General features: G+C 40.5%; 3 protein-coding genes across 9 annotated transcripts; 2 read left to right on the plus strand and 1 right to left on the minus strand.

The window, feature by feature from the left end:
- The first annotated feature begins 10,402 nt into the window (after positions 1–10,402).
- Positions 10,403–58,729, plus strand: GUCY2C (guanylate cyclase 2C). Its single transcript, XM_050903784.1, has 27 exons — positions 10,403–10,613; positions 11,540–11,652; positions 12,959–13,026; positions 16,176–16,391; positions 19,384–19,505; positions 20,373–20,469; positions 23,179–23,293; positions 24,490–24,625; positions 27,179–27,264; positions 27,696–27,807; positions 31,319–31,400; positions 34,325–34,430; positions 34,976–35,038; positions 35,636–35,707; positions 36,639–36,743; positions 38,594–38,680; positions 42,837–42,969; positions 44,796–44,933; positions 48,628–48,716; positions 49,448–49,539; positions 51,157–51,315; positions 52,902–53,094; positions 53,486–53,660; positions 54,609–54,707; positions 55,468–55,562; positions 56,209–56,285; positions 58,145–58,729. The coding sequence occupies exons 1-27, from the start codon at positions 10,403–10,405 to the stop codon at positions 58,317–58,319; spliced, it is 3,216 nt and encodes a 1,071-aa protein (XP_050759741.1). The 3' UTR covers positions 58,320–58,729.
- Positions 58,730–62,235: 3,506 nt separating this feature from the next.
- PLBD1 (phospholipase B domain containing 1) lies at positions 62,236–102,537 on the plus strand. The gene is made up of 11 exons (XM_050901565.1): positions 62,236–62,311; positions 70,988–71,207; positions 77,245–77,328; positions 79,239–79,377; positions 86,102–86,266; positions 87,426–87,570; positions 94,880–95,080; positions 95,195–95,335; positions 99,451–99,636; positions 100,768–100,874; positions 102,287–102,537. Exons 1-11 carry the CDS (start codon positions 62,236–62,238, stop codon positions 102,452–102,454), a joined length of 1,632 nt encoding a protein of 543 aa, XP_050757522.1. The 3' UTR covers positions 102,455–102,537.
- An 8,932-nt stretch (positions 102,538–111,469) lies between these two features.
- ATF7IP (activating transcription factor 7 interacting protein) lies at positions 111,470–226,180 on the minus strand. Of its 7 annotated transcripts, none has more exons than XR_007768209.1 (16): positions 175,664–175,767; positions 169,044–170,104; positions 157,176–157,262; positions 153,699–153,844; positions 152,373–152,510; positions 150,422–150,487; positions 149,633–149,706; positions 149,034–149,122; positions 147,054–147,692; positions 145,365–145,432; positions 128,727–128,805; positions 121,528–121,686; positions 120,403–120,588; positions 113,742–114,030; positions 113,431–113,652; positions 112,413–112,476 (listed from the first exon to the last, which is right to left on the minus strand). XR_007768209.1 is itself a non-coding variant. In XM_050915236.1 (15 exons), the coding sequence occupies exons 2-15, from the start codon at positions 170,095–170,097 to the stop codon at positions 112,060–112,062; spliced, it is 3,315 nt and encodes a 1,104-aa protein (XP_050771193.1). In that variant the 5' UTR covers positions 170,098–170,104; positions 226,127–226,180; the 3' UTR covers positions 111,470–112,059. The 7 variants fall into 7 exon arrangements, 5 of the variants coding, with proteins under 5 accessions (XP_050771193.1, XP_050771195.1, XP_050771196.1 ...); XR_007768210.1 differs by having other exon boundaries at positions 112,414–112,476; positions 113,544–113,652; XM_050915236.1 differs by lacking the exons at positions 113,431–113,652; positions 175,664–175,767 and adding an exon at positions 226,127–226,180 and having other exon boundaries at positions 111,470–112,476; positions 113,918–114,030.
- Positions 226,181–288,358: the final 62,178 nt, after the last annotated feature.

The following is a 288,358-nucleotide window of genomic DNA, read 5'->3' on the forward strand; positions in this document are numbered from 1 at the left end:
ACATAGCCACTCCATCTGTATTTCTATAATTAAAGATGGAGAGCATAATATAAAATGTTAGGTGTGTGGGTTGTGTACATTTTAACTGCATACAGTATCTGATCTCTCTGGCAAACTCTGGATAATTTTCAAGCACAGCTTGTTTCCTGTAGCATCTCTGACATTGCAGTTTGCTGTGAGTAAAACAGATCTCTCCTAGTTACAGAAGAACACCATGTGGTGGAATTCCCCAGACTTTCATTTTTGTATTGCCTGAATTGCACCGTTAGAAATTCCAGTGCAGAGGACCAATACATTACACTACTTATGACAACTCAACTAGCTAAAATATACATGTCCATGGACAGGACTAATGACATATCTGTATCTCTACCATTTTTCCTTCCTTGAGAATAAACATTTTTTGCACTCTATCAGAAAAAAAAGAGGCTTTTTTTGATATGAATAAATATATCCTGTCACACTGCAATAATCTGTAACATAGTCCAGCAGTAAAGAACTTCGTGCTGCTTCTTCAGAGCATGGGTTCCATGTTCACCTTCTCCCGATCACTTCAAGATGGCTTGGCCCAGGAACGATACACCCAGCTTGCAACAGTCCCCGACAGGTTAATCTGCAACCAGGAACCACAGGAGCACAACAGCACCATGACGGTGTCCCTTGCTTATGAATGTGCTTTCATACCACAGGCCATAAAGAAGGAAGGCAAATAATCCACTCTCCCACAGAGGATTTCTCTGCAAGAAATTAATTTTGAGTTAGTCGGTCAAAGTGATAAAGAATGTGTGCCAGTGATTTGGTCTCCTTTTATAGCTCTTCTCTATTAAGTAAGGTATTATATCTGTCAGGAGGAAATTAATTTTCCATAAATAATTCTGAAATTATTTGCCTTTTCAGATATTTGATTTTAAGTGTTTTTTTATGCTGTCAAGATTGTATATATAGACTAATTCATATAATACAGATATCTGTCCTCTTATCAGTTGTCTAGGATTTTCTATTATCTAACAGAAAAAAAATTTCAGCAGGCTAGAAGGCTTAAGAGTCTCCTCTATCATAACCCTGTGAAATCAAGAAAAACATCTAGATTGACAGGGATATTGTAAGATGCCTTTTTCCTTTCAGATCTTAAATAATGCCTCAGAAGTACTTCATTTCAAACTGAAAGAAAATAATAATTGTTGTAAATACCTCGCAGTAATTTTCAATACTGCCATAGGATATTCTGGCTCTGTACAGTAAGCTAGGAAAACTGAAGATTTTGGTTTGAGGTTTTTTTACTATACAAATGCCAAAGTAAATTGGGTAAAGGAGAAGAAACGGAGCAGAAGGTATCACTGATGAAGGTGTTATATTTTTGACTGAAATACAAGCAAGCAGACAGTACAATTAGGCAAGATTCCTATTTTTTAAGAAATGTAACTGAAAATATAATTTTACTACATTGCTTTCTTTCATTTTTTATATAGATTCTTTCACAAGATCCTGCTGTTCTAAGAATTAACATACTAAATACAGCTAAAATATTGACTCAAGTGGAAGAAAGCTCTCAGCTGCTCTACTGGTTTCTCCCATTTCCCAGTGGCTTCCTGAATTCTTACATGGTGGGACCAAAGCTGGGGAATGTGTGAGAGCTAACAGAAGTGCAGTGCCAGTGGGTTAGCTGTGGGCACAAGAAGGACAGTGTCAACTGAGATAAAAAGTAATAGCAGCCAAACCAGTTCCTTTTTATTGGCAGACAGTGTTTTGCATGGCACCAGTGGGATTCTAGCATCTATCTGCGTTGTGGGAGGGATTTTCTTGACCAAAAGTTTTGTGATCATGCGGAGTGGGGAGTGCTCAGAAGCATGACATGTTTCTCTGCTGCCAGCTCTCTGCCTGTCAGGGGGAACTCAGATGGGAGACAACTTCTAACCTTAACTACGCTTTGGAGACAAGTCTCCTAAGCACTGCCTGTACACACACACACCTCTTTATGTGTAATTTTGTTGCCTCCAAAAAGGTTAGCTTCAACTGAGCTTCAACTCACCTGCAAGATGAGGAAGTAAAAAATTATTCTAATCGGACATAAGGGTCTGGCTTCCAGTTACAAAACTGGAGACACGTTATACGTAAAGCAGAACTGTAGATTACATTTAATAGCAAGGATCCTTCTTAGCTGCTTCAGCATAAATCAAATGGAGTTCTTCTGGCACGTTCTCAGCAGGCAAAGCTGTGACTCTGCCTGTCAGATCATCCCTTTATAGGTGAGGTCTACAGCAGTATTAAAGGACAAGGTGGTGAGTTTGGTTGTGATTGTAATCAATCAAAACCATAGACTTTGCCATCAGAAGGGCTGCTAATTATAAATTGCACGACTCAACAGGTGGGCCATGGATTGAACACAGCGTAAAAATTAAGTTATCTCCTTACTTGTAGAGGTGCTACCTGTACATAGTGTGTGAGCAATATAAGTAGGGGGCAAAATGCTAAAATTTGGCATTATGGCAATTGGTGTGGACTCTGGAGTTGTCCAAAACCCATTCAGAGCAGTAGGAGTCTCCATTCATATCTAATGTTCACTGAAGTCAATTGTGTCAGAGGACACGTAATTTAATCCTGTATTCTCACCAGCATCAAATTGACCAAAATATTTTTAGCATGTCTGATGTAGAAATTATTATTAAGATGCAGACCAAAGTAGGTAGAGATGTTACAATCTTTTCCTCATATGAAATGCCAAGATGACAACAAGTCAAGAAGTTCAGCTACTCTATTAATAATGCTGGAAAACTGCTGCAGTTCTTACCATCACCATCCTATTAGCCAGTGGCATTATCTTGGAGTCTGTGAGCTGTAAAATGATTAATGATCATGTTTATTCCCACACAGAGCTGCTGGGAGAGAGGGAATTGATTTACACTGATAGCAGCAAAAGGGAAGTCATGCACCTGTGACTAAACACCAAGATAAGCACCAGAGAGTGTAATGGGTGTTTAAATAAAAAATCAGAGAGTGGAAAGTGAGGTCTTAGAAAAGGAGAGGAAGGAGAGGAAGGAAAGAAAAAAGGGAGAGAAAGGAAAAGCAAGAAGTGGGGAAAAAAATCATCATATAACCAAAGCGAGAGGTTAGGAAGTGACCTTTGCATCAGAAACAATCACATGCTTCAATTTCTGTAACGTCTGGGTAAGATCATGTTTTTTCAGTAATTATGCTTCACCATGTTCTGCCTCTTGTATCTTTGAAAATGCATCTGACAACATCTCAAGATAAATGATATGTAAAAGTGAGAGCAATTAAATGCTCCCCTGCTAAAGCTACAAAGGCAATCCCCTGAGATGAGTCAATGGGAAATGATTCCTTTAAAAGCAAGGAACTTGAAGAATACTTGCTGCTTTTTTATGCAGTCAGCAACATCTGAGCCTTAATCTGCCCTGGATAGACCACCCATGATGAGAGAAGGTGAAATATGTAAATTGACAAAAAAGACCAGCCTGCAGAGGTGACAGATCATGTGCGTGTTTAATGCTATTGTCAGGTCTCTATTGCCCTGCTAAAGAAAGCAGACAGCACTCATGTCAATTAAAGACCTCCAAATGGTGAAACAAAAATTCATAATTTTTTTCTTTATTTTGGTAGGGGAACCTCTTTCTCTAGTTTCCACTGGTGTTTATGTCTGTGATTGTATGGGTTTGTGGGAACTGCACCTTCAGAATTTTCCTGATACTTCCAGCACCCAACCTATCATCAAGATTCAGTCAAGTTAATAAAAGTAACTTAAAAGCTGTCCTTGTATTGGACTTCAGCATCACATTTAGGTAAATTTTTGGAAGTTTATGTGTACAGAACCAAGGGAGGGGAGGCGAGACAATCCACTGATCCAGCACAAGTCAGTGTGAGAACTGAAAATGCAATGCATGATTAGCTGGATCCACACAAACTTACCCAAGCCAGAAAGCCACACCATTGCAAGGGCTACGTCCCAGCGAATGCAGTTGTACTGGTCCAGGACGTGTGCTGATGTATCTGCACAGTATTCAACTGCCATATGGATTTACAGGATCAAGTGTGCACTAGATTGAAGATCTTATAACTCCATCCCATCACATAGTATAGACATATATAATGTTTAATAAAAAGAGTTTAAGGAAACTGAGGTATGTGTCCAAGACACAAACTATTACACACTTGAGCCATTTACCTTCGTAAGGAAAAACAGAACAGATGTTTGCACATTACAGATAGATAGCTTACATTCGTCACTTGATAGAGCTGTATCCTACTGAGTCTAGAACAGAGGCTAACTCTCACGCTGAAAAGAAAAATATGTCCTGTCACTCTGGAAACAAAGTCCTTTAGAGAAAGAGTACAAAATCAGCAGTTAAGAGGAAAGACTTCTCACTATTTATTTTGGTAGTATACAAGCTAGATGGATGAATAATATTCACTTCAAATGGTGTATGTGTTGGGAAAGGGTTAAAAGGAAGAAGACTTTCTTAATTGCACTAGATATTTATGATAGATCACATATTTAGCTTCATCTTCTGGTATGTGGCAACATAGATCAATGGGAAGAGGGGGCCACCACCCAAGCTGCTGGTAGCATGATGCAATTCCAATTACAACTTTTCTTATCCTTGTCTATAGATTTCCTCTTACTAGATTGGTAACTTCTGATGAGAACAGCCAGTGCTTTGCAGTGTAATTCCACTCTAACCTGTGGCAGCAACTATGAACTCCAAGAACATATCTAAACTCTCGATAACCCATGGGAATAGCAATATAATGAGGACGTCTACTTTATTACGATCTGTACTGGATCTGGATCATGCTGTACTGTCAGGATCATGCAACACATGACCCACATATTTGCATGCTGTTTTACAGGCTTGTTGTTTATCAGTAGATAGTTTCAGTCCCAAGGAATAATGTTTGTAAAGTCTTTCTTTATGTTCCTGTGTAGTAAATGAGAAAAAAAGCATTGGTTCTGAAAAGTCAGCATAGCTACTATGCAGCTGCTATACATGTATACTATATACATGTATACAGCTGCTATGCATGTATACTATACAGCTACGTTTGTCAATCATTACTGTTTTCTAAATCTGGGTAGCAGAAATATTGTAAAAATCATTTAAAAGACAGAAAAAAATGATTTCATGTCCTTGGTCTCTGTAATATTGAAAGTTGAAGAAGACATCTTTGTACTACACAGTCTAGACCTGTAAGTTACTGACATCATTGAATAAACACAGACATTACAGTACTGTAAAGTTTTCTTTTCTGTCTGTAATCACATTTATGATTCCAACCTCTAACAAAACTGGAAAAAAAGGAAACTGAAACATTTCTATTTTATTTTTCTTCAATGTGATTTTCTAAATCTTTTTAAAGACAAGGTAAAAGCTGTTAAAGCTCCAGACAATCAAAATAATTTGGAATCAGGCTTAGTAATAGTGGGTAGAACTTGAAAATAACATTGTTCACAGTTTTTCTACATTTATCCTGTTGGCTAAATATGATCAACTACCACAACATATGATGTGTCATGCAAAATTCATATTAAAAATTCTGTATTTTAGGGAAACAATATTGGCAACCTCATTTATTCAAAAACATAGGCATGGCCACTGAAACCAAGGAAATTTGTTTTTTAAGTAAGTGAGAATTAAATACATAAATGCATCTGCTGTTCTTTTTATTTACATATCTTTACAGATTTTTTTTAATGTCCTTTCTTCACATTTCCCAATTCTGCGATGCTGGAGACCTGCAGCATCTATTTTATTTTAATGGAACTTCAGATTCTTGTGTACGATCAAAGTTCCCAGCTCTGCAGAAAATATAAAACAATGTACAATTGTGAAACTCAAAAGTTGATCATAACATTCATAATTAAATGACACTGAGAAAATAAATAATTGTAGCAAATATGTAGAAAAAATTTCCATTTTAAAGGACACTGTCAAAATATTTTATTCTGCAAAATAAGACAATTGTATCACAATGCATGTTTCTTTACAAAACAGTTGCTTGAAAAATGCTACGTTGGTTGTCTTTGGTACCAAAGAAATTGAAGATGAGCTGACAATATGTCTCCATTGTCTTCAGACTTACTAGGAGTATTGGTGCCAACTTCCACAGTAGTAGTTTGACTGACTGGGGGCAGCTGATACTTTCACATAACTCTTTGGCTTTTCTGAGCTTTCTGAAATTTTCATTCCATATCTTCTCTCTATTTTTTCCTCTCTGAGTGGTCAAGTGGAAATAATGATTTGTAATTAAGCAAGAAAGAAAGTAGGCTACATGCCAGTGAAAAGATCCTAAAAATGACTGTGGTAAAGGTATTGGAGATACACAGTGCCTCATTCTGAATACGGTTGCACTTTTACAATATGAGCTGAATAGGCAAAGGGACTCTGTGATGCCCAGGCTGGCCTTTCGTTCCCTTTTTTCAGGACTCTCAAACTGTGTACAAAAAAGAAGCCATTGAAATGAGGAAGGCCCTGTCACATGGACCATTAAAAAAGGACTGGAAAATGTTCTGTAGAGCATAAACTTACATAGGCAGAGAGAGTTAGAGGAACAACTCCTTGGGTTTTTTTGCTCTTCTGGTTTCTTTTTCTCTGTCTGAGTGTCTTTGAATATTCCAGAAGACTGAGAGAACCTCTCAGAGTAGTTTTAGGTCAGGAAGTCAGTGCTGATTATCTGTTTCAGATATACCCTATAATATCTGGTTGTTTATTATCCAATAAAATAGAGGGCAGAACAAACAAATAGTGCTGTAGAATCAAGCACTAAAAATCACTTTTCACTAAAACCAATGGTACAGTTCTCTGGTAAATTAATTTGAGTTGGTATTTCTAATCTAACACAGATTATAAGAACACCCACAGAGACCTATTACGGTGTTTTGTAGCTATGCAACATATGCACAGGTATTTTTGTTGTTGTCGAGGGACTAAATTTTGTCTTCAGACAAATAAATACAGGGCCTGCCTATCTGAATCGTAATTGTCCCTGTGCTTCTGAAGGCAGAATAAGTGATAAACTACAGGATTTGTGTTCAATGATTCAAGGGGAGACCTCTATCAGCTGTTAATAATGCTAGGATTACAAAGATGAGGTACCCCTAAGAACTGACTTTTTGGATAGACACTTGCACATAGTGAAGATACTTAATGCTGGGATCATCTTTACCTTTCTAACAAGATGATAACAGTAGCTGATGCCTAGAATCCACAGCTAGAAAAAAGGTACCGGGGACTTCAGATGCAGTTTCTTAGCACCTTATTCCTTAGAAGGTGATTAAACCTCGACTCTTTTAAGAAAGAATAAGTAGTTCTAGAAGATGTACTTTAAAGATGTTTTTGGGATAAATTTTGTGGCTTATCCTGGGGCTGTCAGGAGAGGTTACCCTAGGCAGGATATTTGTGATGTTTGAGTCTCTTGCTCTGCTTCTCAATGTCATCACATGCTTTCAGGGAAAGGCAGAGTCTTTTGCGTTGCCTTCAGGATGCTCCCATTACTTGCGGTTCTGTTGTAAGACAGGATTTCTAATTAAAGCTGCAGTCATCTGTAGGAGTCAAAAAGCTTTTTTTTTTTCTTTCCTCTGATACATAATTTGACTTCTAGGTTTCTGAACTGTATTCCTCCCTGACTAATCTTTGAAGTGTGAGAGCTGACTCACGGTTGGAGAAAAGTTACTGAGATAGGGGGGGCAGTGCCCTGAAGACATATGAAAGATTTTTTTGGGTATCATCTGGCTGGTTTGTGTCACTGGTAACCTTTTCGTTTTATAGACTGCTAGATTGGACATTACGAAAGAGTTAGATGAAGTTGGCTGGGATCCTTGGGAGCTTAGCTTCATTCTGCAGCCAGGGCACTATGAATGGACTGGCATTGGTGTCTCACCTCTTCTATTCCCCAGCGACTAAAGATCCCTCTGCCACAGGCAGCAATAAACACAAATATACAGAAGTTTTTGCTTTTGCTTGTGGCAGGCCCATCAAATTTTGTGCTTTACACATATGACTCGTTTACTTTTTCTTCTCTCCACCCTCATGATCATCTATAGTATCAGTAACTCTCATGTTTACAGCATGATGCCAGTTTTTCTTTGTCTCTCTTACGCCATGAAGCAGATGTTACTGATCAGTCTGCCAGGCAACTGTGTCTGATGTGCAAAGCCCTGAAGTACAAGGGAAAGTGTGGTGTTCAGCCGGTTCCAGGGAGCGCTTGCTTCACTCCAGCTGCAGCCTCCTGCCACACTCCCTCCTGCTCCACATCACCCGATGGTCAAGGTGTGCTCCCATCATGGGACTTGACACTGAAAGACTACACACACTGGGCAATTAAAAAGTTGCGAAGTCAACAACTCATTTATAACATGTTCTGGCTGGGGACTCCATGTGGCACCGTGAAGGCAGGGGGCAAGGGAGACAGCAAAAAGAAATGCTGTGCTAAGATTATAGTTGATTTTACCTTTTGTTTTTAAAGGACGTTTTTAAGCTGCTATGAAAACCAAATAAATACATGAATAGATACAAAACCAGGCAGACCTCAGTGTCATTACATACTCCCTGTGTGACCAGCAACGTAAAATACTCAGTTCTACTTGCATTATCCATGCTGGCTAACTGTTTCTCTCAGATAGTCTAAGAAGAGTATAAAAATGCAAATCTTGCTCTGCTGAAGTTAATGACAAATCTCTTATTGACTTGTATGGGAAAAGTTTCAAGGAATTTGTAAATACCTATAAAACGGGGCAGTGATGAGCAGATGATCTTAGCATGAAAAGCTGTATTCCATTCTCAGTCTGTGGCTCTAGCCAGCCATACTAGTCCAGATGTTTACATGACAGACTACTAATTTAGAATTACTGTATTACTAATTACAAATGCTAGATTAGATATGCTGGGGTGTTCAAGGTCTGCTCTTAAATGCTGGCTCATGGTCTCCTCTGTTGTTGGGTATAAGAAAGATTCAAGCAATAATCATTTGGTATTAAAATAGGATCATGTAAAAAGTCTGTGCAAATATATTTGAAGTGTATTCAACACCTTTTAAATACAGGCTTTGAAAGAAACCATGGAATTGCAGTTCTGTTTTATACCAAAAGCACTGTTACTTACACTGTTGCTGATTATTTTCCTTGTTTGTCTCAAAATTATTTCAGGAAGGTAATAAAAGTAAATGGATTTATTATCTGACATCCTCAGTCTACATTTCAGTGGAAAAACAGAAGCTGCTGTAGGTATGCAGAAACACCCCAAATTCAGACCAATCACAGTACTTTATTTGAATTTGCCTGTTGATTCCTTTTATCTTGCAGATCTTCTTTGTGCCCAGTCTTATCCATAAGGCTTGTGGGTTTTTTGTCTTCCCTTCATTCTACCTACCTTCCCTGAGACCGATCTCAAGGAAAATACTCAGGAAAGCCCAAGAGCCCTACCTGGGAACAATACCGCGATGTCCTTTAGTGTGTGCCTTTTAGCGACGATATTTATAATTTAGCTTTGATCCCACAGGTCTGAGATGTGGCCATCACCTTTGCTAATCCTTACCTGATGCAAGAGGTTGAATATGTTGGGCACCCATTTGAGGAGCCATCTGACAAGGTGGGAATGGGCAATGAGACCTATGCTGCCTGAGAGCAATGTGTCTGGGGCAGACCTGAGGTGCTTTGGTGCCCAATGCTGGGTAAGTACCAGCAGACAAGCTTTGTGCTGAGTCTACTCTGTAAGTAGCAATGAAGGCTTTGGTCTGGAAGACTGCAAGTCAAACATTCTTGCCAACACAAAAAGTGCTTCGATGGTAAAAGCTAAAGGAATGAAATTGGTAACTTATCACAGAAGAAAGTATACCCTTGATTTATGAGCTCAGCCAGCAGAGATGGTGTGGCAACATAAGCAGAGATGTAGGGCAGTGCAAACGTGAAGTAACCATCTGTTTTCGTCTAGGCTTTAACGGACCTTGTATTTAATTTCCATTTTAAAGAGTCGTCTTTACAGTCCATTTGTCCCCTCCCCTTCCTTCTCTCAGCTCATCCCTGTGATGAAGAGTTAGTGGCCTTATCAGACAAGGTTTCGGGTAATGCTTCAGTTTTATAGCTTCAGCCTTTCCATGAGCAAACATTCACAGCAACCTTTAACCTCTCTCCTTTCCTGAGTTTTGCTGTTGCTAGTTTTTCACAAACAGAAGTGCTACCTAGCACACTGGAAGGGCGGGCAGAGGTGAAGGCAGGGAGTGGGATAGGGAAGTGCCTGAGAGAAGGATCGTACAGCCTGTCTTTGAACCTACGGCGTGGAGATTTCTTTCGTCCTATCCAGGAACAAAACCAATGTAGAGTATTGGAAAGAAAGAGGGTTGGAAGAGAAAAAGAAAAGAGAGAGCACACGCAATGGGTCTAAACTGAGCAATAATGAAGCAACGGATGTTGGGTCTGGCCCTTTGGCCTTTGTTTTTCTCGCTCCAGCTGCTGCAGCAAGTTTGTTCAAATGCGTGTGGCAACAACAGTTATGTGATCAATGTGATGCTCATGAATTGCTCGGACTTCCCATCAAGTACTGATAATTTAAAATCAGCCGTGAAGCAAGCCTTGAAAAGGGTACAAAATGAATTCCCGATGACAGGTAAGGCAACGGGTGTTGGTTATCCCTCTCCTGCTGTGGTTTCTTGTCAGACTTTGTGCCACAGCTTTCTACTCATCTGACCTTCAGCAAACTGCTCCTCAGGCTCCTTGCCTGTCCGTTCACCTTATGTAGATCTTACAGAAATAATTACCTCCCTCTATAAAAACAGAAGTGCTCTACAGATGGGCAGAACCATATTTGCTTTCATGGTGTTTGGGCAGACTCTTCCTGCATGGAGATGTTCACTTGGGGTTGGGAACATGGGAATTGCTGAACTGGATCAGACAAGACCAGTGATCCATCTAGTGCAGTAACTGGGATGCCCTTGCTTCCTCTCCTGGCTGGATTAGCCTCTACTTCTGAAAATAATTTTCCTCTTGACCCCATCTGTTGATCACATTATGACTTGAAGTGTGAAGAATCTGCAGTCCGTATGTTTTTCCCTCATTTAGAGTCACTGCAGATGATGCTTTTATTTATTTTGATATCTTTACTCTCCTTTCAATATCACCAATCTACTGTCACTCTCTAGAATATCATGGGAAAAAGAGGTTCCAAAGAAATGATACCTATTCCCTTTCTGCCCTCCAGTTGAAGAGATTTTGTCCAATTTTATTGGAAAGTGGTCTCTCAGTTACTTCCTACAGAGCCTTAAAAAATGTCTCTAATAATGTCCACCACTAAAAGTACTTTGTACTGAAAGTACTAACACTCAGCAGAAGAAGTCAGCAGTCCACACTGGAGAAAATTTTACAGTCTCATCCTAAGTAGTGGGGGTTAGGTCGTAGGTGGACTTTCTAGCAGCTTTTTGGTCGGAGACATCCTAGCATAAGACTGCTCAGACCTGCGTCAGAAGAAGAGGGATACAGTGTATTAGTGGTTGTCTGCAACTCATGATGCTGTTTACTTTTACGTTTGTGTTACAGGGGAAAATATTACAGTCAATGCCACCTTCCACAGCTTTACCTCGTCACTCTATGTCTCACAAGGGTGTCGTACCAGCACCTGTGAAGGTGTGGAGCTCATCAAGGAAATTTATGTGAGTAGCAGGCATCTTTAAGTTGATTTCCTAAGAAGACAAGAATTTTTTTCTTTCTGCATGTGTGCACATGTCTCTGTCTTTCCTTATTAACTTTTGATCCTGTTGTTCAGTTCCAAACAAATTTGACAGGGAAGTGAAGTTTTCTAAGAGAAGATGTTCCTGTAGGTTTTGTGAAGACAAGCAGGCAAATACTGGAGCGAGATTCTATGAATGCTTCCTGGAGGCTGTCATTAGATATTTGGTGGCACTGCTGGCTAAAGCAGCCTTCTGCTGCAGGCTCCTTTTCCTATGCTTAAGTTGTCATCTTTTTTATACCTGCACAGCTCTTTGTGTGGCCACATAGCCAAAGCAATCCATTAAAAAAACACCGAGCAACCAACCAAAAAAAAAACCCCAAACCCAAACACTCAAACAGCCCAAGCAGAGCAAAAAAGGTCCATTTCCAACTGGGTCAGACTCTGATCTGGTTCACCATCAGTTTACACAAATACAAAAAGGAGAGAGCTGTGCGAGGATGGCAACATGTGGGCAGAGAGATTATTAGGCTGGCACTGATACCAAAGAAACGCGTATGGAACTATGCCCAGAGGGCAAAGATGAAGTGCTCACTTCTCACTAGAAATCACAGAAGTCACGTGGCAGAAACTATGTGAATACCATAATATGGGGAAAAGCTTCAGTTAGAATTGGTGCCTTACAAGAAGCCATGTTTCGGTGGATTTTCTCATGTCTAATAACTGTCACCTCTGAGTGAAGCTTTGTCAATCCAATGTGAATTCTCAAATCTACCAATGTATGAGCACATGTTATAGTCTTTGTTAAGAAGTCCCTCATGACACACAAAGCCACTAGTCAGGCCTCATTTGGTGGTCATGGAAGGATTTTTTTTCATACAAGCTTCATATGCACATAACTAATCATTTTTCTGATACACAGTATCTTGTAAATCCAACCTCTGTCTTCTGCAAATGCAAGCACTGCTGGGGTGTGTGATTTCATACGTGCAGTTGTAACAATTGCAACATTTTAATCCTAACTTGCTGTTTGTCTCTTAACGAAGGTCATACTCACAGGCGCTATTCTGTCCTCTGCCTTTTCTTAGCTTTCTGAGAGTCCTCCCTCCTTCACTCTAGGTTTGTTCTTTTAACCTTTCTGTAGCTCCTTTGCTACTCTGTTCTTGCTTTTGCTGGCTAAATTCTGTGACTCCTTGTCAAATCCCAAAGTTTTCTTCATTCTTCCCTTCCCTTCTCTCTGCCAGTCCTCTGCACTGTTCCCACTACTGACGCTTTCTGATCCCTTGCAGGATGGTGGCACACTTGGCTGTGTCGTCATAGGACCTGCTTGCACTTATGCCACCTACCAAATGGTCTCGTAAGTACCCTACTCTTCTCCCTAATATTGTGATGTTAAAGGTATCAACTGCTGAACAAAGTTGTTTTGTGTACAACAAGCCAGCAAAGACATTGGGGTTTAGGATACATCAGACACCTCGAGGTCTACAGTCAAGGCAGTAAGACTCTTATGCGTAGTCACTATGTTTGGTAGGGAGAAGAAAATCCCCTTCCAAAGCCCATTGATGAAATCCCATTGCTTTTCTTGCTAAGCTAATCCCAAAGCTTAGAAACTTTTCTAATTGCTGACAGTAAGTTGATTGATTGATTAAGGGCTCAAAACGCTTAACTCTTCAGCAACTGCAGCAGGAAAGAGATGTTAGCTTGAGGCACGGAGACATCGCAGTACGGCAGCAACAGGGGTCCTTCTGGCTGGGTGTTCAGTCATTGAGAGCAGCCTGAGTTACATGTGTCAAGAGAAGATCCAAAAACCCCAACCACCTTCAGCAAAGAGTGTTTACATAGGGAGCAGCCAGTTTCATCCTAACTCTTCTGCCTGAGGAAGCATTCATCTCCCTACTATTGTATGATACATGAACCTCTATAATTCTGTTCTATATTCTATTATACATTAATATGTTCATTCTCAGATATTAGGAAAAGTGTAAGCTGAATCTACAGACTTCTAGCATAAATCAGTTAACCCCCCCCCATCAGTCATGATGTACAAATCCATATTTTTACCCATGTGAATCACTTCCCTTTTTAAACTTTGGTAGCCTTTTGGTGTCACTGAGAGATACTGGGAAGATTTGAAACACTTTTACCTTAAGCTTTATCTGCTTTCAGCTCTATACTTTTCTTTGAGTGGCATGACCAGAAGTGAATACAATGTTACTGGTGAACACATGTGATGATTGATTTATAGAAGAATCAAAAGAGTAAGTCTTATATATGTATAGGACCATGGTAAAATATTATGCAATATACCCCATTTTATTAATTGGTCCTCCTAACTTTGTTTGCTTTTCTATCTGCTGGATATGGAGCTGCCCAGAATGATGCCAAAGTCTTTTCCTCGGACTCTGACACAGTTAAACCAGTAAAAATTATGAATAGTGGAACTTTATGCAAAGCAATGAAGAACACTAACAAACAGGCAGCTGGCTTTTGCCCATGGTGCAATCGCTTTGCAATTCAGAACAAATGCCTTACTTCACAGCGCTTTAAGTGTGGGGAGGGTGCTGTGGGGAGGCCGCTCCATGGGCAGCGGGGCAGGAGTGCGCAAGGCCTGCGACGGCCCGGCTGCTGCCTGCGCTCGGCCGCCGCTCTCCGGGTTTCATCTTTGGCTTGTCAAATGGACATTAAGTGACGCTGAGTGTTAACTGCAAGAGCTCTATAAGCACAACGGCTGCTGGGATGTTGCGACAGAACAGTGGAAGTAACAAGAGTGGTTCGGGATTAGCCCAACTGTCTACCTCCAACTTCTTGACCATCTCTAATTCAGGAAATCATTGGGCAATGATTAATGGGATGAAATTTAACAAGTCCAAATGCGGGATTCTGCACCTAGGACAGAGTAACACCAGGCACAAGTATAAATTGGGAGAGGAGTGGCTGGAGAGCAGCCCTGCAGAAAGGGATCTGGGGGTGCTGGTTGACAGCAGGCTCAATAGGAGTCAGCAGCGTGCCCTGGCAGCCCAGAGGGCAAACCGTGTCCTGGGGTGCATCAAACACAGTATAACCAGCTGGTCAAAAGAGGTGATTATCCTGCTGTATTCAGCATTGGTGCAGCCTCACCTTGAGTACTGTGTGCAGTTCTAGGCCCCACAATTTCAGAAGGATATTAAGGTCCTTGAATGTGTCCAGAGGAGGGCAACAAAGCTGGTGACACAGCTGGAAGGAATGTCCTATAAGGAGTGGCTAAGGACTTTGGGCTTGTCTAGTTTGGAGAAAAGGAGGCTGAGGGGTGACCTCATTGCTCTCTACAGCTTCCTGAGGAGGGGAAGTGGAGAGGGAGGTGCTGATCTCTTCTCCCTGGTATCCAGTGATAGGACGCATTGGAATGGTTCAAAGCTGTGCTGGGGGAGGTTTAGACTTGACATTAGGAAGCATTTCTTTACTGAGAGGGCGGTCAAACACTGGAACAGGCTTCCTAGAGAGGTATTCAATTCCCCAAGCCTGTCAGTGTTTAAGAGGCATTTGGACAATGCCCTTATAACATGCTTTAGCTTTTGGTCAGCCCTGAATTGGTCAGGCAGTTGGACTAGATGATCATTGTAGGTCCCTTCCGACTGAAATAGCCTAGTCCTATTCTATTCCATTCTATTCTATTCTATTCTAAGTCAGTCAGAAAAATGTCCGTTTCATTAGTGAAATACTCTCCCTGGCATTACTTATTACATCATCTGTGACTGTTTCTGTTGCAACAAGTATAAACCCTGTGATTTGGTAAGTGGGCTTTACCTGGAAAATAAAGTTTTGTCACAATAATGCTAACAACTCTAATGGCCATGTTTTTTGCGGGCAAAATTCCCTGTCATAAAAAAGCACTTACTGTACAAGACCTAAATATTTTGAGTCTAGTCTGATAAGATTGCAGCATCTAGGAAAATACTTTTATCCTTAAAAACTTATTGTCTCTGTGGATAAAAAATATCTTTGTTTTACAAATTCCCTGCCAGCAGAGGGTTGCCTTAGTTTTTCTCCCTGACTGCTGCTGTTGTACAGTTCCTAAAATATGCCATAGTGAAACTAAAAGACTTTTCGTTTGAGCTGTAGGAGTAAAGCTTTTTTGATGGCAAAAAGCTGTCACCTTCCAGCACTGCCCCAATAAAGAGATCAAATCCATCCCATGTTAATGGCAGCTGGAGAGCCGAATCAGATGCGTCCTTGAGCCTGTGACTCCTGTCACAGCCCTTGGGCTGAAATGGTGCATGGTATTCAAAAAGGCATGGGGAATTGGGGGCAGTGAGAGAAGCTGCCTGGACCAGTTCAACAGGGCTTTTCAGTGCCAATACTGACTTGAAATCTGCTTGTGTTCTTGAGGAGCCTTCTGTTTCAGGTTCAAATTGCTGTTAAACTAATGCAGGGCACAAGACAAGAGGGAGCTGAGGATGGAAATCATGTGGTAGCTGCCTTGGTGCGACAGCAATCCATTCAGACTTGTCCTCTTGTCTCTCCCTTCAGACTTGAAACAATACTGAGCCTGCCTCTGATCTCTGTAGGGAGTTTTGGACTGTCCTGTGACTACAAAGTAAACCTAACCCGCCTTCTGACCCCAGCCAGGAAAGTGAATGAATTCTTCTATTATTTTTGGAAAGAATCTCGGCTGCCATTCAAAACAACAAGCTGGGAATCTGCCTACATTTACAAGAGGAACGAAAACTCGGAGGCATGCCTCTGGTAAGATCCCGATTCACTTCTGACCCGGCTGTTGATAAACTCCGTCTCCATCCTCAGACATGGTTCTTACAAGCTGTCCTTCAAGTCCTACATTTTGGGAGATACCTTATGGCTACCAAGGAATGAGAGAAGGAAAAAATGAATTATACCCTTTAGCTGTACTGCATATCTGAATGTTTCACTCAGTCTACTTTTAAGTATTCTCAAGCCTTGGCTTTTCCTGTGGACAGCATGGCCCACATCTTGTCCCTGCTGGAAATACCTGTTTACTGCATCCTTGATGTAAATAGTGTGACATGAGAGGCTCCTCCATTGGGCTCTCCATAGATGCCTTTTTAGGTCAGGGGTCTTATCAAGCTCTTGTAATGTTTCTCCACATTAATGGCTTTGATCTGTGGGCACTACTGTTACTCCAAAACATTTCCAAAGTTCAAACTATATCTTTCTGGGAACAAAATGACCCCCAATGATTGCAGAGTTTAAGCTATGCTCTCACCAGTTTGGAGGAAAGGAGACAGTTTTCACTTTGTGACCTGAAACATCAGCCTGAGCTTGATTCTCAAGAACGCTGGGTTTTCCTCTTGCCTAAAACCAAAGACTGTTTTTAGATAGACAGACTCTTTAATATACTGATATTTATCATTACTCTTCTATTATTGACTCTTATTTAATTTGCAACTCATGTGAGTGTTTCTATGCTCCTTTGAATTTTTTTTCCAATTTTGGGACTGTCCTGATTTCAGCTGGGATAGAGTTAATTTTCCTCCTAGTAGCTGCTATAGTGTAGCGTTTTGGATTTAGAAGGAAAATAATGTTGATAACACACTGATGTTTTTAGTTGTTGCTAAGCAGTGCTTATCTGAAGTCAAGGACTTTTCAGTTTCCCATGCTCTGCCAGCAAGCAGATGTGCAAGAAGCTGGGAGGGAGTATGGCCAGGACAGCTGACGTGAACTAGCCAAAGGGATATTCCATACCATAGAACGTCATGCCCAGTATCTAAACTGGGGGGAGTTGGCTGGGAGGGGCAGATCGCTGCTCAGGAACTAACTGGGCATCGGTCAGCAGGTGGTGAGCAATTGCATTGTGCATCACTTGTTTTGCTTATTCTATTTCTTTTAGTATTATTATTGTCATATTATTATTATTATTATCATTATTTTTCCTTCCTTTTTGTCCTATTAAACTGTCTTTATCTCAACCCACGAGGTTTCTTTTTTTCGATTCTCTCCCCCATCCTACTGGGTGGGGGGAGTGAGCGAGCGACTGCGTGGTGCTTAGTTGCCGGCTGGGGTTAAACCATGACAGGGATATAAAATGCTGATTAATTTAAAAAAAAAAAATCTCTTTTCTCCTACTAATTTTAGAAATGTAGCTCAAATGCAGCCAAGAGTTCATGGAAGTAACTATTATTTATCTTTTCAATTCATAACCTGAGGAACTTGCAGAATTTTAAGCAAAATTTATGACTGTATTGGCTTCAGAGTGATATAAGCATGTACTTACAGAATATTTTGTATACAGAATTTTTTTTTTTTCTGAATTAAGGGGCCTAAAAACTGATCTCCAGTTCACTGTTTTGTAGATATTTAGGGACTTTTATTGTTTCCTCCTTCTTTTTTAGTATAGATAGCAACTTGATCACACAATATAATTGTTATGATTACCTCTCTTTGATGCTTTGAAACATCAGTGCACTTTGCTTATCTCTTACTACAACCCCTATTTCTCCATGTTTGCAGCTATAATTGCCAATGCACTACACACACTTTAGCTAAATCCCTTTAATCCTGCAGGTTTCATACCTTTCAGGGAAGTCAATGCATGTAAGTTATTTCCCAAGTGTTTCTTACCTTGTCTTTATTAATACTTCTGTTCAGGACCTTCTTTATGACTTCAAAATTGTTTGAGCTCCTTTTCTTTATTGTTGAATTAACAAAAAATTTAAAATTAATTTTGTATCTCTGCCCATTTTTCATGCTAATATAGTTGTAAAAATGCATCTCATTCTGCTTTAATAGAAACTGTCAGCTTGAAGGTTATTGAACTGTCTAATTTAAAAATCCATTTTTGCTAAAGTACAAGTTATAATGCATGGGCTAATTGTTTTCCCCATATATGTATAAAAATAAGTGAATACCCACAGTGACAGCAAAATCAGGTTATGTCTCACCTATGCATATGTTCCTGTAAATTAATGGTTAATGATTCTGTTCCTGAAAAAAAATGGGAAGCAAAAGATACTTAGTACCTTATCGGACTGCGATCTCTGTCGCTAGATCAAAAGTTAAGCAGTTTGAAAACAAAGAGATTTCTTTTGGTTTTCCCTCTGCATTAACTTTATTTCAGACAGAATGTCTCTTCTCAGACACAACATGTTGAGGCAAGAATAGTATTTAGGAGTTGGCTGTTTTTGCTTAATCTTTTGGCTAGCTTTTACTCACTTGGTTGTTTTTTTTGCTGTCCTCATTTTTCCTCTTCAAGTTTTAACTGACTCCATACAGGGGATTTTGTTGCTACTTCCCTTCCTTCACTTCTCTCACAGTCAGGGTACATGTGTGGTTTTTGTCTCAGTTCTTTCTGCAGGTCCCATTTACTCCTTTGAACCTTCACATGTGTCTTCTAAGATTACCACTGACATCTTAAAACAGCAGAGCTTCCAGGCTCTGCCTCCCAGTTAGTCTCACTTACTGTAATTTCCCCATATCCCTGATTTCTTTTCTTAATTGTTAATGTCTTTTTACATCATTGTATTCTCCAAACCCATCCTTTGTACAACCAGGCTCAAATACCTCTGGGTGACTTTCCAAACACTTCTAAGTCTTTCATGCCCTGTATTGATTTTCTCTCTTCTATTGCTGCAGAAAAAAATGTTCCATACCGCCTTACAAACACTCTTGTGTGCTGTAAATAGCCTATCTCGCATTTTGGCTTATTTAGGAGAATGTGAGGAGTTAGCAATTTTCTGACAATATCTGTGCTCCCTTGTGTCAGGTACATGAATGCGCTAGAGGCTGGAATCACACACTTCTCTGAAAAACTGAAGTTCAAGGAGATTTTAAGGACTCCGGAGCAGCTTAAAGAAACTGTGAAAGATTCAAACCGGAAAAGCAATGGTAAGGGAGGGCTGAGGGTGCACTCTCCCCTGCAGGTAAGTTGCTTTTCCCAGGAAATCAGACCTACCCCTTAGTTATATTTTAGGGATAGTCTTTCCACAGAAATGGTGGAGAAATGCAGATATTCCAATTCACATGGATGCAAACATAAAATGGCACGAAGTTCCTAGATTCCTCTCTCCATCCCCATAAAATATGGGGGAACATCCTGGTTCCAGAGAGATTTTTTAGTGAATTATCCCATCTAGGCACAAGCTCCATTTTGTGAAAGATTCAGAAATCCAGGAATCACAACTCCTAAGAAGGGCCTTAGATACTACAAGAATGCTTAGCTCTCTACCATTCCTGTGTTTGCAGCCCTGGTACATATATGGGCATCATTTGTGCCATCAAGGGGCAATTCTTCTGGAATTGATCCATCTAAACCAGAAAAATGGATGAGTAAATACCTCATCTTCTCCTAAAACTAAGCACCTGGCATCAGCAGGCCAAGTGAATGCGAGAGCAATAAGCAAGCCAATGAAAGTATTACTTGAATGCCATTTAACTTGGAAATGTTCATATTCAGTGGCCTGTATTGCATCAGAACTGCTAACGCTGATTTGAGTGAGATAATGGTAGTTCTCTGGTGCAATCAGACAGAAAATGGTGCAGGCGTTGAGGCACCTTTTACCACTTTCCCTCAAATATCCCGGTCTTGCTGCAGAGAGGCTGTGGCTCTGTGCCTGGGTCCCAGCGCAGCGCAGGTAACGTGCCTTAGCCCAGCATTGCTCTACTGCCTGCTACCTAAGCGCAGGGGAGCCGGCAAATGTCCTCTTCTTGTCTGTACCTTTCACCAATCTGTCTCCATTTTTGCCCAATCTGTAGTGATCATCATGTGTGGCTCTCCAGCTGACGTCAGCACAGACCTAGGGACGGGGGAAGTGGATAAGGACATTGTTATCATCCTGATAGATCTCTTCAAGTAAAGTATCACCTTTGCTTTTCCTTTTTTCTCTGCAGTTTGCTGAAGGATAGAGATAATGGAAATAGTCTGAGTGGAACTGTTTTGTTGAAGAAATGCTCTCACAAAATGTTTTCCATTGCCATCTTTCCTCATGTCTTGCCATTTATCTAAGCTGCTTAGTGTTTAATTTGTGGCACATCCTCTACAACATTCCTTTTAGTTCACATAATATTTTTCTAAAAGGCAGTGACAGAGCAGGTAGGGTTAACACCATCCTGTGGACTCCTCACTGCAGGAAGCCATGAGAGAACCACAGAGTCCAAAGTCAGAATGGTCATGAGTTGCTCATATGATATATTGTACATTTTTCATACACTCTGCCCAATCAGACAATTATGTAAATGTGGCTTACAGTATTTTTTCCTAGGCTCCGTTTATTCCATTTTTAAATGATTTAAGAGTGGTACAACTGTCTCTTCCACTTTATAACTCTTCCATTTTATAACCGTCTCTTCAACATCTTTATAACTACGTAAATCTAACTTTTCAGAGACGTTTCTTAGTAGACAACCTAAGTTTTCTGTTGTTCAATTTCATCTTTATATTACTAATTACAAAATCTTTATAGATGAGGACTGATATAAACTGGCCTTATCAATGGTAGCCTCAAAAGCTTTGTCTGTATATGAGGACCGAGAGCTGACCTCTGGCCCTAAGCCTAAGTGACACAGCACAGCTCACATCCATGTGGATAAGTGTAGAAGCCCAAACTGCTTTTTGGGTATGGCTCCGGTCACCATAGCAAGTCACCGTCTGGGAGAAAGCTAGTTGACCTAGACCAAAACCATGCCCAGGACTGTGCGGGCAGCTTAATCCTATGGATGATCACAAGGCAAATGTATATGCCCATGTCTCGATCTTACTTATTTCACTGTTGATGTAGCAAAAGAATCCATGAACTTCCAGGGCCTGTGGGACTTTCCAGCCCTCACGTCTAAAGCTGACGTTGACAGGGCAGGCCTGAGGCACTTCGGATTAATGACTTCAGTCATTTAACCTTTGGGTCTAAACTGGAGCCTATGGTTCAAGTTCTAACAGGATCTTCTCTGTCCCGTACACTTTCAAGTTCACCATATATATTTTTCAGAAGTGCTTCTAAGAGCTTTAGACTTTCCACCACTTTATCCAGGCGCTAGGAACCCCCAGTTGCTTTTCCTGAGGCAACTGGCCACAATTCCTATCTCTTTGCAAATGTACAATGGGAACTACATACGTGAGTGCTTTTACTTACTGGTGTTGCATCTATAATTGTTGCCTTATAATAGGTGAGGGTGATTAGGGTCTTCTCTGCTGTGATATGCATCCTTCTGATATACCCAGCTGCCTCAGCCCATTTTATATGCTGCCCTCCTTAAATTTGCTACATACCCCTGATTTTGCTGAATATCTCAAATCATGTTCTTCTTCTTAAAACAGAAACAAAACACAGACACATGTGTTAGATCCAAACTCAAGCTGTAGGAGAAGACAGTAGGCAAGGTCCCATGCTTCTCCAGGAGTCAAGTCCCTCAGACAAAGTGATGGATTTAAATTTTCTTCAGCTCTGAGCCCTCTGGCAGCCAGGACACAAACACAGTGTTAAAGCCTACCTCAGGGGAGGTGGGATGCTGTAGGATTATCCAGTCTGGTGGAGTCTAATGAAGTTTCCTTTTCACCTGGCTAGTTCAGTCTGAGCCTGAATGAAAAGCACTTTGAAATTCTTCAGGGTGAAAAGTACAATGTATAAGTCGGAAGGTTCAGGGAAAGGCAGGGACAGGGCTCTGGTGTCAGGATCCCATCTGATGGCTATGGAGTGGAGCCTGTGGTCTCCAAAAAATTCTTAATACAGTACTGACTGAAAAAATAAAAGGATGATCAAACATGAATAATGAGATGAAGGCTCATACAATTATTTTTTTAATCAGTCCAGCTATAGCAATGACAGATGCTGCCACTTGACACTAATATCTATTGCTAAATTCCTCTGTAACATGTGAATCCCGTGGTTGCCAGTCTGCAAAGCACTTCCAGATGGCCTGTCAGGGTGATGAAACCAAAGATACCTGAAAGCTACAACCTTTTCTGCTTGTTTTAGCATAGTTTTCAAGTTCACATAGTTTCCTCTGATTTTCCTAGCTCACTGAATTAAGTAAATCAATAAGCTGCTCTCTGCACCTCTCTGATTGTTTCATGCCCTCCTGTTAAATGCTTTTAGTGCAAATCCTGCTCTGATCAATTCTAGCAGGAAATACCAAAATTAGAGGAACATGCAAAAGAGTGCAGAAGAGGTCAGAAACATGCACAATAACATGAAGAAACTACAGATTGCAGTACTGTGGATTCCAAGAAGAGACTCAGTTTTAATAAATATAAGAGTCTGCTTGAAAGAAGAGGAAATAAGCAGGACAGAAACCAAACAGTTACAATAATAACAGTAATTCACTGCAACCTTTGAGTTTCAGATTGCCAGATCTCTTTGATACTACCTTTTAATGTAGTTAAGCACAGAAGCTGGCATCAGGGAATGAACAACACAAAGAGTTTTGTCCATGATGAAATTTCATTTTTAGAACTACTGTTTTAACCTGTTAAATAACAGTGCCACTTGGGAGAGGACAGTGATTCTGTCATGGTTACCACTGCCCCTGTTGCTGATTGTTCGTGGGGTTCTTGTGCTTTGCTTTGCAGTAACACGTACTTCAGAAACAACAACTCAGCCCGTTACATGCAGAATGTACTTGTCCTGACTCTGCCACCAGCCAATTACAGTTTGAATACCATAAAGACTGAGGATGCCGTCCTGGTAATCACACTATTTTATATCTGATTATTGCATTCAGTTCATTCATGTTTGTGCACTAGGAAACGAAAACAAAAGATGCAGCTGTAATCATCCCCCATCATGCTTCTATGTTGATATTTTCTTACATTATTGCAGGATGACATTTTGTCCTGCTGTAATGACGTAAAAATATAGTATCATAAGCCAAACATGCAGGGTCTCGTATTCCTGCTTTGTGAAGTTCAACTCAAGCTTTTAATTTGGTCTGCAAGTGTCATGTTCACGGGGCATGAGGGAGACTTATAGGTACATGGCCTTTTGACTCCACTTCTGAGTGACTGACAATCTTATATGTAGCTGCAAGGCATCACTGAAGGAAGATCTATAGGTGTAATCCAGATGTGAGCATGGTAAGTTCAGAACTAATAATTGACTGATTTTTGTGTGCAGATAAGTATAAGTGGTGGCAACCATCGCTGTTTCTGTCCAGGGGCTTTCCAGTTAAACAGGAACTTTTTTTTCTGTAGGAAATATATATTTTTTTTAATTTCCTGAAAAGCAGAAACTATGCAAACCCTGTATCTGCTTAGTGAAACTGATACTCCTGCTGTCTGCCCAGGAAGAAGACTAAACCTGTGGAGTTCCTCCCAGGATTTGTGGCTTTGAGCTCCAGCTCTCCAGCAGGCAGCCTGAAGCTTCTGGCTGGATTTACAGGGCTTCCTGATCCCCCAGCCTGGGCCTAAGCTGGCTTTTTGGGTGCCAGCTCTATGGCAGCCTACTGGAAATTCTGGCACAGCTCCTTGCCCCTGAGCTGTGGCCATCTGGAAGCTCAGACTTGCTGGCACCACACCAGATTATCTACACAGAAAGTCTAATCCAAAGCCAGGGGCTTTGGGTCCCACTGAGCAGACCTGCCCAGAACCTACAACGTAGGATTTCTTGAATCCTTTGCGCCAGGATCAGCATACCAGAGCTTTACATTGGCCTCTTACAAGTTTTCACCACTTCCTTGTCGTCATACACCAAAAATATATTTTGTTTACCTTTATTTTTCCAAGCAAGAATGCTGATGTAGCATTGCCCATCTACTCAGTGTTCAGCAGATTCTGGTCTTCCATGCTGGCGTTTTTGCCAAATGGAGACCACCAAAGATATTGTAGCTTTAAGGCAGAAACATGAACTCTCAAATTGCCGTTTTTCTTTTTCTCCTCTTCTAGATGGAAGATGACTTTGTCATTGGCTATTTTAATGCAGTCTTGCTGTTTGGACATATTCTGAAGAAATTTATCCTCTCCCAGAGCCCAGTGTCACCTCTCAGTTTCATCAACGAATTCCGAAATACCACTTTTGAAGGTAAAAAAAGTACAGTCCTGTGCAGGGTTCACTAAATTGATGAGGGGATATAAATTTGGTTTTAAGCACTCTTAGGATAAGTCACTTCTACACTAAACAAGTCCAAGCCCTTCAATGAGTTTTATGTCCACTCTTTTTTCTTTTCCTATCATTTTTTCCAAGGATGTTATCTTCAGTATTAGCAGAAGCACTACATAGCAGTCATGCAGAATCACCTCAGTGCATGCAACACAGAAAAGTAGAAAGTCAAAATGACGATCATTTGGAACATTGCAATTAGCAACAGACTGTTTGAGGACCAGACTCCTTTCTGGGCTGTTGCATCTTTCCTGCCGCTTTGAAATACAAAGCACATTTAAAGAACATTGCTCTCTAAGGAGGGGTGGGGGAAGAAGGAGAGACAGAGCTTCCCAGCCAGCAGAGATGGAGGACAGGGACAAGGACCTGAAGGTGGTGTCATTCTTTTGACAAAGAGCTGAACTCTTTATAGGGAGACTTTGGAAAATGAGAAAGGAGCTGGAAGAGTGAAGCATATGGGTGGGTTTCAGAGTCCATGCTTCCTCCAGAGACGACCTGGCATTCAGGTTGTTAATTCGTGACAGTGGCATTTCTACGCTTTTCCCCAAAGGTCTAGTCTTGACTTGAGACCAGTACGTATGAAATATGATTGATGTTCAAAATGACTCGGAAGTCCACTTAGCTAAGCTTTAATGAAGTAGTTTCAACCTTTTTCCAGTTTACAAAGCCATCGTAGGCCTGGGTGCCTGCAGTGTGAGTGTAAGCCAGCTGGCAATGGGTTGGCTCTTCTTAGTCAACTTTCTTGTTCCTCTCACAGGTTGTCTAGCACCAGTAAGCTTTTGTAGGCCACAAGCTTAAAATCACAGAATTCGATCATTAGGAAAAGACAGAGGCAAGACTTACACAAAGAAGTGACAACATTACCCCTCTGGGAGCAAAGTCCCAGCGTCGCTTCACATCAGAGATCTGTACCAAAATGACAACTCAAAGCTTTGTGTTTATGTCCGACGACTCAAAGCTTTGTGTTTATGTCCCACCTGCTTTCAGCAAACATGTGTAGAAGTTTCCCAGATTTTGCTAATATGGCCTAACAGGTTTTGGGCTTATCTTTGCTTTAACCATGGTATCCTAAACCTAGCAAAATATAGTTTACTAATTCCTCCTGGAGATAGCATCCTTTTTTGAATATCAGTAAACTCATCTCTTCAGTTTCATTCTAAATTTGAAAGGTAAGTTGCACAAGCTTTTTTACTTATCCAAAATAAATCATGCACTGTAATGCTCCACATTAGTTATAGGTTTAGTTTTAAAAAAAAAATCCTAAAAGTGAAAGGTGTTGAACCACTTTTATTCTTTCTTGTGCTGGAGGCTGGTAGAGTAGGGAGTTCATACAATAATTATTTTGATATTAAGAAGGTGGACCATGAAAAACTTAGCATCAGTTTTTGAGGTGAAAAGGGAGAAGGTTAATTCCTGAACTAAAATAATGATGATGATGAACTTCAGGACAAATAAAATAAGTCATCAGCAACAGCAGCAAAAGAGCAATCTGAAGCTGATCAAAAAGACTCTCCTGAAAAAAGAAGGGAAAAAATGAAGGTGAGACTTTCAGGATTGGTGGGCATTGGCTAAGCTTGTGCTCTTGTTGAAATGACTGACTTCATGAGACCAAAGTCAAGCCACGCTGAGGGACTTAGGAAGTTCCACCTTAAAATCCTTGGAATGTGCTACATAGGCAATTTCTCAATCTGCACATTTGCTGACATACAGAGGCAGGAGGTTAAAGGGAGAAAGAACCTGGTTAAAATAATATTATTAGAGCCAAGCAGGTAGCTCTCAAAAGAGTAAGGGGAATGAAAGTATCCCTATATTTCCTTTCTTGCTGATAGATTCAAACTGCAGGTGGAAACAGGCAATGATAGGACAAGGGGTAATGGCTTTAAACTGAAAGAGGGTAGATTTAGATTAGATACAAGGAAGAAGTTCTTCACTGTGAGGGTGGTGAGCCACTGGAACAGGTTTCCCAGAGAGGTTGTGGATGCCCCATCCCTGGAAGTGTTCAAGGCCAGGTTGGATGGGGCTTTGAGCAACCTGGTCTAGTGGAAGGTGTCCCTGCCCATGGCAGTGGGGTTGGAACTAGATAATCTTTAAGGGCCCTTCCAACCCAAACCATTCTATGATTCTGTGATTCTATGAATTTCCCTTCTCAATTCTAAAATGGTACCTTCAAGGGAGGTTACTCCGACATTCTTGGTATGTTGAAGTAAACCTGACAAATACATTTTTCTATAGCTTCAGGGAGGCTTTCCTTTTCAGTGCAGTCAGTTCAACACCTTTTATTGGATTTTGTAGAGAAAATGTAGCATGCTATTAAGAGAGAAGTAGCGCCACACTAAGCTGATATGTATTCTAGCATGTACATGAAGAAGAAAAATATCCCGAGCATCAGAAATCCTTTTATTTATCCCATCCTTCCTGCCACATATTTGTGTTTCTGAGAATGCAAGCCCTCTGACTAATTCCTTGTGTCCACAGGTGTACTGGGTCCTGTGGCTCTAGATGAATTTGGAGACATTGATACTAATTTGACCCTGCTGTACACGTCAGAGACTTCAAATCATGTACGTATGTCCAGGGAGCAACTGTTCGACCTTTTATATGAAAGGAGGAACAAAACACCCTGTACTATTGCATAAGAATGATGACAATAACTACAGCAGAAGTGGTGGTGTGCAGGCATGCTGTGCATGCCAGGAGGGGGACATGAGAGGTGTGCTGGAGACTGACAGGATTGATGTCATCTAGTGATTCAGTAAGTGAAGTGCAGCTGGTATTTTGTGGGACTGATACATTTCTTTTCAGAGAGAGGGGAGGAATGAGGAAGAATATGGCAGCCAAACATATGGCTATGCTGAGGTATGCACCACTGTAGCAGAAAGAGCAAGAATTACTTCAAGTTTGGGCAATATATTTATTAAGGGTAGTTTGAAGCAAGGGACAAAAGAGGGAGAGCACAGCTACTGACTGCATTTCTTCCCTCCTACACCCATAGTTCAGAACACTTCTGTATTTCAACACTCAAAAGAATGAGACTCACATGACGACTACCAGTCCGGATTTTGTCTGGAAGAACCACAAGCTGCCCAGTGATACTCCAGGCACTGGTGAGACACCCATTAAACCTACCTCTTCTTTGAAGACAAGTCACACAGTCCTAACATCCACCTGCTGTGCAATCCAGCACCCTTCACACTGCCCACAGCCAGTGATGCCAGGAGCTGGGGGCAGAACAGCATCTTTCCTTTCCCTGCCCCAGCCCCCCATGTTCTCTGCATCCAGCCCAATTCTAAACCTGCATTTCTGTTCAGGCGCTACTAAGTCTTCCATAGACTCCATACTGTACTAGTGATTGTGGGGAATACCATGGTGTGTTTTGGAAGAGGTCACCCCTGAATATAAAACCTTCACTAGAAGATGGTGGTGGTGTGAATTATTGTTTGAAAGACTGTTCAGGAAAGGCAGCAGAGTTCAGGTGATGATGAGTTATCTGACTCTGCATTTCTGTGTCACTGATGCAGCATGGTGGCTTCTGCTTGCCCCTTTATCCTTGTTGTAGGATAGGGAGCTGGGGAGAGGACACAGCACTGTGCAGATTCAAGGTGCTTCTCTGGAGGGGTCTCTTAGATGAGCTGGCTCCTTGCAGAAAGGCAATGGGAAACTCGGTTATTGCTCTATCTCCACTCAAACTTTAAATCTGAAATCCCAGAAATCACCACCTCCTCTTCTTTTGAGTTTTTGGTGACTCCTGGATAGAACAGTTGAACCCCCTTGTAATTCAGCATAGCAGAGTACAGCCTTGTCAGTCTGAGCAGATCGGGATTGTGTCCCCATGTAGACTGCTGCCACATGGTGACTGGCAATGGAAAGGTATTTTCTTCAGGGTATGATATGCAGGATAAAAATTATTGCAGTGGTGGTGGTTGCAAGGGTTAGTGCACATTGGGTTAGTTTTCACCTGAGTTATTCCCATCAGTGAATGTCCAAAGGTGCCACTGTTAAATGTCTCTGCTAAAGGCCTCCATTAGTTTACTGTACTGCTTACCTCCACTAGGGAATATTACAATGCAAACCAATAACTGGAGGAACAAAGACCTTCTGATAACTAGAAGTCCATTGACAGTAAGGTGGTACATGGATTCAAACACTTTTATTCCTCAGTAAAGTAAATCAGATGGCTTCAAATTAGGGCTTGCTGCTTGGCCCCAGCCTTCTCAGTGTTGCTCCAGTCCCATTCTCATTCATCCCGTGGTCCCCACAACATGCTGTGTTGTCAGAGGATCTCTGTGTCTTTAAAACATTCCCCTGAGTACATCTTTGTTTGAAGCTGCTGAACAAGGGCAAAAGAAAAATGTTTGGGAATTACAGAAAGCCAGTGTCTACAAACTAGTAGCTTAACATTCAGTGCTTAATGAAGGCCTGAATTTGTGGCCAAGCTACACTAAATCAAAGTAAAACCACCTCCCACAGGCACTTGATTATTTTGTTTTCACATTTTTAAAAAATAAACCTTCCTTCAGTGTGATTCTAAACGTATACATTCCCCCAAAGGGCAACTTTTTACGGCCAAAGTTTAAGTAAGTTTAAGTATGGCCAAAGCCAGTCAAAACTTTTCAACCAGAAATATGTTTTTTCCTCAAGTGAGGTGAACAAACACAGCAACCAGAGCCCTGCTCCTTCCTAAGCTGTAATTGAGAACAGCTGACCCAGTTCTGCTACCCTCCTTCCTCCTGGCATCCCTTAAAAAAAGGAGCTTCATTCACATTTTGCCATTATTCAGAAAGTTTGAACCCTCACTCTAAACATGGATAAGGTCAGCCTTCAATACACAAACGTTTCTGGTTCCAGAGGACCTGAAAACTTGTGATGCACTCTCTCTTTGTGTGTTGTAATACTAAGAGCCAGGAGGTGGTAGCAGAGCCTCAGGAACGGGAAATTGCGGTCCCACAGCGCTTCCATGGGCAACTTCAGCCTGCTGATTGTTAAGTTGCAAGCCACCATTCACAAAGCTTAAGTTTTAGAGAATTCGTAGGAAATGGCTTTGCACATTCTCATGTGTATGTCGTTTTATAGTGGTAACTTAATGTCCTTCCTTGGTGGAGGGAAACGGTAGTACTGACAGTTTTCAGTGGAGAGCATCAGACTAATACTAAGTTACTAGGAGGCCTTGAGACTGATGCTGGGATGAACACACAGAAAGAAGGTGGGGAGACGTGATACACAGAACAAAAAATCAAAACCAGAAAGCTGGATCCAAAATCCAGAGTTCCTAAACTGAATTCTGTGTCAGATGCAGACACTTACATTGATATGTTCAAAATCCCTGCCAAGCTGGTGTTTGATTCTGGAGGCAGCTAGTGTGTGTCTTGTTGCTTTTTATTTATTTATTAAATTTTACCCTTTATCGTTTTCCTGTGTGCCTTTATTTCTGTTTCTGGGCACATGCAGAAGTGCATTAGCCTCAGTAAGGCTAAGTAGCTCAGCTCTTTTACTGTCCATAACCAACATGGCAATCTGCAAAACTAGGTTCTCCTCTGCCTTCTTTGCCTGAGAGACTTGCTCAGTAGAGTAGATACACTCTAGATATGTGGCCACCAGACGAAGCTCTGCACTAAAGTTTGTGTATGTTAAAAGCTGTACCATGATTTTCATCTTGACCTCTTCTTGGATAACAAGTTCTCACGAGAAATGCTTTTCAAATCCACAAGTGGCTGTACTGTGTATCAGCTGAAATTCTGGGTGGAAGCTGTGTCTTCAGGTGTATCCCACCCTGAAGCAAATTATATCAGTAAAGACTCTGAGTGACAAAGGTATGGGTAGTGGTGGAAAATTCACTGTCAAAGAGGCATGTCTTTCTCACTGGGTGGGTACCCAGCAGGACTGGAAAGGAAAAGACATATGTTATAAAGTCTGAATCAGAAAGTCATCATTGAGTATTGTATTTAATGATAAAAACCATAGGGACCAAACATTTGTTCCCCAGTTCAGAGAAAGCCTTACCCAAAGAAGTCAGTGAAGAGCCCATTTTGCATTACGCCCTGGGTATGCTGGGGGAAAACAATGTTATTGGCCTGCCAATGACTCTGATTTCAAATGGTCAACTGCTTACCCCATCTACATCCCTATCCCACAGAGAGTTGTACCCAAGGTTTGCCTCCACCACCCACTCTTAAGAAGTTATTGAAAGGAGAAATCTGGCTGCTTAATTTTTTAAAATGTGGTTACTAAGAAAAGTCAGCTTTATTCCCGGACTACCCTAGTTTGTTTTTAAAGAGGAGAACACCTGGAAACTCTGCTGCTGAGCTGATGTGAGATTTAGTGCTGTTAAATCCACGTCCCACCTGAGTGTCCCTACAGAGTGCCCATGCCTCAGGTGGGGATGTAAGACTGCACTGCTCTGGGTCATGCTTCATCCCACAGTGAAAAGAGGCAGGCACGTGTCATCTCTAGGCAGTGCTGGACTTTACCAAAGCCTCTCAATTTGGATGTGACCAAAGAATATCCCTGCTCAGCTACTGTGACTTGCACATGTGTGGGTAAGGGTAATTTCTTAAATGTAATAATGTTTTTCAGTGTCTTTTGTCAAGTTGTTTATTTTTCAGTTTTTCTTTTCTGCAGGCCCACACATCTTGACCGTTGCTGTCTTTACACTCACGGGAATTGTGATTCTGGTTCTGATCATCTCTTTGCTGATTCTAAGGTACCAACCCCTTTGGCCCTCTGTTTGTCCTTGAACAGTTTTCCTGCCTTTGAACTCTCCTTGAAGAGCCATTAATTAGCTTACTTTGCATACCTGGGTGGTTGCCCTCAGTGTGAACTCTTTAGTATATGCCAAGTAGTGTTTGCATCCATAGCGTTGTTATGTCAGGTTAATAATCAAGGGAGAAGATGCAGCAAGGCTCAGAGTTTTTTCATCTGCTAAAAAGCTCTGAATCCTATACATACACGGAAACATGTATCTCAGACCAGTCTTCAGACTTTTTCCACTTACTGCCCATCTTCAGCTTACTTGGGGTTCACTTATGTTTCTTTAACCTATTGGTGACATAAAAGTTCAATCTAGAAGGAGGTATTTGTCTTGAGTCACTGTAGGAATCAAAACACCATAAGGTTTGGGTGCTTTCATTGCATGGATCCACCCTGTCTTTCAGTTTCCTCCGACTCAGTCCAACTCCTCGCATACCGACTTTTCTAACAGTTAGAATTTCCTAAGTATAACACAGTTCAACTTTATCATGATGGAAAAAGGAGAAATAGAAATCAATGATGTCTCCTTTTGCCACCCCATTTCCAAAGTATATGGTTTTCTTTCATATTTAAAAAAATTGTCTTACCTGTGCATCTGTTTTCAGTAGCTCAGCATCCCTCTTTGCTATATATTAGAGAACTTCAGAAAAAGTGAGAAAATCAGGTCTTAAGAAAACTTGTTTAGAAACAGATCCTACCCAGGCTCTCTTATTTTGAGTGGACCAATCTGCCTTGCTAACTAAAGCTTTTCACAAGGGAAGAATCAAAGATGAAGGTATACAACTCTTACACATCCAGTTTTACTCAAGAAATGGAAGAGCTAATCATTGCCACACCTAAGCACTAACATATAAACAGACAGGTTGTCCTGGTTTCAGGTGGGATAGAGTTAATTTTTGTCTTAGTAGCTGGTACAGTGCTGTGTTTTGGATTTAGTGTGAGGATACTGTTGATAACACACTGATGTTTCAGTTGTTGCTAAGCAGCGCTTATCTTAAGTCAAGGATTTTTCAGTTTCCCATGCTCTGCCAGCAAGCAGGTGTAGAAGAAGCTGGGAGGGAGCATAGCCAGGACAGCTGACCCAAACTAGCCAAAGGGATATTCCATACCATAGAACATCATGCCCAGTATATAAACTGGGGGGAGTTGGCCAGGAGGGGTGGATCGCTGCTTGGGCATCGGTCAGCAGGTGGTGAGCAATGGCATTATGCATCACTTGTCTTTTCTTGGGTGTTATTTCTTTTTTTTCATTATATTCCTTTTCATTACAATTATTATTATGATATTATTATTATTCTTAGTAGTGTATTTTATTTTACTTTAGTTATTAAACTGTTCTTATCTCAATCCATGAGTTTTACTTCTTTTTTCCGATCCTCCTCCCCATCCCACTGGGAGTGGGGAGGGAGGAGCAGCTACATCATGCTTAGTTGATGGCTGGGGTTAAACCATGACACAGGTAAAGTTTGTAATGGCTATGAAAATTGATAAAAATTTGTCTGGAGACAGTTTGGATTTGTTTTAAAAGGTTCTGTACTCTTCCATATTTGCAGATGCATAAAATCTAAAGATTCTGTTTAGATTATTAGATTATTATTGTATACATATCACTGTAATATTCCCAAGCATCAAATATAGAAGAGATTCCTGAGGATTTTTTAGAATAAAGCTTGCCCTTTTAGTGTTGAAATAATAGCAAATTTCTCAACTATAATTGCTACCAAAGATTGTCCCCTAACAAGCAAAGGAGAAGAGAGGCTCAGCTATGAAAATGAACAAAATGCCTCATTATTCCTTCTTTATCTCCCAAGTTTCTAGGATGCTTGAACTATCCCACACCTCCCTGTGTAGTTCTGACTGCTAAGTAAAAAGGCAAAGTCCTGAAAAACACATAACTAAATATTAGACCTAGTAGATTTTCATTCAGTTTGATATGTACTGAAACACCAGCTGACACCAGTTTGAATTGCAGTGCATCCTGGTGATACAACACAGCTTATGAGATTGAACTGAGAAAAACAGTTCTTACCACAACTATTGGTCTCCCTTTTCTTATACATGTGTGAGTTAAAATGTGTTGGAAAAGGGCATATTTGTGTTATTAGTCAATACCATGGGTTCTCCCATTTGAAGCATTTGCCAGCAGTCATCAGGGTCTCGGGATTCCCCTGCAGTCTCTCCAGTCAGTCCTGTGTTTTTTTTAATAGAGGAAGGACTTGCATGGGTAAGTGGGCAGTCTGATGAGTGCTAGTCTTCCTGCAGCTTTTCTCTAAGAGAAGACAGTGTCTGCTCTGAAGTTCTGCAAGGGAGACAGCAGTTTCCTTCTCCTTGTTCCGAGGGCTCTTCCCTCATTTTTACAAAATGTTCAGAATACAAGGGACACGCACAAAAAGGCATTTCATCTCAACACTGTTGTTACCTCCTCTCCTGGCATTGTATTCACACCAGTTCTTACCATCCAGCATTGATGCCAGGACTTCCTTTGGCTTGCATTTGTTTGTGGGACCTCCCTTCAGAGTACATTCAATAACACAGAGCAGAAGACTATAAAATCCAGACGGCCCTTTGTGCTTTAAATTGTTCTGACCTCCTTTGAGACTCTGGCAATTGCCTAGCAGTTGTTCTGCAAAATCTGTTCTGTTCTTCTGCTACATCTATGGAATTGAATGAGCATTTAGGCTTTCCCAAAGCTAAAGGAATTAGAGCAGCCTCAAACTGGAAAACTGTACGAGAGCCACAGGGCTTGTGCTCAAGCCTTGCCCACCTGACACTCCATCTTTGTGTCATCCTGACACTGGAAGCTTCCCTGTCCTAATCTCCTGTTGCGGGTTTTGGTTCACTGGGAGGATATTCTGAATGAGTTGGCTCGTTTTGCAGGAAGTACAGGAGAGATAATGAGCGTCGGTGGAAGAAATGGTCCCATATACCACCTGAGGAAATCTTGCCTCTGGAGACCAGTGAGACAAGTCATGTTAGTTTGAAGGTAAGAGAAGCATGATGCCTGAAGCTGGGTGTTGGATTCTGTCTTCTAAAGACCATCGATGCTGGCATGTTGGCATGCTCTGACTACAATGCAGGCTATGGCTCTGGTAGAACTAGGTTCTGTTAAAATTATTTCTTTTTAAATTTTTTTAACCCTTACTTGCTGTATTGAAGAAAAAAGAGATTATGCCCCATCTGTCGCTCCCTAATAGAATATATCTGTTTCCCAACAGTAAAGCTCATTTTGTGGTGGGGGAACGGGCTGGATATTGATTTCCAGTCTCTTCCACACCACCACTGTTACAAATTATTTCCCTGTGCTTTGTTATGCTTCTGTAACGCCCAAGAGCATGAAAGCAGCAGGCGGAGGCCCCAGCAGCCGTGGGAGTGGCATGGATGTCCCACACTTTGTGGCATGTAGTGGCACTCCCTAGAGAGAGGCTTGTGCTTCTCTGTGTGGCACACACTGACATTACTTATCTCTCTGGACCTGGCAAGTGGGGAGTAGGTGATAATTGCAAGTTAATTATTCTTCTTTGTTCTCAGATAGATGAAGATAAGAGAGGTGATACCATCCAGAGACTGCGCCAAGGCAAATATGACAAGAAGGTAACCTGACTGCAGTGTCCATGCTCCCTTCCTCGGCTTAGGAGGGCTCTTTCTGGGAGGAGGTCTTTCCTCTCCAGAGATAATTCCACCTCTCCCGACCCTGCAAAATGGCTTGATCTTATGGAAGGAATAAGCCATTTATTCCCTATCAGGTGCTTTGCATTTTGCTTACTGACAGGAGGCAAAATATTAGACTCCATGAACCCCTAGCCTAGTCCAGAAGCACAGAAGCAGAAACAGAGGGACCAGAAATTTGATACATTTTGATACCAAGGAGATTAACGGATTAATGGAGAACAGGCCATTTACAGGGCCATTCTTGAACATTCAGTAGAGCTATCTGCCTGACTGAGATATATTCATATTGAGTTAAAATTTGCATCATTGACAGTTCTAAATAGTTCCTATCTACCTGGTAAATCTTTTGAAGGAAATATAACTCCGTTACTTATTAGCTGATTAACTGAAACTCCAACAGCGAAGCAGCAGGCAGGTGTTTCTGAAGTATCTCTTCGTATGGACATTTCTTGGAAAAGAAGGATGAATTGCTGTTGCACTAAACCTATGATTTTTCCCCCACTGTTATTTTTTCTTCAGGTGGTGATCCTAAAAGATCTCAAAAACAACGATGGTAATCTCTCAGAGAAGCAAAAAATAGAACTGAACAAGGTAACTGTTGCACGTAGCAACTGGACACTGCAGGGTGGGATGGAGCCTATGAGTGAAGTCATTGCTTTCCGCTGTCAACTCCAACAGGCATATGCTTGTGCATGTTTGTGAGGTGGACGGGTAATGAGTTCCTCAAAGGATATTGCTTGATGACCTTTCTCTTTGTGTGTGTGACCTCATCACCAGTTCAGAGTCTGAATTGTATGCCAGTGAAGCTGAGGATGAATGAAGTAATTCATGCTCTGTCATATGGCCTTGCTAAATACATTTTTATAGCTGATGCTAAAAGGCAATGCACTCTTTTTGCTCATATCGTGCTAATTCATCAGTAGCGGAATGTTGTAGTTAAATCTTATTATTGAATGCCAAGTGCAGCTCTTTAAATATAAGTAACTCTCTGCTGACTTGTGCATACAGACTTTTCCAACATGAGAGATGAATTTGGCTGCAGTACTGCATCTTTTTTGAATGAATAGTTCTCCTTTTTACACAACACAGCTATACTGTGAATTCAATAAGCTCTAAAAATACCTCAAAAAGTAAACTACAGTTGTCTATATAAATGGACAAAGTCCATAATATCATGCAGCATAATTAAAAGTTTATTACTTGCTCATTTACTGTCTGATTCACAACATTCTGTCACTCATAATGGCTATTCTGGTCAACTGGGAGGTTTGGGTAGAGAGGCAATAATGGAGACTACAGCGGGCTCTGGAATTAACTTGCAGTGTCCAACAGCAGCTACTCTTATCTCCCTAATCCAGAGGGCTCTGGAATGACAAATGTCTTCAAGTACACACTGGTTTAAAAGAAACTCATACATCTTATCAGGGCCTGAGATAAAAAACCACGTGTCACAAGTATCCTTGACCTGTGTTTCAACTAACAATGATTGCTTTTAAAAATAGATGCAATGTTTCTGCTCTAGCTCCTACAGATTGATTATTACAACCTGACCAAGTTCTATGGCACTGTGAAGATAGACACCATGATCTTTGGGGTGACTGAGTACTGCGAAAGAGGTTCTCTGCGGGTAAAGAATTTTGCAGGTCTCCTTCCACATCCAAATTATCAAATTTCAAAGTAAGAAAAAAAATCCCCATCTCTATGTCTCTGGCCCTCATGCAGCAGCCATGGACTGAGCAAGTGGTGGCAGGTTTCTGACTCTGAGTCCCCTCTCCCTTGCTCGGTTCTCTCCAGCCTTCCCTAGGTGCTGCTGCGGCTGCCATCAGTTTGATGGTTCTCAGCAGCCAGAAGATAAGATGAGGTGCAAGCAAGGAAAAGTACAGGCAGAGCTCTGCCCAGGCAACACCAACAGCCAGTATTTGTATTATGTCCCCTATTGGAAGCATATAGGATATAACTTTTTATTTTCCAGGCTGTAGCTGTTGTCTCTGCTGATGCCTTTGTGGACCCCACAGTGCCCCCAGAGTGTGAAAGGATAGAGAAAAGAATATATTCCGTATTGTCCTGGTTTCAGCTGGGATAGAGTTAATTTTCTTCCTAGTAGTTGGTACAGTGCTGTGTTTTGGATTTAGTGTGAGAATAATATTGATAACACGCTGATGTTTTAGTTGTTGCTAAGCAGCGCTTATCTTAAGTCAAGGATTTTTCAGTTTCCCATGCTCTGCCAGCAAGCAGGTGTGCCAGAAGCTGGGAGGGAGCATAGCCAGCCATAGCCTAGAACTAGGCAAAGGGATATTCCATACCATAGAACGTCATGCCCAGTATATAAACCGGGGGGGAGTTGGCTGGGAGGGGCGGATCGCTGCTCGGGCACCCGTCAGCGGGTGGTGAGCAATGGCATTGTGCATCACTTGTCTTTTCTTGGGTTTTTTTTTTTTGTTATATTCCTTTTCATTACTATTATTATTATTATTATTATAATTATATTTTTATTATTATTAGTTAGTATTATATTTTATTTTACTTATTAAACTGTTCTTATCTCAACCCATGAGTTTTACCTTTTTTGCCGATCCTCCTCCCCATCCCACTGGGAGGGGGAAGAGGTGAGCGGCTACGTGGTGCTTAGTTGCTGGCTGGGGTCAAACCATGACACATATTGTCCATAAAGGACAAACTGTTTGAGGCTGGAATATGGCAAATCCTGTGCTGTAGGGGACAACAGCCCTTCATTTTTGTTTATAAAAAGAAATGGTAAATTGATGCCTGGCAAGAGCTATGGAAAGACTTATGGTTTATTACTACCAATACTATTTCAGTGCTAACCATGAAGTAATGATGGCATCAGCTCTTCTGCAGGCACACATGGTCTCTGCTTCTGAGTTCATACAAAGACTCTCATCAGTAGCAGTGGTCTCTGGAACAAACTCACAGCAAGGCAGCAAAAAACAGCTCTATCTCTAGGTCTTTTCTTGTAAACTGGCATACTCATGGAAGTTTACTTTTAGCAATGGAAATCATAGTGGCTGGAAGAACTGTAAATGACTGGCACTTTAAGATAATGGAACAGTCTACTTTGAACTTATAAGGCCATGAGTAAATTGGTAGGAAATGGACTGTGAGCACAAACCACAGAAATTCCTTTCCCTTCCTTTTGCACACCTTGCCCATTTCTGTCTCAGCTATTTTGCTTTATTAAAGACTGAGCTTTAAAAGCAATTTCACTGTTTACCTTTATTTACACAAAAACCTCTTTTCTGGAGTCCTGAATTTTCTAGCTCTGTGTAAACCTAAAATATATTTCATATTCCCTATTTTCTGAGTCAACTCCTGCTCTAGTGCACGTACTCCCTATAAAAAATGAAGGGCTACCTCTTTCAGTCGCTGGTTGAAAGGCTGTGCTATTTAGATACTCATATCTCATCTTCTCCTTTTTCCCTGATGCAGTTGAGAACTACTCTTTTCTTCTCTTCACAGGATGTTTTAAATGATAAAATCTCCTACCCTGACGGCACATTCATGGACTGGGAATTTAAAATCTCCGTCATGTACGATATTGCCAAGGTAAGCGGGCTGCTGACAGTGCAATGTTAATCAACCTGTCCTGTCTTGCAAAACGGATCCTCTGGAGAAGGGCAGCTCTCAGGGTCTTCTCCTTTTCTTGCTAGAGGATGTATGCCTTTCCACTCTTTCCTCCTCTGGGGATAGGTGTATGAGGCAGGAGGAGCCAGTGGCTCTCAAACTGAAGGGGGAAATGGGAGCCAGAGCTGGCTTTGGGCTATTTATAAATAAACAAAGTATGCCCCAAAGAAATGTGACCCAAAGATCAGAAGGTTACAATCTGTTGACCAGTGGCACTGATTACTAGGGCCTGTGCAGTCACAAGACCTGCAAAATACACTGCTCTCTGGCCTCAGGTAAGGCATAGAAAGGAAGACTGTGTCTTTTTAAATGATGGAATTATTCCAATTTGTATCCAGAGACAGGATAAACTTTTTCTAAATAAACGGTTTATTTTGCATCCTGATTTTCTCACTCACTAGAGTGAGCAACTAGAAACTAGAGCTATCCATTGCAGGCAGTTCGAGAGAGAAGAAATTCATCCTGTACAGAAACCAAGACTGGTTTTCAGTAGCTTTCAACAGATCTTTACATTTTAGGTCATTGTGGTAGGAAGACTCAATATGAATGGTAAAGGAAATTCTATTCTACATTAGAGACTTGTATCTGTTTAGCTGGTAGTTAAGGAAACTTTATAATTCACAGGCATAATAATTCATTATACCTCTGCAGGTAATGTAGAGAATTACCTTTGCCTTTTTGCTAGTGCTCAACTGCTCTCCTCTTCCTATTGCTGGTTTGCAGTTGGACAGTCCTCCCATTTCCCTACGTGCATCAGTTCAGATTTGGTCTCCACGATGAATGATTCCACTGTGTCTGTTCTAAAGAGATATCGAAAATCTTGCTCTTTGTTAAAGCTCCCTTAATCCAAATTGTCACAGTTTGTTGGCCTTGTTAATGACTTTCAAGTTCAGTTAATGTTCAGCATTAAGTTTCGTTTTAAATACCAGCAAGTGGAGTTTCCCTTCCTCCTTATAGTATATCAAAAAACATGGTATTTCTTAACCCTTTGCAGTTCACCTTCATATGTCTCCTAAGAAAATAGGGATTAGTACTGGCTCTGTTTACAAGAAGGAGAGAGAAATCCCAGTCCCTCTGAAAGGAGTGACCAAATGCCTGGTGACTGCACTGGGACTGGGACTTCACAACCAGTCATTCACTGCACCATTGGTAATGGGGATGGGACATGGAGTCTGAGGATGGTTGGCGCACCGCATCTGTTCTGTGGAATGACTCCTGAGAATTATTAGCCATGTTAGTAGAGATGGTTCACAAAATCTTCCTGAAAACTTGTATGTACCTAGGAATATGAGAAAACTTACTGTCATTTGGATGATCTGCCAGCCTCTCCTATTCCTTGACCTGATGCTGTGGTGGAGCCTCTGGGACCTAGACATTTCCATGAACTTCTTGTATTGCTTTTCCCAAACCACAGCTTCCCAACCTCCAGGCATCCTGTCTTATTTTTACCTGAGGCTTCTTGCTTTACATAAGTCACTTTGTAGCCCTTCAGCTCCAGTTCCTCTCATCCCAGCATCTGCCCTTTTCAAGCCCAGCCCCGGCTCTCCAGGCTGTTAAAATCCCTATGACCAGCTCCTGCAGTTCCTTTGCCTTCGTTTTGACATGCTTCTCCTTCTCCACACCACCACTTTCCTACACTCTGCTTTTACCATTGCCCAAACAGTCCTTGTACTTCGCCTGCTCTTCATCTGGCACAGAAGCTGCTGCATTAGTGTTTCTGAACAGAGGTTGGATCATTTCTATTCCCTGGTACAGCTAGCCAAGTAGTGACTATTCCTAGAGCAGCCCCCAGTCCACTAGAGGAGGTGGGGCAGGCAAAGGGGAAGCCCTAAAACTGCTCCATTTACCTTTTTTTCCTTTCTTTTTGCTGTCTTTGCTGTCTCTAGCTCTGATGGCACTACCTGTAGCTACATGGATTTGGCTACATGTGACCAAAAAGCTCTGATGAAAGGTCTGCTATGAAGGAATTGCAGTAATCCAGCCTTGCAGTTATTAGTGCATACACTGTCGTTGCAACACTATTTCTTAAATAAGGCGCTGCTGCAGGATATTGTGCAAGGGATTGTAATATTCTTGCATTGTGTCAGGAAAAGGGTTCTCAGTCAGAACTAAAGCTTCAGAGCTTCAGAGCAGAGGTTACAAGAATGCCTCAAGGATTTAGGAGTACTGCACTGAAAGTCATTATAAATTTTGAAAATCACATCGTGGGTTCTTAGTAAGTTCTGTGTTTTCAGGTAGGTGCATAGGATAGTTGGAAGGAAAGAGGAAAATTTTATCAGGCACGTCTGTAAGACTTCTGCCTCCAGAAATTGTTAACAAGAAAGCCCTGCTATAAAGAAATCAAAATTACCTTTGCCTGCCATTTGATGCCAAAACTGATTGGGAATTCTGCTGTAGTAATGAGTATATTTCCTGGCTGATGAAAGCAGGAGCTGGAAGAAGGCACAGCTGGAGGAAATAGGACTTAAGCAGGCAAAACATCCTGGATAGTGTCATCAGGGCTGCACGATAAAAGCTGCTTAATCAAGAAATGTGTTCCTTGGATATAGCATGCACACAGTCTCTGTAAATTTTGGCATGGTCTAGATAGGTCCAGGATAACCAGTCCAACAACATTCTCCAGGGATTGCATCTCTTGCAGGCTGCTTGTGTCTCAGACATACATCTACTGTGCCCAAAACTCAGCTCATGTCTCAGTGATCTCTTGTAGCATTTGCTGATCCGTTCCCAATTAAGGGTAGCCAGTATTTGGAGAGAAAACCCAGCATGTCATACAGTGTATTCATGACCACATGAGCTATGTAACCCTGATTAAAGTCTATCTACCAGTTATCATACAAAAGGATGAGCTATACATGTAGGAGTCTAAGTAGAAGACCATTCAGAGAAGAAACTAATCAGATATGACGTACCTGTTCTGGCTTCCACAGAATATAGATTGTGCTTCATATACTGAGCTACAGGAAAGAAGACTATAGGAAGAAAAACAACCAGCAGTAGGCTATAAGCAGTTGTGAGCTTAAGTAGTTCAGAAGAGAGAGATGAAACAGAATAAATAATAGCAAGAGGGTGCAAATTAGCATACCTACTCCCTTCTTCAGTTTACGCCCACTTACTAATGTTCTTTTCCTGCTATGCCTCAGTGCTGGCCCCTTCTCATGTATTGCACCGTATTCGAGTGTCTTAGACTGAATGAGATAAATTCAGAGGTGATGAGTAAAAAGGGGCAAACTACACACCTTTGTATGCCTGTGTGTGTTGTGAGTCAAGAGTCTGAATCTCAGGAAATACAGCTGAAACTGCATTGGCCAGTCCTCATGGTGCTCACTTCCGAGTTTAGCTCATGGATAGCTGATACGTATTTACTAAAACAGAGAAAATCATAATCAGTCAGGTCAGAAGAGACCTTTATGATTGTCTAATCTGATCCCCTGCCTTATATAAGCCTTAGTGGATCATCTAACACTCTCTGCATTGACCCCTCTTTAGCCCTCTGCTTTGCAGAAGAGGATCTGCTGCAATGTTTCTGAATGAAGTCTCTGGTGTATGGTAAACTTCAAAGATGATACAGATATAAAGAGCAATTCCTCTCACACCTATGGTGTCCATTAGATGAACATATAGTTGGAAGCACTTTTTTTGTGTGACATTGCAACAAATCTGTACTAAATTTAGCAAAAAAGCATTTATTGCAAGTGAAATCAAAACTTCCAGGGGAGGAAATAAATTTTCCTAATTGCTTAATTGTGTTCTAATTTTATCAAAACCCAAGATGCTATGTCAGACTTCTGTTAACTAAGAGGAAGGATGGTCTTCCATGACATGATCCTTTCAATGATCCATATCCTAATTTCTTAACATTGACTGCTCCTGTCATCTTAGAAAGTCTCCTCTGTAAAATAATATTTGTTTCCCTTCATAACAGGGAATTATGATTTATGCATATCCATTGCTGATGAAGGCCATTTCATTACTTGGACAGATATTACACTAATACTTCACATTCTTGTTGAGTCTGGTAACAGCTGAGGGTCTCACACATAGTCTTGCTTTCTTCCTCTTTTATTATCAACCACAGGGGATGTCTTACCTGCACTCAAGCAAAACTGAAGTCCACGGTCGACTCAAATCCACAAACTGTGTAGTAGACAATCGCATGGTAGTGAAGATCACTGATTTTGGCTGTAATTCAATTCTGCCTCCAAGGAAAGGTAAAAACAGTACCCAATTGGACTCTCCTTCATAGTTTCCAACCTAATGGAATTTTCTTGTATTCATAGTCCAGTAGGGTCTAATTACACCTTGCACACAGTACAAAACACACAATATGATTTTGTTTCATGTAGCAGCCATCACGGAAATGATATCTGAAAACACTGTCTTAAATAACACAATGAAAGAGAATTATTAGCAGGTAGAGAAAGAAATTAGGCAGTGTAGGTGAGAAGGAAAGGAAAGATGAATTTTCAACTTATAGTTTAGAAAACAGAGGTTTCACATGTGGCTGAGATGCAAGAAACATTTTCAGCATCCAAGGCCTTCACGCAAACAGCTCTTTTCAGCAGTAATGCTGAACTTGTGTGAAGAAAAAAAGGAGTTAAGTACCACATGATCTTGTCATTGATGAGATGCATGTGTTACCACAGTGCTCTGTGATTTAATTTTAACATTAACACTTGTGACTCTGATCATCCTTAAAAAAATCTGTAATGATATGCAGTGATAACCTTAATGTTTTTCATTCCTTAGGTAGGAATCTAGCAATATGTCTTCAATCAGATTGGAATAACTTTAACAGCTTTTCTTTACATTTTCTATTCATCTCATATTCATAGGACATTTCTGTAAAATTGAGCACTCCTTTCTACTCATCTTTTCCTTCTTACTTGATCTTGAGTGAAAAGATGAGCCCATCTGAAATTATGTCATCTGAATCTGTATAGTAGAGCTTGGGGTATAGTAAGCACAGCGCTGTGCCATAACTGCAGTATATTATCTGAGAAGAAACTGTGGTTGCAACTGGGTTGAGAGAAAATTTTTACATTCAGACACAAACATGCTCAAGAGTAGTAATGAGGACGTAAAAAAGAGTAAGAAAAGTGCACTGAATGTAAATGCTCTATTCATTCTTCATTTTACAAATTTCATATTTAAATTTATATTATGATTACATTGTAATGTGTTTCTCTTCTTTCATTGCTCATAAGCAGCCTCAAAATTTCTGGTTACTAGATTTCTTTCCTTGAAGAAAACTTACTGTTTCACAACAGTAAGATCAACAGAGATCTACAGATTCATTGTGGCTGGATGTTGCAGCCTGATATCATAACACTGTCTTCAGGGTCACTGTGTTCAGGTCACTGTTATGATACATCACCAGCATGTCGTAACAAACTGTCATACCAAGGCAGCATTCTGGTTTTGAGGTACAATGGTGCTTGTTGCACTAGAAATACAGATTAATAATTTCTGTAGAAAGAAAGTGGTTATGAGCAAGTAATATGTCAGGCGCAAAAGCACTTGAGAATTATTTCAATAGATTCATGATATCAAGGCCCCTGGGAAATATTACAGTCTTCTCATCTGACACCTTGTATAACAAGCTCCATGCATCTAGCTCAATAATTTATGGCTCAGCTTTTTTTTTATAGCACTGGCATTCCTTGGTCTTATACAGATGCATAGGCTATTTCTAAGAAGCCCATGAAAGGTAGCTAAGAAAAGCAAGTTAATTGCCAATAACCATAACTTTTCTGGAGGTGTGAGGGTCTGCATCTACAGTTGAAAATAGTAGGGTCAGCAAATCCCAGACAACTGAAAACTATCAAAGGTTTATCTAACCTGTATTGATGTCAGCTTCTCAAGAAAAATGCTGAAGTAGGAAATAAACAGTACCTGTGGGCTCTGGGTTTGATATGGAAAGAGTAAAAGGAAATATCACTATAGTCAATGGATGCTCTGAGAAGGATCACCCTTTTTCAATTACTTCTCTCCCTTCCCCCTTTACCTCGTCCCCTGTTGTCATCTGGATCTTCAGATCTGTGGACAGCTCCTGAGCATCTCCGTCATGCTGATGTATCTCAGAAGGGTGACGTGTACAGCTACGGGATCATTGCCCAAGAAATCATCCTACGCAGGGAAACCTTCTACACCAGTCACTGCCAGGACAACAAAGGTAAATCCACAAATTTCTCCTCCATTGCAGCCTTCTGGCCTTCCAGGATGGTGTAGCTGTAAACTGGCCCATTCTCCACATTTTGTGAAAGACACTGTCTCTGATAGCTGCTTGAACTGCTGCTTCTTTCACTGGGTGATGAATGAAGAGCCTGTTTGAAGGATCTCACTGTGGGGGCAAGTGTCTTTATTCTTTCTGTAAATAAAGTTTGCATTGAGTTTTCTTGCCCTTTCTCCTCCCTCCTCATCTTGGCCACAGCATTACAGAAGTTAACATTATACAATGATGTCCAGACTTACTGTAACATTTAAAGGCCACAAAGGTTTTTCTATTATGAGTTGTGCACAACATATAATAATTCACTCATGTTAGGAATCGTAAATCAGCAATGTCAACACAGAACAACAAAAACTCAGCAGCATGACACAAGAAGAGTTGGCATTTAAAAAATGGCAATTCAGACTTTATTCAAGCCTGTCAAAATTAACTTTAGTCATTTAACTTCTGTCAGAAAAAGCATCTCCTCCTATAGTGCATCCATTAAACCCCATTTTGTGCATTTTGTGACATTGTTTTTGAGTGGCTAACAGCCCAGTCAATCCCAGTTCCCAGAATCCAGGCATTATTATACATTAGAACTGACATAAAAGCATGTGTGGGTTTGGGATTTTCCTAGTGACAGATACCAACAACAAGTTTAGACGTTGCCTTTACCTCTGAGTCATTCTGATAGATCCGCCTCACATTTGTTAAAACATCTAGAGCAGCAGCTGGACAGCCTAATAGCTCTTTTCCTGAGTTACATTTGAGAATAACTTCTGGGGCACGTTCATCATCCTATATTATCACAAATCTATGTTCATATTTGGGGAAACACAGTATTTCACATCACCAAATCTTTAATATAAATGTAGACCTAAAAGAGATTAGAAATGCCTACTCCCCTTCAAGCAAGTTCCCCTTCAAGTCCTCTTCAGGACTCCATGCTTAAGGTAAGGTAGAGAAAATAAAAGTCTTCCTATTACTTTTTCTTGGGAAGAAGCAGGCACAATCCTCATGAATGCAAGGATTTTACAAATATCGCCAAAATAGATGGAGAAAGGAAAGAGCAATGCTCTTCCTTGCTCATTTTGACTTGCAAAGCAAATCCATAGCAAACTACATTCTTTTAACTGTTTGTTGAGCAGTTACAGTCTTTCTGTGTTATGTTAATGGTTATTAAGTTAGCCTCAGACACAGTGTTTCTGGGCTCTTCTGAGATGTGGTGGCATCCTCACTGCTCTGTGTTTGACCCTGCCTGTCATAGTCACAAGTTGGTTCCTTGTTTTAACCTTGACCTGTTTCTTAACACCGCATTTTGTCATTTTAGAAGGACTGTCCCTTTCAAATCGCATTAGGTTAATCCAGCCAACTGAAAGAATTTTTAGCACCTCTAGGTGCTGTTGCTGGAGATGGTCACACATATCAGCATGTTTAGTAAGACAGCAATAAACTTACTGGGCCTGAAGCCTGTTTGGTAAGTCTGGATTCAGCGTAACTTAAAAAAAAAAATCTGCTTTGTAAACTTCAGTTGAAATTTTAAGTTTTCCGTTCAGTGAGGAGATTGTTTTCTCCCCAAAGCTTTTTCCTTAAAAGCATTAGTAGATGTCTAAGATATATTTTGCTGATCTAATGGCTTCTGGTATTATTCTTGATTTTTGATTGTGCAATTTGAGTAAATGTGTTCAGCCTAGTTTCAGCAGTTCATCAAATTTCATGTAAACAGAAAGGAATGAGTGTTATTATATATTGCTGAAGTGGCTTCTCATTTAAATGTCTGGATTCATTCATTAGCCAAGATGAGGCAGCAAGAGGGTGGACCATACTTATTCAAACACCTTTGAATTTTGTTTGTGGCATCATCTAACTTTGGAAGAGAGTAGCTCAAACTTGGGGTGACCATTAATTTACAAATATCTAAGATAAAAAGAGGGAAAAGAATACCAAATTAGAGTCAATGGTAATGGGCAAAGAAATGTCCCTGTTGCATGTTAGATTCATTTGGTTTTTAAGTCTCCTGCAGAAAGTCTTTCAATGGCTAGGTTATCAGAAGTTAATCTCTGCAAGATAGAAGACATGATATTGATATTGCAGGACAATGGATACAACCGCTTCTCCAGGACTTCATTGGCAGCAGCAAGGACTGTGTTCAGATTTTAAAAGAGCTGTTTAAAAAACCCTGTATCTAGCCTCCATCCACAAACTTAGGAAAATTAAACTCAACTTCCAGGTACTCAGTGAGCGAATTTTCTCAACCTGCAAATATGTATCAATCAACTTAACATACAATAATATTGCTACTAATGAGAGAAAAGAAGTCCCACAAAGACGACGGGCACACAGAACTGGATTTCTAATGTATAGAAGTAACAACGAGGTCATAGTCCTCTTCACTGACTTCTCTGCATGACAGCTGTTAGGCCAGCTGGTTGCTCCACTCTTCTGCAGAAACACCTCATTCACTGCTCAAGACTGTGAAATCTTGTCACGTACCAACGCTCAATTCAAGCTGCCTCCTTGTTCCACTACTTTCTGCCACTGGCTAATTGCAGTGTTGCTAATAGTTGCTGTTACTTCCTCTCTCAGGTGTGTGTGCAGCGTGGAAATCCAACACATTCCTCTCGCATACATGAGACTTACACAGATTCTTCTGCCTCAGCCCACAGAAGACTTCTTAGCAGTCTCTCCACTCCATAGCATTTGGGAGACTCAAGTGTCCTGCTCCTTCTCTAGTCTGTAATTTCTGTACCACAAAGCTGGAAGCTACTGCATCTTTTTAGGGTGATCATGCACACTGGGCATGCTTAGGCATCCCTAGCTGCTCTAGACTTGCATATACCATCATGATTACAAACCCTTCTCATCTCATTATATGCTTCCTTCAGTAAAATTGTTTCCCAAATATAATCAGACATTATTAATAAATGTGTTTCACGCTAGTTCACAGATCCCTTTCAGTTTCTCTTTCTCTTCCCCAGAGGTAAAAAAATTGTTTCTCTTTTTTAACTCCCTTTCTCTGGAACTCTTGAGGTCTGGAGGAGAAGGACAAAGAGAGAGATTTTTGCTTTAGCTCTCACTTACTGTGCTTAAATTGAGTTGTACAAACGCAGCCTGCATTCTGATGTGTTCAGAATCCAAGTAACTTTCATAGAATGGATTTCATGAATAAGAGTACAAATGAGCTAACAAATGCAACGTTTTTAAACCATATACATTAATAGCCTAGTTTAAAGGAAGCTGAGCATCTGCAGGATGATTTGAACTGCTCTGATGAAAGTTGTATGTCTCCACACTTTTGATCAAGTCGCAATGGGCTTTTCACATTGTTTTTTACTATACTTCATGCTGAGAGGCACACTAATAATGCCTAACATTCATTTGGGAAGATGCCATAACCATGTCTACCGTGACCAATAAATACTCATGTACATTCCTATTCATTTTGCTTTCAGGGGCCTTCAAGCCAGCCTGTTTTGATCTTGTGCCATATAATTAGAAAAGCTCCAAAGTTGAAATTCACATCAAAATGAGGAAACTGTCTTCAAGGCTTCTTGAAGTTTGTTCAGTAACTTGTAACATCATAGGACACTATCTGCAACGAATGCCCTTCTTATGTTTTTTTTGTTTAAAACTTTGCATCTTTTTCCTGTGTTAGAGAAACTTTACAGAGTGGAGAGCGGCAACGGAGTGAAGCCTTTCCGACCAGACCTGTCCTTAGAAACAGTGGGAGAAAGACAGATGGAAGTAAGCTAATAATTAACTAAGCCATTTTCTGGGTGAAGGGCAGAAGTCCTGGCCAAACTAGAGCTCATGATCACGGGAGGATGAAAGCTATGCACATTTTATGCCAAATGCCCTAACCTCATGGGAAAACCCAGCATTCTACAGTTGTTACCAGTGAAATGAAATACAATTAATGAAAATTATTTCACTGGAAAGAAACGGACGTTTATACGGTGACACTCTTCTGACTTTAGATATCTTTAAGATGGGATGAATCACACCTCAAATATACCTCTCTCCGCTGATTATATAGCCCCTACAGCTTCTTGCTCAGGTGAAAATGTCTGTATTGTAGATATCCACACATTCAGCAACGAACCCCATTCTTTTTGGCTGAATCACCAGTTTCAGAAAAACCCCAAACTCAGGATATTGGAAATATAATTACCACAGCATTTACCTCCATGTCAATAACTGTATCTGGCACCAGCTGCAAGACTAGATCCATTTACTTGCCTTTCATGTATGTATTGCAAATTCAAGTTAAGATCATGCCACTAGTCATCACAGAGTTAAGTTTAAAATGCCTGCAATGAGTGTCCTAATCATAGATTCAAAACAGTTAGTCACACATTTTAATATGTTGCCCGTCAAGAGTAACCGGAAATTCCCTAATGAACTAGTGCTGTTTAGCACCATTATCTTTCTATATCCTATACTCAGGTGGACTTTCCTTAAATTTTTGTTTGAAGGTGTATACACTAGTGAAGAGCTGCTGGGAGGAAGATCCAGAGAAAAGGCCTGACTTTAAGAAAATTGAGAGTACTCTGGCTAAAATATTCAGGTGAGCAGCAGGGGCTCTGTTTTTTAAGATGCTCCAAACTCCTCCTAAGTGTTAGAAAGCTCATATTTTTAAGTGTGTAAGCTGATGTGATCATGATTCAGTCAGTGGAAAAACTGAGTGTCTTCACTTAGATCCTCTTTCATTTGTTGGCAGAAAAGTAGGCAAGCACGTGTGTATGTATACGTACATGTGTGTACATGAGCATCTATGCATGTATTAGCTGAGTGAGGGTAAGATGATCACCATACCTCAAATTGGTACATTGTGAAAGTAGCAAGCTGGATAATTAGAGATTTAAACCATTCAAGTAATTCACCCCCTGTCTCTAGTCAAGAGTTGGATAGTGACTCATGTTGTCTAAGTTTCAGGAACTGAATGCACATAAATGTTTGGAGGATGATTAGAAAGTTTGAATGAGCTGGGTTGTGCCATAAATGAGTTTGGATGGTCCCAAATTAAGCTGACTAGAAGTGTTGGGTTGTAACTCACCAGAAGTATTAATTACAGGGTTTTGTTGGTATAAAGTTGTGGGATAATAAGGGCCATAGCTGGATAAACCCTGTGGGGTTATACAGGCCTTTCACCTGGCCAATGCTGCATTGTTCCTACAGAGTTTGGTCTGAATTAATTATTTCAATGTCCAAACAGTGAGCTTTTAATCACTTCTCTTGGGAAATTGCTCCCCGGTTTTTAAAGCTCTCCTCATCAACAAACCCCAACAGTACTCGCATCATTTTACACTTTACATGGGCAGAAGGACAACTGCACTATGCATAACTGAATGTATCAATTGAATAATCTTACTGCAGCTGAAGAGAAAGACATCGTGGTTCAGCTCCTAAGCCTCCATCCTACAAAAGCAAAGAGGTTGCCTCTTGCCACATGCAACATGGTGTTCTCCTCATGGAGGGTCTAAGATGGTGCATCCCTGACATAAAGATTTGTTTAAAGTAAGAGTGGTTTTAAAGTCCAGTTGGGTACAATACTAATCTGACTCTTCCAGTCAGCCTGGTCCCATCTACTTTCAGACTGCTTTGGTGAGTGCAGGCTGCCCAGACAAACAAGCATTATGAGTGGCTCCTGTTACCATACTTTTGCTTCCAGGAGTTAGTAGGCTGGAGTCTGCAGGATCTTGTGAGCAAAACTAGCCCAGGGGCTGCTAATTGTTCCATTGAATTGTTCTGTCTTCTACACAGGCAGCCCCAAATTGTCTTAATCCTTCTGGCTGAAGTCCCCATCTAAATGTTATATGCAATTTTCTACCTACTATCTTTAGCTTCCTCTCAGGATTCGAGCTTGTCAGTTACTTTCTACAAATGAATATTCATGGATTACCCAAGTTAACCTGGAGCTGACAATATTAGCAGGGCTAGGTGATTTAAGGGTGCTTTAAGAATTACCAGCTCCAAGTGACAAGTGTGGATCTCAATTCATATACATAAGCCCTCCAAGCAAGAAAAAGAATGATGTACTTGAGGCACTTTGTATTCTAACTACATGGAAGTCAAACACTGGAAAAATTTTCCACTGCTCCTTTTTTGCCTCTCTTTGCCTCTCCCAGCAATGTGCTTCCATCAACCTTTCTTGTTGGCTCCTGTGTATTTGTGTTATCCGCAGTAACTACCATGGCCAGACCAATGAAAGCTACATGGATACCCTGATCCGGCGTCTACAGCTGTATTCCCGGAACCTGGAGCACCTGGTGGAAGAAAGGACAGAGCTATACAAAGCAGAGCGAGACAGAGCAGACAGGCTTAATTTCATGTTACTTCCAAGGTAACTGGCCAGGAGGATTTTCACTGGCATTTTATTTACATATATCACCTGATTCTTGGAGAGCGGGGGTGGGATTAATATTAATCTTCTATTTCCTTCCCCTCTAATCTGATCCTGCTGGGGAGGAAAGAAGAAGCAGCTGTGCCTGAGGTCTCCACCCTATGGTGGAATTTCATGCCAAGATGGTACTGGGACCTGTTATCTTCCTCAACCTCTCTTCATCCACAGGATCCCCCTTTCCAGCGCAAACCTCTTTTTCACTGCCTTCACTGCCACACACATCCATGTATGCCTATGGGAACACATAGATCTACAGCGATCTCACATCACAGAGCTCTGTTCTGCTCCAGCACCTTGCTAGGTAGAAGGAGTGTCTAGCTGGACAGCAGGAATGCAGTCCAACTTCAGGCTGGGGTTTAGCAATGCAACAGAGGGGCTGAGGTGGGCTGAGCCATACTGGGCCAGACTGGGCTAGATGGATGCTTCGGAGTATGGTATAGCACAAGTATTATCATTATTATAATATTGGTAATACCAGTAATTTTGGTATTGCATACATTTGGAATAGTAAAACTATCCTGGTATGTCATTACTAGTTTCAAGGGTATTGAAGTAGTCAGTCAGGGTATTGATTTTATGACTCATCTTAAAAAAAAAAAAGTGTCTGTTCAATCCAGTTTTGGGGAAAATTTGAAATGATCTGGCTGTGTAGATCGTGCGACAAGGAATCCATGTTTCCTTCCACTCTTTGTTGTTCCTACCACTCTATTATTGTCTCACTGTAGATGGAACATAGCATTGTGCAACACCTATAATTTTCTGGGTCTCTTTCAGTTATTCTCTTCTAGTATCTCCACTAGTGTCCTGGTTTTGAAGCCTTAACTTAGGATAAGCACTACTTAGCAACAACTAAAACATCAGCATGTTATCAACATTATTGTCACACTAAATCCAAAACATAGCACTGTACCAGCTACTAAGAAGAAAATTAACTCTATCCCAGCTGAAACCAGGACAACTAGGAAGAGATATTTTCCTGGATTTAGAAATGCAAGAAAATGAAGGTCCCTCTGAATAGATATTGACTGTCATGGTATTGAATTTTTGTCCCATAAAACTATCAGACTATGATATCTCATCTGAAATCAGGATGACCTGATGTAATTATCAGGATGAAATTAATTCTGTGCTGGGGAAACAGAAAAATATGTCTGTTCTTACTTATTGTGTGGGTAGAATGTAGGTCTACATGTCAGAAGTTTCAGAATTTCAGTTTTAAATTTGACTCAATATCCCTATTTCTGACCGTAGCCAAGAAGTTCAGTTGGCTGTGCCTTGGTTTCCTCATGGCTATTAACACACTTGGATTTTGTGAGGCTGTAGCGCATCAATTAACATCATTAAGTCGTTTGAGGTCCCTAGCTGAAAGGCATTATGGGCATCTAAAATGCGATTACAGTGGCAGTTTTCAGCAAACTATTTGAGGTTTCCTACACAGAAAGCAATGATGTGGTTGGGTTGCATGAAAAAATACCTTTAATATTAAACACTACTCATCTGTCTTCCTGCCTTCTCTATTTCCACAGGCCAGTAGTAAAGTCTTTGAAGGAGACTGGCCTGGTAGAGCCAGAGCTATTTGAAGAAGTCACTATCTACTTCAGTGACATTGTTGGCTTCACCACACTCTGCAAATACAGCACCCCTATGGAGGTGGTAGATATGCTGAATGATATCTACAAGAACTTTGACCACATTCTTGACCATCACGATGTTTACAAGGTGATTAGCTCTGCACTTTTGCTCAGATAACAACCAGGGGTCACACAAATCAAATCGGATGATGTGGTGGATTTGGGAATCTGCCTTCTAAGCAAAGACAAAAGAGAGAAAAACAGGTCAAGATTACCTCATTTCAATATGCTTTCAGTGTGCCTGCTTATACCAAATTTTCTATACTAGGTGGTCACAGATTCATTAACAGGAATGCTGGGGACAGTTATAAACACTCATATAACAAAAAGGTGTCAGCTACCTTAAACTAATCAATCCTGCTGCCCAGGGAGGAAACATTTAATCATGAACAAGAGGATCAGATAAAACCTTTCTGCTTTTAACTAAATATGTAATTTGCTATGTCTGCAGGTAGTGAGTTCTAATTTTGTTTCCACAGGTGGAGACCATTGGTGATGCTTACATGGTGGTGAGTGGTTTACCAAAGAGGAATGGCAACCGGCATGCAGTAGACATCTCCATGATGGCTCTGGACATCCTCAGCTTCATGGGATCTTTTGAGCTGAGACATCTGCCGGGTCTGCCTGTTTGGATTCGCATTGGAATTCACTCTGGTACACAGTAGTGCTAGATCAACAACGACAATGTTGTTGCCTTGTTTTTGAACAGAATAGACATCCATAGAAGATCTGGTAGTACATCACACGCAACTGCTCTCCTCATGAAGAATCAGGTTGAAAACAATGTACCTGGAGGAAGAGCAACAGAAGTAAATAAGCCACTGGTTTGTTCCCCCCCAGTGAAATAGCCCAAATACATTTGTTCATAGCTTAAGTCAGTAGCTAGGAAGAGTAACTGCCATTGTTCCTGCTATGATTAAGCCAGTTGTATCAAATAAGCCTTCACAGATCGCTCCTCCCTGACCAAAGTGGAGATCAGCCATGGCCAGCTATGCTTGTCTAGCCAAAAAATGCAGGTCTGTATTTTATGCTTTTGGAGGCAAAAGTTCTGTCAAGCCTATGTGGGAATGTTTTAATTTATCCATAAAAATACTTTTTATCAAAGGGGAACTGCAGATAGCTCAACAATCCCAAGTACTTTGGGAAATTTTATCTTTTTATTTCCGCTTGTTTCAACAACCACCTGAACACCAGCTGCCAGGGGAGGAACATATCAGTGAAGGTGACTGAGGCACTGGGAGACCGCTTGAGACACCACTATGCACCCCTCCATAATGAAGCTTATTCTCTTTCTCTCTTGCTTTCAAAACTGACAGTAACTGTACTTTTTTCTGCACAGAAATTGTGTTTAAATACAATTAACACTGTGCAGCTGTGTCCTTTTTAGGCTCTTATTGGATTATGCAAGACTAACAGAGCTAGGCTTGGTTTGAAGTGGAAGGGGAGACCACTAGATACTTTGGGAAGTGAGGTACAGAGTATTGCCATTGGTGAGGAACGCAGAGCTCCAGCAGGCACTGCACTGCTCTGCAACAGTGAGACACCTTCCAAACAAATAGTCTCTTGATCTACCTTTTTTCATTCTCTGCATCCCATTTCTAGGTCCATGTGCAGCTGGTGTGGTTGGAATAAAAATGCCTCGTTACTGTTTGTTTGGAGATACAGTGAACACAGCTTCGCGGATGGAATCCACAGGCTTGCGTAAGGATTTAATTTTAGCTGTCAGTGTAACAGGACCAAAGGCTATTGGTTAGTTTGTGACCGAAGCATCTGTTTTCAGCTCAGAACAATTTATTATCGGCTTGCAGAAGTTTTAAAGATGAAGAAGCCCTATTTGTTTTGATTACCAATTATTTCACTGTCCTGCTGGGCAACGAAGGATTGTTCCTTGTTCATGCTTCAGTGCTGGTAATGGGGAGTAGGTAGGCTGGATTGCTGGTTGAGTTCCTCTGGAAGATATGATAGTTATGTGTCTGGAATTTAATTTTATTCTATGAATTGTAGATTTTAGTTTGACCTAGAATTGTATTACAGCTTTGCTGTGTAAATACGTGACTGTATATTTTAAGTTGAAGCAATTATGTCTTCAACTTCACCAGCAGGGAACTGTTCCAAGAGCCAGTTTGTCTTCCTTCTGTCCAGTGTCTTCACATGACTATTCTCTATATAGGTTACTCCCAATTATTCTTTTCCCTTTTGGCATCCAAATACCACAGATACCATGGTCACCTGTATTTCAGATCAATGGCTGTACCAGCCTTTCCTCCCTAGATACAATGCTATGTAGTGGAGTCAGATTTTTCATACAGCGGTGTAATTGATTCTCATTTCATTCGACTCTCAGAATTTATGTTGATAATAATTGGAGGAGCTTCTGCTATAGCACCTGTTTTCACATATACTTAATATGATTATGTGGTACATTTCCAGGTTGAGCTTTTATTGTCTCTCTATTTTTTAGCTTTAAGGATTCATGTAAGTGGTTCCACTATTAACATCCTGAAAAGAACAGACTGCCGATTCCAGTGTGAAGTGAGAGGAGAAACGTACTTGAAGGTAACCTTTACCATGTGCATGCATGAACACAAGGAAGAGGGATAGTATAAAAGTATTATATAGCTGAGAGTACCCTGCAACTTAATTAACAGCTGAGGAACAAGGGTTACACATCAATTGGTATCACAGCCTCTAGTGGCTGAAGACACTTCTATAAAGACAATGCAGGCAATTAAGAGCTCCCTAAGTCATAAATGAAAGCAACATAAAGACGTGGAGAATAAATGAAACGTACCATTTGTAACAGAAAATTGTGGAAAGAATTAATCTGATGGAAGGGAAGGTGAATCTATTGTTAATCTGCTCATGCTCCGACAGCTGACTGTCCATCTACCAATCCATTTATTTCAGTCTATTACACTTGGCAGATATCTGTACTTGGGAGCTGATAGCAGGCAGCACAGCTCACCTCTCCCATGGCGTGTGTCAGGTCATGGAAAAAGGGGGCGGGTGTGCAACTGCATCTCCCCCATTATTCTTCTTCTCACATCTGATTTTTAATCCTTTGCTGTGAGCATCAGTTACTGAAAACAAGCAAAGGCAAACACGGCAATGTGCAACACAGTATTATTTAAGTAAATTAACTACAGGAAATTGCATTCTAATCCCGAAATTGTGCTTTCTCTTCTTTGTCATACATATTTAGGGCAGAGGAACAGAGATTACCTACTGGTTGACGGGTACTGAGGACAAGAAATACAATCTCCCAACACCTCCTTCTGTGTAAGATGGTCTTTATATGTGAAAGGGGAAGAGAAATTCCCAGTCTTTGTGCTTTAGCCTTCACTGTTCCTCCCTGGCACTTGGTGTGGTTTTTTTATACCACTCAACTTGCCTTCAGTAGTTAGAGGCTTAACAGTGTACGTGCATATAAACGTGTAAATATTCATGACATTGGACTATGCATATGCTGAAGGTTATTTGTATATATAAGCACTTAACAGGTTCATTTCCTGGGAAGGGAAATAAGACTTACAGGACAAGTTGCTGATGTGGCAAGTGCAAGAGATAGACAGAAAAATGAAAAACATTAATATTTCCAAAACTTTAGTCCTAATTGCACCTGTGTGTGACAATACAGTGAGAGGATAACTGCAACTGAATGTGCAGCTGTCTGTAATACCATGTTATGCCTGTGAGCTCTTGCGGGGGAATTTGGAAGAGGAATGAACTTGCAGGATTTCAAGCAGGATTCTGCTAGAAGAGGCAGACAAAGTTACTGTAGTATTGCACAGGCATAAAGTCTTTAAAAATTGAACAAAAGCTTACTTTCTAACACATAAGAGACACGTTATCAGAAAAAAAATATGAGGTTGATGTCCTGGAACTGAGCTATCATTTTGCATTAGTATTGAATGAAATATAGTAATAGCAGAAGTGTTGTTTTTGAGAAACTGGAAAACTGAAGTCAGGATAACTGGTTGCATTTATTTCATGTGTATTTTGCATATGAGTATTGCATTATTTCCTGCAAACTCACTGAACGTGGAAGTTCCTCACTTTCTGCTCTGAACTCCTGTGTACAGTTGCTCTTTACTAAGTGCGAATTTGCTGCCATCTGCTTTGAAATGACAGTGTTTCAGTACAACTTGAAGCAATTATACTGCAAATTGTAGTTTGCCAGATACATTGGGATCCCTTATGGTGAAAGGCATAAGTAAATATTATAGCTTACTTCTACTGCAAACGTTTTGAATCTTACACAACGTGTCCATTGCACAAATAAAATTTTCTGCCTGGTTATTCCTATCTACCTAAGAGAAAAGAGGAGGCTAAGAGAAAGATAAAGGTTTTCTCAGGACATTTGCAAAACAGAAACAATATCAAACTTTTAATCTACTACAGAATCTCATGAACTTTGAATTTTTTTAATGGAAAGTCCAAGTGTTTGTCTCTGGGCTGAGCAGGAAATACTGTCAAGCCTACTTCTATGGTACATCTCTTTTGTAAACTCAGAACTTTTTTTTAATTAATATGATCTGTTGAGACTATATCAGAATTATCAAATTGGCAATTCTTCTGGAATTCAACTGTTGAAAGTACCTCTTGAGCTGGATCACTGTGGTCAGTGATGGTTTGGTTTTCACTTCCTCATATAGACTGCGACTGATAAAATTGCCCCTTAAAATTGTCATATGTGGCGTACTCCAGCAAAAGCCAGATACACTGCAGAAATCTATGAAAAGGTGGAAACTCTGTTACTGAAGGCGCCTGAAGTTGAACAGTGGAAGTGCTGGTGCCAGTAATGGTGTTGAGAGCTAGAATCTATTTTGATTGGGAGTGAATCTAATTCATGTCTTCCTTTTCATGCAAATGATCGTGATTTTTTTTAAGGTCGATAATGACACAGCTACAGACCTCCTGTGCAGAGACACTGATCTATACTATCTGGAAAAATCACATGGAAATCCTGAATTTTATTCCCAAATCCACAACCTGAATTTGGTTCTGCCCACACTTTTTTATCAGTAGTGTGTGAATGTCATTAAGATAAACGTGGGATAGAAATGTTCAAAAAACACACTGAGGATCACTAAAAACGTGTGAATCACTGAATTTTTTTTCTGTCCTGTTGCTTTCAGGGAGAACCAGCAGCGGTTACAAGATCACTTAGCAGAGATGATAACCAATATTCTTCAGAAAAGGGAAAATGAAGGATCCAAGACACGGGAGCTTTCACGGGTAGCTAGCTACCGATCAGGTACCCTGGAATACCTGCAACTGGTCAGCACAGAGAATTCTGCCACATATCTTTAAAACTGGATGTTCAGTATGACTCAAAAAGCTGCAGCAACTCTCTGGAGCACTTCATGTGAAGGCTGGAGGCTTATACTCTCAGCTAGAGGAGAAAGAAAATACCTTTTCAAGCATCCTTTCTACCACCCGACCTGCTATCAGTAAATCAAACCTCTCTTCACTGTAATGTTGAAATTGTCAGATGACTTCAGCAGGACACATGCAGCCTGATTTGAGGTAAATGAAAATATCTGCACTTGAGTCTGGAAAATAGTTGGGGTTTTTTTTTGGTTAGTTTTTAAAATGTGATAGCCTGTTCAATAATCCACTTCTGAAAATACTCACAGCAAAGCCTTAATTTGTCATGATTTTTAAATGTTGTACTTAATTTGTAATTTTTATTTGAAGAAAGATTTGCTGTAATATATTTGAAAATAACATTAAACATATAATTTGTAAATCCTGGATATGTTGCCATTTTGCCGCTTCTGTTGTTTTCTCCTGTGTCTCACATGTTTTGTTTAATCAAGTTGACTTTGTTCAAGAGACAACACTTCTGTTATTTACCTTGGGAGATTAATCCAGAAGTTGTATGATTTCTAAAGCTTATCTGTATCTCTTGGGCCTGCAAACTGAAACTGGAAATCTTTCAAAACCAGACACTTTCATATCTTTTCTCCACTTCTGCTTCTGCCCCCAAGCCAGAAGTGGAACAGAAATGAAGGAAACAAACTTATCTGAATTTCTTAAACCTCAGAAAGTTTCAATTCAACTTTTGGATGAAGTTTCACAACCAGGCAGAACTCAGGTTTTACTCAGATGACTCGCTCATTAACTGACACCATGGCATTTATATTAATAAACAAACAGCTTTGAAAAGCAACCAAAGCACAGGGGACGCAAGTAAAAGAAAATCAGCATTCATATGAAGAAATAACAGCTAGTGAGTGAAACTTTTGCAAAGGCCTTTTGTGCATTGGTGGCTTTCAAAGCAGAGCTACTTCCTTCACCGTTGTCAAATATTGGTCAGTATTCAAACCATAAAACTTGGTGCAAGATCATTCTTTTTTGGTTTTGAACAGCATTTTTGTTCAAGTAAACAACTTAAAAATTTTAAGCAAGCCAGTTGGCTGTGTTTTTTCTTTGTCAACCTAAACTGGCTTTGTAAGAACACACACACACAAAAAGAACAACCTAGGTGTAAACAGACAGATCTGAAGTGCAAAGATTCCTGGAAAAATTAAATCAGGAGGTGCTGTAGGGTTTATACTCTTGCCTAATGAATGCAAATTCCTACACCCAGGAACACGATACAGACAGAAATAGCAGATAGCATATAACCAACAGCCACAGCTTTCAGATTGTATGTAACCTATCTTAAACTTGGACTGGCACTAATACCATACCATTACTTCTTCGGTCTGCGTCCTAATGGAAGTGTTCATTGGGATAAGGATAGAAAAAAATTTCTGGTATTCTAAAACTGGTATGTATTAAAAGGACTACCAGTACAGTAAAAAAGTATAAAGTCTGCTATTTCCTGCCCCGTGGTGCCAATCGACAAGCTTTGTCTCTATGTCTGCATTCTTGGGGGCGACTCCTGGGCTTCTGGGCATCACTGGACTATTCTGGTTGCTGTATCTGATACGCTCAGCAAGTGTAGCTGTAATGCAGTGACAAGCACGGCACTCCTCAAGCCTGAAGAAGCCCACTACTACTATCTTAGGCAGAGCTGCTCTGATCTTTGAAGTGACATAAGTCTATCTTTACAGAGGAGTTTTATGGATTCCATCCTTGACACCTCTGAGATACAAATTATTTTAGAGCAAATGTCTGCTGACACTGATTGAGACAATTAATTTAAAGTGTTTAGTTTTCAGTAGCCCTTCTCTTTCCTGCATTCTTCAGATCATAAATTTCATATAATTCTTTGAAGATAAATAGTTACCTTAGCAATGAATTGATGGACCCATCTTCTGGTAGGTTTGTTTTCTACATAGTTCTGTCTCTGCACATATCTGCCACCCATACATCACAATAAAATAAATTTTGACTACCCTTTTTAAAAATCTGCTCCTGGTTTCTGGTTTGAATCTGTCTTAGATTCAGTGTCTTACCATTGCATCTTGTTATCAAATGTTAGATCAAAGAGCCCTTGACCATTAGAAATCTGTCACTGAAGGTCCAGTAATTCACCTCTCCTGTTTTTCCTAAGCAGTGAAACGTTACATTAAAAACAAAATACAATTTTGTTCTCCAGGTGGAAAGGATTTTGGCTGCACCATCACCATTCATTTGAACTTAACTCACACCAAAAAAAATTCTGTGAATCCCTGGGCTGGGAGCATGTGGAAGTGAATCTTTCCAAATACACATCGAGAGCTTTGTAGCTTTGGTCATATTCAGACTCCCTCCTTGTCTCCATCTCATTTTTGTCATGCATCTGCACTGCCCTCCTGTTTCAGCATTGTATATTTGTGCTCTCTATCCTAGTTTGCAGGTGCCTCCAATTCCTGGCCATGCCCATCACTTGTACACAGAGAATCTTGTTTTGAATACTTTTTTTTTTCCCTGTGGTAAACCTATACAGGGAATTCTATGGAAAACATAATTTTGTATTTTACTTCACCAACACAGTCAAACTGAGAGCAGCATGTGAGACAGGTGAACTTCTCATTTGGAAAAAACCTTTGGAAAATAATCCTCCAAAGCAAACACTGCATCCATTCATGATTAGACTTTTAAGAGTAATTTTTTACTGGGGAGGCAAAAAAAAAGTAACAACAGCACTGTGTTTTATCCTTATCTCTTAGTGAAAAGTAGCCCAGAACAAAACAGCGATGGGTATGGAAGGATCCCTGCAGCTGGCAGTAGTGTTATAGTGCTCTTATACTGGACTTGAAGCCAAGTCATGCTATTTGGCCTGAACTGGTTGGCATGTGACCTCGTTGTATGAGGCGATTACAGGCACCGGTATAAAATTTGAACTATCTTAAACAATTACTGAAACACAAAGTCCTGATAATGGCTGTTTTAGGACAGCGGTAGAATATCCAGCACTGGGGGAGAAGAAAAGTCAGCATCTCAAAATGATCTGAATCACAGCAGCAGAGGAAGACCCCACGGGAAGTTGTCCCTATCTGTAAACCCCAAGAAAAGAAGCATCTCTCAGCTTTTCTGCTGGGATACGCGCCGTGGTTGTTCTTCTCAACAGGGCCAAAAGCTGCTCTTCCTCTGATGTAAAACACATAGTTTGGTAAGACACCACCTAACTCGTGTTGCTTTACGGGGGCCTTTCCTGATAAACCTTCGCCCCTTTTTGGTTAATCACCCTTGGCAAGCCCAGTGGCCCAGCAAGCACTGGCCTAGGGCTCCCTCCTCACTGCCGTCTGCCATATGAGGCCGGCCAGTGTGGTGGCGAGGCCCGACCTCAGCCTGGAGTGAACCCCACATCCCGGCCAGGCCTTGGGGGCTCCAAACAAGCGCCAGGGTCAAAAAGATGCCAGGGCCCTGGGCTTGCAGCCCAACTTGACTGAACGCCTTCCCCAGCGCCTTCCGCCATCACCGCCAGCACGACGGGCTGCGAGGCGGCTGGGCACAGAGGGCAGCGTACCGCCCGGCCGGCGGGGCAGCCGGCAGCCCCGGGCCCAATAGCCGCCTCGGGCCCTCTGCCGCGACACTTTGGGCGGGAAGCGCGGTGTGAAAAGCTGCCGCCGCTGCCGGCCTCCCCCGGGGCACATCCCGGACCCGGTGGGGAGAGGGCGGCTGGCGCGAAGGGCAGCCCTCGCCCCAGCAGGGCCACCCCCAGCACGGGGCGCCGGGGCCGGGGCGGGCGCCGAAGGAGGCGGGGGCAGCGGTGAGACCTGCCCTGAGCGAGGGAACTTCTTAAAGTCCCGCCGCCTCCCGGTGCCCAGAGGAGGCGCGGAGGAGCAGCATCATGGCCCGGCTCGGCGGCGGCGTGCGCTGCTGCTGGGGGCTCGTCCTCCTGTGGGCGGTGGCGGGGGTCCGAGCAGGTGAGGCGAGCGGGGGGGTCGGGAGGCCGGCCCTGAGGGGGCGGCAGGGGGGCCTCGCCCCGGAGCCCCCTCGCTGGGGTGGGCTGGAAAGGAGGGAGACGGAGGGGCTGCCTCCAGCCCTGGGGGTGCCAGATGATCGGGAGGGACTGTCCCGCCGGCGGAGCCCGGCCCGGGGCTCCGCCGCGGCTCCCGAGGAGGCAGCGCGGCTCACCCGGGCCCGCCCCGGGGGACTCGCCGGCCTCCGTGCCTCGTCTGGGGTAGCTGTTCCTCGCTGCGCCTCCTCCCCGGCTGGCTCCGGGGGGAGAGGCCGCCCCATACCGCCTTGGAAACGGGTGCGAGGCGGCGAGGGGCCTCGTCCCCCGGCAGTGCAGGGGCCGTCGCGGCGGTTGAGCCCGTCAACCCCCCGGAGGGACCCTGAAGGCCGGGGAGGGGCCCGGCTGCCTCATGGGCTTGCTGCGAGAGCACCTCATGGCCCGCCGGCTGGGGCAGGCTCGGCCGTGGTGCCTCGTGGGTGTTAAGTGCTGGCACTTCATTCCTGCGTACTTTCAACACATCTTTCCCGTTCCCGGAATGGGCGAGGGGAACCAAACTAAGAATTTAACAGACGGGAAGCTGCCTTGAGCGCCCAGTGGTGCTGGGTTTTGATGTAATATGCATGCATGGTAATCATTTAGGATGGACGCTTCGTTTTGGTGCTGTGGCCTACAGCATGCTGCGACTTGCATCTTTAACAGTTTTAGTGCTAGCTTGTGGGTATAGGTCATTGTCTGTGTTTCAGAATTTGTACCTATGCATGATCAGATGTTTTCTGAGTAAACTTGGGTTGCCATTAGAGTAAGTAATTTACCAATATCTGATTAACTTAAAAATTGAAGTTATTTTCTGTGGTACAAACGCTACTTCATGCTAGTTTTGTGCTCATGGTTGTTTTTCATCATATATTTGCATAATATACTTTTTCAGTCAAAGTTGTAAGGCTCCAACTAGGGTAATTCAATAACTGAAACTCTTGTAACACTTTTGATCTTCCTCTGTCGACTGCTATAGCTTTTCTGTCTCCTGATTTTAGAGCTTTATTCTTGTGGCAACTTCAAAGTCAGGTTTGGTTACAAGCAGAATTTGGCAAATGCCATAATGGCACATCTTGGTGAGAGCTTCACGGTTTTCCATAGAATCTCGGCTTCCTGCTTAAAAATTGAGTTTCTGCTCGGTATGTTTGAGAAACATTGCACCTGTGGACACACACTGTGGTAGCTAACTATGTGCTAGAAGAGGTATGCCAGTCAGGTATGAACATAGGATTATTTTCTTTTTTTTCCATGTCAAACTATGAAACAGGTTTACCAGCAAATGGAAGGATAGGGAAAGGAGTCACTAAAGGAGGGAATTTAAGAGATGCTGAGCAAGTGTGGAGTATGTGAAAGTGAAGCTGCCTCTGGAGGGTCATTAAAAGTTAGTGACAGACAGCAGCCATTTAGAGCAGAATGCCCATTAGAGAATTCTGGATACCATTTGTAGTGGTGGTAATAGTAGGGTTGTTGGGGAGCAAATCTCAGCAGGAGAATATCTCCCTCTTCTGCTGCTTTCAATGAATTCTGAAGATCTTAAGGGCTGAATTCAGTGCTTATCTTCTAGGAAATTCCTAGTTAACTTATTAATTGCCACAAAACAAGGAGAGATTAAGGTACCAGTTGTTTTGATGTCCAGAATGTTACAAGCATCTCATTTTGCTGATGGTCCTACCTCATCTTGGAGACCTATTCTTCAAACCTTACCTGAATTGGCAAAAACTTTTAGTACTATATTAGCAGGACTGAAGGAAGGGTCAACTGTGAATCATGCGGAGGGAGTGAAAGGAAGTTCAGGGTATAAAGTAGTTTCAGCTAATACCTGACTGATTCCTCACATCATAATTGAAGTACTGGCAGAAAACTACTAAGTAGCAAATAGAAACGCCTTTAGGCTATTTAATGGAGTAAACTTGGCCTTCAGCACTGTGAATTGCCTAGATTTTTTTTTTTTTAATTGGTTCATTGTTCTTTAGCATTTTGAACACCTCAAAGATTCTTCATCATACTGTTTGGAAACTGTTTCTAGAGAATTTTACTCTGGTAAAAATGACTTTAAATTTAGGGACTATGAGATTAGTGAAGCTACTTGTGAAATTACTTTTGTTTCCTGTGTGGATGAGCTATACTGGGAACTTATAAGTGTTTTGGCAAGCTTTCTGCATCAGCTAAGCTTTACTAGTAAGTATCCTTGTGAACATGAAAACCATACAAGACTCTAACTCTTAATTTATAGTTCACATTTGAATATTGCTTCTCTCTCATGTAAGCACAAATCAGGGGATTAGGCTTCAAATAATGACAGGTCTGTTAGAGGCAAATTGAAAAATTACTTAGACCTGAAATGTATGAGGAAATAGGGTGAATTAAGGCCAGTAGAATAGAAAATGCAAATAGCTTATATTCAAGCAGAACAAGAAAGCATTTACTCCTTTAAATGAAAATTACTGAGTTTTGTGTTAAGTTCTTGTGTGGTTTAAGCTAATCTCTAAAGAAGTTCTGAGGTACTTAACATTCGTTTTGTAATGGATTCCAGTCGTAACTGTGCTTTGAAATCTCAGTTGTACTTTAGAGGTATACAACCTTTTTTAAACAGTTAAAAGGATGGTTCTAAAATTTTTAATGGGAAAATAGGACATGCTCTATCAAATTACAAAATTAAACAGAAACATCAGATGTTCCTTATTATGGTTGACCTGAAATATTTAAATGCTATACCGTGCTACTATAATCTTTACTACTGAACATTAGCTGTAAGAGAGAGTATACTGAAAACAGGAGATGTGCAACTCTGTGCTAGGTTTTTTGTGTTTCTAAGTTGTGCAAAACTATTTTCAGTGAAACAGTAGAGTACTAGCTTCCTTATTTAGTGGAAAGTGTATAGGTGGAATCTATGAAGTACATCTGAACACCTCTACAAAAAAAGGCTTCACCTTTGAAAAGCCATAGGTAAAAATAAGCATGTAAAATATAGATAAAAATTAGTAGTTAAGGAAGCCAGTGGTTTTCCTATTATTAGGAGATGCTCACAGTTGTTAACTTAATTTGGCTTGTTACATGCAACCTAACCAGTACTTCATTGCTTGTGAGTTAGCTTGTTTCTCAGACTAAGGAAAAATATGAATATTAATTCTCACCCCAAACCTTGTAGCTCTTTCTAATTAGAGAAATTAACAGAACTCCTTTTTCCTTGCAGACAAAAGTCCAATAGCCTATCTAGATACATGTATGTTTTAAAAACAACTTATGGCTGGGAAAGCATAAGGAAAAGCAGCTGTTGCATATTGCCAAACAAATTTTACTGGCATTCTTAAGGCATGTCAGGTGTTATTTTTATAGGTGTAATTTATTTAATAAGTAGTAGTGGCAGTTATCAAATAGTGTGTGTGTTAGATGGTCTTGGGCCATCTTGCTGTACTGCTCTTCGTTTTTCTTCCTCATCTTCTCTGTCCATTCTGTTCTTTGATTACAAGTTACTGCCACTCTTTCATGTCCTCTTCAGCGTCTGATTTCTTCTTTTTTTCATCTTGCCTCAGTCCTCTCGCTTAGTATTTCCTTTAATTGCTTTCTCTATATTCGCACAAACATGTATGTATTTCCACTGCCACCAAATAAAAGACAAGCTCTGCTTTTAACATAACCTTGGCAATGCCTGTATTGAGCCAAAAAAGCAGAGAACAGATTTGACATTTCAGCCTGAAAACCAAGGGGACTACCACCACCTCCTAGCCACAGCTGAAATATCTTCATTTTTCCATTATTTAGGGTATAATCTTGGCAAAAAGCAGATACTTCTCACTTGTTGAAGAAATTCCAGCACTCTCCCAACTATAGTCCCTATTTCTGGATCTTTATTTGGCAGAAGCATTGATGTATCTTTAAAAACAGGCAATTTGAGGAAGGGTTCCTCCCAGTCCCTACCGACTGCAGAAAGGAGAAGGAACACTTGTTTATTTCCAGGCTTGTTTTGTCATTGCATTTCTCCACTTCTGTCTCCCACCATACAGTGCGCTGGTGGCGGTGGTGGAACTGTGCATTGCTGATGCTATGCAGTTCTCCTGGCTGGCCGGTTGCATGGAGGGGAACGGTGACTCCACTGACATACCCTATCCCCAGGGATTTTGAGTCAGTCATCGCAGTGAATAGTGTGTGCTTTGGCTTGTTATTTAGGTTATTCTAAGCAATACTGTTATGGAATAGCCACAGATTATCACAGTCTTCTGTTCTTCAGAGTCCTGAGAGCAGGCAATAGGCTGAAATACTTGTTAGCATTCTCAGCTACACACTAGGAAGTCTAACTTCGATGATGAAAGGATGATTTGTAGATTCATGGAGATGTTGCATACGATTCATGTGTAAGAAGTTACCAATACAACTGCTGGGATAAGAGATGCTACGGCCCCTGGCTCACCCTCCAAAAACAAATATAAAAATGCCAGCATTATTCAGGGGGAAGGTTCTTGTTGTTGCAGGACACATGGGATTGTTTGGAAATGCGCAGTTGCTTCTTGTGTATCTATGTATATTCCATGTTATACTTCAGTTCTGGATGGTGTTCTTGGCAAAGGTAGTGCTGCTAGTTTAGATGAATGCAGATTAAAACTGTAACAGACTGGGTGATAGCAAATGCTTTGATTACATTGTAGTGTAAGCATGTTTTAAGTGTACACAGATTTATAAGCTTGTAGTTTTAACTCTATCAGTAGCAAGATAAAGACTTATCTTCTAAATTATAACAATTACTGTATGATTATATATGTGTTCCTTGAAATAAACATAGCAATTTCATATGTAGGTATTTTGACACTTTAGACCAGGGCAATTACATTTGCAGAAACCAACATAAAAATTAATGAGGTGAAATGGGACGATGAGTGAATGAGTTGGGGGGGGCGGGGGGGGAAATCAGTAATGGAAAATGGTCTTTTCCAGCGTCATTGTTAAGCCACATCTATGACAGCTACCTTGATGCTGTTCCTCTAAAGGCCTCTCCAGGTTTGTTGCAAATTATTGTGTAATTTAATGTTTCCCCTTCTCTCCCATCCTCTTCTAGTCCTGGCTTTCTTCAGTTTAAATTTGTCTTATTGTGAAGTTGGGGCAGGGCAAACTCCAAGGGTAATTTTAAAGTTTGTTCTGACTTTTGAAAATAGCTCTGCATGCTCATGCTCTGGCAGAGCATAAAACAAAGAAACACAGCCTGCTGTGTTAGAATACCTGTGTCGGATCAGTCTGTCTGGCACCAGCATCAGCCTTCTTTTAAAAAAGAAGGCAACAGCTATTTTGCTTTAGGCAAAAGAAAGTTTCTTTGACATACCTATCTAGTCTGTGGGCACTAGTAACAATATCCAGCTGCCCTGGTTTCTCTTGACTACTTGCCACCTCTCCACAGCCTAATGAAGAGGTGGGAAGAAGATCATCTTTTCCCCTACTTTGTTCTTGCTCTTTTTACCCATTCCTCAGCTGTCTTTGTGTACTGGGGACGTGGCCTGTCTCTCCTCTGCCCCGCAGTGGGCTTCTTGGTTGGAATCAGCCTTCCCCTTTACTGCTAGACAGGTTAGTTGTGTTCTGCACTGACCCCTTGCACCACTTATTCACAGGACCTCCTTTTCCCTGACCTCTTTGCTTGTGTGAGCTTTAGCTGTGTAAGATAGCCTTTGGCTCTCTTCAGTGATGACCCTTATCAGCCTGCTCTTCTTTTTATAGATTTTCAGTCTGAGTGATTCCTATGTTTACCCTTAAGCTAAAGTAGCAATTACCCCATGTATTACTAGAAGATAGTTAAGGAGACAAGTGAAAAGTAAGATCATAGCTGCTTGAAGAGTTATCCGAAGTCTGTCATGTCTCAGTCCTTTAAATAGCCTCAGTACCTGGCAGATGAAAAACATGTTTTTAAACACTGTGTTCCAAGTCCCTGAAATGACTTCATCTCTAAATAGAGATTCATGTAAAAACTTCTATTCATAGAATGGGGGGGAAAAAACCTTAGTTCCTTCCCTGTTAAAATTCTGTTCTTGTTAATGCTTTTCCTGTTCACATGAGAAGTGTCTCTAGTACCTCATGAAGACTGACATAGTGCTTAGTGGTACAAAGTCTAGCTGGAGACCAGTAACTAGTGGTGTATGCCAGCAGTCGATACTGTTCAGCATCTTCCTTAATGGTCTGGGTGATGGGGCAGAGTGTACCCTCAGCAAGTTTGCTGATGATACAAAACTGGGAGGAGGTGGCTCATACATCAGAGGGTCATACTGCCATTCAGAGAGACCTCAACAGGCTGGAGAAATGGCCTGACGGAATGCAGTTCCTCATGCAGTTCAACAAAGGGAAATGCCAAGTCCTGCACCTGGGGAGGAATAACCCCATGTACCAACATATGCTGGGGGCTGACTGTTTCAAAAGCAGCTTTGCAGAAAAGGGCATGGGGGTCTTGGTGGATGCCAAGCTGAACATGAGCCACCAATGTGCCCTTGTGGCAAAAAAGGATAACTGTCTCCTGAGCTGCATCAGGAGGAGTGTTGCCAGCAGGTTGAGAGAGGTGATCCTTCCCCTCTGCTCAGCATTGGTAAGGATATGCCTGGAGTGCTGGGTCCAGTTCTGGGCTCCCCAGTACACGAGAGATGTGGAGCTACTGGAGACAGTGTGGCAAAGGGCTACGAAGGTGATTAAGGGACTGGAGCATCTCTCACGTGAGGAATGGCTGAGAGAGCTGGGACTGCTCAACCTGGAGAAGAGAAGGTGCAAGGGGGATCTCATCAATGTGTAAAAATACTTGAAGGGAGGGTACAAAGAAGACGAAGCCAGACTCTTCTCAGTGGTGCCCAGTGACAGGACCAGAAGCAATGGGCACAAACTGAGACACAGGAGGCTCTCTTTGAACATCAGGAGACACTTTTTTACTATGAGGATGAGCAAACACTGGTACAGGTTGCCCAGAGAGGTAAAAATCTCCATCATTGAATATACTTAAAAGCCGTTCAGATGTGATCCTGGGCAATTTGCTCTAGGTGACCCTGCTTGAGCAGGGGGGTTGGACAAAATGACCTCCAGAGGTCCCCTCCAACCTCAGCCATTCTGTGATTCTCAGTAAGAAACAGTTTTAGCTATTCTTGCTGGAACACTAGGAGAGAACCATTTTTCTGTCTGTTGAATGACACAGATTATTCAACAGTCCGGTAAAATGGATGAAAACTGGCTTAAACCAACTGAGTAACTGCTATGTCAAAAAGTGATGAGTTGGAGAAAGAGTTTGGTTCTTGGAAGATGTTTTTTGCTTTTTTTATTCAAATACATGGCTCTTCATAAAAATAGCTTCTTTATGTTATGTTTTAGAGTACTGAATAAAGTGAGTGCACTTAATTCGAAATCAAACTAGCTGCTTAATCACAAACATTTTACTTGCAGCTTTTTGAAGAGCATTAGGTATTCTGCTGGCATTATATTACTTTTTTTATAGTTCCATTATCTTAGCATGTATACTAAGTTTTTTGTGTGAGATCATCCAGAATTAGATCTAGCTCTCTATTTTGCAGGTGTTACGGGCATGATGCACAAAATGAATTGTTGTGAGGAGTAGTAACCAAACTGTAATTTCTTGCTATAAACTTGCAGGACTAGTTGCCACACACTAGAGAAGGGTCAGGGGAATAAAAACATTGCTGGTTTCTCAGTAGTTGTAAGTGTTTATGAGCTTATCCCTTAAAACTTTTCAAATAATTCTGGGAACTCTGACTCATGATTTTTGAACTCTCTTCACTTGCAATACTGTGGTAGTGATTTGATCAGTCATGAGTAGAGATCTGATGTAATCAGGTCCCATCTTAGGGAAGGTTGAATTAGAGTTGTAGGGTTTTTTTAGAAAGCAGTTTCCCTTGCTCTTTGTTCTTCAGCTCAGCAGGATTAAAACCCAACTAATGAAGAATGTTTCTTAAACAGCAGTCTAAGCAGAACTCTGAGCAGTCTAGTGCCCTTCCTTCCCATTCATTTCACACTTGGGGTCGATTCTATTCTGGCTGGGTGATAGGGATTGTGTGTCTTACAAAGGATTGCACACCTGTGGTGCTTTTGTCTTTAAGCCTGGGATCCACTGAGTTCTAGTGCTCCTGTTCAGTAATGCCACCTCCAGGATTAGTTGCCCAGAAAGGCAGTTTAGAAAACTTTTGTAGCCTTTTGAACCTTTAGGTGGAAAACCAAGTCAACAGTAATTTATAATCGTTTGCAAGTTGCTAAGGCATGGTGTCTTCTAAAGTTACTTTCAATAAGATTTGTATAGATTTTCTTCTGGGCCAGGTAAGGAAATACTTTTCTGAATTTTATGTCAAGACTCAGCTGTGTTGGAGCTCTATACTGAAAGAGTTACAGATAATTTCCAGAAGAGTAACATGAGAATATTTAGCTGTAAGCTTTTGTCTTGGTAAAACTCCAGTTAGTTCTCATGCCACTTTTCGGTATGTTAACATTAGTGTTGCTCTCCATAGTAGAACTAAACCTGATGGAAAGCTATCAAATTAACTTTTTTAAATAGCCAAAATATTGTCTTGACATTTCAGTATTAGATAGGAAATGCCTACTCATATTTTTTTGTTTCCCTTGCCCTCTTTCTTCTCCACCATAGAAATCCGCTATGCAACAGTGTACTGGAATAGAGCTGAAAAAACACTTCAGGTCAAGAATATACTGGACAGGAGAGGAGATGCCTATGGTTTCTACAACAACACTATACAGACAACAGGTTGGGGAGTTCTGGAGATCAGAGCAGGCTATGGCAGTCAGACCTTAAGCAATGAAGATATCATGTATGCAGCTGGCTTCTTGGAAGGCTATCTCACAGCTCCGTAAGTACCTCAGGAAGGAACTCAACTTATGACACTTCCAGTGGATTTCTTTATACTTGTGAGTTTTTTGTTTGTTTGTTTTTTCATTTCCCTTAATTCCCATCCATTTAAACTAACCATACATTTTGTAGTTGTGTGCTCTTCTTTTAGTTAGTAGCAGGTATGAAGTATAGCATCTTCATTATGGGATCAAGATGTGCCCTCTCCTTCTCGTCCTGCAGGCTCTCATAACACCTTGGTGAGAGAGATGAGTACTGTATCTATATTGCTGATTAAGTAATGTAATCACAGAATAGTGTATGTGTAAGGAAGTGCGTAAGCCCTATGTTGTAAATAATTACAAAAGGGGTAGCAGAAAGAATAGTTATCTCACCAGCCTATAGTTAGGTGACTGACCAACAACAGATGAGACAACTGAGAGCAGATCAGGCAGAGAGACATGTTGCTAGCAAGCGCTGCACGACTTTTTCACCAAACACTGTCAAGAAACTTCTGGGCAGCACATACTGAAACTTCACAGCATGGGGAGTTCAGTCTCTCTTGGATGAATTAAAAAAAATGCTGATATACTGATAGGCCTGAAGGCAGACTGGTGTGTGTGTGTGTAGAAGGGTCAGTGTACTCCTGAAAGCCCTTTGAAGAGAAGATGAGGGACTGAATCTCTCCCGCAATGCAGATCTGTGAAAACTGACAGAATTTTGTACTTGTTACGAATCCAGAGCAGTTTTTTTTTCTAAAAAACCCCAGCAAACCCAAAAAACTAAAAACCAAAAAAACATTAAAAAACCCCAACCAACCAAAAAAAATAACCCCAAAACCAAACCCTATTCTTTCCTTGACTAAGTTGGAAGACAGAATGGCACTATCGCATATTAACTCATAGGATATAGCTAAGAACAAGACACGTGGCTTGTTGTTGAACAAGCTCCATCTTTTCCTCTATCAACTTAGTCATAGGAAAAGAAAAATTCTCAAATTCTGATGCATGGCTGGGGAATAGTTGGGAGGTGCTTGTGATGGATGCAGTGACATGAATTTGGCTTCACCAGCTTTGCTTCCAGAACACTAAAATAAATAGCCGTAGGCTACGTTGAACAGGCCAGGAGGGGAAGGTTGTCTGTCGAACAATTGTCAGATATGGCTGCTGGACAAGATGATACTAATTTAATTAGTAAGACATTTTAAGATCAGTTAAGATTTATGGATAGTTCCCTGATCATATGATATGTTAATGTGACTCTCTTGTAGACTTTGCTGGAGAGGCAGCTAGGTCTCTGGAGAGTATAAAGGAAATTCAATAAAGTAATACTTGTTAGTAACAAAACACTTCTGAGGGAAAGAGTAAAGGAATCCTAGAGTTCTGAGTGCACAACCTGTACTCCAGGCAGGAAAGGAAATGAAGTACACGAGAGATCTGGTTGTATGTTGTTGGATTATTCAGCATGAGAGGTTACTGTTATGCACTACTCAGTTTATGTAAACTATGTATGGATCTGGGGGATGCTAGCATTACTTTTAGAATATTGTTAAAATTGGATATTGCTCAACAAATTTTTTCACTAAGGCTTTACCTAGGTGTACTCATCTCTAAGTGGTTAAGCTTAAGCTTTGTCATACAACATAGAGAGCCCAATCCATGGTAAGCTGGCATTACTTAGATGGCAAGTAATGTTCTAGTAGCAACAACCTACACCCTGTTCCCCTTCTGCCTCCACAGCAGATTTATAAGTCTTCCTGGCTGTCTTTTAAACAAACTTAAGTATATGTCCATTCCTTTAAACATGGTTTGAATGTGAAACAGTGTCTGCAGGGACTTTATCTGATGTCTTAGCCTATGCTTAGGTTTAGGGGAGGGAGTTTTTGCCCTTTGTTTTTTCCACGGGTGTTAAGTGAAGATTCACAGAAGTGAAGGTCAGGTGCTTACTGAGGCTGGTTCCTAGCCCTTGCTGCTGTTACTGTAGGGCTACCAGCTCCAGCACTGAGTGGCCCTTTATAGAGAAGTGGATATAGCAGAAATAGTAATGAACAGAGATCTTAAAGGCTGTGGAAGTGAAGTTGAGGGTTTGTATCAATGTGGAAAAGTAGGGTTTGAGACTTTGGCTTTTAAGTAAAGTGGGAAACTCAACTGTTTTAAAAGTGTTTAAGTGTGAGAGTGGATTAAGATGCAAAACCAGAAGTAGCCAAAGCCTTTCTTTTCTGAGGAAACTTTTTGAGGAGCTCCACTGAGAAATCCTCTGACGGTGCAAAACCTGAAAATGCTTACCATCGTTAAAATGACTATCAAATACTATACATACCATCTGAATTTGGGTTTTGGCTATGTCTTTGCCCCATTGTACATCTGTACCTGCAGTGGAAGCATATTTCTCACTGGGGGTTATGAATATAAGCTTTTTCTGTCAGGTCTTGTAAAGCTATTTTGGATAAAGAGGGCTTTTCTTTGAAGCCAACAATACCTATTGAAAATGCTCCAGCTAAGGAGCAGGGATGAATTAGGGATGTACTCCCCTGACCCTTGAGAAGATGGAGAACCTATTACTTCAGGTTTTAGCTGTATGACCTTGGTGGGTTTTTTATTCAGCAAACTGCAACTAATGAATCCTCTTATACAGTGTGTTTGCAATTTCCTGAACCACAGGAGTAGTGAGAACTCACTAAGTTTGCAGATGTTAAGATTGCTCTCAGAGCTCCATTTCTCCTTCTTTATCTTGCCTAGAGATTCACAGAATCCTAATTAACATGCAAGCAGATGTTCTTTCTTTGGGACAGCTACACAAGTCTTCCGAAGTAAAAACAGGAAACAGTCTTTCCCAATCTGTAACTCTGTTCCCATCAGACTGCCTGGCCCATTCAGCCTGTCTTCAGGGAAGCTCTCTAGCACCATTGTGACTTCTTTTATGAGAAGGTGTCTCTAAACACTCTCATTCTGCTTTTGCAGACATCAGTGTCCACAGTAGCTGCACACAATTAAACCTTCCTTTTTAAAAACTTGGTAACAACAAGGAAGAGTGTAACAATGTGTTTGTCTGTGGTGAAGGCTTTATTTGCATCAACAGCCACTTAGCTACCAGAGTGAAGATGCTTGCGTCACTTGCCTGTACAAGTGATAACTAAGTTAGTCAGACCCATTTACCAGTGAGGGTAGAAACACAGGCTTTTTCTAGAGCATGATTCATCTTTCTGTTGTCAGCACCTGATTCGGATAGTAGCTGTCTATTTTGAAAACCCATAGTTAGAGGTGGAATAAATCTAATTCTAGTGTCTGTAGTGTCTGGAAATCAGGCATTTGTTTTTATCACCTGTCTCTCACCTCTCTCCAGTCCTATCATCCAGCCAAAGATGTTTGCTCTGGTTTTCTTGTGTATGAGTTCTCTTCCCCCATTACAAACAGAAGTGTTAATGAGGCCTTTCTTTACTTGGGGAATGGCAGAGCACATCCAAATCTGTGATGTTAAGCACATACTTTTAATCAGTTCCAATTGGGGCATGCCAGGTGCCTAAGAGCAGTATTTAAATTTGAGGCAACATTAATTGTACTCTTTTCTGATATAACCTCAGCTGACCTGAGTCCTGTCATCTTCCTCTCTAATTTGAAGAAGCAGGGCTCTGCTTTGCTGTTTTTAGACTTTGAATTCTTGTCCCAGCTTTGTAATTGCCTTGCATTTGGCCTTAGATACAGTTGCAAAGCCTTGCCTTACTATAATGATCCAATTTACTCCAGAGGATAATACCCTTACAAAACATTCAAGCCATGCACATAGAAGCTTTGTTAAAGCTAAAAATTTAAACAGAGCAACTAGGGGGAAAATTCTCAATAACCTTGGGCATTTAAAAAAGAAAAATCAATTCCAGGAACTAACTGTCCTCTGTTAGCATATACAAGAGGGAAGGCCATTAAAGAAGCTGTTTTCAGTCCCCTGATTCTGAACTAACCCAGTCTCTACATCAGTCATCACAGCTTAAAGATACTACTAGTGTAAAATCTGCCTTGTGTTGCATAATCTTTGAGTGCAAAATGAAGAGAGTAGAGCTGATGGTTGAGCCTGGAAGCCTGATCATCTGCCCTGGCATAGACAGTGATTAGCGTAGTATCCTGGCTGTTTTTATCCTCCTCATCTGGTTCTCATCCCTAAAAGACCATCTGCCAGATGGACTGTTTTGTGCTATTTGCTCCTGTTCTCTAGTGCCATGACAGCTCTGACTTGTAGTATGGAGTGTGTTACACTATAATTTCCTAAAATTACTTGGGATTTCTTTGTGCCAAATTCTCTGACTGCAGGGGTGGAGAATATTGATCTATCTCTTCAACTTTCTTGTCCTCTTCAAGAAGTAGGTTATGATTATGGCATGTAGTCTTGTGTTACATGGGAGACAGGAAACTCTAGAACTAAAATTGATACTGTAGTGCAGTTTCATGAAAGGTGTAATGGTGCAAAGCTGCTGAATGCTCCTCTCTCTTGCCCCAGCACCTCCCTCCACAGATCTGATTCCCCCAACTTGTGTCTGCCCTGGCACTGATCAGGCCCTTTCATGCATCAGTTCATCTACTAACACGGTAGAGAGCTGCCTTCTTGCACCAGCTCTGCTGCTTATCTGTCTACATAACAACCTAATTCAAACTACAGACTGCCAGAAAAATAATTCACGTTTTTTGCTGGGTTAGTGTTTTGCCTGAATGTATGCAGACAATTAGATTTGGTAGTCAGAATGGTACCAGAGCTGAGATAAGAAGCAGCAGGGTCATGCAATCAAGTACTTAAACAGCTGGGAATGGGGTAAGGGACAGAAAGAGAGGGGAGAAGGTCAATGGGTGATTCTCTAATCATGAGCAAACCATTCAGTCATCTCTGGCTGTATTCTCTAATTATGCCCTGAGGGAAACTGGGAAGAGCTCCTGTCTGTATCCCTCCCAGAGGAAGTTGCCCTTGTGAATTTTAATACAGGGAATTCTGTCCTGCTGGCATGTGCTTTCCTTGAGGCTGGTATCTGTTTCTTAGTTCTGTTTTCTTTCTCTCAGCACTTGGTAGGAGCTAATTTTACTGATGACTGATGTAGTTCTATCAACTCCAGACCGCAGTGAAATAATTTTCTGCTGATTTCCACCTGGAACTAAATATTCCTCTCCCCTCCCCTCTTTTTTTTTTTTAAGTTTTCATTCAGTGGCTGAAAAAAATGTCAAGTTGACCCAAACTAATAAACATTCTGTTTTGGCTTGAATCAGACAATTACATTTCACCTAAAATGGAAGGGTGATTTTAACTTCTGGGCTCCTGAGCAATTTTTGGCAGTTGATTTCATCTTGAAATGTAAAGGACTTCAACAAAACAAACAAAAAGCCCCAACCAACAAAAAACCCCCTTACAACTTTTGTTCATGTTAATTAATGGGGATGAAACCGCTAACTGAATTCAACAACAAAAAAAATCACAATTATGATCTCTATAAAGCTGAATCTGTTTAGGGCTGGCATGAATGGGAGTTTCTGTGGGAACATGTAGGATCAACTTATACATACTTTCAAAGAGAGATATTTAGCTTAATCAGAAAGGAAGGAACATGGTTAATGGTAAGTAAAACCTGCTAGATATCAGGCTGAAATTACCTCTCTCAACCGAATCAGCAAATTGTATTCTCACCACCTCTGTGGTTTTTTTGGTTCTAAATAGAATAGCTCTCCAGTAAACTATTTCTGTTGTGCTTTAAATTAATGTGTTAATGCTTCCAAGATGCTTCTGGCCTACGAATATTCCCCGAATGTGCAAGTTTTGCTATGAAGTAGTTCCATCTCATTCTTGCTTGTCTTTCCATTGTACAGCAGTTTGAGCAGGTATTAGCAAGGTCGTTTATTTTAAGTTAAATTTCAACAATCCATTTGTGTTACCTTTGCTGTTTGTCGTGCACTGAAGTAATTTCTGTGATTAGGAAAAGCTTACTTTGTGGACTGTGGTGCTTGTCTATCAATGCTTGTTGATCAATGGGTTGGTAAGCAAAAGGAAGGGAAGACGCAAAAGAATAACTTCTACTCTTGTTCTTTCAGGCACATGTATGACCATGCTGCAAATATGTATCCACAGTTAATTAAGAATCCCACCGTTCGAAATGGAGTTCAGAATTTTATGGCGTATGTATTTAGTTATTAGAAAAGAAATTATTCAAGACTTGGGGTTGGAGGATGACAGAATTTTCAAGGGTTTTTTATTCTCTTCCTTATGGACTAAAGAAAGTAGATGCTTCCTTTCCCTCTGATTGAATGCCATTAGTGTGAAGAAAATTCTAAATATTCATGAAGAACGGCATATGCCCTTCCCTAATTCTGATTCTTTCAAAGAAATGTTTAAAACCATTGCTACAAAGGGGTGTGGATAATGCCAATGAATTCTGAAGGTCATTCTAATCAAAATCCTTTTCTAAAAAGCTGGTATTTTGAATGTTACACTGAACAGTGTGGTCTCCTGGCACCTTAATCTTTTTAGCATTGTGTATCCTTTCCTTCCTCTGTTAGATTAGCATTTTGTTTGTTCTACCACTGATGTAAATTCTGTTCTAATCATGAAAGTCCTGATTCCCTTTTCTCTTCAGCTGTATAAATCAAAAGTAATTCTGCTCAAATAATGCAGCTACACTGGTGGAAACTACAAGTGGGAGAAGAACCAGGCGAGGTACTGGGAAACTCAGCTGTGATTACCAATTATTTAAATCTCCTTAAACTTATGTTTTCTTCCATTACAAATACTTGTGTGAAACTTTCATCATTTCTGGGGACTATTTTTTCCATCTTTCCCTTGCCTTGTGCTTTCCACAAGGGGTTGTATATCTTGCTAATTCTGTTATTGGTGCACATATATAAAGTTGATTGGTTTTTAGCTTACACAAAAAGAAGAGGAAAAAAATCTTAGCATTGCTGTCCTCCTTGTGAGAAAAATGGGATAGCTACCACATCGATGTGTATGGGTTTTTTCCAGAATGACTCAGCATAGCAGCTGTATCCCCCAAGATGCGTTGTTGGATGGAGGGGGGCAATACTAGATGGCCTTGTTTCATTTTTCTGTTGCCTATATCCTGGACTCCTGCATTGCTGCTTTATTTTATAGCAGTTTCGCAATATGGGCTGCTGCGTTGTCCTGAAAGTCTTTAGCCCTGAATGCTCTGACCATATATCCCTGTTTCCTCTGACATACTTCTTGCATCTTCTTACTTCCAAAAAGCTAGATCTGGCTGATTTTATCACCCATACACTGCTGGAAGAGTTTGCTTTCTTGCCAGGTTCATTCTCTCTTTTTTTGCTGCTGTACTTAATGCTGGATGGATAGATAGAGGAGGATGGAAGAGGCCGGAATCTGGTCCTGACTTACTCTGCCACCTGTGGTTATTCTGTTGCCCTTTGCGCACAGCAAAGGAGGGAACTCTGGGAGATCCTTATAACATTGGCTGCTGTTGCACTAGGGTCTGTTCAGCTTGTGTTGCCTCATGCTCTAAACCTGGGTTATTTGGCTAGTAACCTCTTGATTGGATTTGGCACATGGGATGGTTGTTTTTGGCCTCCCGCCTTTTCCTCAGAGGAGCATAGCAGTGGTTCTTAGGCAGTGTTTGAGCACCACCAGCAGAAAGCCTTCATTGCACTTCTACCTAGGGGAGAGAAGTAGGCTTTTCAAAGGTCAGTCTATTTTATCCTTAAATAGGCATTTAAAAGGGAATGGTTCATCTGACCTATCAAATGCTTGTTTCCCTTTACTGACTGTAAGGGGACGATAGATCTGATGTAGAGAGTGCCCCACAGAGGTGGAGTCCAACTCTTTATTTGAAGCTAAAGTCTGGCAGAGGCACACTACTGTTGGGTATGTTGCATGGATCTGAACATTTACACCCAGAGGATATAACATTTATGTCTGCAGGATTTCGAAAGCATGATTTGCCTCAAAACACTAGGCAGGTTGGATCATCTGGGTCATAATACATTTGTCCCTTCCTTGCATTATCAGTTATACTCTAAAACAAAAACAAGAAAACCCCAACCTGTTTGTTCCTCTGCAGGAAACAAGATCAATGGACAAGACAACAAATCAGAAATAATAAGGATGACCCATTTTGGAGGCATGCTGGCTATATTATTGCACAGTTGGATGGTCTGTACATGGGAGCCCTCGAGTGGGCTAAACTACACAAACAAACAGTAAGATTACTGCATCTCTTTTTCAGTAGGTGGGGATGGGATGTCAGAGGACGAAGATGGGAGAAGGGAATCTGATTTAAAAGAAAAAAAGGGAGGATAATTAGTGGCAAGTACTCATTCTGCATGCCATTCTACAAAAACTTCAGTGGCTGTTCAATGTAGATAATGTGACTGAGCACTTTGGTCATGTCACCACAGATCCTTTGCACTGGACTTGGAACCCTGGGCGCTCATGTGCTGGTTAGATTGGGGGTGGCTTTTGTATCCACGTGTGAATGTTGGAAGGATGGACACTTCTAAAGTGCTTGCTGTCATCACTTTACAATTGTTATTGAGCAAATGACCCTCTAGGTATAAAGAGTAGCTGCAACAGCATGAATCGGCATGTAGGGAGTGTATTAAAGCTTTCATTCTTATTTCCAAGCATCAGGTTTCAAATCTTAAAAGCCTGTCTATTTTGGAGTATGTTTTACATTGCTAAACGTCTTCTTTTCTGTCTTCTAAGTCTCCCATTACAAAATATATGGTCAGTGCTGTGGCAGGCCAAATGGGGTAGGTTTTGGGATTTTTTTTGTGTGTGTTTTTCTTAATTTTTTTATTTTTTTATTTTTAAATTCAATTAGAATTGTGTTCTGGATCATCAGCTTGTGTGTAATAGCAGAGCTCCTTTAACTCCAGTAGAGCTATGGTAATTACAATGCTGTCCTCAAGTCTAATGTCTTAATAGGTTTCTCAATGTGAGAGGGAGGACTTGAGTAATTGTAGTTGACCCTTTTTGTCTTGGTTTAACCATATCAAGAATTTAGAGAAGTTGAGAGTCCTAAATTATAAACAATTGGGTTTTAGTAAAATGCACATCTTTCTTGTGTAGAACTTACTATGGGGCTTTCATGAATGGGGAACCAGCTCAAACTAAAAAAAAGCGTTCACATAATGGAAAAATCCATCCTGATGGGCCTGAGTTATAGGGAAGGTACTGAGAAACTTTGACTTTCTAGGAAAAGAACTCATTAATTCCCTTTCATGACTCCTGTATCTGAAGAGCCCTGCAAAGCTCATCAATTTTTTTGTCTGCTTCAGAATCCTTTAGATTCAGATGGGGGGAGGGGAAAGTGCTAGTTTGTGTCTGAGCTATTTCTTTGATAGGCATGTCCTACCTGCAACATATATTCCCTGATACTTATTTAACTGTGTATTTGATACTAGAAAGCACTGACCTCTGAAGTGACAGAGTCATTTTTATCCTCTTTTCAGCAAGCTCATCAGCATGCCTATATAAAAATGGTGCATTTAGTGAAAGTTCAGACATCAGGTTCAGTCTGAAATATTTATGTCCTTGAATTACATGCAGTGGATATAATTACTTCTTTTCCCAAATGTGCCTGGAGCAGTTGATGGGATTTATTTTGACTCCTTCCTAGACCATTCACAATTTTAGCTTTGGGCATTATCACCTATGTTGAGATCCATATCTTTCTATTCAAAGCAAAAATGTTCCCTGTATATGTATTTCTCACTTGAGATGGTGCTGCAGTTTCCTCTGTTTTCCAGAGCCAGTAAGTTAACATCAGTCTCTTACCTCTGAGTACAGTTTGGACAGCTGCTCTTGCACCTAGGTGTTTGGTTTTCCTTGGCATCAAAATGATACCTGACAGCTCTGCAAAAGTACAGGTAGTTCACTTTGTTGGATACCATGCTACTTTTCAAATATGTTTGGGAGATTAGGCTGCAACAGTGCTATTTGTGTGCATATTTACTGCTGTTAGGATCCCCTTCAGGAAATAAAGAGCTTGAAGATTGTTCCTCCGAGCTTACACGGACAATAAAAACAGATGCAGATGCAATGTTACTGACTGGTATTCTGGCTTTGACACATCCACTTACCTGAGAATCAACCCGGCTTCTGTAAACTGTTGGCACTTAAAAAACCAAACTAAACTAACAAACAAACCCCCGAGAAGACCAACAGCATCTTCCTTATTCCTTGTGATTAAAGAACATCTGTCCTCCAAAGAGGCTGTTTTCAACTTTGCTCTTGCAGTACATGTTATAAGAATGTTAAAAAGGTTCTTTTATTTAATCCCTTAGATTATTAGTAAGTAGACTGTTTGACAAATAAATTCACCTAACAGATGTTTGGGTTTTTTTTTCTTATTTCTAAGTTATAATTTGGTTCAATTCATCCAGTGTTGTTTTGATCTTTCCTTGGGCAACAACTGCAGTAACAAGTATTTACTATTTCCATTACTGATTTCTCACCTTAAAAAAATAATTAAAGAAACTTGTCACTGAAAGCCCCCACAACAAATTCTGCATGTTTTTAAAAGCAAATCTCATTCCTGTTGCATGTTTTCCTTAGTGCTTTGAGAGTCTCTTCTTCCTTCTTTCCTTTGGTAGATACTACTTTTTTTTTTTTTAATTAAAAAAAGAATCCTTTCTATATGTGTATTGTCTTATGATTATTATAATTGGGAACAAGTTTATCTTTTGATCTCTAGTGGTGCAGTAGTTTGGATTCATGGTGGTAATGAACATTAGAAATATTGAGAATATCTCGTGTGTGGGTTGTGGTGCTTTTATTTTCTTGTTTTAGCGCGCCCCCCCCCCCCCCCCGCCACCAAGCCAAAAACCAACATGTGGCAGGCTGTATTTTGTTGCCTGATGTTCTAACTGCTATTGGGAAAAACTATGCATACTTCTAAATTCAACTGATTACTCTGTATGTGCAGAGGGCAATTTCCCCCCACTGCCCTAAGCTTAAAAGAAGAATAAACGCTGCAGAAGAAAGGCTGGGAAGCCTTTTTCCTTAACTCCCAAAAGATCAGAGACATGAAGAGAAGGGGAGGAGGAGATGGATTTCAAAGTTCTTGCATTCCCTGCCCCCCCCCCCCCCCCCAATGAATGCTCGTACCTGGACAAAGTGCTCTCCTGAACACTGAGAAGTTGGTTGGTTGACAAGGATAGCCCAAAAGATCTAAAGGGGATGGAGAAAAGGAACTGTGTTTACAAAGTCTGTGGATTTCAACACTGAGCACTGGGCAAAGTTGAATAAAATTGCTTCCTTTTCAGGAGAATAGAAACAGGCTGTTTCAATAGCTAATCTGCTTTTAATTCTACACATTTCATGTGTCAAGGTTTCTTGTCAGCACTACACATACCTCTTCAAACTTGCAAGTAGTTGGAGTTTTACATTTGGTGGATTAGTTGATGTGCACTTATTTGAGGAAGACAAGTGAAAAGATCCAACTTTCCGTTGTCCTGTACAATGCATGGTAGTTTGAAGCTATGCCAAATCCACTTAGTGCTTAAATGAGAGGTGGATTATGTGCACACAGGTCACTCCGAAATGTTCCATTTTTCTTTTCTCCCCTAAACTTCAGGTCTACTTCACTTGAATATTGTAGAACTGTTGTGTCTGCCACAAATAACTGACCCTTACTACAGGAAGAAAATTTGGTTTGGACTCTGAACTGTTTGACATTAGTGCTAGTACATATTTTTTATTCCTGTATGTATGAGACAAATGTTTTGTAGTGTACTGTTCTAAACTTTTTTTTTTTAGTTACATGGAGTCTTGTTTCCTGCAGGACTATTTTACGTAGGTGCTTCCATTAAGACCTGCATGAAGGCAATGTATATTGTAAACTTCTGTATTTTGAATTTGATATTTACAGGTATCATTAAGAATGATGTCAAAATCTGAATACATTTTCATGTTAAAGTGTGCCATTATTCCATCTGGTTTAGCAACATTTTATATCCAGTAAACAAACCCAACCCTTTTGTCAAGACAATTTCTGAAGGAGGGGCACTCAAAGAACATTAAGCCTTTTCATCTGCCTAATGCTCAACCAACGCTGTGATTAATCTTGGGCTTGTCTACACAGGGAAATTACTCTTGAATAAGGAGGTGTCAGAGTTTTAAATACTACAATGATTCTAGGACAGCTCTCTATTTGTACTTACTTATTTTGTATTGAGCGTGCTCACGCATGGGGAAGTTACTGGAAAACAACTGTTACAGAAGAACTTGTCTATTTTAATGTCCCATGTAGACAAGCCTTTAAGGTTGGTTCTCTCCTATCTGGTACCCTTTCTAAGTTTACTTCTCCTTACAGCTAATGTAACTCAAACTCAATTTTTTTTTTTTTTTTTTTTTTGGCTATTCAGGACAGTACCTAGAAGAGCCACACATTCTAGCAAAAGGAGTTTTTCTCTTGTGGTGGCTATACCACCTCTCTGCTTGTCAATTTAGCTCATTCATTCACTCTTAGTCAGGATGTAAACCATGCATTCAAGGAGTTTTCCTGACTTTGCTGTGTGAGGTGGGAGAAGGTGATTACAAAAGATTGTAATGTGCCCTATATTATGCACTTTTTACGATGCATGCTTTTTTTGTGTAATTCTTGCTAGTGGACCCTGATTAACTCCTCATAGAGAAGACTTCTCCATATATGCTGGAAATCAGCTGTAGTTATTCCCAAACTGGGACTCTCTGCCTTGTGGCGGATGCCTCAGGCCACTCCTGAAATTCCCAGATTTGGCCTGCATTGCAGACACCAGAGTTTTGAGTTTGAATGCATTGCCTTACTGAGACTCCAGAGAAGCTCTGTGCACTGTGCTTGTGTGATGTGACTCAGCATCAGAAAATCTTAAATACAAAACCAGGTTTATCCAAGCAGAACAATGAATTCTTGGAAATAAACTGGAACAAAATTTGCTTGCCCCTCAAAAGGGGAATGAAAACAGAACCCTAGTGGGTGCTTAACAACCTAGTTCCTCTTTTACTTCTCTGATACTTTGGCTGGCTTTGGGAGCTGGCAGCCTAATCTCACCCAGTGGAGCCCTAGGAATTTACATAACCTTTGCTTCTTTGTTTGAGTGGGTCTTTCCTCCTGCTCTCTGGCCACCTTTCTGTGTGTATAGTTCTGATAGCTTCCTTGCTTGGCACCTTTGTTCTAGCTGGAATGGACTTCCTAGTAGTTACTGAATTTTTGACTTGAAATGACTATAAGATAGCACAGAAATGTGAGACTTCTTTAAAATATACAAGCACTTCCAAGTGATGCTGCAGCAGTATCGGTATAGCTACCTGTAGATGTTGCAATGAAGGCAGGTTTTGTGGAAGAGAATATGGAGTGGTAGCAAATGGATAGCAAGTACAGTTGAAATGTCTCAGGGCTGGCTAAGCATTCTCATATGCAATCCTGTTTGCTTCCGTCCTGGTGGTACTGTACGGTAATGCCTTTGTAAATCTGACATTGGAAAACAGCTTCTCCTCATTGTGTGGTGGGCTTGCAGACCTTTAAGTGCAGCTGGATGGGGAAGAATTGTGCTGAAACAGTGCTAAGTCTCTCTATATGGATTCCAGTGAGATAGCAGTTGTTGGGACTGGTTTGTAAATAATTCATACCACTGAGTTGCTTAAAACTATCCGAAGATAAATCTCTTGATGTTTACCAGTTGTGGCCTTTGCTGCTCCCGGTTTGGGTCCTTACAGCAAAAACACGATGAGCTAAAGCAATGTAACATATATGAAAGTTTGGTTTGGATTTCTTCGTCAAACTATAGCTGCTGTTAGGGCCTTCTGCAATGCATGATTTTAGGTGTGAGAATAGCTTATTTCTCTCACTTGTCTTGGTAGGCATTGTGCGAAGGTTTAATTCCTTCCCCTGGGATATATGGACTAGAGTTTACATTATTTTTGGTTTTCCTGTTGGTTATTCTCTCTGCCAGAACAGCAGATGGATAACACAGAATTCAGCCTTCTGAATAAAAAGTAAATGGATTTGGTGCAGTTTATTTTTTCCCATGTCCTTGTCTTCCCTTTATTGGGGTTTGTAGAGAGGTCAGTTATATGGTTTAGTAACAGTGATTTATATTGCAAGCAATGTGTTTCTTTGCTATATGATTATGTCCCATTCTAAAATTACTATTCATAGCCCTACAGAGAGGTGTGTTCTGACTTCTTTTCGTTAAGCCTTGCCTTAACTAAAGGCATGGTGCAAGCAAGAACAGGAAGGATTTAGAAAATGGTCTTTGAAGGTTGAGGTTAGACCACTGTTAAGCTCTTATTTTTGAAGAAGCAAATTAAGAGAAGGTTCTGAAGAGCATGTTGCACAACGAGCTGTGTGTAGTTAACCCTGGCTAGCTCCAACTGTAAGGGGTTTTTGAAAGCACATAGCAGAGTGCCTTTTGACTGACTTCCTTTCTTCAGCTAGTTTTGTACTTGGTCAGTATTGTAACATATCTTGCTTCCCTCATTTGTTTCCTCCTCCCCAGTCCTGAGGATGTCTTAAATTGCAGTCTTTATAAAAATCCAAAAACTCCCAAGTGTGTTTGTTAATGTAAGGCTTTTCAGAGGCACCTAGATAAACAAAAAAAATTAAATCTTGCTATTACCCCAGCGTAAGAGTAACAGCAGACTGACTGGTATGCTGTTTGTAAAGACACATAAAAGTTTCCTAAGTTACTGCTAGCGTCTCCTTTTTTTCCTTTGAAATGTTAGCATTGGTAATGCCACTTCAAGGGCCAGGCCCTTAAAGATATCTAGGTGCCTAATGCCACACTGAGTTTGAGCATCTGGGCCTTGCGAGCAGGTATTTCATAGACCGTGTAAGAGCTTCCTTTGAGAGCAAAAGAAAAATTCTAACAGCTGAGACTGTCTTGATGCTTCTGTGTCTGAAAGTGTTTTTTGTGGTCTTTCTTTTCTCCCTTTCCTCAGCCACTGAGCATCTTTGATGTCCAATTTCTGAATGCAGTTGGAGACCTGTTGGACCTCATTCCTGCATTATTTGAGTATTCTGCACGGAGTGGACAATGCAATGTGGAGCCAGGAAGCCATGGGAAATATCAGTGGGATATGGGTCACTGCTCTGCACTTATCAAGGTGAGCACCAAGAACTTCATCTCCAGTGACTCTGATTTGCAGTGTCATGAGCCTGCCTTTCTGGAGTCTTCGCTGTTTATGTTGCATGTGCATAAAGAGACCCCTGTCAATCAAGGTGCTTTTATGCAGTTGTCATTTGTGCCTGCATAGGATTTTGGGTCCAGTTTTGCTCACTTGGGTTCAAGGGCAGGGAAAAAACCAAACCAAAACTGCAGAGGTTGACAATGAAAAGCTACTAGAATTACTAGGGAATGGGGAACTATCATGGAGAGGAGACTGGAAGAGAGTAACTTGTTTTACCTAGCCAAGTGAAGTCTGAAAGAGGGGGTATTGTGAATGTCTACAAATACATTGGGCAAATAAGCAAGGAGGAAGGGAAGAGGATTACTTAAACTAAAGGACAGTGCTAGCACAAGAACAAATGGGTGCAAGTGGCTGATGTTTTCTAAGTGTTAACAGTGATACTCTGGAATGGGACTCATGACAGAAAAAACGCTAAGTCTCTGATACATCATGGTGGCAATTTAATTTTTCAGTTAAAATTATCACGGATCTAGTCAGCATATGGAGACTCCATGTATCCCAGAGCAACAATATTCACCTTAAACTGAGAAGCATTCATTCAAGCATTTGCCTACAGCAAGAGGTTTCTGAGCTAACAACAAATCTTAGAACCAGGGAAATACTTTGAAAAGATGTACTATCAATGTATATATATTTACCTCTTCAAATTAAATTTACTTGCATTTGTTTCCATACTTTAAAGTCACCTAGAGGCATTTTCACAGAAACGGCGTGTTCTAAGTTAATGTTGGATATGTTTGCAGAGAGCTGATCTGAATGTGTAAATACAAGTATTCAAGAGGAAACTAGGGAAACATACCATGTGACACAGGTGTCCCAAAAAACCCTAAACTGTTTCATTTTGAAAAATAACAACTAGTTATTTGAAAACAACACATGGGCAAGAATTATTTCCAGAGGTTTCAGAGATTCATTGTTAAGTACACAGTTAAAAGCACAAGAATCTGCTCCTTCTTGAACAATGCAATTAATCAAACTACTTAAAACAAGTTGTTCTCCCAGTTTCTATCAAGTACAAAACATGCAGAATATAGTAAGGTCTGAAATTACGAATCTTTCTGCTTCTGTTTTCCAGGTTTTACCTGGATATGAGAATATATATTTTGCCCATTCCAGCTGGTTTACGTATGCAGCCACACTGAGAATATATAAGCATTGGAACTTCAATATAGTTGATCCAGACACTAGCACCAGCCGTGTCTCATTCAGCAGTTACCCAGGTAAAGTCAAGAAAACCAAAACAATGTAGATATCCAAGATGGCATGGACCATCTTACTCTCTTGCAGATGTCTTGTCTATAAAAAGGGTGATACCTCAACAAGCACTGGCTTCAATCTATCTTAAAACTTTTAGCCACCAAGATGACAAATGTTGTCTTCAATTTTCTGGCTTGAACATGATATTGTTGTTGTTGTCTTTTGTTTTTGATTAATCACCTTCAGTGCTCTGAATAGTACTAGTTAAATATTCTACCTCTGGCGCAAACATACTGCTTTGAATTCTGCTCATGTAGTCTGCAGTCATCTCAACTGTTGAACTCCTCACCTTGCCTTTAGCATTCGCATGTTTGGTAATAACAATTTTGAACACTTCTGTTTACCACGATGGCATGACTCATGCTGTAATGGGATTATTAGAGAGTATCAAAAACTAGCCATCTGAAATTGTATCGACTTCTTTGGTGTTGGGTTAGCAAACTTTCAGTTGTGGGTTCCCCCTCCCCCATCTCTCTCTTCCAACTTCTCTCTAAGCTGTTGCAGAGGGGAGTATTTTTTATGCTTTATTTCATGTGTTAGTAATATAGCCAGCCAGAATATTTAAAATCTCCCTTGGGAAGATTAGGCAGCGTATAATATTCTCAAGTTTCCTGGAAGAATGTTAGAAATTGCCAGCAGTTAATGTTTCAGTGGTAAAATATGTACTCTTGCTAGAGTAGCACCAAGAAATGTGAACATGAAAAACTAAAGCAAATCTAAGACTCCAAGAGTGAGTTAGCATTGCATAAGTTTTTTTAAAGGTGGAATTTCAATCCAAAAATACCCAAACACTAAAGAATCTTCATAAGCTTTTTAAAGTGAAGTATGTGCTGTAGGAGACACTCCCATTTTAATGAAATTTTGTTGGTTGATGATTTCAAAACGTGCTTTGTTCAATTACTGTGCTTGCCTTACTACAAAGGCAAGGGTCCTTCATGGCAAGGACTCCTGAGACTGTGGCTGGGAAACTGTTTTGAAAAGCAGTTGCATTTATTTCATGTTGAAAGCAATTTTTTTTCTGTGGGGTTCTGACCCCCCCCCCCCAGTGACCCTCAGGAATGCAACATTTTCTGTTTAACTGAGATTTTTGCTTTGGGGAAGGAGTAGCAGGCATTCGTCAGAATACCTCTAAGTGTACAGCCTTGCAAGAGCTTGGGTTATCTCTGATTCCCTTGGAGGAATTTTGCTTCCTTGTTGCAAGGAATTTTGCCAAGCCTGTGTAACCTGGTGGAAAGCCAAGGTTTCTGTCTGAGCTCTGTTCATCACCTGAATGTACAGAAGGTTATTCTGGATCTCATCTCTCTCAGCAGAAATACTGTTGAGGATAGTACTATCATTCAGGAGAATGTGACTCTGTTTTGCAACTGTTGCATGCTGCATTGTGCTGCAGATTCAAAACTGGGGATCAGGATCAGCCATGCAGAGCATTTATTATTTTATTTTTAGTGGGTGTCTATGGTGATGTCTCTGAGTTGTTACTTTTGTGGATTCTTTGCATAAAGTGACATACAAGTCTTCTGTTTTTGGCGAGACTGATAAAGCATGCTGTATGAGAGGATACCTGAAAATCAGCTACTACTATGCTGAAATGGTCGGGGTCTGTTCGCTAGTGTACAAAATCCCAGTGTGGTTCTCTGAGACTGTTCAGGTCTGCAGAGATGGCTCATTTAAAAGCTTGCTTGTGCCGAGTAGACTGACACAGTGATGTGGTAAGGTGTACTTCTACCAACAAAATTGAGTTAATTTTGCAAAAAATGTCTGCAAAACATAGTTCCTATGGCTACAGTGAAGTTTGAGAGACCTGTGGTATGCAAAGTGTACTCACTGGCCGCCTAATTACAGGATACTATCACAAGCACTAGACAAGCATGATCCATTGACTACAGCAAATTGCATTAGCTGTGGGTGTAGTTCACAAACTTGCAGTTTTCCAGGGGATGAGTAAGCTCTAAAGCACTGGCCTGGTAATGATCTAGGGACATCACGCAGGAAGGAGGGAACTGCCAAATTCCTCTGCTCCATGTTGTGATGAGATGAAGCCTTATATTTTCAGGGCATCTGACCAAGGAATCTGCAGGTCCTGGCCACGGTTCAACTTGATGACTAACTTCTCCCTGCATGCAAGTTCCCACTCTTATTCTCCATCCTGATAGACACGAAGAACCAGTAGGAAAGACCAAGCTAGTAAGCTCTCCTGAATAGTAACGTGATCCTAATGTACATAGAAGTGTTGACTTTTGGAGGAAACAAAGAGCATTAAAAGACAGGTGTCCTTCCAGGCCTTCAGTAACACCTGAGTAATTAAAAGATTTCTGTCATCCAGTAGATTGGATATGAAGTAAAACTCTTCTGCTGTCCAAAAGCTGTGTCAGAAAAGCTTCAAGGAGTTGTTTGCCTTCTCAGAAGGAATGTGCCAACTCCCCAGTTTCTCCTGGGGTTACAGAGTAAAATTGTCCAGATTGTTTATTTACCGAATTTCAAAAGACAGGCTACTACACTGCAAAAATTAGTATTTTTTGTGACTCAAAGGATCCAAGACTATTCACTAACCATGATGCATGTCAGCGCATGCATTATGATACAGCTAGAGAGCCTCGCGCTTCCTTGCTTCTGCTGTGACTGAGCGGGTAGGAGGGCAGGCAGGAATTGCGGAGTCCATCCTGGCTTCCCCAGCAGTTCCCCACATTCCTGCCACCATGCTCAAATGTCCACTGTTACAGCATGTCCTCTCTTTGCTGCTTTGTCCCTTTCAGAGCAACAGTAGAGCTGCAGAGGCACAGTCAAGTGGAAATGAACAGTAGTAGTAATCTCTGCTCTTGCAGAATGATTTAGCCACTTGCTGCTCATTTCCACGCTAATCCTCATCCTCACTTGAACTCTGCTCATAGTCTTAGCTTTCTCTTCTGTTGAAGGCATCTGTGCAGAGCTGCACATAGGACACCTCTGTGAACCTCTGGAAAGGTGGAATGTCTCTGAGCTGAATACTTGGGCACCCCTGACTTCAGTGTCTTGTTCAAGCTCTGGACATAAGTACTTGATGTGGTTGGTGAATCTATGCACAGCACAGAGAACTTAAATTGTACAGACATGTTACAGTTGCTTACAAATGTTGAGTGAAGCTATGCTCATTTGGGGGGTAAGGAATGTGATGACGGAGACTAAGTAGGTGCTGTGTTTTGTGGGACATATCTAGTAAAAGATCAGAGAGAAAGCCCCCCCCACCCCCCGGCTATGCAGTCACTGTTCTACACTGCCCCATTGAGGCATTCAAAGAAATGAGCCCTTGCAGTTTTCCGGGGACAGCAGCTCCCAAGATTTCCATCCATTTGGATAGAACTCTTCTTGAACAGTTAGTTTTGAACTCCATTTAAGAAAGGGAAACTGCCATTTGGACCCAAGCACTCTGGTTTGGGTAGTGACCTACTTTCTCTGGTCTGAGCCACAGTCTTGTTAAGTATGTTACTCTGATTTTAGCTGTTTAAGCAAAACAGTTGAGAAGAGCTTTACTGCCACCTTTTGCTCCTCTGGTCTGCTGTCGGGATCTTGCTTGGTTGAGATGGTACAAGTTGTCTTGATGGATGGCTCTACATGTGCTGCTAAGGCAGGAGAGGGAAGTAACGTGTCCCTTGCTTTGAAGTAATCTGGTGTTAGTGGAGGATCAGAAAGTGCAGCGTTATCCTTCCCCACAGCCTGAGCAAGAGCTAGGAGAAACAAACATGGAAAGGACGGTAGCCCTTGTATTCAGGGGACCAGCTTGCCCATGAGGTATTGCCAAATAATTTCTTGCTTCCCTGCTCCCTCCAACATCTGTCTAAAACCTGGAGAGAAGCAGAGGAAAGTGGCTGATGCACTTTGGAGATTAGAGGCCAGAGCTATAGTGTGGGATGTGCTATTTCTTAGTGCCTAGGAGAGGTCTGCAGGTGGAAGGAAGGCAGCTGGCGGGAGTTCAGTCTTGGCATGAGAAGCAGCTGCTGATGGGATTAAGAAAGCTAATCCAGAGGAGACATCTCCTTTCTCATTGTCAAGTGTGTTTGTAGCCCAGAGCATTGAGCATCTCAGCTGGGAGCTACTCTCATCTCTGTGAGGTGATGGCTAGGCCTCATGTCTCTGAGCCTGTAATACTGACCCTTTCTGTACTTGACTGAGCACAATGACCTTTTAAAACACCAAAAAAAGCTGATGCCATCTGGTTCAGAAAGCAGCAGCCTACCTCTTTAGGAACAAGAGCTGCCAGGAACGTGTTATCGCCCCCCCAGTTGGTGTGCTGACTTTCAGGAGAATGCTGTGGCTCAGATTTCAAAAACTATTTTGCTTTGCTTGGCTGCTTAATGTTGTCATAATGAATGAAACTCCAGACTCTGGAAACTTCAGTTTTTCAGTGGTGATTGGAAACTGAATCTAAGTGGCTCAGACTCGGAAGATGAAATCAGAAGTGCTTTTGCTTGTTTCTGTGTAGGAGGAGCCAGGTCCATTGGAGGGAGTGGAAAAAAAAAAAAGAAAAAATTGCTGGAGAGTTGCTGATAAAAATGGGAGATGGGTTTACAGAAAAAATAGGTGAACCATCCAGTGAGATAACTGTTGACATAAAAGGCATTTTCAGTTACAACACATTCTCATACATACTTGAGACGAGAATGACACAAGAGGACATCAAATAACTGCTGATATCTCCAGGCTTCACCCAGGTTTTATTTTTGTGGGTGTCTTTACCCTGGGTAAACCTGTTCTGTGTGTTTTAACTTGCCTTTGTTTCAGGAGTGCCTATGCCTTAAGTGAAAATGGTATATGTTGTCTCAGAGTAATTAGGCTAGTAATGGTGTATCATGGAGGGCATACTGTATTATAAAACATTGCAGGATAAAACTTGGTAAATACTAAGGCCCAGAAGGAAATCCCCTTGTTTTCAGCTTAGCTGTGCTTTGCAATTTATTTGAATTACAGAGTTCAAACATCAGTTAATTCAGCATCATTCCTTGTGTTGATACTTGCTTTGAGTTGAGTTTTTCTGTTTTATCTCAGCTGTTGACTGAAAAAGAAGAAAAAACTATTTGGTTTATTTTGAAGTAGGGCACTTGGCATTGGCACCCACATGGGAATTGGCATTCAATTCGAATCACAACTGTTTAACAATTTCATTTCTTGTCTCTGTTTGGGCAAGCACTTGACTTGTTACACAACAGTTTATCACTGGAGTATCCCATGTCTTTGTATAAAATAGACTGGCAGAGCCAGGTTTAGAGTGTTTATCTTCTTGTCTTTACTTATTTGAGAGAGAACTCTGCTGTTGATGTACATAATTTACTGACACACTTTTTCTGTCTCCAAGAATAAAATATGAGGAACCACAAGCTGCCAGGGTGCTCTACCTGTTCTATACTGACATTTTTCGAGAACAGGTGACCACAAAGTATATTTTCCTGTGTCGTGGTTTAATCCCAGCCAGCAACTAAGCACCACACAGCTGCTCCCTCACTCCTCCCCTCTCCCAGTGGGACGAGGAGGAGAATCAGGAAAAAAGGTGAAACCCATGGGTTGAGATAAGAATGGTTTAATAACTAAAATAAAACACTAACAATAATAATAATGAAATATAATAATAATAATGGTAATGAAAAGGAATATAACAAAAGAACCCCAACCAACCAAAAAAAAACCTCAAGGGAAAAAAAAACCCCAGTGATGCACAACGCAATTGCTCACCACCTGCTGACCGATGCCTGAGCAGCGATCTGCCCCTCCCACCCAACTCCCCCCAGTTTATATAGTGGGCATGATGTTCTATGGTATGGAATATCCCTTTGGCTAGTTCAGGTCAGCTGTCCCAGCCATGCTCCCTCCCAGCTTCTTGGACACCTGCTTTCTGGCAGAGCATGGGAAACTGAAAACTCCTTGACTTGGGATAAGCACTACTTAGCAACAACTAAAACATCAGTATGTTATCAACGTTATTCTCACACTAAATCCAAAACACAGCACTGCACCAGCTACTAAGAAGAAAATTAACTCTATCCCAGCCGGAACCAGGACATCCTGAATCTGTTCTGATTTGAGAACTTGAGACTTTAAAGAAATCTTGCTGAAACGGAGCCCTTAAACATTACTTTTGCTTGAAGGAGGTCTGCCTTTTGATGGAAGCCCAGGAACAGGAGGCAGAGCTGAGTTGTCTTTCTGGCTGTCATAGGTTGCTGACCTTGGTTTGTTTGCAGAGTGTGTTAATAAACTTGCTATAGAAGATTCCATAGTGGAACTCAACTATTATGCTGTTGCACAGCATTTTAGCATTTTGTACTCTTTGAAGAGTGTTACCATTAAAAACTCATTAGCAAGAGACTGGGTTCTGGATGACTTCCCCATCAGGAGCTCAGTTAACCTTTCTTCCTCAACGTGGCAGCCCTGTATCTGCTGGGGAATCTCAAAGTCAAGTTGTTTCTGGTTTGTAAGTAGTCACTGTGCTATCCATGGCATTATAGCTGACCTTTGCAGCTCTGTATACCACCTCCTGGCATGGGATCTGCAATTGGACCTAGTACTTCTGTTTGCCTGTAACTTGAAAGGGAATCCTGCCCAGAGATCCATTGCTGTGTTGAGTTTGCAGGGCTGATAGGCATAAAAAAACCCCAATGACAACATGTCAAAGCGGAGTAGGTCAAACTTTCTCTGATATACAGGATGTGGTTTATGATTTAAGAGGTGCCCATTTCTTGGAGATGCTTTTAAGAATAGTTAAACTGGAAAAGATTAAACTAAAAGGAATATTTTTCTGCTTGGCTTGATGTAGTCCAGAAGGAATTAATTTAAAGGAATACCTGTTGTCCTTACAGAACAAAAATCTAAAACTGAAACTGGTTGATGAAAATCTATTTGTGGAGTTTGTACTTTTGTTTTGGTTTTCTTTGTTGTATTTTTTTAAAGGAATTTCTTTGTTAGAAACAAACACTCACTAGGCATTTACAGTATGTAATCTTCAGCATAAGAATAAGACACAGTTTGATATATGAAGGAGAAACTTCTAAGCTTAGGATGCAAACATGAAGCAAATGCTCTAGACAAAGAATTGGGTTGTGTGTTGAAAGCATGACGAATGGGAAACTATGCTGACAGGTGGGCTTAAAGCACTTGAAGTTGCCACCTCATCTTTAATATTTGTACAGTTTGATTTCAAACAAACACACGTTAACTCGTTCATATTCTCTTGGCTTGTCTCTCTGTTTTGTTCTATGAGTATATCAAAGGTTCACAAAGATAACAAATTTTGTGTTATTGCTGTTTAAGGCTTTTTGGTGTCCCTGGATGACTTTTACATACTAGGCAGCGGCTTGGTAATGTTGCAGACTACCAACAGTGTGTTCAACCAAACCCTCATGAAGCAAGTGGTGCCTGAATCCCTGTTAGCTTGGCAGAGAGTCCGCATTGCTAACATGATGGCAGATGGTGGCAAAACTTGGGCTGAAACATTCTCAAAGTGCAACTCTGGTAAGTACACTTTCGTATAGATCTTAGAAAAAAAAGGATGTGTTCCCTCTCCCTCTTGTACCCTTTTCCTTGCCCAGGCAGGACATGTAACTCTCTCTCTGCTCTCATACCTAGGAACCTACAACAATCAGTACATGGTGCTGGACCTGAAGAAGGTGAAGCTGCAGAAGAGCCTTGATGACGGTGCATTGTACATTGTTGAGCAGATCCCAACCCTGGTGGAGTATTCTGATCAAACAAATGTTCTCCGGAAAGGTAGTAGCTCCTATAGTAGTTACTGGCTTAGGAAAGCCGTCTCTTTGTGCCAGCTGATGGAGAATCATGCTTTGTACGTGGGAAGGGTTTATTGAATGCTAGTGCTGAGTTTCAAGTTAGAAAGCTTTGTGTGAGCATCCCTCTGTTGCCAGGTCTATAACATTGTGTTCGTTTCTCCTGTATGCTGTGGCAGAGATGTGGTGAGCATCTGTGTTTCTTAGAAGCAAGGGAGAGAAAAATAGACTTTACCTTCTTTCTTTCTTTTTCTTGCTTTTTTCCTGGTATTATTTTGCCCTGTCTTAGAGACCCATGAGGAAAAAGGTGAGGTCTGTTTGAAGCGGTACTAAATAACTGATGCTGTGGGCTACTTGAAATGTTTGGTGAGTGGGTCACCCTACAAGGAGATGAGCTTTCAAATACAAGAGAAGTTCTCTGTTAAATTCAGCTCCTGAACTTTTCTGGAGCTCTGTTATCTGATAAATATTTGCTGTTTAAAAGATTCCGTAATCCCCCAGCAAGACTAGCAACAAGTCGATGGAAAACAAGCAAACAAAAATAGAGGTAAAGCAAAACACCCACTGTCAGGTTTCGTTCACAAGTGTTCTCTAGACACTTTATGTCAGCATCCAAAAGCCTGAGGTCATTCCACAAATTTAAGTGTACGTCTGGTGCTTTGTGCTCCATCCTCCAATCACATGCTCAGGAGGTGAATCGATGAATTGCTCTTCATCATCAAAATGACTAGAAATGCATTTAGGTTAGCAGCTGGGGTTGTTTCCCTTTGGAATTTTTCCCTGTGTCTGGCTCTTTGGAAAGTTCTGGCTTATTTTAGGCATTGCCCCAATGCCAATATGGCAATGAGATGTTTCTTGTTGATAATTTGGAAAAATCCCATGTCTCTCCCTTATGCTTCTCTGGCTCCTTTATCTGTTGAAGATATGAAAGTAGGCTGTTGCACCTTATCTTCCAGTGTTTGTGTGTACTTCAGATGGTGAAATTGGAGCCTTGGGCTCCTCTGTGCTGTGTTGTGGATTGTGGCACAGGCAAAAAAGCTAATGGAGACCTCTCTAGCTCTGGCACTTGAAGGAATGCAACCACATCATGGCAATGGTGCACCTGTGCAGAGAGGCCAGGCTTAGAAGGTTCCCTGAGTTACTTTTCAGCAGTGACTTGAGAGAGCTGCTGTGTGGGTTTCCCTGTAGGACTGAGCCCAACCGCTGGGCTTGGGCACACAGTGACCACTTATTCCCTCCTAGGAGATCTTGTGGCTGCTCTGTTCTGGAAGGTGGCAGCATGTACTAGAAGTTACATATTATTTTACATTTTCCGTATGGGTTTTCCCAGGTATCAAAATGGACCTAACGTAGTAGTCAGTCTCTGGTAGCTTAAACATTAGAAGGGCAGCCCTTAGCACACAGCGTGGGCTAAGCACTGCAGGAGTGCTGCCTTAGAGACGTCAGCTGCTGTAAGTCAGCACTGCTGCTGTAGGCAGCAGATTTGGACTCCTCTATGCCATGCAGGACACCAGACAAGTCCCATCGAGGCCCCTGTCCTGTTCCCTGGTGCTTGGAGCAGCCCAGGTGAAGGAAGTTTGCCTTTCTCAAGAGCAGTGCTGGCTTAAAGTGTTTACAGAGTAGCTGACCCTGGCACGCTCCATAATTGCCTTGTAGCTGGTATCCAAAGATAATGCACTTCTAACACTCTGGCCTGGTCAGAGTGAGTTTGTACCAGCATTGGCTTTTTAAGTCTTTCAAGCATAAACCTAGAAACAACAGAGAACGATAATTGAGTTCTCAGGTGAACAAAGGCAGGCATTGCTGTAGTAAGCCCTGTATCTGAGGAAAAAGGAAGCATTTTCTTATATAGGTTTGAAAATGGAAAGATTTTTTTTTATGGCTTCTGTCAGCTTGTCTCTGAGGCCAGTACAGGTGAGTTCTAAAAACCAGGAATCTCTTATGTTGCCCTTTCCAGGCAAAGATGCCAAGGTGCTTTCTGTATGTTGACGAAGAAAACTCGGGAATCCTTTAGAGGAGGTGGGGGAGAGCAGTACTGTCTCCAGTATAGGGACAGGGCACAGGAGAGGGCTGCAGTTCACGTTTTGTGATGATGACCAAGTAGTGCATCCATTTCAGCATCAAAAGCATCACATCAGATCAGAACCTAGGATCTCAGTCTCTTCCACCATACACCTAATCTTCTTGTTGCTCTGTCTCTCGATATTGCTGAGATCTCTTGCTCTGATGGGCAGAGGAGAAAGGCATTTTGTTTCAGAGAACTTTTGCTGCCTTCATGTTGTCCTCCTCACCCCCCTTTCAACCTTACACCATCTCTGACTTGTTTTTGTCACCGTTCACTCTGCCGGGCCTAACAGGCAGGTTTCACTGGCTTATAGCAGCCCTTGGGTAAAGCCTGCCTTAGGTTGGGTGCTGCACTATCTGCATGGGCTTTGCAGTCTTCCAGAGCCTGAGACACAGAAGAACTTTCTGGAGGAGAACTTCAAATAGCTGCTTCTGTTTTAGCAATTTAAACAAAAAGTTTTTCCAGATGGGAGAAGGGAGTCATCTGTGTGCCCTGTGTTCATGTGAGACAATAGCACCTTTTGAATCACAACTCAACCCTACTGGTTTGGAAGCTGATGTATCCATATCCTCCGGCCTGCATCATTAGAGGCTGGCAAGTATGCTCATTTCTGGAGGACGCCTGTATTGCAACGCAACATGTACACAACCTGTTTCCTTCAGGTAGCCTCTACGTCGTGTAAACAAATGCCAGCAGACAGAGTATTCCAGTCTGCTGCATGCTAGGCAGGACCCAAGCTGGTAAGGCCTCCGTTTAGGCAGCGTTCCAGTGCTTATGCTGTCTGCATATCTGTCCTTCAGGAAGTTTGGTTTGTATCTGTGTGTATCACTCCCAGTGAGTCCCAGTTGATTTTCTTGAGTATCTTACAGCCAGACTCCTCATGTTGTGCTGGGCTGATGTTAACACATGGAGCGCTGCATTTACCAGTGTCTGGACAGTAAATCTCTAAGCCAAATCCTGGTGTGTGTGATTTGAGAAGCAACATTCTCCACTGACAAGAGGAATGCTAGTGCTTTGGAGAGAACCTGAAAGTGTGTGGCTCTTGGGACTAGCTCATGTTATGTACTCTCTGCCTAAACACTCCTTGGTGCCTGCCTTGCAAAAACAAAAAAATTCAAAATTAAATGTTAAGGTATAGGTATCTATTTTTATTTCTTCCAGGACTTGCTGTACCCAGATCCTGACCTGGATGGTCTCCTGGCTCTTTACAAGCTTTTCTGCTTTCTAGAGTAGTCTTGTTTCAGGCAGTTGTATGTTGCCTATGTAAAACTCTCTCTGGAGTTCTGGCTGGTAACCGTACTCTTTAGAGTTAACAAAACTGCAGGATTCACACTTGCTCTTGGAAGAGTTAGGGCAGGGCTCTACTCTGCTGATCAATCGCTGCTTAACCCTCGAAGGCAGATACTGGCAAACATGCAGCTATCCCCCATCTTTCCTTATCACTGTGTGCAACCACAGCTTTCCAGCCACCACTGCACAAAGCGTGTGTGTGTTCTTTGCTGGCCTGCCTCCTGTTCACCCCTATTAGCTCTGTGGTCCGTGTGTGTTTGTGTGTATCCGCCCGTCCCTGACATCTCAGCATGGTGTATTACTCTGCCTTGGGGAGATGGGAAGGGGGGGGAACAAAGGAAGTGACTTCAAGCCTCTTGCTGGGAAGTTTGGTGGAGGTAAATGATCTTACACTCCTCTGAGGCAGAGCAGGGAAACCTCTGCAGGAGGGCTGTGGCTGCTCTGCGTGTTCACCTTAGACTCCTGCGAGTCTGATCTCAGCTGTTTTGCAGGATGAGTCCTCAGGGTGGAAGTATGGGGGCGGGTTGCCTGGGTACAGTCTCCAGTGGTGTTATACTGGGAGTCAACCCTCGTCATGCCAGTGACTATTGCCTTATTTTCTTGTGCTCAAACCAGTTTGGTGTGTTATTCCTCGACATGCTGTTAAGGCAATGCAGCATGGAAAATGGTTTATTTCTCTTTTTTGATATAAGCAAGAGTGATCAGCTTTTTGAAGTGATTAACAGATTGGGTTTTGTCTTTGGCAGGTTACTGGCCTTCATACAATATCCCTTTCCATGAAAAGATTTACAATCTCAGTGGGTATGCAGCATATGTTGAGAAGTATGGCATGGATTTCTCTTATGAGCTTGCTCCAAGAGCAAAAATCTTCCGTCGAGACCAGGGCAAGGTGACCAACTTGGAAAGCATGAAGTACATCATGAGATACAACAGTAAGACACGTGTTTATGTACTGTGGAGCTGATATTAATAAAGCAATGTTACTTTTATTTCTTGGATTATAGTGGAAAGCTGCAGCCTCACATACGGATCAGTTATATTACTCTAGGTGCAGAGCACACACAAGCAAAAAGATAACACAAGCTTACTGTCGAGGTAGGAAACTAGGCTAAAATTATTCTAACAGAAATGAGACTCGGTTCCTTCTAGAACAAGGGCCCTTGGGCTTGCTCTTTGGCCTTTTCAGAGAGTTTCTGACACTCTGTAGACTGCTGTTACCTAATATATGTACAGTCTGTCAATCTTGAAAGCCTTAAATCCTAAGCAACAGTTAGGTCAGATCAGACCAGAGAATTTAGTGTAAAACTTCAGGTTTTTTCCCTTTTCAGGCAAATGATCTTTGGTGGGTAATGCTCTGCTCTGCTTTTCCCTGATAGGGTTCTCCTTAACTGGATTAAAACCAGTTTAATTAACTTCTGGCTAAGCCCATCTCTAAGTACAGATAGCTTTAGATGCTATATTTTCGTTCCCAATTATAGGGAGCATGCTGATTACCGGGCTTGGGGTTTGGGAGGCCTCTCCCAGGGTGGGGTATCGCTACAGTTTGGACTGAGTAGCAGCATGCTGATAGACATTGAGGCTTGTCCACCTTCCCCTCCTAGCTTGCAGCTACTACAATGGTTGTTCAAAGGCTTTGCTCCTTGCCATTTATTTTAGTCCAAAACAGTAAAACAAAGGCTCTCACTGCTGCACTTTTTCCTTCCCTTCACCCCCTTTCCTTTCTCTTCTGCTCTTCTCTCCTGACAAAGTTCCTGCAAGCTTTTGTCATGTGGATGTTTGTGCAGATGTCTGTGGTTAGAGGTTGGCAGCGGTGCCCCTGGGATGCAGAAATAGCTGTATGGACTTGGATTACGAGCTTGTCTACTTAATGTCCTGTCTCGAGCACTGACTTCTAGCTGGTACCTGGGGAAGAGCATGAGACCAATGTGATGGACCTGTGTTTCTGCCAGCACACTTACCCAGCTTTTAGTGGCTCGGGCAGTTTGCATCAGCTTTTTGTGAGGGGACTAACTTGTTTTCTTTTCTTTCTTCCTTCCTTCCCTCCCCGCCACGTTTTTGCCCAGACTACCAGCGTGATCCGTATGCCGAACGCAATCCTTGCAACACCATTTGCTGCCGGGAAGACCTGAATCCTTCTTTTCCAGTGCCTGCAGGCTGCTATGACTCCAAGGTAAATTACCTCAGTTTCAATATCTGCTGAATGTTTGCTGCAGCCTGTTTGTGCTCCTGTCAGACCTGTAGCATGTTTCCTGCACTAGGGCAGGCATGGCCAGACCTGTCTGTTTCCTCTTTTCATGTTGTCCCAGTGCTTGGGCAGATCCTGAGATAGTAATTCTGTGCAGAGTCCTATGTCCTATCCCCGACACCAGTCCTGGCACAGTGGCAAAGGGCAGAGGATACAGAGGGAGGTATGTGAAAGAGTTATGTCCATGGGAACTTGTGGTGTTTAGGGGTTAAACCCCAAAGCCTTGCAGTAGGAGGAGCCTAAGAGAAGGCTGAAATAAGTCTTCACATCATTCAGGGAAGGTGACTGTTGTACAGCCTCAGCCTCCTGTTCATGGGGACTGTGTCGGTGCTTCCCCAGAGCCCACAGGAATGTGTTTTCAGCCTCACTTTATCTTCACCTTTACAAAAGCCTGGCTCTCTAGTGAGTCACCCTGCTGCAGGGCTCCACCTCTCTGTGAAACTGCTTTGAGCAAAGTTTGGTAAAGAACACTTTGCTTTCTGGGGGGATGTGGAAAAATCCTTATACCCACTGTCCTGGAGAAAGCAGCAGTTTTTCTAGGCAGCTCGTATGGTATTTTCACTGTGAGGGGTAATACCTGAGTAAGCAGCTGTCCAGCCCTGGTGCGCTGGGAAGTCGTACAGTTTTATCCTGTGGGGTCCAGCCTGCTGCGTTTCTGAATTATGAGTTTGGTTGCTAGGCTGGGCCCTGTGGAGGCTGTTTTTGGCATTGCTAGTGCTGTGTGTCCAGTCAGCTTGCACAAGAGGGGCATTGAGAGAAATAGTCCAGAGCAGAGGCAAAACCTGGCAGTTATAAACACTAAAGGCAATTTTAGTGTGTCTGAGTGTTGGGAAGATGGAACAGGCTGGGAACCTCTTGGGAGATAATGAAGGAACCGGGCAGAGTCTGGGCAGCAATATTAACTCTGTGCTGCCTTTGTCCTTTCCTGAATTACCCTGACAGTGCCCTAGGGGACAGCCCAAGTGCTTGACACACAGCAGAGCTTAGGTCAGACCCTCTAGGCTGCCTGCTGCAGCTCCAGCTCTTTTGGAGACATGCAAACCCAGGGAGGATTGTCCTGAGGGTGTATGTGCTGCCTCTCTCACCCTGGGTAGCGCAAGGGCTTAGAGGGCAGCGTGGGTTTGTGCCTTGCTACTGCCCTTCAGCACTGGCTGTTTTGTGGCTGAAGGTGCGTCTGTGCGGGGGAGGAATGCTGCCTGATCAGCATGCATTTCCCCTTGCTCACTTTCTTTACCTTATTGTTACTAAATCTCACGGAGCTGTTCCTGCTCTGTGGGATGGGTGCGTGTCAAACACCACGCAACCTTTTTGCTCTGAACTCTGGTCCTTTATTACAGGTGTCAGATTTCCGCCTGGCTTCAGCGTTCACAGCCACTGCAATCAATGGCCCCCCAGTACAGGGTGGTCTCCCTGTCTTCACCTGGAGACGGTTTAACCACACGCGACACCAGGGCCTGCCAGAATCATACAACTTTCATTTCGTCACCATGAGGCCGATCCTGTAAAACCAGCATTATTATTCCCAAATGGAATTTTTTTTTAATGGCAGTTTTCATTCCTGTGTGTAATAAATCGACCTGGATGTCCACATCCCTGTGCCTTACCTGCATTCCCCTGTCCTGCCTGCTAGGCACTTTGTACTGACATTGGCCACCTCGGTGCAGCCCAATGCGTGTTCTGCTCTTCTGAGCTATTTGGGTGGCCCTTCCTCTGACTAGGATTGATGTGAAGCAGGCATGGCACTGCTTTCCGGTGATCTGAACCATCGTCACAGCTGTTCCCAGAGCAGGAGTGAACTGCAGTGCGATCAATGATGAGAGTGATCTATCTCTAGTAGCACCATGGGACCTGCCTCCAGGGCTGGGCCAAGCCAGGTGGCTGCTGTGGGCCATGGTGGCCTTATTTCAGAGCTGGCTTGATGTTTGCCTTTTGTCTGAGCAGTGCCTGTGAGGCGTGCTGCAAATTGCTTCTCATCCAGGAATGTCACTAGTGGGGAGAGAGTCAAGGCTGTGTTCTCCATGGCAGATCAGTGTGCCTGTTGCCTACATGGCATGGCTTTCAGTGGCGTTTGCAAGAGTTCCTTTGTCTCACCAAAGCAGCGTGCAATGGTCAGGCTGCAAAAGGTAGTGAAGGGATGTGCCTGGTGACTTCTGAAAGCAGCCTGATACTTTTGGAAACACACCCCACACGCTCCTGCCCACCCTGGGCTGCAGTGTAGCAGCAGGGAAAGCACTGTGTGTGTCTGTGCAATGGATCTCTTACTGATCGGCCCATGCAGTTGTTCAGTGACCTCTTTGCCTGCTCCCTCAGCTGTGGAAGTGGAACGTGATTGATAGTGAGATGGCCATGAGGGCCGGGGCTGTACGTATTACTCTTAGTTACCTGTGTTTACACTGAGTTGAGTCACTGGGCTGTTTTGTGCTAGATGTTATACATGTAATTAAGTAAAACAAAATAAATATCTCTTTCTTCATGGCCTTGATGGTCCAAGTTAAACAGTGCACAGCACTCCTGTATTATGAAGGTGAAGAGTGAGCAGTGTGAGGTTTTGATCAAGCCCCTGGCGTTTAGCTTGTGTGATGGGGAAGGGAGTGAGTTACTGCAGCATGGGTGAGGTTCTACCCTAAATATTTGGCTGTCACAGTAGGGCTGATTTCTGCCAAGGGAAGAGGGAGACCAAAAGTTACAGCAAAGCTTTTGCTGAGGACGAAAAATCCATGCAGGGACTGAAGTGATTTGTTTGCTGGAGCAGAAGGAGGTAAGTGCGAGAGGCTGGAGAGAGCATCTGTGCCATGTGCAGGGGCAGGAGGAGTGGGTGTGATACAGGGGCAGGAGAGCACTGTGTTAAATGACTAACTGCTGAAGTACTCACCACAGAGCTGCTTTTTGCTCTGCAGTACAGCTCTTCGTTGGGTAAAATTCACTGAGCAAAATTACTCAGCTGTGGTACCCAGACATGCACAGCCACACCGTAAGTGTATGCATCGGTGCATGTGCCAGCTGCAGCTGTGCCTGTGCTGGAGGGGGGTGAGTGTGATGTTTGCTTGGTGCCTGTTGTGAGCCAAAAGGAATGGCAGTGCTGCACAGGTGCTTTCCACCAGAGGCGGTGGGGAGGAGGCATCCTTAGTCACAGAGTTTTAAACACAGCACCCCCTCCCTTTACTCCTAGTGCTGAGGTTCTCTGTCAGTGAAGGTGTCTTGCTTGCCCACAGCTGGGACTGCAGGGACCTCAGCCCCTGTGTCAGCCCTTGCCCCTGTGTGGCTTGTCCTTGCCCCAAGCTCTGTGTGCACAGACCACCTCCATGTGATGTTTTGCAATCCCAGCCATCCCTCCCTGCCCTGTTCCAGCTGTGCTGAATGAAGGGCAGTGGGGCACTGGGACTTGTGATGTCCCCCTAAGCATAAACAGCAGAGCTCAACCAAACAGCCCTGCCTCTCTGTTGGGCCCTGGCAGCTCTAAGTGTGGGGAAGGTCTACCTGCCATGTGTCACTTACTTACCTTGTGTTGTTTGCTTGGAGCCTGTGAAGGCCTGTTGTTCCTGCTGGCCTGTCATCAAGGGTGTCTCGCCCTCTGCCTGGTTTGTCAGCTTTGTGAGCTCTCGCTGGGACACTCTGTTTGCAGCTCCAGCCTTACAGGGCAGCAATCTTGATGCTTTTTGGCTAAGCACCAAATATGAACTAAGCCCTTTTTGTATAGCCCTCAGGTGTTTGCAGCTGATCGCTGGCTGCCTTGAGAGACGTGTTATAAACTCCTGTACTGGGGACTGGCAGCTACAGAGCCACTGCCACAGATTGAATTGAATTGAACAGGCTGTAACAGGCATGAAGGAGCACGCGTAGAAGAAGGAATGGAGCTGGGTCATGAAGGGCAGTACAGGGATCTGAGGTGACAGCAAACAGAGAACCAAGAACTGGCTGCTTGTTTGAGACTGGAAGCACAGAGTGGCTGGAGGATGGCTGTTTGCTACTTTACTGTCACTCCTAGGCGACACAGCAACGTTGCAGGTTGTATTTACTTACTGCCTTTTCACCCAATCTTATAATACTAATGGAAAAGTATCGTTTAAAAGTTGGTCCCCAGGGACTAGGAAACTGCCAATTGATTACTGTGTTGGACAGTGTTCTCGATCCAGGGCACACCTGCATGCTTCCCCCTGCAGGGAGTGGAGGCATGCAGCAGATGTGACATGCCCATTTGTAAATATGCACGGAAATGGGAGAGCTGCCTTCCTCCCACCTTGAGCCTCCTACCCTGAGGCAGGAGCTGCTTTGTGCTCCAACCCAGAGTTGTGGGAAAACAGAGCTCTACTTTTAAGAGCCCTTTTCTGAGTAGATGTTTACGTGAGTGGGACCTTACGAGCCTTAGGACTCTAATCCATGTGACTGTGGCTATTTTTTTTTTTTGCCTTTGGTTGTGCTGTTAAAGGTCACTGCATTTCTCTTACTGGGCTGTCCTATGTGCTTCCTTTGTCAGCAGGCCAGACCGGGTTGATCTGCCAACCATGACCACAGCAGCTGGGTCCAGCTCCTCTCCCCAGCACAGCAACATCAGGGATGAGAGGAGAAGGCTTTGTTCGAGTAGGGCTGCATGGACCTACTGACAGCTTAATTCTCAGGTGGCTGCATAAAGTTAAAAGGTCTCTTTCAGCATTTTATTCCCCTCTGCAGATCTCAGAGGAACATGTGCTCTAAGCAGAGGATTTGTGGCAGAAGTTGCCCCCTCTTTCACACCCTGCTGCCACGTTTTTCCAAGTCCTGTGGCTTCTGCCTTTTAAACTTCTGGTTTTCAGGCTTGGCTGGAAAGGGACTTAGTTGGGGAATGGAATTGGGAGGTGGTTGTAATAAACCTCTCTTGTAATAATAAAAAGAAACCTGCTGTTCAGGCACTAGAAAATGTCTAAGAGGAAATGAATCCTCCCAGCAAGAGGCCCAGAATTACCATATCTAATGCAAGCTTTTGCTTCCTTTACCACCCCCCTTTTCTGAAATCCAGTCAGATTACTTCTTGGCCAATTCCTGTTTTTTTTTCAGTTTGTTTCCTGACATTACACAGTAGAAGCACCAGTGAGCTACAGAGGTGCGCTTTGCTGTATGTACTCTGCTCTGTGGTTGTAGCACGTCTTGTAGCACCACTGAGTGTATGGCAAAGCTGCCCTGCAGCAAAACCGAGTACTCTGGATGTTCACTTACTTCACTTTATACCAGCACAAACTGCAATTACAACAGTGCTTGAGCAGAGTGGTTACACTATATTTTGCAATAAAACTAATGGTCTAAACTATGCAGTATGTATACTCTTATTCTAAATAGGCAGTTTGAGAAACTCAGGACTTTTAAGTATGATTGTGTTCAGGCATCACTTCATGAGAGTCCATCATCTTTTGGTCAGTGATGTGAAGCAAGGAAACTAATTATTACCATCACAAATTAATGTGCTATACCTGGCTTCTACCCTTGAAAAGCAACAGGGTGGAGGGGCACAGACTTTCTTGATCCCTGCACTAAACCACCCTTCTTGTAAAATGTAATCATGTAACCCTGATTTCATTACCCTTGACTGATGCAATTAGTTCTGTGCACAACAGCTTGCCCCCTGGCTTGAGAAGCATGGCCAGTCGGGCATGCCATGACCACTGCTGCAGGCTGATGGCTCTAATGCTGAAGGGTGCTGTGAAAAACCAAAGTAATCTCCTGTACTTTGTCCAAAGCCTCTTGCTAAAAGAATGACCATTTTTTCAGAGGTCAAACCCAGCCCCTTGGAGGGAGAGGAGAGCTGCACCAGCTATTTGGTTTCCATTCCTGTCCCTGTCTGGGGCAACTTTGGGGGGTGCAAGTTAGTCCAGTCTGCCTGTCCAGGACATGCAGCCCCTCTTTGCTTTGCAGAAGTGCCTGGCAGGTGACTTTCCTGAAGTTACAGCATTGCTTTCATTTTTTGCTTCTCTGAGAAGGCTGGGAGGACAGCATCACGTAGTTGACTTCCTGGGAACAAGCTAGAGCCAAACCATTGCTGCTCAACGTTACTTGAGCGAGGTGGCAACGCTTCTGAAGAGGAAGAGCACACACTGGGCTCTTTTTGAAAGAATTGTCTCCTGAGATGTCTGGAACTAAGCACAGATGACTCGAAATGTTAAAAACCCAGTAGTTTATTTCAAAGTATAAATTTCAGGCTTGTCAGACAAAACCCCACTACAGTTAACACAGACACACACACTAATCTACAGTACATAAAAAAATGGGGAGAGCTTGCAACTGCCCAGTTTAAATTGGACATTAAATCAGTCCTACATTTTTTTTTTTTTGTATTTACAAGTCCAGCTGCAAAACAAAACAAGAAATCAGATTCTCAGTTTCCTAACAAAGGATTTTGCACGTTTGACTCCCAATAGCCAATAAATTACTAAAGCTGAACAGGACTCCCCAAACAGCTACTACCCAGTTATCTTATTTACAGCTATACCCCATTAAATTAAGACAGCACTTCAAATATATATATATGTGTGTGTGTATATATATATATGAGAAAAAAAGAATGCTCAGCCTGCATAATGACAATGAGAAATAAAGATGCATTTTAACAGGTACTTAGAAGGAATGAAAAGGAAAATTTATTCATTTGCTTTCTCCTAGCTATCCTTATTTTTTTCTTTCTCCCCTCAGAAGGTGTTTGGAAGGGAATACAGATTTTGGTGGCAGGGCTGGCTCAGTGTCATTTGAACTCCTCTCCCTCCAGTGTTTTCATACAATGCCCACCCCTACCCAAACCAACAAATTAAAAAAATACGTATTTCATATATCAAGCTTCTATTTAAAAAATCTGGATAGATATTTTTGACTAAATGAAAATACTCAAGAGTTTACAAGACAACAGAATCACAGCTTGATTTTGTACAGTGTATGCAATACTCTTAATACTGGGGAATGGCTGTTTGGGGAGCAGGAACAGATTTGACCTGTCCCTACATATAATACAGATTCTAATTTATTGGACATTTAAGACAAACAGCATAAAGGGCAGGCTGAAGTGACTATTTTTGTTACAGTACAGAATGGTGCTCAGATCCTACTATTGGGCCCAATTGTGCTCCCACTGAAGGCACGAGGGGTTTTGCCGTTGTTTTCAAAGGAAGCAGGGCAAGACCCCTTATTTTTACAGGGAAGACACCACGGGCATTTCCGGCCTTGTGCTAAAAACCTTGGGATGGGTGAGTGTCTCAGTGCTTGTGCTCAGTGATCTAACATGGCCAGCGGCAGCACAAAGAATTCGAAGGGGCAAAGTCTAAGGCCAACTGCTACTCCTAGGGAAGCTGGTCGGAGCATGGAAATAAATACAGGCTGAGGGGAACCTGCCTCTGCACCCTCATGTTTTCTGAAGCTGCCACTGCAGATGCACTACAGCTGCTATACCTACAGCCTGCCCCCTGCCTAGGGTTTAGTTATTTGAATCCAGTAAAGCTTTTTTAGACATATACTGAAATAAAGAAGGCCAGTGAAGCTGTAACTAGGACGAACGCAGTGGGAAGGAACAGCGTTTTGCCATCAGCACTCCACAGCAGGGCTCCTCTCCAACCAGAAACTGAACTAACTCAAGTTACTTTCAACCTGGACATCCAGATGCCCTTGTATCACACAGAGAAAACAAACCAAACCTAAAACAAACCAGAAAGTAAATGAGCATGGAAAACACAGCTGTCGAATCAGTGCCATATTTGCTAAAACACGGGGAACGAGATCCAAGGTGGTACTGCTGAAATGTCGTGTACCCAGTGGCAACAGCAAAACACTAAGTCAGGAACAACTTCATACCAGGCTACTGAAAATAAGATGGAAGAAGTTGCATGAAGTGCAGAGAAGAAACTAACACCAACCCTTCCACTTAAAAGCCACATAGAGATTTTTAGCATATTTAGAAGTGGATTATTGGAAGCCTCCAGCAACTAACACTTTCATGAAGAGCCCAGTCTAGAAGCACGGTGTTAACAGACTTGTACTGAATGTTCCCAGATATTTTGGTAATACTTTCAAATAAAGCCTATTAAATGAAATCAGTTATTTCTGAATGTTTGTTGCTAGCAGAAATTTAGTTTCTCAATAGTTTTATTGTTGAGGTAAAGGATAATAAAATAACCAGCCACCTCACAACCCAGCGAAAAGTGCCATGAGTCAAGGAATTAAGCAATACTCCCGTTTGTTAGCATAAGGGGTGAATACTCACTGCAGAGATCTGCTCCACCATGAAAATGATTTCACAGAAATGGCATAGTGCTCTCTTTGTGTGTCAGTGATTCAAGGACCTTGAAGGTCTCCAAACCAAACTAGGCATTTGAAAGTCAAGCCATGCTTTATCACATACTGTGCCACCACTACTTGCTTAAGATCCTGAAATCCTTAACAGCTCTGCTGGGATGAAACAAAACAGAAGTCAGCTTTCATCCCCCAGCTGCGATGGCTTCAGTCAACAAACAGTAGCTAGCTTATTTCATCTATTCACAAAAAATCAACTGCACTCTGCCATACATAGCAGAAATGGATCGATTAAGCCAGAAACCAGTTTTTATATCAGTCCAGTTGAGAACTACATCTTTCTTTAGTAAATAAAGATGAGTCTTCTTTCTCTAAAGATACAGCCCACAAAACCTCCAAACACAATACCAGACCATCCCTAATAATACCTCCATTGGAGGAAAGAAAAAAATTCTAACACAGCACTCTCACCCTCCGCCTATCCCAAGCAAGACAAAGCTAAGAACAATTGTGACCTAAACGCAAGCACAAACTATAGAAAAGCTCATACATAGTTTGGGCTGGAATCACAATTAAGTAAGTAGCGTAAGTTCTAGGTTGCATTCTAAAACTCTCGAACTATAAAACGTCATTGTACTGATATGGCCAACGGCCCTTTGGTACCACCTCAAAGACACATTAAAAAAATTGCCCAAGGACTTGACAGCCATCAACTGGAATGAACTGCTCTTAAGGACCCAACTTTCTGTAAGTAGACTAAATGCATTATTAAGTAATTTATTCTTTGAAATAGGCTGACAAAACATTAAATTAAAAATAGAAAAATTCAAGGCATTATTGATGATTGGCACCAGTAACACAGGGACAACTGTTATTCAAAGGAAAGGTTACACATTGTTCATACATGAGATTCAGTGTGAACCTTCTCTCATGATACTTGGATTCAGACAGAATTTTTGCTTGCCCAAATCAATAAAACTGCTACACTGTAAATGCAAGTTCCCATACAGAGAATATTTATTACTCACCTGACAGCAGTGACAATCCCAGCTACATGAAGGAGTGCAGCAGAATAGTATAGACAAAAGTCTACTATGCAGCTTCTTTCACTGTAAAAGTTCTCAAAGGGAACACAGCTAAAGAACCCATAATCTCATAGCGTATTTCACCAGCCATGTTTTGGGATTTAATTTTTCCTGCCCTTTTTCAACCTTGCTTTACATTTAAAAACGTTGGTTTTAAGAAAGAGAGCACTGAAATTAAAAACTTTTATCTTCTACAGCTTTGCTACATGGCGAAGTAGATTAAAAAAAAAGGACTCCCTTCTAAATCCACTGTTTGGTTCTGCTGGGCAGGAATAAGACTGAAAAGTGCCAAAATAAACACCTTACATATACTTTCTTGTCCTGGTGCATTAGATTTTGGTTCTGCAAAAATCAAGTTTAACACGTCAACAACAGTGGGGCAGATGCACCAATTTCTTTTCTCAGCCCAGAAGCATCATGAAAGCATCTATTAACATTTGCAATTGCTCACAAGTTTTAGGTCAGTGTCTAAAATAATTTCTAAACTGCTTTGGGTGCGTTAGCTTTCTGCAGAGGCAGGCAGGTGATGATAGAGAAGAGGACTGGGAAGCCAACTTCTTATCTTTTTGTACTAACTGAACATCCAAACTGAGTGCAACCAGCTAGAAGCTTTCATGGTGCCACACCACAGAGGTTTCTTCTTTGGCTGAACTGCAGCATACAGCTTTCCCAAAAGAACAGGGAAAGGCTCTGGTGGGAAATACTGTCTGTATACTCTAATATTCTTGACAGGACAAAAACAACTACTCAAGAATTACAGTGAGGAAAGGGTTGAATGATACTGCAGATAAAAATGAATTCAGGATCAGCAGATGTTACACTTCCTGGTCTTTACAGAAATAATAATTACTGCAGGCCAGGAAAATGAGAAGCAGTAATGAAAGGCTAGAAGGGTAAAGGGAAAAATAACTCCAAGCAAATAAAAGAACACCACAAGGTATCTGGCTACATTTTATTTCTGAAATTATTCTTTAAGGCACAAAATAAATCTAAAAAATAGGGCTGGATGTATGAGGGGAGGGGCAGAGAAATTATCTGAGCTAGAGAGGTGTGAATGCAGTCTCTACAATCCAGTTTCAGGTCTGACTTGGGAATACTCCCAGTGTGAGTGGGGGAGGATGGTGAAAGTAGAGGAGCATTCTTATTTAAGAGAGGTAGGAGGTAGTGGGGTGATTTTTTTTTCCCCCCCTCCCCTACCATCTCCAAATTTACACACGTATTGGTTCCCTGGCCAGACTCAAGTTCCCCTCCCTCCCCTCAGAGAGCTCGTTACAGTTTGTAAAATAAGACCAGACCACTCAATCTTCCAGTACAAAAGTGAGACCTTGAATCACCCTTCATATCACAGCCTGCTCGCAGAGCGGTGGGGGGCAAGAGGTTCTTGCCCTCATGTTAGTGCCTTGACAGATATTGCAGATGTGTATGTTTTGCTTCAGACAAACTGTAATTTGTTATTTTGTTCCCACTCTGAAGCAGAATCCCAGGCATCCAGGGTGCCCTTGGATAAAGGGTAAGTAGGTAAGGTGGAACAGCTGTCATGGAAGGGAAAATGAAATTTTCAAACAGCCCATGACTTGAGCTATCCAGAAAAAACAGGCGCTCTTGCTGCAGGTGAGACTTTATTTTTCTTTTGGTTCTGAATGCATGTAATGTATCACACAACTGTCTAAAATAATCCTGCAGAGAGTGGATTTAAAAGTGAATTTCATGCATGGGATCAACCCCCCAAAACTGGGGTAATTCTTGGTAGTAGGACAGGTTTAAAGGCTCCAAAGATCTCTAGTTTAACTGCTCTGGGAAGAGATCACATCTGTGGACTGGGGGTCACAGAAGGGTCCAAAACGTCCATAGATGTCCTTAGCCCGGACCGCAAAGTAGTATTTGCTGCCAGACACAAACTGCGTAAGAGTGCATGCCATAGGTAGCGGGAGGGCCTTCACTTCCCCGATCTTCTTCCACTGGGAGGGCATAGTGGCACTCGGGTCCTCGTGGTAGGCATAGAGATGGTAACTGTCCACAGTGGCACAGCTCCGGTCCACCTCCATGACACTCCACGACAGCACAATACCATTCTGGCTCTGTACCCGTGCCAGCTTCAGCTGTGGCTTTTGAGGCAGAGAAGTGTTGGCAGCTTCAGGGGGCAGACGTGGTGGCTGTGGTGCCTCCGGGAGTGGGGCAGGATGTACAGGGCGTGGTGGCTCCTAAGCAACGTAAGAGCAATAAGGGAAAGGTTAGAGTCTACAGCAGTGGAAGGAGGCTTTAATTCATCATTCCCCAAGCAAATGGAAGCAAATGAGCCTGCAATCACCCAACCATCACAACTCTAAGTCCTGTGTGCAGAGGCAAGAGAGCAGCAGCAAATGTTGAGAACGGGTGGGACCAAGGATGCTGTAAATTCTTACTATTCGCGTATAAATCCCTAGCTGTACATGTGATCATTGCCACAGTTATTTCCCTATATCCTCTTTGCTTCCCACCCAAGAGGTGATGGCATGAACACTGCGCCCTTTACCAAGACTGAGCAGGCAGATTCACAATGACTTTCAGCTAATCCACATTTGAGCTGCTGTTCCCACATTACCCAAAACAACCCAGGCAGTGGATTAAGCTGACAACTCATCATCTTTACAACAGGCAGGTCTTCAGTCACAAAAGGAAGAAGGGGTAATGGTGCCACATGGATTTTATCACCTTAAATTGATCACAAAAGCTCAGCCTCAGTTTCCGGAAAATTTTGAAATAAGGGCACAAATGTGGCTTTCCATTGATTTTTTTTTTAATACCACAGAAACAGTCCTAGGTCTCTCATTTATGTTAGTTAAGATGAATTTAGGAATGTGGTTACAATGAGTACGAAATTTTTTATTCTTCAAGCCAGAAGGGGCCTTTCAGGTTGGAATCTGGGGTAGTTTTTGTCATCTTAAGTGTTCTGTGCGATATTGGCTTGATTTATTATTTATCACTGGAGAATGCATTAAGTTGAATAGTGTCTAGATTGAAAGAATGGTGAGCCACCTTGTTGGTAATATATTTACCATTTCAGGACATCACAAGTGATGTGACTGCCCAACAGTGAGTATGCAGGCAATGTATTTGGTTCAGTCTCAACAACAAAACCATATGAAATGAGTCAGAGTAAATTCTCAAATACTTACAAAAAGGGGTTTGAGGTGATGCAGAAGTAATCACCCCCAACAGTGACAAAAAAGCCCTCTGAAATTTGGGAGTTGGCAACCTTGAGGATCTTGTCTGTACCTTGTTCTCCTACCTCAGTTTTGCAAAGAGCTGTACTGAGAAACTGGTGATCCAATTCGTAGCCAAACCATGACTAAACTTTTTAGTGGCAGTTCTTCTGTACCCTTGACTCCACAAGTCACCTGCAGACAAGTCATGCACCGTTTTTCAGTATGTGCTTCTGGTGATCTGGAGAACTCTGGGGTAAGCTAACAGATTGCATAGCTTTTACCATTCCTGGCAGAAGTTGCTGTAGGTGACAGGGTGGTGCTATGCACATGAACTGGCTGCAAAGTATCTACATGGCATTTCACTATCCTGCAGTTCACACTAAGAAGCAATCTGAAAGACATTAATGCAGAGACAAGCCTGTAAATTGCATGAAGTAATTTCAAAAGGACTACTCACAGCATGTACTTGTGGTGGTCGATGATGCACTGTAAGCTGAGGTGCTCCAGATCCAAGAGTTAGTCCGTTGTTCACAACAAATGCAGTTGTTTGAGGCATTCGTACTGTCAGACCTATAAGAAGCACAGTGATTATTCTGAGTATTCAATACTTAAAATCAGCTAAACAGAACGCTAGAAGACCAACTCCTTGGTTCAGTTGGATGGCACCAAATTTCAAACTGACACACTCTCCTCAAACTGCCAGCAGACTGATGAAGTCTGCCGATGAAGCACAACAACAAAACCACCTCCCATCCCCTGAAGCTGTAGAAGTGAAAGAGAGCAAGTGCTTATGTCTGCAGAGGGGACAAAATGATGTTTTAATAATTGGTACCATGAAAGAAATGGGTGGGTGTGCTGGTTTTGGCTGGGATAGAGTTAATTTTCTTCACAGTTGCTAGTATGAGTCTATGTTTTGGACTTGTGCTGGAAACAGTGTTGATAACACAGGGATGTTTTCGTTATTCCTGAGCAGTCCTTACACAGAGTCAAGGCCTTGTCTGCTTCTCACACCACCCCACCAGCGAGTAGGCTGGGGGTGCACAAAAAGCTGGGAGGAGACACAGCCGGGACAGCTGGCCCCAACCAACCAAAGGGATATTCCATACTATATGATGTCATGCTTAGCGTATAAAGCTGCGGGAAGGAGGAGGAAGGGGGGGACACGTTTGGAGCGATGGCATTTGTCTTCCCAAGTAACCGTTACGCGTGATGGAGCCCTGCTTTCCTGGAGATGGCTGAACACCTGCCTGCCAATGGGAAGTAGTGAATGAATTCCTTGTTTTGCTTTGCTTGCGTGCGTGGCTTTTGCTTTACCTATTAAACTGTCTTTATCTCAAACCATGAGTTTTTCTCACTTTTACTCTTCTGATTCTCTCCCCCATCCCACCGGGGGGCGGAGTGGGCGAGCAGCTGCGTGGTGCTTAGTTGCTGGCTGGGGTTAAACTACGACAGTCCTTTTTGGCACCCAACATGGGGCTCAAAGGTTTCGAGATACTGACAGATTTGATTGGAATGTGCTAGATCGAATTTATAGCTGTTGTTGCTGTTTAGCTATTACTTGACAGGCTCCTGTGCTTGCCATGGGGCTTGCTTGCCTCACTGTGTATTAGAGTCTAGTGCTCATTAGTGGCTGCTTTTTGCTTTCGCTGCTTGCTGTACTGCTTATCATCTCACTTTGCTGTGTCTGGGAACATTTTGATAACAGCAATGGCCATGCGCCTGGGCTGGCAGATGGCCAGGGCATCGCTGCTGTTTCTGTGCTGCTGTACTGGACAGGCTGGAACACCAGTGTGAACTCGAGTCAAAGGGACTGTGACCTGTGGATGATTCCACGTGGGAGGAGGACACCCCGAAGCATCTGTGGCCGTGGATAAGCCCATGCCAAAGCAGGTATATCTTGAAGCATCTGGGGCCATGGTTATGCCTGTGCCGCACCAGGTATACCTCTGAAGGGATTGTGGCCCAAGAATAAGTCCACGCTGGAGAAGGCACACCTCAAAGCATCTGTGGCTGTGGATAAGTCCATGCTACAGCAGGTACACCTTGAAGCATCAGTGGCTGTGCATGAGGTCATGCTGGAGCACCTCAAAGCGTGTGGCCATGGATAAGCCCAACAACAGAGCAGGTACACCCCTGGAGGGACTGCAGCCATGGGTAACGCCATGTTGGAGCAGGTTTACTTCTGAAGGGATGGTGGCTGTGGGTAAGGTGATGCTGGAGCAGGTATATCTCTGAAGGCATTGTGGGCATGGAGAAAGCCATGCTGGAACAGGTGACCCTCAAAGCAACTGTGGCTATGGATAAGTCTATGCCACAGCAGGTATACCCCTGACGAGACTGTGGCTCACAGATAAGGCACGACCTGGAGCAGGTACAACCCTAAGGGACTGCAGTCTGTGGACAAGTCCAAGCTGGAGCAGGGGCAAGGGGAGGAGTTCATTACAATGTTAAACCCTATGGTCTGGTCCAAAGGGACCAGAGGTGGAAATTGTAATGGAAATACCTTTAAATTGTTGTAACCCATGATTTGAGTTACGTGTTACAGGAATTACTATAGCAGAAACCACCTGAACCAATGGAGGACAAGCCTTACAAGAAGCAGTGCAAGTACAGCAGCAGCCTGACCTGAGTTGGCTTTGGTGCCCAGTGTCTCCATGCAACATGCCACCTCTCCTGTCCTGAGTGACCACCATAACAGACGGAGCCCAAAGTCATGGGCTAAATGAACTCAATGGACATTTTGTGGACCTTTACAGACATTTTGCAAGGGTGGTCCATAGACTAGGGGAATGATACCTGTGTATTATATCAAAGGATGGGAAGGGGGGTGGTGGGTAATGTATTGGATAGTGTGGGACCTGAGCATGATGCAAATGGTATTGAATAAGGGGTGGAGAACGTGCTGGTTTTGGCTGGCATAGAGTTAATTTTCTTCATAGTAGCTAGTATGGGGCTATGTTTTGGATTTGTGCTGAAAACAGTGTTGATAATACAGGGATGTTTTAATTATTGCTGAGCAGTGCTTACACAGAGTCAAGGCCTTTTCTGCTTCTCACACCACCCCACCAGTGAGTAGGCTGGGGGTGCACAAGAAGTTGGGAGGGGACACAGCTGCAACAGCTGACCCCAACTGACCAAAGGGATATTCCATACCATATGACATCATGCTTAGCATATAAAGCTGGGGGAAGAAGAAGGAAGGGACGGACGTTCGAAGTGATGGTGTTTGTCTTCCCAAATAACCATTACATGCGATGGAGCCCTGCTTTCCTGGAGATGGCTGAACACCTGCCTGCCAATGGGAAGTAGTGAATGAATTCCTTGTTTTGCTTTGCTTGTGTGCGTGGCTTTTGCTTTACCTATTGAAACTGTCTTTATCTCAACCCATGAGTTTTCTCACTTTTACTCTTCCAATTCTCTTCCCCATCCCACCGCGGGGGAGTGGGCGAGCAGCTGTGTGGTGCTTAGTTGCTCGTCAGGGTTAAACCATGACAGTGGGGAGGGGAAGTGTGGGAGATACAAGGAGCTTAAGTATGAAAAGAAAAATTATATCACTTTGGGATTCAGAAAGGAAAAGATAAATGCTGCTGCAGCAGAATGATATCCACTCAGTATTCAAATGCCAGAAGGCTGTGCTGTGGATGGCACCAAACCCAAAAAAGATAAGTCACTGTCCAAGAAGCTTGTCCTCCCTCACAGGATGGACACCAAAATGGATGTTACTCACAGACATTACCATTTCATTCATTCCCACAGCAAACGGACCTGACCCGCAGGAATAAACTAGGTAATTTTATAGCCTTGTAGATAGTATCGAGAACTCTTGCAAATTACCAAGTTTTCATTCATTTTATACTACATCTCATTCAAGTAACATTTTGTCCATTTACTGTTGGAACATGTATGTTCTGTGAGCTCAAAGCTTTTGCTCATTGTTATGGGTTGCTTAGGGTGTTCCTCTATTTCTGTCTAGAAAAACAAGATTTGGGGCAATCTCCACCACCCCCTAGTTCCACACTTGTATGAGATCAAAGCATTCTAATACTCCAGAAGAGAAGCTCGCAGAGTGACACGTCAGGAAACCACAGAGGCTGTATGGTAATTTCTTCTCTATATAAACAGTTCTCAAGCTATGATCATAGGTGATGAGTGGCAGAAGTCTATGTAATCTGTGACTCTGAGGCAGGGAGCTCAGAGTGCTAAATCTTAATGCTTTTGTTATAAAGTGCTAAACTCTAGGTAGCTGCTTCACATCTTTTTCCTATTGGCACATCTATCTAAGAACCTAATGAAGCTGTGCAAACTCCTGTAGGATAAACAGTCACCTGAACTGGCTACTTCTCATCTCCAAGAATCCAATCAGATACGCTGTTTTAGCATGACTGTGATTCTATCTCAGGAAATTACAATAATCTGAAGAAAGATGGACAGAAATGCCATAGTAAGGTATAAGGTACAAATTTAGCATTATTTCTAGGTAGGCATACTACTTAGTTGAGGTAGAAGTACAAAACTACAATTTGCAAAACACTTTGGATGAGTTCTCACAGTTAAACTTTCAGAGACAAAGCGCAGAGATCTTACTCCTGAAGCATCTGCTACTGACACTAAAGACTGTTTCAATAATAACATATACCAATACACATCAGTAGCAGCATTTCTGAAAGCTGTATAACAAAGACTGTGAAAAATGTAGAATGGACTAAAAGATGAAAACTCTTGACAGCTAAAAGGGATCAAGAAACATGACTGCTTTTTCGTTAACAATATGTGAAACCTCTCTACCCTGTATGCAAATATGAAGCCTTGAAATAATTTGTATTCTAACTAAACTGGTCTTTTATCTACTAAGGCTAACCATCTGGCTTCCTTTTCCTCAGGTACAGGGAATGCACAATGCTATGGCGGAACTGTCATTTTCTTACGTCTTATGTGGCTTGTCAGACAACAGTACTGTATAATACACAGACATACTTTTCAAGCCAGAGTAACAGAATGGCCTCTAACAGAATCACAGAAAAGTCCAGGTTTGAATGGACCGCTGGAGATGATCTGGCCCAACCTTCTGCTGAAAGAATGCTCTTAGATGAGGTTATTCAGGGTCTGGTCAAGCTGAATCTTAATTATTTTGGTGGAAACCTGCCTTGATTTCTGAGAATTTGTAAGCAGACAACTGAAGGATAAGGACTCATTGTATCACTGGACCATCAGGTCAGAAGCACATTACACAGAGATCTGCTGTTGGATGACCTTGCCCAAAAAACATATGAATTCCCTACCTCATTGAGTTCTCCTAGAAAAGGCCTCAAAATAGTGTATTACCTATGAGATGTTCTTCAGCAACACATTAATCATCTTGCATGTCTAACACTAAAAGGTATTCTGTAGATATTAATACTAGTGATGTGTATTTAGTCATAATAACTGCCCTAAGAAGTGGTAGGTTCTGACAAAAACATGGATTTATATTTTGGTACAAAAGAAGAAAATACTATTAAAAATAATTAACATAAATGAATGCATGGTTAAGTACTCAAAACTCCTTCCAAAACAACAGGTTAACTTGTAGCTAAGGGTAACGATGAAGAAAACTAAGCATGGGCTGAGGTTACCTTGCCTTTTACGGCCTTTTGCCAACAAGAATGCAAGGTGCAGACATGCCCCTCAAAAGATACTGCTGGTCGGAAGAACCTGAACTCAAATGCACATGGCACAAGAGTATAAGGAGTTTAAGAAATATGAACAAGTACTCGGAAAAGAACAGCAATTTCCTCACACCCTGACATTTCATAGAGTTAGCTCAAGAACTGTCTGATCAACCTCTGTTTAGCGAGCACAGCTGATTTTTCACAGCCTATGGCAATGCAGCCGAATACAGTCTTAAGAGATACTTAGAATTAAATTGCTACCAACATACATGGATATTCTCCTTTCCAAAAACTCTTGTTTCAGAACAATGAATCAATTATTTCTGCAGAAACCTACACAGGTACAGTCTTACATGGCTCAAGCACGCAGTGTTCCGAGCCTGGCTTATACAGATGGTGTCTAAAAAAATCACTACCTGGACGTCACAAAAGTAGGCTCACACTCAGTGCACTAGAACAGGGACATTTATGTTTAACATAACGGTGTTAAAATAACCATAGCGTAGAAATTGTGGGGATCTAAAAAAAGGCAGTTAAGATCCACCACTTCATAACAAAATATAAGTATCATTTAACTTTAAGATCTTTATTTTTGACATCTACTAGTCATTTCAGAAAATGAGTTTACTGCTATGGGAAGATATCAGTTACATGTTTGCAAAGTCAAGATAAACTTGTTGACATCTCTAGTCAAGGATACTTAAGCATGCATCAATTTCTGATACATTTGGTGAGAAATTTCATCTGCCCAGGCCTAGAGAAACTAAGAAAATTTGCTGGGCACAGGACATCAGAGATTGTTAAGGAATTACATTAGGATGCCTGATATAAATGTAACTTTTAGACAGGAAATTGAACATGATTTACTACCTACTTACATGTTTTAATCTTACTCCATAATAACAAAATGGTCTCTTAACTATCTTTCTACAAAACAGCGGTGCTCATCACATTACCTTCTGCTACCTTCTAAAATACTGGGCATGTCATCCAGAGATGCTTAATTGGCAGAACTAGTGCCTGAGATGACTTAAATCCAGTTTTTCTTCATTCCCATAGCTGCAGGGGGAATGACTTCTTAATAGCCTGAGATTTTCTCAAGTCTGTAAGCTGGAAAAAAACCCTAACCTCTATAATTTGGACTAGTATTGGAAAAAAAACAAAAACAAAAAAAAAACCCCACCAAAACCCCCAAATAATAAACCCAAAACAAAAAACGAAACCCCACATCCATCAGGTAGAACACATCAGGCTGTGTCATGCTAAAATGTGCATGGAAGAAAGCATCCCCTACCTCCAGTCTGCGGGTTGACTGGCCTTAAACCTGGGCTTGGCATAACAGCTCCTCTTACAGGATTCTGAGCTGGTGGTGCAGGAAGAGTAGTATAGACCACCTGATGGTTAGCAGGGGTTCTTGGTATAGGAAGTTTTGCAGCAGTTTGAGTCACTGGCCGATGAGTTACATTCACTGTTGTCGGAGCTGGAAAAAGACAGACAGACCACAACCTAGAATGGAATTCCACGACATTAAGCTGATATGCCTATTCCAGAGTAGACACCTCTCTTGGAAAACTGACTCATCTGAGCCATGCAAAATAAAAACTGTCTCTGTGAAATTCTATCTGATTTTGATAATGCAAGAAAAGAGAAAACAGCCTAAACAGTAATTTTCACCTGAAATAATAATGCCTATATACACAAATTCCAAACAGAAAAGATAAATGTAACACCCCTCCCCGCCCCCAAAAAAGAAAAAGGTCCTTAATGTAAGCACAGCTGTGGAGAATACAAAACCCACCACCAAAGAGTCTGTAGAACAAATCAGTCATAAGACAATTCCAATGCCAACTAATCTTCAACAATCATCTACAGAAGAAGAGAGTTAAATAAAGGAAAAAAAGAGGATCTATGTTTCTTTATGTTAGAAAGAAGGGCGGGGAGCGGAAATCACACTGCAGACAAAATAACATTTAACTAGGGATGGAACTTCCATGTCAGCCTTGCCATTCACTCTGCCAAAAGGATTAATTGCCAAGTGCATGTGGACAGAGCTAGGAGTGATGTTGCTAATGTTTTTTTCCCCATTACTTAAATAATGCAACTGCCACAGGTTTCTTCTCCTTCGCTTTTACAAACAACAGTATATTTAATAATTTCCATGCCCATCCTTAGCAGGATTTCTTCCTCCCCATGGAATTAATTTGATCCTGAATTCTTTCCAAACCAACAGGACTATCTTTCCCTTTCACTTCATCAATTTAAAAAGTTATGGGAAACTGACTAGAATGGAAGATTAAAAAGTGACTCAAACATTCTGAATGCTCACCTGAAAAGATTAGCACAATGTAGAACACACAGGAGTCTAGTTTAAGAAAAAAGGCAGTCACTGCATTCAAGTAATGATATAAAATGAAGTTACCTGTAGGTAATACATGTATGGTGGTCTGGGAAGGTCCACTTGTTGGCACACCTGTCTGCTGCACAGGGTTTGGCTGCAAAGGCTGCAAGGGGCGAGCCAAGGGCTGGGTGGGTATGCTCAATCCTGTAACAGGTGTCTGGTTCTGCTTCTTGCCATCTGCTTTAAAACAAAATAAAGTTATAGACAATAGCAAATAGAAATTAGAACATCACAGACTTTTAAATCTTTTTTTTCCCTGTCATTCACAAATTAGCAAAGAATATTTCCTAGCATGACACTTCTTTGATCTTTTCATTCTGCAAACAAAACTGTAGAAAATTCATTCAATTCCCCTCACTTTCATCGTCTCAATCTTTTTTCTCCCCATACTCCATAACATTTCATTCTGTCATCATGAAGTCTGCGTATTTCAGCATAATTTGGAAACCTCAATTTAATGGAACACCATGCCAAAGTCTTTAAAAGTTTCTATTAAAAAAAGAATAGCCTAAAACTGTAAAAAGGCCTAAACACTGCTGTACTCAATTTGTTTCAAAAAAGTGATAGAGCTCCCTAAATAAATCTTGTCTACCTTTGATGCTTACATCCGTTTGTTATTTGCTGACTCTTCCATTCGTTCAATCTGTTAGTCAAACCTGTTTGTTGCCGTTTTGAATTTTCATACTATTTTCTTAAAAAAGGGGAATCATTTCATTATTTATAGAAAACTTTAAAAAAAGAATGTTTTCTCACATTGACACTCTCCTCAACATGACTGACTTGTGAGAAGTGACAAATAGTGTCTGTATCTGTAGTTTACTACAGCAATATTTTTTTCTGCTTTAGTTTATTTGTGACAACATAAAATATTCATCTGAATGCAAGTCTGTATGAAATCAAGCCTGTGCACAAGTTGAATAAAGAAGAATTGAGAAGCTTTTGCCTGGATATTTCAGCTAGGTAAGAGTAGTAGTGGGCAGAGAAGGCACCACCAAAAACTAAAACACACAAGATAAAAGAGTAGGTTTTAAGGGCACTCATTCAAAAAAGATTTGCTCTAATAAAATTGTACATGCAGCAGCCACTAATTTAGTAAAAGAGCTCACAATATAAAAAATACGTTAATACCTATTTTACTCTTGAGAAAACATATCAACAATATATTGAAGAACACATTTAGAAACTATCAATTAAGTATACTAACTAAATTTCAAAGCATTGAGAACAGGGTAAATGGCAGTGTAGCTCAAAATGCTGGGGTTTTTTAGCAGTTGGAGACTATTTTGATGGTCTCACTGAGCTGTCTTTAACACCAGCTAATAGCGTGAAATAGCAGTACCCTTCAAACACTCAGTATATGATAAATTAAATACAATTCAAGACCTCAAAAATAAAATACAATATAAATTGCAGACCATATCATCTTTCTGTAGACAGAGTAGCTGAGCTACTTCACTGAAGCCACTTGATGAAAATATAATTTTCTTTTCTTTATTTTTTCAAAGTCTATAAAAGGAGCAGTAAAGGGATGCTCATTTTGAAAACAAAACGCGAGATGTTTCCTGCTCTTTCATCAACTAACAGGTCTTGTGATTAGTTCAAGCTTATTTTCCATGAGTATGAGAGATTTCCCAGTGTTCAACAAATTATCGGACTCTGAAGAGATTCCTACAGAGATGCATACACCTGTTTACTTTTAATATTTACAGACTGATGCACATTTCAACTGCCATTGGATAATTTAAGTGATGCGAGTGCATTCTTAGTCATGACCTAGAGAAGATGCGCTCATGATCCAACTAGTAAAAACCCAGACACACTACTGCTGTAAAAATGTAGTTCAAGTAAAAATGACAGTCTGGACAAATGTGAGGGCTTTTTTTGGTTTTGCTTTTGTTTTTAATCTTACACAGAAGCAAGTTCATTTGTTCCTGACAAATCAAGAGCCCCGCTGAGATTCCAGTTGCTGGAAACTAGGTCAGGACTGCACCAGCCACAGGAAATTATGAAAGATAACCAACTAGAGTTCACTAAATAAATGGAAACAAATAGCAAAGGCTAATTTAGCTATGTAAGTAAAAAATCAGCACGGAAAACAGGAAGACTGGGTGCATAGTAAGCACAGGACTAAGGTTAAAAGTAATACATGAACAGTTCCAATGCTAAACGAACACAGCATCATATTCATTAAAAATGTGGACCTGGAGGACAGAGGACAGTCTGATCTATGGAAATGAGCATAAAATGGAAATAATTACTACTGGAGGTGTAAGCAAAACTCCGAATCTAATACACAAAATGGAAAAGAAGAGGGGCTAATTTCCATGCCAGAAAATAGGCCTACAACACTGCAGTAATAGCAGGAAGGAGTTTTAATCAGCATACTAATTCAGAAGTAGTATAATGGGATTACAGAATAGCAAACATATCATACGTATGTTAAAGAATAAGACAAAAAATGATCCTAAAAACTACAGATTTGTTAATCAGATAAAACAGCTTATAAAATTAAAAATTGATACTGTATATATTTAATAATTTTTCCTACAAAAAGATAAATGCAAAAAAAAGTGGAACATGGCTGTTTTCGAGTACACTTGTGTATCTTTCTTAGATTACAAATCCACTTTGGACTAGGGATAGGTATCAGCTAAATCTATTAGATGTTTTAGTATTTTTACGAAATAATTTGATGCAGTGCGCTACACAAATATTTAATAAAAGGGACAGCAAGGGGACTGCACAAGTATTGCAAGACACCTGCAGACAGAAAAGTATCTAAATTACTCTTTGATAAAAGGATGACAACAATGGTTCTGAACAGAAATTAACAACATGGTTTCTCAAATGTTACACAACATTTTCATTAATAATTTTTGCACACATGAGAAGGTGTGCACGAAATTTAGTTGCCAGCGTACTAAACTGGAAGATGCCACCAGTATGGAGGTGGACCAAAGTATCACACAGGAACAAAGGCAAGACTTGAGAACTAGAAAAAAGATGATGATGATAGAGAGTGCAACAACAGCCATTTAGGAATTGATAAGAACTTCTACTATTAATGCGGGAAATCATGTGTGGGGCAGTGAAGATAATCAGGAAAACCTGCATATGTTGTTAATTATGGAATGTCTGTGTGGTACTTGTCTGATAAAGTAAAGAAGAGAGGAAATGCAAATCTAGGCTGTATCGGGTGAGTGTTTCCACAGTGTGATGGTAATACTGGGTTTTTTTCCCCTACGTGAAGCACTATTTGAATGCAAACTGCTGTACGTAAAAGGGGGGTTGGAAGTTAGACACACGTGTTTCTGTGCTAATAGAGTGGGGTTTCAAAATACCAAACCAACAGCTGTTGAAGGATAGCTACTCTGTTTTGTAGGAGTACTGTGTCCAAATCCAGTGGCTCAAGCGCATGATTAGAAGTCCTAGTCACTATGACACTAAACAAACAAAAAAAACGCCAAAACAAACCCATCCCAAAAAACAACCAAACAAAAATCCCCCACCCTCAAAACACGATTAGCCCTTAAAAATAATGCACAGGGTTTTGTCTGTCTACCATGACTGAAGACTGGGCTTGATGACAGTCTATACAGGGCTGCTCTTCCATGACCCAATACAGACACTCTGATTTCAGTTTAATAACCTCACAAAACAAAACACCTAAAAATTCCATAGTTCTAAACCTAAAGTTTAAGTCTAATTTACCCTATATGCATACTTTGGTATACAGTATTACAGATATTAATTATTGATGCAAATGGAAACTTCATTGGAAAAAGGAAGGGATGGAGAGCAGATTACAAGTTTAAAAATCCTCCACAATGTTAAAATTTACTCTCAACCCAAATCTTTAGTAATTTCAACCAACAAGGACACACATCGTAGTTGTATACTACCAAAATAGCGTAACTTTGTTTCCTAGTTGTACCAGGAGAGATTTAAAGGGAAGCACATAACAGACAGCTCTCTCCAGATATTAACATCTATTTAAATACCTTTTATAAGTAACAGAATTAGATTTACTTAGTATGCAGGTGACAGCGCTTTAAACAAAATAATCAGGATCCCAGTGTTCCCAAGAACACTATATAAGTGTTGCTCTTCTATTTGAATTAGTACTGAACTGATATTCCAGCATACTGCAGTAAATAATGCTGGAGGTACTTTCTATCCTAAGGTTGTGTACCACTAAATTTAGAACAAAATAAAACTTGCTCCACATTTGCTGTAAACAAAGTGCAGTGAAAAAATATTTGGCCAAAGGTATATACATGCATATGATTATGCAAAAGCTGTCAGAAGCGTACTCTTCCTCTTTTTAACCTGAATGTTATTATCAGAACATGTGAATTATTTCCCAAGAAATTTGCTCAAATCCTAGAGATGTGTTTTCACTGCATGGTCAAACTCAAGCTTTTATTAGGGTTTTAGTCCATACATTTCTACAGCTTATACCAAAAATACTGACTCCTCACACAAACTCTAAACATAAACTAATCTGCAAGGCTGCAGACTACCAGTGAGAGTCTGGCTTCTGCTTTGCAGTTGTCTTGGTTTCAGCTGGGACAGAGTTAATTTTCTACTTAGTAGCTGGTACAGTGCTGTGTTTTGGATTTAGTGTGAGAATAATGTTGATAACAGGGCTGATGTTTTAGTTGTTGCTAAGTAGTGCTTGTCTCAAGTTAAGGATTTTTTCGGTTTCCCGTGCTCTGCCAGAAAGCAGGCGTACAAGAAGCTGGGAGGGAGCATAACCAGGACAGCTGACCCAAACTAGCCAAAGGGATATTCCATACCATAGAACGTCATGCCCAGTATATAAACGGGGGAGTTGGCCAGGAGGGGCGGATCGCTGCTCGGGCATCGGTCAGCGGGTGGTGAGCAATTGCATTGTGCATCACTGGTTCCGCCCCCCCCCCCCTTTTTTTTTGTTATATTCCTTTTCATTACAACTACTATTATTATTATTATAGTTCATTATTATTATTGTTAGTATTATTTTTTTACTTTAGTTGTTAAACCATTCTTATCTCAACCCACGGGTTTTACCTTCTTTCCCCGATTCTCCTCTCCATCCCACTGGGAGGGGGGAGGAGCGAGGGAGCGGCTGCGTGGTGCTTAGCTGCTGGCTGGGGTTAAACCACAGCAACTGTAATGCAGCTATGACTCTGCTGTGGCTGCTAGAACTTCTACTTAGAGAAGCATTCTTATAGTTGCACATGCAACCATGGTGTTGATCTTTTATGGTAATTGTGAGGTGAAGACATACTTTATGCAATCAGGGAGGAAAAAACTCTCTGAAAAATGTTACTTTTGATAGAAAAAGATTAGCTGAAATACATTACAATACTGTGACATGCTACTTTAAAACACCATAAATCCATTTAGATCTGTTGGTGTCTTACAGAATAGTAAACAGGGCTGGGGAGCTTAACCTTACCTGACAGGTCTCCACAGTCCAAGTGCGACCATCTTTTTTATCTTTTTGAGAACTAACGCTTGGAAGAGATGACAGCGGTAAAAACTTGATTCCCTATGCTATTCTGACACTCAGCTAAGCGATTCACAGAATCATCAAAATCCTGGCTGGAAAGGACCTCTGGTGGCCATGTAGTCCAACCTCTTGTTGAAGCTGGACTGTCACCAATACTAATACAAATGAGTTGCGGTTTTGCCCAGCTGAATCTTGACTACATTCAAGAGTGGAGTTTCTGTGCTCCACTACCTTCCTACTGTGATTTCTTTTCCTCTCAAGCTCGACTTGAACCTCCTGAACTTGTAATTCATGGCCACTGCCCCTTGATGTATCATCTGGCACTGCTGAGAAGAGTTGTGCTCCATCATCTTTGTAACTATCCTCCAAGTAGTTGTAGGCTGCTATAACGTTGTCTTTCAGTTTGCTCTTTGCCAAACATGCCATGGTCTGTCGATCTCTTCTCACATGTCATGTACTCTGGGCCCCTGCCATCCTGACACCATCTATTGGGCCCTCTCCAGTGCTACCACAACTCTTCTGAACCCAAGCAAGGGGGAGCCAAAACTGGATGCTGTATTTCAGGTGTGGTCCCACTAGTGTCAATGTGGGGGGAATACTAACTTACATTTAAATGAGAACACACTGTTGGCTCATACTCAATTCAGTGTCCGCCATATATCCTCTACTGATAAAAGAGCCAGACTGTCAGCTATCTGAATTGCATCATGCTTCTCTAATACTTGTATACCACGTGCACTCCCCTTTTGGTGGTAACATTACACTTCTTCCTCGCTGAAATAAACGCTACCACGTGCCAATATGATTTTCTACATTTGCGTAATACAAATGCAGAGCAAGTCAAGCTATTAAGAATGTATGTGTAGAACTTGAACGCACTAGCTAGAGAGATAGCTACTGAGGTTGTCTAGAGGAATCAAACTTCTTGGTGGCTGGACTTCAGAATGCAGCACAGAGACATGCATTTAGAGACCACACAGAACTAAAATTTTATCTCTAATAGTAGAAATATCAATTTTTCAGTTAAGATGACAGCGCAATACATGGCCTTAAGTACAGACTCTTATTACTTCTCTGAAATACTATAATTCTTCGCTAATCCAATGCCAATTATAATTAGACCTTCCCACAGTTACGCAAGACTTAAAAAAAAAAAAGTATTCTTTTAAAAGATAAAGTGCATCCAAACTGCCAAAGGATATAAGAGCACAACTATAGTAAAATCTTGGCATACAGTCCCAAAGCAAAGAACAGATCTGCATTTGGTATTTAAACTCTTGCACACAAAGTTTTTTAGTTAAACAAAAGATTAGAAGCTGTAACAATCTAATGCCTGAATACCAACTCTAGAATTAAAAGGTCTTTAATTAATCAGTAAACAGAAAAATGAAATACATCTAGTATTTCCAAGAACTTTCCAAAACGTAATAAAGAATTCAAATGTCTCAAATTATTCCCCACGCCTAACAAGATTTAAGCATAGGCAGCAATTATGCTTAAATTAAGGGAAAGGTAAAAATCTTAAAGACTGTTTTATAGTAAGTAGAATTCCTTTTATTTAATGCCTATCAGAATTCTTTAACAACAGTCCTGTTTAACTGAAACACCAAGGAATAAAATACACTAAGCAGAAACAGCAGTTTATTCCTTTCTGTCATTCACAGGATGAAATAATACTTGTAGCTCAATTACCCCTGCAGCTAGCAAAATCTTTTTCACCTACCTTGAGAAGAGCCATCATCCTCTTCATCCAGTGTAAGATCAATGACACCTCCTGAATCACTTCTTGTGACCTTCCCGCTCTGAAAGACAAAACTCCTTCATTTTGCAAAAGCAAATCCAGGAAACACAGGCGGAAAAGGGCTATGAATTGAACATTCAGAAGGAGAGGTCTCAGAATTGATACACTTATTAGAAAGGAACTGATGAAATGAGCAGGAGGAGGAAATTTCAGACTAATTTCCCAGGACTTGAAAAACAGGCAATAAACAAATGACTGTATTGCGGTATCAAAGTATTTTTAGCTTTGTAAGGAGTAAAAAAACCTGATGACCAGTAGCATTTGTTATTTTACAGGTAAATAAATAACAACTTGGTGTTATAGAGTATCTTCCAAATATGACTCTCAACATTTTAATCCGGTTTTAATCTGTGCTTTCCGCTATAGTAGTATAACCTTTTGACAGAACAGTCACCAGGACAATATATTATGGTCTTGAGACAGCTCGGCCTATGTGCCTATAAAGAAATTGACTTCACAGTAAGAAAAAGGGAAAGCTACACTGCAACCTGTATGCTTCTAAGACATGTCATCAAAAGCCATCAGAAAACTTCAATTGTATCCAGCTTTTTGAAGTAATTTCATTACTGTATTTTCATCCATTATCACAAATTTTAGCATTCTATTATTCTACATATGAAGCCATTTGTAACCATCTCTTTAGAGAGGATAAAGTGATCTTTTAAGCTACTGTGAAGGCTAAATGTTATAAAAACCCCTCTAGAGGACCATCAAACAAGATTTATCTTCTGCATCGATTGCTGTCCCTCAGCTGTTCAGACGGGAGGGACCACCAACATCTTCCTTTAGGTGATGGAAAAAATATTGGGGGAGGTCCTATATACTTCCAGGTTGTAAAATATACTTTCTAGAAAAAACCTTGAATGATGTCAATTTCTAGTTCCTTAAACTTGCTGCAAAAATTAGGGTTTTTTTGCTTTTGTAGAAGAGATGATCACTTATTGTTGGACTGAACTGCTACTGATTTATGGATTAGAGTAAACCAGGTTCCTTAGGACAGACAAAGGGTTAGGAAAGCAACATAATTATAAAAATCTCTGAACAATTAACATGGAAAAAAGCGTAAGAGTTATCAGCCCCACATGGCCTGTACAAATGCCAACACAATAAAACCTAGGAAGATTAGAGATTTTTCTGTGCAGACAGATGGGGACAGATGCAAAAAGCCTAAGCATTGAGATTATCTGCTCTATGACCTTTCAGTTGGGTAAAACTAAGCCTTTAAGGACGTCCTAAAGACAATTCTCACATAGGCAAGGCTTTGAGGAGACGGAAAAGAGGTATCGTCTGATTACTAAATGCAAACAAAAGCTGTGTCCAAATTATCAGTCACTGAATTTGGAGTGCCTGACATGATTGATCTCTTCATTATGCATTATTACAACCTGATTTCTTCTTGCCTTAAGTTCTGATGCTGCCACTGATGAAATTCTACTAACCTACATGATACACAATTTGAGTACAAAATATCTAACTACGTATGTTCACAGGCAACAGAAGAGACCTCTATAGGGACTCTATCTTTGCTATACATAGAGAAACAGCTTTCAGATTTATTAACCATGGAATTCTTCTGTTGAGTGATTTCTATTTCAAAGACTTTCAAGCTTCAGTTTTCTTACTATGATGAGCTGATTTACCCACTTGAAGGTTAAGATAAAAGGCATGTTCAAATAATCAATTACTTGATTAGCATAAAATCAAGAGGAATTTCATTCCAAGTTGATATCTTCCCAGTCAATGATATGTATTTTGAACTATGGTGCTCTCTGCCAAGAGAAAGCAGATTGAAAAATGGAGGGGGAGATTTATAAGGAACTGGAGAAAGAAAAAACTAACACTAAGCTATTCATTTCTCCCCACTATAAAATACATTAGTCTGAAGTAATTTCCTTTCAATTCCTCCCCTGCAAGGAAATCAAAATCCTTAGAAAAATACTCTGTATGAGAGCTAACTGTTTTGAAGCCCTACTTAACCGTGCCAGTGGAGAAAGTTCTTTGAATTTCCAAGTGTGCAAGTGTCACTGCATGCATTTTTTATTTTGGTGTGTCTGGAAGGCCAAAAATCTTTAGTTAAACAGGCAATTATTAAATGATAAATCCAGTCAGCCGACAAGGTCTCACACATGCACTTCTCAGGAGGAAAGACCTTGTAGTTAGCCGCACTATTCAAGGTTTTCTACTAAACAACCCTGGTAGGAATCTCCTCAACAGGAACTATCCATAAGCAGTCAGGTTCCTTCCACAACCCACACTAGAAGTTGCAGATCTGCAGGGCAGCATTTTGAGTGGTTCTCTGTTGTACATCCCCCAGCCCTGGTTCCAGGGCACACACTCCAGCTACTCCAAGAAGAAGCTGTACTCCACACACAGCACACCCTGAAGTCCTGACTCTCCAGCCTCCCCAACTAGATTCCCCTAGTTCACTGACCATGCATCTCCCTTGAATGAAATTTAGGGGTACAGGAAAATTTTAAGGAAGCTTGAAACGCTGAAAATGCTGCACATTGTGTTTCCTACCTAGGGTGGATATGGTGTAGGCAGGGTATCCCCACACAGAATAGACTGCTAATTATGCTTGCCATAAAGGTCAGGATTTTGACTATTCAGAGCACCCACCTACATTCAAAAGGAGGAGGAGTATCCATTTCTATATCCTGTAGTGTTGGCACACAGTTTTCAGATACTTGTAGGTATCTCAAATCCAGGAAAGAAAAGGAGATTCAGGAAGAACTGGGAATCGGGTACTAGAAGACTGGTCCACGCTACTTTCTCACGGTGAAATTAAGCATCTCCATGATCTGAAAGAGCAGCTTTATCACCCTATCCCAGATGTTTCTGGAGTGTTGTCACTTACCACCTGAATTGTTAAGACCTACAAATGGAACCATTTGGAATCATCCCTGCCAAAAGCAAGTAATAAATGGTTCTCAGAAAGTCCTGTGTCCAACCCACCAAGAAAATAAAAACATCCCTTTTGAGTATCATGACTATTTTACTCAGAAATTCTCTCAGGGAAATTTTTGTTGCTACACGGACTCATGAAAACTCCAGTTTACAACAGAGCTACGTTTGAGGAACGGCTAGAAGAAACAACTGCTATTGCTTCTGTAAAATGAAGGGAATGGGATTCTGAGGAGGAGACTGCCATGCCACACATCAGAAGAGGAGATTCAGACATGCTGCTCTGAGCAAAATTGGAAACTAGCTTAAGAAGGCTTGCAGCCCTGATGAAGGCAAAGGGAAGCCTGACATTGTACTTTCAGTCATGTATGAACAACAATCACATTTATGTCAAAAACTGAAATAAGAGAACAAGTCTTTCAGCTCCTAATATTAGATTTCAGCAAGCATTTGGGCAGAAACTGGTAACGCAGAAAAGCAAAGTCAAGGCATTCTGGTCTGCTATCAGTTTTCAGCTTTCACCAAACACAGGAAGCCAAGAACCTGAACCTACTTCAGCTGATCTCTCCAGAAGAGCAAGATGATGCAATCATAACACTTTTTCATCAACACAGTCACACTAGTGAAATAATTAAAACCATTTAATGAGAACCCAAAATACATGCCTGGTACTTTAGTTCCCATATTGCCTAGCAAGTCTGAATAACAGAAGATTCAGTCACCTTAGAATATCAAATAAGCTGGAACAGAAACAAAATAACCGCAGCAATATAAAGTGATCTCTATCTATCTAAAAATCATAGTTAGAAAAAAACCCAAAGCAAACAAAACCACAACCCCCAAAACCACTGTTTCATTATTTGTCAGAACCAGAGCACCAAACAGAGTCCAAACAGACCAGAATTGGCACTTAAATCTGATTGTTTACAACAGCATGTGGGTAGTTTCTAGTAATCAAACAGAAAAAAGTTTACATTGAGATTTGAAAGAAATGTAAACTACCAAACTCCCTTTTCCACCCTTCTTAACAGCTCACGTATCTTAATGTATATGCCTTTAAACTCCAAGTAAGTAGGTATCCTCCAAAATATTGTCATTCGCGCTGCCGTTTTGGACCTGTTTTATCCATAGCTGATGAGGTAACTTTGTACAACCTGGAAGTAGCAACATCACAGACTGAACCATCCAGTTAACCACAACTGTATCTGAGCTGCCTTAGTTTAAATCTTTCTCTGCTTTCACATAGCAGCCAGCAGTGTAACAATCTTAACACAAACCAATGCAATGAAAAAATTAAATTAAAAATGGAATTAAAACCTAAACCTAACAAATCCTACTCTGAAATGTCACACTTGCAAAGATAAATGTGAAAAAAAATTTTAGGAAGAAAGGAAGAAAAATACAAGACTTCATCTTTTCCCGACTTCCTAATTTTAATATAGCTACATCTTTATTCTTCATCTGGTCGGTGAACTTCCATTTGCAATTAAGATGTGTTGCACAAAACCGATGTATCCTGTAACTGAACATTTCATACTGAAGTCTAATGTAGATCCAGCCCAAGAAGATGCATGCAACTTGGAGCTGAAAGGCAAAACGCTAGGTGAAGTGGGGGAAGAGGACTGCAAGGTATGATTAAGAGCAGAAACAAAGGTGAAAAAATGGAGGAGGAAAAAAGGCAGCAGGGGAAAAGAGAATTACAAGCCAAGCAGCAGCCGAGCATGCACCACCACAAATAACAGAAGGATGGTGCGATGGCGCTACTCCGCTATTCTCGTTCAGTGTTGTGGGTTTTTCCTGAAACAGCCAGCTAAGGAGAAGGCTTCACATTTACAATCTTGATCTGTTTTGAAAAGTGTGTTCTTTAAAGAAAATCTTGTCAAATTGCAGGCCCTCTGCCCCAGCTTCTTCAGTTTGCGAAGTCATGTCCGCACCTACCACATTTACTAATATATAACTATCCCTGGGCTCTGTTTGCATGCCAAATGCCCCAGGCAAGCATCTAACTTGACAAGTGTGAAGAAAAAGTATTTTAATGCCAAGCACATAACTTGTGAAAGCAGCAACTGAAAGACCCTAGAAGAGGGGCAAAACCAAGATAGTAAATCCTCATCCCTTTCAAACGTCTGAGTGAAACCCAGTAAAGCCTGAAACAGAGGCTAAGTCATAACCTCCTCTAAACACCACTTAATCAGTTAAGTGTAAACTGCTTTATAGTGCATATGGAAGATAAAATAATGAAAAGTATGTATAAAATGAATGCAACTATTCAGATTTGTGCATTTTTCTCACTTAATATTAGAAATTGGTATTTCTAAGTGTTCTACTAGCTGCAAAACTTTTGCTGAAAAGTGATCTATAGTACTGATTCTGAGTAACATTTTCAGATTTTTTTTTTTTTTTACCATGAAAACTACTAGAAACGGACTTTGTTTTAATTTCTTACATAAGATCTCTATTCATATTACAGTAATCACACTTCAATTCATGGTTTTCTACAAAGGATTGGTAAAAATGACCTATAATCAGAATTTCATGCATTTTTCACTGTGTATACTATGACAAGATAACATCTGTTTTCTTCCAATCCCAACCACTGAAGTCCTTTTAACATAAAGAAAGTACTGAGAAATAGATGTACTGACAAATAAGATACACTTGTGGGGAGAAGTGCTAGGAAATAGCAGCAGTAATAGTTTTCCATGAGGAAGAAAAGAATTATACAGTGACTTTCTAGAACCAAAGCCATATGGGTATTATAGAAATTTTAAAAAGTAGTATAATAGAAAAAGAGTTCTTAGAGGTAATAAAAATCCTGGAACTTGTTAAAAATGCATAAATACAGCGAACAGGGTCACCTGAATCTGAAGTCACAATTAAGATTTGCAATAAAACCAATGTAAATGCTTTATAAATAAGAACTTTCTTCCTTCTTTTGGAAGACTGTCATCATATCACTTATGTCACTGACTGCAATATCTAATAATTAACCTACACACTAGTCAACAGTAAATTAATAAAGGGAAATCAGAAAGGAATCAGCCTCGCAATAAAATGAAGGGCTGTCTCTGGTGTGGAAGTAATTCTGAAGCAGTTTCCTCATCTGAAAAGTAGGGACATTGAGACAGGCTACTATCTTTTTATGTTTTTCCACATGCTGAGATCATTTCACACTGTTGTAAAATACACTGTAGTGGGAGAAAGAATATCACCTTAGCTTTGCTATCCAGCAACTTTTTCAGATCAGCACTGCTGCAAATTAGGTTGATTCATCATTTGTAATTTTGAAAAGAAAGAGAAAGAAAAAAGGGGCGAGGGGGGGAGAAAAAAGCTATTCCAATTCTATGAGGAAAACAAACACAAGGAAGGAGACTGAATTTAAAGGCCAAAGCACATATGGTAGTCGTGATGTTGAGAAAAGGAGGTATCTCCCACCATAACTACAACTGTGAAATTCAACACAGAAAGAAATAGTTACAACATCACAGCATATGTCAATGGCAAACTACTGAAGAAAACTGGAAAAGAAATCTCAAACTCAAATTGAAAAGCAAATTTTACCTGTTACATCATTTTGTATAATTTGTATAACAGCACACATACACACGCCAACATGCACATGTATTGTACCACATGAAAAACCAAAAGACAAATGTTGGTATTTTGAAGAAAGTTCTGAATATGCACTTCTCTATTCACATATGATTAAAAAAGGTTTTGGTATTATATAACGCCACGGTTCAGTTCATCACATAGAGATAACAATGCTATTCATTGTAATGCCACCTGCTTTTCATAAAGGAACATTTCAGTATGTAAAAGTGAAAAACGAAGGGAAAAAAATGCAACAACAAAAAAATACAGTGCAAAATAAAAATTAATTCCAGAGTAGTAAAGATCAAAATTCTGAAGATTACGTGTGGCACACTGACACGGTGCAGACAATTTGGTTATTAACAGTTTCTACAGTAACAAAACCGAAAAAATTCTGGGGGCTGTAAAACAGACAATCCATGAAGCATCACACCACCACAATCATATACGACGCACCAAGGCGTTATATAATAGCAAAATCAATCTTAAATTATGGGGAGCGATGTTAAAAATATGTTCTGGGAACGGGGTGTGTGTGGGGAGGGTGGTGATACCGTGTTTGTATGCATAATTATAAGGCCCATATTATGTTTTTGGTCATTCATATACAAAACTACAGATTTCAAGCACAGTCTAAGCAGCTGTGGAAATTATTTTCTTAATACATTTTTGAGCATATTTCAGTCACTAACTGTTTCAATGTCAGACTTATCACTCCTTAACAGTTATTTTTTCCAATGCAGTAACTCCCACAAAATTGAAGTAATTATTCCAGCCTTGCAAAGCTGTCATGAAAATTTATTTGACCAGGTAGCAAATGTATTTGTCATCTCTTACCAAGATAAAAATGAAAATGATAGTGCAATAAAGTTAGCAGTTCACCAAAATTATAGTTTGCACAAACAAAATTTCACAGGGCTGCAATACATGTTTTGATAGAGTGTGGTTGCATACTTGTATAATACTCAAATACTATTAACAGACATTTTACGTATTGCATTTACAAGATTGCTGTGTTCCCCTTACCCTTAACTGGTACTGTGCAACACCTCCTACAGGACAAGAACAATGCAAGCATGGAAAAAATTAATAACCAGTCTTAGTAACCCCCAGGTATTATATACCCTCTCATTTCTTTGGTGCAAAGAGCAGACATTGGCTCTGCTACCCCTATTAATAAGAATCATAAATCAAGCAGGCTGAGAGATCAGCTGCCAGAAATGCTGGTTTTAGGCACTAGCAATCATAATTCCAACTAAAAGCCATAAAGGAACACTTGACACAATACTTAAAGTATTTCTCTACTGCCGTGATTTTGTTTTTCCTTAACCAAACAGTTAAGAGGGTATATAATAAACACATACATGCATGCATGCACACACACAGGTCTCTTTACTGGTTCTTACTCTTTTAAGGTGAAACATCTACCTTGTTTCCCCAAAGCCCACTGACAGTTTCCCAACAGTATTATGTGGGATGGCCATCTTGGATGATGGAAGATCATCATCTTAATCAGTGAATACATTTATAGTACTTTTCAGATTAGTTTAACGCAGCTTTTAAAAGCTATTATCCATGTCTGGTGTAATGACATCATCAGTTAGATTGTTTTAATATTCCTCTCAATTTTTTGGCCCCAAATGACAAATTGGAGCCTACAAAACACAAGTATATTTACTTACTGAAAGCTGCTCTCAGTAACTGGGGCTGGTTTAGGTAACACAGATATGGTCTCAGGGAAAGACAAGTCGCTTTAAAAGTCATACAAGAATGGATTCACTTGAATTTTGTTCCTTACAACAGCCACCTAATTCAGCTGCATGACGTCCTGTCAGGAATTTTTCAGATGATTTTTTAAATTCATTTTTTAAACTGTCCTCCTGCTAACATCTTTATAATTTAGATTTCTAATTAGTCTCAGGTAAAGGTTCCACCTCACAGATGAGAGCTAGTTGCATTTTAAACAGCACAAACATAACCCCAGGGTCAGAGACAAAAATCAAGTAGCCCATTTTACATATATAATTATGTATGTTTATTTTCAGTGACAAAACCATGAAATGCAAGGAAACATATTCATCAATAATGCTTCAACAATATAGAATTAATAGCTGCTTATAAATTGTAAGCTGACATATCCACTTTGTTCACATTGTTTCCCAACAGATATTCACAAGTTTGTTACACATTGCAAAGTAAAGGGATAGGAGTTATAAATGTACTTTATTAACATTTTACCAGATGAATTTCCAATAGTCAGCAAAATAGCTTAAACTAAACTGTAGTTCAACCAAACAAATCAAGGCATGTCAGAAACAATGGGAAATGGATAGGACACTGGTGGATTTTTAAAAAAAACTATTATTAGCTGAAAAGGTGAAAAGCACAGATGAAATTTAGACTGAAAAAAGATTTACTCCATAAGAGGATAAGGTGCACCTGAAGTGGGGAACAGGGAAGAAAAGACTATTCACCTGACCTGGTGTTTTAATAACTATAACATAATCATTCTTGAACAGATTGACTTTATGCCAGCCATTTTTAACACATCCAACCCTATTCAAATTTGTTCACTGTTATTTTATGTCACAATGTAATAAAGCTGCTTTCATAGATTCTTTCAGTATACCATAGCTATATTTATATATTATATATATATAATATATATAAATCCTGTATCTATAACTGGGATTCATAATAAAATACTTAAAAACCATTCTAAAGATTTTTTATATAATTAAAAATGCCTTTGTCTCTGTAACAATAATATTTACCCCAATACATTAAAAGTGCTTGTCATGTCTTCAGAAATGCAATTCTAGGACCTGAGGCACTGGAACGGCCATTAGTAAAATGACTGGGACTGAATAACAACCCTTCAACTTCTGTGTACACAGGAAAAAGTTGAACTTGAGACACTAACACAAATGTAGTAAGATGCCCCCCCTCCCACATCCCTGTTGCCATTCTTTTTGGAGCAAGAAGCAGAGGAAGGCTGAAAAAGGAGAAGCAGTCATACAGCAAAATCATACGTCCAAGCTGCTTACTGAAAACTTTGACTATACTAATCTTAACAGTATGCAACTATTGAGAAGCTGTATAGTTCACAATAACCAAAGAGATGTACCAGACTAAAAACACAACAAAGCCAAAACCACGTTCAATTTCAAAGCATCCTTCCAATAACTTCAGGTATTTGACATTGTGCACAATGGAGCTCTTCAGGGGGCACAGAGAAGGTGCATATAAACATTTACCTTCTAGATCTCCCACACTGTAAATCACAGTACCTTACAGTGGGGATGAATTACTTAAATAGCAATAAAAGAACAAAAAAAAATTAACATACTGCAAGATACTGTGCCAACTTCATAAAAATAAAAAGCAACCAGGGTACTCCTTGAAGTAACAGCAGAGATTTCCAAACTTATCAGGAAAAAGCACAGAAAACACAAGTTCTAGATTCACAGCACCAGTACCAAAGCTTCATTATGAAAATGAGATGCAAAACTAAATATATGGATGTATTATATAAGGTTCCAGTCATTCCCCACTGTTTTCAGAGTCATCTCCATCAAGGGAAATGGAATTTAATCAATGACATGACAGCCATTATTTAAAAAACCAGTTTAGTTGACTTAGTTAAGGCTAAGTGCTGTTTTTTTGCAACTTATTTTAGGAAAAGATCTAACTAGAAAATTCAAGAGTGATAGATGATAAATTTCTTTCAAAGTATATTCGTTATATTCAGATTTTTAAAGTGAATTTTAAATGATGATTAACAATTTTGTATTAAGTTTACAGCCAAAGCCTAAATTTAAGTTTAGACAAACAAACTGTACTTAACCTGTTGGTTCACACCAACATGCTTCACCTATAATGGAAATATAATGGTGGGCGGGGGGGGAGGGGGGGAAGAACTCAGTTATCCTGCTGTTTGAGGTTCTCTGCTGTTACTGCCACTGAGGAGTCCAATTCATGTCCATTTTGATAGAATTAATGATGTTCACACAGCATAACTTGTACTGCAATGAACAGGATTGACTTGAAATTTTATCTCACAGTTTAAAAAAAAAGGGGGGTGGGGGGGTGGGGGGAGACGCCCTGCTCCCCATGTTACTGTACACATAGCCAAACCTGACTTAACAAAAGCAGCAAAACACCCATTCTGTTTGCCTACTTCAGCTTTTCTAGAAAGGAAATACATGTAGAAAAAATTCATTTAACACTTTGGGTGGGAGGGGGCACAGGAGAAAAATTTTTCAGTTCTGGAAGGTTAGAAATATGTTCTATTAATTAGAATTAATTCAAATATTAGCAGAAAGCTTAGTGAACACCGACTCTAGCTCTTGTGAAGCAATAATACTTCCAGCCCAAACCAGGAATGCTTTTTATTTAAAAAAAAAATTTCTCCCATACAAAAATTAAAAAAAGCTAGTAATACTGCAGTCAGTAGCTTTGAAGTATCAGGTTCAAACTGAAGGTAGTAAGAGGACACTGTATAGTTGGTGTCAACAGAATGAGAATTTAACAAATGAGAAGCCAAAAATACTCAATTATGAGCCAACAGAATGGAAGTCAAGTTAGAAGCCAAATGATAATTAAAAAGAATCAGAGACAAGCCCAGATTGGCCAAAAGAGTCCCTTTTTCAATTTAAATCACCAACTAGATTTGTGTTAAGGAATGAAACAATCAGCAATATGCTGTTACAGTAAGTTACCTAGGTGCAGTTAGGACCAGAGCAGGGCATGTGGTCAGTATGACCACAGTATGCAGCAAGAGGGAACAAAAAAGAATTATCTCCTGGCAACATACTTTTCTTGTTTCTGCAGGATAAGTGTTCAATGCCAGTATGCTGGAACAAGCAACTACCTGAGACAAAGACAGGAATATTTTTTTTTTGGGAAAAATAATACATCCCCGTCTTGGTGAAATTTTAGAGTAAGTATCTTCAAACAAGAAATTAAATTTGCCAGTCTGGCTGAATTATGAATTCTATGAATCCCTAAAATTTAGAAATGTATGTTACTCTAAAATAGCCTAGAGTAAGCTACTGCACAGTTCTCCTGTATTTTGAGAACTGTTTGCCCTTCGTTCTTTCAATTTTTCTTCTTTCTAGCCATTAGGAAGGATTACTTTCTTTACCATTTCCATTTGATTTACTCTAGGCTTGACAAAATGATAATCCTGGATCCATGATGTCCTCCCTCTAGTCACTGATGTCGTAAGTTAATGCTGCAACTAAGGAAGTGTACGACTGTGCAGAAGTAATTTTTATTTTAATAATTATATCTGACCAACTAGCTCAATCATTATAACAACAGCAAATAAAAGTGACTGTAAACACAATACGTAAGATGAATATAGCACTTTCAAAACCTTTTAATCTTTAATATGATCCACCAGAAAATGGAACACTCTGTGCTGGTCTTACACTTTGGAAAATTGATGCAGTAAGAACGAATAACCTACCCAAAGCCACAAAGGTAAACAGCATCAGCCAAGATAAAAACTCCAAAGTTCAGGCATCAAGTCCTCTGTTCAGACTATAACAGTGATAAATTGCATTCAATATTTGAAAGCCTTTCCCAGCAAGGAAGTTCTCCACAGAATTAAGAGTTTATCATGGTCAATTTGTTATTTTAGCTGAGATTCTTCTCTATTTTGTCCACTGCTGAGCAACATAAACACTTCCAGTGAAGTCCTTAGTGTGATAAACTCTGTGTGTGTGGGCACCTGTGTACACACACATATGCACACGCATTTCAAAAGGACGAAGCCATTCTTATTTCATTCAGTTAATATAATGGAAAACAGTTTTAAATGCTACACTGTTTCTTCTTCCAAAGTGGACCTACCATAATTTGTGATCTGATGACCAGTTTTCCATTTTTATTTACAGGAAAATCTCTCAATTTGTCAGAATCTGACAAAAATTATGGCATAGAATAGCAGAGACAAACCATGAGTTAGATTCTTAAGTATGCTTCATTAAAAATGAACTATGACTAGCCCTCCTAATTTGTAATTTTTTTTCATTAAAGAGCCTTTTAAACTACAATTTCATTTCTCTGACAAAATTCACATCTACTATCCTGAGAATTTCTAACTAATCTCTTATGGAAAATGTAATGATAGGATCAGTTTACTATAGTGAGCTAATCTAAAGAAGTTAAAACCAAAAATAATATTTGGATAGGGTTTGGTGGGAAAGAACAGGATGTGCTTCCTGTGAATTACACTATACTGACAAAGACTATACTGACTATACTGCAAAGACAATGTGAAATGTAACAGAAAGGGTAGGTGAGAGGAAATACAAAAAAACCTCTCACAAGATAAGCACGTACAGAGACAACACTTCAACTCTAATTACTTGCCATTTAAGCAACAAACCTGTTCTCAGCTCTTTGGAGAACACTTTCCCCATTTCGTGCACAACTGAAGAGATCCCAATTTTAGTATCATTTGTATCAAATAGTGCCTTTGGAGAACAGAATGACTGAAATCTTAGCCATAAATATTAAACAGGAAAAGGAAAGACCTGAAATACAAATCTGTAGCTCACAGAGAAAATCAATTTAGAAGAATGATTTAAAAAAAAAAAAAAAAAAAAAAAAAAGGCACAATCCTCTGGTAGGTCCGATAACAAATTGAACAGAGAGGGTGACAGTGATCAAGCAATTCCAGGTGTTTTCATGCATATGTATATATCTGTAGTGTATCTGTGTCCATTTCTTTCAGCTTCTACTTTCTCCGTGCTCTTCAGTAATCAAGTATTTGATTTGTAAGATGCTACATTAGTGCCAGCAGGCACAAAATGGTATAATAAATACACTCTTCACAAAATATAGAAGTCATGCACTTAGTGAAGAAAGCATAGCTCTTCAGCTAAGTGGAAATCAATATCTCCCTTTCATGTTTTAAAAATAGCTCTGCTCAGCCACTTAAAGAGTCCCAGCTGCCACAGAAAGTCATACAAACTCCAAGCCCTGCTCTGTTTAAGTTTCTGTTCCATAGCTCACTTCAGGAGTGCGAACAGGATACTTCTTGCTGAACTAGACCATAAGAAATTTCCTTAGTAGACAAAGCGAAAAAACAAATTTGATAATTTTTCCATTTTAGCAATTCATTTAAAATCAGTTCCATCACAGAAGCATCAAGTCATTGGTTCTTGTTTTATCACACGCTTTATAAGGACAGGTTCATTACAACAGCCTTGAAGGGGACCGGCAGTTAGGTTCCCACTGGCCATGTTCTTGGGGAGAAACACCTTGGAAGAACTGTGGTTCAACAGGACAGGGCTTTTGGAATTCAGAGCTGGGTGTCCCTCAGGGACTAAAGTCGCAGAATTAGTGCCAGGTGGCACCACAGATTTCTTAGGGAATAAAATTTTGCTTTGTTCTAGAACAACATGGTTTATAGAAGAGGTGGAGGCACCAGATAGTGATTCTTTTATCACTTCATTTGGGATCTTGCTATATAGGTACTTGGGGGCGTTATTCTCCATTATATCTGACCAAGCCCTGTAGCGAACTTCCGCAGCTCCCCAGTAGTGTCTAACAGCAGACTCAGAGCGATGGCCTGTCACTGCCATTATTTCTCTAGGCCCCAGTCCTGCTTCACACAGTAGCTGGATGGTGGTAGTTCGGAGAGAATGATTGGTGTATCGTTGAGAGAGCCTGGCTGCCACACTTATCCTGGGCATCATGGTACCTAAGTAGTTCACACCCATCGGTTCTCTTTTGTACCAGACAGGCTGTTCTTGCATTTGCTCTGATGTTAGCTTTAAAGGATGCAGGTAAAAGGCAGGGGGCTCCGGAGGCAACTTAGACAAATAAAGCTCCAAGGAAAAAACAGGACAGTTTGGGTCCCCTGGCATATCATACATTTTACCCATTTTATGAGGATCTTCTCCATTTTTTCCTTTGCCAGGATACCTAAACATAGCATATCGACGCCCATTCTTGTCCTTCTCAACAACAAAAGCATCTGGAGCCAGATCTCTTAAAATTTCCCTCCCTCGTTTGGCAAAATGCAACTGCAAATCAAACCACACCTTGTTGACGAGTGCCAGTGGACTGTGCAATCCCAGCACACCAGACTGTTTAATCTTACGCAAGTCCTCAGCAGCTATAGGAGGATGGTGGTGAGTCTCATCCTTTCCCTGCATGCGCAGCATCTTCAGCACGCTCACAAATACCATGTTTGCACTAGCAAACTCTTTGTCCTTCATTAAACAAATCTGACGATTATAAGGTGGCATTTTGAGATGCCGGTTTATGCCAGCACGCATTGACTTGTAGCTTGCCACACTGTAGGTATTTCCATCGTGATTCCTTATTGTGTAATAAAACTCTCTCAAGATATCATTGAGTTCACTTACTGGGACCAATTCAAAGCTAGGATCCTTGCCATTTTTGGCCAGCCATTGTTTTAATAGGTTAGCTGCCCAGCCAGTCTGCTTGTGGGTGTTTTTGATGCTCTTAGCATCCTCTTCCTCTTCCTCCAAGCCAAAGAGGACATCCTCAGGGAAGTTAAAATTCGTCTGTGCTGCTTCTACCGCTGCTTTATTTTCTGATGAAGTCTCTTCCTGTTTCAACTGCTTTTCGAAACAATTGATCAAAGTTGTACCATCAAATATGCCACAGGTATACGGCACACAGCGAACTACTTTTTGATCTGAGAGCTGTGAAGTGCGGAGTAATACATAATATTTTGGATTTTACATAACAAAAAGCAGGTGGCATTAACTGGATTTTTCAAATGATACGGCATGTCAATTTCATACCTCACTAGCCAATTAAAATGCATCACGTCCTTCTTTATTAACCATGGCATTACACATGCTTTAACTGATTTGACTGAAAGCAAACCTAGAAACATACACTATAACAGAAGACTGAAAACCGGAAACAATCATGTGTCTCTTATTTCCCTCCTCCTTGCTCATCTTCCATTGCTAAATACCACTACCACACACAATCTGTTTTTCCAAAATCTTTTCCGGGTTTCAGGCTCTACCAAAGAAGAAAAATTCCAAAATATGCATCTTATACTGGAAATTAGATCTTAAAACCATACATCTGTCATCCATTCTGGTACTGAATTTCCTACATATCAAGTACTGATAAATGTTTTAATAGCTATAATCCACAGGTATCTTTGAAAAATGAAGTTCCAAACAACCATTCTTTATGAAATGCCTTAATAAAAAGGTAGAGTGAGGCACAGTTTATACTCTATAATACTGGTTATCTTTGCCAGGGTATTTCTGCAACAGGTGAAAAACAAAATCTTGTCCAGTATATTTTCTTCTTGCTTTGAAATACAATTCAGATTTAACTGTACCTTGAAACACTATTAAATGTGGAAATTTTGGCTAGAAGAAATTAATTTTATTCCCCTTGACAAAATGACTTCCCATTAACAGCAATGTAAGTATAAGGTGCTTTGTGAAATATCTGTACGCAGAAAGAAAATTAAGTATGAATAATTTTAAATAGCTTAATTTCAACCTTTAAATTTCAAAGCAAGTTCAACAAATTTTAGATGAGGAATCCAGAAGTACTTCTCCTTTATCATGAAGTAGTTATTCCTAAAGAAAGTTTTTTTTCCCTTTTTTTCTATGACATATGGCAATGAAATATTAGAATTCCAATTTTTATTAACTTCTGGATTAGTGTGGAAATGAGAGAGCTGCAATAATTTACAAAATATTTGTAGCTTTAAGTTCAAGCCCTTCACACAAAAACTGGGCAGGGTTTTCTTTGGTATGTTAGCTCTGTTTAATCAGACAAGTTTTTAGTATGCTCCTGAATTACTAACTCATCTACTTACAAAAACCCCATCAGAAAACTTCTGAAAAGATTATCAGAAGCTCATGCTCCAAGTAATACTCTGGATCAGAAGAAGAAGAAAAATACAAACGGACAGAAACTAGAAAGGATGGCATAAAAAAAACCCCCTAAAATTGTTTCATTATGAGCAATAAAGGTAAAGAACTTTTATCCTGTGGATTGTAACTTTAGAATTTTATATAGAAACAATCAATAACCTACCTGTGTTGTTCCCTCAGCAGTTCGCTTGTTTGCCGAAGTATCTGTTGGTGGCCTGCTTGTCTGGTTTTCTGAGGGGTCAAGAAATTGTTCATTTGCAGTATCTAATCAGTACTAACTACTGCTATCCACTATACAAATTTGGAGGCAATATTTGAAATTGTTTGACGCTAAACATTCAGTATGTGGCACATTTAACATTTTTCAGCCCTAATTTTCAATTATAAGTATTCAAGCTTGATTACTACAATTTTTCAGAGGGAACAGAAGATACAGAAAAGCAAAATGGCACTTTCCAGCCTAGAAGCAGTATATGTTCACCTCCTTGAAAGTCTGACAGTGTATTCAACATATTTTATGAACAATTCCCTTGCCTATCTGAGGACAAAGCCTAACTCCAACCTCTCCTCCCTCTGTATGTAAACTGACAAGATATTAAACTGGAAAAAAATTACAATTATTCAACTTTTTTTTTTTTAAAATTGACTGAACAATGGATGGTTAAACAGACTGCAAAATACATAACTGAGACAATTTGTGCAGGGAGACTGAGTATCTTTATTAGCTCAGCCAAACATATATCTAAACTAGCACCTTAAGCAGAAGTTGCTTGAATGTTTAACGTAAACATTTAAATCCAAATTCTCCGTTCTGATTCCTTTTCATTTTAACCAGAGCCTATCAGCAACCGTGCTGGCCGAAAGCAGTGTTTCAATTCTGGTGAGAAAACTACTAGGGTACACACTAAGGATATGTGAACTGTATAAAATGAGACACATTTTTTGGACACATAGGCCCTTCCTTTGGTCACTGTGCCTGATCTGTCATAACCCTTTTTATGTTGTATTAAATCATTATATTAGTTTTAGAGCTAAAAATCAATACAAAGCATGTAACTGTCCAACTCTATGGAAGACATATTTTAACATAGGTAACTTAGAGGTGGGAAAATGAAATAAAACTAGTTCTGATGTCAAGCTCTGCTTGAGTTCATTTTAACATTATATTGTGCCAATGAGAAACTTACTATAATTCCAGCTCACTTAGAAATCTTGAGGGCCTCTTAGAAAAAAATTTTCAAGGTATGTAAAATCAGAAGTGCAGAGAATCATCATGGCATGGCCAAAGATGGAGAGAAAGTATTTTAAAACAGTTAATCTAGATACCGTTATTTGAACATTCATTGTGTTCAGAGACTTCATTTTAAATACAATAAATGTACTTCTTTGGAACTAGGTTAGTATTCAGTTGCGTTTTTTCCCCCCATTTTGTTTACTTTCAAATGTTGTGAAAAATTAAGTTAATGATTATACTTTCCTTTCAGTATGTCTTTGCTTAGAAAGGCAGCCAGATTATTTTGAGAGGCTGTATTAAAAAAAAATACCAAGTTGTTAATGGTAGAATAGGAGTTTCTGACTTTGTGCTAGGAATGATGTAAATCAAGTTCTAAATAAAGCAAAGTTTACAGAGCCACACTGCTGACTCCTTCTAAGGAGAGATTATTTTCAACAATGGCTGAAACACATCTATGACAGAGATGGTTTTGATCCTGACAATTTCAACAGAAAGGCAACCCAGAAGAAACATCTCAGTAAAATACACTAACAAACAAATTTCCACAGGAGTGCAGTTTTGTGTTTCCCTTTGACAACTGTTTTCCTTTCCCAGTGTCAACATTCAAGCATAACTTACCAACTCTGGGCGCTGTAATGGTGGGTGGTTCAATAGGAGCTGTACTACTAAATGCAGAGAGGGGAATCTTCATCTGTAGGGGTGCTCGACTGCTGGTAGCATTATAAAGTCCTGAAGTACCCACTGTGGGCAAAGAAGTCCTTGTGGCCTGGGCAACAGGGTGTGCAGTAGAAACAGCCTGTACTGCCAAGGTTGTGCCTATTGACCCAGCACTGGCTGGAGAGTTCCTTTGAATACCAGGACTGGGCACAGATGGGCTGTTATTTGGTTTAGTTGGGTTAGTTGATGCCAAAGACACTGTAGTTTTGTTAAGGCTACCAACTGTAGGTGAGCTTTGTACGGATATAAATTCAACGTTGCCTGACTGTTGGTTAGTGACCAAAGTCCCTGTGTGGCCTTGCAGGAGCTGAGGCTGGGATGACACTGCAACAGGTACATGCAGGATTACGGGCAAAGACTGCAATGAGACAGACACTGACTGAGCGCTGCCACTGGGCACTTGGTTAGTGCCTACAACCGTAGCTGTGTTAGCTGCGGGAAGAACTGTTGTTGTCAAAGAGCTGGTGGCGGTCACTGGAGTCTGAGGCTTAGGATGTCCACTGACAACTGTCAGAGGAGCAGCAAGACTGGAAGCTGGCACTGCACCAAAAACAAAACAAAACAAAAAATTAAGTGTTTGAACCAAGTGGGAAGTTTCACTCCAACACAACAAATGGAAACGATTTATGATGAGGGTGGTGAGTCACTGGAACAGGTTGTCCGGAGAAGTTGTGAATGCCCTGTCATTGTAAGCGTTCAAAGTCAGGCTGAACAGGGCTTTAAGCAACCTGATCTAGTGAAAGATGTCCCAGCCCATGGCAGGGGGGGTGGACTAGATGATCTTTAAAGGCCCCTTCCAACCCAAACCATTCTATGATTCTATGAAAAATGTGGTATATGATTAACTTTTTTGCAAAGAAAGGCTATAGATACTCTTTTTCTGTTGGAAACTCTGATATTCAGTGGCCAGTTAAAGATACAGTCAATACTGTATTTTTGTTTGAGAAAACTATATATAAATGGCAAAAAATTAAGGTATACAAAGAACTATGACACAAACAGGCTTGAAGAAAGCTCCAAGATTTAACTGTTGAAAACACATGAAATATAGCATTTTAAACACTCATTACAGAAACGGTAGAACAACTCACCCTTCAGAAAACACAGAAAAGAAAAACTAAGTCAGTTATGACTAATTTGCTTTGTATAGGTAGGACCTTGTATGCAGAAGGTTCTACTGAAACCAAGGATTAATGCGTCAGAGAAGATACGCGCTTTTATGCAACAAAATTTCAGGATTAAATCTAAAGATCAGGAGCATAATACACTACAGAAAGCCAGTATATGACTACTATGAGATGATTCTGTGGAAAAGATTCAGCATTCAATATTAGGTAGACTATTTTTAAAACCAAGGATGGTGTGACTACAACGAATGTAATTTAATGGTAGTTTTGATTCTATATTCCCTATAAAATTCTAATCTAGAAATTGATTTTTCAACTTGATTCCCTTAAGAAATGTTGCTTATGACTTCCTTTAGTTCCCCACTCAACTTCTGTAGGCATTAGGTAGAGGGGAAGATATCAGCATCCTACTATGATCAAGTATAAAAAAAAATGGCCTGTGAGCCATGTGTTTCACTTCTCGGCAGCTCAGAGACTGCAAGTTTTGCTGCTATATCCAGCAAGCAGTCTGCTGAAGCATCTAATTACCCACATGTTCTGGCTGGCCAAATCAACACATTTTTTTCCCCTTACCTGGTAAGCACACTACACAAATATAAACTGGAAATGTGGTAGGGAGCTAAAAATAATGATTTTTTGATGCCAAAAAAAAAAAAAGTGATAAAACCCGATTTTGCTCTGTTCAGTTACTTATTTAATGGAAAGCAATAAAACTTTTAAGAAGTGTGTTTATAGTCCATAGGAAGCTTCTTACCTGCATTCACAGGGGCTTGAAAAGTTGCTGGTGTGCTCTCTCCTACATTCCTCTTTGACTCCAGCATCTGCCTCACTGTGCCAGCATTTCTATGGAACAAAGTTTCAGTTAGCCTTTCTCAATGAGCCACATCAGGTATAATTATGAACAGTACAATGATAAAAACCCCCCTTATTTTACAGGTATTCTTTTCATTGAGATTTTCTAGACTCATTTATTTTCTGTCCCCCATGCAAATTAACTTTGGATATTCCCCTACTAAAAAAAAATACAGAATTATTTGTAAATTTTCAAGTGCTTGCACCAAGTTTGCCTTTCACCATGAGAATTTTCCCTTCCGTGAAATTAAACTTCCATTTTTATCCGTTATTTTTTAACCACTGAAACAACACTCATCTCAGTTTACCTAAGAATGGATTCAATACTGTCCATTTATGACTTCTGTGAAAGAAAATCGAATTTTACAATTGAAGAGCAATGAAGGAAAAGGAAGAGCACTTTAATTAAAAAAAGAAAATACAGGGATTATCCATTACATGAGGCATCTCAAGTGTCCTATTGTAAATTTTAACATGGTCACAGTGATGTGGTTTGCTTACCGATATGTTGCATTGTTTGTGTTTGCAGTGTCACTTGCTGCTTTCCCTGGAGACAGAGGCGCATTTGGCGAAGTCTACAAAAAAAACCAAAAAACAAAACAAAACAAAAAAGAAAAAGCCGTAACAAAACAATCATAAGTCAGCTTGCAAACTTATGCTTTCACTATATGTCATATTCATTTATTTCTGTGTAAGATATACATTTTCTGGAGCCAACACTGCAGGAGAACTTGACATGTTTTACAACCCCCCCAAAACCTCCTTGGTCCTACCTGCCTCCCTCTCCTACATCGTCCCTTTTTATAAGTCTCTTGCCTTCAGGTTTTTATAGCATGAGAATAAAAATTTCTTCTTGAACATTAATGGACTTTTAGCTTCAACTTCTTCACAGTAATTAATCCAAAATATTCATTCTAGACACAGAGAAATACTATTGTTTGTATCCATTCCTCTCCTCTCCCCCCTCCACCCCCAAAATCAAGGTACTGGGATTCGCTCTTATTTACTCTGTATTCTTCATATTGAAGTAAATTAGATTTACTTACATACGGTTTAAGGTGCTTTCACACTAATAATGCCTAAAGAACCTTCTGTGCAAATCAGAATTACATAACAGATGTTAAAAGACTATTCTTTCATATCACTGTCTTTAACCAAACAAGACAAACCTACTTTGTGAACGCATTGAACAACCAGGTCACATCTTTCTGCATATAAAATATCTTTATTTTTCAACACAAGGTTTAGGCTAACTCAGAAAAAAAAAAATGTAACAAATCTAGTTCTTACTTCCTGTCTTTTCTTCAAGTCCTCCCTGGCTGCTCCAAACCGCTTTGTCAATCTAGCAATTTTAGCCTAAATGGGAAGAAGATGAAAACAAACAAACAAACAAAACCATAAATATCCTCCCCAAGAACCATCAAAGAAATTTCAGAAACTAAAGCATATATAATTAAGACATCAAGTCAAAGGCTATTTTCATATCAGGGGAAATTATTCTTCCTTGAAATACAGTACAACTATATTACTTCAGAGCACCAGAAAGACACACATGCGTATCACAATCAAGATATCTTAGAGACAACTTGAATTATTTTCCTTCCTATTCACAACTGCACAAACAGAATCCATCTTGCAGAGGTTCACACAATACTCTGCATGAATGAAAGCAACTGAAAGCATCTGACTGTTTTAATGCCTTATGTACCAACCATATTGAAAAATGCACCCCTTTTTGCCTTTCATGTTATCTACTCTTACCCCATTTATCCTCTTTCTCCCTCTCACTGATATACTACACATCACACACACACCTTACTGTCAGCTTTGTTCTACTCTATTTGATGTTCAGGTGTCAGGTTCATTACCTTCTTAAGCACCATTCTTACATCTCGTCTTTTAATTCTTGTGCTTCCCTCAATATACTATTTGGTGACCACTCCTTCTGTAATTACCTCAGCATTACAACATCCTAATTTACCCTGTCTAGGTTGCAGTTCTGATGGCTGACTTACTCTGGAGGCAGTAGCTGTGCCACTTGTTCTAAGCAGGCACCTTTTCTTCCCCCCCCCCCCCCCCGAAAGAAGAGTTAAATTCTTTTTACAAACTCCTGAAAACACTAGGTTAGCACTACAAGAATGGAAGTTTTTAAAAAATCAGCGAGTTTCATATACCATGATTTCAGAACTTCTTACCTAAAAGGAGCTGGTCCATGCAGAAACCTCACCTCTTTCACATTTTTACAAAGAAACATGACAGGCTACAATTATATTCTGCCTTTAATTACATTTATATTTCAATTTCTGTTATCTTTTACAACGTAGAGGTGTTTTGGAGCACCTTGCATAATACAACCATGTAAGCTTAGACTGCGAGTATATTAACATCAACACATTCACAGCCTTATATGATGTTATTAATTTGACACTGTATCAGTATCTTTAGCCATCAACTAAACAAGTATACTGAAGGTGACTTAGATAGCACTTAACAAAAAGTCAACATAAAATGTGTGGGGCAGCGAGGAGGAAGAGTTATGTAGTACGAAGTGGTGTGGCAAACTCCATACTTTTTTTAACGTTAAAAGTAAAATGGCCTTATTGTTTGAGTTTGTTATGACATAAGCTTTTAATTGTCTTGTCTCTTCAAAATTCTTTGGTTTTTGTGATGTTCCTCACGTCACCACTACGTACACAATTTCTATAAAGAATGCAAGAAAGCACACTGCATTCAACACTAGCTATTTGTTTCCTTGCTAGAACATCATTATTTAGTTTCTGGGGAAATAACATGGATAAGCATCATGTGATGTTTCTTTGTTTGAACATTCTACAAAGTCCAGAGCTATTGTCCTCTCCTTTCTGCACTTTTCTGTTTCTAAGCAAATTTCTGGCTTCATAGAGGCATTAGATATTTTCATACTTAACATTTATTTGAAGGATGTCTAAATGGAACAGAAGAGTGGAAAAGCAGTTCACTAACAGCTAATGAATCAGTCTGCCAGAAGGAAGATTTGCTTTGGGTTTTTTTGACGATTAATTGGTTGCTTTCTTCTTTCTCAATAGGGAAATAGATTTTTACAACTCAAAAGCAACATTAGTATTTGCTGCTTCCCCCCCCCCACACCTTGTGGAGTCAAAATGGCATCCCTACTGACAACTACAGGAGACTTACTACTAAATGTTGAGGAACTTATTTTTAAATTTGACTCTAGTATGCAGTTCAACACACCAACACTCACCTGTAGTTCAGTAAGCACAGTTTTATGCCTCTTGTTACATTCTACTTTCTCTATTCGGGTTTTCAGGTCCGCCAGAGTCTTGTCAAATACAGCACACTGTAAAGCAGTAAGTTTTTCTTCTAACAGTCTCTGGATAACCTGCAAAATTATTGTAAAAAAAAAAAAGAAAAATAACAATGCATTCCCAGAATTTGGGAGACCGTCTATAAAAATAGTCTCAACTCTTAGTAAGTATCCTGCTACGAACAGAACAATGACAATGGTTGTGCCCTGTCAATCAAATAGATCTACAGTCACCAATAAGCATGTGGTTGCACAGCTAAGAAAAGTTTCTACATCTATTTTGGCAAATACAAATGGTCCCTCTTTGCCATTAATTCAAGACATTAATTTCATTGCAGTATAAGTGTATAAAACTTTATTACATATAAAAAGAACCTTAACAGAAGATATTTTCATGAAGTGCTGTGTTTACACAAATTAATTTTTCCTCTTACTTTTCTGTTCTTGAGAGGGACACTGGCATTCAAAGAACAGAAACTAAAGACATTCAACAAAACTTTATTTCTGAGATGCATTTTCCCCTAGCAGAAATGCCCTGCGCTACTTTTCTTGCAGAAGCTAAAAATGGAAAAAGAAGAGACTGATTTCCACAAAGTTTACTTGATACACTTACTATTTAAATTTTTTCTCCCTCCTTTACCTATTGCAGTGCAAAAATTTTTCTTAGGAAACAAAAATAAACAAGCAACAAACACGGTTCAGTTTTCTGCATTCTACATTAATGAAGTTACAACATGTACTAGCTAACTAACTAATGGAAGAAGGGCACTTTTTTTTTTTTTTCTTCAAGACCATAGGTTTCTTCACATGCCAATGGTGCAATGAGGCAATTAACAGCTGTATAAAAATCTGCAAAACACTATGTCGATTGCACTCTTGTTTGGAGACAGACTTTCTTTAAAGCTAGGCACACAATAAAGTGCACCACATATAAACCTTTACCACATTGAAATACCTCCTTTACTAAGATTCTCCATCTATAGTCACGTGAGACTTAAGAGTTTAAATATTTAACACATTTCAAATGTAACTCTTGCAGTATAGTTTTCAAATGATATTTGGTCTCTTCTAAAAAGTAGGGTTATATAGGACTTTATATGAATTAAGCCACCTTTGTTATTTGAATTACATCCATTTTCAATCACAAAAAAGAGAAAGTGTTTGGGGGGGCAGGGATTGTGTGGGAAAGGATAGCTAATTCAAAGATGGTAAGACAAGTGACAGGTCTGTGTTTGCCATCTTTGCTCTGCACCTCGATTTTACCTTTTGTAATTTTTGGTCAACATCTTTTCTGGCTGTAATTTTTACTTGGAGTTCTGCTTCATAATCTTCTCCTGTGTACCGACGACGTTTAGAATGAACACTGTCCATGTCCTCAGATTTGGAACGCTTTCTCCTTGACACTTCACCTGGAACAATTAGATACAACTGCTCGTGAGGAACCTTGGAAAAAACAGGTATCTGCAGAATGCCGTGATTATTATGAAGTTTCATTTGTCCCCAGTTTAGGCTTTTTCATTCTAAACCAGGAAGAATGCCTTTGGAAAAACAAGATGTTTGATGACATCAAAGCAGAACAACAGTCCTTTTGGTCTCTGTACATTGCTGCCCTGTTAGCGAGTTCTGCTTTGTGAGTCACCAAACCACTGCCTCAAATGCAAAATGGCTATAGTACCACCATTCCCTTCTCCAGGACTTGCCTCCAGTTCTTCCTGCTCCTATCAGTACCATCCTATAATGAAACATGGCTTCTGAGAAGCAAAACAAAATCCTTTTCTGAAAAAGGAATCCTCTTCTCAGGATTCCAGGCAAATAAAACTACATCTCATTCTGCCTGTGTCAGCAATGAACTTTTTTCTACCTGCCATGAAGTTTTAAGCTGTACCTCCAATCCCTGACTGAAAAAAACATTCAAATCTTTCTCTTACTTCTTGGGTAAGAAGGAAAGTAAAAATGTAACAGAAGAACTGGCTCAAAACAGAACTATATTATAAAAGTCATTTTCATCACAGCGATAAAGCACAAAGAACCAAAAAGACCTCATTCACTGCTCCAGCTCCTGGCACTGCATCCTCTAGAGATCCACATATTAAAAAAACAAGCCTAGGTAAATTATCAGGAAGGGAAGCTACAGAGCATACTGTGGGTACCTGACCACCATCAAAACACCAAAGACCACAGCCCCCAACCCCTCCACCCCAAACCTGAGGATGATACAGAAAGACAGAATTAGTAGTACATCAATGAAGATTCACTGGAGACTGAAACAGCGTAACAAATAGTTGCTTTCCACTGCCTTTTTTTCTTTTACTTGTATTACATACACTCTGTGAGTTGTACTTCTAACTTCACAAATTTCTTATACTCTGATTTTTTGATGGTTAGATTTCTGATGGTTTCAGTCTGATCTGATTTTCTGATGGTTTCTGATTTTTGAGAGTTGCACTAAAAATGCACTAATGTACTAAAAATTATTAAAAGGTAGTATTTTAAAATCTGCATGACAACCTAGATTATTTTTAAAAGTTTGTGAAAGTGTAGATCCTCAAATTTTACTTAAGTTTTATAGGGCCACAGGGCTTTTCATACACATTTGCACAATGCTGAATATTTGCAAGCAATATAAATGTTTAAGGTACGAGTTTTTCATTTTTTTTTTTTCAGAATGACAGTAACCAGTGGAAAATGAAGGAAAAAAAAAAAGAGCTACATCTCCAGCTTTCTTCCATTCATCAGAAAAACTTGTAGAAATAAAATAAAAAAAAAAAAATCTGAATAGTTAGAACACTACTCCCAGACTAGTGAAGACAAGTTTATTAGGATCTTCCATACAACTCTTTCCTACTCCGAGTCAGTCTCTTTAGAAAAAGCCTAACCACTGAAGAGTACAACAAGTAGTTTGTAACATGCAAGAGCTACTTACATATTTAACAGAACATGTTTAATGTTCAGGTAATTTGTTCTGAAGCAGATGCTACACCTAATTTTACTGCAGTTAGATTCTCATTGAAGAGCTTCAGGGTGTTTCCTACTAGTGAAAAAGATATCTAAAGGAGGCTGTGACTTCTAGGAAACTCTAGCAGCTTCTAATGAGCTGCGTTAGGTGTTCTTCATCAAAGGGTGCTCTGTGCTTATGGTCCAGCTGATTCCTTATGGAGTCTCAAACACCCTTTCAGCAGGTACTAGGGAGAAGCCTATATTACTGCTGGGCCTAGAGTACAGATCCCAGAGAGCAGCTAACACAGGACTTTGCACAGTGGGGTGCATGGAAGGGGGATGGTCCCTGCACTCAGTAATGGTGGTGATGTGACACATGGTATGGTTTCCAGCAGCCACTGGAACAACTCTCCTGGTAATGTCAGAGCCTCCACCCAGACTGAGCTATTTTGGGGGAAGATATGGCTTTGCAAGTCTTGGGCTGCAGGGATTATCTAGGGCCTCCCATTCTGGCTGAGGCTATGGCAGAGGAAGATGACCTTCCTGGCTACAGAAGGTGCAAACTAGTGGGAGAGCTATGCTGCCAAGTTAAAGGAGCTATGGGAGGAGGTCAGGGGATGGCACAGCATCAGAATGATGAGAAACAGATTGACTGGATATACTCCAAGATCCTGCAGCCTCAAGAACTGCAACCCCCAGCTGTACCAAAGGAGGTACAGTCAGAGCCTGAGCTTATCCAGATGGGAAATGGAGACTCCCATGATGACGAAGGCTGGAAGCACCAGGACAGCAGCTCCCGCTCTGCCTGCAGATGTACAGGACAACGACAGATTTGGTTCAGTGCCCTCATAGCAGATATGGGGCTGGGAGCTGTGCCCAGTGAAATGTCTGAACTGGCTAAGCCTGAGCCATGCAGTACCACCACATATTAGTAGCAAGTGACTCCCTGCCTGCAGGGGATGGAGGCCCCCATCTGCTAGGGACAGGTGACCTAGGAGAAAGATAAAGGCTCTATGTAGGTGGGAACAGGGTCAGGAAAGCCAAAGCTCACCTTATGCTGAATCTGGTGAGGGACATGAAGGGCAACAAGAATGGCTTCTACCAGTATACCAGCAGCAAAAGGAAAACTAGGGAAAATGCGTCCCCCCCTGCTGAATGAGGCACGGGAGCAAGTGACAACATCCTTGGCTGCCTGATGAAGAGTATTGCCAGCAGGCTGAAGGAGGTAATTATTCCCCTCTAATCAGCGCTGTGAGACTGAACCTTGAGTCTTGTGTCCAGTTCTGGGCTTCTAAATACAAGACAGACATGAGCACACTGGAGAGAGTTCAGTGTAGGGCCACCAAGATGTTTTACAAACTGGAGCGTCCGTCATATGAGGAAATGACAGCTGGCATTGTTCAACTGGAGAAGGCGGTTAGGGGAGATTTTATAATGTGTGTAAATTACCTGATGGGTAGAGAGTGCAAAAAGACAGATCAAGACTCTTAGTGAGTACCAGTGAAAGGACAAGAGAAATGGATGCAAATTGATATACAGGAAATCCCATTCAAACATATCAAAACTTTTTTACCGTGAGGGTGGTCAAACACTGGAAGTGGAACACTGGAAGGTTGTGGAGTTTCCATCTGTGGAGATACTCAAAACCTGTCTGGACATGGTTCTGAGCAAACTGCTCTAGTTGACCTGGTTTTGAGCAGGGGGGCTGGACTAGATAATCTCCAAAGATCCCTTCCAACCTCGAAGATTCTGTGTTTCTAACACGTGCCACCAGTGAAGCACAATAGTTTTAACATTGCATACTTCTCTCTGTGTGTTTCTCCTCTTCTTTGTGGGCCTCTTCTCCTTCTTTATCCTTCTCACTCTCCTTTCTCTCCTCCTCCACCTCTTCTACAAACAGAAGAAAAAAACCCCACGTGTTACTTATGTTGACCTACAAAAGTCTCGTAAGAGTCCCATTTTGACTAGTGAACTTAGAATACTTACAAAAAACCATGTTGGGGAAGGCAAGAGAAGTAAGTATGACACAGAGGGAGTGCAGAGATGAAAAAAATCAGAGAATACCTTCAGAGCAAAAAGTTGAACTACCACACAACACAGTAAGATTCACTTCTGGATTTGCTTAGCTTTAAAATCAACAGAATGCCTCAAAGTTAGCTCTGAAATGAAACGATGTATTTTTAATGAAGTTCTCAATAAATTATTTTAGTTTATTTTTCACCTAGGAAAAAAGTATAAAAATCTCAGTAACAAAATACTAATATGTTTATTTATTTACAATTGGCAAATTCACCCATAATCTTTATGGTAGAAAAGGCCTAGATTCTTCTTTTCTTAACAAATACAAATTTTCATTTAAATTTTCTTCCTAATACAAACTATCACAATTTAAGACTAGTCATTTAAAACTCTACAGTTTAGGAAATTCTTAAATAAACAAAAACCTGAAATAACACCCCCAAATGCACACAGGTTAAAATGAAAAATGCTAAGACTTCCTGAAAACTTTTATTATATGTTCCATGAACTTGCATTATGTGTTTCATACAGGCTGTATTTGCCACCTCCTGTGCTTGCTAGATACAATATAAAACTATTAAGATTACATTAAAATCTATCCAGAATATAACAGAACAAGTCAGCACTGTTATGCACATCTTGATCTGTACACTTCTCCAATTTCCTATTTTCATTTTGTTATTACAGCAGAGTTTACTAGCTTTTTCAGAGAAAGTTCTGGCTGTAAAGATATGCTTGATGCTCTCTTAACACTAAATGTAACGTCTATTACGAAAAACATTTGAATAATTTTAAGTAAGTCGCCTAATAAATCAGAAAAAGGAAGGAGTCAGAAAACAAAAAAACAAAATTCTGAGATTCTTCATTTTGTTAATTTATGCAAGAAATAATATTCATACCACATAAATTCTTTAAAACCAATCTGATTTATTTTTAAGGTAATAAAGTGGCATAGTGCCTATCCCACCTGCTTTTTAAGACTTATAGATAAGCTTCATTTATTTGTTATCAATACAACAGGACTCATTTCCCTAAGAATCTAAATGAGAGCCATTAAGTTCAAGAGCACTTTTTCCACAATTTACAGATTTTAATATTCAACTGAAAGATACAAATATTCCATGGAAAGATACACATACCTAGAATGTCTTTAAAAGTATGCTACAAGTTTCAAAGCTGAAGTTTTGAGTTCTATGTAGAGAACAAAGTAATTTCAGGGACAAGGAAGTCCCTTCCTTACAAACTTCCACCACTCTGTGAACAAATTTAGCTTGTTTAATTAAAAGTGGTTTAAACACAATGCCCAGCTAAACCTCTCTAGTTAAGAAGGCTCGAACCATAATACAGAGATAATTTGGCTATCAGCTTATTTTTCACTGATAAGCTGCGATCTTGTTATCCTGATGCTAGAAAGGCAGAAGCAATGAATGCAATCCTTAAAAAAATTTGATTATATCATTAAGTTATCACTGTATTTATCACACAGTCATCTTAAGTCATGCTATTTGCTGTGAATCTGAACACAAAGGTGTTCGGGGTTTTTTTTACTGGGTGTTTGCCTGTCACTAAACAGTTGAAAATACCTTTTCATTTCTACAGCTGCAAACATTTAGATCTGCTTAGTGACTGACTGAATGCATATTTGGATGTCAGTTCTGCCAAAATATACATATAAATGGAAATAAAAATAACGACTAAGCTTAAGTGCATCTGAACAGTATTTGCAAGTGTGCTGGTTTCGGCTGGGATAGTTAATTTTCGTCTTAGTAGCTGGTACAGTGCTGTGTTTTGGATTTAGTGTAAGAATAATGTTGATAACAAAAACTAAAACATCAGTGTGTTAAGTAGCACTTATCCTAAGTTAAGGATTTTTCAGTTTCCCATGCTCTGCCAGCAAGCAGGTGTGCAAGAAGCTGGGAGGGAGCATAGCCAGGGCAGCTGACCCAAACTAGCCAAAAGGATATTCCATACCATAGAACATCACGCTCAGTATATAAACTGGGGGGAGCTGGCCAGGAGGGGCGGATCACTGCTCGGGCATCGGTCAGTGGGTGGTGAGCAATAACATTGTGCATCACTTGTCTTTTCTTGGGTGTTATTTCTCCCTCTTTTTTTTGTTACATACCTTTTCATTAATATTATATTTTTTAATTATTATTGTTGTTGTTATTATTATATTTTATTTTACTTTAGTTGTTAAACTGTTCTTATCTCAATCCATGAGGTTTACTTCTTTTTTTTGATTCTCCTCCCCATCCCACTGGGAGGGGGGAAGGAGTGAGTGAGCAGCTGCGTGGTGCTTAGTTGCTGGCTGGGGTTAAACCACGACAGCAAGTTACTCTGGACTGCACAGTCATACTCTCACTATTCCATAATCCTGTAACTGCAACATTCTCCTTATATATTGGCTGGAACTGATGTGCACAGACAGCAATCATAGAAAGGCTATGCTTTTGTACTTTCTTAAGTAGTGAATCCTTGATCAAACTCTACCCAAAAGTTATTATAAAACAGAAATACAGATTTTTTTCCCATGAAACATGACAGGATTTGACTGTTTTTGTTTAGGAAGAAATCATAGATTCATCTATTTTCAAAGGAATCATCATGATCTAGACAAGCTGGAGAAATGGGATGACAAATGCTTTATGATATTCAACAAGGACAAATACAAAAAGTTCTGCACCTGGGAAGGGAGAACCCTCGCAATGACACAGGCTAGGGCCCGCATGGCTGGGGAGCAGCTCTGCTTTGAGGACTCACATAGACAGCAAGCAAAGCATGAGCCAACAGCATGCCCTGGCAGCAAAGGAGGTCCACAGCATCCTGAACTGCATTTACAGGAACAGAGCCAGTATCATAGGAAGTGGTTATTGCCCTTTACTTGGCACTCGTCATGCCATCTCTTGGTAAGGAGCAAGAGACTGCTAAGGGGATGGGGAACATGACCTGTAGGAGAGGCTGAGGGAGCTGCACTTGTTCAGCATGGAAAAGACAAATCTTAATGAGGACTTAAAAACAGCTTTCCAATACCTGGAAGGGGGCTTTTGAGAAGATGGAGCCAGACTCACTGTAAAGGTGCATAGCAAAGGATAAGAGACAACATGTGTAAGCAGAAACAAGAGATTCCAACTGATAGAAAAACATTTCCAACATGAAGAGAGTAACTGGAACAGGTTACCCAGAGAGGTCATCCAGGCTTCATCAGTGGAAGTTTTCGAGACCTAACTGGATAAAGTTCTGAGCTACCTTGTCTAATCTCATAGCTGACCCTACTTTGAGCAGGAGATTGGACTAGAGACCTCTTGAGGTCCCTCCCAACCCGAACTACTCTATTATTTGGTCACAACTCCTCCTGCCTATCATAATATATATTTAAAAAAATAATTATCAAGTGATTCAAACCAAAGCACAATATTCTCTTCTTTAGTTATTTATTACATTTTTAGTTGAAAAAAAATCCATAAAGGACTTAAAGATTATAACTGATGAAACCAACATCCATTAATCGGTCCTCCAAAGCCTGTCAGACAGAAGTGTGCCTCATTTCTGTTTGCAAAATTCAGTGGATCAAAAATGCATCAGTTGTGTCTTTGTCTGCTACATTAAAGAAACCTCCTTCCACCATATATTCAGCTCCCATTTGCTGATATTACAGACCCCCTTAATCTTCTATTGGATGAACAAAACTTATGTTCTTTTAAGCTTTCCAGTATAAAGTTTGTTTCCCAAATGCCGAAATATTTTTTCAGCAACTCTCTGAAAGCCTTCCATTATCCCTTTTTGAAGTAAAAACCAGAAATACAAATATTATTGCAGACAAGTGGTTTCATCGGTGCACAACTTATTTTCCTGTTTGTGAATTCAAGAATTTTGACAGCTACTTCTGTCACAACACAGGAACAAAAGTTCATGTTTAGTTGTTTATCTGCCATTCACATGCTCTGAAGTTCTCTTCAAACACTACTTTCTAGAAGACAAGCTGTATTCTTTTAAATGTTAACTGCACTCTTTATTCTTAAAAGGTTGTACTTGGGTGTGCTGCTTGACTTCAGATGCCCTTAACAAAGATCAGTAACAAGTAAGTTCTCTTTCAAACTATCCCTGGAGGGCATGAAATGCCATTGCTGTAGAGAAGCCTAGAATCAAGGTGTCCAGAATGCACTCAAACTGCTAGCAATTCTGAGAAAGACAGACTTCAGATTTGCTTTGGCAGACATACTCACCTGGTCAAACTTGAGAGCATACAGATTAGGTAAGAGAAAGAACATAGCAACAGCTGCACTAGGTAAAACCAACAGTTCACCTAATCCAGGATCCTATCTCCAACACTTTCATGTCAACAGTTGATGATCAAGTAGGGAAGAATATAAGGAGGAGAAAAGAACATACACAGTCCCAGAAAACTTCCTCAGCTTTCTGAAAAATTGCTGGTGGAAGACGAACAGAGCCTTAGGGTTTCTGTGCTTGATAGCCCTCAAAAAAATTCCTCTTCCACAGAGGACGAATGTAGGTAAACTTTTAGCAGTCACAGTGTTGCTAGCAAGGAGCTCCCCGGTTCTCCACATGGAGAACCATCTCTTCTTCCACGCTTTGATCCTGCCTCTCACTTTTTTCCTTTCCTCCACTTGATACATGAGGTTCTTGTAGAGGAAAAGACAGCAAATATCCATTCTCCATACCACTTACCATTTACAGATCTTTGTCACATCTCTCCTCCATCTCTTTTTTCAGGCTGAAAGATCCTACTCTAAAACATAGTCCATCCTTGTCTAAAAGTTCTCTCTCTGATCTCAGTCAGAAAGTGAAGAAGCTGTAGGAGAAGATGAGCTGACTGTGTAGAATGGATAGAGTCTGGATAAACTACAACCCTGCACAGACAAAAACCCAAGCCCCACAGTGCAAGGAAACAGGGACAGCTAGAGGCTATACTCAAAATAGTAACAAAGAGATTTTCAAAACGGAGCAGCCTGTGACCTCCAGCAACAGAATGAAGACTCCCTCTCTACCTGCAAATCTGCAGTTACTGAACAGGTATAGCACTGATGGATCACATTAAGAGGAAAATCTTCTATTAATGGAAGCAGAGCCAGCTGAGTCTGAACCAACCACCTGCATAAAGGAGAGACTGGCGATAGACACCAGGGACTCTCTCCCACAGGAGGTACCCACCGAGCAACCTCGCCTGATGCCTCAAGACATTAGCTGCTTGGTGAGGGCCTGGATCCCCAATGTTGCAAAGAGGCTACCAAGGCTCATCTGGTCCTCAACCTATTACCTCTTACTGCTTATCCACATGGGCACCAACAATACTACCAGAAGCAATTCTAAGCATACCAAGAGTGACAATGGATCTCTGCAGAAAAGGATGAAGGGCACACAAGGGCACAAGGTGGCATTATCACCAATCCTCCCAATGAACTGGGACAAAAAAAAGCTCTAGTAAGAGTGCACGCATCCAGAAGGTCAACACCTGGCTGAATGACACCTTTCACTGTAGTAATCTCTGATGATCAAGAATTACTGAGCAGGGACTGAATCCATGTGACAAAACTTAACAAGAGTTCTGCAAGCAGGCTTGCTAACCTAATGAAGAAGACCTGAAATGAGGCATGGTAGGGAATGGTTGTCATAACCTGAAGCTGAGGTATGGGAGGCAGCAAGGAAACATTTGGGGAACAGCATGACAAGGAAGGTGCTTGCTTGTCCTTTGTGAAAGCATCGTGACTCAGGGTTCATCATCTCAAGTATCTGTAAACAAATGAACGCAGCACAAGAAACAAGAGGAATTACTAGTTCCTACACAACTGCAAAATTATGATTTGGATTAGAGAGACATAGTGGGATAGCTGATATGACTACAGCATTGCTACAGATGAACATAGTCTCTTCAGGAAAGACAGGCTGGAAAGGGTGAGGAGTGGTGGTGCTTTATGCAGAGGAGTGCCCAGACATTTGCCATAGGACAGGTGATGAGCCAGTCAAGTGCTTTTGGGCAAGGAAAAGGCGGCAAAGCAACATGGGCAATGTTGTGCCAGGCACTCACCACAGACTACTTGATCAAGGAAAGAAAGTCAATAGAGCCATCTCACACAATCGCAGGCCTCAGGACTGACTCACGGGTGTACTTTAACTGGAAAGGCTATATGATTGGGCACAATTCAAGTGGTTTCTGGAGTGTGCTGAAGACAATTTCTTGACACGGGCAATTGATGAGTGAACTAGGGGAGATGCTCTGTTGGGTTTGTTATTCACAAACAACAAAGAACTGGTCTGGGACATGAAGGTCAAGAGTAGGTTCACCTGCAGCAATCATGAGACTGTGGAATTAAAAATCCTGCAAGAAGTCAGCAGGACGAATACCATTACAGTCCTTGCCCTCAGGACAGCAGATTTCACCTTATTCAGGACCTACTTGGTAGTATCCCAAAGGGAGCTGCCCTGCAAAGCACAAGGACCCAGGAGAGCTGGTTGTTGAACTTCAAGGACAGCTTCCTTAAAGCATGAGAGGAGTTCATTTCAATGTGCAGCATGTAGAGCCAGCTAGGAAGAAAGCCAGCATGGGTGAACAGGGATCTGACAGAGCTCCAATGTAAAAAAGAATCACACAGGAGGAGGAAGTAAGAGGAATACAGGGACATTGTCCAGCTGTGCAGGAACGGAATAAGAAAAGCCAAAGCTCAACTGGAATTGAAGGCAGTGAGAGATGTGAAGGGTAAGAAGGGCTTCTGTAACTACAATGGCAGGAAAGGAAGACTAAGGAAAATTGTGGGGCCACTGCTCATTGGAGCAGGCAACCTAATGACTGAGGACATGGAAAATGCTGAGGTACTCAACTTTTCTGTCTCCATTTTTCACTGGCAAGTTTCCCTCCTAAGTTCCTGAGGGAGAGACCCTGGCAGAGTCTGCAGAAGTGAAGTGCTAGCCACAGTCAAGGAGATAGAGCTAGGGCACACTTAAGCCAGGTGGATATAGAGAAGTCCACAGGAAGAGATGAGATGTACCCAAGAGTGCTGAGGGAGGCAGGCTGCTGGCATTGTGAGGCCCCTCTCTACCATCTTCATGGCAACCAAGGGAAGCTCCTGATGACTGGAAAAAGGGAAACATCACAGTCATCTTCAAGACAGCCAAGGAGGATGATTCAGGGAAACTACAGGCTGGTTGGCCTCACTTGACATCTTGGGGAGGTTATGGAAAAAAATCCTCATAGGAAGCCATTGCCAGGCACACAAAGGAGAGGAAGGTGACTGGGAGTAGTCAGCTTGGATTTAGTACGGGCAAATCGTGCCTGACAGAGCTGGTAGCTTTTTACGATGGGCTCAAAGAACTGGCATCAGTGGTATATAGTCCAGCTGGTGGCTTAGCACTAGAGGCAATCCTCAGGGATCCATACTGGGCTGATGCAGTTTATCGTATCTACTAATGACCCAGACCTGTGGGCAGGAGATCACACTTGGCAAGTTTGCAGATACAAACTGGGGGGGAGTGGTAAATATTCTGCAGGGCATAGCTGCTATTCAGAGGCACACTGGCAGGTTGGAAAAAATGGGCTAACACAAAGTGCAGCAACTGCAAATGCAAAGTCCTGCCTCTGGGATAGAATAACCCTATGCAGTAGGACAGGCTGGAGGTTGACTGGCTAGAACGTAACTTTGTAGAACAGGGCCTTGATTCCTGGTGGAAAACAATTTGAACATTAGTCAGCAGTGTGAAAAAAGTTCAATAGCATTTCAGGCTGTATTAATAAGAAATGTGTCCAGCAGGATAAGGGAAGTGATTCTCCTTTGTTCAGCACTTGAGAAACGCCCATCTGGAGCATTACGTCCGGTTTTTGGATCCCCAGTACTAGAAAGGCACTGACAAAACCACAGCAAGTCCAGCAGATGGTCACCAGAAAGGTCAAGGGGATGAAGTACACGCTATATGACGAGCAGATGACAGAACCAGCTTTGCTCAGCCTTAACAAGTGAAGACTAATTGGAGATTGTATCGCTGCCTTCCATTACATAATGGGAGGGCAGAGAGAAGATGGAGCCACTACTCTTTTAAGGTGCACAGCAACAGGACAGGCGGCAATGGACACAAGTTGGAAAACAGAAGATTCCAACTAAGCACAAAGTTTTTCACTGTTGAGGTTGGTTAAATATTAGGCTACCCAAGAAGAAGTTGTGGTATATCCATCCTTGGAGATGCACAAAAGTAAACTACCAAGGTCGTTGAGCCATCTGATATAAACTGGACCTGCTTTGAGTAGGAGGTTGGAATAAAGACCATCAGAGGGTTGAATTAAAATTACTCTGCAATTCCATCATCTTCCCTGTTGCTCTTTCATGTACCTTTTCCAGTTCTGTGACATCTTCTTTGATATGGGGAGGCGGAAGGAAACAGAATTACACAAAACATTTAAGAGCTTGGTGTCCCACAGTGAAGTTTTCCTCAATTTCTTCATTTATTCCCAGCATTCTTTATTTGCTTTCTTCAACTGCTACTGTATCAATGTTTTCACAAAACTACCTACTATAATCCTGGAAAATCGTTCTTGAGTGGTGAGTCAGTTCTATCTTCCTATCAAGTTATGAATATTTTCATACTCATCTGTACCACTTTGTAGTTAACCACAATGAGTTTCATCTGCCATTTTTATACCCGTCATTCAGCATTGTAAGATTCTTCTACAGCTCTTCATAGTATCATCAGCAAACTGTCAACTGGCTAGGCACCCTTCATTTTAGGTAAATTATTAATTCTGTTGCACAGCACAGTCTCTGGAACAGATCACTTGTAGATTTACTTTCCACTCTTCAAATGATTATTTCCTCCATGAGGACTTTCCATCTTATCTGAAGACAGTTCAGTTTCCAAAAGTTCTTGGTAAGAAAGCATTTATGTTTGGATATCCAAAAGAATTCAAATACATCAATCAGGTCTTCCTTGTCATGTGCTTGTTTACTTACCTGAAAAGCTCCAAGGTTTTCTAATGTATGATCTTCCATTACAAAAATCTTAAGTGTCAACATAGCTATTATATTTACTAATTCTACCTGAGAAAAAGATTCTATTAATCTGCCCATTTGAAGAAAGTCTTCTAGCACCATTCTTTACATCGTTGTTTAGCCATGCTGGTTTTCATCTGGGCTTTTTGAAAACTGTACTTTTTAATTGAGCAGCTTGCACCTGTGCCTCAAATATGGCACCTTCAAATGATCTCCACGCCATCTCCACAGATTTAATTCTCACAGACTTGTTCCAAAAGTTAATCTTTATCTTTGTGTCGGGTTTGTGTGGCAGGGGTTTGTGTAGCGGGGGAGGGGCTACAGGGGTGGCTCTTGTGAGAAGCTGCTAGAAGCTTCCCTGGCTCCAAGTCAGACCTGCCACTGGCCAAGGCTGAGCCAATCAGCAACGGTGGTAGCGCCTCTGTGATAGCGTATTTAAGAAAGGGGAAAGACTGCTGAAAAGGAGAAGAGGAGCTACAGCGAGGAGAGGAGTGGGATGTGAAAGAAACAACCATGCAGACACCAAGGTCAGTGCAGAAGGAGAGGGAGGAGGTGCACCAAAGCAGAGATTCCCCTGCAGCCCATGGAGGACCCCACGCCGGAGCAGGTGGCTGGGTCCAGAGAAGGCCGTGACTCCGTGGGAAAGCCCATGCTGGAGCAGTTCGTGGAGGACTACGGCCTGTGGAAAGGACTCGCATTGGTGAAACTCGTAGGGGGCTGACCCCTGTGAGAGGGACCCCATGCTGGAGCAGAAGAAGAACGTGAGGAGTCCTCCGCCCGAGAACGAAGGAGTGGCAGAGACAATGTGTGATGAACTGACGGGTTGCCCCCATTCCCGTCCCCCTGCGCTGCTGTGGGGGGAGGAGGTAGAGGAATCGGGAGCAAAACTGAGCCTGGGAAGAAGGGAGGGGTGGGGGGAAAGGTGTGTTTTTAAGATACGGTTTACTTCTCATTATCCTACTCTGATTTGATTGGTAACAAATTAAATTGATTTCTTTTTCCCCAAGTCGAGTCTGTTTTGCCTGTGACCATAACTGGTGAGTGATCCCTCCGTGTCCTTGTCTCGACTCACGAGCCGTTTGTTGTACTAATATTGATACTAATATTAATATTTAATATTCACTTCTGTCTTTTTGTTCCAGAGCAAAATCTCCTCTGTGACCACAGTGTGTTTTCTCATTGGGTAAGATGAAAAAAGCAACCCTGATACTCTAATTTCATTCATCTCCAATGAAAGAACCCTTAAACTGCGGTAAGAACAAGGATGATCAATTTATTTGTAATGTACATCTTATAAAAGGGACTCATAACACACTACAATTTTGACACAAGTACACACAATGTTCTTTCTCCCTGCCACTCCCCACCTCCAAATAGTTTCTGGAAGACTTCAATTGCACAACAATGGTATCACTTTTGCAATCTCAGTGCAATACCTAACACCTAAATAAGATCCTTAGAAGAAACTATGGAACCTACCTTTTCTCTGTTTAGCTGGCATAAATTTACAAGTAAATACCAGAAAAGAAGGAAGAGTCTGAAACATGGCTGAAGAGGCATATTCTTAACTCCGTTTCTCTAGTTGTTTAGATATGGAAGACTCAGAATGCCATCACACATTAGTGAAAGACACAATTTCATCATTAGTGAAACAAGAGTTGAGAAACTATGGTAACGAACTTCCCAGAGACTGAAAGACACCTGAATCTTGTTTAATCTATGGAATTCCTACCCAGTCAAGCATGTTTAAACACATTTGGGTTAGCATGGTCTTCATTTCATAAAAAGCTATACAATGGGGGGGGAAAGGGAAAAAATAAACCCCAAGATCAGTTGAAACAACAGCTTTCTTAATAACAGATAAAAGAGCAGTGTCAACTTATCTGTAAATTATTCACCTGTTTTATTTTCAGAAGTGCAATAGTATGACAACAAATGCCCTATGTCAAAGTAATAAATATGCTTACAAAACTGTATGACAATAATAGAGGACATCCATTCAGTTTAAAAATAAACTGATATCCATTAAAAAAATCTTCTGCTAACTACATGAAGAAACTAAAGTACCAGCTTCCTAAACTTAATGCTTTCAAATGTTAATCAGCTGGCATAGTGAGTTAAATGAGTAAAAGCTATATGGCATGAAAACCATACATGACTTGCGCTTTTTCATAAAACCTTTCCAATACTGTCTTTTGGTGAAAAAAAAAGAAATTTGAAACAAATGGGACTCATGGCATGCCTGGATTACCAGCATGTTTCCATTCTTACTATTTATTTGCACGTTAAAGAAAGCTGAAATCCTTTCTTCCCCTCAACAACAGTAAATGAACACATTTCTCTTCCCACAAATCTTTCTGTTCCATGTCTGGCAATTACTAATCTTTCCTCTTCTTCCACCCACCACCCCACCCCAGTTTGCAAAGAGTATGAGAAAAAAACCCAAACCAAACCATATCTTGAAGATGACAGGTTTTTGGTGTTACTTTCATTTTTTCTGGGCCTCAGATTCCATACTGGAAAATTGTGAGACTACGTAACACAGAATTGGTCGGTAAGACTGCCTTTTTGACTTAGAAACGTGTCACAAGCATGTCATTCTAAGACATGAACAAAATCCCAGACTTGAATCAAAACTACCAATTTATAAAATTCTTACCTGGAAGACTTGACTTGTTTGGTAGTATCATTTCAGCACGTTCCTCCTTCTCGTCGCAGGGATCCTCTTCATCAGACAGTACTAAGAAAGCCTCTTTTGGCAGACTTTCATTGCTTTCCTGCTTGGATGGTGAACCCAAAGAGTTGTCTATTTTCTCTTCTAAATCTGGGACTGTGTCATCCACTGGAAGCAGAGAACTTTTAGAAAAACAGCTCAGTTCATCTTCAGCAGGGGCTAGTTTTTCCAAAATGGGAATAATTTCGTCTGTTTCCATAGAGTTAGTATTGTCCAAGATACTTTCACTTGGCTCATCTATTGTCTTCTGAACAGTGGTTTCTGAAAGACCTGCAGTGCCGTCTCGTTTGTCCTTTGGTTCCTGGTCAGCTTCCATACTGCTAGAGATGGCTTCTTCTCCAACAGCATCTTCAACAGTTATTTCTTCAGTCCTCTTTTCCTCACCAGATGAATCGGAATTAATAGTTAAGTCATTTGTTTCTCCCTTCTCTTCAGAAGAGTCACTAATATCACAGACTGATTTACTTTCACCTTCTGAAGGGATGTCACACTCTCTTTGGTCCAAATGATCTTTTGTATTATTTTCTTCATGGAAGTTATCTTTATTGCTACCAAGCACTCCATTTTCAGCCTCACAAGCTAAAGCAGTATCAGTATCTTTATCTTGCTCAGGAGTAACACTCTGTGGAGACAGTGTTAGAGGTTTGGGTTCTATGTCATTGACTATGTTCCCTGCCCTACTTTCGGGGCTTTTGGCTTCACTAATTTCATCAGAAGCTCTTCTTCCTTCTTCAGAGTTAACACACAAGTCCACTAGGCCATTAACTTCCCTCTTGTCCTCCATACAGTCTGTATTGCTTAAAGGAGAATTTAAATCAGAATCTCCATTCTCATGCTTTCCATTTAACAGTTTAACTTCAGTTGTCTTCAACAGCTCCTCTTTAACCTTATAGACAGCTTCAAGTTGTTGTCGATCACTTACTCTCATTGTTTTTCGTGCCTTAAAGACTTTTTTCTGAGGTTCATCTGCATTATCCATCTTGACCCTTAAAAAAAAGTTCAGAAAGAATCGTGAAGGTAACAATTTATTATCATCATATTACAGTGTTCCTAAGAAAGACTGAAGCATTTAGCACATTTTAAAGCAAACCAGTTTAACTGTATCTACAAAAACAGAGAAACACCTGACAACACACTTAAATTCTGTCCTCAGAAAAAGTGAATAGAAGTTTCTATGTATGCTGTACAAACATGTGTATGTAAAGATCACTGAGATCACAATGTAACATGTAGCAATACTCTGACTACACATTTTAGACCAGTTGTCTCGTATTATTATAGCAAAGCCACATAATGAGGTTTTGTAGCTAGAAACAGATATTGTGTAAGAGCCAGCAGCCTCTCTCTCGTAAAAAAGTAAGAAATATTCTTGGTCCATCAGTTTACATTTATTTTGTCGTTCTAAAACTATGTAATTTCACAAGTTTCAAAAAGAATTAACAACTAGGGTAAACGACAAGATTTTTATATCAAGTAACTTTTAAGAAAACTTCAATATATTGAAAGAATTTCTGAATGTGTCATTAAGATACTTTTTCCTTCTGTATAGATGTCATGGTTTAACCCCAGCCAGCAACTAAGCACCACGCAGCCGCTTCCCCCTCCCAGTAGGACGGGGGGGAGGTAAAACTCGTGGGTTGAGATAAGAACAGTTTAATAAGTAAAATAAAATACACTATTAATTAATAATAGTAATGAAAAGGAATATAACAACAACAAAAAAGAGAAATAACACCCAATAAAAAACAAGTGATGCACAATGCAAATTGCTCACCACCCGCTGACCGATGCCCAAACAGCGATCCGCCCCTCCTGGCCAACTCCCCCCAGTTTATATACTAGGCATGACGTTCTATGGTGTGGAATACCCCTTTGGCTAGTTCGGGTCAGCTGCCCTGGCTATGCTCCCTTCCCAGCTTCTTGTACACCTGCTTGCTGGCAGAGCACGGGAGACTGAAAAGTCCTTGGCTTAAGATAAGCGCTACTTAGCAACAACTAAAACATCAGTGTGTTATGAACATTATTGTCACACCAAATCCAAAACAAGCACTGTACCAGCTACTAAGAAGAAAATTAACTCTATCCCAGCTGAAACCAGGACAATAGATAAAACAGACCTTCATCCTCCATATTTATACAACGGTTAACTGAACTTGGGTTTTTAGAGCACTTTCATTCAATCTGCGATAATATTTTACTAAGACCATTTGTACTCATTAAAAACTACCGGTTTTGTAGCTCCTTTTAGAAAAATTTCCTTTTTCAAGGAAAACTGATGTTTTTGCCCTCCATATAATTTTATTCATTCCATCCACCCATGCAAATATTAAGAAAAATAAGAATGTTAATATATAAAAAATTTAAGACAAATAATGTTTGAAAATCTACTTTATCAAATCAATAAATGGCATTAAATCCAGCATTACTTAAGAAGTTACAATAATTTTGTTGCATTTCAACAAAATCTTATTTCATTTGTTTCCATTAAACAAAACAAAAAAATCCATAGAGATTTTTAAACTATATTTTCCCCCCATGTGGTCTTGTTTTAGGACCCAGTTTTAAAGGATTAGATATGATAATATTCTTCAGAAGCAGAAAGCTGTTAAGAAACTTGTTATATCCAAAATGAAACTCAGCAACTAAAATCTTGAATCAGCTGATGCTAACCAATTTAGCTCTACTGAAGCTACTACACCATCATAAGTTACTCCTGTCTAGCATGTGGCTTTTCTTAAGTTTCTCAAAACATGTAAAAATTCACTTGGGTAACAGTAGTTAAAAGATATTACAGCAAGTAGAAAAAACAAAGAAAATAAATCAGGCAGTTATCTCTATGAATTCTATTTTATTTTTTCCACAAGCACCAGACAAGCAAATGTTTATACCATTGATACAGCAGAATTACTACACAAAGGATGCCTTTTAAATATTTAGTACAGTTCATTTTGCATCTTCCCCAATCCACTTTTATTCACAGAGCTAAGAGATTCATCAATAAACTGCATTTTGTCTTTTCAGGTGGGGTATAAAATTTTTTTGATTTTTTGATTAAAAAAAGCAGGACTATCGCCAACACTAGCTCAGATCAGCGATGGTTTTGTACAACCAAGTTGTAAAATTCACAAAACAGATTCCACAGCCGCTAAGTAACAGTTTGGCTCCGCCCTCTTTGTAACCAACCTTGCCTACAAGTTTTATTTAGGCAGCCGTAAGATTGCCCTTTAGCCTTCTCTTCAGTGGACTGAAGTTGTCAAGCTCCCTCAGCATCTCATTGTAGGTCACATGCTTCAGGCTTCTACCATTTTGATAGTCCTCTGCTGGATCCTTCCTAGTTTACTTAGAACAGTTTGTTTATGAAGGAAATTATTCAACATTTATGCATTGCCCAATTAGAATATTCTACAGTAAGATATGAATATATATTCTAAGGAACAGTATGAATTCAACTATCAAGACAAACTCTAAACCTTAAAATCATGACATACCTTACAATTATGAGGCTTCTTTCACATTTAGTTAACATGACCTGACAAAAACATGGGCAAAATAGAAAGCAATATGATAAAAAAAGAAAAAAAAAAAGATTTTTTTTTTTCCCCTGTTTGGCATTTCCTATTAACATAACATTGAGAATCCCTTCCACTTTATTTCTGTTCTTTTCTACATGACAATCTAGAATCCTTGTATCTGAGTAACTGATGGTGCTTATGTAACACTTTGATTCACACCTCAGGAATAGATGAACAAAACTTCACAAAAGGCTGTATCAGCTCTATTTACAGACTCTCAATAATACCATTAAGACATGAAATTTTGCTAGTCTGAACTAGATCTTCTGAACAGGATTGTCTATTACTGCATTGCCACTAGTGGGAGCAAAATATAACACCTATAGAAACACTGATCTGAAACATCAGTTTACTTGTTTTTAGAAAACGTTCTCATCACATAACCATTTCCAGTCAGATGAAATATGAACTCCAGGTGAGCTGTTAATGTCCTTCCACAGCTGTCTACATGCTAAATACAGTATCTTCATATTCCTCCAGAAGAGAATACATTTAACACAGTAATTCTAGTCCTGAAGTTAGCAGATGCATATAAAAATCTCTAGTATTTCAGAAATGCGCATGCAGTTTTTGAAAGCACATCCCTTCCTTCTTCCCAAGAACTTAGAATGTAAAGCATGTTTTTTCACATCACTATAAAAGCATATATCAGACGGTCACGTAATAGAATACTGATCATCATACTCACGTTGCATGCGTATAATCCCCTACAACCAACATGCATGCTGTTACAGATGTATATCTTGTAGAGCCAATTTGGAAAAAAACAGAAAATTCCAGCTTGGCTAACCTTGAACAATTCCAAGAGCTCCTAATAGGTGACCAGCTAGTGAGATTCTTCTGTTAATGCAGTACAATCACACAGGGCCTTTGTATCAAAATTAAGACAGACAAGTAGTTGGATCTCCAGGACTACAATGCTTTCGAGTATTACCCAGAATTTAAAAGTTCTTATATTACAAAATTACAATCCTACTTTTCGTATGACCAAAAGATATACTAACAGATTAATAAATGTTCACAGACAACTTAAAATCAAATTCATACGTGCATCACTTGAGTAATCATAAAATATAACTTAAAACAATATTTTCTGCTCTAGTTTCCTTAATCATCTAAACACTCTTTCATTCATATTTTTAACATGAAATAAAATACAGTAAATACAGAGAAAAATGAAGGGCACTTCCTTTTTAAATTTGCCAAGAATAGAAGTCTTAAAAAATCAAACATCAGAATACCTTTATATTGATGCATCCTTACTTTTTTCTTAAAAAAATACTGAATGAATAAACTTGAGTTTACTTGGTATCTTAGGATATTATCCAAAATCTAGTTGAAAAACAAAGCTCTAATACAGTTCTACAGTGAACCTGTACGAAAAAAAGGCTTCTCATAAAATTCCATTGTTAGATGGTTAACTCATGCATATTTTCAGCTCAATCCCACAATCTTTTGCAACCAAAGAATATCCAATAAAAGCTATCGTGACAAAATTATAAGCATAGATGAAATTAGAAGATGAACACTAAACGCTGGTTAACAGCTAAATATCATGTATCACTGCAGACCAGCCTTAAAGCGTTTCCAGCCATACCCACAAGGGAGCACACTGCAGCTAAATAACAGATCTCATGTGAGAGCCGACTAAAAGAAGAAACAAATAAATCGGTAACCAGTCCAGACAGGTTTGGTCATACCGCTGCAAGCCAATCAGCAGCCATCTGATAAATACTGCCTTCCAGTCTTTAAAAGGGGTAAGGAGGTTGCCCTTCAGAGAGCAACTCCAGAGTAGGTTACGTGAATTCAGTCTTCCACAAATAAAACATTTAACACTAGTAGTGTTCTAAATGAGTGTATGCTAGTAGTCTCCCTTTATACTTAACACAAAGTTTAGCTACGTTTGCTACGCACTTCCCTCATCTGATGCCTGGGTATTTTCAGTTTTTACTTATCATGTGACCAAGTCACAAGAAGGAAAGGTGTGGCCCAGGCACCAAGCCAACAGAGGGGCATCTTTTATTTCAAAGAAAGGCATTTGTACAAAACAGCACAAAATTACTCCTGCATGTAGAGCTAAGTGTGTAAGGGTTAAATGCTGTAAATAAGGTGGTAGATTTTGTGTTGCCTTTTTTGGTTAGATTTTTTTAAACACAACAATCAATTTTTAAACACCAACACACACAAACATTGTGTATATTTGTTTAGATATCTTTTATGAAAATTTCCTTTTTCATTTTAGGCTTGAAAGTCATATATACTTCAGCGTGACACACACAAACACACCATTAGGCACCTCCCTCCAATAATATTTGGAGATTTCTTTCTCATAACCAAATGTGTGCTACATGGCAAAACCAAAATGTGCCAGTGCAGCTAGGAATACATGAAGGACTCCTCTCTCAGCCAATTAAAAAGTTTTCCCTCTATTTCCTTATTTTTTTTTTTTTTTTTTTATTATTATTAGTGTGTAGAGAGATCGCAGCTCTAAAGCAACAAAGGAAGGTATTAGTTTGGCTGCTATGGATTAGCCTGTAATCGTGTGTTCATATGAGCAGCCCAAGAGCTGCTTGAAACATTAGCCAATCAGCAAGCAGTTGCCTGAATCCTGCCTGGTAACAGGCAGCAGACAAAGAGAAGGTCATGGAAACATGGAGGGGGGGGGAAGCTGGAATCTAGACAATAGTGCACAGTGGGGTTTGCATAATATCACCGGCCTAGAACAGCACTGGCATAGGGTTCCTGGAGTGCACACTGTGCTAGCCAAAAGCACCACAACCATAAAACATTTGCCAAAGCAGAAGAACTACATGGAGGAAGTAAAGCCTTTCATAATGAAAATTAGTGCTCAAATATGCAAGTCTACTTAAAATGCAGCATAGCCAAATCAAGAAAAGCGAGGCAGCAAATGGTTACGAGTATTTTGTTCTAGATGGAGAGTCCCAGAGAATGAAAGTGGTGAAGAGAACCTACCTTTTAAGTAGTGGTTCATAAAAAGCAGTTTTCAGTTGAAATCCTCTATAGCAATGTTGATATAAATTGTCAGACATTTAAAAACTATTTTCAAAGAAGAAAAAAATAACCATTTATGATCTATTCTTACAGAACACACGCTGAAATAATGTGCCAATAATTTGTTTTTCTACCACTAATACAAGTCTACTTATCTGACTGCATGCAAGATACACACCACCAGCCTACTGAGATCCACATACAACTATACCTTTATTTTAAAATGTAATAAGCAAAACAGAGGACATATGATAAGTGCAAATAATATTTCTTCTAGCACACCACAGATGATTTGTGTTTTCCTCCCCTTTAGGCTAAAATTATGTTTGTGTTGGCTGAACAAAGTGAAAGAAGAATGCCATTTTCTAAGAAAGAATTACGTCACCATCCTGTCCTATTTCACCCAGTGCACATGCAGCAAAACAAGGTCCACTGTAATTAAAAAAAATCTTTAGCTTATTTTCCCCCCCCGTGTTTAATATCCAGCGTTGAGGTTCGCGGTTTAAGAAACAAGCGGCATTTTCCCTTGCAGCAGCGCCCTGTAATTTCTCAAGCGCACCCGAGGGGGAGCCCGCCGCGGCCCCGCGCCCCCCCTGCACCCTCTCCCCGCGGGACGCGCCAGCCCGCAGCCCTCGCCTCGGCGCGGAACGGACTCGACTCCCGTATCCGATTGGCTGGAAGGAGCAGCTGCAGAGCAGCCAATCAGACAGCGGCTCCTTAAATTCCACCCAGCAACAAACACCCCACGAGGCCGTCGGCAAGAAGTCGGCCAGGGCATGAACACGAACGCGGGTGCGCCGCGGGGTTTGCGTTAAACTAACAAGATTTTCTTATGTCATTTATCAGATCTTTGGAAAAAGTTAAGGGTTTTCAGTTTGAGACCTGGAGGTGCACAAAAGCGCTAACCCACAAATGCAGTGCAGTGCACGGGGGGTGCACAGCCGCAATAAAGATTTGGTGTTTAACGTGCAGGAGTATTTTTAGGCTATTTTAAGACCGCTGAATTCCTGTGATGTTAAATGTTGAATCAAAACAAACTGCTAAGATCCAACCCAGGTTCAAGTATGGCAGCTGGTAACCTTTCCTTTCTTCAAATATTGTGCAGTGCCTGTGCTCTTCTGGTGTCCCAAGAGAAGCATCAAAATCCATGTTTTTTCATGAGTGAGATACAACTTCTGCCTTGAACATAGAGGCCATTCTCCCCCACCCTTGCAAACTGCCTTCTGAAGTTCCACGCATGTATCTATGCCTAAGAAAAACACCCAAATATATGGTTACAGGCTTGGTAAACCAAAGTAAATTCACAGTACAGTTTCAAACAGGTTGTATGGTCTTGTGTACTGTACTGGATCAACAACTTCATGTACCAACTTGAACCATGCTCTCGTCACTTTGGCATCACAGTGAATTAAGCAGTTGTCCTGTGTCTTCTCTACCTCCAGAGAATACCACTGCCTTTGACTTTGGCTTGTGAACCTGTTTCTCATACTAAATTAGTAATTTTAGAGTTCTTTTCCCATAAGGCTGCCATGCCTTGTGGGAAAAATAGATTCCTCATGGGAAAAAAGGACTGTCGGGTCCATTTACACAACTAAGATCTTTGATCTGCTGGTGGTTTTGCAGAGTTTTCCTTACATGGTTCATCAGTTTATGCCTTGATAACTACTACACATGAAATGCATACTTTTGAAGATGGAAGAACGGAAAACAAGCGAGAATCTTTCCTACACAACTTTTAATTAAAATACATGCTCCAGTTAGCTTTATACAAGCAACTCAAGTGCCTTAGAAACACCCGCTCTTTAGCACATGAAAATTAAGCTCATTCTCCAAGAAGAGTTTTGTCTTTTTCTGTAAACTAAATTTTAACAGCTGTCTAGGTCATTAAACCAGTAAAACTGCCTGAGTGGAACTCAGCCAGAGCAACAGTGGTAGATACTGTGTTTTCTTACTTCCCACAAGTGTTAGAAATTCCAACTTTCATCAACAACTCAAAACATAAGCTTTCAATTCAGCTGTGAGATCTCCAAACACTAAACAAGTACTGCTGTTTGAAATATCTGTAACAGCAGAATTCAGCTTTCTTACAGATTGATTTTTTACCACAGGCTAAAGCACTAAGTATGTTTCTTTCTGTAAAAAATGGATTTACTAAAGTTTTATATAAAGTTGAATTTGTGCATTTTAAGATACATTTGTGGAATATTTTTATTATACACAGTTTAAATGTTATACTGCAGTTCCATCTTTGGCACAGGATTAACAGTTACCGTTATCCTTAAATATGAGGAGCTAATAATTCCATAGAAGTGGACACTAACTGCCAGAACACATCTACAATTAAAAACTTATCCAACTTCTGATATTGCAAACTTAAAACCTGAACAATCTAAATTAATTGTTCATGTACATGCAGACCAAAAAATGAGGAACTCTGAAAAAAATCCTTAAAAACAAAGGCAAGATGTTCTGTTCATGTTTAGGCTTTTCTGTGCATTATAAAATACAGTATTTTTTCCTTTCATAGGTGAAACTTCATGTGAAAATTCAACAGGCTACAGCTGTAAGAAGGTATCACTAATGTATACAGAACTGCATCCTTTTAAGGCAGATCTCCTTACAAGTCTGCTGTTAAAATGCAGAATAACACTAATGAAAAAATTGATACATTTACCCTTAACATTCTGTAAAATATTTTCTAAGCTAGTTCACATATTACATATACAACTAACTATAGTGATGTAACCTCAGCTTTCAAACACTCGCAACTTGGTGACATCAGACTTCAGAGGTGAGCTGTCTGATGCTAACAGTGCTCCCCCTAAGGTTGCTTCTCAAATGCCAGAAGAAACAGAAGTGAAAACTTGCAACAAAAAATGTGATGCTGCATTAAAATGTTATCATTTGTCATGCACACAAGCACCTTTTAGAAGTTTTTTTGCAAAACTACATTTTCTCAGTAACAAAAAAAGCAAATATTTAAAATGGAACTAAAATAGCAGTTGATTAGTTGGCTGTAGAAACCTGCTGTAAATTATTATCAGTATTTCCTCTAGGGAAGATATCCTTTCTCAGGAGGGGCAGTGCACCTGCTGCCTTGCTTGCTTGTTCCTCGCTCAGACCAGTCCTTGCACACACACACCACATTGCTGAACTCCCACCAAGCGCATCACCTCGGATTGGAGGAGGCAGGTCTTCAGTATGTGAAGGAACCATCTGTTTCATAATTTCATCTAATTGAAGCCTGGTAGGGACTTTCCATAATCTTTAGATTTTGGGGGCAGGAAGGCTATTCGCCTACTTTCCACATGACATGATGAATTTTCTTTCTGTGAGTGTCAGAGGGAAGCAGGGAGGAAGCCCCCGCAGCCATCTTGTCCCCTCACCAGTTCGCGGGCCGGCAGAGCCAAACTTCCCCTGCCTGATGGCCGGGGACTGCGGAAAATTTGCATACCCGCTCGGGATTGGCTGCGGGAGAGCTGCTTTGCATAAACCAATCCGCAACCGCGAGGCGGAGCCACCCCAGGAGGCCTGTGCAAATCTGCCCGGCAACTGGCTAAAAATAGATCGGGCGCCCTGGCGCGTCACCAAAATGAGGCGCGACAGAGCGCCTCCCCGATGGTGACGTGATGCACGTATGAGAACATGCTGTGCAGATCATCTTCCTCCCGAAACGTGCACCCGCGACGCTGCCACTATTGAGAAGGTGCAGAGGAATAGCCGCTCTGCAAACACGAGGAACGAAGAGACACCCGATCTTCAAGTTTTGTGCCAAAAGCAGAGGCGTTACGTGGGGGTATGACACACTTAACTCTCTCAGGTTTTTGTGTGTTTTGGTGGTTTTTTTTTTTTACTAGAAAAAAATACTTTCTGAAGTCATTATGTTTTGATTTGAAAAGAAAAACTATTCTAATCTGCACATCATCTTCTTTCTTGCCTTCACTTCTTAAGCAGGAACAGAAACCATTTTTCTTACTCTGTTTAATATCCCATGTCAGTTTGGTGACATGAAAGTTGAGTCACCCACAACATCCGCAACAGATGTCATCGAATCCTCATTAAATGTGGACTCTCATACCTAAAGTTACAGACTTCTTTTTGGCTCCTGAGTTATCACTTGGTAAGTCACACCTCACCAGAGAGACACCCGTACAATTCGTGCACTCAAACTAAAGACAACTGTGGGATTTGGCAAGGTGAGCAGGCTGAACCAAGGAAAGGAACACCATAAATAGATAAGGCATCTTGAGAATAAAAATTAAATACAAAAAAGGGTAAGTAAAACACACAATTTTAAAATCATTATGTAAATACGTGTTCTGTTATGAATAACTTCAGCAATGATCTACATGTACAGCATTTTACCATTTTCAGCCTACAAAACAGGTACCATCTACACAAGTTTCATTTTCAGTACTACTGAACTGACAGCATAAACTCTTCTGACTGCAGCAGAAGCAAGTAAAGAGGTTTCCGCACTTTTCTATCCACATCTGCCCCAGGTTTCTGTTTCATGGAACTGGTTAAAGGCAGGTGAAAGCCAACATAGTGAGATGGATGAGGACAGCACCCAATGCACATGGGACATGTATGGCTGCCTAATCCAGGTCTTTGGCAGCCTGAAAAGCACCACCTGATACGTAAACTATACATAAGCATCTCTGGTATGTAAAGATGTATTTTCTACAAGACTGTCGCAATTAAATGAGGAGAGAAGGAAGAAAAGCGGCCAACGCAGATGGTCACAGTGACAGAATCACAAAAATTAACCAGAAATCCCAATAGGAAAGTTAAAGTGAAGGAAGACAAGAATTTGAATGTAAGAAATGTTCAAAATAACATTAGGGGGAAAAAACCCCCAAAACCACAAACAGAGGTTCTTGTAAAAGCTACAGTTTACTGAAACTTTATTACCCATACCTACTGTTAGAACTATTTGTCACAAGCATCCTTCTTTAAGGAAAGGTAGCTTACTCCGTAGATGTTAGTTAGCTACTGCTAATAAATTTTACTAGCAACTGTGCCCCCGTGCCCACAAGACGGTTACTCATTAATCAGAGGCTAAATGTTTTCCAAAAGAAACTAATGTTGGGCAGGATGGGAACTGAAAAACAAACTTACCAACCTAATATTCCATTCATTACTAGATACAAGAGAAAAATCAAAAAGCGTGTTTTCAGTGCTGGTAACCCACTGTATTAATATGCTAAGAACCTTAGATAATGCAGGTAATTCAAGTTTTTACAATGATAAGCAGTCACTCTCTAATAAATTTCTATGGCAGTCCATTTCTTATTATACCAAGCATACAACAGAGTAAGATTTATTTACCCTAGTAAAAGTGTACAGCAAGAGATTAAACTCTCTTGGGTCAATGGGCAGACAATTATTTTTCTGTATTTGCTGCTAGGCAAAGGTCTGCCATGTCTCAAACTAGTAAAGACTTGTAAGAAAAATTAGCCAAGGTATTACCCAAACTGCACTTAAATGTTTCATAATCAAACACGTAAGCAACCATAGCATAGATGATTCTTCAATTTATGCATGCTTAGAACAAGCTCTGCAGACACAGATTGCCAGACTTAAATTAATTCTTTGCTAAACTGACCAAGGAACAGGAAGCAGAAACTGGACAAACACAAGATGGTTTCTTTATGTAGTTCAAATCACGGAAATAAACATTAAGAGCAATAGAACTAGTTTTGAAAAGGGTTTTGATGACAAAAAGTAACCTGAAATGGTATTGATTCTTGCTGTATTCTTCCTTTCTAGAACCTTCAACATAACCCCCTTTTCGCACTGTACTTGCTGCATAGTCAGATGACTTAAGATCGCGCTATACTCTATTTGCCCGAGTTGTTTTGAGACAAAATGCAACATTTTAAATTTGTTACCATATAAGAAACTCTCTTTTCTCATTAGTACCTTCTTGCCTCACTTTTAAAATCCAATGCACGTAGGTATAAATTCTGAAATAATGTCACAATAGTTTTAAGTGGCAGTTGTATTTATCTGCATCAGCAGCACCTTAAACAAGCAGCAAAGCATGATATGCCCTATTGATTTCTGAGGTGCTGACTTACACCTAATGCTAATACACTCATGTCAACTCAGTTATATACTCTGAGAAACAAAGATATTTGAACAAAAGCAGAGGAGGACCAGAGGAATGTCCTGAAAGTAATCACTCAGTTGATGGGAAAGTCCTTTTGTACTTGGTTCTTTAAAAAAATTTAAAAATTATTCTTCCTAGCAATGTTTTTGAGTGAACATTAATAACAAAATTGCATCCACTCCACATAAAGTGTGTTGATATTACATTACACAGTATGCAGTCATGTTTGCATATGAATGATGAAATAAAGCGAGAATATGATGCAAGCACTGGTGAGGTTGCATGTGAATTCAGATCAGGGACCTCAGCCACGTTAAAGCTAACCTTTTAGTTTAATCCAGCAAGTACAAAACAACCCAGCAAGTAAAAAAAGCCTCAGCCCAGATCAGTTGCCTGATGCTATTAACCATGCAGCTGCTTTTAACACTTAAGCCAGCACAAGACAGGGCAGAAGGGGGAAACAGAGAACAGCTTCAGGACTATGTGTTGCATACCAGCCTTTCAAAACCAACTTACATTACCTGTAGAACTACAGCACTGAGATATATCAGAGAGCTTAACCTCCAGATACATATTTAGTAGGATCAGTGCTTTGTTAAACTCAGCTCCTTGAACTGGCTGACAATACAATCACAGGACCACCAGGGCTGCTGCAGCAGAACATGCAACAGAACAGCCTTGGGTTTTCTGGGTGTGAATGTATGAGTCAAGGACTTGCTGTACTGGACAGGCAGACCTTCCAAAGGTTGACAAAGCACTACAGGTCTCCCATAAAGTCAGCTTCATCTGCTTATTCAGGCTTTTTAGGGACAGGGCAAGGAGGCTGTTCCCACAATGAAATATATTTGATATCTTCAAGTGTGTGTCGTATTAATTATTTTTAAATGCTCATAACTACTCCTCTGACATAAAAGCAATAGGTGCAATAATATTAATTACATATATCATATGTAGTTATTTCTTGAAAGCTTCAAAAATAAAGTACTGTAAAGCAGCAGATTAAAGATCTAATTTAACTCCTGGTTTTGGACTGTACTAGATTATACAGTGGTAGAAGGACCCTGAAACACATACCGCTTTTGGACAGAGTATTAAGAAGAAAGGGAGACAAAATTTGCCTCTGCTCTATGGACAATATCAAGCTCCTAATGTGAAATTTTATTTAAATATTTCCAGGACTTATGTACTCAATTACAGATAACAATGTTGATTATACTTGCTATTATGAATTCAATACCATGAGTACTAGCACAGAAAATATGGAATTCCATACTATCCCATCCCTTTCAAAACATTCCAGTGAACATCCTGCAGTATGTGCAAACATTTTATTCTCTATTTAAAAAAAGAAAAAAATTATTTGTGGTGGCTCATATAAATATATACACACTAAGCTTTTTACCAACTGATCAGGTCAGTTATTACTAATGTTACAATGTTATTACTAAACATTACTTTGGTGCTTTAAATTGGGTGACAAACTTTATTCCCTAACATTCTCAAGTTTTCCTGGTCACATGAAGCCAGAGTTACATGCATTTGAGCTGTAGAAGTCTTCTGTGGAAATTCACTACTCACTCATCTATTTGGATTATCCATTAATTTAGTGACTTGTTATCTATTTTAAACATACCAGGAAAATGAATTAAAGAAGAGTATATTTATAACCCACAGCTGGTTTGGACGGCTCTACTTAATATTCAGTTATCCCAAACAAACACAAAGTGTCATCATCACAAAGTTGAGCATTGCATCAACTAAAAAGGTCAGACTGCTGAGAAAAAAAATCCACGTCCAGTGTGCCAGAGTATCCTTAAGGGAATATAACTATTGAAGCTTGAAATGGCTTAGCCTAAAACTAATTACATCTTACATAAACATGATTTGCAAAATTCATGTGTCTGCATTTGATCATCAAAGAAAATAGTCATTTGTGACAAGGACCAACAGGGAAAAGTAACCCCTTAAGGGGTCACAGATTATCCCAAAACTCAAAAGATAGTTTCTAATCTTTAGCAGAGGTTGACAGTATTAAAGCATTTTCCCCCTCCCCCCCAATCATTTTTGCTACAAAGACAGAAAATTGATTTCCCTGGCCTGTTCTTTCCTGAAAATAAAAAAAACAAAAACAAAACAAAAAACCCACCAACTTGAGAAACCATATTAGGAAAAAAATAAACAGAATAAAAAACCCCAAACCCTAGTTCTGCTTGGCATAAACCAAACCATTGGAGTTTTTGCTCATCTAAACCTCTTCACTAAGTATTAAAGATGGCTTACAACTAATCATTTGTGGTTTTAATTACACTAAGTACAGTATGACTTCACAGTAAATACAAATAATAAACGTACCTTGCTGTGTAGCTTATCAGCATTTAGTATCTAGGGATTAAAATCACTTCTAGAGTTTGTAACTTCCAAGATAATTTGAAAATACACAGAACAAAGAAGCTAACCTAAGCAAACTATAATGTAGATGTACTACATTACTACATGTACAAGTCACCTATACAGTAATTCAGATTTGATGCAGCTTTCCCGTCTCAGGAGAACTAGTATTGTTGGAGATATGCGAGAAACAAAAACAAAGGATGCTATTTAGTTAACAAGGCATGACCTTGAGAAGAGAAACAAGATGACACCATAAGTCAGTGGGTAAAGACATACCAAGATAAGCACAGGGGCAATCAAAGAGCTACTTGAACTGTGAGTGAACTATCCTAATTAACATACTAGAAAACCCACCCTTGAGTAGGGAGAGCCCCCTACCAACAGAAGCCCCTTCCTCACAGAATATGCGCAGTAAAAAAGGAGGACGCTGCGACTTTAAGTGGAGATGAGACTTGCGAGAACCAATAGGAACGAGAGTAACTAAGCAAAACTGTAAAAATACTGATAACTGTTGCTTGAAAGGTATAAAATGCTTTACCGTGTGTTAACCAGCTGTGCTAGCTTTGTGGAGTTACCACCTAGCACCCATCTCTGCGCAGACATGAAATAAACAAATATCTCGGCTCTGTGTGTTAATCGGCTTTTTTGCACACCGGGTGAAAGAATCCTGATTTTTTGGGACAACAGTATCTGATGACCGATCTGACCGTTTGGGGACACATGCTTCAAACAATAACACACAGGAGTAGAGAAGTTTGGAGCACAGCATTCCAAATACACCTACTGGCGAACTAGTTTGGATTAGATGACTCTCTCCTTTTGCCAGTTACCTGCAGTCACACCTGTCTTCAACCCAGATATCAAATATTGATCTTGAACAAGGCATGCAGAAATTCTGTCACATTTATAATACTGAAATAATTTTCAATAAATATTCTAGGTATGATCTTTCTGATCTCAACTGATTGCATTCACTCCTTGAATCCCTAAGGAAGAATTTCAAACACGAAGTACCAAATCTGAAGCCAGGTACAGACAATGAATTATGCATGAATTCAACAGCAATTAAAAAGTGCTGTTAAACAGATGAAAATAAATTCTAATGTATATAAAAAGCCAATAAAATTTCCCTCCAACAACAATTTTAGACAAAGCTGTTTTACCCCGTTTATCTTTTCTGTCCTTACTGAGAACATAAAATGTTTCCCAGACTTAAGACTACTGGAGAAAGAAAAACGCATAGTTTATGCAGGGGAAGTGGAAACATGGCAGGGGGGAGGGAGGAACAGAGAAAGAGAGTGAGAGGAGATAGGAATCTTAATTCTAACTGCATTATGAAAAAATTTAATTATGACCAGAGTGAGCAAGCAGTCAAATTTACTTTTATTATGCTTGGTAGTTTATGACTCCTTTGCTAACAAAGACCCGGCTTATCCATCTACTGAATGCATATATCTTGCACTTACTTCACTGATGGAGAACTGAGCCATAGAGAAAGAATGCTAACTGGCTTACTCAAGATCAGACAAAAAGCCTAGAAATAAAACCAACCAACCACAACAAGAAGAAAAAAACCCACAATTTGCGACTCCCAAGTCTCCTACCTTGATTTCATTTATGCCTTGTCTTGATTAAAAATAACAGTAAAACACAAGTAAACTAGTTATTTTCCAAACTCAGTTAGCAAGATCAGGTCTTGCATTAGATTAGATTCTTCTACAGAAAACTGATGTTATCTGAAGAAATAAGTGACATCTACTCTTTTTTGCCCACATATACATTTGTAGCCTATTACCACAACCACTTAAACCTGTATTTTGAAACTGTCCAGTACTCTAAGGTGCTTTGACAAATATAATGAAACTAGGAAGATATTTTGATAGTTAATGCAAAAAGGACACACAACAAAGACTCCATTTGGCAACAGTCCTGTGCCACTTCTTGATTTCTAAACATCTTGTAGGTGCATTAATAGAAGCGTAAGATGAACAAAGTGTTTTCAGAATATTTTACCTTGGGCAGGGCAGGGGTAAATTCCTATGCCCCTAGCATTTAATCTTTTTTGGAGCCTAGTTCCTAGGCCATCCTACAGTTATTGAAGGTTCCTAAGTTATTCTACATGACAATTAGTAACATTAACAAACTACTTAGGTTTGTTTTTATTAGCAACTCTTTCAGAAAGATCAAGCTGATAACCCACCATTGGGGAAAACATAACAAAACACCCCAGTACACTAAATGCATAAATACAGAAAGATCAACAGTGTGATCATTAGTACCTTTCCAAACACATTTCTGAGCGAGTGAAACCTGTAGTAGAAATAACCTGAAGAACTGACCTCTATTTTTTCCATGATATGTCCAGATAACTAAGTCTTCTGTCCTTCAAACAAAATTTGTGTTTAGCACAGCTGAAATACAATTGAAGTAACCTGTACAAGTGCCACCAATGCACAGATTTAATTTTCACTGTTGGACAGCATCCTCTCTGGACAGGTCAGTACTAAGCAGTTCTAAAGAGAAGCAGTACAAAGATGAGTGGAGCAACTCCAAAAGACGCAATGTAAGCATTTACACTTTATTCTCTGGTACTGTCTGGAACAAAAAGGCAAAATGAAAAAGCTTTATTTCTGTTGATACCATTGCAGGCTACCTTAAAAAAGTGGTTATGAGTAAGAAAAAACAATAAGCAGACAGAAAACACACATACATACACACAAAATCAGGAAGTCTTTTCTACATATTTTCACATTAAAAAAATAACAAACAAAACTATGAAAATAGGAGATTATTCCAGTTCTGCATAACTTATTCTTGTCAATACAGGCTTTAGAATTCTCCCAGGAGAGAAAAGAAAGCGTCTCTTCTGGCTTGTCCAAAGTTATACGTGTGCCAATTGATGAGCTGACTGCTAGTAAGCAGAAGCTACTGTATAAGAGCCCTGCCTCTACCTCAGTAGGAACACTAACTTGAGATTCTGTCTAATTCTATCCAAGTAGCAATTCTCAAAGCTTGTAGGAACCAACTTCAAGGTTTCTATACCTTTAAAGTTTGGCTGAAATCAGTTGGTGGATAAAGACTCATGAAAAGGAAGAACTGTTGTCTCAATGTAAGAAAGAATTTCTTTTACAGTGAGAACAATGATTCATTAGAACAACCTCCCCAGGGATGTGGTAAAATCCCCATCACTGGAGGTTTTCAAGATGGGATTGGACAGGGTGCTAGATAATCTCATCTAGGCTCCCTTTCCCAAGGAAGGTTGGACCAGATGATATTTTGAGGTCCCTTCCAACCTGGGCTATTCTACAAACTTAGCCATAAGACTGATTTTATGACCAAAAGATCAGCTTTAGCTGCCAGATATTGAAAAACCCTCTAAAACAGGACCTTTAAAGGTGGACAGATGACTAGTCCACCAGTCTTCTGAAGGAGCGTTATGTCTTCAGCAAAAGAGCAGTAATTGCAGAGTTGAGGAGGTACCTTTCAAGCTAAACAATCTTCTACCAATAAGCTAAGCTATTAAAAAAAAAGTACTCCTCTTTGAATATGTTACATACATACACACACATATATAAGATGTATTTTATATACTTTATATATTTTGTATTTATATAGATAACAGAGGATATTAGGGCTCATGCAACAAGAAAAAAATATTGAAAGCAATTTATCCTCAGATATAATGAAATTTTTTTCTCCCAGTTCTGCCACTATAGCCTATGCACAACTAATCCAGTATAATCCTGCCTCAAATTCTGAAGACAAGTCAAGAAACAGAAATACTAGAGCTTATTGCTACTATAATACCAAATATAATACCAAAATATTTGATAGAAAGTGTTTTTACAACTAGGAAAACATCAATTTGCAAAAATCAGTTTTATTGCCAGGTTGCTTCCCAACCCTGACAAAGGTAGCTTGAAGGTATACCAGAACAAGGAAGAAATCATTATTGAATTTCATGAGGAAGATCAGCTTCTTTAGACATCCTTCTTCAGACAGACTCACTTTACAGCAGCACTGCTGCTGTAAACACTCACTGTATTCATCTGTGGCCACCAGAAACTACCACAGTTGCTAAGCAACATCTCTCAGTTTCATCTCAATTTTGACATTTGACATTTGGGAATATTCATTGGAACCTAACACTCTTAATAATCTGCATCTCATTCCTCTCCTTTTCCAATGATCTATAATGCACTGATTGCATAACATCAGATACCAAATGAAAAAGTGAGCTTTTCACAACTGTTTTATGAAATGCAATCAAGTAGATTTTTCAGGGACCAGTGAGTGCTTTTTTGTTATATACAGGAATCTGCCTATACGATTCTGTTTTGGTGATCTCCCATAAAGAGTTTTCCCCCCAAGTCTACACATTAAGCCATCAAAAATCAGAGGTAGCAAAATATGAAGAAAAAAAACCGGAAAAGCCTCTTTTCTCCTATGCTTTTCTAAATATGCGTATCTTCTGCAGATAAAATTAGAATATTTGCATGTGGTAAGAAACAGTCATCATAGTGCTACAGAAACCCCACTGAGTTTCAGCGACTGTCTTGCCTTTTCTGATTTCTAGTTTCTCCACTTAAGGTAAGCAAGAACAGAAAGTAGACTTTCATAGTAACAACAATAATAAAAATTCAAACCACAGAGCAGTTAGCATATTATCTAGATTTAGTCTACTCTTGGAATACATTTAATCCATAAATGAGATTGAACCATCTCAGTCAAAGAATATCACACATGAGCCTATACATGTTCCCCTTCTAGCTTACCAAAAAAGGACCAATCTAAACAACCTTCAGTGACTCTACCAATATGCAGACATCAAGCAGCAGATTCCACAGTGGCAGGAAAAGAAAACAGACTGCAAAAATCCATGCAGTCAACATATTTCTGTGGATAAGATTGCTATGAGGTAACTGCTCCTTGAGAGACTGCCCACACAGATTGTCATCTAGCCCAGAGGGGCTTCCTACCAAACAGTGCCTTACAGGACAGCATCCTATACCCCACACAGCTACTCTGCACACTTTGAATACTGTAACAGTATTCAAAAGAGGCAATGAGTTTTCCACAACTCTAGCAGAATAAGCACCACCACTGCTATGCAGCACCATCTTAAATAGTTCAGTCAATGTTCATAGAGTCCCATTCTCATAAACTCTCTTGATCTCACGAAGTAGCATTTAAGCATTAAGAAGTATTCCTGATTGTCCTGTAGTAAGGGTTCTGTTACATGAACTATATGCCATGACATTTCCCTTTGGGTTGAGTAAGGATTGAGGAAGAAAGAGTAGAGGATGAAATTCTAATAATTAGGTGTAGGCTCTTGGGATAAGAACTGTAAATAGCTATATATTTATGAAATACTAAATAAGTGGAATCACGCATGCACTTCAGGCAACAGCTCTCCAAATCACAGCCTTAAACTGATCAGGGAAAAAAGCAAGTGCTTAGTTAACCATTTGAAATAGGAGACGACAAACCTGACTAATGTTACACAGATGTCTCAAGGATGCAGAGTAAAAAAATTTTATCTAAAATAATCCAGCTACTGCACCTTCTCATCTTGAAATATGAATCTTAATGAAAAGGAGTCAACTAGAGAGTTTTGGATCACTCTATAAAAAAAAAGAGAGTTATAGATTTCAAAGCAGTATGAGATCGACAAAGGAAACACTGCAGAGAAAGAGGGTTTCCATTTTTATTTCTTACATAAGTAAGTCTAGTTCAGGACTTACAGTAGAACCTTCTAGGGGATACGCTGCCAGACCACATCAATGAGACAGACACTGAGAATGAACTGGCAAGTTTGTGTGTATAGAAACTGCATGACCAATTTCAAGTCTATTATGACCTTTCTTTTGTTTTGGGATCTTCTGTATCAAGAGGCATACGTGAACTGTAGTCTTCAAGGAAAGAGATGTTTTAGAGACATTTCTGGATAACCCCCCGAAAATACCAGTCTGAGAACACTACCTTGCTTCAAAATCTAGACATAGCAGCTCTCTGAAAGAACAAGGACTTGGTTCTTCCCTTTCTATGAATATATAAAACCTACTGCTGTTATGCTGTCAGTACCTGCTCTCTCTCATGGGAAGGTAGAATTGCCTGGCAGACCAATTAGATGGCCTTATTTCCCAAAACATTCTTAAGCACCTTCAGGGAAAAAGAAATTCCATTATTTTAAAAGGTGATATAGCTAGATTGCCTGTCTCCAGCCAGAAGTATCCTTCCTAAATGCCTTGATAAGGGTAAAGGATGGATAATATGTTGCATGCATTATTTTTTCACCCATTTGACAAGAGAGGGTTTGACGGAATGCTTGCAGCTGACATTCTAACAGTCTCTGGTCTAGACAGAATCCACTCTAAAAATTTTTTGCATGGAGGTACTTTTGTGGAGGACTTGTGAAGTCTGGCATATTGCTTCATCCAGCTGCATGATTAAGCCCAACAAATCATAAGTATACTTTTGGCAATATCTCTTTATTAAAAAGCTTCCCTTCAGATAGTAATTTTTCTTGCAAATTCATATTGACACAGGTCCCTTTGAAGACTGGATTTCTGTGATCAGTAAACCATAAAGATCATTAAAATTATTCAAAGAAAGCTGTTTACTTACAAGTGTGATGTCACTTGGATTAACCTTTCAATCACCAGTCTCTATTAACAAGGTGCTCTAGCTAAGTAGTTTGCATTTATCTTTTGTGTTGCGGGATAACCAAATGTCAACAGCCATACCGGTAGCAAAACACTAGTACTAGGTAATCTGAAATATTTTCTGTGAATTACAGCTTGTTAATATTACAAAGGAATGTGGACTTCTAAACATAAGAAAATGAAATTAAAATCTGTAGTCTGAAGGCATCTTCTCCACGACCAAGAAAGAATCCATCTTTGTGTTCCCTCAATTTCTTAGAGAAAGGTCCTTGAAGAAGAAAGTAGAAAAAAGTTATATGCAAAATGTCCTCTTGACAGTCCTCTTGAACACAGTAGGCTGCAGGTTCTCTCAGGCTAGGTTTCTTAGAGGACACAAATGCAAAATTAAAAGGAAGACTGCAGAGATGTTCCACCTGATAAATGAAGACCTCTGCCTTTTAGAATAAGAAGCTACAGGCCTCAAATGAGATCAACTTAGACTTCCAGAAGTACTTCTTATGTCTTGAGTTAAGAAGCTCTTCACTAATGACCCCAATGAGGCTTGCAATTATGCAGGATGCACAAGAAACACTCTAAAACACATTTCTGGCTTTAAACTTCACATCTAGGATGATAGGTTTTTTTTCCTGTGGAATTCTTTTCGAATCAGCTATGAGTCCCAGTTTGCAGTCACTCAACACCATCAACTGTGCATGGTAGCTGGCAGTGAACCTGTGGACAGAAGTCAGCCAGCAACGTTTTGTTGATGCTGACTGCTAAGATCATAGATACTAGCCTAGTGAATCAGAGAAATATATCTAGAGATACGATCCTCCTAGGACGCGTGCCTCCTCCTGCTCAGAAAGAACGGGTCTAGAGTCACCTCCAATGCCAGTGTTGCATTCCGAAGTGGAAGGGATGGAAGTAAACAAAAGCAAAACACATTTCTTCCAGTAATGAGGTCATTGTTTTGCTTGCTACTGCAGATCTTTAAAAATAAAGAAAACAAGACAACATTACAAATTCATGAAGTATTGATAGTCTGCATAAAACATCAAACTAGCGTTCACAGTAGTATACAATACCAAAAAAAAGGAGCTGCAAGTTTAGCTTAACCTATATATTATTTGGCAATGATTTTGCCAGAACAGTCCATAAAAAGTTTTTGAGCCTAAACCAATGGCCAAGCTATAGTGATATTGCCAGCACTTTCAGTAGTGGTTAATACTTGGTCTGTAAAAGACTCCTCCAAACTGCTGTCTGAAGAGCTCAAAATAGCTCTACAAAAAACATCCTGAATTTTACCATTGTGGGAGGGAGAAAAGCAGTTGATGAAGCAACAATCTAGGAGCACCATCATTGCAAACGCAGAAGTACATGAAGAATTTATACAGCTATTTTAGACTGCTTGCTTTCGCAAACTCCATAGAAAATTACATGGAGAAAAATGCATCTGCAGAGTCACTCAGAGTGATCACCTACAATAAACTTCATTTTTCTTGTCCAGAAAGCTTCCCAAATGCCACCCAGTTAGATGCCAGAAGCAGACAGTATGAATTATACTCAGCAACGCCTCCACTGACAAATGGTATAAAAGCCTCAAAGGAAAGCTGTCTTAAATTTTCACGATTTAAGTTTAGCTGTAATAGCTCAACCTCCAGAAAGGTTGTACTCAGAAACCTTTAACATCAAAAGGAATATTCTGAATGTAGCTCCTCCACAGGCTGAGTTTTGCCTGGTGAACCAGTAAGCCACAATGCTTGTTTGCTTGCTTCCTGTAAAGAAAGGACTGCAGTTTCACTTTATCCCAAAAATCAAAGGCTAAGTTTCTCTCTGAATGACTGAAGACATCAATATACATCCTTTCTTCATGTGCTGGCACATAACTTAGCTGAGCTGTTTCCTGATCATTTTGCAGACTAACTCCAGACTCTCCTGACAATTCTGTATGTGTGACCATCTCTCTCCAAGTTTGCATTTGTGATTATAAAACTATCTTATTTATGTACCCCAAAGGTGAATATTAACCAGGTCATATTAATTTGTCATCATGGGACCTTCCTGGGGAAGAATTTGTCTAAATAATAGAACACTGAGGAAAGGGTAGCAGAAGCTATGGAACAGGATAACCTTCTGAGAAACCTTTTAATCCATTTTCTTTAGAAGCTGTTACTAGCTTCTTTAAAATCTTGTACAGCTCCAGTGAAAACTGTCTACACAAGAAACTATTGATCCTTGAAGGGACATTTTAAAAAACTATTTGCTTTGAGAGGACAAGTGTTCCCTGTAAGTTCTATTTTCTCCCTTGAAATAAGGCAAATTTCTGTGAAGTCTTCTGTGAGTATTCAAGACTGAATGTGCCAGGATAGTGTTAAAAGACACCCCCACGCCCATCTATGAGAAAACTGTTAACAGAACACTCCACTCTACAGCTGTGACATTTTGATTCCAAAAAAGACTTCAAAAAGAAGCCATCCAAAAGGATGACATTAAGATGTTAACTAGCAATACTGCCAACCTCCTAAAATGCTCATAGTACTTTTCCTCAAATGGCAAGACCTTTTAGGTATCATAATGGCAATGAACTAGTGTAAACTTGAGTTGACTATAAATATAGAATCCGAGGATTCTTTTCTGGCATTGAGCCTAGATTAATGGTTAAATTTTTCTCCACCTTTTAGCAGATGCTGGATTACTCATCTATGCTAGTATTGGTCCAACAGATGAAGTGGTTATAACAGTACATGTGGCTACAATAGTGTAAATCACAGGTAAACCTTGGAAAAAAAAAGAAAAACCACTTTTCTATTCTGTTTATGAAGTAGTTTGGCAATAAGTCTTCTTTCTGTATCAGCATATCCATCTTATGGAGGGATAAAGAATCTTATTTTGAATGAACAGCATAATTATAATACCTAGTAGTCTTTCAGTTTTGCCTGGAAGAAGCCTTCATCCCAAACGTAAAGTTTTTTTCTTCTAAAAAGAATGATACTGAATAAGGATTCTACCTCAGATTGGATGAGTAGTATGCTTTTCCTCTTTTGTAGAGATTTCCTTATCAAAGTTGTTTTGTTGTTTTTTTAATACTGAATAGTTTGATAGCGACAACACACCCTCTCCTGCTAAATATCCTTCTCTCTGGAACTACATCAGAACTGGAGGTAGCTATGCTTTCTGATGGACAGTATTAGGATATTCTCTCCAAATGCTAATAGAGAGAAACAGGTTCTGCTTAGCATGTTTTAGCAAAATCCTCACATAACAGTGACAGAAAACTGCTTCCTTTGCTGTTTTCCTCATTCAGTTTGTCAATCAGACTTTGATGGATTTTCTCACTCTCTCTCAGAGTAGTTAAAGAAAGGGACAATCCTTTTTGTATCCTTTTTGCTGGGGCTGCATATTTTTTGCTTCACAGCAAGATCCAGATTTAGTCCTTCCCGATTCTTTTTATCATGTAGAGCAGAATTTGAGATAGGAGTCCTCTGACAGCAGGACTCCGGGTTTATTCTTTCAAGCAGTCTTTTTAAGTTGAAGGCTTATGCATGTTTGAAATCCTGACTTCACAAGGGGCCTCCTAGACACCTCTGCTTTGTTCAGTGGAGATCCTTTGTCACAGTCGGAGTGTGTTCAGCCTACAACCAGAGTAGCAGATTCTAAACCATGACATCCAAAACGAGCCAGAGTTCCTTCTCAACTGAGACGCAACTGGGCTGACATTGTTGGCATGACACAGCTCTGGTTCACTTTGAAACTGTGCAAAGATGATGAAGGTTGATAGGAAGAGCGAGCAATGAACTTTAGAGCCTCTTACTCTGTCTCAGAATCCTGTTACCCAATGCCTTACTGCCACAGTAGCTTCAGAAGAGCTGAGTAACTGTTTCAGTCAGTTCAAGTTCTTGCATCTTTCCAGTCTTATCCAGGCAAGAGAGAGTTGCTTCTCTTTTAAGCAGAAGAGGTTTTACAACAGAGGGTCTGCCAGCACTTCTTGGAACATCTTCCTTAAAAAGGTTGAAAAAAATCCTGCTCCAGTCTGAACCCTTTAGAAGACCTGAGACGTCTCCAAGGAAAAAAAAAAAAAAGATCATCTATATGCTCAAATCTAAGAACAGACAAAATCCAGTTTGCTTCTCCGTTTGTGGCTTTCTTCATGTTCTGCACTGTATTTGAGTAAGCTGAGGAAACGAAAAGGAAGACAGACCTAAGGCAGGAACCATTTCAACAGAAGTTAGACTTGAAAATGGAAGGGTGTTTATTCAGTCAGACTAAATGACAGTGTGAGAAAGAAGCACCTCACATTACACCAAAACTTCCACACATTTATAGATCTTTCTCATTGTTATTCTACATAGACATAGCTTTCTGTAAAGCCAACATAATAAGAATACTTTCCAAATTCAATAAGAGAGATGAGACTCCAACCCCCTCCAAACCAAAAGCAAAACACACAAAAATTATGTAATGCCCTTGGAAACAAAGAATTCTTCATTCTTCTCTGTTCTTGTAAAATATGGTCCTTCCCCAAAACCATAAAAAAATCCTGTTCTACAATCACCGCACATATTTACAGGATTGTTGACACTGAAGTAAAGGATCAGTGTGCGTTTTTGCAGTGACAAATCCTACACCCATATTCCTCAGCCCCTCATTTCCACCCTATGTTATTTCTACTATGCTGGCAGAACAGTTTGTAAAACACAGCACAGTGAGCCATTGAACCAGCTTCTCCTCTAGTAGCCTTTCAGATCAGTTTTCTGATCCAGCTCCTTGCTGTGCCAACATAATGAACAGGATGGCCAAGGCTAGGAACAAATAGCTAGGACCAGGAAGTTACAAGGGCTGCTTAAGCAATGTTGATGCAAAATGTTGAAATCACAGCTTAGATTATTTCCAGCTCATTTTTAATCTACTCAAGCCACAACTATCGGTGGCTTATGTACTCTACCACCAGATGATGGTGGGGTGTGTGGGGGGGGCGTGTGTCTACCTATATGTGAAGTTCCTTAAGCTACTCTGTCTAGATGCGTTTTCCATCGTGTATGCCTACATACTCAAAACTCTGAACTCAGTTTCTTCCTCTCAGTACACACAGCTGTGCATCCCCCTTTCCCCATGCTCAACAGCAAATAAGTTAAAAAAAACCCATGCTTTTGGCTCATCAGGGCAATTTTACTGCCACAAAGATGTCTGAACTGTTCAACATTATGAGGTATTTAATGATAAACCAAAACTAGCAAAAAATTTGTCTTAAAGTGTCACTGTAAACCAGAAAAATTCAGAAAGCTGTCAAGCAAGTAAAGATCTGTGCAGCTGAACAACAGTGAATACACCAGCTGTCCCAAACTAAGCCATCCCAGCTCTATCAGTGACCTCTGTCTTCCTTTAAGACTGCTGGGAAGTCAAAAAATGAAGCCAGAGATGGTGAAAAACTGCATCTCAAGGAATTTCAGCTACTGATAAAACTTTTCTAAGTAGTTGCAAATTTATGTTTGAAGAAGTCCACAGTCACCTCACCACACCAGTGGACCACTTTCAGAACGTGATGTGCGCAGGTTCTGAAAAGAACCATCTGTTCTACCCATCACAGTATCTTCTTTAGACATTTGATATTTAACTTAATTCCAAAAGGCTGTCCTGAAAAAACATTTAATGACAGACATACTGCAGAGAATGGATTCAGCTTTCACTGAACAGAGCTCTGACCATCCTTAACTGATTCATCTCTGCAAGCTTTGGCACAACCCAATATTCAACTGAACAGTTCTTGGACAGATGCAATGTTTGTGTTTTTTTGGTAATGAAAACCAACAGTTGAGAAAACTTCCATAAAGTTTTGGTTCAGCACAGATAAAAATTAAGACTCTTCTCATATCAAATATATGTACAGATGCCTCAGCACTTGAAACTAATGCTCAAAAAAAATTAAGAGAAACCTTCCAAATAAGTTTAAGTAGTGTGACCAAGAAGAAAGAAAACTTAGAATAATTCCTTAGAGATCTCGCTCAGTGAAAACACAATATGAACTACATAAATGCCTGCCATAAGTCTCCCTTCCCCTCTCCTCAAACTAACAACCACACAAAAAAAAAGACTTCATCTAAAGATTTGGACTCAAGCTGCTAAGCTATTAGGGCAGAAACTATCTTTACATTGCACTAAGCCATCCCAACTAGAGCAGAGGAAATAGATTAAATACACAAAAGAAATTCAACACCATGTAGAGAAGAACTGATCTTCCATAGGCAGACAAATAACACAGCAGTTACATATTTTTTTAAACAATGTGGGTAACAACTTGCTTTGGCTTACCAAGTAATTTGAGAAAAAGAGAGAAATTATGAGGGATGAGATCTATCACAGCAGCACGCCAAAAATTTCATCCTGGAATGTCCCGTTCTTTTTCTATCTATTCTATTGCCAAAAGCCTCCCAATATCTAAGCTAAGAGAACAAGGTAGAAGTACCAGCAAGCTGATCTACCTTTGAAAAAGCAGCATGGTTCTTACGCCACTGCTGTGATAAAGTAATGAACCCAAACCACCTGTCTGCCATAAAAAAAAAAAAAAAAAGTACTCTCCTGCATTGTCCAGGGATAGCAGGAGCAGGCCTTGCCTCTGGCATTGTCCAGAAAATGTGTGCACCTGCACAGTTAACAGGGAAGAACTCCATATACGTATCAGAGTTACCTTGAGGTAAGGAAATCTGTTTGAAGGCTTGAAATAGATAGGTGTATGTCTTGGTAACACATGGTTGCCTCTCCGATTCTGGCTGAGGAAGGTGGCACTGACAATTATGAAACGGGACAAGATGGGCTGAACCGGATTCTCTCTCACGTGGGAGAGAAAGGCAGTTTCTTTGTGTCTGAAGCAGTATCTCATAATCCTCTCCACACCATTTGCTTGGGAGTGATACATGTTCTTAGCCTGACCATCCCAGAAGATATCCTTCAATGTAACGCTGAAGAACATCTGAGACATGCCTTAAGACGGGTATCAAGAGACTATATGGGTGTGATCCATTTCTCTGCCTCTAAGTCATACGGAATAGTCAGAATGCTGCATAGAAGCACCTAAGGAAGTAATGGTCTCCCATGCCAAGAACTGAATCCTAAAAACTAACAGAACATTTGGCACCAAAGAGTATTCTGGAAAAGGAACTATTTTTTTCATCAGGCTTCCTTCCCTTCTAAAAGTCTCAATTCCCAGAAAGATAATCAATAACTAGGCTAGGCATAGAGGCAGTCTCACCAAAAGTTAAGTCAAAATGCTCAGATTCTTGCATGATCATCTTGTTCTGGAAACTGCTCTCTGCTTTTGAAGGTGTGGCTTTTTCAGCTTCTCTGTTCAAGATTTCTTCAAATCTGAGGTTCCATAGGAAAGGCTTTAATTTCTCACAAAGATCCATAATACTGCAGAGTTCATAATCTTTCAGGTTATCCAGGCAGTGAAGGTGAGATGAAGCAGACAGCATGCATACATACTGAATTCAGCTCTGAGTAGAATCAGATACATTCTCAACATCTGTCAGTCTGAGGGGATGTGTGAAGATTTACACTAGATCCAGGTACAGTGAAGGCCAAAGGCCTGGAGATGCCAAAGTCTCCATATGCCAAGAGCAGAACTTCACTAGCAAAGATGCACCAGTCTGTAAAAGCAGAGAAGCACCAAAAGCAAAAAAAGGAGAGAACAAAACAGAAGTCTTTGGGACAAGAATGTAGTAGCAACAAATTCTCTACGCCCTGCTGGACAACTGGAGTTTTAGGGCAAGGTCTCCCTGTTTGCTGGCAGGACAACACACATGTATCCCTACGGATACGTATGGCTTTGGCCAAAAAAGTCACCAAATGACTGTTCCTCACAATCGCATAAAATTGCGAGGGGAGTGGGGACAACCCCAAAATAAAACTTTGGGATTACTCTAATACTTGTTTTCTATCCACAGTGCATGTGTGTTTGTGTGTGTGTGCACATGCATATGCACAATGACAAATCATGAAGGAGGATGCATCGTTCATTACCTTTAGCACAAGATACTATGCTATGACCTGGAGAATAAAGCACCAGACTGGTGCTGAAGATGATCTTGTTTCCACTTCCATTCCACTACTGATCAACAATTTAGCCCTGTGAAATCAGCATTGTCTTCTGCCTCAGTTTTTCTTGACTGTAAAGTGAGATACAGAGATGAGTCTTTTTCTGTAAACTCTACTGCCAAAAGTCAGGAATTGCAACAAAGTGATCTAGAAGAGTCTTGCCTGTTGCATTTTCAAAGGAAAAAAGCTTCAGCTAGTCAGCAGGTACAAATGAAAGACTCAGTAATACATGTAAGTAAATACAAAAGCAAATAAATTTATTTTGAAAAGACAGCTTTTATCTAGTTTATGCTTTTTAAGAAGACAATACATTTCAAGTTCACAATGGATATGGAACATATTTCATAATCTTAAAATCTACACCACACAAAATCATTGCTTTTCAAGTAAAATAAAGACTGAAAGATTTCTAATACATCTGAAAATACACATTATTCAATGTCATGGTTTAACCCCAGCCGGCAACTAAGCACCACGCAGCCGCTCGCTCACTGCCCCCACCCAATGGGATGGGGGAGAGAATCGGACCCCCCCCCCCCCACACCCTCGTGAGTTGAGATAAAGACAGTTTAATAGGACAGAAAGGAAGGGAAAAAAAATAATATAATAATAATAATATGATAATAATACTACTAAAAGAATTAGAATACACAAAACAAGTGAGGCACAATGCTCACTGCTCACTGACTGATGCCCAGTTAGTTGCGAAGCAGCAATCCACCCCTCCTGGCCAACTCCCCCCAGTTTAGATACTGGGCATGACATCATATGGTATGGAATATCCCTTTGGCCAGTTTGGGTCAGCTGTCCTGGCTGTGTCCCATCCCAACTTCTTGTGCCCCTCCAGCCTTCTTGCTGGCTGGGCATGAGAAGCTGAAAAACCCTTAACTTAGTATAAACACTACTTAGCAACAACTAGAAACATCAGTGTGTTATCAACATTATTCTCCTACTAAATCCCAAACACTGCAGTATACCAGCTACTAGGAAGAAAATTAACTCTATCCTAGGTGAAACCAGGACATGCAATTTTGGAACAAAACCACCCAAATTGCTTTTCTTGTAAGATTACATGGTATTGAGGGAAAAAGGTAAGGTTAGATGACTGTCAGATTATGAATTCCTATGATGTGGCATAATTTTCTGTGAAGCTTAACATTGATTCTGAATATCCTGGGTTTAATTCTTGATCTTAGGGCCATTATAACACTGCGCAGGACATATTTTACCAACGGGCTTTCCTACTATTTAAGAATGTTATTCAGATATTGAATTCATGTTGAAGAGCGGAAGTTTTCATTAATAGATTCATTGCTTCTAAGAAAATTCCACAAGTTACAAGTTAATTTCAAATGCCGCTGTTCATGTAGTCTTTTTTTTCACAAGGATATTGAAATAAACATAACCAAAACACCAAAATGACCAAAGCAAGAAGATCTATTTCAGTGCTTCAGCATTTCTGCTGAAGATTAGAATGCTTCTCCTATGAAAACAGTTTCTAGAAAATATCAAGAAAAAAATAAAAAAATTTTAGACAGTGCTTCTAGAATCCATTTCCTATATCAAATCATTCAAATTTATGAGAGCGCAGAACAGAGAAAGTGGTATATCTTGATGGGGAAAAACAGAACTACTTGTGCTCCATTATCCGAACATGTGCATCTTAGTTCAAGCAAAGTACAATGCCATGTTTCACCTGAAGAGTTCTGAAGTGCTCAGACCTTCCAACTTTAAAGACAACAGGATGCAGAGACAGAGGCTATAGTAAGCTGTGGTAAATGTAAAAGTTCAAAGAACTTAGGGACGCACAGGATGAGAATCGGTAGCCGAAGCACAGGCAACTAGTGCTGGTTTTGATGCCCTAGAATCTGCATGAAGCTAGCAGATGTAACACAAGACCTAGAGGAGACCAGTGCCCTTCTGGAATCACAGCTGAGATGCAGAAGTCACGTCCTAGAGCATCTTTTTAGATGCTCTACAAGACTATGCCTGTGAAGTGAATCCTATCCTTGAAAACTAACTGATGCTAAATTCCAGAAGTGTAGGAAACTCACAGCAAATGCCTCCTTTCTTTCTCCAAGCTACCAACAAATGGTTTGCTGCTGTAGAGAAAGTCTCTTGGGGACTATCTAAGCCATGTAATAAAACTAATATTTTGCGGTATACTTTTAAGGGTCCGAAACCCCTAAAATGTAATTTTCTTCATACCTTTAATACATCAAAAGCAACATCCAATTCAAAATTATCCTTGTGCTTCACCAAAGGGCACAGATTACATGGGCTGTGCTAGCTCGGTAACAGTTACAAATTAATGAAAATTTCATGTTGTGCATAAAGGAAGGCTTATTTAACCTCTAAAAAGGACTGGGGTGAAGAGCTCTTCAGCAAATCAGTATAATTTCCAGATTTTGACTCAAATAAGAAGCCTGGCCCAGTTTTGCAGGGAAACAACTAATAACAAACATGGATTCTCATATACAAAGTTCATATTATGTGAATGAGAAACACCACTACAGTTCTGTTCCACCTAATTTCTACAATGATAGCTCAGAAGAGCTTAGTTGCGTTAAAATCTTGAAGGTGTCAAGGTCCTCTACCTTTCCGAAACAGAATTAAAGGAATTTCATGACGTTTCTAATAAAAATTTAAAAGATCAAATCACTTCACCTTTTGACTGACCTTGAGAAACCACTCATCTGGAATACTGTACTTCCAACTATGTATTTCCAATTATAACACTTTTAACCAGGTGATTGATCTCCCAAACAAATAAGTGATTTGATGCACAGTAATGAAGGTGATTCATGAAATAAAACACCTGCTTGACAGGTAGCAGAAAATAAGGTGCTTCTTTTCATCTTTTGTAAGATACATGACATTGTCATGTTCTGACAGAACATGACAATCTACTTGTGAATCTTAAATACGAAGACTGAAATCCAGCTACAAGTTACCCTCAACTTGAAAATGCTTTAGGTCAAAACTGTCTCTATTTCTTGGAACTTAAACTGTATTGCACATCAAGCAGCAATTCTTTGAGCAAGCTATAAAGCTTAGAAAGTATCTGCTTAGTTTGGTGTCCAGAGAAACCTTCTCACTCCCACAACTGGTACCCAGACGCAAAAGTTTAGTAAAATCTCTTGACATTATATCCAGACCACAATGCATTTGCATTTAAGTGTTTGACTAGTCACATGGCACAGCATAATGCAAAAGAGGTCTGGGAAGTAGGTACTGCTATTTTATGCATTTGGCCTTTCATGTTAGAGATACCCTGTAATTTTAGAATTACATCTGGTCATTGTGTTTTTGGGTAGACCTAGTCCGCTTATGCTAAAGTTTCAAAGCACTAGGCTCCACATCTTAACATACTAGTATTGTGGGTTCACGTTCGTAGCATTGACTCAGGTTCACAGTGCTCACTGACTTCAGTACCTGTGCAGACACTTTGTTTGGACCAGCCTCCTTTACAATCATGACAGCAGCTCTTCTCAAAACTCAAACAATCGTAAGCTGACTTTATTATTCAGAACCAATTGAAGCTAGAAGTTTGAGCACAGGTACTAACATGTATTTTTTTTAAATTGCCAACGAATCCTGAGACTTTCCATCTTGTTTTCAAAGTGCACAATTCTCAAAGAGAAGGCTGCTGCTAACAGTATGATGGCCTTCCCAAATGATGCAGAAGCTACAGCAGTATCACAGCAATCCTCCAATGTGTGAAGAAGATGATCTTATCAACAATTTTCAAACTACTACATATGCTGCATTTGAACAGAACAGTTAATTACCACAGCTGTTTGGGAAGAAAAGTTTCTTTTCCATTTTACCATAACTAGAGTACTGATCACCACAGTGCTTCCATCTTCCTCTACGGAAAGTCAGCAGCAAACAGGGACTAATAAGTCAGGGATACATGCTGCTTTCATTAACAGACTTGACATTTAAAAACAAAACAAAAAAACCTGTGCTTAGAGATTAAAAACTGGTCAGATTTTGCATACAAGCAAATAGCACTGTAGCTATTAAGGGATAAATAACATTAGCTTTTCCCAGCTCAAGTATCAGCCAGTCTTTTATCAGGTTTGCATTCATTAAAGTGCTTTCATTATTCTGTTGGCTTTTGTTCCAACATCCTTGTTAAATGAATGCTAGTTCTTTGTTAGAAACAATCACTTCTCTTTAGAAGACAGAAGCAAAGCCTTCCCCCTAGTATGGGAGGTGAGCTTCCTCTAAGTTAGAAATAATCACAGCATGTCCAAACCAACTGATAGCCTGCATCATCTACTTTAAGTGGCACTAAAGTTAAGTTTTAACATTTTAACTTTGATAGTTCCTATGATAGCTGGATTTTCTGTGCCAAATGAACAGTCTTGGACTTGGCTTTGCAATGCCTCTCCTCCATTATTGGGTTGACTGATAATTTCCTGGCCTGGAGAATGCAAGTTATTTACAAAATTTGCCTTATACTGTCAGCAATGCTTCATGGAACACACATGCAGCTCTTGTGCTAGCATGCATGATACTCGATTTATCCTATCCAATAAAAGAAAGCAGATGCAATTCTACAGCTTTCTCACTTTGAGAACTAGCTCATGAGACATTAGTTTCATTCTCCCTGCTGCTCTCAAACATGTAATAGATGCCATTAGGACAGTCAGCACAAAATCCTGGGCTACAGCATGTTCAGAATTCTCTTGCCATCACATCTTATAATAGCAAATCCAGGTGTGACAGAGCTTCATAGCTTCCCCTTCCTGGCCCCATAACACAACCAACTGCATGCACTGGAAGTTGCTGATGCTCTACCTCAATCAAAGCTGGAAAAATTCATGAGTATAACTATTTTCAGTAAAGATAATATATTCATTGTTCGCAGCATAGATTAGCTGATCTTTCCTAAGTAGAGTTCAGATCTATTCAGAATAGCTAAACAAGGCTTCACCCTTCCCTCTATGAGGTTGCTGATGGAGAACACAAGGGACCTCTTCCTCTCCCACCCCAACACACACATACAGAGTGCAGGCCTATACCGCAACTGATAGCTATGGTTGTGACTGACCATAATGTCACTGAAGTTCTAAAACAAGGCAGTATAAAAGTTGCACTGTTCACAGCTTTAAATATTGTTCTCTTTGATTAAAAAAACCCAAACAAAGCAGATTTAAGTGCAAAAGGAAAACATCACATAAGGTGAAATTTTAGGGCAGGTCTGACCACAAATTAAGACGACGACCCACAACAAAAGAGAAATAAAATTGTAAATAAAAAGAAGATAAGGTCACTGACTACACACCACTAGGACGACTGAATATTAGATATTTTACTTTTCCTGACCATAAGGATTTTCATTGAACGGTTACAAGTTTTGCTGCATGGAGATTAAGCCTTGCCCACTGTCCTTTCAGAAGGGAGGGGGTGGGGGGAAACAACAAAAGTATCCAGAATCACTGCAACATGTCTGGTGAAAAATACCAAACTGCTAGAATTAAGGAAGACATTGTAAAGCATGAAAAACAAAAAAGGAACCACTTCTAGTCTCATCAGACCATTAAATACCCTTAGCCATCCATTTGCTGAAACCAGAAAGGCACTTGGCTGATGCAAAGCTGGCTTTGACCTCCTCATCTGAATATCTTATCTGGCTAAGAGCCACAAGATGAGATGGTCCAGAAATTATTCTTGGGCAGAAGATCTAGACAACTTTTGTGGGGTCTCACCACATCAGTATAAGGCTGGGCATGGTTTGGCTAAATACATAACCGGCTCCAAGTCAAACTAGTGATAAAGGTTGTAACAGTCCCTACTAGGTAACTGTATCCAATAACCAGAAATTTAGATTACATGGAAGACTGCATGCCAGCATTATCCCATGTAACTCAGCTGCAGAGTTGCCATAGTGGGCAAGTTATACATCAGCTGTTCCAAATCCATGTGCCATCTAAGTGCCATAGGTTGGCCATTCTTTCAAGCCTGTCTTCAAATCGTGATTAGATGTCTCTCTGGAAAGAGACAAAACACAAAAGAAAGACAATTCACCGCTTCCTTTACTCACTCACAGCATAATTTTAAAAACCCCCACCATTTTAAAATATTAGTTGGTCTGCCTCCAGCTTCCCATAAATTCACCTCCCCCCAACTGGAGAGCCTATTTTAGTAGTCATTTTTGCTTTCTGAAGGAAGGCATTCAATGGAATTACTGCTTTATACTAATTCTTTCTTTTAAAACTCAAGACTGGGCTGCATAAGCAAAAACATAGCCTGCACATCAAAGGAAATTATTATTCCACTCTGCTTGGCACCTGTGAAGCTACATCTGAAGTATGGTACATCCACTCTTGGGACCTCAAATGCAAAAGACATTGATATGCAGGTCCAGCAGAGGACCACCAAGATGGTTGAGGGCTGGCGAACATGACAGGTGAGGTGAGACTAGTGAGCTGAATTAGCGTAGCATGAAGAATAGATAGCTAAGTGAGGAGAACTAATTGGTCTCTTCAACAACCTAACTGGCGTCCATAGAGAAGACAAAGCCAGACTGTTTTCAGAGATGCACAGCACACTGACAAGAGGAAATAGATACAGCCTGCAGCAACAGAAATTCCAGATAGATACAGAGAACAGTTCTTCAACCACAAGGGTGGTCAAACACTGAAACAGCTTGCCCAGAGTGGCTGTGGAATCTCCACCCTTGCCAATTTTCAAACCTCACCTTGACAAACCCTGGAGCAACCTGGTCTAATTTTGAAGTTACCCTCCTTTGAAGAAGATGTCAGACTAGATGACCTCCAGAGGTCCCTTCCAACATAAATTATCGGTTTAACTTTTAAATTATTTTACAATTTTGTGTTCTTAAGCCAGAGTGATTTTTGTGCCTCTTCCCAGGACCCTTCCTAATTTTTAATTATTGTAAAAAACCCTATGGACAACGGGACTGTAACCTGTATTGATGCAGAATTCACATCATCAGTATAACCAAGGCAGATTAGTAAAGTGTATGACTTCCTTACTCTCTCTCTGTATTCAACAATTTCAGCCCCCCTACATTAACTTTCTATTTGGGACTTTAGCTCACTTTTTTTGTCTCTGTTATCCCTACTTAATTCCAGGATAGGGTTTCCTGTTAAGCAGGTATGTTCTACAACGGATGGTTTCTAAATGTACAACTTCAGATTTTGCTGTGCAATAGTAGACTGTTTGAGTAGGTCCCATTAAGCAAATGATGCAGATGACTCTTAAGAGTTGATCTTTCTATCCTTTATAAGTTAACAAGAGTAACTGCTTTACAATACCAATCATAAGGAAACTTTACTTGGAGCATGCTTCCTACTCCTCTCCCCTTCAAAGCTTTAAAAAGCTTTTAAATCAATTTAATGTTTTATTGATACAGGGTTTGGGGTGGGGAGTTTGTTATTTAAGAAAAAGACTGTATCAAGGCATAATTGCATTACACATACCGGGTATTTACACCAAGGAACCTTACTCTAAAACAAATGATATTAGGATTTTTTTTTGATAAAGTTTCATTTCCGTTAAACCACCTCAGCATTAATTCTAATAATATTCTTTCGCATTTACTGAATCTCTCAGTTGTCCCTCCATTATTTTTCCGCAGGACTGATGTGAGGCTAAATAGTTGTTTAGGTCATCCTGCTTGACCTTTTTGAATAAGAAGTCTTCAAGGTCTTCTGGAATTTCCATTGTATTTTAAGTTATTGGGAGGGACACCTCAGAAAAGAAATATTCTCAACCAATTCTTTTAGAACTCCTAGGTGCAGATTACAAAGACCTGCTTATAGCCTTTGTTAAGAAATGTCTATCACAGACTCTTTAGTATCTTCCGTGTAACTTCTAGATTTTAAGTACTTAAGTCACCTGCGAGATATTGCAATGTAATCTCACTGCTATCTAAAAAAACCAAGAATATTTACTGTAATCTTCTGCCTTTTCTCTTTCATTATGAATCATGTTATCACTGTCACCTACATTACTGTTACAATTATTTCTCAATTTTTAACAATCTCACCTTTGTTATCCTTTGCTTTACTAGTCAAGGTTTTCTCTCAGGAACGTTTTTTTTCTTTTAATCAGTTTTCTACATTTTTCACGCCCCACTAAATGCCATTTCTCATCTACCATCCTCGCACTTACACTTTACAGAAAAGGAGGGAGGGGCCCTGAATTGCTTCCTTCACACTGCAATGAAAGCAAGACTGATTTTAACAGAATTTGCCCTTTATGGACAACCTTTATAGTTGTTAACTGCAATTTCTGATGTAATTTATTTGGGGGAATCTACCATAGACCTATTTACATACTTTCTCACACGCACACACCTCCCCACACACCATTTTTGTACTTTTTTTTTTTTAGTCTGGACATGCACATAACCAGACTTCTAAGCGACAAATAAAATTGTGTCCCATATCAAATCTTAAGTTATCACTAAAAAAAGTTATCAAAGGTTTCAAAGTAAATGAGATATGTACAAAAAAAAGACTCATTTGGTCCAATTTGTTGGCATGCAGCGTTTTAGTCTGCCATATCAATGCAGAAGTATACCTTTCTCTGTTATCATTAAATTCCCCCCTCCTGTATCAACCAGTTATAGCTCTCTTTCCTGGCATATTTACATCTTCTGTATTGGCCTTAATTCACAGTCCATTTCAGAATGGCTCCACTACTTTTAGTCCCTATCACTGCCATTTTAAACTTAAATAATCTACCTGCCTACTTTGCCCTTCTACCTTTTTAGTTTTATTCTCTGTGATTAATCTCATTTTTCCTTCAACCGGACCAGGCCTGTCTACTGCCAGTTCCACATCCCTATCTTGAGTTGCTGTCTACCTTTAAGTGACTATGTTTTCCTTGGCCTGTTCATGCATCTCCAATTATCTCTTTTCTCTAGCTCAGAGATTTCCCAGATCCAGTAATTTTCTTTTACCACCTCCCCTTTCCAGTCTCCCACCCTGTCACAACTTTTTTGACTTGTGAAATAGAAACAACGCAAATACATTTGTGCAGAACTAGCACATCTGCCCCATGCAGTCGTTTCAGGCACTACATACATAACCACAATACAGTACATTACATAATTAGCAATACTGTCATTTTGTTAAAATTTGCTGCTCTAAGGCAAGCTTATTGTCTTCTGAGGGGGGAGATCAGATAAATATCATATTCTGATCTGTTTCCCTATTTACAAATACACCTTTTAAAAATTTACATAAATGCACTTGAGAATGTGCATTTATACTAAAAGATACATGGACAACAGTTCAGTGTCCAATACTTCTAACACCTTTGCCTTCTCAAAAAGAAGAGAATTGAAACTACAACCAGGATAATGAAGTTTCTTCATAATACCATGAAGCCAAAAAACCACCACTGGTGTATTCAACCTTCTTAATTCTGCACCCTTTTCAGTGGTAAACTCACAGTATTGCTAAGCCTCCATGTGCATCAACTGGTGTCACTATAGAGACAAAAATAACAGTAGCAAAACAGTAGAGGTTTGATCCAAACAAGAACAGTAACATTAGCAACAAAAACTACATACTCCAATTTCTTTTTTTTTTATTAAAGTCTTCAGTTTTACTTACGTAAACATTTTACAATAATTGCTAGTTAACATTCCCTGTAACAACAGTGACCCAAAAATAATTACAGCAAGAACAAATGACTTCCGGGCTTCCCAGAAAATGCCTCTTATATTTAAATTTAATTCCTGGCATTATGCCAAAGTGGGGGATGGGCACCTAAGTGGAAAAATAACTTCAAAGGCCTCTAAAACATTAATGCAGAAAACGAGTTGCTTCTCTTACCTGGATGAGAAGGTGGCACGTGCAAAATGAGCTTCCTCCTCTGAGTAAGCCACTGACATGTAGCTCATTTGCATAAGTATCACGAGCTACAAGTAGACTTCCAGGTCGGCCATCTTGATACTAAGAGCTTGTTTTGTTTACATAGCAGCATGAGTACTATTTTTTAGCCAGCCTGAGCTATGCTGTTGTACCTCTCAGCTAGTAGCCTACATCTGCTTGTTAAAGCCTGCTGGAACTCCCACTTCTCCACACAAGTGGCTGAACGTGTCAGGAGTGCCCCTGCAGCTCACTGAGCATGCCACAGCCTCCAAGGGAACATTGCAACTGCAAGTGCCTCCAGTCGGACTCTTTGTACTGCCTTCTGTGCTGCCAACTATTAGCACTGCAGCAACTATGTGCAGTGAAGTACCTCCCACATACCACACAGTAGTACCAACAAGCATAAATTTATTACAGCACAGCACAAGACAGCACACTAAAAAAAGAATAGAGCTGAAATTTCCTCAGTATTTTAACTTACTAGCAATCTAATTACATCTAGGTTCCTTTGTACATCTTTTCACATTCATCAGTGCAGCTCTTTTGGTCCAGAAACCAGAGTGCTCCTGCAATCTGCGCACAGGAGAACTCCATGACACATGTTAGTTGCTGCCGACGCGGAGCCAGACTGCAGTTACAGCTAGCTGGCGCCAGTAAAAATTTACATAAAAGGGGGCCTCATTTCAAGACGAAATTGCAGCAGGATACTGCCGAGCAAAGCCTCCCCCCGCCCCCGCGAGACTACTACGGGTTCTAGAATATATCGTCTAGTTATTTGCTTACTAATAATCCAGATCCATGTCAAAAGTCAAGTGCTGCTCTTACTGTTTATATAAACGAAAATTGACAATAGTCTCTGCAAAAGAAATTCGACCTTGAAGCCTGCTCCTAAGTAGGATGCTACACGCTGCACTGTTCACAGCAATTCTGGTGAGCGCTCTGTAGTAACCGAAATAACACCAAATAAATGGGTATGCTCAATGCTCAGCAACCAGCTTTTCTTAAACTGATTTTTCCAGTATTTCGCAGCTTACCAATAACAAATAAGTAAGTATCAGCTCCAAGTAGGACAGATCCATTTTTAACCTAATGCTGACAGGTAACATGTCTGGCCATTTAATTTGTTGTTTCCATTTCACATTTAATTTTTCTTCATCAGGCAGATGAAGACAAAAAAAATCCCCAATCCGGAGCTGTGGACTTTATCTTTTCAAGTACCTAAAAGGTACAGTGACAGGTAGAGGCAGAAGCATAGATTTCAGCCTCATTCTGACTTCAAATAGTTAATTTCTTAATTCTTACCTTTTTCCTTCCAAAGTCCAATTACATTAATAAATGCATTTCATTTTACAAATACTTATTCTAAAAGTCACTGTACTTTCTGGGGAAAAAAAGAAGCCAGACTTTGCTTACTATTAAGCATGCATATGTAAAGGATGAATCATTCGCCAATACCTTTTTCCCCTTATTTGCTGCCTTATAAGAAACTCTCAGAGCATGAAACAACACAATGCAAATAAACGTACTATTTATTATATTAACTATAAACATGAATTTGTGAAACCCTAAATAAAATCAAGTTAAACCCACAGTGATGTTTGGCTAGTTACACATCTAGCAACACTGCTGTAGTTGCAGCCGCAGCCTGGCACCATTTAGTGGAAAAGGTAAGTGATGGAGACAGTGATGCTTGTCGATTTGAGCCGGGGAAAGGCAAAGTGCCTCAGGACCAGAAGAGCCTGCTTTTTACCACGGGCCTCTTCTAGTTCCCTGCATTGTTTCTCTTTAGAGTGCCAACAGTGTCAAGGCTATATATAGTCAAATTACTTTATATGTCCCCCTTTCCACTGTGAGCATAATTTGCTGTATGGCTGGTTCTAGATTATTTGAGCATAACACAATCTGCTCATCTGTAATGTCAAAAAGATACCGATTTTGTGTCTGAAAGTACTTAGTAATGCAAATTACTCTTCATTGGTTGTTACAATTCATCCTCAGCTGTTGTATCCAAAAGCCTAAAGTGATGTGTAAGGGAAAAATAATTATTTTTACAGAATGACTGTCACATTAAAATGACAGCCATTAACTACACAAGTGATCTGGTATTACTCTTGTACGTCAAGTGTATCTTTCGATTTATCTTACTTTCAGACAGATTTGTGTATGTTAGCACATTTAAGCGCTGTGCAGAGTACATCTTTCAGTGATGCTGTTGTCATTTGCAGAATGAATCATCAGATGAACAGCCTCTGAGCTTAAAAATAAAGGGCACCAATGCTGCTTTAAAAAAAGGCAAACCAAAAAAAACCCCTTGTGTTTCCCACATACAGCCGCCCCCCCACCCCAGCTGTACAGCCTTGTGCACAAATACCAGAATAATAGTATGATTCTCAACACAGTAAAACAGATACTGCAAAATAAGAGCCTTTAGGCGGAGCACTTTCTATTGTCGGCTCCAGTCTGCCCAGGGAGATCCAGGCCAGAGCTTGCCGGCAGCCCCGAGGGCGAGCTCTCCATCTGCCGTCTGGGGGAGGCACCACCCCGCTTCCAGAACGTTCCGGCAGAGTCACCCGCACTCCCTCAGCCGTAGCTTCCTCTGTGCGCCTTCCTGCCTCTTGCACCGCTAGCTGTGATAAAGCTCGTTTTCAAACGCAAAATGTTTTTATGGAGGGGAGGAGCAATTGGTTTAGTAGTTAGAAACGCACCAACTCGGTTATACAGGGCACAGGGGGCTGCCTCTGAGCTAGAGGTGAACTGAAGTAACTGGAGCACTTGCTAAGCCCCAAACCAACTGCGGCAATGTCTGCCTGCCGTGTACAGAGCTGACGACCTGACCCTGAGAACTAGCACAGGGACCACTTTAGTTGCTTCCAAACCGGGATATCTGGCTGGGGTTTTTTTGTTTCCAGTTTTGTGGTTTTTTTGGGGGGGTGGGGGTGGTTTTTGTGTGTGGGGTTGGGGGGGGGGGGGGGTGTTGGAGGGGGGGGTTTGGTGTTTTTTTTTAATGTGAGAGTCTAACCTGGGAAAATAAACAATAGCATACTCTATATTCTCCAGTGATTGCCACTACAGAAAAAGCCAAAACGTCTGCCTGCCTTTCCCACATTTAGCATGCAGTCAGTGGAAACACCTGAGCTTTTATGACTTTGCCTTCTCAAAGCCAGTTAACAGGACTCTTCCTTCAACATGCACACAATTTTCTAGTCTCTCATCTGAAGCAACCTTATAAAGCAGATGTTACAGTCAAAAGTAACAAGACCAGTTGCGTTCAAAATAATTACTATTAACTGTATGGTTTCAATTGGTACGTATCAAAGACAACATCCTCAAATTTTAAACGTCAGTCAATTCATCTCAGTTTGGTAGTTCCCAAGTTTCTCTCACATTGGTCTTTGAAAGGCACAGAAAATTCTGTTAATTTCTGAAGTAGAGAACTGTCTATCAACCCATTATCTTAGCCAGTGTGGTTTATTTCAAGATATTTTACAGCAGAAGCCTGTTATCAACAGGAGGAGCAGGGAAGGCAGGAAGGGGGGGGGGGGGGGCAGGGGGCTGACACTAGTTATATCTGCTTTTCTACTGTAGAAAAGGGGTGAGAAAGTGTCTAAAATGGGTAACTTCCAGGCAGTAACAGAGTCTAATGTTGCACTGTCTTTCTTTTAGAAAAGGAAAATACTCAGTTTGACTCCTTATCAACTTCAGAAAAAAAAACATTTTGCTCACTTAAGTTTACATGGAGAATTTTGTCATTTACTAAACAAATACTGAAAAGCTGACAGATCTTAACCTGCAAATCAAGATGATGCAGAAAAAAAATAATTAACATTTGCCTTACTCATAATTCCTTCGAAGACAGTACATTCTTGAGAAAAAATAGTAAAGTTTCCAGCTAAAAATAATGGTCCAATTTAACTGTTTAATAATAGTCACCATGTGATTAAGTATTTAAGATTCACAGTTTTAAGTGCTTGGTAACCATTTGTTTCTAGTACCTAAAGAACCAAACGTTTGAAAGTGATTTGCATGCATTAAACAGTATTGAGTTAATTCAGCAGTCCATTCCAGTTTGTTTCAAATCCCGCCTGAAATTGTTTGCTCCCAAAATACCTCCCAAAATAGAAGATGCAGCTGTGCAAATTGAGATGATTCTGAGTTTTAAGAGGAACATAAAAAATAATCAAGCCATGTTAGAATGGTTCCAAGCAAGTATGATTTAGTAATGAAAAACTATCCAAATAGTTGGAGCACAAATGAAAACAAAGTAGGATCATTTTCTTATAATCAAATACACCATTTGCAAAAAATTAATTGAAAAAGTGAATCTATAGACTTTTTCAGAGTAAACTATTGCTGGTATTTCTCTTTGAAAGTCATGTGTATTTGAGACTGCTACCCTATTAGCAATTTCTTTACTTCTGAAAGCCTATCCTTCAAGTTTACCTATCAGCAGTACAAAGCTAATTGTTCTAGAATGCTGCAGGTCTCAGAAGTGGAGAAAATGCAGACACAAGAACACTGAGCAGTCTGACAATGCATCTCGCATTAAAAATGTATAGCGATCAATTCAGTTGAAGTCGTTAATTGATTATACACAACTATTTCTAATTCAAATCATGAACATCTAATTTATGTATTTAATAAAAGCAAATTTGGTTGGTTTTTTTTTTAGCATCCACTGAAGTGCCTTGTTCCTATGCAGGCAAATTGGTGTTTTTCATTTTCTTTTTGACTACTAAAGAACAAACTATTAACGCCATGGGAGGGAACAGAGAAGAGATCATGCTGTCAGCTACCAGTACTACTGTACAGCAAGCATTACGGTGTACTCGGGACTTCTGGGAACGGGGATGTGTTCCATATGCAACACAGGTTTCAAAACCTACCATACTTTATGCATTCCAGTGTACTTGGGACTTCTGGGAACAGGGATGTGTTCCATATGCAACACAGGTTTCAAAACCCACCATACTTTATGCATTCCAACACCCACTTTAGGAAAGAAAAAAGAAAACCAACCAAAAAAAAAAACCCAAACCAAACCCAAACCACACCACCCACCCAGCTCATACAACAAAACACTACAGCTCCCTGCTGGGTCAGTCATTTTGTACAGCACTTCCAAGAATGATACTGTTTTCAAAACAGCCTGTTAAACAGCAAAGTAAACCAAAACCAAAGGGAAGACACTGAGACAAGAGCTTTCCTGTGAACTCTGGCAATCTCCCCATGCCTTTTCTGTAAAATGGGAGTAAGCTTACTCACAGAAAAAAACATAGGCAACAAAAAGGCACAAAAAGGACTCTATGAAAGACATGGTGTGAACGTACAATATTTTACTCAAATGTAATACATGTGAAGAACCACTCCTTACAGTGAATGTCAAAAAATACGCTACTTTTCCTTTTCATGTTCCCATTAAAGAGGGTTAACAAAAAACCCAAAACCAACGGAACCAATAACAGTTGACAATTTTTATATGTCTACTGTTTTATAACTTTCATATGTTCCTTTAAAAAAAACAAAACCAAAACAACCAACAACAAAACCACCACAGGATGTGTATAGTAAAGTATGTTTTAGACATGAAATTTCATCCCCTTCAGTGATTACAAAGTAGGAGTTCGGTGATCTCATTATAAAGAATGAATTGTTTCTGCTTGCTTTGAACAATATGAGTTATTAACATCTGGAATTAATCAACAACAATAATTGACTAAAAACCACACAAACACAAACCTCAGTAATCATTTATAAGACTGGGGTCAGGATGACTTGACTTAGAGTATCTTGCAGAAAACCAGAAGGATTATTGTTTGGGGGATGCAAAGAAGGAAATCTCACTACATTATTAATCTGCATTCATTAGATCAGGTGAATATATGGCAAAACTTCACATTTTATCAAGATAAATGCATTTCAGTAGAATTTGTTGTCTGAGTTTTCAGACATTTTAAAGTGCCCAAATGTTCTCAGGATCTTAACTATCTTACCCAATCAAGAAAAGCTACTATGAACTAAAATCTCCCTTAAATCAAACCCACTAAACAAAATTCCACTAGCAATAAAACAAGTAATAGAACTACCTACCTGCACTTCATCATCATCTGTGACTACACATTCACATTATTCCTGTCACTGATCTTTTATCCTAAAGCAGGAAAATCCTATGACCAATTACTTACAAATTTACAGTTAGCTGAAGTCAGCAATCAGCCCGGGCTTAAAATCCGGTATTTTACTGATTTTTTTTTTTCTTCATATCAAATGCACATGGTAAACATGGAGAAGCCATGTCTCCTGAGAACTTGATATGCACTATCTGCCCAGAATACTTCATTTCTTTATAAACAGTATATTGTCATTAACTACAGAAGATCATTTATGGGAACGGATATTTAAAAACTAATTTAGCCACCAAGTGCTTTGTTACAGAGTATGCTAAAAGCACCAAAATAATGTGCAAAAATATCGAGGAAGGACTAAACTTTTAGGTATTTAGTACTGACTTTCACATCCTTAGCACTAAGTTCAACTTCAGACAGGAAGATACTATGAGCTACATCCTGATAAGTTATCCAGCTCTTCTGCTGCTCCTGATACGTTTCTGGAGAACTTCAAGTAACTCCCTATTTAATTACTCTCAAATTAACTCATATCCAGCTTAAGATCCCATAAAGACCTTAACTAGGTATTTGAGACAGACACAAAACAAGAAAATGAGTCGTGAGGAAAAATGTCTTCTTTCTCCTCTTTCTTTTCTGTTTTCCCCCTCCCCAACGGAAAAAAAGCTGAGCACTGCTTTTCTCCCACCTTCATGTCCCTGGACACTGATACCTATCAACTACCTTTTATGAGTGTTAAGCATGACAGATAGCTAGGCCACCAACCAGTAACACACAGAGGAAAAGACCAAGCCATGTGAAACCACTAGCATTTTGAAACTCAGATTTCAATTAAGTTATACAAAAGAAATAAAAGAATAATTTACCTTGAAACTTTCATTCTATCATTTGTAGTAGTTCTGCAGAATTTATAGTAGTGTTACCCTTGAGTAGCAAATAACTGATACTTGCAAAATAGTTAACATTTACATAATCATTGCTATTCCAATGTATTTACGCAGGTTTTGTAGTTCTTATCTACCATTGGAAAAAGTTACATGTTGAAAATACAATAATCAAACGTAAATCTAACCACTTGGTTACAAAAATTTAATGAAGTTTATAAAGAGTTCGGTTTATGTTTTAGTTGAAGTATGAAGCAAGCTTTTAAGAAAGAGCAGCATAAAGTGAGAGCTCTTCTGGCCTGGTAAGGAAGTGAGCCAAAATGAAATAATTTGATTAGCAAGACACATGGGTATGACCTTTGACCTATCCTGTCCCACCCAATCTACCCTGTAACTGAGAAAAGATAGAAGTCTATGAATTAATTCAGTGAGAGAGGGGAGGGGAAAAAAAAAAAAACCACCAAAAAAAGAAAACCCCACCAAAAAACACCCTCCTGTTGGCAAAAAAAGGACAGTATTTTAAGATACTTTATACAGCTTAGAATTAGTTAATGTTGCCTAACAAAGTTCGAAATTGTTTCTCAGCAAAGCAGAGCTGGTGCTTACCTCTAAGGTCTGGAGCATGTGATGCCAACAGCTCTGCTCATTTGCATACAGTCAAGCTAAACTGCTGCAATGAAGAGCACTTCGTCAGCCATTTTGAAACTGCACTGTCTCAGCTGCACTGAAAATGTGATTAAGATGGCTGCAATGTGCACTCAACACCAGCCACTCAGTGACAACTCAGCAGTGGATAAAACATTTATGCAGCAAAGCACCTCCCTCTTTGCCACAGTGCAACAAACTGCACAGGCAGAAGGGGGGCAGAGGAATGGTTTCTTTGACAGGCAGGAAATGGTTAATGCACGGCTGCAACATTGCAGCTACTCAGAGCACCACTGGTTAAGAGAAAACTAAAATAAACCAAAAACCACAGAGAGACAGCCCTGCTAGGTCTGTGATCCAGGACTTGTATCGCATACTTCAAATCGCTCCCAACTCCAGGCAGTTCAGAATCCATGTCACATATTAACAGCCACAGATACAGAGCCAGATCATGCATAGAACTGACAAACATTAGGGAATGCTTTTCAAGAGCAGCCTCATTTCAGTCTTAAAAAAAAAAAAAGCTTAAGAAACTGATCTATACCTTTTTACAGCACCACCTATTTTGAAATACTGTGTAATATTAGTTGTCTAATAAAACAGTTTTACTTTGGGGGGGTGGGGGGGAAGGAAGTTCACTTTATAAATAAGAAAGCTAGCAAAAAAACCAAGAACACTCCAGAACTTCAGTACTTGCAGAAATGAAGTATCTAATTCTTTATAATTGATGCAGTATGTTGCGTTAAGTTTTTCAAAGAAGAGACATATCTAGAATCCCTTCAGCAATTTTGCTGGAATCTTGTTGTAATGATACCGAGTAGTTTGTTCCTAAAGAACTGGTTTGGGAACCTATGGGGGCACAGAGGGGCTGTCACACAAATACACAATTTTAAGGCAAGCAGAACTAAATGTAATACAGGTTCCTCTAATATCTGTTCATTAACGCCAATCACGCGCTCTGGTGCAGGCAACAGTGGATCAGTTCTGGAGGGAGCTCCTCTGTATCTGCCTCACTTCGTCATGTACACCTCTTCTACAAAATCCAAATACAGCTATTTTAAAACAAAATAACCGCAAGAGCACATGGGGCGATCCTGAAGGAAATTAATGTTGAATTATTCCTAACCTTCTACCAAAAAATAGTCTTTGTGATCCAAAATTAGCCCAACATGGTAAGCACGCCCAAAAAAGTGGGAGAACATGGCCTCCATCTACTTTTTTAATGAAAATGTCTAAACTTATGTAACTGTGCATGTCTGTTGCCAGCTGTAGCTGGTTATTTCAGGACTGATTAATCATGCCAGCAGTAGTTGTCTGATGCACTCAGCAGCACCACACTTAGTATTTCAAACTTAAAAAATGTTGAAATACACCATCTAGCTAATACAAGGACAAAAGGAAAAGCACGATTTGCAACACAAGAAAAAGCATGTGCCACATACATGTAAACAGCTACATTGATTATTATAGTCTTTGATAATACTGTACAGATTCAGAAGACTAAATTAAAATATGCTTGAAGTTCAAATGCCCAAAAGACAAGTCTCTCAAAAACAAATTTGTGAAGACTGGAGAACAACTTCATTACAATTAATTTAAAATTACCCACTACACTGAAGCTTTTCTTCAGCAAGACCTATTACTAAATCAAAAATCAGGTTTACAACAAATTCAAAAGAAATGTTTTCTATTAGCCAGTTATAACCCCATGTTGCTTACTCTGAACTTCATACATAGAACACCTTTAGCTTAAAGGGATTTACAGTAACTTGTAACATTTCAAAATTCAAACTTAGGATTTCATTTGTATGACAAATATACATACACTTTGAATTCCACAGTAGCAATGTTTTAAATAGAAGAGAATTCTATGTTTAGCATACCTACAAAATTCCTACATCAAAAGGTGAATTCTGACCTCCAGTCCTAGAAGTTCAACAAAAACCTAGGGAGGTTCTAATCTGGAACCCAAGAGCTGCACTTGTACAACACTGCATTCTCTAACATTCAGTCTTGGAGCTTGATATATGGAAACTCAATGACTTAAATAGGTTTGAATAGGCGTAACTACCTGGCAAAAAAATTTCAGAGAACACTTTCACTGAGCCAGAGAAAACAGAACCCATGTCACACTCCAGTTGCTGCAGTCAACTGCAGCAATATACTTTGGTTAACACACATAGGTGTGTTAATATGTTAAAAAATATTAACTAAACTAATTTTAAAATAAGACCTGACATTTACTTAAACACAAAATTAGGAGTGAAATAATTCATCTGAGAATGCTTTGGTCCAGGAAATATTAAAGTGAACCTACACTAATGTAGAATTCCTATATTAGCATGGGACTACAATTCCTTATTGCTACTTAGGGTGGCATCTATACGGGTTCTCTAAAAATCAAAAATAAGTAAAAAAATTGGGCATTTAAAAAAGATTCCAAATGGAATTTAAACTTAACCTGTTATGTTTAGATTTCTCTTAAATACATAATAAAAACTCCAAACAACCTTAACTCTGCTCTCTTTTGATGAGATGCCAACACACTGCAGTATCATCTCAGCAAGTTCAATTATTCTAGTCATAAGTTAAATTTTAAAACAGAGCTTCCATTTTCCAACCTTCTCATGAACATCAAACAAGAAACTCAAGAGAATGGTACCCTGTCATTTCTCTAATTGTTGCCCTGTATAAGTAATATCACCCCCACACACACCTCTCTTAAATATCATTACATAGAGTCAGACTTTACACTAGGGCTCCTACCCTGAAGAATCAAGGGGAGGCAGAAAATTCTGGACTTTCAGACAGGGTTTCATGTCATTTTACATTACAAGGGAAGTAAAAAAGCAGCCAAAGCATAAATAATCTCTTTTGCTCAAATTATACGCTTAAAACCCAGTCCACTACATATCATCCACATTTCCTTGTGTACAAACCACATCTCATCCACTTTTCTCATTTACCCTCTTCTTTTTTTTTGTTGTTGTTTTTTTGTGTGTTAGTTAACATTAAGTGGACAAAACAGTTCTTACACTGATGAAATTCATGAGAGACTACTACTGTTTGTATGCATCTGAACTGAAGTATCAATAGACCATCTACTGAAACTCTCCTTTATTCCTGTATTTACATGGGCCAGTAGGCTGACTTCAAGGAACATCTCAACTCTCACTTAGGACTGCAAGAACTTGGCAGATAAAAACTACTTAAACTATTGGGGAAAAGAAAGAGTCCATGATGATCATGAGACAAGGAACACTAGAGTCCAGAAACTCAAAGTGTGCACAACATTTGAGGTCTTCCCATAATTCCATGCCACTTGATGGCAGGACCAATAAAGGAAATTTTCAATGTATTGACTGAAGTCAGCAAGCATGTATGTTTATGTGCTAGTTTGCTACTAAACACATTTTGAAAGACCCCCCAAAATTAGAATGCAGCATCTTTTTAAAGTGGCCTTCTGGAAACTGCAATAAGTTGGAGGCAAAGGTAGAGGGAGCTTTCTTTCACGTCAGGTTTTGGTTTGGTTTTTTGTTGTTTGTTTGGTTGGTTTTTTTAACCATAACATTTCTTTACACTATTGTGAAATGGAGGATAATGCTTAGGACAGCACAAAATGATGAAGCAAATATACAGGTTATTTTAACAGCTAGCTGACATATCCACAGTCATATCATTCATAAAACCTGTGCTTTGAGTATGTGAATTTACTTAAGAGTATTTTCAGAAATTGGATCTAGAAGAGAAAAACATTTTTTTTCCTGTATTAAAAATATTGAAGTTACACACAGCAAACAAGCTCTATTAGTTTACCTAAATATCTTAGAAAATAAATTATTCCAAAAAATACTTTGCACACAGCCATTTAATTTACTAAGATCTCACACGATTTGATGTTTGTTCCTTGAAGAAATAAGAGCTGGTAACTCATGAGTACAGTTTTTAGTCATTTATAACATGCACAGCTCAAAGTAAAACATCTAAAAAAAAAAAGCTGTACCCTTTAAAGTTACTCATAAATCCCAAAGGAACATAAAGGGCATTTATACAACATGCATACATATACAGTGTTCTGAATTCCACCACAGTGATATGATGGAAGCTGACATACAGCTGAGGATCACACATTTATTTAATACCACATAGTTACTATTATGCCTTCAGCTACACCACCAAAGAATCATTACTTAAAAAAAAAAAGGGGGGGGGGGAGTGGAGCGGGGGACAGACTTGCTGTTAAATACACTGGCAATTTTTAAAAGTATATGTCAGTGGTACTGAACAAGATAACGAGTGAGCAATGAAACTAATGAAACCACATTTCCTGCAGATTTATAAACATTGTCATGCTACTTTTTATCATAGTAACTTCAGGTTATCATTAGTGCCTTATCACACTGGGCAAGCGAGTGCACGTACACGTCTCGTCCAAAGCTGCATGTTGATGTGACAGCCTCCATACTGCTTTGACAGACAATACCTATGTCCTGACTGACAGCAAGTTATCCCCCCCAAAACAATGTGTAACTGCCAAGTTCCCTCACTGGGGACAATGGTAGCTTCTCCTCACCCCAGCTGCTTGTTTTCACAAAATTTGCAGGAACTAATTATCTGTGATACTTACTCCTATGTCAAATTTACTGAAAACCAACAAGTCTTACCAGAATTACTAAGGATCGAACAATTGACAAACAATGATCACATAAAATTGGACTACTATACTAGAACTGAGCAGATTTCTGTTAAAACTTGCAGGGCTTTGGCACAATTAAACATTTTTGTTACATACCTGTTTTGCAATTTTGTGCTTAAACAAAGGTAATATTTGTTAAACACATTTGTCTTCTTAGTGGAATTCCTAAATGCCATTTAATAACCTTATTCATGCATTTTTTAAGTTTCATGCAGGCATTTATTTTTCACTAACAGCATTCTGTTTTTTTGTTTAATAGTGTCTAACGTACCTCAAATGAAAACGTAAAACTCAAAGCCACATAAAACTCAAGTGTAGCTGAAATTCCACTCTCAACTTTGGGATGGTTTTTTGCATATATGTATAGATGCACACAAACAGTCAAGACAGAACAGAGGTAAGAACTAGAACATTAACTAAAAACAGAATATGCAACTAAAGTAAAAGACAAAAAACCCCAGCCAAACAAAACAGGCTCCCATTTCTGAATCACAATTCAATTGTTTAAACCCTGAATAGCTAGAAAATGTATTGGTTTAGTTCAATCTCTACCATTTTAAAAAAATACTAATGCATTCTGCAGATCCAGTTTCTGGATAACTAGTATCAGTACTTTCTCTCTAAAATTGATCACACTCACTTTTATACTCTGATCTGTAGGCTAATAATGAACTTTAATAATCAGATGCTTCCAGAGACTTCAACATTCTTAGGAACTCAAGGATTTTCTGACCCCCATTGCTACAGAAATAGGGAGAAAAAAAAAGTAAACAAAAAAACCCACACAAACAAAAAAGGTGAGACACCTAAACACACTACAGATGATACACAAGATCTCTTCAGGCAAATGAAAATTAAGGTCTCACAACATTGTGTGAAATTTTGCTTTTAAAAAGATAACCAGAACTCAAAGGCTGACAAAATCTGTGCTCCAGATCCTCCTGACTGAAAATCTGAAAGCTAGAAGACTTTACAGTTACCTTCTTTGGGATCAGCCACTAGGCTTTAATATCCAAAACAAGACTGAGCTACAGGAATTTTAAATATGAAGTATTACCCAAATCACATCTAAACTTTATTCAGAGATTTAAGACATTCTGTAACTGTCCAACTTAACAAGAACAGCCGATTACAGAGATCCCTTTAGACAACAACCTAATTTTCTCTCTGCTTCTTAATGAGCTGTCAAAAAAAACCCCAAGTTTTTTGTTGCCCCACACAACAACCCTATCTCACTCTCCATCCTGTATTTGGATAAGTCACTGCTGCTTGATGAACCATCCTGTATTTGGATAAGTCACTGCTGCTTCATGAACAGTTTCTTACAGTATGGTGGAAACAGGAGAGTGTTTTTTTCATACAGTACAGCATATAGTGCAACGAGTATAACTGAAATACCAGAATTACAAATATACATCATGAAAGCATCACTTCTGCTGGCCAGTTTATGAGTTCCCAATTGTTTTGTATGTGTAGGTAAATCTCTCGAAGTAATGTCACATACTAAAGAGAAGTAAAGAGTCCAGCCACAGATTTAACTGAAAAATATTAACAACCTTATATTTCACTGCATTTAAGAGACATTATGTAAAAATATATTGGGGAAGAAAAAACCAAACAAAACCCCCACATTCACATATCATAACAGTTTTATAACTTGCAACTTGTTTTCCTCATCTAATATCCCATATGAAAACTGTGATGTACATCTGTGTCACTGCAGTAATTTCCAAAATGAACTCATAATACAAACATATAACTAGCCCACAACAAACACCAGGTGAAGAGCAAATGGAAGAAATGCATTCAACTTGCAAACTATTTAAGTTAGAGCAACATACTGGTAAAGTATCTTTTGGCCTTACTATCTACATTTCATGAATAACCTTGAGATTTTTGGCATAAATACAATTTCTGACAGTAAGCCCAGATAAGCCTAATTAATGATTATGCTATTAAAAACATCTAGATGGGGAGAAGTTTGATTTTTTTCTTGTTGTGGAAGGAAAATAGAGTATCTGGTTTAGTCAACTACTTTTCACTCTAGAAACAGACGTTTTTAACGGAAAAAATGCTTTCTCCCAAAAATCACAAACACAATGAAAATGAGCATTCAGTTACTAATTAGGCATCAGTTACTAAAATAGGATTTTTAAAAATTGTTTAACATGTAAACTGTTTCTGTTTGCAACAGATTCTGTAAATTCAGTATTTAAAATTAAACTATTTTTATTCATAGGTTGTTCAGTCTCTTGGCTAGCAAGATCACCTCCCATGCTGGGAGGAAAGCTATGTCTATATTGTACTACATTTTCTGTCTTCATGCCCCAAATCAAAGCATTACTAAAGGAAAACTAACATACTACAGTTAATGTTGATCATCTAAATATGTGAAATGGGCATAACAATACAAGCTAAAGCAGGAGGTATCAAAAAAAGCAGCAGAGTATGGCACATATACGTCTCTATTGGGATTAGCATCTTGAAAACAGACTTCATAATGGATAGGAAATGAGAATTAAGAGGTCCCTCAATAAAAGCATCAAAATGACTGTTTCAAGTGACATATATAATTATTGTATCCTTCTATGAATCAATTCTGTTATAATCAGTTTCAAGCCTACGCAACATTCAAGATAGTCTTGTTAATTCATACAGCAAAATACAACACTGTTCCACATTATCACAGGAAGCATCAGTTAAGCACTGCTACACTGGGTAGCAAGGTTGCAGCTGATAAAAAGCCTTTTACGCCAAGCAACACAGTAAGTCTACTAAACTAAGAACATAACGATGAGAACACAAAGATCTCTTGAGATTCTTTGAAAAAGAACACACAATGAGCAGTTACTTACAAACAGTGACAAAACAAGTTTTTCTGTATTTTCATTATTTGGCATTTATCAAAAAAATGTATTGCTATCCAAAATTATTAGTACAATTTGTTTCCGGATTATATGTACATAGGAACTTGATTTGATACTTCTGGAGCATACAAAATAATAAGATAACTGCCAAACTTGAGGAATAAATAGTGGGTGTAGTTGCCATGATTCATGAATTGCACAAGTCCTCATGCAATCGTTAGTGAATTAATTTTTTGATGGGCCTGACAACTACCATTAGCCCCATTTCAGAGATCTGAAAACTGAGAAATTACCTACCCAAGATCACATATCAAACAGCAGTGGTTTTTGTGTTTGTTTTTTTCCCCTCCAAAGAATTCTTAATATTTGAGGTAATACTCTCCTTCATACCTTCCTGTAGGACTGCACAAGCCAGTACCTAATCAGAAAAATATACTTATTTCTTACATTGATATCTGCTGTTTGTGTACAGACTTGATATTTAACATATTACTTTCAGATTTAAGCACATTCTTATTTTTAAAAACCTAAACATCAAGTAAATATTAATAAATGTAATAATTGTAACTAGATCAAACTGGTATAACAGATAATGGCCCAAAATACATTTTAACTTGCAAAAGAGAGCCAAATAGCATGCTTGTAGAATATTCTGATCCTGCAGATGCAAATTCGAATAAATTTATTCATAATAATATTGTATTTGCTTGTATAACCTAGGATATTGACCAAATGTATTTATTAACATACTCTTACTTCCGCCAATTAGCATGTTAAACAAGCTGTCTAGATGCGCAAATGTTATTTTTCTGTGACTGCATGAAGGCTGCAGTTTTAAGCTCATTGACTGTTGCCTAGAACAGTTGAGTTGTTCGGCCCTTTATTTTAAGAGAATATTTTTCCATCCAACAAGTCTATCTGTGTTAAGGGTCACATTGACATTACAATACGTACATTTATTTCAAAGTTACTATTATGCGACAAAATATTCTAATGTAGGCATTTCCACTAGATATCTGTCAAAGATTAGGAGACCTACTAAGAAGAATATATACCTGTTAAAGCTGCTTGAGAACAATGCTACACCTCTAACAGGCCCCAACGTCACATCAGAATTAAAATGTGAAACACTTAACCATGAATACAGTTTCAATATTTTAAATGCTTAAGTTCAAAGAAAATTAGAAGTTCAAGTGTACCTTCTTTACATGAATATACTACTTAAATTGTTAACTTTTGCCATTTTGTTTAATGTGGGCCTCCACGACAACCTGGAGTAGCCACTCGGGCCTTGTTTACTGATCACATCACATAAATAAGGCACAACTAGGCCTTTTTCTTTTTCCCCTACTGAAACACCCTCCTTTCTAGTAAATTAGCATGCCCATATGCTTCAGAAAGTTTAATCTGAAGTTCATCAGCGTGCTATTGAGCGCAATAACAAGAAAAATCGTTTTCTCCTCGTTGCTCCTACAGCCCATCCACTGCAACATTCAATATCCACACCCGCTGTATCTGCGAGGATATGCACTGGCTGCATACACCGCCACCCAGGTCACGCCATCCCCAATTCGGACAGAGAGTAAGGAAACGCTTTCGAGGCACCAGACACACCACTGTCCCACCCAAACACCCGGCCGGTGCGGTGCAGGAGGCATCTCCACCTCACCAATGCGTAAGACAGAATGCAACCAGGCTACTGCCTGGTGTTGCCCAGCTCTCTGCGCCTTCAGGATTCAGCAGTGCCCCAGCTGTGCCCTGCCCCACGCCAGACCTACCCGTGACCCGCAGCGGCCGCCGCAGGGATCCCTCCACACGTGGGGGGCGGAGGAAGGCGCCTCCCCGCACCCCGCTCCCCACCTGCTGCCACCTCTGCGCGAAAACAGCAACGCGCATGCGCGCCGCCGCCTGCACTGGAGCCGAGTCACGTGCTCCCATGCAGCGCGCGCCTAGCTGCGCTGCGCTTGTGAGCGGATGTGGGTGCGCGCAGCGGCGCGTGTGCAAAGCTGCAGCCCCGGAGCATGCGCACTGCCGCCGCCGCCGCCGCCACCGCGCGGGGCAGCGTTCCGCATAGAGTGCCGTTCGCGCCCCGAAAGGGCCGTGCGGTACCTGCGCCCCTGCGTCCCGCGGCAGCTCCTGCCTCAGCGCTCGGCGGCTGCCGCCGCCGCTCCCGCCTTCCCGGCGCTGCCGCCGTAGATTCAAAATCGGAACCCGCTCCAGGCACCAACGCCGCCTCCTCCCGTCGCACGCGCCGGGCCGTTATGCAAATAAGTCCCGTGTCCCCTCCCCTCTCTCGGCTGACCCCGCCCCCTCCGTGGGCACAGGGGCCGGCAGTGGGGGCTGCCTCGGAGCCGGCCAATCCCAGGGCCGGCCATCTTGGCAGCATGCAAATGAGCCGCCGATTTATTTAAATGAGCAGGTGGCTCCGCCCCTTGGCGGGCGGTGGCGGATGGTTATTCGCGGTAACGCGTCGGGGCCAAAGGGCGCGCTGCAGCCGTCGCTGCCAGGGGGTGCTGTGGTGGGGGCCGGGGGCAAGGCTCAGGGGCAGGGCGGGAGCAGCCCTTCCTTCCTCCCTTGCTTCCTTCCTCCCTTGCTTCCTCCCTCCCTCAGCTTCCTGCCACAGCGGCTGTAGGCTGCGTGGCTCTGGAGCCTGTCTGACACCTTTGAAAGCCTGCCCGAGGTCCGCTGGGCATCTTTGAAAATAACCTGTATTATCAGCTTCCTGCATCGTTTTCTGCGGGTCCCTTACCGCTCCTCTTGTCCAGGTCCTGGGCTGTGCGCGAGGTAACTTCAAGTTCTCTCTACGACAGGCTGTACCTGGCCAAAACACAGAGGTTTGGGGGTTTTTTAATAACCAGGTTTGGGTTTCAAGAGCGCCAAGAAACCAAACAGTACCATTGGCTGTGCTTTAAGTGGACCTAAGGCACATGGCTTATCCTGGGTGAGCTGCAGGTCAAAACCACAAGTGGCCATTTCCCACCCACCCTCCATTTCTGCCTCAGGGGTGGGGGTGGGAGGGGAAGAAAACCATGGGACCTGCTTTAATCTGAGCCAGAACTTGGCGCCCTTTGTACCGTAGCCAAAGGCAGGAATGATCGTTGCCAACAGCTAGTCTGTCCCACGAGGCATGGGTCAGTTCTAGCAGAGAGACCAGTGGCTGTATCCTCAGCTACACAAGAAGATAGAAGAACACAGAAGGACACGTGTAGAGTTTTCAGCAGAAATGCTTATATACCGCCTGTGCTAATCTAGCACTGAGATTCAAATACCAGTCACCTACTAACCCTGTAATGGAGAGTCCCATTCCCTCCTTGTTAAGGCCAATAAAGTTCACATTCTTCCTACTGAAGGTGTGAAAAATGGCATCCTGATTTATCTACTTCAAGAGTAAGCTAAATATGAATTAAGTTTTTGTGCGTCTTATACAGACCAGGCTGACGAACAGGGCACTCTATTCCTGTATGTCATGAAACTACCTCTGACGCAGCCATTGTAAGAGTCCTGTCAGATGTGCTTGGCGGTTTGAGGGGCAGTGTTTTAAGGTGCTGCCATTCCCAGTGGTTTGCCTGACCTCCCTGCTACATGCTTCCATTGCACAGCCAAGATGGAAGAAGGAAATGTATACATGTGCCCATAAATTTGTGCAAACACATCTGCAACAGTGCTTTAAGCAGGTGTACTAGCCTGGGAACCTGAACTGCTAAAATGTGAACATACATCTTGCTCTGCCGTCTTTGCTACAGGCATGACAATTTCTAAAAGAAAGCATGGCAGACACCTGCAACAGTAATTTCTTAAACTTTCATAGCTAGCTTTATCGAGCTGCAGTGCAATACTGGAATGTTTTGTCTTGAAAAAAGGGAGACTTTAATTTTAGTTGAGTCTTCTGAGCTTTTGTGTACAGTCAGAGGACAAGGCATTTCAGAAAGAAAAGGCTAGAACTATCCAGAAGTGGGCAGTTCCTAGCCATGCCTATTGTTTAACTTGAAATTTCACTGCTGGTGAGCACTTTTGCAGGGTCCATGCATACACATTCTTTGAGAGTCAATCAGGAGTGAATGCTTTGTGGCTAAAAGATGCATGTTTTCAGAAGACTGGGTATTAGTACAGCCATTTCTTTAACAATTGATGTTATTCCAAACTTAATTTAGTATGGAAGCTGTTACAGCAACATAGTATTTTGTCCGCTGCAGTGCATTCCATGCACCTAAAGGGAGAATGAAGAAGGTTTTATTACCCTAAAAAATACACAGTTTGTCAAGTCTGCATTTAGGTATGAATTTGCTGCTATTAGCTTCATTTTTTTCCTCACAAATAAATAGAAAATATAGAAATGCACCAAGAAACAAATTACTACAAAAATCTTTCTTGGATCTCTGAGGAAAAGATAGTACTGAAAATCTGAGTGCCTCAAAAAAATCCTATTTTTCAGGCCTAATATCTGTCTCCATTTGGTGACAGGACACAGTTTAATCAGCAACTGAGGGGACCCATCAACTACTACTAGAAGAGATGGGATGCTGTTGATTGTGATTATCCCCAGACTCCGGACTGCTGACAATCTCTGAAGTGTTTATAAGTCTACTTATAAACATGATACTGTTCCTTCAAATGTTGAAGAATCCAGCTGTCCAGAGTTTATACGTTGTTCACGAGGACAGAAACTGAGAAATCTCTGAAAGAAGTTCAGAGAGCCAGTTCTGTAATGTAATACAGAAACATGAAAGTTGCCATTGAAATCTCACACTTAAATAGCATGGGAAAGTTTCTGCAAGGCCCAGTAGACCAATGGCTATTTCTTAAGAATTGCTCATAAATATTTCAAATGCTGTTTAGAAAGGTGTTTTTTGTGGGTTGTTTTGTTGTGTATTTTAAAAATTATTAATAAATTAAACACTTACTTGAAAGGTGACAGGAAACAAGTGCATTCCAAGTTTTATATAGAATTGCTTAGAAATTTAACTTGGTATATGAATTCTTTTTGCAGAGACAGAAAGTGATCCTGTTCTTCACCAAAGCTTTACAACAATGACAGAAGTGGAATATAATAACTTTCTTTGCTCCAAAACAGTTACAGAAAGACAAACTATGAAAAAGCAAACAAACAAAATCAGTTAATTTTGTTTTCAGAACTACTTGTTCTGATCACCAAAGACAATAAAGATTAACAGAAAATCAGCATCAAATTTACTTTTAATTGGAAAATTTATTTTCATTCTTGTTTTACTTAGCACAAATTGTGTTAATATGTTCATCATGCTATCATAGCCATTTTCTATCATTACAAATACATATCAGATGATTTATTATTGTTTTAAAATAGATTTATAGAAAAACTAAAGAATACACCCCATAATTTTTTTTAATGCCAGTGTTCTTTTTTCAGCGTCTTTCTCAGGCAGTATTCCTGTTCAGCCTCAAAACCAAAAAAAGCAACCTGTATTTTGTTTAATTTATTCACGTACATCACAGTTGTGTTAATTAACTCCAAAGTTGTATTAATGTAGCTGTTACAGCAAGTAAGTGCCCTGCTATGGCATTTTAGATACCAGTATAAGCAGTAGGCTAACATCCTTAAATTTGAAGAGCAATGCCCATATTTGAATTACCAAGTTAGTAATTTGAGGAAGCAAAAGTCCACATTTCTGTCAACTGCTCTTGCTGAAGTCAGACTGGTCATAAATTCAAAAAAGCAATGATATCAGTTTATATTGCTCAGACTCTTTGCAAGAAGAAAGTTAAAATAAAAAATTGTTGAGGAAATACGACTTCAGCAGCTTTTCTTTATTTGCAAAATTTGTTTTTTTGCTGTGAAAGTGACATGTAAAGCAAACACTACACTGGCGTTATATTTACAAGATACTAAAATTGTGACACCACAGAAAAGTAGATGTCCATGTAGTTCACTTCCCTGTCTGAGGACTCTGTTAATGTGTTCAGGCATTGTGATGATAAACACAGAGAAAAAACCCAATAGATTCCAACGCACTTTACAAAATCAAGAAAAGAGTATTTTATGTGCAACGGAGAATTTCTTCGTGATGTTCTCAATTCTCCACTGAACTTAAGGCTTGAAGTATGCATATAACATTTCATTTTCTTATTTCCAGGTACTGTCATAGGACAGCTCCCAACCTATGAATGACATATCACTAGTAAGCTGATTACATGAACCTTCTTTCTGTATGTCAAATTGTGTTAGAAAAATGAGACTTAACACCTTGAATATTTAAAAAATATTAACTCTCTCCATATGATTTAATAATTGCTAATGGAGACATTGCAGAGTCACAAATGGGAATGATAAAAGGAAAAAAGGAAAGTGATGCACAAAAGAGGTATAGTTCTCAGTATGAAAGTGTACTTTTTATATACAGACAACTACCGACTTTTCACGAAACAAAATGTAATCATAAGAAATGGTTAGCAATAGGAAAAAAAGAAAAGTAATTTTATTTGTACATTTTATTGTTAAATCTTTGCTGGAAAATGTGTATTTACAAGAGGTCACCTTGCTAAATGGACGACACTTTTGAGCCAATAAGATTTACGTTAATTTTTCTTGGTAATTGACTAGATTAATAAGTATTTCTTGCATAGTAATAGCCTAATAGGATGGAATGATTACAGCTTCTCTGATTATAAACAGTTCCTACACAGGGCAAAAGTAACACCATAATACCAGAAAGTAATTTCACTAACAGAAAAATTTCTGGCAAGAAAAAAAAAAAATATCCCTATCTGACAACATAATCTGTGATTTAATGACTCATTTGGGACTTCAAGAATTTCACTAGGAAGGCTTAAAATGTCACTGAAAAAGGAATTGCATGATACCTTTCTGGTGAATAAAAACAGAAGTTTTTTAAAATTCCTTTTTCATGTAAGGGCACTTTTTTTAAAATACAGAAACTTAAAGCATAGCCAGCAGGAAGAAGTCTATGAAAATATGTTAAGACATTTCCTAAACTTTTTAAAAACATAAACTTAACAATGTACAAAGAGCACAAACATGGTAAATGTAACCAAAATACTTGAGGAAATTTTACTGTAATGAATTAAAGCTATTTAAGGCATTTTCACTTAGGTTACTTTTCACTGCAGATTAAGTACCTTCCCGTAATGTGACTTTTGTAAAATATATTAGTATTATCTATTACCTTTAAGGGTAATAATGGGATTTTGGGAAAATTCCCAAATCTACTCTATTCCTCTCTGATTTCATAATAGTTTTTAAAAATAAACTTTACTAATCATGAAGCAAATATTCTGCTGCTCAGCTGTTTTATGATCAAACTTTGTGGTGACTTTGCTGTATTAACTAACTCATTTATTTACTGAGCAGACATGTTTAGATTAAACACCTACCAGTCATTTTTTCCTCTGAGTTGTCCTCTCCCTTTGCTACCTTCCACCGCCACCGTGACAAACTAGGTCTAACTTCGGTTTTAATAAGAAAATTGTATTTTGTACCATAAAGATTGATATAGTTTAGTGGTAAGTGCAGAGTTCAATGATGAAGAAGTAGTGACAAACCCATGGTTTTTAGCTTGTTAAATTTGTTTCTACTACACTAAACTATCGGTATTTTGAGACACAAGCAAGTATCATCTGCACCGTGAATTTTTGTGCTTAACATCTAGCTAAAGAGTCTGTCAGACTTTGAAAGAAAAAGTAATTTTAACAAAATGTGACCTGATTGACAATTGGCATCTATTAAATGAAGATCCTTTTCCAAAGGGTGTAAAAATTAAGTCAATTCTAAGCACCGATCAGGAATCTGTTTGTTTGAAAGAAGAGCTTGTCTCCCATTGTCCCACTTATTTTTTGATATGAGAAAGTTGTGGAACCTAGTTGTAAAAACAGTACCTGATATACTGGAGAACCCTGTAAGCTATAAAAGCTCTTTTGGTTTTAGCTATTTTTCTTGCAGTTTACTTTGAATCACTAGAAGTATTCATGTGGTGGCCGTGGAACAATCTGGTTTTCATCAAGTCTGTTGACTATGTAACTTACTTCCTGAACACAGTTGTCTTTCCATTACTTCAGAGATAATTGCTCTAGAAGTAGCTTGGTTTGGAATATGCCTTTCCCCCCCCAAAAATGCAAAGTAATACTGCAGTAGCATTGTTATTACAGTAGAGGTTGGGAAATCAGTGCTCAGTTTTAACTGCCACAATACTTCTTAGGTGCAATGTGCTTGACCTCCAGATTACACAGGTGAAGTTTTATGAACATGTGTCTCATTAAGTTCTATCCCATACATTTAAGTATTTTTAGAAACTGATTAAGAAATGTAAAGAATATTTCATATGTTTCCTCCTTGGGAGTATGTTTTGACCTGTTGGAAGAAATCTATCTGAACATCACTCTGGAATGTAATGAATATGGGATGTCTTCAGTAAAAGAACTATGCAGATCATCTGAAATGTGTGGGCTGATTTTTGTGTAGTCATGTTACTGACGTAGTTTAAATGGATGAAAATATTTGACCTTTTTGAATGTTTAGAAATGGAAATACTCTTTTTAAAAGAAAAATTTCTATACTGTTTAAAAAGACTTCCCCTCAGGGTGAATCAGTTTCTTTTCTCAGTTTCTTTTTCTCAGCTCTAACCTTGGGCTTTTTTCAATGTAATACCTGCTTTAGATCTTTCTAGAAAGTGGAAGATTCATGGGTTAATGAATCCAAGTGGTAATAGTGGTAATAAATTTCTCAATAAATGATGTGTATCTGCAGGAAATTGCCAGTGAAGAATCAGATGCAAAGTGGTTTAGTAACAACTTAAAAAGGTAAAATACTTGGGCTTAGCCGCAGTGAACTTTTTCAAGAAGACGTTAATTACATAATACTTGGGACTTAAGAATATCTCATGATCTCCTCAGTTGTATTTCGAAAGGTCTTTTTTTTTTTTTTTGTCTAAACCACAGGATGATCAGCCTTGTATTAACTTGTTGGGGGCTTTGTAAATAAAAATTTGGCTGTCAGAAAAGGGGTGGAATGTAAAAATGTGCTTGTTTTGGTTTATTTATTTATTATTGTTGGTTTTGTTACTGTTGTATTTCCTGCTTGGGTTGAATTTTCTCCACAGTGACTTAAAGTGCAAATGAGGGGCAGTTTAAACCTCACTATATTTATGCCAAACCTAAAAAAGCAATCATACTACTTAAAAAAAAAAAAAAAAGGAACCTTTTGAAGTTTTGGGTTTTGTCAGTGTTAAGTTGCCCGTTATTTTTGCTAGAAGTCATTGTCTTGCCTTTAAAGCTTTTTCCTAATTGAAGTTGTCATCTGGTATTTTTTGCCACATTCCGAGTACTTTCTCATGACTTCCTCCTATAGGTTCTTTTTATTATGTGGTAAAACAAGATCAATACCTCTTGTATAAATATAGCTTAGAAAATATCAAACAGTTCTTCCAATACTGAGGCAGGTAACTAACCAAAACACATGGTATTCATTGATCCTAATTAAAGTCATCAACAAATGGAGAACTCAGCACCTATCCATTGCCAGTTACCACCATCTTACTTAATAACATATTTAATTTCCATGACTTAGCAGAATAATTTTAGATTATTTCTCCAGATGTTGGTGTACTTGGGGAAATGAGAAAGGAGCTCTTACATTTTTGAGGTAGGGGTCCTACAGATCATAATATATACACATACACTCTTGGAAGGAAGGAAGGAAGGAAGGAAGCAAGCAAGCAAGCAAGCAAGCAAGCTTAGGTTGCCTCTTCTTCCCCTTTCACCAGGGAGGCATGGTCCTCAAAATTTGAATGAAGGAGCCACTGATGAGAACACCTTCTTAGAATTTGGCTAACAGGCTAACATGCACACATAGAAACAATCTTATCCCTCTACCAGTGTAGAAGGGCCCTCTCACAGAGACATTCCCTATGATACAGGGACCTGAAATCACTTCTTCATTCCCAGTTTTGTGTGAGATGCCTCTGTTCTATACCAGCCATTCCCTGTGGCTGTGAAGGCTGCGAAGAGCAGATGGATGCCTGCCTATGACATGAGAAGGGTGGAAATTAAAAGGAAAGGGACCAGCTGATTACAACAAATAGTAGGATTGAAAGTAGAGCTGCCAAGTATTTGTCTTCTCCATTGTCCTGGTTTCGGCTGGGACAGAGTTAACTCTCTTCTTAGTAGCTGGTACAGTGCTGTGTTTTGGATTTAGTGTGAGAATGATGTTGATAACACTCTGATGTTTTAGTTGTTGCTAAGTGGTGCTTATCTTAAGCCAAGGACTTTTCAGTCTCCCGTGCTCTGCCAACAAGCAGGTGTGCAAGAAGCAGGGAGGGAGCATAGCCGGGACAGCTGACCTGAACTAGCCAAAGGGGTATTCCATACCATGGAACGTCATGCCCAGTATATAAACAGGGGGGAGTTGGCCGGGAGGCGCGGATCGCGGCTCGAGAACTAACTGGGCATCGGTCAGCGGGTGGTGAGCAATTGCATTGTGCATCACTGGGTTTTTTCTTCCCCCCCCCCCCCCCCCCCCGCTCCTTTTTTTGTTGCATTCCTTTTCATTACTATTATTATTATATTTCATTATTACTATTGTTAGTATTATATTTTACTTTAGTTATTAAACTGTTCTTATCTCAACCCACGAGTTTTACTTTTTTTTTCCTTTGCTTTCCTCCTCCTCACCCCACTGGGAGGGGGAGGGTGAAACGGCTGCGTGGTGCTTAGTTGCTGACTGGGGTTAAACCACGACATCCATCCATTCCATTTACCCCATCCCTTAATATCCTCATCCTCTGCCACAGCTGCAACCTACTCTGCTTCCACTCTTTCCACTTCTCCATTCTCTCATCTTTCTCCTTGTCCAACGATCTGCTGTGTGCCTTTGTTCCTCAACTGTGCTAAAATGGTAATAATCTGCAAGTGCTATTACCAGTTCATGTTCAGGGGCTGCATGTCTTGTAAGCCCTGAATCAAGTGTTACCAAAGCTTGTTTTCCCTCGATCCCAATCAGTTCCATTGTTCAGGGGACAGGATTCATTATTTCAACTATTTATCAAAATTTTTCATTTTGTTTTGACAACAGCTATGAAACATATCTGCTCTACAACTGTACAGTCCATTGCTTGTGACTGAAATGTCATGAGCAGGTGGGAAAGGGTATTCTGAGCTGTTCATCAATCATTTGCTTGTGCAACTGGGTTGCTGTGGACTGGATTTATCTCTTCCATGGCTTTGGGTGTGTTATTCAGATTCCTAGTTTCCATTCATCAGAAATGGCACTGGACAGAGTTAAAGCTGAAAATCTATCATGTTATTTCTACCCTACTATCCTGCAAAAGTTTCTTAAGATTTTGTTTACAAAAATAACCACTGAAGCCTGATTTGAAGCTGTGGCAAGAATATAGTTGCCACAGAACAGGTATAGCAGCTGTTTTATTCAATATAACCAAGCTAAAATATATACATAATAATTATGTTTTCTGTGATTTCTAATAGCATATAGTATTAAAATAAAAATGGAATTATTAATAGTGAGCCTTTATGAAAGTACTTAAAAATCTTAGTCCTGGACTCCAAGACATGACTGCACTAGGTACTCTACTGTGGTGGGTTAGCCGTGGCCAGCAGCCAGATGCCCACCCAGCTGCTCTCTCACTCCCCCCTCCTCAACAGGACAGGGAGAGAGAATTGGTTGGAAAAACTCATGGGTCAAGATAAAGATGGAGATTGCTTTCCAGTTACTGTCACAGGCAAAACAGACTTGGCTTTGGGAAAATTAATTTAATTTATTGCCAATTAAAACAGATTTGCGTTGTGAGAAACAAAAACAAAAATTAAAACAACACTTCCCCCTCCTCCTTTTTCCCAGGCTCAACTTCACTCCTGACTCCTCTAACACCTGCCCAGCAGTGCAGAGGGGATGGGGGATTACGGTCAGTACATAATAGTTCCTCTCTGCTGCCCCTTCCTCCTCACGCTTTTCCCCTGCTCCTGTGTAGGTCCTTCCATGGGCTGCAGTCCTTCAGGATAAACCTGCTCCAGCGTGGGTCCTCCACGGACCACAGTTCCTTCAGAAAATATCCGCCTACTCTGATGTGGGGTCCTTCGTGGGCTGTGGTGTGGATACCTGCTCCACCATGGTCTCTCACGGGCTTCCAGGGAATATTAGCTCCACCATGGTCTCCCACGGGCTTCCAGGGAATATCTGCTTCACCATGGTCCTCTCCACAGGCTGCAGGAAATACCTGCTCCACCATGGTCTCCATGGGCTGCAGGGAAATCTCTGCTCCAGCACCTGGAGCACCTCCTCCCCTCCTTCTTCTCTGACCTTGGTGTTCACATGGTTGTTTCTCACAAGTTTTTTCCTCAGTCCTACTGTTGTACAGTGTTTTACACTTTCATAAGTGTGCTTTCCCAGAGCTACCACCAGGTTGGCTGACGGGCTCAGCTGTGTCCTGCAGTGGGTCTGTTGCGAAGCTGGCTGGAACCGGCTGTGTCCAGCAAAGGACAGTCCCTGACCTCTTCTCAGAGGCCACCCGTGCAGCCCCCCTGCTACCAAAACCTTGCCACCTACATGCAATACATTCCTCCCCTTGCCTTTGTGAAACACATTTTTGTCATTAAAATATACATTCATCACACGTCCTCCACAAACTTCTCTTACAACATCAACAAAAAATTCCCCACATCAAAATCAAAGTAACACCATCATGACACTGACAAGGGTGAACAATATACACACACAATAAAACTCCACCATTTGTCCCTTCACCACAACAAAAATTCTCAACACCAGTATTAAAGCTCCCCAAAATTATTCCACTCCCTGGCAATGTCCAGTCCAAGTTTTGCCCATTACCTCTCCCAATTACTGTCATTATCTCAAATTCCTTGAGCCCCATGTTGGACACCAAAAAGGACTGTGGTGGCTTACCCTTGTCTAGCAGCCAGACACCCACCCAGCCGCTCTCTCACTCCCCCTCTTCAACAAGACAGGTGGAAAAAATAGGATGGACAAGCTTAGGATAGTCGAGATATAGACTGTGAAATCACTTACCGGTTAATTCCACCGGCAAAACAGACTCGACTTGGGGAACATTAATTTAATTTATTGCCAATTAAAATAGATTTGGGTAGTGAGAAATAAAAAAATTAAAACAACACCTTCCCCCCTTCCCTATGTCAAACCAAAAAGATCCCAAAGTTCCTATTGTGTAATAAATCATATTATTTTCCTTTATTCTTTGCTTTTTGATAAAAATGCTGAAACATTAGTTCCTTTTACCACAAGCTGCTACTGGTTCTTGTTTTGTGTTATTCTGCTATAGTCTTACAAGTTGACATTTTAAGGTTTTCTTGATGTAGCTCACCGTATAAGTCAAATTATTAATTATTAACAAAACCATCTTTTCAAATGTACCTCATTTGTTTCAGAAGGAAGCAAACAACTTTTAAAAAAAATCAAAACAAAACATTATCTCATCATACTTGGTTTCTTCATTAGGATGGTGTAGGGACAGGTTTCTAAGGAAGTTCTTTCTGTGGCAAAAATACCCCTCTTGGAGAAGGAGGAAGAGAAATAGATCATGCAGAAAATCTATAGATACGTGGAAGAAGTTATGCTGTCACTCAACAGCATGTTCTAAATGCTTATAACATCTTTGAGCAAATTCACTATTTATTTTGCATTTTCACATTAGCCCAACTTTCAGATACCAATAACTCTTTAGGATTTAATCTGAAAGAAAAACATGTTTTATATTAAGTTGTATTATATTAATAATATTGCTTAATGAAATGTCAAAACTACTAAAAATATATTTGATTGAAAATTCAGACATTTTTAATTTATAAACACTCATTGTGTGACCTCAGTTTATCCTGGTCTTCTGTCTCTAAAGAAAAAACAGAGAGAGATCTCTAGAACTCAACGTACTAACCAGAGTTAAATAGTCCACCCTCATGATGCTAGTGCTGAGTTGCCTGAAATAACAGGAATGCATCATTTTTAGTGTATCTGACGGTAACACTGTCAGCTACCAAAATACAACTTTTTGTGTGATGAATGACAGAGAAGTAAATATTTTGCAACACTTAAATAACACACTTTCTACACAGTATTTGATTAACAACAGACCTGGCCAACAACAGAAATAATTGTCAGAAATATCACTTGAATATTTGATACATTTTGAAAGAACATATCCATTAAAACCTGCTTAACTTACAAAATTTAACGAAGTATCTTTTCTTTCTTTATATCTTATTGTCCACAATCACTCTTCCATTCCTGTCCCCAAAACTTGACCCACAAAAATGTGTTTTGGAGTTGCATTGGAATCTGGTCAGGAGTCTCACTGCAAGGGACAAAGCTCTGAACAAAAGACATGAAACCCTCAGGTGAATAGTCAACTCCTTTCAAATTACTGAGGTTTTTAGGTGCACTTCTCTCCAGTCTCCTATGTAGTTCTGGCTTTTGTACTAGTCTCATGCTAATGTCCAGCCCATTCACTCCTGAGATGTGTCCACAGGGCATGTGCTGTTTCTGTCTCACCTGTTCCAGTGCCTCCAGGCTCTGGTATCTCTTTTGCTTTATCCTTTCCCAGCCTGTCGCTTTCACTTCTCCCCGAGATGTGAAACTGTTCAGGACTTCTCTAATCAGTTGAGAAAAGAGCAGGTTCACTCACATTTTTGGTCACCCAACAGCAAAACCAATGAGGAACTACATAGCTACCAATTCACAAACCTGTAAGCTACAGCATTGGAGCAACAGCAGAAAACCAAAATTGTTTTATACATATCCATCATAACTGTGAGAACTGGAATTACTATACAATAATAATCAAAAAGAGGTTATGCTATTTATCCAGGAAAGCCACCTACCTGTTGCAAAGGGGTAAAAGGTTTGTCTTGTTTCAAGTTTTGCTTGGATGAGTAATTTTCTTCTGCTTTGCAGTTTCTTCTCTTTTTAGCAGCCTTTCTCCCTCTAATTTTAAAGTGGCTTCTTCCAATTACTCAAAAGTAATGTCCCATTTGCTAGAAGGGTTTTGGTTTTCCACTATACCATTCTGCTTCTTGCTAAGGATTAGCACCATGGTTTTACTTACTAGTTACTTGCTAGTTCACTAGTAGAGTGGTAAGAGTGGTTCCCTAGAATAGGAATGCGAATGCTTTTAGGGTTTTATTTCCCACTCAGGATGACCCCTTCATGATGGCTCCTCTCCGGCCATGCACACGCCTGCACGCACACACGCGCTCTTCAACTCCCCTAGGCACCTTCGGAGAAAACTACTTTCACCAACATATGGCGTGTATGGAAGTAAAACAGAATATGTCTGCCCGTTAGCTGAACCGTGACCACGGTGAAGCTCGTGAAGGGTCGCTGCACAGCCTGCCTGAATTCCCGCTCTCTGCTTTTAGTGAACAACGTTTTTTCATATTTTTTTTCCAGAGCCGTGGAGCAGCCAGTGGTCCTGCAACTGTGTAAGGCAGAGCTGGGAGTGCCGCCTGGGCTTGGCGCCTCTGGCCAGAAGGCTGAGGGGAGGGCCGCCTGGGGTACCCCGCGGCTGACAGCCAGGCCAGGAGGTGCGGCGCCTGCCAAGTACCCGCGCGGGGCCCCAGGGCCTCCCGGAGAGGGGCTGCCATGGCGGCCCGCCGACCGGGGACGGGGCTTGGGGAGCTGTCACCGTGGCAACGCGCGTGAGGTAAGCGGTGTTGCCTAGCAACCGGGGCTCCGGGCACGAGGAGTCTCTAGAGAGTTCGGAGCACGGCCATTGGCGGGGGGGGGGGTGGGGGGGGAGGGGGAGGGGGGGAGGGGAAGGGAGATGTCGTGGGGGAGGGGAGGAAGCGGGAACCTGCCTTGAAAACGGGCCCGAAACCGGCCAAATGGAGGGTCAAAGGATGGGCTGAGGCGGGAGAGGTGCAACGGGTGTCTGTAGGAAGGTGCTGGGCGTGCTGGGACGGCGTTGGCCTGGCGCCGCGGGGCCTGGCTGCAGCCGTCCCTGGGGAAGGCTCCTCACACGCGCTGCTCGTCCTGCAAATCTGTTGTGTGCTCCCCTCGTTGTTCCTACGGGGGAGCACAGCCAGGGCAAGCCAAAGACCATGTGGTGACGTGAAAGGACGTTACAGAACGTCCCTGCCCCAGTTTTGGTTGTCTTGGTGGAGACCAAGTTCAGAAAGAGCTCATTGAGCGTATCACTCTCATGCAGCGGAGTTGCTTTCTAAAATCACGTCACTGGGGCAGTACTTTTCTTTTTTCAGTAGCATGAGTAATGCCAATAGGTAAAACACAGTTCCTTAAAATAGAATGGGTTTACGGAGACTTGCTGAGATTGCATCCCAACAAAAGAGGTCACAAGTGAGAGAGGTCCAGAGGAGGCTAATGGAAACAACCAGATGACTGTATAATGACCGTTAATTTTCTTTGGTTTTCTGTGCTAGACATTATGAAAATTCGCAACTGGCTTGTGCTGACTGAAGAGAGAGGCTGGGACGCAAAGTATAGAATTACAAAGGTAAATATTTTTTCATGCATGTGAGGTGTCCCAGCCAAATTGGGGCACCCCAAATGCAATTTTACACAAGGTTCTTGTACCCTTCAAGTGTTCAGCTACAACACGATTTGACTAATCACTAAGACAACACTACCAATTACTAATCATAGTAACACTTCACAAAGCAACTATATTTCTGCAGCATTCTGGCTGCTTGTCTGTTGACCCAGACATCAGTCTTGCTATAGTTACTTATCTATGACGCCAGACGATGCTGGGAGGGTTTCAAAGACGTGTTAGAGGGGCTAGGATGCTGGCATTATCTTGGCTGTTCCGGGGTATCTTTTATCCTTCATGGACAGCTCTAAGCTTCCAAGAAGCAAATGTAATGAGTTCACTCATAATGTGAACTAATATATATTAACAAAGTTAATACACTTTCATACTATAAAGACTGCTGGATATAATAGTTAGGGAAGGGAATTTTCATAATGTAGACAACAGATAAGAACGAGAAGGTGTAATACAGAGACCTAATGATGGCTTCTACATTGGCTGATTCCTCAGAAAAGACATCTGGCTGTTATGATGGACGTGTAAATAAAATCTTCACTGAATATGAATTAACAATTAAAAAATAAAATAGAAAAATATGAGGAGACATACAAAATTGGAAGAAAAATTACACCAACAATAGTAGAATATTAGCTTGTCTATCTGTATTTCTATATTATATTCTCTCTCATATGAAATGGTTTTCAGGTGTGATACTTCCACCTCAAACAGGTACACCATTACAGAAATTTGAGTTCAGAGATGTCTGAAAACATTGATTAGAACAAAAATGAAAAGTGGAGAATGTTTTGTTTAGAAAGTAGTAAGTGACAACAGCTATAAAAGCTATGAAAAATACTGAGTGGCACAGAGATTTCGTGCTGACTTTCCATTTGTTCTTTCAACAAACATGTTGAGGGCATGTTGTGAAAACTGAAAGACATGCACTGTGAATGTACTAAATTACAGCAGTCAGGAAGCCTATCAATCAGGGTTGTAGTCTCCGTATTAGAACTGTCTGGTGCAGCCCATGCTCCATTCAATGTGAAAGAAATTGCTCCAGTATGAGACCTTCCTATCACCACTGCAGCTTCACTCAGACCTGAACTATTAAACATATGCAATTTCCACATCCCATAATAGAAACCAGGTCAACAAGTTCATAAGATGTATGCAATGTGGGCAATGTGCGCTTGCAGCCCAGAAAGCCAACTGTATTCTGGGCTGCATCAAAAGAAGCGTTGCCAGCAGGTCGAGGGAAGTAATTCTGCCCCTCTGCTCCACTCTCGTGAGACCCCACCTGCAGTACTGCATCCAGCTCTGGAGTCCTCAGTACGAGAAAGACATGGACCTGTTGGAACAGGTCCAGAGGAGGGCCACAAAAACACTCAGAGAGATGGAACACCTCTCCTATGAAGAAAGGCTGAGAGAGTTGGGGTTGTTCAGGCTGGAGAAGAGAAGGCTCCAGGGAGACATTATTGTAGCCTTTCAATACTTAAAGGGAACTTATAAGAAAGATGGGGAGGGACTTTTTAGTAGGTCCTGTAGTGATAGGACAAGGGGTAGTGGTTTTAAACTAAAAAGAGGGTAGATTCAGACTAGATATGAGGAAGACATTTTTTACAATGAGGGTGGTGAAACACTGGGACAGGTTGCCCAGAGAGGTTGTAGATGTCCCATCCCTAGAAACATTCAAGGTCAGGTTGGACGGGGCTCTGAGCAACCTGGTGTAGTTGAAGATGTCGCTGCTCATTGCAGGGGGGTTGGACTAGATGGTCTTTAAAGGTTGCTTCCAACCCAAACCATTCTATGATTCTATGGTTATATATTCTAAGATATCTCAAATAAAAATGTATCCACTTTTGATCTTCTTGAGTTTCGTTCTACTCCAGGCATTAAACTGGCGTCTCTTGCATCCACAAGAGAAACCAATTCTGAGCTTTTTCCATTACTATCAAACTGTGCAATGGGAAAGAATTTTCTAATTGTTTTGTTAAAATCCCTACATGGCAATCTGAATTCCTCGTACTAGACCTATTCTACAGGTCTTCTGTTTAGCATTTTAGAATTGCTATTTTAGTATAACCTTTCCTACTAACTGTGAAGCGGGCATGTTAAGGAGCAGCTGATGAGGAGCCATGCTAGAAGCAAGTATCTAAGCAGACTCACTGCCATGGTGCTAAAAGCAAATGTGTGAAGTCCCAGATTTAGTGCCCCCTCATCCCCCAATTCCTTTGCTGCAAAAAAGCACAAACTATCCCAAATTCTTCAGACGTCAGAATTTTACTGTAAAGTACAAATCACTGTGGCTATAAGCTCTTTTTATGATTCATGAGCACACTTGATAGCATTTCTAAAGTGTAGAATTTTATTCCTGGTTTCTAGTTGATGTGATAAACTTCCCTGGCTTGCTTTCTCCCTGTTTATCACTACCACCAGCACCAGTTGGTCAAATTATGGTCTGCTGCATTAGAAAAAAGTGTATGCTATACTTTATAAGATATATGGAAGAGAATAATTCCATCTGTAAAGAGACATTGTTTTACACTCACTTTGAGTTTAAACTGAAAACACATTTGATATCAAGCACAGAACAGTAACATTTTTATAGTCAACTGTGCTATTGAAAGCACCATATTTTATTTCATATATCCAACTTTTGCATGTGCCCTCTTTTACTATTTAACAGTGCTAAACAGTTACATATGAAGGTGTGGGTTTCCTCTGCCCCACACTTTACCATGTGTATTGATATGTTGATTTGTTAATATATAATTCTGATTTTGTAAATGATGTCATAAGCTTCAGTGTAGTGAGAAAGCAGGCCTGTAGATCTTTACACTGTTACCTGACATTTGCACTAACAATAAAACATTTTAGGAATGAACAGGGTATGAATCCCTGATTCAGGAAGTTTCAGGCTTACTCAACAGCTTCTTGTCTCGTTTTACATCACCCATAGCTCATGCACTGGCAGCGCAGTGCTGCTGCCTCCTCTCACTCTGGCACCCAAGATCATGCTTATCGGCTCTGCATGGCATGTGGTGAATGAAGAGTGGGAGAGAGCCTGTAATGACAGGCTGTGTCCATGGCACATGTCTCCCAGCGTGCTGTTCTTCCCAAAAGCACATTCCCCAGCTGCAGCCTGTGATGTGACTATCAAGGGGAACTTGGCATGGGACAAAATGTGTCATGATCTTCTCCTTTGAACCATGGGGTTTATTGCAGCTGGTCTTTAGAAGCTGAGAAGCCTATGCTTGCGGAAAACAGTCAGCTACTGGGTGTTTCTACTATAGCTGCCATGCTGTGCACTAAGACAATTACCAGTGATGCTCTCGTTCCTGAGCATCTTAGGCTGGGTTGCTATACTTTAGGAATTAAAAACTATTTTTGCTATTCGGCTGCAAAATTAATGGGTCATTTCTTAGGGACGCATAACTAAAGTAACCACCTTTCTTTCATGTGAAAAGCAACAGTCCTCCCTGTTTATACTAATTAATGATTTCATTGTATATTTTGGAAGTGCAAAGGTGTTGGGCCCAGTTTTGTGGCCAAACACCAGTGTAGAGATCTTCCTTATTTTCTCTTTCAGTTTCAGTTTCAAGATGGAACGTGACTTGCATGCATCTTCAGTAAAGTGACAGATGGAAATAATAAATACTAGAATTATACTGATTAAAAGTAAGATCCAAAGGGAAAAACATCCTATTATAGTATCTTACAAAGATGTGTTACAACAAGTGTTGGATATACTGTGAATCTCTTCAGAAAAAATGCAGTTAGGATTTAATAATTCTCGACTCTGCAATTGAATGAAAAGGCTAATTTTCCATAATTTTTTTTCTGCCAACCATATTTCATATATATGAGTTTTTCAGTTGCCCACAGATTCTTCTTTTCAATTATTAAAAAACCAAGAAAGGCACTGGTGTGGGAGAGAAAGAGGAAACTTTCATAAAGTGAAATAAGTTTCAAGCTTTTTTATGCAACGGTTGCACTTATACGTTCTGTTTAGAAAGAGTACAGGCTCGATATTTGGTTAAAATTCATAATACAATGACTGCAATTACACTGAAATTATAGCATAGTTACACCAGTAATTTTTTATCCTACAATTACCACTAATTCATGTAACCACAAAGAGCATGGCTGGGAATAATTATAGCGTGAACACAATGGTTCATGTGAACACAATGTACATGTGAGATACACATACATACATATATACATACATATAGATAGATGTGATTTTGTGTCTGTCTATACATGTATGTAGAATTCAGATGTAGAATTCACACACATGTGTTGTGTAGAATGGGAATAACTGGAATACCTGTATAGTTATTTCATATTTGTATTGGCATCAATTAATCATTAAAAGGCATGACCTTACTGTAACCAGGTATCAACTGGACTGAAACTACACTTTAATTAATTGCTGTGTGATTATGTTGATATCCCATATGCTTAAAACACATAACATTTTAACTCTCTATTGCACATCATTTTAAAAGTTGACATAGTGACTTTATTCTAATCTCAGTTATTTACAATTATTTATAATGTGTATGTGTTGAAATGCCACCTTTAAAAAAAAATGTAATCATTGAATTATTTGACTATGATGAAATGATTCCAAACTTGGTTTTGATTGGGTAAGATGTAGAATTTTAGGTTTGTAATATTAGTTTTCTATAAGAAATACTGAGAAGTCACTACGCTTTGAAGCTATTAGAAAGACTAAGATATTAAATGTTCCACATTATTATTGGCACGTTTCACATTAGCTTTCACAAGAAATTGTTGAAAATATTTAAGTTTTTACAGTGCACTAACACTTTTACTATAGAGCATAAGGAATGCTTATAATCTAAAGAGTAAGACATGTGAAGGAGAAAAAAGACAAAGGTAGAGCAAAATAGTAGTGGTGATCTTTTTGGTTCCATGATTTCTGTCTTGGTTTTTCAGTTTCGGGGTGTGGCTTTGTCTCTCTGCTTTATATGGCAGAAAAACTGGAGGGATTGGTTGCAGGAAACACAAAGAGAACGAGAGGTTGTGAAGGACTGTTGGAGGCAGGAAGTGCAATGTTGATGAAAGAAGGAAGTGGGAGGCATACGGGAAGCAGTCCATCAGACAGGGTCAGGAGAGTTAAGAACAAAGAGTACTGACATCATCAGTGAGCCCACTAAAATTACTTCTGTGACTATGTCTGCCAACACCAAACTCTGGTGGAGTCCTTACAGGAAAATGTTTATCGTTCCCCTTAGCTCATATAAACACTGAGTGATGGTGGGGAGGAAGATGACTGTATGGAAACTACGTCACTGAATGATGCGGTGTGAAATAATGATTTTTGTCCTACAGCAAGGCTAAACTACAGCTGAAAACAGAATGCAGATGAAAAGGACTTATTTGCCAATGTCCCTGCAATTCTACTTCTGCATATTTAGTAATTAAAGTAGAAATGTGTGGCTAAGTAAGTCAAGATATGCATTTACCATTCAGGATGCCTTTGCAACATCATCTCTGGTCTCATGACCATCCCACTGGTCATGACAGTTCAGTTTTAACAACACGTTCCTCTAACTTCCTCTCTTTAGAGGCAAGAAAGCTAATGCAACCTTGCACACTACGTGCTCTCCTGCATTATATTATTGCATCTGTAAGCAGAGGTTTATATATTCAAATCCCTTCCACAGCTGCATGCCTGCACAGCAGTATGGTAAGGTAGTATTAAATGCTTGGAATGAGGCTCTCATTAGTGACTTCTCAAGAAGACTCACTTTGTAAGCTACCAAGCTTAGTCAGTCAATTAACTTCTAAGCCTATGTACTATTGTGCTCACCTTACCTGCATGCAATAAAGTCAGGTTAATATACCTATGAAAATATGTATCTTTGAAGTACCTGAACCAAGCAAGGCTTAGCAATATTTATGACCATTATACCACCATATATATATTAATCCATTAACAGACTTTTATGTTCCTAAGTAGACCTTCAGTAAGTGTCTCACATTCATGTGGTAATAATTATTGCATGGGTGGGTCTGTTTTATGATGGCATACATAAATATGTAATGCTATTGGTATGAACCGTGTAGACAACTGAGGAATGTTACAACAAATGTAACAACTCATTTCCTCCACAGACCAATGATTACAGTGCATAACTTCTAATGCAGGAAAACTCTAATTCTGAAATGGAACCATGTCTGAGGTGGAACGGTGCAGGACAATCACATAATCGTTCCCTCTTTTAAAGTACTTCAAGGTCCTTTTTTTATCAAACTTATTAAAATGAAAAGCACAGGAAAAAAAATCTAGTCTTTTTACTGAAGCAAATGGGTTTTCCTTGGCAGTCTCCTGTATAGGCATGCTAGCTGGTGAGAACTGATTAACTTGAGACCTAACATAAGATCCTTAAATATGAACAGCTCACTTTTATAAATATCCAACATCAAGAGGCAGAGAAGAGGGAAACTGGAATGCAAAGACAAATTGCACCATGTTAATGCTGGAGTATCCTACCAGTTGATCACTGGATATTACATTTGCCTTCTGATCTTAAACAGACAAACAGATGACAAGATATTTTTAATTTTGAGACTGCTGTACTTTAGACAACAAAAAGTGTAAGCGCTTAGGAGGTGAGATCTGTTTAAGAACCTAGAAATATAGTGACACTATCTGTATGTGTACCTGAATCCAAGTCACTTTTTCTAGAAATATTTTTTGGGGCCAAGCCAGCAGCTTCCTCTTGATATTACAAATGCAATTTGTCTATCTCCTTCCAAAGAGGTGCTTTGCAAGAATTATTTGATTTTTTTTTCCCATGCAAAAAAAAGAAAATACATTGAAATAATTGAATGTACATGACAGAGAAAAAAAAAAAAAACAAACCAAAAAAACCCAAACCCAATTCTGGAAGGCAGTGGTAGTAATGATGCCCAGGATCTAACATCAATGGACTCCTCTTAAATTAACATGGCTAACAAAGGAAAGACTTGGAAGACATTTAAAAACAGACCAATGAGCCAAAATGAAATTACAATAGCCTCAGGAGTGTTTATTCTTCACCTTAGAACCCACTTATTCTTTATAAAGAAAACCAAAGGAAAACTAATGAGTCAATATGACTCACATAGTTTCAGGAAATGGCCGTATACCCATTGCCAGATTATATCAAGAGGAGAAGGAATGACCTCATTACATCCAAAGACCAACACAGAAAAGACCTGTGTAACCTTCCTGCTGGTTTCGTGCTTCCCACAGCAGCACTGACAAATATGTCCAAGAAGCTGGCACTGAGTCATCTCACCTGTTTCAGTGCTGCACACGAGAGCCCTGCAGGAAACAGGGTCACATTGAATCCACATATGTTTCAGATAAGCCATTCTGCTGCCTATTGCTCTCCATCCAGCATTCCTCCGCACCTGGATCAGCTTCTCTGTTTACTTGTGTACAGCTTTCTCCTGTCCTCAAGTCATCTTAGCCTGATGTCACCTTCCTGTTCTAAACGCAAGTGCACCATGCAGTACAAGTGTTTGCAGTTACAACTTGTTTACAAGTATATGCAGAAAAGGGTACAGACCTCCTTAGAGTGGCCACACTTTTCTCTCCTTCTGTGCTTCAATATAGCCCTATCAGGATCCCCTGGATAGATCCCTGTTCTCTTGAGAGAGGATCACATCCAATCCTAGCTGAGCAGCCTCTGAAATACCAAGACCTGCAAACAGTTGACAGTGCTAACACTGGAGGAAGGGCATTTATGGGACATGGACTAGGACCCCTACAAAGCAAAGGGTCACTGGCAGGACTGCAATAAGGGAAAGGGCAACACCAGCACTTCTGTTAATGCTATCGACATGATCACCTATACTACATGGAACAAATTCAATGTTTACAGCAAAGGCCATCAGCAAACCCCAGCAGAGGTTCTACAAAGTTTGAAGTTGGCTTCACAAAGTATCCAAAAAAATTCAGCCCCCAATGAGGTGGTTTCTTTCAATGTGTGGCCCAGAAGTAGAGATCCAGATGCTACAGATACTCCTGGAAACCCAGTGAAGACCCAGTCTGAAACTGGTACACAGAGCTCATCTAGCATTACCTGCTGTGTTATCATATGACTTTACAGAGAGAGCTAAGCTACCTCATTCCTCGTAGTGTTTGAGCGCGGTCACACTGTGAACAGTTAGCCTCTCTCTGCATCCTCAGGTTCTCTTTGCACATCTTAGTGCACGAAAAGCTGTGTGCACCAAAGAATTACATTTTCAACGGGCTCATTTCCCAGAGATATATCCTGAAGCCTCTGACTGTGTGGAAACAGGAAAAATAGAGGAAAAAAAACCCAGGAAAAATAAATTTGCTTACAGTCCTTTTATTTACCTTTCACATTTTAGAATGCAAACTGACAAAAGTAGATCTCCTTGAATGCATTATAAGACACTCACTGCAATTATTTATATTTTACTTATATCTATGTATATCTTTGTGTGTGTGTGTGTGTGGGGGTGTTAAACTGGCAAATGTTTCACAAGACAAATGCTACCTTTTCGAGGTTGCCCACAGTGTGTTCTTGCTAATTCAGCCTAGAGACTTTGACCTTGCAAACGACATAATGCATATTTCCAAAAAGACCACTGACTTTTGAATGAAGCCATTCTGCCATCTGAAACGCATCTCAAGTAACACCTTCCACCCAGACAGCCTGCAGGTCTGAGCATGCAATTACAATCATGGCTGCAGATTCCTCAGATGCTCTCCAAGTGAATACTAACTCCATATAGGCTTGAAGGTCCTGTAGAAATGAGCTGCAAGTGAAAAGAAGTCCTTTTCAAGTGCACTTCAAACAGGGAAGAGGGATCATCAAAAAGTGATAAAGAAAAGCAAATTTCATCCTTGCTGGCACTCAGCCTAGTATTTGGACAATAAAGATTTGTGCAGCTTTTTCTTCTTTATTTCCACCTCCATACTGCACTCCTAATAGACAGAGGCTGTCATCTGCTGAGTACTTGATAAAGCTCCAAGGAAGAAAGAGGGATGAAGGACAAACTTGCTGAGCTCATATCAGCATCTCAGCAAAATGGCCAGAAAGCTGACAAGTGAAGACGACAGGTATTTCACAGCCTTCCAATAGGAATTCATTCAGTACATATCTATCCTAACATTTAGAAAAGTTTTTCTAAAACTGTTAAACATTCTTAATATGAAACTACCTTCTTCTCTTTCCACTTTGTTACTTCTCATCCTATTCCAGTGGACATGAAATAAAATAATTATTCTGCTCCTTTTTGCAGCAACTTTTTCAATATTTCAAGTGTAAATGCATTTCCCCTCATTCTTCACTAGACTAAACATGTCCAGTTATTCCAACCCTGGGTTAAGTTTTCTAGATTTCTTATCATTTTTGTTACTCATCTTTGGATTTTCTCCAGCTGACATGTATATTTGCTTTGAGTCTAGTGCCCATATCTGGACATACTATTTTATAGCTAAGATTTTAGCAAGCTTTTCACTTGTTGTAAAGTGAAAGGAAATTCTGTCATTGTTCCCTATTCACTTTAAATGATCATTATTATGTTGAATAAATAATATTTTTATTATGTAAAATTCTCCTTAGGAATTTTATTAGGAGGTCACTGACGTACAGTTTCCCCCAATTACATCAATTTATATAGTATTTTAAATTAATTTTTTCAGTTCCTAGCTGAACAGGCAGAAATTGTGCATATCCATCCTCATAGGTGTGGTTGGTTAACCTTGGCTGGACACCAGGTGCCCACCAAAGCCGCTCTATCACTCCCCCTCCTCAGATGGACAGCAGGGAGAAAATATGACAAAAGGCTCATGGGTCGAGATAAGGACAAGGAGATCACTCAGCAATTACCGTCACGCGCAAAACAGACTCGACTTGGGGAAATAAGTTTACTCTATTACCAATCAAATCAGAGTAGGATAATGAGAAATAAAACCAAATCTTAAAACACCTTCCCCCCACCACTCCCTTCTTCCTGGGCCCAACTTCACTCCTGGCTTCTCTACATCCTCCCCCTGAGTGGTGCAGGGGGATGGGGAATGAGGATTGTGGTCAGTTCATCACACATTGTCTTTGCTGCTCCTTCCTCCTCTCACTCTTCCCCTGCTCCAGCGTGGGGTCCCTCCCACAGGAGACAGTCCTCCAGGAACTTCTCCAACGTGAGTCCCTCCCACGCACTACAGTTCTTCACAAACTGTTCCAGCGTGGGTCAGTTCCATGGGGTGCAGTCCTTCAGGAACAGACTGCTCCAGCATGGGTCCCCCCACGGGGCCACAAGTCCTGCCAGCAAACCTGCTCCAGCATGGGCTCCTCTCTCCACAGGTCCTGCCAGGAGCCTGCTCCAGCACGGGCTTCCCACGGGGCCACAGCCTCCTTCGGGCATCCACCTGCTCCAGTGTGGGGTCCTCCATGGGCTGCAGGTGGATATCTGCTCCATCGTTAACCTCCATGGGCGCAGGAGGACAGTCTGCCTCACCATGGTCTTCACCACGGGCTGCAGGGGAATGTCTGCTCCGGCATCTGGAGCACCTCCTCCCCCTCCTTCTTCACTGACCTTGGTGTCTGCAGAGTTGTTCCTCTCACATGTTCTCACTCCTCTCTCCCGGCTGCAATTGCACAGGTTTTTTTTTTCCCTTCTTAAATATGTTGTCACAGAGGTGCTACCACCGTCACTGATGGACTCGGCCTTGGCCAGCGGTGGGTCTGTCTTGGACCAGTCTGGCATTGGCTGTTACCAGACATGGGGGAAGATTCTGGCATCTTCTCACAGAAGCCACCCCTGCAGCCCCCTGCTGCCAAAACCTTGCCATGCGAACCCAATACAACAGGCTATTCAATAGATCCAGAAGGTCTCTCCACCTTTATCTCCTAGTCACAGGCCAGTATCTCTGCCACTGTTACTGAGCAAAACACAGAAACAACCTGTCACCCAAAGCAGATACTGCTCAGAAATTACCACCTGATCATAAGGCCCTCCACCTGCCCAAGAAGTTTGTAAACGTATTGTATTGTCGCTCAGCAGATGATCAGTTTGTAGCCAAGCAACTCCTTTACTTTCTGTAAGATCTGTAAAAAGCTGACACTTTCATCCACAGGAAGTGGATAGTACGCTGAAATCTTAAGTTGCCATATATATTGTGTCTCTGTATTTGTACACTAAAGAAAAACAACTATTAGTACTGCAAAATTCCAGTTTCTGACAACAGGAAAGAGTTTAAGCCTTTTGATTCTTGGTTTCAATTCAGTCAGCTAAAAACTGGCAACACTTGTAACTACACTAGTGGTTAGTGGGAGGCAGTCATCTAACCATTAGAAACCACAGTCCCTAACTTGTTTTGCACAGGGTAAGAAACAACTTTCTGATAATAATTACTTCTGGTCACAACTGGCCATGGTTCCAAAGTCACCCAGTGTCCAGCACCCTGAAAACTTGATGATCTGGCCATTTATTTAGGTACTTGAATAGCTTTAGTTATTTTGAAAATCTGCCTTTAACAACTAAGTGCTATTTAAACTTATTATGGATAAGTTTAAAATCAGGCTATTTTGTGATCTTAAATATTAAAAAAACCCTCAGGATCTGGAACACTGGCTGGCAGATTTACAGATTAAGGAATTCATTTTATTAATTTTTCTGATGGAAATGGTGTTATGATGAGCCTCTCCTAAATACGGAGAATTCTGAAGAAAATAAAATTATATCCATTCTTGAACAGGGTTCAAACCTCCTGCCTTTTGTTTCCCCAAAATTTTTTTCTGTGCTGTCAGCAGAGACCTGAAGGGGAGAAATTTGTGTTATTGCAGCTGAACGCTGGGGGACATATTTCTTCCTGAACTGTTAACAGTATCTGAAGACAGTCAGGAGACTAACCAGTGGAGATTACCTATCAGGATGAGGAAGAAATTGTCAAAACCAAAACCTACACAATTTCCTAGCATGCTCAGGTCTTCAGCTGGCAATGCCAAATCTGAACAGCTCATGTTCACACAGCACTAGAGCATGACAAGTAAACATCATGCTACAATTTCAAGATGTCCTTGGCTGAGATATCCTGCTAATGCAAATTCAGTGGCTAACTAACAGCATGGGAGAAACGGTGCTTAGCAGTTGCAATCTATTGCAACGCTCTACGGATCTATTTTAAAGCCTGCACGAAAGTAATTACACAGAATTCAGAATTTACAGTACAAAAACCAGATGGAAGCCCTTTCCATCACACAATGCGATGAAATCTGTTCCCCATGCAGCACAAGCACAACCCGCAGAGGATGAGGCTGGGGTAGGACAAAGACACAGCTGAAAGAAATTCACTGATCTGATGCCTCTCCTTGACAGGGCTGATGAACAAGAAGAAGCCTAACTGGGTGAAGCTGAAAGAGCTGAGATGGATGATTTTCTCCAAGGACCCCAGCTGAAACCTTTTCTTTGCAGTACAGAGCTAATTTCAGCCTCTGTGTAGTTCACTTGACCCTCTTCAAACCCCTCTCTGTGTGACTTCTCTCCAGTCCAAAGTAAACCGTCCTATCCCCTCAGATGAGAGAGGTAAAATCTACAGCCTAAAGAGAGGTCTCCTAACCTTTGGAAGTGACTTATGTTTCCCAGGGACGTTGTATGCATTTGATAACTGGAATTTTCTAACAAAGACACATTTCCAATGCTGCTGCGAGGGAAATATACTGAATATGTCAAACAAGAACCTGCATCATTATTTTCATCTGGACCTTTCTCTCTCTGTGACTGGCATATAAAAGAGTGAAGTTAAGTCAGACTTATCTCTTCCCAGTGTTTCCAACTTTACTTCCTTTACTCCTGTACACTGAAGCACAACAGCTACAAAACTGTTGATTTTTGTGGGGAAAACAAGAAGCTCCATCTCTCCGTTCTCTGTTCAGTCTCGTACTCTTCATGTACTACATGTGCATACGCACACATGCACACATACACTCCCCATCATGGCAATGTAGGCCCTCCATAGTTACAGGATGGCCTTCCATCTTGTCTCACTGTGGAAAAATTCAAGGTCCAAAATTTATCCAGCAATATTTTGTAGTTTTGTTGGCAAGAAGAAGGGCAGATAAGACTTTGATTCCTTGCAGTGTAAGGATTGTTTAAAAACATATTTCCCTCTGATTAGAAATTATTTCTGACAACCAGTGTTCACAGTTCCAGGGTAGCTAAATTTGCTGGCACTGCAGGGCTGAATACATAGTAGAAAGGGTAGAATTTTTCCTAAATGGCCCCAGGAGAGCTTAAAGAGCTAGGAGAGTAAAGCATAAGATCACCATAATTAAGTGGTATTATATTTATTCCCAGCTCAATTGAGAGAGATTACTGGCAGGGAAATTTATACATTTTGAACTTGTGAACTAACCATTTTATGCACAGTCAGAATCACAGCTTCTCTAATTCGTATTTTCCTACTAGTGTACTGATGGAAAGACAATTTGAGAAACAGGAAAATTTGATTGTAAAAAGCTGCAATAACTGACATAATAGAATCATATATAGGAGTAGTACTTGGAAAAAATAACTTCGAGATTGGCTGCATAGATGTCAATTTTTCTGTGTTGTTTTAAAGTAGTAACCAGCTTTACATCAGCCCAATGTCAGCTATCTGCAAAGTCCTCAGAAGTCTATTTAAGTTCCCCATATGCATGGCTTGTAGCATGAAGTGGATGTTGGGGCTTTTTGGAAGTGAAATGGCAAACCAGATTATATTGTTGGGGCTCTACAGATCTGAACAAATCTTGAACTTTTTTTTATCCTCATGGTTAGCTCCATGTTCTTTTCCACATGAATCATGGCTGATAATGTTGGAAGATGCTTCTGACTAGTGTCTGGACAGAACCTCTCAACACATACAGGTTGTAACTCTGTATGAATCAGAGATAATTATCTGTCATACAGCGAAGGTGTACAAGGCAACAGAAAGAGCTGGACAGTGGAAAAACTTATTTGGGTCACCACCCAGTTTCAACATTTATTTATTTTTTAATCAGAATTTGCACATCACCTAAACTTCATGGTGTTCTCTAGTTTCTGCACCTCTAGACAACTTAGCAAACAGTAATCAGAAATGAAGTAGCTTATTTCTCAAAAATGATGGCTCCAGATCTTTCCTAGCAGTCACCATTCTTTGCTACTGGATTTCCCTTTTTTTTTCAGGACACAGTGTTTCACCAGTACTTTTAGTACTGATGAATGCTTGCGAGTGTAAACACTTACAATGTGGAGTGCATTGCATTCAAGTTTGCAGGACATTCTGTACATGCTCTGTTGACCTACATATGCCTTCTGGCTCTTGCACAAGGACACAAGGCAGCTCTGTTTCCTGCCATGAGTCATCATTCAAGAATGATGTTTAAACAGGAGAAAAAGGAAGAAAAAAAAACCTGAACAGATTTCAGGGAAAAGCAAGTAGCAGCCTGTGTTTTTTACAGACAGAATTATAGGTTTTTTTCCTTTTTAGTAACCATCTTGCTAGGAAATCCCAGGAAAGTCAGAGCCTTGTAGTTTTTATTATGCTACAACAAGCCTGAGTGGAAAGACTGTATTAGAGCATAATGTTGACCTTGTCTAGCTGTAGTGAAGTAGATACTGTCAATGTATTTGTCTCCACTAGAGTTTCACAGTGAGCAATTTTATGAATACATACGTACACAACCCCTTCTTATCAATGAAGATACAGTCTTAGGTTAAAGAATAAACTTTTAGAACCTGGATCAGTTGTGTGAAGAGTGTGCACATTAACCTTTACAAATACCAGGTGCCTCAAGTTAAATGGCTGTTAGTTAACGTGAGGTAAAGCCAAGTGAAGACAAGCTCTGTTGGGAGGATGGGAACTGCTAAAAGAGACTTTTTCTGGGTGAGTTAGTCTGCATCTTGTACCTTCCCCTGAAGCAGCTAACAGAGAGTACTATAGGAGACAGCATACTAGATATTAAACTGTAGAATGCCCAGAGAAACATCTTGCTAGACCCCAAATTTTCCGGATCCTTTCTGTTTTGTTTCTGTCAAAGTGTTTTTCTGTCTTATAGCAAGATCATTTTCTCTCTTGGGACTAAGGGGTGGCAAATGAAATTACATACTTTTTTCAATGTTGTCAAAATTTGGGGGATTTTTGATGGGTTTTTTTTACTATCATTTTTGAATGATCATTTAGAAAAAAACCCCAGAGGGAAATATATGGTAATTAAGATGTGGGGGAAGGGAGGAAAGAAGGTAAAGAACAGCACAGGGAGGAAATGGGACTCAGCTGGCTAAGAAAAACTAATAGAACATGGAGGATGAACAGCAAGAGGTAAAAGGAGCAGTGAAGGGACTTTCTCTGTGAAAGTCTCTCTCTTACTGTGAAAAGGCAGGATAAGCACTTCACAGGTGTTAAAAAAACTAAACTAAAAGGATCAATAAAACAGAATCTGTCACCTAGATTTTTCCAACTGTTCTCAGGGTAGGAATGACTGAAACGGATTCATTTGCTTGGTGGCTCTCGGCAGCCTGTACAAAATGAGCTGATGGTTATTTTCTGAGGAAGTAGCGTTCATATCCCTCTACTTCACAGGGCACTAATCAGTCCTTGTGTTGGCAATCTGCTAGAAGGCCTATTACAGCAACAGCATGGAAACTAAACTGCTTTTTGCTTTAGTAGTGGTCTCATGGGCTCAGAGAAGAACGACAAGGGGAAGGAAGAAGTAGATTGGGTGTAAAAGTTCATATGCTCCTACACACACCTCACCTCTTCTGAGAACAAAGACCTTCACTGTCAGTGATCTATCCAAGGCAGAAGGTTCTCTTTCAAAAACACCTGCAGGAAAAAGTACCTTATTCTAATATTATTAACACTCAACCTGAGGGGGGGGACAACATCAGCTGTACCATCACACAACAGGTTGGCTTTAGGGCTGAAGCTCAACAGGGCCACAAAGGTCAGCTGCTTGCCCCTACCCCCAGCTGTCTGCCACCCCTTTCACTGTGCTGATAAACCCCTAATGGAGACGTGCTTTACACCAGATCACAGAAATTATCAGTTTGAAATGTAACTTTACAGGGGGTAAATAGGTTGGGGTTTTTTTTTCCCCACCTCTTCAATGACCTAATTAACAGTGCAACTCCACACACTGTTGTACTGATTCACTGAGCAGGGATAAATTACGTTAGCAAGGGAGAAGCAGCAGAAGGAATAAGCATCTCAAGGGTCAGGATCTGATGCTGAGAAAACAGTATTTGGAAGGACTGCTTTGGGTCACCTGCTGAAGGGCTGGCTGTTTGTGGGAGCACTGGGAGAAGCTGCATCAGACGAGGTTTCGAGGTCCTGAAGAGCTCTACGCCTCGCCCTGCACATGGGTCTGGTCACCAGCAACTCTTGTTTTCCTAACAACTGTTTCCATGGCACTGTCATGCAGACAATATTAGTCATCCTGGCTGGAAAAGGTGGTGTACAAATGTTCACACTCCAGCACCAGTCACCTCTTGTGGGGGAGGGCAGCAGCTCGTCTCAGAAGGCATCTAGGCAGGACCAGTTTGATGAGGGTGGAGCCTCGTTCAAGAGCTTGTAAGCACAAGGTCCATGTTCAGCTGAACTGGCTGCTGGTACCAGGGAATGAAGTTCTATGCATTCAACCCATTCCTTCATTGGTAGCTGTAATAGTAATGTGGTTTCATTTAAAATATGAGATGGCAAAAGCTTAAGCCACAAGGAGTGGTTAGAGGCATTTCTATTGATAAGGAACCACTCCCCCCATCCCTTGGCATTGAAACCTGAAATCTGAAACAAAATTTAATGACTTCCGCCATGCACTTTTGGAGGGACAGGCCACAAGCAGCACTGTACAGAGGCATTCCTGCAGAGCAAAGATAGGAGGCCTCCAGAGCAGCTCTGGAGCATGGTAATGTGTGGGAGCTGCTATACTTGTTTAACAGGTTTAGCTGGCCCAGACACAACACCCCGGGAGTTGTCAGCACTTCTGGCACAGTAGCCATCACCTCCTGGCAACTGTGAACTGACAATGTCTTCTTCCCCACCTGGAAAAAAGACGAGGCACACGAGAGTTAGAAGGCTCCTCTGTATGCCTTCCCATACAACGATCTGTGCATGGGATTGTCCCTCCTCCCGTGCTGGCGGAGAGTCCCTCCTTCTAACAATAAAGAGCAAAAAAGACAAAGGCAATGGGAAACCTGTACACACAAGCCCAAACTTGCGTCCTCTCTAAAACTGTTTTGATCTGCTGAGGCTGGGAGGCAGCACTGACACTGAATATTCTCAAGTACATCAAGCCAAAGACATTTGTGACTCGATACTTCTGGACCCAGGCCTCGTTGACATGTGTGAACTGTGCTCCAGGATCTCTGGTTATTTGATGCCTAGAAGATCACTCCTCCATGGTTAACTGCACCCTCAGACCTCTTTCAGTCACAAAACAGATGGGTCTGGCTTTAAGCTGGGTCCAGAGACAGGGGAAAAAAGAAAGATGGCTTGCAGACCTCCTCTCAGACACCTTGCCCACTTAATGCTCTAACTGAGCTGAGGGACAGTCTGGTCCAGTTTCTTATCCAAAAGCCTTGCTTAGATTCAGCTTTGTAGCTTCTAAGTGGAATGAATAAACAATCGCCCTTTGACTGTCAAATTTTGTCACTTAGACTCTAAGTAAATACTTTATTAAGACTCATTTACACATGAAGCTTTTCCTGATTAAGTCCATGTGTTGGTACTTTTGTTCTGAATAAGGAATATCCATGTGCAGTTATTTCAGAGCAGCTATTGCACTTTTAAATTCATTGTCTCCCCCAACTCACATTAACTTCGAAGTGCTGTTAAAACAGACATATTTTTGAGAGCTTGTCTACCTGCCAATATAACAGAGAAAACTGAAGACAGAATGAGTGCTCTTCATGTTAGTTAAGAAGAGGTGAGAATAGCTGTTGTGCTCTTAAATTTACACCCCAGCTTGTTTCACAATATTTCATTTATACAGGCAGCCCTTGACTTTTTTTTTTTTCCCTGTGTCACCCTAAAACGCCTAGCTTTGGTAGGGAGAACTCTCTCCATTCCACACTTTCCATGATGACATGATATAAAGAATGTTTATTGGACAAGTATGAATATTTCAGGGGAAAAAACATATTTGAATGGTTATTTGAATAAAAATTCCTGTACAGGAGCCAATGCCATTGGGCTTAATTACTTAATCTGTATATTGCCATCATCTCACTATGTCCAGCCATTTTTCTATGTAATTTCCCTTGCCTCATCACACCTAATTCCATGGAAAGGTCCTCCTGCAGTTAAAAAGAAAACCTATCTGGGAATCAAAATATATTCCAAGCACAGTGTGCACACATCGACACAGATGCTGTAACTATGGTGGATGATTAGTAGCGAGTGAATATTTATTGCCAAAAAAAAGATGGAGAAGAAAAGCAAAAATATTCTTCGCTTTTTGTAAAATTGGAGCATTTTTAATTTAAGATTTTTACACCATTCTTCCTAATTTCTTAAAGTTTGACTGACAAAGCTAAAGAAAATTCAGTCCTCCCAGTCTCCATGACTAACAGAGCCACAGAGCCAAAAATTCTAAGAATGGATGCAACTATAGTGCAAGGGGCACTGCTGCCAATTTGTTTTTGTTCAGAGGATGAGCAAAAGAGACTTAACTACTGATGCATGTCCACTTGCAAAGTTTGCTGGTACAAACATAACTATCTTAATAAACATTTCTTAGTAGAGGCAAGACCTGCTGTTAAATGTCCTACACCCAAGGGCAACAGCATAATCTTGATGTCCTTTTATAAACTTTGCTTTTATTGATCCATGTCTTCTTTGCCTACCAGATGTGAGCAGATTGCCTAAATCACATGAGAACAACAATCTGGATTTGGCTCTAGGACTCGATCACATGAGAACACAGGGACAGGTCAGCTGCCATGACCTACTTAGCTTTCTGGGAGGAGATGCAGCCTCTTGATCATGATAAAGCCCTCGTGTAGGTGGGCATGCATGGTGGTTTTTATGAGATTTGCTGTACCTATGAGGAGTAGCAAGTTCATCTTTTATATAGAAATATGGCTAGTCCTGTAGAGAGTGGGGCATGGGGGGCAGTTAACAGTTGCGCCTCTGCTTTTCTTTTGAGCAAATAATGCATTCCTCCTGGCAGCTTACAGTCTGCTGGCGCCCAGCTCAGCTCTGAAATATGAGCTATGGTAGATGGGGGGAGGGAAGGTCAGCCTGGAAGGGTGTGGGAGAGGATTTCCATTCCAGACATAGGCTTTTGGTTAGAGCACTATTGTTCACATGTGAGTTATTTGAATGATCAATGAGAAAAATTCTCTCTCCTCCCCCCTCCCCCCTTTTTTAGCAATCCTAATGTAAGCGTAAAGGAAGATAAACACTTTTTCTTATATTTCACTGGTTTCATAGTCCTCACTGCATTGAGCATTTCATGGTAAGACTTCAAAGTGCTTCTGCCTTTTCATTTTACATATGGATGTACAGTTTGCTTGAAAATATGTGTCCTGCTCAAATTACATTAAGAAAACATTGGAACTATGATATACACCCATCAGCTAGACATAAATTAGCGCTATTTCAAATTCTGCTGCAGCATCTCATCAGTTTTCAGCATTTTTTCTCTCATCCTAGGAAACAGGTTTTTACACACCTCTGCTGACATTTGGAGAGCTTAGTCTCTATGCTGTCAAACACCGAACACTTTGTGAAACCCCAGCATTAAAGAACTCACACTGAGAGATAAACAAGAAATAACTTGTTTTAACAAATGAATTGCTGTGATAAGAGGCACTGTTAAAAAATACACATGTGAAATCCATGACATTTAAGCACATATATTCTTTATTTCTAGCCAAGGGATACACAATACAAATATGGGGCAATGTGTGATCCAGAACTGGTAGGATATCTTATATAATTACCTAAGTTATTGCTCAAAGTAGGGGAACTGTGAATTACTTTTAGTAGGTTAAAAATGACAGCAGAAGCAGGAGGCTCTTTGATCAATTCCACTTCTTCAGAAAAACTGTATACAATAGTATTGCCTGAAATCTGCAGGAACCTAATAACAGGAGACACTTTCTTAGAAAACCGCCAGCAAAATATATTTCTCCCATACAGGTCTGATATTTGCCTGTTTTGTTTGCCAATACGTGCATATGTTTGGTGATGGAAACCATCCTCTGGCAATATAAAGGAGTACAAACTTTTCTCATCTTAGTTGAAATGAGGTAGTTGTTGCTTAATTGAGGGGAGATAGTCTTCCACCCTAATGGAAAATTAAGGCTGAAAGTTCCTTAGTCCAGTTCAGGAAAAGAAGTATTACAGAGCACATTCATTAGAACACCCACCACCACCACCCATGGGTAAACTACAGAAATCAGAAAACTGCATTTATAAAACCTGTAACTCAGACGAATGCTATTGTCCAATCAATGAATGTCATTTAAAAAAATCCCTCCAGGAATATCACATTAATAACCTTAAGCCTGCTCTGAGGCAAAGCCCAATAACTTCTAAAGGCCCGATGAATCACAATTACTTGGTCATTTCATAGCTCAAAGAACTGTAAATATGGATGTTTATAAACCATAGTCTGCACTGCTGTACCAAGGTACATCATTTTTTGTGCTGCATATGAACTCTAAGCTACACTATACCAAACAAAACTTTATATCATTTAGAAAATAAATCTGGGAGAAAAAAATAGACCTTATACTGAGGTCCATGGAGATATTTTGACCTCTGAAGGATTTCTAGAAGGAAGGATGCAAATCTACTTGTTAATTAATTCCTACTTTTTTGTGTGTTTGTTTGTTTTACTCTTCATTTAATCTCCTTCCCATTTTACTCCTTTCCTCTGCCAGCCTCCCTTCATCACTTTTTGTCTTTCTTCAATCTACAATGCTTTCCCCTTTTCTCCTACACCTTGTGTAACTTTTCCAACCTGTTCTCTTTTCCCATTCTCTTCACCATACTTGCTTCTCTTCTGGTGCTCTTCTCATCAGACCTGTCCTTGACTTTTCTAATTTGATGTTTACACTCTGCAAGAAGAGAGACTGATGATAGTTTCGCTTTCGTGTTCTCTTCCTCCTTCTCTCTTTTCATCAAGTTCTAAGTCACCAAAATACTTAAGACTGTAAAAATCTTGCATTCATGACCGTGCTGCCATTTAAAATTATGGAGATGCGTAATACCTTGCTAATGCAAACTCTTCATCAGGAAATCTACAGAGAGGGAGTTGTTCTTGATTATTCTCTGACCTTCTTGAAGCAGTTTTTCAGAGGTGCTCAGGGCTGGATGAATTGGGTGAATGAACTGGGTGCTTGTGCAGCAGCTCAGGTTCCCCCCTCTCAGGTAACTAAGAGAGACCACCAGGCAATACCAACTGCAGGTTAGACAGTTAGAGAGGAGACTACTGATCCCCTAAGCCTCTCCAATAACTCTATCCTGTTGTCAATAACCACAACTCAGAAAACATGAATGGGAGTTTTAGAGCATGGGACCTCTGGAGGAAAAAAACAAACTCTTACCTTCAAAATTTATTTCTTGTGAGTCTCCATTATTCATTAGTTATGATTACTTGTATTACAGCAGACACTTGCTAGTGCGTCATAACTGAGGGTTCAGAATAGTTCTAATTATAACAACTTTTTATACATGGGATTTTGAAGTATTTGTGTGTTTAAGCTTTCCACATTAAGCCTTGAGAATTTTCCATGTTTAATCTCAGCTGGAAAGTATTTTGAAATGCTCTAAGCAAAATTAATTCATCTGGGTTTTTTTGTTTTTCTGTTTGACTGACCCGGAGGGGAGAAGAAAGCATTTTATTCTCTAAATATATTATTTGCCAAGGTTCTCATTGCTGTGGTCAAGAACCCGAAGTGGAGAGCAATCTCTCTTGCTCTCAAAGATCTGGAGAATTTTAGAGCAACAGTAAACTTGCCCTGAAGCCAGACTACTTCTGGTCTCCCTTATCCCAAAGGACATTACACTCCCTTTTCCAGTGAGAGGTAATTAGAATTCCCTAAAGCAAGTGAATAAGTGAAAATGTTTCTACCGCAGCTGTTAAAGAAAGCTAAACTAGAATCAAAGAACTACATGTAAAGTTTTAACACAGGTTTTTATCTATAAATTGGAATAGAGGATGAAGAAAACAGTCTAACACAGATAAGCAATTACTCATCCTAGAAATATATCCTATTGTCTGTATTTTAATCCTCAACACTAACAAGACACAAAGCATTTCCTAAATGCTACAGGAACAAAGAATCTGGTTTATTTTGTAAGCATAACAAAAATGAAGAAACCTTGTTGAATTCCTAAGAAGATGGAGGAAGCAAAGAAAATGTCAAACAAGTGGTGACCAGCCAGGATCAGTATGTCCCCAAAGAAAGGGAAACAACATACTGTTCAGATGTCATAAAGAACCATCAAAGAGCCCACATTTCTTTGTGTAACCAGTAAGTTAAAAGCTGACCAAACACCAAGAGCATGAATCAGGCTTGTTTACAATTAAAACCAACAAAAGCTATTAGGCAAGGCCCAACTTAATAACAAATCCAGAGACTTCTCAGAGGTGTAAACTGTTAAAAAATGTGAGCAATACTCAGACAGCAATGGTGACCTACCATACAACATCTGTCTCCAGCAAGAAACACAAGGGTTCTGTGGATGTTTCCTTTATTGTATAATCTTGATTCATTCCTACAACACTGTACACTGCCTATGGCAAAGATCTTCTGAATGACCATAACACTTACTGGAAGTATGGGATTAACTGGAGTTGTGCAGGCAACCTTCATTCTGGTATTTTTGCAATGAATACTTGACTTTGCAGCCTTAACAATGGTTTAAATGAGGATTTCTATCAGTAATTTTTAACAGAAAATTAACAAAAATTGACCTATATTTTTATTCTTCCCTAGCAACTCAATCACATGATGTCAGCTTGACACTTCGGTCCTAGACAAGCAAATTACAGACTTCTGTGACTTGTGCTAGCAGAGGAATAACTGAGGTAGCATGTTTTCATCTGCTATGCTGAGTGCCATGCCCTTGCAAGTGGATTTCAGTACTCTCTGCTTACATCTGAGGACTGGGGAGATTCACAAGTCATGAATTTTATTCCAGACCTGAAATAGAAATCTAGTAGATCAGTCTTAAGCTCCTCTGCCTGTTTCCCTTGAAACTGACCTTTTCTGCTTCAGTCTTTCCACGTTGACTCCCAAATCCTTGCTCTCTCTTACCTCTATTTCTAGCCCATACTTTCTTGCCCAGCTCATGCAAATTTCTACCATTTTCCTCCCAGGACAGTTCCAGTCTTCTCCAACATCCAAGACAGATGATTTAATACCCTTTTATTTTCATAGCATATATTATCCCTCTCCAAGGCCTAGGCCCAACAGCTCAACAACCCCCAGACTCCACTTCTTCCTCAATTCTCCACCCAATTTTCTTGACCAGCCAGTCTACTGTACTTCCATATTAAATCACAGTCTCTGTTTCTGTTTTCTCTATTTCCTTCTGCTGTCCCAGTTGTATCCCTGGGATACTCATGCCTCACGTGACTTTCTACCTCCCATATCTAGTTCCTGCCCTTTTTCCATTTAAATTAGGTTCCCTCTTTACAGTGCTTGGGCATCGATGGGGCAGAGTAACTGAGACAGGCATTTTGGTTTTAGTCCTGTTGTTTGGCCATAGTCCAGCCCACAAACACGTCAGAGCTACAACCAAAGACCATGCTCAGTCCTCGGCTGTAGTATGCCCGATGTGGATGCAAGAAATGTGACAGTGGTTAATATACTGGTGTGCTGAGACCACTATTTATCTCACTGATCAGTAGCAGTTCATTAAATCCTTACTCCTTAACTCCTTTACCAGCCTGTCTATATTCATCTGCTGTCCTGCTCCATGTATCCTGATCAGCACATTTCTGAGGCAAGGACTGCCTTGGAGTTGTGTCTGTACAAAGCGTAGCACAGTGGGATCTTGGTTTGGAGTGAGAGTTAGATAGGATTATGATGTTCATGATGATAAAAAAATTAGGATGCCTGCTGAAAGCATGAACATCCTGTTTTTTAAAAGGGCTTTGACTTGCCAAATGTGTGCAGTGCTTCACAGGAACAGCAAAAAGCACATCCCCAGCATAAAGGTCATTTCTCTCCAAAATGTCAAGTTACTCTGAAGCTTCCTAATGTAAAGGACATCAGAATCTCTTAATGGAGGGAAATAGTCTCTTCTTTTTCCTTTACCCCGTTCTCGGAAATAGAGGAATGTTTTTGACTGCAATTTTCCGAATAAATTAAAATGTAATCAAATGAAATACAAACACCAGACATATAGCCAGAAAGTTTTAGCCTGAATGGTTAATATTTTGTGAAAGTTTTTGCAATTGGAAATAGGTTTACCATAGGAAGTGCAGTTAACTTTAATAATAGGTGGTGCTCTTAAGTCCTTCCTGTAAGATAGAATCATCCATAAAAATAAAACTCTTATTTTCTAGAAAAAATAAGATTTTGTTATTCATTGCTTCCCGTGTTATAGGTATAGATTTGTTGGCAGACACATCCAGTTCGAATCTTCAGGTCTCAGTTTAGTGGATTCCTTAAAAAGACATTTTCAACTTCCATTCTTCATTCCTGCTATTAGTCCTGAAGAATTTTTTTGAGAGTAAGATGATCTTAAATTCGCAGCCTTCCACATACACTCCTGAACTAATCCTCTCTCTCAACACAATGCAGTATTACACCCAACATCCACATCCAATAGGTGTTTTTGTCTTGGGGAGGGCGCTGGGGGAGAAGCTGCATGCACATGCACAGCTGTGTGGAGAAGAATGACCATGAATTAACTTTTAAAGTCAAAATTTGCATTAGCTGAAACCATGGTAGGGTATATACCTCTACAACATTTGGTGGCTTTACTTCTTCATTTCTTCCTTTTGGCATTTGTGTCCAGGTATCCTCAAGTATAAAGTGTAGGTACCAAACTTCCCTGCCTTAACTCCATTTTATGTATGGCTTCCTCAAAATCTTAGTTCCATCACTGTTACGCAAAGCTTAATTACACACTTTTGTTTCTACCTTGCTGTTGCATATTTTGAGCTTATTTTCTACCACTAAGGTGCATTTTGAGGCATAAGACCAGAAGATGTTTCTGCCCTGAAGTACAAGAGAAATACAGCCCCTATAATAAGATGTTTGAGGAAAGGCAACTCATCTTATGTAGGTTAGCCTTAGGCAGGTTTGACTGATAATTTGAAAGGGCTTCACACATCTTAACATCCTGCTATCAACATATATGCTACTTTTGTGTGGCTAAGTATCTCCAGAGTTTTCACATAATCTTTGACAGTCAGCAGAGAAGGAAAATGGGAGACTGAGGGAAGCACACCTTCTGAGAGGATGAACATAGGCACTTTGCTTTTTTTTTCCTGCTATAAAAAGGAGAGAATGCGTGTGGGGATAGTCACCTCCGGTTGCCCCAAAGAGGTCTGTCTGCATGGTTAAAATTCAGCCAGGTCTGGGGCAGAACAAAGTATCTCTGTAATTCTGTGCACACATGGTGTATAACACAAAAGCTTAGGGTAGGCAAGAGGAATCTCGAGCTGACCAAACCTAATTACACAAATTGGAGTTTGGTCAAGACATTAGGTTCAAACATCCATTCCAGTGACCAGAAATAAGACACTCCAAGATCTTCTGGAAGAATACCTTCTTAGTCCTCCAGTTATATATTCCATTAAAAACATCAGGCAAATTGAGGACTAAACCAACAAATTCAATTTACAGTGTTCAATTATACTAAGCAACTCTTTATAGTATGGTTGCATATGTAGTATTTCTGCTAAAAAGACTGTATTTCTCTTTCATTTATCTGTCAGGACCCATATTCAAAGTTCGTTGTTGCCTAGGAAACAGTGGATAAAAGCAACGAAAGTAAAATATTTCACTGAACATCCTACATGGCTTTAGGTGCCTGTAGTATTCTCAATTATTCCTACAGACAAGGAATCCTCAATTCTAGTCTTTGCAGATAGGTGAAAGATGAGTGGCAATTCAATTTTATTTAAAAATGTAAACCCCAGTAATTTGAGAAGAGTAGTATAGTCTAGTGATTAGCTGTCAGGTGATTGATGTCCTGTGCATGACTTGACTTGCAGTGACCTTCAGCAACTCCCTTAACCTCATTCTCATGCTTGTGTGAACAAATTTTTTTCATGCTTACCTCATAAAAGGATCTGTGACATAGGTGATACGATGTTGTTTCTTAAAAACGCAAGAACATAAACCTACTGTGCAATGTGTTAACCAAGACATCTGAAATATGCAAATGACTAAAATAATCTGCATAATATTTGACTCACTTGTAATATTTTACACGCACTCTTACGGTTACGCCAGAATGTTGTAACAAATAAACACACTGGGGGAGATACTTGGGAAAAAAGAGGAGAGAAAAATGCTGTTTTATAATATAGAAACTTACATTTTTTTCTTATAAAAATGCAATACAGTTCAAGCATGACAAAATCAACATAGCAACTCTGAAGCAACATCTATTCGCCAATATTTAAGATACACATGCAGGAAACTGCTTGCTCATCAAGTCACACTTCTCAAGTAAGCATGGGTAAAAAAATCTGTCTGCAACAAGTTTACAGTTCCTGCGTTGGTGTCATAGATAATCAGGTCTGACTTTCTTAGCTGCAGAAATACTTCAAGACACAATATCCATGGAACTGAAGGAAAAGAAATGTTGGGGGTTTTTCTCTTTTTCTTCCTCTGATGGGACACAGGTACACGTTTTATTGTTATAACAGAAAAAAAAAATTTAGAAGAGCTAGTACTGGGAGGATAAATGGTCCCATGCATTTCAATATAGTTTTAATTCCACAGTACAGGATGGGACCCATCCCCATCCTTTGACAACACAAGAGTATTAGAACAGTCCAGCACAACTGGCTTATCCAAACCACCACAGCTGACTGTACTGCAGTAACCAATACAAACAGTAAGTAGCTCTCTTGCTTCACTATCTTTTGTGTCAAGGAGAAACAGTACCTGCTGCTAGCTATATTTACTCGCATATCTTCTTGGAAAGAAATAAGGACATGAGTAACTGACACATCTCTCTTACCCCAAGTACTAAGCATATTGAGCTGACACACGAACATCTCTGGTCTAGTGACTCTGTCCATATTTAGTACTTATAAAAATATAATTTGTCCATATTGACATATGCTGACTCCTTTGGGATTTTGAAGAACAAAATACAGCCCCTATCTCTTCCTACACCTTTAGGTTCTGCCTGAGCTAGATAATCCCCTGTGACTGCTTTGGAGTTATCAGAGCAGCTCCACTTCTGATAAGACCTGCGAGAATACTGCTGTAGGTAAAATCTGTGTGGCCACAAGCATTTTTATCATTAAGCATTTAGCCTCTCTAAATGCATCTACACAGACTCCAAATGGGTCAGCTAACTAAGCAAGGGAGCACTTTGTCTCCACCTCCATTCCCACCTCTCCCAAAGCTGTGCCAATGGTGAAAAAGTGACACATGGTTACGCCCTGAGGGACCAAAAGAAAAAAAAAACCCAAACCACCACTGTTGATGATGGACAGGTGGACAGGGAGCATCATCCATTTATCAGGGTTATCTGGAGAACAGTGTAACCCAATACGAGAGGCAGAGATGAAAGACTGAAACTAGAAGCAGATCAAATGCTTATGAGGAAAATAAAGACACATGGAGAGATCTATCTCATATAAAGAGAGGGGACAAGGCTGTTCTTTTGCTGTTCAGTATGATGACAAGATGATCGAGTTAGCCCTTAGGCTGAAACACCACGGGCCAGTTTACACTGCTGTTACCAGCCCAGTGTAACAGAAAGAACAAAACAACACGAAGACCAGAAATTGCATCTGTTGCAATTGCACATCTCCACTCAAGTAATGGGTACAAGTGAGAAGTACGCCATTTGTTAAAAGTTGATTGACTGTAGGGTGGGCACTGAAAATTGATCTTGAAAGTACAATGTAATGAAACGGTAATTTAGGCTGAGGAAGGATAAAGAAGTGCCTTCTAGTAGGTAAGGCATTAAAGTGTGAAATCATTTCCCGAAGTCGGGAGCCTGTGGCTCTGTGCTCCAGTGACGGACACTTTAATAACGAGATTGTATCAGCCACAGGAAGAAAAAACAGCAAATGTATTTCAGGGGAGATTGTCACTTCCCCTACAGAAGGGTTCAGATGCCTTTTTGTACTTCAAATGCTACCATGGCAGATCAAACGCAATATTTGTATATTTGGAAATACAGTGCAAAAGGAACACAGAAAACAGGTGTGGTTTGACAGGCATTTCAAGGGAAATTCTAGGGAAGTCCAAACACCTGTGCTTAAGGGCTACCGGGAAAAACCAAGCTCCTTTCTCCACACATGACCAGTAAGCCAAAGGCTTCCCACCCCAGGCTGCCTCAGAGCCACTGCCCACAGCCCCTAGTCTCCCAAAAGCATGCTGAAAACACCCCGGGGTGGGCCAGCCCGTTTTCTCGCTGCGTGGCAGGTTTTCCGCCGGGCAGGAGCAGCCTGTGCGCGGCAGGAGCCCGCAACCGGGGGTTTGGGGCAGCAGCCCGGGGGGCAGCTCGCCCGTGCGAGGGGCAACGACTGCGGGGGTGGGTGCCCGGGGCAGCGTTGCCCAGCCGGGCCCGCGGAGGTCCTCCCCGCGGCGAGCAGCCCCCCCAGCCCTCAGGCCCGGCCCTGAGGCGCCCCCTCCCCCACCGGCGGCAGAACCAGCCACTCCGGCTGAAACCCGACACCGGAGGCCTCCCTGCCCCTCCGGCAGTCTGGGGCCGCGCGGGGCGAGACGGAAAGACAGGAGTGGACTATCCCCTGGAGGCGGCTCCAGCTCCGGCCTGCGGCGTGGCCAGGCCGGGCCGTCCCGCGGCTGCCGGCGGCGGCCGCGCGGGGCGACGTCGCGCAGAAAACCCCGCTCCGAGGGCTCTGCGCGATCCAGTCCTGAGAGTACCGCCCGCCCGGATGCAGGCGGCGTCCTCAACAGCTGCTGTCTCCTTCCAGCGCCCCAACCGGCCCAAATCGGCTCGAACTGGCCTAGGCCGGATCTGCTGGCCGCGGAGCAGAGCCTCCTCCCCCTTCCCCCTCCTCCCCCTCCTCCTCTCTTCCTCTCCCCCGAGTCCCCCGGCCTCCCTCCCAGAAGCAGCGTGGACCTGTGCTTCCCCCACCCCCGGCCTCCGCTCTGCCTCGGTGGGCAGAGGGGCCCTGCCAAACCTCGCGCCCTCCCCACAGCCAGGGCACAGCCCCCTGCTACAGCCCCATGCCTGTGGGCACTGCTGCTGCCCTTGAGTCTTAATAGCCATGTTGCCTCTCCGCCCTGTCTTCCTACCCACATTTCCCTCTCCTCCACAATCGGGGAAATACTGTGTGTTTTGCAGATTTTTTTTCTTCCACTTAGAGAAAAAATGGGCACAACACAAGCTTTGCCCTTTTCGGTCAAAGCCACCTCTCTGCAGTGGACATGGCTGCACCTGTGCCCTTCGTAGTCCTCTGCCCCCCCCCCCCCCCGCAATTGTGTGCAGCTCAGAGATGGCGCTTTCCTTCCCTGCCTGTCCCATGCTCGGACTCGGCTTCTTGCTCCCCCGGCACACGTACGCCCCCTTGAAGACACGGGACCCCAGCTGCTCTGTCCCCTCTCGTCACAGCCCTGCAAGGAGCAACGCAGCTCCGTTGCCTGCCGCCTTCACGGCAGAGAAAGGCTCCCCTGCACTCACCCATCTCCCCCCAGTCACGGTCAGGCCAGTCAGCCCCTGTCAGTACAGGAGACAAAGAAACCTGGGTGTTAGAAGATTTTTTTTTTTTTTTTTTAACCCATCCCCCATTCTTACAGATTAAAGGAAACCAGCCTGACTCCATTTTGGAGAGGATATTGCCCGGAGGTTTGACTTCCCTCTGTGGAGCAATTTCCTCCAGCAGCATCTGGAGCAGAAGGGAGACAGCACGCCTTGTCCTGTGGGTGCTGTGGGATGCCTCTCTGCCGTTTGGAGCCAGTGGCTGGCACAACTTCTCTGTGGCTGAGTGGCTTTGTCAGGCATGGTTTTGTGCCAAACCGGAGCAGTACGTGTGCTTGGGCTTTAGCCAGCTCTGCTGCACATTTGGTAGTTTTGGTGAAAACTTTGTTTTCAGACCTCCACGCTTCTGAAGGCATTGAGGTAGTGACCCTACATACCTCAGGGGGACGTTTCCCACAACCTTAAGGGGGAGGGATAGGTATATGTTTGCCACTTTTTCCCTGGCTTTGGTTTGATGATTCAGCTGAGTAGACCTAGCAGCTGGCTGCTGCTGAAGGAGTTCCCCCCTATTGTTGTCCCAAAAATCAGGATTCTTTTACCCAGCGTGCAAAAAAGCCAATTAACACACCGAGTCGAGATACTTGTTTATTTCATGTCTGCGCAGAGATGGGTGCTAGGTGGTCACTCCACAAAGCTAGCACGCTGGGTTAACACACAGTAAAGCATTTTATACATTTCGAACAACAGCTATCAGGACTTCCACAGTTTCGCTGAGTTACCCTCGTTCCTGTCGGTTCTCGCAAGCCTCATCTCCACTTAACGTCGCAGCATCCTCCTTTTTTACTGTGCATGTTCTGTGAGGAAGGGGTTTCTGTTGGTAGGGGGCTCTCCCTACCCGAGGGTGGGTTTTCTATGATGTTAATTAGGATAGTTCACTCAAAGTTCAAGTAGCTCTTTGGTTGCCCTTGTGCTTATCTTGGTATTTCTGTACCCGGCTGACTTATGGTGTCATCTTGTTTCTCTTCTCAAGGTCGTGCCTTGTTAACTAAGTAGCATCCTTTGTTTTGTTTCTCACATATCTCCAACAATTCCCCCCTTTGAGAACTGGATAAACAGTTTGTATTTAAAATGTCTCACTTAGATCTTTTCATTCCAAAATTTCCATCTCTGGGAGGCTTCAGAATTTTCCAAAACTGCTCATAGGTTCCTTCCCATTGACATATGTCTTGTTGGAATTTTTCCCTATCCTTTAGAAGGAAGTTTTCAAGTTCGAGGGATTTATCTTCCTCTGTCATGAGCGTGCATACACTGGGTGATTGCATTAGAGCAATTTGCTTCACCATGAGCCAAACCTTAAAATACAATGTGATTATAAGCAGTAAACATAAACATGTTAGTGATAACAAGATCACAATGGGATGTAGCATGAGATTAAGAATGCCTGTTGCCTTGGGTGACCATCCGAGGAGGGCTTTCCACCACCTATGTTCTCCATCTTTCTTCACCCGGTCCAAAACACAATGTATCTCTTCTGTGTCATGGTGAACTGTGATTAAAGTCCTTTGTCCATCTTCTCTGGCATGTTCCAGCAACTGGCGTAGATCATTGTGTTGTAACAATTTTTTCACCAGCGCGAGATTCATCCCAATGGGAGTACGCAATAGATCTTTAACTAAAGTATAATTGGATTGTAACAGCTGATAAGTCATAACAGGAGCTAAATAATTGAAATCACATCCGATAATGTTACTAAAGTTACGAACGCAAGTATTTGAGTGATTATTTATCCTGACAGTAATATTATGTATGACTGAAAAATTACATAGAGTTCTTATACACACACATCCTTTCTCAATATATATAAGTACAGTTCCAGGGATTTCTTTTGGATGTATCTCAAAGTGACAAACATTTTGCTCAGTGTCAAGACAAATGTCTTGAGCTTTGACGGTATTACTTACGCAAATAAATCCCTGTTGTTCCCGTACCACACATGCATCAACTTCAACAGTCTGCCATCTGTTATTGTCTTGTTGGGCACATACTCTATGCTCTAACGGATAGAGTACAGTCCCATTGTGATTTAATCCTAACGCAATGATCAGGTAGATGGTTTTTACTGATGCATTCTGTATGGTTACAACAAAGGCTGTGGCTTTATTACCGACAGGATTGTGAGTGAAATTGACTAGATACCACCATGAGTGGAATTCTCGTTCAAATTCAGTTGCATTTTCCCAGATTATTTCCTGAATTTCAGTAGGTAAGGTGCCATCTTCACCTTCTCTTACAATTGCTGCTATTGTATATTGCACCCACAGTTGAGCTTGGACACAACTAAAAGCTAGAGAAATATTATTTGGGGCTATACCAAGTGCATCTGTGATTAACTGGTGGTCCTTTTCATTAACCCTTTCCCACTGAGGGCATATATCAGATAGCAGCCATTGATGAGTTCCTAAAGCTGACAGGGAGGATCACAATGGATGTTCTAATTTGTTTAGATCATGTGTGGCTGTACTAAGTTTGTTTGCAAGTACTTCAGCATCTGTGCTGTTTAAGACTCCCAATCCTGTCCCTAGGATACCAGTTACATCTCTTTTTGCTCGATTTGGAAGGGTAAGAGACTGCCCGTGTAACCATGCTAACCATCCTGTATAGGATGTACTTACAAGTGGTGAACAGGCTGGTTTAACTGCAGAGCTATTAATCTGCATTGATAGTTCTACCCGTTTGAGGGACCATGATGGATTAAACAAGAGTCGTTGTTGTCCAACCCTTTTAATGACATATGGTCCAACTCTAGTTATCTGAGGGGTTGTTTCTTTTAGTAATATCCTAATTACTTCCCTAGCCCTATATTTGCGACAAGGGAAAGCCTCAGGCCATCTGGAAAATGTATCCACTAGAACAAGTAGATACTTACATTGTCCACATTTTGGTAATTCAGAGAAATCTATTTGCCAGTATTCCCCAGGGGAATCCTCTTTTTACATCACCTGCTGGCAGCTTTCTTTGTATTTTGGGATTATTTACACAACAAGTTTGACATCTCTTTACTATTACATCTGCATTTGTCTGCATTTTTGGCCCTACAGCATATCTCTTAACACTGCTTATCATAGCATCGGCTCCCATGTGAGTTTCTTCATGTAGTTTCTTGAGGAGAGCTTCCATCGTTTTTTTTAATTTCATCAAAACTACTCCGACACTCTGGAGTCCATTCTAACAACTCCCCTGGGTCCTTTGTGGCTGCCTATAAGGGTTTGGCTCTAAGTCCAAAATTGGAGATCCATATCCGGCAGAATCTGGCTATTCCCAGAACGTTTAGCAGGCTTACTGTGGCTTCCATACAAGTCTGTTCTGTATCTGCTCCAATTAAGATATCATCCACATACTGTAAGAGAGTAACATTATCGTTATTAGTTTGCCATTGTTCTAATTCTTTGGCCAGTACTTCACCGAACAAAGTGGGACTATTTTTAAATCCCTGGGGAAGAACGGCCCAACACAGTTGTCCTTTCCTTCCAGTAGTCGGATTCTCCCATTCAAAAGCGAAAAGAGTGTTTGACTGTTCATCCACTGGAATGCAGAAGAAGGCGTCTTTTAGGTCCAACACTGTAAAATAGCCATTGTTTTCAGGTACAGACACTAACAAAGTGTAAGGGTTAGACATTGTAGGATGTATGTCTTCGGTTATCCTCTTTATAGCCCTCAAGTCCTGCACTAATCGGTAATCCTGGGAGTGAGGCTTTTTCACCGGTAAAATTGGTGTATTGTATTCAGACTGACATTCTCTGAGCAGTCTATATTGTATAAAGGTATTTATCAGGGCTTCAAGGCCCTTGCGAGCTTCCAGCCTAATAGGATATTGATGTACCCTTACCCGTTTTGCCCCCTCTTTTAGTTCTTTAATCAGATTCATGTTTTTTGCTTTACCTGGGTTTTTAGAAGCCCATACCAAGGGAATTATCGCATTTAATACAGTGTCTGGAATATTCTCTTCAGTTTCTTCTGATGTTTCATATGTCAGCAAGCTAGATCTGAGCTCTCCAGGCAGTTTCAGGCAGGATATGGAGCTGTACAGCATTCTTAGAAAAGGTTACTTGTGCATTTAGTTTGCATAATAAATCTTGTCCCAACAAAGGTAGGGGGTATTCTGGCATGTATAGAAACTCATGAATTAATTTAGCTCCCCCAATTGTGCATTCCATTGGTTGTAAAAATGGCCTTAATGTTCTTTTTCCCATTGCCCCAACAATAGGTATAGTTACTTTACTTAGAGGTCCTTTACAACTGGTGACTACTGAATGAGTAGCCCCACTGTCAATTAAAAAATCTATGGTCTTGTTCCCCAGCTTAACTGGAACCAGGGGATCAGCTGGGGAGACTTTAATGTTCTCCCCCAGTCCCCTTCATTCATTGTCTGAATCTTCTAACATAATAAGATTAGCATTTTCTGCATGATCCCGTTCCTTCGGCCCCTTTCATTTCAGGCATTCATTCTTCCAGTGTCCCTCCTGTTTACAGACTGCATACTGATTTAGCCCTAAAGGAGTTCCGTTTTGCGGACCTCTTCCCTGCATTATTCCACCGCATCCTCCTCTTCCTTTACCTCTTCCTCTACCCTTCCCTCTGACATCATTTCCATTTATTGCCACTGCCAGCAAAGATGCTTGCAACTTCATTCTGTTCTGTTTTTCTTTTCTTTCTCTCTCATCTCGGTTGTTATAAACTTTATATGCTATTTCTATCAATGGTGAGATCGACATTCCCCCAGCTCCATCAACTTTCTGCAACTTTCTCCTTATATCCTGAGTCAACTACCCAATAAACAACATATTGAACATCCTCTGATGTGCCTCATCATCCGGATTGAAGTCTGTCCATTTTCTAGCTACCTCACATAGCCTTTCATAGAAGGCTGATGGATTTTCTTCTGGACCCTGCCTTACCTCATAAAGTTTAGACACATTGTTTTACCCGGTGTGCAAAAAAGCCAATTAACACACCGAGTCAAGATACTTGTTTATTTCATGTCTGTGCAGAGAAGGGTGCTAGGTGGTCACTCCACAAAGCTAGCACGCTGGGTTAACACACAGTAAAGCATTTTATACATTTCGAACAACAGCTATCAGGACTTCCACAGTTTCGCTGAGTTACCCTCGTTCCTATCGGTTCTCGCAAGCCTCATCTCCACTTAACGTCGCAGCATCCTCCTTTTTTACTGTGCATGTTCTGTGAGGAAGGGGTTTCTGTTGGTAGGGGGCTCTCCCTACCCGAGGGTGGGTTTTCTATGATGTTAATTAGGATAGTTCACTCAAAGTTCAAGTAGCTCTTTGGTTGCCCTTGTGCTTATCTTGGTATTTCTGTACCCGGCTGACTTATGGTGTCATCTTGTTTCTCTTCTCAAGGTTGTGCCTTGTTAACTAAGTAGCATCCTTTGTTTTGTTTCTCACGTATCTCCAACACTATCACGTGTGCTAGCTCCGGCATTTGTCAGAGACCTCACTGGACCAATTTAGTTCACTAATGTGGTAGGTGCTACTCCTGTCGTCCAAGAGAAATGTTCTGCCAGATCCGTGAGTTGAGCTGGCTCACCAAAGAGTCTGGCAAATTCTGCAGCCAACTCTAGAGTAGGTCTGCTACACAAGTGTGGTGTGGCAAAGGAGTAAACAACCCCCTCTGTGGCAGCAAGCTGTTTATTTGTCTCACTGATACTGTGAAGCTGTTCCTGAACAGTTCCTCCTTAGCAAGGAAAGGCAGCCACATGTGATGATGTGTACCTCCACCTGAATCTCTGGAAGTCAATCATTCATCATCCTTAGGAGTATAAGCACTATAGGTGTAAAGACTTCTCTCATAGCTGCATGCCATTTGCATCCACATCTGGATGTAAAAATACGTATACAACTGCTATTGATTTTGAGGATGGCACAGACAACCGGCACAAGTCATCTGGTTGGTATGTTGTGACAAATGCTTGCAAAATGTAGAGATTCCCCAAGGAAAGTAGGAAGAAAAGTTTATACACATGCAACTGGTTGGCCATCCTCATGTAAAAGGAGTTGTGGTGGATTGGCCCCGGCTGGCAGTCAAGGTCTCACCCAGCTGCTCGCTGCCCCCATCCACAGCAGGATGGTGGAGAGAATGGGAAGAACAGGAATGAAGAAGCTTGTGGGTCAAGATAAAGTTGGGGAGATCACTTACCAATTACCACTGCAGGTAAAACAGACTCATCTTGGTGAAATTAATTTATGGCCAATTTATATATATATAATTACTGATTTGGGTATTGGGAAACAAAACAACAAACATTAAAACACATGGGAAAACTCCTTTCCTCGCCCATTTCCCAGGCTCACTTCACTCCTTCTCTCCAGATGCCTGTCCTACGGCTTCTTACCACTGCAGGTCACACTCAGTCCCTTCAGTGAGGAAAAGGGTGGGGCAAGGGGGGGTGTTACGGTCAGTACGTAGCAGTTTCTCTCTGATACTCCTTTCGTCTCACACTTTTCCTCTGCTCTGGCACAGGTCCTCATAGGTTGCAGGGAGTATCTGCTCTGCCATGGAACACCTCCTCCTCCTCTTTCTTCTTTTTCTCCTCCGTTGGAGCCAGCTGGAAGTGACTGTGTCCAGCACAGTGGCCTTTTCTCACAGAAGCCACCCCTGAAGCCCCCTACTGCCAACACCTTGACATTGACACCCAGTACAGGACTCAGAGTTATGGAATCACAGAATAAATTAAGTTAGAAAGGACCTTTGGAGGTCATCTGGGGCCATCTTCCTCCGCCCCCTCCCATCAAAAAGGCCAGTTTTGCAGGTTGATCAGGCAGCTCCCAGCATTGCCCAGGCAAATTTTTGGTGTCTCCAAAAACAGTGATTCTGCATCCTCTCTAGACACCCCAGTATTTGAGTGTCATCGCTGTGAAGATTTTTTTCCTTATATTTACTTAAATTTTCCCCCAAGAACAATCCAGTTCTGTTTACTCTGTAACTATGTCCTGGTTTCGGCTGGGATAGAGTTAATTTTCTTCCTAGTAGCTGGTATAGTGCAGTGTTTGGGATTTAGTAGGAGAATAATGTTGATAACACACTGATGTTTCTAGTTGTTGCTAAGTAGTGTTTATACTAAGTCAAGTGTTTTTCAGCTTCTCATGCCCAGCCAGCAAGAAGGCTGGAGGGGCATAAGAAGCTGGGATGGGACACAGCCAGGACAGCTGACCCAAACTGGCCAAAGGGATATTCCATGCCATATGATGTTATGCCCAGTATCTAAACTGGGGGGAGTTGGCTGGGAGGGGCGGATTGCTGCTTGGGAACTAACTGGGCATCAGTTGGCAAGTGGTGAGCAATTGTATTGTGCGTCACTTGTTTTGTATATTCTGATTCTTTTTGTATTATTATCGTCACATTATTATTATTATTATCATCATTATTTTTCCTTCCTTTCTGTCCCATTAAACTGTCTTTGTCTCAACCCATGAGGGTTTTTTTCAGATTCTCTCCCCCATCCCACTGGGTGGGGGGAGTGAGCGAGCGGCTGCGTGGTGCTTAGTTGCTGGCTGGGGTTAAACCACAACAAACTACCAATAGGTAGTACAAGGCAGCAATTTGATTCCCCCACGGCCACCTTTCCGGTTTAAAGAAACCCAGTTGTCTTGTAGAGGACAGAAACATTAGGGTTGGTATTAATGGGGAGTGAATGGATGTGGTGGCACCAAAAGGAATGGCAGAAAAAATGTCTATAAAATGGTATATGTTGATGGTACCTAGATTAGCAGGTCATTAAGATCTGGATACATGTACAGGCAACTTCTCCGGACACAAAAGGCTGTCAGTATATCCTAGTGACTCACAGAGATGGGAAGGTGGAGAGACTAATTAGTGTCAGCTCCTAAAAGCTACCAAAACCCTCCACCAGCCATACCCAAAACCAAAAAAACCACATCTGCCAGAACAACTTGATGCAAAGCTATGAACCCAGGAAAGCTGAGGAGCACTTGGTAGCTGGCATCACTTGTCGTAAGTGTAACTGCAAGGAAGCCTGACAAGACCGCTGGGACCGAGTGTAAGTAAGTTAATTAAAGCAGTTTTTCTCTAAAATGAAATTACCTTCTCCTCCTACAGGGTGTTCCATTGTTGCTACAATATTGCAACATTATTTCCCATGTTTTCTCTCTTTTCTCCTACCTTACCTGATTCAGGCCCAAAACCATCTTGGGGGCCCTCCACTGGGCTTGCTCTAGCTTGCAAATACCTTTCTAGCACTGGGGAGCCCAAACCAGGACACAGTACTTTGGAGTGGTGCAATTCCGCACATGCTGAATAGAGGGAAACAACAATTCCCTTGAACCTGCTGGCTGTGCTTCTGGCTAATGCAGCTCAGTAGTTGGCCTTGATTTCTGCAAAAGTGCACTGCTGAGCCCTGTTTAACTTCTTGCCTACCAGAAGTCACAGGTCCTTTTTTGGAAGGCTGCTTTCTCTTTGATCCCCTAAGCTGTGCAGATTTGTGGTGTTCTTCTCTTCCAGGTACAGGATTTTGCATTTGTTTTTGTTGAACTTTATGAGGTTTCTGTTGACCTGTTTTTCCGGTTTGTTGGGACCGCTGCTGAGCAGCAGCCCAGCCATCGAGAGTATTGACCTCTCCCCCTCCAGTTTTCTGTCCACAGCATGTGCACTCCCTTCACCAGCTGCAGAGTGTTTTACAGAAGGCTGTTCACACACCACCCTCACTGCCTGCTGAAGGAAAAACTTCTACTCATTGCTTTACTCTAAAAGAAGAGCAGCAATGACCTTGGGGGAAATTTATGTACGTGTACAAACATGCGCGCGCACGCACACACACACACACACACACACACACACACACACTTTTCCAAGTAAAGTCTGAAGAAAGTGGGTTTAGTGGAATTCATTACACTGTGGTGGTTTGCAGTTATGCTGCATTTTAGGTACCCATTTCAAGGACCCCCTGCTCCAGGAGTAGAAGAATGCTGCTTTTCAAAACAGGTAGTTCCTGCCTAGCCTTAAAAGAGAGAAGATTTAAGAGAATAAGGAAAAAAATGTCTCACTCTCATCTCACAGGAGGCTGTCTGCGAACAACTGTCTCTGCTAAAAGGAACTAGCCCCTTTATACAAAGCACAGCTTCCCCTTCCCCCACCCTATCCATTGCCTCCAGCCCTCATGCCAACAGAAAATACTTGCATTCTCACATTTTTCAGTAGAGTCGAAAGTATCCCCTCATTTTCACACTATATTTATAACTTTCAAATGTTTGCCGACCTGGCTCTGGCTCTGGGAGGCCACTCTGACAAAGGGAAACTCTCTGCTCTACCTGCCTGCCTTGCTCCCTCGGTCTCTCTCCCTGATTTCCTTAGAAAAGGCAGGTCAGACCATCTCTGAAATACTCTAGGGAAAGAGTTTGGGTCTTTGTCTGTAACTACAGGGACAAGAGAAAAAAAAAAAGAAAGTAGAAACCTTCAGGAATTTACACAATCAGAAAACCATTTTACATTGCAACTGAATACAGATTATTTTGTAACGGGCATGTCCCACCCGCCCTCTTTGAAAGAGAACTTGAAAAAATTCCTTATAAGACATTATGCCTCATTTAGGATGATCACCGACAGTCTCGATTTTGGCTGTTCTCATTTGTCTCCCTCTCCTGGTCAATGGCGGTTATTTTTTTCCAGATTTTGTGGGGGTTTGGGTAGGGAAATCTTTGTTTGGCTTTTGTCCATACACAAAGAACTCAAAGTGAATACATGGCTGAGCAAAATATATTTTATGCGTACATACTTGTTCCAGTGTATTGAAGGGTTAAATAAATATTTACCTATTTAAAAATTCACCTCTGCTGGTCTTGAAATGAAAACATAAATCTTGCCATATCTCTGAAAATGAGCCAGGGGAAATCTGCTAAGGGGAGTGCTCACTTTCAGTCAAGTTCGGCATGCTGGAAAGATGCCAGGAATAGTGGAGCTGAGAGGTGGCTGCATTTCTGAAGAGGTGGTGACAGGGAGAAGAGCTAGAGTCAGTCAGTTTAAGGGAATTTGACAGTTTTGGTATAGTAAATTGAATTCTTCTGGCTTTTAAAGGCTTAGTATTGACATAATACACTTCAGGCTGCCAATTTTACCTTTTGCTTTAATGAGTCATATAAATAAAATGTATGTAAAAAAAAAGAGACAGAATTAATTTATTGCTGCGTATAATGAAGAGCCTGGGAATAGACTGAGGGGTACTCAGATAATACATAATCTTCCTGTTCTGGTTCTGACAGTACCCGTTATTCCCTGAATGCAGTATCTCTTCAAGGGCTACCCAACAATCCCAGTTTTGGTAACTCACCTCAGTTGCGTTCCTAACCTGTTTCTTCTGCATCCTTATAGCTTCCTATCAGAAACTTTAGCCACTGTTTCATTCCCTTCCCTTTCTGGCTTTGAAATCCAACTCAGCCACTATCCATGGAAACTGCTGTTTAAGTCCAGACTTCCACAGACCTCTCTCTGGACCCTGGAGGCTTCATCCTCAGCACTCTCAGAGTCTAGTCAGGGATTTTCCATGGACAGGACGGCTAATTGTGTCTAGTTACGTAGTTTTTGTAAATAAAATGTGTTAATTAGACTAAGACAAACAGACGTTCCAATTTCATTTCATTTATGAGCTACAGAAGAATGTGAGTATCCTGTAGCCCAAAAGATTCCAGGTAGTTAAGTATCTAAGTAATTACATATCCCAATACATCACTAAGCTGTATGCACTTGTGCAGCAGCTATGTTGTCTCCCTGCCACCCGTCCACCATCTCCTTTTTCCCTTTTTTAACAAACAGAAACTAAATACAGGCTTGTTTCAGAATAGTCTTCTAGTCTTAAGGAGAAATCTGTCCTTCAACTGCAAATCTGCCCAGCTTTTATTTTTATTTTTATTTATTTTTTACACTTTAGCAATTAGTATTGATGTATTCAGGAGAGCAAAGGGCAGAACTATAGAGATAAGTACAGAACGCTAAAGTCTGAGTTCTAAGAAAGTAGCCATCTGGATTATTTTATTGTTTAGAAGGCAAATGAAAAAATAGAATCAACATAAAAAAGCTTTGAAAAATCACTTCACAGAATATAGTGTAGAAGAAATGTAATAAAAGTTCAAACAATTCTGTTCCTATGTTTCAGTTTAACAAACAAAATAAACATTCAACAACTGTATTTTTTATGAAGAGTACGCCAGCTTTTACTCTGAATGCAGAATATATATTCTCAGAAGATTCAAGTGTATTGGTAAGTTAGAGTCCTTTAAGAAAGTTGTTTGTCAAATAATTTTTTTATTGTACCGGCTTATCTTGCGATAACTCCTCAAACTTTTCAGCTCATTAAACTCACTCAGTCTCCTACTCTGACATAACTGGGAGATTTTTTAACATGTGTTGTTTTTTCCATAATTTGTCATAATTGAATGCTTTCCCTTTAGCAAACAAATGTTCTACTATAGAAATTATAAAGAAAAAAAATGTGCCTGAAAGCGGCCTCCCTCCTTTGTTCAAAGTGGTTTAGGCTGTCATTACACTGCTATTTTAATCTGGCAGAAGTACAGGCCGCTGTTGAAAGGAGCAGGCTGGTTTCCCTTCTCCTGCTGTCTCCTGCCACTTCTTCCCACCACTTCCCTCATGCCACTCGTATGCCTGTGGCTGTGCGATGAGTTGCTTCAGGGAACCACTCTGGTTGAAAGCTGATTTTTCTTCTGCTAGTCTAGTTTTCCTCACTGTGAGGAGTACAAACATTAATGCCAGCCCAAGGGCAGTAACAGGAAAAGTGTCGGGAGCCAGGCAGGGAGGTGAAAAGGATTATTCTTCAATAGTCATTTAATAGTCAGTTTAAGCTAAATAGGAATCACAAAAGTTACTAAGTGCTAGTGTTGGAGGTACTGCTACTGTTTTGAACAAAGTATTGATAAATTGATAGAAAACTGATTTTCAACAGAATTAATTAGTCTGCTTTTTGCACCCACACACCTTTAGTTTTCCAGCAAAAGACCAATTGCCTGAGAACCACACTATTTCAGTTTGGATAAATTCAGTAATTGTTACAGCTGCTGGGTATATAATCTTGGCAAGCCTCTAAGGATCTAATGGAATCCAGGTAGACTGTGCCTGCAGGCTTCAAAAGTGTCTTGCTCTATTAGGGATCCATAAGGCCTAAAGCTTTGGCTGCTGACTGAGAGAGCTGGCCACGGCTATAGATCAAAGTTGTTTCAGCAGAATTTACAAGAGAATCTTGCGGCCAGCTGCACCTCTGCTACTTTGGCCTCAAATTGTTCTGTGTATTTGCCAAAGGTTTAATTAATATGTGTATAACAAATGTATAATTAAGTGAATACGAAACTATGAAATGTATTAGTACATTAAAAAAGAATAGAATTGAAATCAATACTTAAATAAGAAAGACTGCTAGTTCAGAATTCACGTGTGAATTCATGTCAAATTTTGTTTTCATACAGATCTGTGAATTTGCCTTTGTTCTTTATCCCTGTGATTTATTTCACCTAGGTTTGAGAATTCACTGGCATCTGCCATGAGTACAGAAATTAGCACAGGATTTGAAGCAGAACAGGTGTTTGAATCCCTACAGGAAAGTCTGATAATACTCCTGGAAACCTAGGTGTAGAGGATAGCCAGAAGTTGGCATGGGATCTTTCTGGATCATCTCTGTTTAGATTCCTAAGAGCGATACTGTCATCCTCAAACGTCTTGAAATACTTTAAAATCCTCAAGGTGGTCAGTGTAATTTCAGCTGGAAAATATACGCAGAAGCAGATACAGTGCTGCAAAAGCATTTTTGCAGCACTATATTTCAAGTGAAAGAAACACAAAATTTTATTCACAAATCTAACTTTGTCACAAAAATGTGGATAAAAAATGTAGGAGTGAGTATGGAAAAAACCAGAAGGTCTAATTTACTGAATTCCTTCTGATAAGCTTTCTCAAGAAAGTGTTCAGTTATATCAGGAGGCTTGAGGACAGAGAAGTGTGGGCAACCTGGAAGTGGAATAGATTGATCAGGTGGTGCAAAATAATCTGCAAGGGAGGTAAGAGTTGAGAGGGGATGGGGAGTTGAGATGTAGGAGAGATGAGAAGGTGAATGAGCAGGAGGTAAGGAATTGGAAAAAGAGAGTTTGAAATTTTGTCTTGGCAAGTGATGAAGCCTGCAGATCTCTGACAAAGGATGCTTGCTGAAAGCTGAATACGCTTTCTGGTTGCTGGCAGTACAAGAATGCTTCCTGGCATGCTCCTATACAGCCGCTTACATTGGAGTAGTAATATTGGTCCTATACTTTTCTATGGTATAGCTTGACTCTGCTTTCAGAAAAGAGCACAACAATTTCTAAATCTGGAGAGCATGGGAATTTTTCTATTAAAACCAAAATAAGATCTTGGAAAGTCATTCTGCTTTCCTGTCCTAAAACTGATATATTGCATATCACTCCCTTTTCTTGAGCTTGATGAAAATATTATAACCTTTTTGCTTGCATGTTCTTTTACATTCACAGTCAAGCTCCTGTGAAATCAGAGTTTATGTTTCACTTGTTTTTCAGGGAATTAGATTAAGGGCTTTACACGAGTCAGACAAATACATGCTATGTGTTGACTTTCAGTGCTAAATGACGTTTCTTTCATGTTAATTTCAGACATGGTTCCAGAAATAAGATTGGTGTTCTGCAATGACAGCTAGGGAGACAGCAGTATCCCAAAGTCTAATACTAGGTTAATCAAGACACAGAATCATTACACATGCAGTTCTAATGTAGCCAGTGCAGCCTGTAGTTGGCATCTGCAACAGTTGGCTTAAGTAACCCAGAACTGGACCAGCAAAATAAACCAGAAAGAAGAATAGCTGCTGCTGTGTGGTTTCAAAGCTTGTAAGCAGGATGGAAGGAGATAAAGAAGCTGAGGAAAGTGTCTTTGTAAGGATTTAGAAAAGAGGCAGGAAAAACAAGTGCTGAAGTAGGGGAAGGCATTAGAAGACTCAAAAGAACTGGGGAAAAAAAAAAGTGACAAGAAGAAAGGACCCATGAACACTGAATATAAAGGAGCTGCATTTGCATGGATCTCTGCAGTATACCATCTCCAGGTCCCAAAGGCTGCTGGGATATCTGATAGCTAGGATTAGTGAGGTCTTATTAACAGAACTATGTGTCATTGCTTAGTTTTGTATAGTTGTATCCTGTGTATCCAGTAAGGCTTGTCTGTTGGATGATGGAGTGTCTTTGTCTCAATTGCTGTCTGCTTTGCTGACCCCTGCCCTGATTTATTGCTTTGGTAACTGCAAGGGCGCAGACTGTGCTCTCTGTGTCTTTCCAAGCATCTTTGTGAGCAGGGGGAGGTGGGAAGACATACAACAGAGTCTGCACCCAGGCTTGCAAGGTCACCTGGCATCTTCAGTCTGAGAGTCAAGGGAGCACCTTAAGGGCACTTTATTGATGTTCTTATGTGCAAGGCTGTAAATCATTTGCCCACCAGATTGATTTATGTTGCTGAATGCGGGAGCCACTCATCTTCTGTTTCATAGTTTTGGTGTTCATCTTGTCTGTGTTGGACATTGACTACCAAAACAGGAAACGTTGTTGATCATTTTCTTTGTTACTTATGACCAATGAAGGTGACACACTGACTGCGTGGTCAAAACAAGAAGCAGCAGTGACCTGAATCACTGTGGGATGACATTGCCTTTTCAGTGGACTCCAAGTTGAATTTTTTATTACTTCCGTATTCATAATGAATGTAAACTTGTACACCACAAGTTTTACACCACAAGCTTATCTTTCGTGCAGACTTATAATTAACTTCTCTGAAAATATGTTGGTTTTGAATCCAAACCGTGTCAAAGTAATATTTGCTTCAGCTTTCTCTCTAAAAAAACTTGAAGAAAGAGGATTAAATGGAATTTAATTTCTTTCTTCCTAGAAGTTCGTATGTCATGACACTAAAGAGAGCCTGGGAACACATTGAAGAAGAAACACTAAATAGCCAGATGAAGAAAACAATCACCATCATCTGCATAACATAGGAATTAACTGAAAATGGTGAAATGGGAATATCTGGAGATCATACTGGCTTTAGGAACTTGTTTAGTTGCTTCAGACAAGGCCCTCATTTGCTTTTCTTCACTCTGTAAGGCTAGAAACAGGGTAAAAGAGGGATTGTAATGTTCTAATCTGAAATAGGTGGAAATCATTGTGTCATGGCATCTCCATGATTTGCTGCCATTTGCTGCCAGTGAGAAAAAGCAGTGTGTGCAGCTCTTGTAGAGTTTGGCGAAGTGCTTCTCTTCTCCTTTGCTGAACAGTATCCAATGTCCTCACTTGATCAAAGCTAAATGTAGATGTCTTTATTGATAGGTGTTCTCACACTGAAGGAGTCAGGCACCAATCCTGGCTCTTACTCCAGACCGGTCTAGTTCAGTACAGACAGCTTTTGCTTTGGTACCTGCAGTCCTCATTGTTACTTAGAAAGCAGTATTTTCCTTTTCAGTTGCTGCATTAACGTTTTCCATAGTGAGTGTCTGTATTAGTAGAGTTATCTGATAATTCTGAATAGCTTGAATTTCTCATAAAATTTCACAGTGTGTCATGAGGGTAGCTGGAAACTTACTTGCTTTGAAAGACTGCATGTTACTTGCAGCGTCTTGTAGAGAGATGTGGGGTACCAGTAGCATTTCTTTAATGATTTATTGTTGCCTGAGGCCACCTGAAGGTTTTCTTGCAGGGAGTGCTGATGTTGTTAGGAGTTGGCTGCTTGTGAAGGGGACATCTCTTCCAGGTAAAGTTGCACTTGCCCTCTGTTGCATCTGCTTGTCAGGTACCTCTGATGTCTGTATGCGAGAAGATATCCATAGCTGCAGCTGGTATAGAAGACCATCCAGTGCACCGTGCACTTTGGAAGGAGGTAATTCTCTGTGATTTTATTTGATGAATTATGTATTTATATTTACTATTTGTCTACTTGAATTCAGGCAGCTGCTTTTCCTCTCTGTGAAGAGAAGAGTTCACTTTGTGCAGGGACCCCTTATGCTGCCTTCTGTGAAGATGGGTGGGAGAACCACGCACTGCGGGCTATTTGTTAGGCTGCCCTCCATGACAATGCTTTTATTGACTTATTTCTTCTTCATGAGTTTTATTCTTATGATCCTGCTTCAGAAAATGGAGAGCGAAAGTTGGGATTAGAGATTGCTGTGAGATATTTTGAATAGGTCCTTGCCCTCAAAACATGATCTTTTTAGCTCTTCTTGACTGTAGGGGCCTGGGAATGCTTCCCAGCTCCTGGGTTCAGCTACGCACCCTAGTTGTGTAAGGTCCATATTAAGGGACAAGGTAGCACTTCCTCCCTCCCCAAGTTTCCTACTTGCGATTCATATCCATAGATACCCATGAAGTGCAGCCATTTTGTCCTCTCCTGCCTCTAGGCTCTTTCTGGGTTCAGCAGGTCTATGCACCAAGGTCTTTCCTGATCTGCATCACTGGAGTTTATAGGCCAGGGAGATTGTCTTACCCAGATGGCAGGCAGTGGAAGGATCAGAGCCTGGAGGCAGTGCCTTCACTTGCAGCCTGTAGCAGCTGAGCTCTGCAGTCAAAGCTTTGGCTGGAGAGGGAGGAGGGGTTAAATTTCGTAATTTCCAGCCCTCCCAGGATCCTTTCCTGGCAAGGGGTGGATGGTAAGGCAAGCTGCCCTCTGGTTGATCTCTATGTTAAAACACTCCCTGAAGCAATAGAGCTTTTACCATCCTTTTGCCTCTGGTTTTCTTGGCCTAGGTTTTCACTGCAGCTTCCCAGGGCATCAGTCTCTGCAAATGTCTCACCAAGAGAAGCAGAGCTGGTGGGACATCTGCACCCAGATATTGTATACCTAGAGCCCAGACTGTTAGTGTGCTGGCTGAACCAGAGTTAGGGATTTCCCCGAGATATCTGCAGGAGTCACCTGTGCTGCAGGACAAGCAGATAAAAAAGATGGAGTCTCCAGGAGTGGGAAAAGCCCCGTCTGTGGGACAGGGCGTGAAGGGAAGTGCATTGGTGGGGGTAAGGAATGTAAGTGCAGGTGAGAGAAGTATAGCAGCAGAATCGGGGGCAGAGTGAGAGGAAAGGGAGCCTCGTGGGAGCAGGCAAAAGTCTGAGGGTACACATGTGGCAGGAGATTGGGCTGTAAGTTAAAGAGAAAATAAGTGGAAGAGAACAGTAGGATGGCAAGATGGAAAAGGGAAGAGAAGAAGGTGGGAGTTGAAAAAAATGGAACAGAAAACTCCCTAATACTTGAGACAAGAGAACAGGCAGAGTTCCGCCTAGAGCAGCCAGGTGGAAGCCCATATTTTTGTGTGTGAATTTAAGGTTTGATGTGAGGGTGGGTTCTCTCCCTAAAGCTAAAAAATGAAAAACTTTACTGAAAAGGGTGGGAGTTTGAAACATTCTATAATTTTGAAGACAGTATTGTCTCTCCTGGGGGGAGGGATGTGATATAAGAATTTCACATCCTGGTTTTGATATTATGAAAATATTTAGATGGAGAAAGAAGTGAGTTGTTCTTGAGAGATCTGTAGCCAGGACTGTGCTAACAACCATTGATTGGACTAACAACTAAGAAGCAGTAGACAAGTGGGAATAGGAAAAAAAACCCAGTGAGATGTAGCGTAACAACATACTGGAGTGGAGATTATGTCCTTGTAGTATAAAGAAACTGCATTTAACAATGCAGAGTTCTCTTCTTATGGCCAACAGCTGTAATATAACTAGTCTAAAAAGTCAAAGGAGGTAAGTTTTCTTGGGGGATAGCTGGCTGTTATTTATAGCACAAATTGCTGAGTGTCGTGGTTTAACCCCAGCCGGCAACTAAGCACCACGCAGCTGCTTGCTCACTCCCCCCACCCAGTGGGATGGGGGAGAGAATCGGAAACAACCACCAAAACTCATGGGTTGAGATAAAGACAGT

This window comes from Gymnogyps californianus, chromosome 1 (assembly GCF_018139145.2).
Source record: "Gymnogyps californianus isolate 813 chromosome 1, ASM1813914v2, whole genome shotgun sequence".
In the NCBI taxonomy this organism is placed as follows: Eukaryota; Metazoa; Chordata; class Aves; order Accipitriformes; family Cathartidae; genus Gymnogyps; species Gymnogyps californianus.

What these genes read in the sequence shown, in the direction of transcription:
- ATF7IP (XM_050915234.1), bottom strand. Translation starts at nt 175,740, where the DNA reads ATGTCTGACAATTTATATCAACATTGCTATAGAGGATTTCAACTGAAA. An exon ending in GGAGAAACACACAGAGAGAA is followed by an intron (nt 153,845 to 157,175) that starts GTATGCAATGTT and finishes TAATTGTTCCAG; the next exon opens with GTGAAGTGTCAAGGAGAAAG. An exon ending in CTGCTGAGGGAACAACACAG is followed by an intron (nt 128,806 to 145,364) that starts GTAGGTTATTGA and finishes TTTGTCTTTCAG; the next exon opens with AGCGGGAAGGTCACAAGAAG.
- GUCY2C (XM_050903784.1), top strand. Translation starts at nt 10,403, where the DNA reads ATGAAGCAACGGATGTTGGGTCTGGCCCTTTGGCCTTTGTTTTTCTCG. An exon ending in CAGTGATACTCCAGGCACTG is followed by an intron (nt 27,808 to 31,318) that starts GTGAGACACCCA and finishes TCTTTTCTGCAG; the next exon opens with GCCCACACATCTTGACCGTT. An exon ending in GATGGAATCCACAGGCTTGC is followed by an intron (nt 54,708 to 55,467) that starts GTAAGGATTTAA and finishes TCTATTTTTTAG; the next exon opens with CTTTAAGGATTCATGTAAGT.
- PLBD1 (XM_050901565.1), top strand. Translation starts at nt 62,236, where the DNA reads ATGGCCCGGCTCGGCGGCGGCGTGCGCTGCTGCTGGGGGCTCGTCCTC. An exon ending in GGTGGCGGGGGTCCGAGCAG is followed by an intron (nt 62,312 to 70,987) that starts GTGAGGCGAGCG and finishes TCTCCACCATAG; the next exon opens with AAATCCGCTATGCAACAGTG. An exon ending in GGAGTTCAGAATTTTATGGC is followed by an intron (nt 77,329 to 79,238) that starts GTATGTATTTAG and finishes GTTCCTCTGCAG; the next exon opens with GAAACAAGATCAATGGACAA.